We start from the raw sequence: 288,358 nt of genomic DNA on the forward strand, positions 1-288,358 counted from the left end.
TTAAAGATTGTGCTGAGAGCTTGCAGGAGGCCTATCAAAAGAGGCTGCTTCTTGTGGGTTCCAGTCTGCAGCACCAGGTCCCTGCCCCAGTGCTCCCAGACCTGTAGGATACTGGACTCTCTACACCCTAACCCTAATCTCAGCCTTCACCCTGAACCTAGCCCAATACCATGGCTGGTCCAGATCAGAAATCTGTAGGAGCAGCAGTGTTGATGCCCTGCTGGGATTGTTTTGGCATGCCTTTTCTAGCCCTAATGTTCTTGGAGGTCCATTATATTTGACTCTAACCCTCACCTTAAACCTAGTAAAGTGCAAAACCATTGTTTTCTCCCATTCAGTGTCTTGAGTTCTAATGTCCTTCTTCTAGTCATGAAAAAGAATTGCTTTTCATTAGTTTATTCTCTCTCTTCATTCTCATCCCAAAAGCTGCAGAGTGCTTTTTGGATACTATTATTAGATATCAGGGATTATAATTTCTGTTGCCAACTTGCTCTATCAGTATTTGTTCATTTGAACCTTCTTATCTTGGTATCAAGAGGCCTCATGGCAGTGAAGGAGTGGCAAGGTGATGGGTTTATTGCACCATACACTGTACTAACAGCCTCAAGTGAGGTGCCTGTGTCTTGAGACATGTGTTTAGGTAAGGGCAGTGCCCAGTGAAAGTTTTTAGTCCTCTTTAATCTGGTAGGGCAGAGGTTGCAGGACAGAAGGCTGGAGGGGTAATTTCAGGACACTGGCAACCTGTAGGTAAAACATTTGCCTCAGCCTTGAGACTCTCAGTTCACAGGGGAACTGTATAACCAACTTGTGACATTGCAGACACCACAAAATAAGCAGTCTGTTTAATATTGTTTAATGGGGGATTTTTATCTTTAAGGTCCCTGTACTGGTGAATTACTGATAAGGATAATGGGAGTTTTGATGACAAGCAGATCCCAAGGATTGGGCTTTTTTGTACCGTGGGCTGTTCAGATCTTTTTTGAGATTTGCAGCTGTTTTCCCCCGTCTTTAACACATGTTAGCAGACAGAGTATGTTATAACCCAGGTGCCCTCAAAATTATTCACACCAAAGTTTTCTTCTGACACTTGAAACAGTGTGCCTGCGACGTCTTGCATCCATTTGCATTTCTGCTTTTGGAGCAACAGCTTTGGGGAGCAACAAAAGAGGAGATTGAGGGTAGGAAAAAACACACTAAATATCTGAGCTATAAATGGGAACATAGTTCTTTAACAAACTGTACCTCATAGTTTAAGGGCAAATATTTTCAAGTTGCTGCTTTGCTAGAAATGTGTCAAAAGGCTGGTAACACAATCTTGGAAGCTATTTTTTTTTCCCACTTACTGTTTAAAATCATTATCCTTCTGACTTGCAGATCTGGCATCCTCAGTGTATTGATTTTCATATTTAAAAAAATAAATCGGGTGATCCTTACCCTGGTAAGTCTGGCATCCTGCATTTATTTAGGCATAAAAGACAAAATTTATAGGTTGAAATGATGTATTTTATTGGAACATCTGATCTAGCTGGAAGAAAGTTGGAAAGCATTTGGGCACAAGGTCTCCACATTAGGCTTCACAAAATTAGTGTAGACTTCAAGCTAAGGACATTAGCTGGAGAGCTGTTGTGCTTGCTGTAATCTCTGTGTATTATTCAGCTGAATAATTTCAAGGAAATGTACAGGCAATTGTAGATGTTTTCTGGAAGACAATTCATGTGACTGTTTTGAAGGGCTGAATGTATTTTAGAAGCAGGTATAATTGCTGCAAAAGCCCCTTCAGATAAAAGGATTTCCAACTTGTTTTTTTAGGGCCATAGGCTGCTTCTAGAATAAGACTTTTGGATAATTCAACAAAAATAATTTGTTAGCCAAAAGTAGGTTTGACTGAAATAGCCAGTGTTTCATTTGTCATGGCCCAAAGGACTCTTCAAGAGACCTCTTATGTTTGGACCTTTTGGGGAATTGCTTTTCAGCCAAATCTGAGCCTGTGAATAACAGCAGAATAAGCACTGCATGTAATCCCACATTAAATTGTCAGTCATAGTCAATGTTACTTTTTTCTTTTTTTTTTTCCCCACTTAACTACACTGTGGAGTTGTTGGAACATGAGGCTGATTCCAAAGGGGGAAGCATTTAGTTGTAAAATAGGATGTATGGTGCATATAAGTCTTAGGGTCTGAGCTGTTAATCCCACTCACAAGAGGAGAATTTGGAGATAGAAGTCGCTTGTTACAGCATGTGCTTGGAGGACCTTCTCATTACTGGGGGTTTTGGCTTTGTAGTTATTTCCCCACCACTGAAGGGAGAAATATTTAATGTAAGTAAATGCAGTCTAACATGGAGGCTGGTAGCACTAGAGCTAGGAGTAAATTTAAAAAAATCCCACTTTTGTGTGTGTATTTATGCAAGACTAATACTGAAGTCAGAACAGTACCTGGTTCTGTTTCCTTTGTCAGTACATGTAAAAGCATGAGAAGAAATCTCCAAGTATTTAAACAACGTCATCTGTACATTATTTTCAAACTTTGGAAAACTGTTCCTAGATTAAAAAATAAGATCAATAAGGCTCAGCAGCCTTATCTCACCAGTTAGAGTGATAATTATTAATGCAAACAAACTGATTCATGCTCGATGTGCTAGATAGGACACTTTTAGAAGAATACTCTTTGGTCCAAACCTAACCCTATGGGATGTTTCTGTGCATGGAACTGATTCTGTGTTTATGTGGTTTTCTACCCTGTTTTACATTGTGTAAATTGCTCAGCTGACTGAAGGCAGTTCTGTGCTCATCAGGAATCACAGCACAGAAACTTCAGGAGGCTGATGCAGCCCCTGTAGCAAGTGTGTGGGACAATTGGCTTTGGCAGCAGTGTCAGACATTGCAGATTATCCTGTGCAGGATTGCCTGTCCCAGCAGCCCTGTGACTGCAAACTCTTGGGAGCTTGAACCTGACAGGCAATACATCTGGTCTGGGATCTAGACTCAGTCACTCAAAACCATAAAATTATCAAGAAGTTACTCACCCAGTGTGAAGTGTCCTGAGGGAATCTCTGTATTTGAACTGTTGAGCATCTGTGTGTTTTACTTGGTGGAAATATATAAAAGAAGAGAGAGGCAGTCTGGAAGAACAGGTGGAGAAAAGATGAGTAAGAGAAATGAAACTGGAAGCAAAGAGAAGAAGCTGAGGGCTGCAGTATTGCTGGAAGGGAATTTGTTGATTGACCACAAAGCCTTGTGAACAAGTACATACTGCATGGACACTGATGTAGTTTGCAGTGCATCCCTGTCCCCTCTCTTCCTCCCTTCTCTCCAATGAGTGCTGCTCAAGGCCTTGCTGAGGTTTGATTGTTTGCTTTGTGGCTCATTCTGGATATCTTTAGGGTCCTGTATAAAAGTAGATATTGTGCTGCTGGGTTGAGCAGATGAGCTTGCATTATTCTGGAAGAATTTATATGTCTAACTTTACTATTTTTGAGACTGTAAATCTACAGTGATTCCCTTTCAGTAGACTAAAGATGTTCAGATAAGGATAGTGTGATTTACTATGCCAATAAATTATTGATGAGAGGCAGCTGAAGCAATAATGTGGGTTTTTCTCTGCCAGTTGGGGCCTGAAAGGCAAAGCTGCAAATACAGTTTCTGACACCAAAAGGCATAGTTATTCCAGGTTTGTTAGAACAAAGACTATGGATGTGAAATAATCCTGTCCTGGCTTGCTAACAGGCTCTTGGTGCTGCTCTCCAGTGTGGGACCTGTCTCAGTCCCCCCTGCCTCCCTGCAGTGCTGCAGAAACCCTTGTGTGCCTCAAACAGACCTGGCCTGGTGGTCTCTGCTGAAAGCCCTGGGATTAAGGCAGAAGGGGGGAGAGCTTTCCACAAGGCAGGTCTAAGCACTTAATACCATAACTCAGCATCATGTGTTTCTTACCTTCATTCTTCATTCAAGTCTTTTTGAACACGATCAAGGGCATGTTTCTTTGCTTTCTTTGCTTTCACTTGAATTAGGTCGTTAGATTGAAATTAGCATACAGTAAATTGGGAAAGCAGCAATTGCCTACAATAACAGAGCCTGGGCGCTAAGCACAGCTCAACATCTTTTCCTTAAAAGAAAAGCTACCCTTAAAGCAGAGAAAGTGAGCTGAATTTGCAAAAATGTTACCTTTTATTCCTTGTGGGATCCTCTGAGATTGCTCCCAAATCAACGCTGTGCAGAACAATGGAGCTATTGTCTGTGGGCTGGCAGCAGCATTTGCACAGCTTGCCTCAATGAATATTTTGTCAGAACGGTCTGTGCATTGCCAAACTATGCTAACCTCCACCCCCCAAGTTGGAGCTAATTAGTAATGCATAACAGAGGAAGTGCCTTTGTTTCTTGTCCTCTCCCTGAAAGAATAATTTGACCTGCTAGTGGATAACTTTTGGGACTATGGGAAGAACAGGCCACAGAAATGTGTTTCTTATAGTAAAGATGCAGCAGGAGGAATTCTGTGTTTTAGAGCCTTTCTTGGGATTGTTTGCTTGCCAAACATTAAATATACCATGGAAAAATGACTTTGTTTCTCAGAATTTGCCTTTTTGTCCCCTCTGTTTTTTTACGAAACTGGATTTACTTGTTATAGTTCTCCTGTTAAACAAATAGTTCACAAGCCCATGCTCTGTCATACCCACCATTTGTTAGTTTATAATCAAAAGTTCTTCTGATTTTTCTTCCTTTCTCCACCCACACCACAGCATCCCTGTGAATTCTTTTGAGGAGGCCGCAGCTCTCTGAGCCCTTTAGATGAGCTCTGAGAAAAGCATTATGAGCAGTGCAGTGGCCTCCTCCAGGCTGTGTCTCTTCTGAAGATGGCAAAATGTAAATTAGCTGTTGGTAAAATCCCAGATTCATTCCTGTTTTATAGCTAAGAATGGCTCAAGTAAAAATCTAATTTACAACACAGTCTGAGGGAAATGCTTAATTATGCACCAGGGAGGAGAAAATGGTTAAGGGGGAAATGACAACAAGCCCAAAAAACATCAAAACTAATGTATGCTCTGAGAATCCACAAGAACTGAAGCAGACAACATAATTCATGAAAAACTATATAGGTTTTCTCATTCCTTGAAGGAAGAGAGATGTTCTGCATTAATGTTGCCCTGAACAAAGCCATTTTATCTTCTAGGGCTGATTTTGTATTCAGTGATATTAAAAAAATTCAAATTCAAATTAAAATTACTTCTTGTCTTGAAATCACTTAAAGATAGGTTTGTCCCTAATTTCTGATAACTTATTCTTCACATACTGCTTTTCTTCACTGGGCATTGTGCTCTGCTGCATCCTTTTATTCATGGGAACTCTGACCACCATCTCAGGCCAGAATAATTTAGTAAGGTTGCTATTGGGTTTGCCAGCAAAAGTGAGAAGTCTCATTTTCTTCTTTTATTAAAAGTTCCAGCTTTTGGTATTGCTGAGGATAATGAAATAGTTTACAGCAGTAAACCTCAGGAGAAACTCCTGCAGTTGTTGTTGAACTTCTCATAGCTGGTCCTTGGCTGTGTCTGTGGATCTTTGGAATTTCATTACTTGTGAAATATTTCGTTTAAATAGAAAAATGAATTCTGAATCCCATAGAAGACATCATAAAATTGAGTGAAACTGAAGATGTTGAGTTATAAGTGTTTTTTTGGTAATTTTTAATTAGAGCATTGATGGACAAGACTTCTGTTGCTGTCCAGGTCTTTGCATAGTTAAAATTGTCAAATGCACAATTCTCATTTTCTCTTTCCATGAGTTCAAGGCTTCTATTGACTTAGCTATAATTTCAATTTAGCATGATTTACTGAGAGTTTAAGACACTTATGAAACAAAATTTTACTGAAATAGCTGTTTGAACACAACAAAAGATGATGATGAAGCTACTCTGTAAAATACTTCCCTGAAAGCAGTTTTGCATTTGCTTTTGCAAATAAATCTTTATTCAGCACAGCTCAAAGGTAGTGTCAAAAATGTGCTTGGCTGTCTCAAGTTTTTGATCTTGATAGGAGAATTATTGGAAACAGTTAGGAGGTCAAATAATCGTGGAATTAAGAGAAGGGGTGAACAGTGAGAGTGACTGAGAGCATGGCACTCCTATCACTGGTAGAAACTAATACTGAAATGAGAGGTTTGCTTCTAAAGAATAATATAAGGGGTATATTGCTTTGATGGCATTCCTTAAAATAATAACCTTTTCTATATGAAGCTTGCTGTATGGTGCCTGAGAAGGTTGAATGTAAATTGGTGCATCCTCTGAAAAGCTGGAACACTTCAGGGATCATGTTTAAACAATTAGAGTTGAAATCTTAGTCCTGGTGGCAGGACCTGGGAAGCAGGAGCAGTGTCACCTCTGGTCAGTAGATGTTGGCTGTGGTCTGTGCAGTGATGATGCTGGCTCAGACAGTAAGGCAGGGTGTAGGATCCTGGAATTATGATCTGATGAAAAGGCTGCTGACCATACACCAAATATCTGGTCCATCCTGCAGAAGGTCTCCCTCCTGTATAATATGGCATAGAAGTTATTTTCCATCTATTACACCGATTCCCTTGAGTAAAATGTATCTCACAATCATTCTGTATGTTAATTCTTCTGTCTGCTTGTAAATGTATTTTGTGATAAATTCACAGAGATGGAAATTGCTTAAGGTTGTCTCAGAAAAAATAGACACAAGTAAATTCTCCTGTTTTCTTTTCAATTGCAAACCTGGCTTTTAATTATAGATACTATCCAAGAATTTCTCTCCAGTGAGTAGCCAGTTGTATGAGGCAGTGTGCTTTCAGGGGAGGTTCTTCAGTAGCTTTATCCCCAATACCAGCACATATGGGAGCTTTTTGAGCAGTTCTGCAGGAATGTACATCATCTTGCTAGTCCATATGTTCATAAAGAACAGGAATGTAGAAGTCTTCCAGTATTTTTTGGGCACAATTATTAAAATGTTTCCTGTTTTTTCAGTCCAAGTGATCAACTGTGGCATTAACATCATGTTGGGATGTGATAGCGTGTGCAGTTTCTCTGAGGAAAAGCAAGATGCAGCTTTTAAGGGATTAGTAGGAGCATTTCTTTACTTCAGTCCAGGGTAGAACTGATCCTTGTGGAGACTCAAGGACTGCAGCTGTGGTAAAGCTCCCTTCTGAGAGCAGCCATGCTTTTGGATCGTGGTCTGAGCTATTGAGAGCAAACTTGGGATCCTGAATGGGCTTGTGCAGGCCCTGGTGGATCCCTGGGATCTGCAGTCTTCCTGATATGGATGAGAGCTGTCTAGCCAAAGCTGGTTTGAGTGTTTTCTTATGTACTGCAGATACAGTTCTTGACTGCATTGCAGATAACTGTATATATAACTTGATTTATGTATGTACATATTCACTCTGAAACAGAGAAATACAAAGACTGTGCGCAGCATTATCCTTGCTGTGCAGAGTTTTCCAATGGCAATAAGCTGATTTCCAGGGAAAAGCTGTGCCTTACTTGCCTTAAACCAATGTTTTCCAACTGTTTAGTAGAGTATCTTAAAGTTTTGACATGAGCTTGCATCATCCTAAAGATGGGTACACACTGATGCACAGCAAAAATAGTTGAGGAGGCTGTCTGTGAGTTGCCCCTCTGTGTGTCCTGTGATACCAGTGCAGGGGGTGTGATGCTCACAGGGGTGAACATTTGGTGAACTGCTGTCACCTCAGGTAACATGGGAGAATTGGAGAGCATGGTGTATCCCCAAACTGTCACTGAGGCTAAGACTTTTAAAGAAGGCCACAATAAAGGAATCCTTTTAACTCTTTGAGGGTATGACTGGAATTTCTATTTATTTTCAAAGAAGTGTTCAAGTATGTGAGAGTAGTGATATGTGAAGTGTCACAAAAACCATGGTAATCTGTAGCAAAAAGAGCTAAGTGCACTCCCAGCAATTGTGGGCTGGGGAGGGGGGAATAGCAATTTTGCCAAAGGTTCATAGAGAATAATTTTGTGCCTTTACCTGCCTTTTTGAATTTTCTGTGAACATGTGGCAGAGCCAGACTTCGAGTTCAACATGGCTCTAATTGGTGACCAAGGAAAGGAGGTGTATTTGTGTGTCAGCTGGAAAGATGTGCCTTCAAGGACTTGGCTTTGTTGATCTTGGATCTGATTTCAAACTGGCTGACTTGCAAAACAGCCCTTTAAACTTAGATAATACTTCAGAATGACTGTCAAAACAGTAGAAAAACCAAAAAAGTCCCATATATCTAACCCTGCAGTGTATGGGAAGAGCAGCATGGCTGGCTGTTGTGAGTGATGTGCCATAGGCATCCAGCTGTGGAGATGTAAGGCTTCTTCCTCTGGAAACATGTGTGCTTCCCTTTGTGTTTGCTGAGGCATTATCCAAACTCAAATATACAACATTTTCTTGGGAACGGAACTGCATTTTGAAATGCTCTAGTGGCCTCATCAAACAGTCTGGAAGAAAGACAGTTCACTGCTGTATACATTTGAAGACAGAGGAACAATCATCCCTTTCCAAACAGGGTTACGTGGAACAGAGATTGGAGAGGTAATGCTTGTCTACAGGAAGTGGTGAGATTTTATGCAGCCTCCCAAGCTGTCCTATACAACTCTGTCCCACTGGTCCAGCAGTGTATCCAGGTTTTTTCAGATGCATCTGTACATTTATGGGATGATCCAAGCATAAAGAGGTCTAATCTGCTGCTGCTTTGGACTCAGGTTTTGCAAAAATAGATTTGCCTGCCTAGGAGCTCTCTGGTTATTGAAGAGTTTGTAGGATTCAAAGAGAGCAGAGTAGCTTATGGACTGATGCTAGAAAGAGCTGATTGTAAGCTGGAGTTTGTTTAAATAGTTCTGGGTTTCCCTTTCAATTCAGTTTTCACACTCAAACTCTGTGTGTGTGCTTTTCAATAAAATGGGGGGAAAAGTAAGAAAGTAAGCACTTATTTTGGTGTCAATTGATTCTTCCCCCCCAGAAATAAAGTAGGGTTTTGGATTATTTCACTACCATAACCCCTGTTCTCTGAAAAAATCTTAGAAATATAATTTCAGTCTAGTTCAACACTCATTTTGAACATATCTTGGTATTTTTCAAGAGAACCTCATCTGAAAATGTAAAAACTTAGGTATTTGAACATCTTCAAGAATCCTCATCTACACCATTTTCTAAACATGTGTGTTGAGTTTGACATAGGGCTGTGAATGTTTTTGTTCCATTAGAACTGCATTTCTTTGAGTTTGGAAGTGGATGGAGAGAAAATATTCTGTTGTGGCTTGATGGGAGGCAAATGGTGCTCTCTGTGTGCCCAGTAAGGGGACATTGCATGCATTGTGTGCTCTGTCATTGCATGTTACAAGACAGGCTCAGGCCTTGGACACAACAGACCTTGTTGGTGAGTTCTGGGGGCTTCCTGGAACTGCACGTGGTGCTTGGAGGCACCAGAGCTGGAGAAGCAGCCTGGCTGAGGCTGTAAGCACAGCTGTTATTCAGAGCACCTCTGCATCTGCAGGTTATAAACTGCAAATTGCTATTGCCAAGCCTGGTCTTCTCCAAGGTCTACATGTGTGTCAACAAGTGGCCTGGCACTCCTCACTTGGCTTACTCCCAAAAAAGATCCACCTTCACAGTCTAAATTTCTCTTGACTGCAGGGAAGCAAGACATAAGTTTAATATTCAGGATAAAAAACAGGGTACTGGATTTGAAGCAAGGATAATGCACCAGACAGGGAATTGTTTGTGCTGCTCTGCTTCTCTCTTCAGGCTTTTTGCCTAGCTGCCAACACACACCCAGGGAGCACAACCTGCTGTGGTTTGCTCCAGGAGAGCAGCAACTGAGGGAATCTGGTAGGGAATTAAGTCCTGCTTCCCATTCCTGATGATGTGAGGCACTTAGTGAGTGCAGCAAGGGATTTGATGGTTTTTCTAAGGAAAGCAGCTTGCCAGGACTCCAGAGGGAATGGCAGCTGCTCAGGGAAAAGGAGCAAAGCATTGGGTGCAGTGGTGCATAAGGCCAAGCCTACAGCTGTAACAGAAAATGTTATTTTAGAAATTCTGAACTGATTCAAATAACAGTCTGGCTGAACAACTTCAGCATGTACCACTGCCACAGTGAAGGCACTGTGAGAGACCTGCCTGAAGCACTGGGGCAGCTGGAGGAGGCAGCTAAGGAAGGAAAATGGAGCAGCCTGAGGAGAGGTTTGAGGCTTGATCAGAGTCTCAGTGGGACTGTGGGTGCTCTGGGACCCACCTGGGTGCAGGGGGAAGCTGTGTGGGCAGCACAGGTCTTTGTCTCAGGTGCTCTGGATGTGCTGCATGGGAAAGTACCCACCAGCAAAAAAAAGGGAGAAAAGTCAGGAAGTCTGCTAATGTCCACTATGATTAAAATTGAAAGGGGAGGAATGGAGTGTGGAGTGGGGAATGGAATATTGAAATATAGTGGGCAAGAGGGATTTGGAGGCTGAAAATGGTCTTGGGACCAAAAAGTACACTTCTTGGAGCTGCTTCTGCTACAAATGCTCCTGTTCCTCTGTGCCATAAGTTTCTCCCTCTTGTAAAACAGGGACATTAACAATTGTCAATCTAATGTTGTGGGTATGTGCCCCTCATTTGTGTGTGGGAAGGCCCAGAGACCCCACCCAGGGGCTGAATCTTGTTATACCAAGTGTTGTAAACACCAGAAATGCCCAGACAGCTTTTAAAAGAATTCATATGCAATTCAAGTGTATTTATATACCACTGTAAGGAAGCTGTTAGGAGAGTCCCAGCAATATGCTACAGCTTAAAAAAAGAGGACATAGGTGGGAAGTGAAGAATAACTGTGAAATGGCAAAAATAAAACAAATGAAGCTCACAGAGTTTTAGTTCTTAGTTATAGACAGGACATAAAGGCACATAGGCAGAATTGAGAATGGTCTTTCCTGACCTTTCAGTGCAGATGAGGATTAAAACCAAATAAGACTTGGGATACTTAGGAGAAGGGGGCACAGAATTAGAATGGCTTATGCTGCTCCTGCGGTGAGAATAAAGGTGATCATAAATTCTTAGTCTGTAACTTCTGTGGCTTAATAAGGTGCATATTGTTAATTGTATGATTTGGAATCATAAAAGAATTATTTGGTGTTCTATATGCGTTATCAGCCCCAAATGTAGTGCCTGTTTTTGTGGTGTGGTTGTTTTGTTATTTTTGTTTTGTTTCTTTTTCCAGATGAATAGTGTAGGCAGAGTGCATTCAATCCCAATCTGGTTAGAGGGAGGGTTGTTAAATGGGAAGTGGTTTATTGATTACTACTTTTGCAAGCTGTGATAGCCTACCTTTATCATTTTAAGAAATTCTTGTTTTGCCCTTTCACTTAGTGCAAGGTCACAGAACAATTGATTTGGCATTTGGTACAATTTGCAGTTAAAGGGATGAAAGCCATGGGTGAGGAACTAAAATGGTTGCAGTGTTTGCTTTACTTCTTCCTCCTGCTCTTTTCCCCTTCCCAAAATGATTACTTGCTGTGTTCTCAAGAAAGATTAATAATCAGATTGTCAATCTGTCTACAGATTTCAGTTTGATCAAATGCCCAGCTGGGTCCAATAGTTTTCTCCAGCAGGTGTTGAAGACAGAACAGGATTCTTCTGCTCTTGTCCACACCCTCCCTCCCTTTCCCTTCACTAAGAGAGTAGCAAATCCCTATTACATGCTGTTATCAAAAAGTGTAATTCAACATTTGGGGTGTGAGTATGGTTATTATTTATTATTTTCTATTTTAAATCCTTTATAAGGCTCTTGTCTAACACTACAGCTTTTAAATGGTAAAAAAGTATGATTTGACTGTTGTCTGAAGATACAGTTTTGAATTTTTTTAAAAGAACTGGAGCACACCACAAACTAACACTCAAAAAACTATCCATGACAAAGATGCTCCATTGTGATGTTAGGTATTGATTTGACATAATCTCCCTTATAATGCAGCATCTCTTTCTCCATAGGGCATAGAGAGCTCCTGCTGTAGTTTGAGGGTTGTCAAAACTGGTGGGTATTTTTCTGCAGTGTGGATGGGCAGTGGTTTGGCTTTTGGGTTGGAACAAAAGCAACAGCAGCTGTGTTTGGCACTCCTGCCATGACAGAATTCCCCAGCAGCCCAGCTGGGGTGGGTGTGCTGCTGGGCTGGGCAGGAAGGGCCCCTCCAGCCTGCCCTGGGCACCTGGGCAATGCTTGGCCAGTGTCAGCACCCTGCACAGCTGCTGCTGTGAGCTGGGACTCACTGCAGCCCAGGAGGGAATTCACTGTGGCACGTGTTAGACAGAGTTTACATGGCTTATGTCCAGAATAGATTATATGGGCTGTAGGTTCCTATAGGAGACACTATTCTTGGTACTGGGGACAAAAATGAAATACAGACTGCAGAGATGTCTTTCCTTTTTCTTTGTGAAGAGGAGTTTGTGATTAGAATTATTTGTCAGAGAGCAGATGCAAAAAGACAAACCAACTTCTGTGGTCTGGTATCTAAGACCATTTTAACTTTAAAGAAAACTGTAAGGAGCAAATTGTCCTTAACCCTATTTTCACAATGAAAACAGATAAATCTAATTAAAACAGAGAAATATAATAAGCCTTTTGTCATTAGTGATGATCAGACACTTAAGGCTGTCAGTAGCCCAGTTCCTTCTGTGCAACCTCTCCTCTCTAGGTAATAATTGCTCCTTGTACTTTCTTAGGGAACATTCTCTGTTAACAACTCTATTTAGAATGTGCAAAGAGTTAATTATATCCAGTGCCTAATGAGTTCTTAGCTTCTGAGTATTTCTCTGGCTGAGGCTGAGAACTGTTGACATATTCTATAGGCAAACAGTTTGCTGTTATCTCTGCTGTGGTGAACGGCTGCAATTGCTTTACCTTTGTAGGTGCTGGTAGTAGAGCAGAGAGGTGGATAATCGGAGTGGGAATTCCCTGGGAAAACTGCTATTAAAAAAGTGCTGTGTAAATTCCATGAGAAGTTTCTTAATTTTTGTAGCTTTGCTCTTTCAAGCCACCCAGCTTCAGTAGAAGTAGTTGTGTATAATGAGCTACCTGTGCATGGAGCCATTTACAGAGGAAATGTGGGGATGAGGTGGCTATTCCCCTAGATCTGGAAATAACACGAAGATGCATGATTATTCCTTTACTTCATAATGGAACTGGGCTTTGTGTTTATAATATTAGATAAGCTTATTATTATTGCAGTTACTTCATCTTAGAAAATGCTCTTGAAGATGTGGGCAAGGCTTAAGCTGTCTGTCATGCCTACCTAATTTTATTTCTAACAAAAATCTGTGTTTGAGAGCTATTGACTTTCATGCCTTAGAGCTGGGAGTGCCCAGCACTGGACAGGAGGGAACCTTTTGGTTGTTTTTTTCTGACGTAAGTCAGGACTAAAAATCCACAGATGTGCTGACATGATTATGGTGAAAGAGAGAAGAATGGACCCCTAAGCTGTTGTGGGTTTTTTTAATTTTTTTTTTTTTAATTGGGATGCTGGCTACGGCAGTGGAAGTCTGCATGTGTGGATGATAATGACAAATGAATCAGGAAATGAATGGAGGAGAGCATGTCAGGAAATGGCAGTTAATATCAGCTGAAAACAAAATGAGCTGTGTACAGCACTTAACACAGCCAGGAATGAAAAGGACACAAGCAATATAGTTAATATGGCTTCATTCATCATATTTAATTTTTTTCATGGGCCTGAAAGCCTGAAAATAAGCTGGAGGCAGCAGACTTTGTCTAATCCCTAAGCACCTCCCCCTTTTCCAATGTAACTAGGGGAACCTGGCATTAGTCATCACTGCAGGTGATTGGGGAGCAGGAGGGATTTATGGCTGAGAAGTGAAGGGTTTAGAAGTCAGCCATAATTCTTCTAATCACAGCCACTGAACTGACTTTAATTAGAGAGCATTTGGTGTGTTGTTGGCAAGCTTTCCATTTATCATAAACAAAGACACCAAACTAACAGAAATACTTGCCAGCCCCTTACCTCCTACACGAAAACATTGAAAAGGCAAGTGGCAAAGACATATCTGATAAAGAATTATTACTGGCAGGGATAGGAGAGCACCTATTGATCTGCTTCTTGTAGGCATGTCTATAACTCAGATGGCTGTGTTAAGATGAAATAGCAGGTAGAGATATGAGGTTTAGTATCAGGAAAGAAGGAATCTGCCTGCAATAATTATATGCATGGGCAAAGAAGCTTTTAAAGCAAATCAAAGTGAAGCTTGGTCCAAATTCAACTCTACTATACTGAGGGCAGTAGTGTTAGACCAAGGATGGATTTGTCTTTTAGCCTTCACAAAGGGGAGGTTTTTGAGGCTGGTTAAAGAATTGCCAATACAGTGGGTCTCAAGAGCGGGCATTCGGAGCAATAAAAGCCCTGGCCTTTTTTTGCCAGGCAAGTACTGCAGCCAGTGCAAATAGCTCTGTGTTCCCCTCAGTGCCACAGGGAGGGATCTTTCTTTTTGTGAAAGGGAAAGGCAGTGATGAGAGAGAGAGATGGCAGCCTACCTGCCTATAGGAGTAGTCATTAACATGAGAGGAAATAATCAGCCCTTTGTCTGGAGAGGTGGAAACAGCCAGCAGCCTTGCTGAACAAATGAATATGTACAGTCAGGTTATGCACATTTCTGCTGGGGCAGGAAAAGGAAGCAGTTGCAAAGCAAGTGCAAAGCTCATGTGGTAGTGCTATTCTGTTTTATTTATGGTTCATAGTGCTTTCAACTCTGGCTTCTTTGTCCACAGCTAAAGAAAAGCAGTGCTGGACATACCCAGACAAACAGCCTTCCAAAAAATGACTGTAAAATGATTCTGTTGATTCAGTGAGTGGTAATGTTTTTTCCTGACTCGGTCCTGTAGCACTAGGAGGCCAGGGGATACTGGTATCTGTCATTTATCTCAAGACTTATAATGAGCTCTTGGTAACTTCTGACAGAGAAGGCACCTGCTCATCTGTCTGAGAAAATGTAAGGGATGTATTCATGTGGAGAGTCAGCTGCTTCAGAAAGAAAAATTAGGTTGTTCTAAATGAAATTTTTGTCCATTGCTTTACACATGCCTGTCAAGGTGTAAGGGCTGAAAGTACCACTTCTCTGCTTAAATTTTTCACTCTAAAAGGTGGAAGTGAAGAGAAAGGCTTTCCTTGGCTCATGCTCTAGTCTCTTTCCCAGCTGAGGTGAACTTGGCTTGGGCTGTTTAAAAAAGCAGAAAAAGTAAACTGATTTTCTGGGAGAGCATTAAAATCTTCAAGTTTCTGAAGGGTGCCAAGAAGGAGGCTTCATTTCCATAATGATGAGCAACACGCTGGGAGCAACAGATTGAAATTAAGGGAAGAAAAATTTAGGCTTTATATAATGAAATATTGTCTTTCAATGGAGCCTATGTGCCACTGGCACATTCTGAGGAAGAGGCAGACCATGCTAGCAACTGGCTCTTTTAAAAGTGGGAAAGCTGAAGCACTGATCCCCTGGTCCTGGCAGTAGCTGGTGCTGGTATGATGGTATGAGACCAGCATGTTCAGTGAGTCTGAGGTTATAATTTTGTTTGTGCCTCGTGCCTTGTGGTGGCAGGTGTGGCAGAGATTTGGGTCACTGCCATGCTCCCCAGCAGGAGGGATGCAGTGCTTTCCAAGCTTTGGGCATGTGTAGGCTCTATGGCTTCAGATCTAAGAAACAACCTGAAAAGCTAATTGTGAAGTAATTTATTTTCAATGTATTATACATTTAAGTATATATTTTATATATTTTATGTTCCCCTTTGGCACTGGAGAACTGGAGTACCTAGAGGAGATCAGGAGACTGGCACTGGTGACCCTGTGCACAGGCTTGTGGCAGAGACAAGGGGACAGATGAAGGAAAGAGTCAAAACCAGAGTTGTAATAGGAGACTTAAACTGTAACTCCCAACCTTTCCAAAGTTGAGGTAGAGATCCTTTAGGCTTTGGCTTCTGGCTAGGGTCTGTCCACTCCCAGAACTGGTAGCACAAAGCTTGTTCCTCTCAAAGTGTGACTGTTGTCTAGTGTGAACTGTTTTTGCAAGAGAAACAAGAAGCAGCCTCTGATGCAATCTGCTCCCACCAGATGGGTCAGTTTTTGTGTTCAGCCTCAGCTCTCTGCTGCTCTGAATGTAAACCCACCATAATTCTGTCCATCTGAACACACATTGCCCAGCCCATCTGCACTTGTCATACAGCAGGGGCAAAGCAACAGCATTTTGTTGGAGTAAGTGAGACCCCTCAGTTATCTTCTGGTTGCTGATTTGCACAGAATTGCTTCCAGCAAACACAATTTGTTGCTTTCTTGATTAAGGCTAGGTGAATTCAAGCTGTCAATATCCTTATTAATATTTTGAGTGGGATGGGGACAGGAGGGAATTCAAGCCCCACAAAACCACCACTCCCCTCTCTGAAGGCCAGGAAACAGAGCAGGAATGTACTATATGGCATGTCCTCTGTCATAATGGTTCAGCCAGCAAGAAAACATCAGTGGATAAACCCACTCTCAGAAATGTTCTCCTTTAACTGCTCTTACTGACATCCTAGCTGTGTAACAGCAGTGCCTAAGTCCCCTGTCCTACTCCTTGGAGCACTGACCTTGGGTTCATCTTCTGCTTCAGCAGAGAAGATGATTCCAAAGGCTCCCACAGCTCTGCCTTCCTGTGCTGCAGCATGCCTGAGTTCAGCTGAGGGCAGGCACTGCTTCCCCATAGCTGGGTTGCTTGGCAGCCCTGGCAAAGGAGGCCAGACACATGATATGTCACAGGCACAGTGACATGTGGCTGGCATGCCTGTCCTGGTAAACTTTCTAAGCTACAGTCTCCAAAATACGGTGAAGAGGAGGCTCTGTTTATGCATCTGATCCCCAGGTGCAAAGGCAGGTGGTGCTTTAGGGTGAAAGGCAGATGGGATATTTTTGGTGTTATCCCCTTTAAGTTCAAAGTTCAGTTCCAAGATCAGTGAAATTATTTTGATGTTTCCCTTCTGAGTTTTTAAATTTCTGAAGTCAAGCTGGTCCCCATCCATCGAAAAAACCCTGTAAAATATAAAAATGCAAACCAGGTTCCTAGTCAGAAGGATATATTCCCTCAGAAAAAACAATTGGCAGTGCATTAGAGAAATTGGCTGCACTGTTCAGATGTATGCACTGTTCCATTCTTCAGATTGCTGTAAAACCTACTTTAGGTATTTGAATTCAAGCCACTGATGCAAGACAGGAAAAAGCATCACAGAAAGGGAAATATTTACAGGGCAATGGCCACTGTGCATGGCAGGCCCCTTTCTTAACACAAGGATACTGCCTGCTGGAACTGAATCCTCAGGATGGAGTTTTTTACACATAATGGCAAACCTGAAGCTGGGCTAATGCACAGTTTAAGATTTCTGCAGGCAGATCTGAAGTTAAGATCACACTGGGTCCCCATAACCTTTTTTTAAGGTGACCCACACCTGTTTTTGCTTCTATCTGAGAATCAGGATGGTTGAAGTTGGGCGTTGCAGGGCTGTTGTGAGGGTTGCCAGCAGCATCTGTGTCATCAGCACTGCAAATAAAGGTTGGAGGCATGAGGGAGCTGCCTGGGGCTCCCAGCTCTGGGGCCTGGCAGTGCTGCTGCTCCTTGTCCAGCCCCAGCGCTGGTGGCAGCCCTGTGCCCGCTCTCCTCTGAGCGTTGGGATTGTCACTGGGACCTCCTCTGGCCTCCCTCCAACTGAGTAACACCTCAGCTTTTAAAGTGTCCTAATAGCACTGAATAATTTAAAAAGATGGGGTAAAAAAGGCAAGGCAAAAATAAGAAAAGGGAAAGTGATGCTTCTCAGTTACATTTGTGCACGCAGCTTTCTTTTGAGCAATAACAAATTAGATTTTGTGGAGAAAAAAAAGGTACTTGTCTGTTGTTTTGTTTGAAAAAGCTATTTTTAGTTTGTCCAAGAGAAACTTTGAAGAAAATAAAATGTTTTCTTCTAGAAGTCTTGATTTTTATACTCACAGAAGTGATTTTACTGGGGAAAGGATTCATATACTTTGTCTCTCTTTTTTTTGTAAGCTTTGTTCGATACATTCTTTTTTTTTCCCCCAGAACTTTTCTTAAAAAAATCCACCACACCAAAATAACTCTTAAACCCCACTTTGCAAACCCAGAGATCATGCTAAATTCTCTCAAGGATATGATTCCTACTGTATAGGTTTCTTTTTGACATAAAGATGTGTGACACTTGAAAATATCTTTTTTCCCTGTAAGAGGATAAAATGAATGTTTGCCAAATGGACAGCTTATATAAATGACTTATTTTATTTTTTAATAGAAATCTGTCAGCTATGTGCAGCTGGGTGTTTAATTCATAGTGAATAATTTATGCAAGAAATTTCTCTTTTATGTATTCATAAACTGGAGTTAAGCCTGAAATTAAGATTATGTTAAAAAAAGAATTTGACAGATGCTTTTGCTCGTGATCATATTAATAGGCAGTTGTCCTTCCTCTAACTAGTGTGAGTTTCCTGGCTTTGTCATCATGTTCCCATTTAAACCTCTGGGGGTTTTGAGGGCTTGTCATGGAAAAAGATGATTGCTGTGGGATGGAGCTTATTTGGGTGAAGCTGATGGGGAGCCAGGAAAGACAGGAAGTGAGCTGGTTTGAGAGGGCTGGAGTTCATGTGATAAATGACATTCTTTGCTACCCTGTCCCTGGCTGGAGCAGAGAGATACTTCTTCTTATCTTGGAGGCCCTGTGCATGTCCTGCATGCCCAGAGGGGCTGTGGGCTGTAGCACTTGGGCTGGAAGCAGCCTAAACCCACTGTTAGCTAAGGTTCAAAGAGACATGTCTGTGTTTTTACCATGGTTAATTCTAGGGGGGCAGAAATTTCTTCTATCAGAAATATTTCCTCCTCTTCTGTACTAGAATAAAAGCCTGAGATTTCTTATGAGGACATTAACCATTATTGTTAAAATATTTCATACTGAAGTATTTTAAGATTTGCTTGTGAATTTGGGTATAGTATATGGGCAAATAACATCACTCTATATTAATTTTTAATGCATAAAATTAATAATAAATGGGCAAGATTTTAACCCAAACAATCAAAATGATTAATGTTAGACTTATGTTCTATGGAACCTTTAATGAAATCAGCACACTACTGTACAGTCTTTGATTTTGAAGCAAAGGTGCTTTTTTGTTGCAAAACATCTGAGTGGTATTTTTGGCCAATTCTACAGTAAGTGCCCTGCAAAAACAAGAGATAATTTAACAATGCCTGGGTCACTCTGAATTCCGTAACCTATGGACAGCACTGCAGTAGAACAGCAAAGGTATGGCTGTCCAAGAAGAAATAAGTGTAGAAAATGAACCATCAGTGAATGCCAAGGGCTCTCTGACTTTGTCCTGTCAGCTCTTGCACTGACTTTGCCACTTTTCTGCACTGCTGAGACAAGAAAGAATATTCCATCTACAGAGGAGGACAAAAAAGGACATGGCTGATTCTGAGGGCAGGAGTGTTTATGGCTGCCTTCAAAGGGATGCTGCTTGCTGACCCTTCCCTTCCTGCACACACTGCACTTTTCGTGGCCCTTGGGGCAGAGCTGGCCCCTCTAAAGGTGACAGGCAGGAGAAGTAGGCCTGTGAAGGAGAACAGTTTGCCATCTTCAGGGAAGCATCAGCACAACACTGTAACAGCAGACACTGAGGAGAAGTGCTGGGAATGAGGGATTTGTTTCTCCAGCCTTCAGGGGTGGTGGCTTCTTGTCAAACCAGTTTACCTGGGAGTGAAGTGTGGGAATAAAGTCCTTGCAGGAGGAGAGTGGGAAGGGTGCATTTCTTGTCTGCCTGGAATGGCTGCTGTCCATGCAGATGAGGGCAGGCTCCTGCTTCCTTGGGAGCTTGTGGAGCATCCTTTGAGGGTCCTTCACAGAGGTCTGCTTAGGGAAGCTCCAATGCCTCATCCCCAGCAGTTAGGCAACTGATACTTATAAAGTCTGGAAAGTTGGGGTGGAGTTTGCTGAGGCATCATTTGTCAAGTAGGTGGAAATAGGTTGAAAAGTCAGGGATAAGGGCTGGAAGGTGTACTTTAAGGAAAGTAGAGATTCATGGATTGTCTTCATTGGACTGTGGTGTGAAGGCATTTAAAAAATATTGTAGCTGTAGCTTAGCTTGCTAATTATTCAGAGACCTTAATTTCTAGGTAATAAAAAATCTCGAAGAACTGTGTGATGACAGGTGATGTACTAGTGAAGTTGGCCAGTTTAATTCTACTTCATAGTATGAAGATGTATGATGGTGAATTCATATAAACCAGAGAATTCTTTCACTGTGGCAAAAAGTGAAAGCATTAGAGCTTCAATCCTCAATTTGTGCATGAAGGAAAAAGCTCAGAGATGTTATGAATTATTTTCCCTGTATGCAGTATATTCCAGTATAAACTGCCGAGCTCATCTGTGTTTGTAGCTGCTTGTGAAGTGTATTTTCTTCATGTTTTCAGGACTTGGAAGAACAGATGGTGAAAGCTCTTCTAAATAAACTGAGTCCCACCAAGGCTCTCTACATGCATAAATCTGGATGCTAAAACCACAAAGAATGCAGGAACTTCAGGCACTGGGTCATGCTAACAACCTCTTCTCTAGACTTGCACTATTGTGTCCTGAAGTTATACATTTTTGTATAGAAGTTTCAGAAAAAATCCCCATCAACTAAGGCTGTTCTGAGCACAAGGCCAAATCATACAGAAGGCATATGCTGGAGCAGCCAAGGGAAAATAAGCTGCAGCACACTGGGCTTTCATAGAAATTGTGGCTCTACTGAGAATTCATGCAGACTGTTCCACACCACCTTGGCTGGGAGGCTGAACAAAAAATGAGATCATCATTCCTCAGGCTTACCACCCCAGGTAGCCTTCAAAAAAGAAAAAGGAAATAAAAAAACCTCAAACCAAATCCAGCACCAATGGCCTGAAGGGGGTCAGTCCTGTTTCAGTTGCTAATTTATTCCTTACACAGAAGCTAAGTCACCCTGTGATAAAATCAGTTTCATTCCTGGAATAGGGAGTTTATTGTGCCAATCAAAATAAGGTGTGTTTTATGCTGTATTTTTGTCTTGGAGGCTCTGCTGGGAGCAGTGTGTGTTTTGGCACTTCTGTGGGCTAATTTCAGTGTGACTTTAGGGCTGTAATAGGTTTCAGTGTGCGTTCTTGAGTATTCATCACTTGCAAAATTTTATTAGTACACACTAAGTGTGTCACTGCTTGTTCATTGAGAGTATTACATGAACAGAAAGGAATATTACAAATTACCTTTATAGTTGTATGTACAGAAGGTGGAGATTTCTGTAAAATAGCCATAAGAATTCTATTCCTTGTGAAGTCCAGCTGGAACACCTGTCTTTGGTTACTAACATGTGCCAATTGTGCTCCTTGGGTGTATGTGGTTTTTTTAGGTGAAAGTTAATTTTTGGCAACTGTGGTCCACAGTTATCCTCCCAGAGCACCTGAACTACACTAACAATTGGAGAATCTGCATCCATGTACCTTTTTACTGAAATTCTCTTCCAGTGCTTGAAAATATCAGTTCAGGGATAGACCATTGCAGTTTTCCTGTGAACCAGGTCAGTGTGAAATTCTGTGATGATGGCATATAGGGGAGCTCATGCAGAGGGGGAGGATGCTTGTTCTGAGTCAAATATAGGGAGTTTGAGGGCTCCTAACAGATCTCCATTACTGGTGTTTAGGCCTTCAAATATCCTGGACTCGGTGGTTGTAGACAGATTTTTGCTGTAAACAAAGCAGTTAAGAAATCGATCAGTGTTTTCTTATTTTTTTCTGCATGGGCCTGATGGTTCATTCAGCAGAAACTGAAGTACTTGTCTCAAGTGTCCACTTCACATTAGCTTTCATCAGAAAAGGTGCTCCAGTCACTTCTCTAATCAGCAGTGGCAGCAGTACTCTCTGAGTACCAGCAGGAAAACGTGCCTGGACCATGAAAGAGCAGCAGAGCAGCACCACATTCCTGCTCTGCCCGCTGGAAATGTCTGCTTGGTTTGCTGCAGTTCAACGGGAGCTCTCCCATGGCTGAGGGATTGTCCCTCCTGGAGCTGCCCAGGCTGTGGCAATTTGTGCAAAGGGTAAAGAGAGGGTTTGGATTTAGGCTGTGTTGGTGCTCTTGCCTGCGTGCCAGCCCCTCCTGAAGCAGTGCAATCCTGTGTGCCCAAGCTTGGCAAGGCCCATCCTCCCTGTGAGACAGAACCGTGCAGGCAGAGTGCTCCTATGACGGTGCTGCCTGGCACTGGAAATCTCCTGTCAGCCTCACTGAGAATGGTTCTGCAGCTTTTCTTAAGGGTTTTTCCTCCTCTTGGTTCCTTTAGTTAAAAATACATGAGATGTTGCTCTCAGCATCTGCAGTGATAAGAGAGATGCCTAAAGGATATTGCAATGTGTTTGAGCCCCTGATTTTGAGCATGATCACAACTTGGGGTAGAAGTTATGTAGTTCATGCAACCTTGGATCATATTAGTTTCTTTTTGAAGGACTATTTAAAATGTGCTGGGTGTGGATATCATGCAGAGGGAGAATAGGACTTCATAATTTTGTTAGCACAAGGGACAGGAAAAGTCAAGTCTTCATGTTATGGATAAACTAGAGAAGGTGTAAGAGAACTGAGTGAAGAAAATGAATTGCTGGTGAAGGAGGGAGAGATGAAATAAGAGGGCTGAAGAACTTACATCTTCCATCATTTTTCCTTCTGCAAATATAAGGCTTGTGTTGTTTTTATTGCTTTCCAACAGTGCTGTTGGAGGATTGGCCTTTCAGCTTTGGTCCTTTTTCTTAATTTTCTTAAAGTTTGGTCAATTTTCAGCTGGTGGCTGTTCCTGCCTTTAAGTCTGTGGAATACCTAAGGTTTGCAATATAGTAGTGTCAGGGCTATCTATGGCTCAGTAAAGTTTTTAGGAGTGTTCTTTGAGATAATTCTTAGTTTCTTACACTGCTTAATTTGGATTTTAGCCTGCAGTTGCTATGAATATTTTTCTGATCTTTTTCAATTTGAATCTTCTTGGCACTAATTCTTTCCACCCTTGCTTCCCTTTTCCTTCCTTCATCATTCATTTTTTCATGTTGTTCTCTTTTATATTTTCATTTCCAGTCAGGCATGCATTCTAAAGTTACTTTACCTCTGGTATAAGAAATCTCATTATGCTTATGGGATATTATCCTATTTTAATTCACTTATATATTACTTGTCTTAGACTTACATGATATCTAATATCATGGCAGAAGATTATTTCTTTCAGTGTTTAGCTTGTTGGTGCAGACTCCATCTAGTCTCATTCAGTAAAGTACCCATACTTTTTTAATGTCCATCTGCTTTTGCTGTAGCACACCAGAAGCAGACAGCTTTGTGGTAAATAATGGTGCAGAACAGTAGCTGGAAAATGCTCCTGGATATTCTCTACTGCTTCCTGCACCAGAATTTCAAGCTCTGCTGGGTTCTCAGAAGGATGATGTTAATTTGATGTGCTCAGATTTGGGAGCCTCTGAGGCCTGAAACAATATTTGTTCTTCCATACCACAGATATGATTTTTGTAGGGTAATAATGTTGACCAGTAACACTGAATTAGTTGGGCAAAATGCAGCTTCTGCTCTGACACTGGTGGGGAAAAAGAGGTTTATTTGTAAGCAGAATCATTCCTGTTTCACGTTGTGCAGCCCTCGCTGCCTCCCCTGGTGCATGGAGGGAGCACTGCCTAGAGCCGGGGGGCTGCTGTGGGAGGAAGGCAGGGTGCTTGTGTACAGTGGGAAAGCTGGAAGGATTGGAATCCCAGTTTCCTAATTGGAAACATGAAGCCTGTGGGTTTTTCCTGTCGAATCCATGGAGGTATGAGGTGGTCTTGGCTGGTGGCTTTTCTAGCACTGGGCCAGACAAAGCTGGGCCCATGCAGAGCCAAAGCTGGAGATGGACACCCGGCACACCTTGGAGCAACTACAGGGAAGTCCCTTTTTCACAGAGGAAAGGTGAACCTGGGCCATAGATTAGCACCACGGGGCTGCCTGAAATAGTTTTGCATTTTTAAAGATGTGCCAGGTCGTTCAGTGGGCAGTTTTAAGACTGGAAGTGTGACTTGCACCACGAGGCTGTTGAAGGGGATATTCACCTGGCTGATGCCCATCACTGCACTAGGCTGTCTTACTCTTTTAATCACTTAAAAGGCATGACTAAAGGGAGAGATAATTACTATAGTGGCAAAGTTTTCTTTTGTATTGTTCAGAAACTTGCACTCTGCTATGTGATCATGATGTAAAAAATGTACAGGTTACCAAGAGCAAAAACCCCAAAACACCAATAAACCAGTATTCAAGGAAACATGTTTTGTCTAACTCTCCTGAACAGTAACATCTACCACAAAAACTAAGAGCTGAGCCCAAGGAAGGATGAGGTTTCATGATTGGAAAACTGATAGGTTAAGGGACCAGGGCTGTGGGATAAATTAATATTTGCTTAGAAAATTTGGGTCAACTGGAGAATTTTCAAGTTCTAAAATATTTTCTAAAATACAGTTTCTAAAATAAAATTTTTACAAGTTCTTTACAGTTCACTAAGCAGAACTCATGTCTGCTGGGATTATATTGCCAGAGATGAGCTTCCTTGTATTAAGTTATTTAAAATGCTCAGAACTGGTTTGCTTTAAGATGTCAATAAAGGCTATTTTCCACTTTGCTAGAAGGAAGTAGGGGAAAACCAATTTTGTCTTTAGAAGTATAGAATCACAACACATACTGAGTTGGAAGTAGTATTTTCCAATCCCTGCAGTGGCTTTCAGGATGTTGTCTTGGTTCTCTGAAGTTTATAGTTAATATTTGTATCCTAGGAATTCCCAATCTCTGTAAAAGCAAAGAATTTCAAAAGCACACGTGCAATGCTCACGTGCATCTAAAATACAGATCTGAATATTGCTGGATTTATGTTGTACCAAATGTACACAGCACTCAGGGTGTTACAGGACTCGCATTTCCTGATGGCTGATAGCAAAATAAGAGGAAGAAAGGAAAGAGACCAGCTCAGAAAAGCACTTGAATAAGTTGCCAGGTGAAAAAGGTGTGAGCTGCTCTCAGGGCTTCAAGGCAATTAGTTTCCTGGCTGAAGTTATACACAGGGTTCATCAGTTTGGAGATAGCCTTTATGTCCTTACTATTGAAAAGTTTAAGCTTTTAACATAGGAACATGAGTGTTCACTTCCAATGGCCCCTGTTTTCAGTGAGGTTACCAAATATTGCACTTCTCTGTGAAAGTTATCAGAATGATCTGATATTTTCAGTGGAGTGTCTTTTTGGACTGGCTCTGCTGTGTAGCTGGGATTTTTTCCACTGCTTTCAAACTTAGCAAAATGCTTTTGATAGTTCTGTATAAAATGCTAGTTATTACTTTTGAAACCTGAAAGGTTTAGCAGTATTCCAGATTTCCACCTTGCCTCACATTTTGGTCTTCATTCTGAATATGTAGTCACTACATTTTTGACAATATATATTACATTTTATTTTCCAAGCAGTGTTTTATTAGATTAAGTCAGATAGAAGGAATAGCTTCACATTTATAGTGAGTGACTTGCACATTCAGTCAAACACTGTGTGATATTGAGTAGTTTAAATCTCCAGTGTATAAACTGTAAATTACATTAAAGACCTCTCTTACCATTCATTACTTTGTTTAAACAGTCATGCAGAATTACTAGTTGTCAGTAATTTTTTTCTTGAATACAAATATGTCATTTATTCTAATGTAACTTTCTTGAGCTGTGTGTCATGAAAAGAGTATCTTAAAATGGAGAAATGATGAGTGTAATGGACAATTGAGATTCTTATTGCCATTCAGCAGAAGCTTCAGGCTTTCCTGCAGCTCATATTGCTAATTTTCCTAAAAGCCAATGATACTTTGGTTGCTGAGCATGATCCCAGATGATAAATGCCCTTCCTGCTGGGACCACTGATTCAGCCTCTTTGGTAGTCTTAGCATAAAAATCTGACCTGTGGAATGTGAAGTATGGCTTGTCTGTCATAAGGGATGACTTTCTCTACCAGGTAAAGTAGCCCTTGAAGGCATAGGGCTAGAACAGTGTGAAAAGTATTTGTTGCAGACTTTTTTTATAAACAGAGAATTTCAGACCCCAGAGCTCTCCATTTATCATTGCACAAATGTGGGAGACCTGGACATAGGCACAATGAATAAATCCATCAGTAAGCCCCTGTACAGTATGCTGCAGGATGCATTTCAGAGTAGAATCTAAGAGCAAAACTATTGAAGAACTTGTCATTTCCAGTTCATGTTGCAGTTGTGAAAAACAGCTTTGCATCTTTGTCGTGCTACAGCACTTTATTGATTTCCAGTGTAATCTAAGGACTGGAATCCAAGAAAGTTAGTTAGCCTGGTGACACGCCCTCAGGACTTCAGAGGCTGAAACCAGAAAATGGCTGCTGAAATCAGGCTCGTTTTAGCACCTACCCCAAGAGCTTCTTGCTGGGTTGTCACATTTTCACCTCACTCCAGTGTCTGCCTGCTTCTCCTTCCTCTGTTCTCTGCTGTCTCCCAGTACTTGGTGACAAAACCTTCCCTCCTTACCCATTCTCCATCCCTCCTTGCAAGCTGCTGCATGTCTTTTCCCAGCCCAGGCAGCTAAACAAAGCAAAGCATGGAGCTGGAAATTCAATAGTTCTTAGAAGAACGTATCATGCCTGAATATTATTTGTTTTAAACCATATGGGGATTAAGGTCCTTTGAAGATTCTTGATTAGAGTTTAGGAAAAAATGAAATGCCAGTTTAAGCTTCTGATTTTTTGTAACAGTATATCCAACTCCACTGTGTTCCAATTTATGCTTAAAATGGTTGTTCTAGAGTCACATATAGCCAGAAACTAATTACACTGGAAAAGAATGACTAAAACTTGATTATATTTATATTTTAGGTTTTATTTGTGGTGAAATTTAGACCTATTCATCTTTAGAACTATTAATAGAGACAGTTTGATTTTTATTCTTCTGGATAAATTTCTTCTTGCCTGGTATCTTTGTATACTAAGGATGATCTTCCTTAAAAACTCCTGATGTTTTGACTTTCTTAGTAGGAACATCATCACGCCTAGTTAGTTGAAGTTTGTGCTGTGCCAAAAGGCACATGCTCTAACAACAGAAGCCTGGCTGTGTCCCTGGTTTTGCACTGCTCAGCTCTGCTGTGTGCCAAAGCTATCTGTACTAATGCCTCATAGTACTTGACAGCCAGCTGTATCTATGGCTGAGCAGTTGGTTATCCATTTACTGTCTTTATGCAGAACAATGAACACTTTGATACCTCTCTCTTGTGTGGTGTGTGGTCCCCCCCCCCCCCTTTTTGTTTCTAACCACCACAGTCCTCATTTCTAGCACAACGCTCAGTGCCCAGTATAAGAAGAGAGACAGACAAATTAATCCTTGGAGCAGGCAGTCTGAAGATATAATTGTTTTGCAGAAATATTTGATTAGAAACAACTCTTCTTAAACAGTAAAAAAACCAAAAAACAAAAAAACATTTGAGTTCTTAAATCAAAGTATATTAAATCAAAGTTCAGAATTATCTTTCAAAACAAAAAACCCTTTCCCCCCATTTAAGCTCTGCATGTTGCCAAGCTGTAAGGACAAATGCCTTTTGGAATTATACTGGCTTTAAACAGTGGTTGTGCCCATTCAGTGCTGCCAGGAAGGACGTTTGTGGCTGATTTTGTACACCTCCATGTCTCCTACTATCAGGGTTCAGTTTGTGGAAGCCTAGAGAAGCCCTCTGTGGCTATAAGGTGCTTTTAGAAAGAGAATATTTGGCTGGATGTCAGGACGAATATATCTGTGGGCATGAGGCTTTATCTATGAAGACTGAGGTGCTGCAAAGCATGTTTTAAGCATTTTCACATCACAACTCCTCGGACAAGGAATCTTCTGCTTCTTCCTTATAAATATAATACCTACTGAGTAGTTATGTGTGGATCTTGTCAGAATCAGCTGTAGGAAAGAGCTGTCAACATATAAGCATGAATGTTAGGAAGTTATTTCTCTCCAATTCAACTTACTGAAGACTCTAAGCAATATTCCAAGGCCTGTGTACATGTGAGTGGCAGAGTACAGCCAAGTGCTGAGACAAAACATTACTGCAATGGATTTACAGTGGGCAGGTGCTGCCCTATGCTTTTATCCTAAAAACTGCTACAGTCCTAAAACTTGCATATGGTTGTAGTTATATGGATATGATAGGAAGCTCCTTTCCTGGGAGGAACAGGCAGTTACTTGCAGTTGCTAAATTTTCTTTGATTTTGGTGCTTAGTAAATTTTTTCTGACCTCTTGTTTACATAACAAGATCTTTTGTTTCATTGTTTTTTAATCTTCTTTCTTGTGATTAACATTACACTGCTCATGCCAATGAATTCTTCTGGGGTTGACCTGCAGTGGGTTGAAGCTGGAGTTTGTATCCTCCTAATCCTAGGTCTCCTTCCTGAATATCTTCCTTGCCTGTAGCCTGGGTGGAGGCTGTGCTGTCCTGTGCTGGCACTGCTATGTGAGCAGATGATTCATAGTTTTCAGTCAATTCATCATTATTGATGATATAAACTGTGTCTCCATCCTTCAGTTGGTCCTGTATTGAAACAAAGAAAAAGATCTGTGGAAGAGAGGCTCTTGAGGGAGATTTTTGTTAAAGCTTAAATGAACAAGAACTCTGATGCAATTTCACTTTCATTTTGTTTCATTACATGCTTATTTTTTCAGGTGTTCTTTTACCATCTTGTTGATTAAAGCCAATAGTTGCTCACCATGTTCTGTTTGCAGGCAGTGTTGAGAAACACAACCTACCCTTCAGATGTTTTAGATAATTTCAGTGCTTAAATATTGCTGATGGGTAGGCCAATACTTTCAGCATCTGGATGAATTATTTAGAATATATCACTCACATTTGAAGCTCACAGATTTAGTGGCCATTCATGAAAATGTACCTTGTTGTCTTCACAACTGAAGAAATTGTATAGTGCTTAGCATTAAAAGTAAAAAGTTTTAGAGAAGGGACTGTACTGAAGTGATCAATGCAAAGTGGCAGGTTTTGGCTAACACCTCGAAGACAATGAACCAAGCTGGGTACTTACCCCATATGCCCTGGGGCTGGTCAGAATCCTGGCAACAGGGTTGCACCATTCAGGCAATGTCGATGTGAGAGGTGGCCCAGCGTGGGTTAGGAGAGGCTTTAGATATCTGTGAGGTTTGTTAAAGGATATTTGCAATAGACACACTGGTGGCAACATGCTGTTCTATTGCACTAAGAAATTTAATTGTAAAGCACAAGAAAATCATCTAACTAAACAGAAGTATATAAAATACTATCTCTTTATACCCCCCACCTTCCCCATTACTGCATACATTCACCTGTCATCAGTATTGTCGAATGTTTTTCAGTAAAAGGAAAAAAACAACCTGAAAACTCCCCCAAAACTCAAACCATTTGATGCTCAAAAGCTGTCTTGAAAGGGTACCAGAATGGCTGAAGGGAATGTCATGGCATACATAATGCAGCAGGAGCTGAAACACAGGAAGTGTATACTAGATTGTCTCCTGATCAAATTGCATAAAAAAATCACACTTGGAGCAAGACACAGAAGAGTAAACAGGACAATTTAAGATGCCATTCTATCAGCTATTTTATATAAGAACAGTAGCAAATGTTTTCTTAAACACCTATGTTTAGCCTTTTGTAAAATCAATATATTTCTTCAACAGACAAAACATATTTCATCAAATACTAAATTCCTTTATCACTGGGAGTGTAAGTTGTTCTCTGTAATACCTAATCTTCAGCATTCAATGCATTTCTTTTCCACTTCATACATCAACTCTTCTCTACATAAAATTATGTAAGTTAGGAACAGGCTTTATGCTATTGTCTCATACCTGCCTTTCCAATCTTTTTCCAGAAGTGCTTTATTGAGATAAAAGAAAAACCTGCTCATCTTGAGCGATTACATCATCTGCATGTCTGTCAATAGCAGCTCTCCCATGAGTCCTTCAAGTTGCCTTATCTTCTCTGCCACTTTTACTCACAAAGTAATTTCCAGTGTTCTTTGGGAAGCAGATCTGTCAGCTATTTTTGCTGCTAGGGAAAATTTACTTTATTGATTTGTCATCCCACTTTCTCTCCCCTGCTCCTTCTCTTGCTTTCTTACTTGTGCCATCTTCCCCAGTCTTTCTCCCTGCCTCCTTAAACAGGAAAGGAACAAATATAATAATAGTGATTCAGGTTCTGCAGCAATATTGTAGAAATACTCAGGAAGGAACACTGAGTCTTGGGCCTATCCACACAAGTGCCTCCTTTTCTTTCACTGTTGGCTGTTTATGGTATCACTGCTTTACACACAAAGCACAAATTCTTTATCCTGAAGAGATGTAAAATATGCTTCTAACCTCAGTTAAAAATTGCAAGGCTAAATAATTTTATATGTCCTATATGCTGCAGACATGGAAATTGTTTTATAGTGGTGTTTTTATGTGCACATTTTGTATTTATTTTTAAAAGTTAAGTTGCTTTCTATTTATTTTTAAAAGTTAAGTCAGCAGATTGGGTGATTTTTTCACCCAAGGTCATATACTGAGTTTGTGTGAAAAATTAAGTCTACTTCAGAAAAGATGGTGAGATCTTAATATAAATTCTTATCAGAACCATGATCAAGGTGAGTATCTCATGAGATCTAATTGAGTAGGGAAAGTTTAGATTTGTCTCACTTCTGTTAGAGTAAAATCAAGCCAAACAATCTTTTCTGATCCATTCCCAATTTGATCTGAAACCTCCAAACTGCTAGGCTGTTAAGAGCTATTATTAAAAAGCAAAGTATGAAAGCCATTAATTAGACTTGCTTGGTTTTCAGCACTTCAGAAAAACCTAATTAAAAGGCCAAAAATGGAAATACAAGCCTCATTCTAGGTTTTTAATCTTTGGGAATATTTGCTTTGTTATTACAAACATCCTGAATTGTTTGAACTGAGTTGTCAGACTGAGTGTAAAAAGTACAGGCTTTTAGAGGAAGTTGCATTTGATTATAGTGCGTTCTGTCTGCTCTGTCCTTTCATTCTTTTCCAGAATAAGTAATTGAAGATGAGAATTACTCTACCTTTCTTAATCCAGTGATGTCTGAGCTAGGCCTTGTAAGCAGCCTTATAATTTCCTAATGAGCATTTATCCCACTCATTTTTAGAGTTCTGTTTTGCCCATGCTAGCACAGAGCCTTGACCACACAGAGCAGGAGGGGCTGTGTGCTGAAGCAGACAATCTGCCCAGCCACCACAGCAATCTTCAGTCCCTTGAGCCACTCCTGCTCTTAGCATAAACTTTTGTCTGGTGTGTTTGACTGGCTGGCGTTTATGTACGTGGATATTCTGAAGTTGTGATTATTCCATTTTGCAACAGGTTCTCTAAATCCCCTTCATTTTGCATTTGCTCTCACACATTCATTGTGTGCTGTCTGTGCTTCTGCTCTGAAGCCTCTTGAGATGCAGTTTAAAGTGAATGCAATTTTCTTGTGCTTGTTGTGTTGATTCTGTAATAAATTATTTATCTTTGTTCCTTATTTAACTAGTTATTATTCAGCCCACTCAAGGAACTTAAATTGCCCTGGCCTATTTTTCATTGTTTTAATAACCTCTGCCATAAATGTTTCCTCTTTATAGTTGACACAGTTGCTTTATAGTATTACAGACATAATCACATCATTTAGGGCAGCATAAAAGAGGAAGAAAAATCTGTGTGCAGTGCTGGCATTTCAAAAGCATGTCAGATGTGGGTCCTACAGCATTTTAAGGCTGGCAAGAAGCCTTATCACACTCCAGCTGCTCTGGTTGCATCTCCAGGGAGATGTAATTTAAATAATGTAATAGAAAAAGGTAGATGTTGCACCAAGGCTGCTTTAAAAATTTGGAAAAACGAAGTGCAAACCTCTTGGCATAACTGGGAAATTACAGTCAGACCAAATTTGTGCCTGCCCCATTCAGGGATGAGAGAAGAGAGCAGGGCAGAGCTGCTTTGCACTGCAGCCCTCCCTGGGCACACAGCCCACCCCACGGCTGTGCCACAGTGCTGCCTGAATTAAAGAATGACATTAATATTGGAAAGGTGGCGACTGCTGAGCTTTGAAACTGGATTAAGGGTGCCAGTGTAGGCACGTGCAGAGGATTTTAATCCATATGTAATGCAGGAATGTTACCATGCCCTGCTTTTATAATCAAATACCCATTTCCCATTGATCTCTGGCTTCCACTCTCAGTTCACATACCCAGAAATGTTTACTCTAGTTTGCCTCATTGCTGTTTGAAACTGCCCAGGCAGTTTCAGTCTTGTCAGACACAGTTCTCCCTTTCTGTCTCACTGAAACCAGGCTCAATATCTAAATCTGTTTCCTCAGTCCTGGTTCAGCTTCTGTCTATTCTGAGTTTGACTGATCTGATGTCCTCTTTGCTCTAAGTGCAATGTATTTAAAAATAATTTCATGAAGATTTATCAGGAATCAAACCATGGAATTGTGATTTTTTTTTTTAACATTGTCTGAAACAAATATCTATTATTGAAATCCTCCTCCTGTGTAGCTCCTGCTTCACAAAGATACAGGTAACCTGAAAGAACATTTTTAAGTGAGAAGTCCCAGGTAAATCTGATGAGAAATGCTACTGCCATCAGCCATATTGCAGAATGTTTAGCTTTTCTATCATACAGAAAAACTGAAGGTGTAAAGAAAAGTTGTGACTTAATATTAGGATGAACAATCAGAACTTAAAAACTTCTGTGACCACACTGTTTAATTGACATGTTCTGTCAGATTTTGAGGATATTGGTGGAAATCACTATTTTTTGGTAAAAAGGGATTAGCATGTTCAAATAGAGAAAGATATTCTGCCAGAAATGTTGTGGCTGTTTAGACTTGGACTTCAGAGTTCACTTTCCTTCTGTTGGAGGAGCAACAAAAGGAAGTCGTAGTCCAGTCCTAATCCTAGCTCTGCTATGAAAAATATCCTAGTAAGAGAGAAATAACTTGCTGGGGGGGACACCTGCCCCCCAGTAAACCCAACACAACAACACAGAATAGCAAACCCAAGCACCCCACCCACCCACCCCCTCAGCAAAGCAGCAGCTGTGGTCCCAGGTGAAATACACGTGGCAGCTCTGCAAAGGCCTGCATTTGGCCCCAAAGGTGGTTTGCCTTTTGCCTCATCACACAATGGGGGCTCTGTAACTGAAGACAGTCCCATCCTCCTCAAAGGAAAATATGCTCACACTTTATTTACTATTAAAAAGCACCCAAGTATAGGAATTCTTGTGCTACTAATCAAAATTACATAAAACAATTTTTCAGAGGATGTTTTCTTACATCAGACTGCTGTACGCGCACATTTGTTGCGTATGGTGTTTGGTGTTCTGCTGCTAGGTGCTATATTTCTGCTGCAGGCATGAATCTCTAGAATTAATGGCACCACTCCCCAAATTCATCCTTTGTGCGATGTTTTTAAGATTTCTTAAGCTTTGCAGCTTTTTGTTTTAGTGTCCTTTTGGTGAATATTTTGGAGTCTCAATTTGTAGATTACTTATGAGTTGTATTAATACTACTTTTGTTGTGTTTATGAAGAAATATAATGAAAAAAGGTATGAAAGTAAAGATGTCACTTCTATTTTTTCAATATTTCTGTAATAAAGAGAACTCGCATTTTGCTCTTTGTTAGAATTCAGTTTGTGTGGGGTTTTTTTAAAGGATGATTTGCTATAAATTACATGTTAGCCTAAAGAGCAAACATTTCCATTTTGGTAGTGTTTGACAGGGAGCAGGCAAACCATGAAACCTTTCTGTGGCTGAGCTGTGCACGTGGCTGGCTCCTGCCACCAGCTGACTGAGATTCTTGTGGTGCTGTAGAGCACGGCCTGTGTGCAGGACTGACTTGGGGAGGCACAGAGGCATGGCCAGATCTGCAGGGCATGTACAGCAGATTAACATGCCCCAGAGGAGGGGAGGGGTTTTAGGGGAGCTCTCCTCCTGGCTCTTGCAAGAGAGGATGCTCTACATGCTCTTGTACCATGGAGTTTGTAGAGGATGGGGAGTTATCACTATAGAGTAGTTGAACAATTGGGTAATGGTTATTTTGGATGTAATTGTTAGAATAACACATGTGTGTTTGAAAAACCTGTGAGATCTGTGGTGATTTAACATGTAAAGATAAGTTAATCTGCACTGTGGAGAAAGCTGAGGAGGAATCACTGAATCGGGTATAAATTATATTTTAATTTTAACTTAGAGCTGTTACTAGCAAATTCTGTTTTAGTTCTTTGTGACTTTTTAAAATCTTTTGAAGGAGTGGTTTAAAAAAATTTAAAAGTCTACTACTGTTGTAATTTAAAATGCTAAACAATTGAGGATAAAAGAATAATACTGTAGCTCTGCAAAGTCAAATCATCAGGTCTCTTTTTTAAAAAGATTCATTCTTTCTGTCTTTGTTTTTCTCATGTCTGAAAAAACAGAGAGTAATGAAAATCAGTATTAATAAAATCTGGTTCAATGTGTATTTATGGGAAAGTCTGTCTGACTTAAATTCCAGATCCAGATGTAATGTCAGACCCTAAGAATTAACTCTGGCCTTTTTGCAGAATAGGGCTAAAAATTTGCTGTTTTCAACTTTGAAACTGGAAGCATTGCAGAGATGTGGGCAAAATGGAGGAAGTTAGTGGAACTGATCTTAGTCACATCTTTTTATCTATAAGTAGCTGCAGACTGAGAAGTGGCTTGTTCTCTTATGTGTGCTGAGTAAAATGTCTGGGGTGTTTGCAGACCACAGTCTTAGTTGATAGCTCCCTGAGGCAGAGCAGAAAACTGAGACATCTTACTCAAGTTATTTGAAGTCTATTATATCCTGAATATAAACGCCTCCACGTAAGTAAAAATCAGAGACCTAAATGGAAACCTGCTTATGTAACTGATGAGTGGTAATGCAGCTACTCTTGAAAATGTAAGGATAGAACATGCAAAGGATGGAAAAATACTCATATAGGATTAAAAAAGCATATATGAAGAGACAAATTAACATTAGAAAAGTTTGGAAAATGCAGGCTGCATGAGGCAGATAAAGAATAGAAGAAAAACTTTCCCTGCCATCAGTTGTATAGTAACAAGAAAATATTACTTGTCTTTTTTTGTCTTCTTCTGACAAAAAACTAGCAACTGCCCCTCAAAATAGCCTCCCAACCCTCCCCAAACAAAACAAGCGCTACCACCCCCACCACCAAAATCAGAATGCCAAACAAATGAAAAATACCAAAAAACTTACAATCAACTAAACAGCACCACCAGAGATGCATAAGGGTCAGCTAGACACAGGGAATAGGTAAGGCTGCTGCACAAATCACATTGGTGTTCAGGACATTCTGAAAAATGTGTGTGATGTTAAGTTGGCATCATTGGTATCCCCTCTTTTCAGACACCTTTCAGCAGGATATCAGGCAGACATCTAACCTGCCAGTCTTACTTTTTCATCAGCAAAGAGAAATGGCCAAATCCAAGACTGTTAACTCCAGCACTGAAGGAGTCAGTCATAATTGGAATGAATTGAGATTAGGATGAGTTTCTTTCCCTTTCTTGACTGTAAAACAGTCTAAACAATTCATTTAGATGTAGATGCCTAATAATTAAGTATGTACAACTTGGTGAAATGAATCTCACACCAGAACAGGAGAATATAGAATTCCTAAGGCAAAATATAAGAAATCAAACACAATGTCCTCCATACCAAGGAAACTAGGAGTGTATAGAAGGCATCCATTTTCATAATTAGAAAGCACTACATTAAATACATCTAGAAGAAAAAGAAAGATAAAAAGCATATACATTTCTGTGTAGTAAGTATGGCACCAAACCCAGCAAAAACTTAAATGTTTAGCTAGTGAGAACCTGAGCAAACATGGGATTCATAAAAAGAAATTTGACCTTGGAAAATTTAAAAGGATTTCCTGGCATCTTTTAAGGCATAGAAATTTCTCAGGACATTCCAAAACTGCTCTGCCTGTAGCTTGGCAATAGGGTTTATTTTCCTGCAGAAGAGGAACTTCTGCATATGGTACATTTAACATATTACAGAACTGGAGATACCATTGGTATGAGTAAGATTAATTATTGCATTAGAAAGGATGAACTCTGTTGTGACCTGGCTGTGCACAGGCCCTTAAAGCCTTAGCAAGGCTCTGGTGCCAGCTGCCAGGTGAGATCACTTTGAAGCTCTTCACTTGAAGTGCAGCTTTTGTATAAAACACTTGAACCCTGGTGCTGGCAGAGGGAACTAATTTAGAAGCACAGGCAAGTTAGCAGGGCCTTCTGCACTCTGTGTGGAAGATTGTTTCGTGAGATTGTCCTTGGCATCACCATCTGGCAGAGCAGTATTCCAGAAAGCAGATGTGTGAAGAATGTGGACTGGCAGTGGTTACACCCTGTGCTGATGACAGTTTAATACCAGTGGCACCACAAATCTAATCATTTGCAGAGTGCAGGGAGAATAAACCTTAAAAATTAAATGCAGTGAAGTATAAGAACAAATTGGTTTTGATCAAGTAAATTACTTCAATATCACAGAGGAGAAGAGAGAAGGTCTGATTCAAATCAAGTGAAAGCTTTCAGAAACCTTTCATCAATAAATGATGTCAGGTAAAATGAATCTGCACCAAGACAGCTCCTGAGGATAGCAGTGGTTGTAGCGTCTCTACCCTGTAAAAGGAGAACCTTGGGAGCAGGAGGATGATGGAAGTAGAGGGTAACAAGAGAATAATGTGAGCAAGAGTTTCCAAACCAATGGGCAGCATTCTGCTCAAACTACAATACTGCAGTGAGAGCAAGGCAAGGAAATGGCTGCTAGAACTTTGCAACAGCTGGACTAATAGTCTTGCTACAGGCCTCTGGTGATGGAGAGCTAAAGCCAATGCACCAAAATTATGTTCAAATTAAAAAAAGAATTATTTGGCATTTTTCAGGAAGTCAGATGAGATATTTAATCAAATGCATGAGATATAGCAGCATTATAATAGTTAAAATAGTTCACAGATCTGTGGAGAGGGTTTTTGAGAAATCTCCAGCTTCTGCATTGCCATGAGTCAAAGAAAGCTCTCAGAGTTTTAAAGGTACAACTTGAAAGGGAAATACGACCCCTTATGAGAAAAATCCTGTAAAGAACTTCTTTTCTTGCAGAATTTAGTAGAAGGACAAGCAACAAATGTGGAAGAAGGCTTGGAGGAACAATATCTCTTTTATTCTGATGCTTGCTTGTTTTTGTAAAGATTCTAAAAAAATAGAAACAAAAGTGATCCTTCACTATATATTTTAGAAAAGAAAATCTGTATAAAGGTAACAGAATCTCTCTTTCTTTGTCAGAAGACAGGTATAAAGAATAAAACACGAGGTTGGTGTCATGTCTGAGGAGAACAGTAGATCCAAGGAAAATGAAAATTCTGAGAAAGCTTTTTGGAGACTGTTTGGTACAGTGGTGAGGATAGACTGGAGTGCTTCTCTCTTAGACCAGTTTGAGTGTACAAACAGAACTTGTACTCAGGGCTCTGTGTGTCCCTATGGAATGTAAAAGCAGGATCCCAACGTGAGCTGTGCTGGGTGAAGCCCTTGAGCCAGCTGACAGCACCTGCATAACTTACAGTGTACTCATGGAAATGTAGCATTGCTTGTTGTGTGATTGTGAGAAACCATGCTCATTCCGGATATGGAAGTAGATTCAAAAGCTGTGTGGCAAGATCAGGACATGGTTTAGCATTTTGCAGAAGGGTATTTTACTCAGTAGCATGCTGTACCTCTGGGAAGATGGGTAATGAGGAAGAAGTGCTGGGACTGGCTTAAAATAAATAGTCCTTACATCTCCTGTGCTGAGCTGAGAGCAGAACAACTTTTGTAGAGTCCTGCTAATACAAGACTTTATTTTAATACATCCTCTGAAAATCTCTACTCCTGTGAGCAGATTGGTCCAAGGACTGTGTTCAGATTCTCCAGCAGCTTTTTCCAATGTGTAACCCATGTTATAGGCACAAGTAGCTAGTTGGGTGAAGTTGGAGCTCTCTAATAGGTTTGTAAAGAAAGCACATTAAGAAGGGGAGGGCTCAGTGTTGAAGATGTGAAGACACATTGCCCAGGAATAGGTTTTGCTGTGATCCAAAGAAAGCAGCCTTCTGGCAAGCCAGATCTTTGCTGTTGTAAGGATATTTTAATACAGAGAAAGACCCGCTAGAAAGCCCTCACAAAATAATGTTCCCTAAGAGATATGGAAATTCTAGTGCAAAGAACAAATGAGGATAATTAATTATGGCTCATATCTAAGAATAAAATAGGTTAGTGATCATGGAAAGAAATATGAGGTATTTATTCTAATATTAGTTTAAAATTCTGAATACATAAACCAGAATACTTTATGAACAGTGCCAGATTAAAATAACAGAACAGAGGATACATATTAAGAGATCAAATTGCCTTTTGATTGGCAGTGATCAAATACAAATCAGAAATAGGAGAAGCAAATGCCAGATCTGCAGCCAGGATGGCTCATCTCCCTGCTCCTGTCCCTGCACTAGTCTGGAGCAGGACAGTTGTCTTGAGAGGGCCTGAGGCTTTCCTGTGAGCCTGTGAATGCTGGCACACTGTGAGTGGGGACAGTGAGATGTGATGGGCAAAGCTGGAGAAACGTGGGGCAGGACATAGGTGGGAACAAGACAGATTTCTGCAAGTGTGAAAAGTGACTTCTGTGGCTGGCATCAGTCCCTTGTGTTGATTGCCAGTGCACTGTGCACACACACACATATACTGGTGCTGCCCCTGACACAAACACAGACTGTGATAGGGGTGGGGAAAGTACAGTACAGCATGGATGAGCATGAAGTTTTCTCATTCTGTGTTTTATTTCAAAGGGAGAGGTCACTTGTCAGGGTTTTAGCCATGAGCTGTTCATAGTACAAAAGCCACCATTATTATGCATGAGCAGGTGTAGCTATTCTATGAACATGATTTGGTTAAGAAACACATTTATTGAGATCACTGTTTTTCTTTCCCATCTTTGACAAGTCCTGTGCTAACTCCTAATCCAGAGTGGATACCAAAAACTTTGAGTTTGCTGCTCAGATTTCACTCTAGTAACTTTTTTTGGTTCCAGATTCTTTCATAGTAGTTCTTGGCTCGCTCTCAGGTAAGCTGATTAGTGAAGGATTTGAACTAAATTTCTGCAAGACATTAAATTATAATTTATAATAGAAATATCTCTGATTTCTCAGTAGGAAATAATTCTGGGTTTAGATGTCAGACAATTCAATGAAAAGTCAAAGATTTTCCAAGGGCTTTTTCATTCAGTTGAAAGCTGATTTTTCAGTTGAAAAAAATTCGACCATCACATTTAATACAGCTTTGTCTGACTTATGGTAGTAGTCAAGGACAGAGATTTGTAAATATTTTGGATTGAGGATGGCTATGTATGTCTGACCTCAGTATCAAACAAAGTCTTTGAACCCCTCTTGAAGGAAAAGGGTAGTTCAAGGACATGGAGTTACATGGAAAATTGGATAAAATGCAATGTGTTTTTAACAAAAGCCAATTGTGTCAGATTAGACCAGTATCTGTCTTCGATAAGAACTGTTTGGCTGGACAAGGTTGAAGTAGCAAGTCAAATCTATACGTGTAGTTCTAAGTAAGGCACATAAGGTACCCTGCCTCACGGGATATCATTATTTGAGAGAGACAAAAGGGAATAGTATGCATTTGAAGACAGATAAGAAATTAATTTCCTGTTTAGCCAGCTTGGGTCATCTTAGAAAGGGCATTTAGAAAGAGAAGAGCAAATATAAGGTGTGTGCCTCAGGCCCCAGTCTTGGCAACAGAGGGCTTTGAATGTGTTTGTGAACATCAGTTACTATAAAATATTATGCCCTCTCTGTATCATTCCCTCTTTGATTTTCTTATTTCTAGTTGTTTTTCTCCTTATCATGCTGATTGTCACTTAGAGTAAAGCACTCTGACACATGAGAAGTGCCTGAGACGTGCAGGTTTCCTCTCCTGTCACTCTGGGGCACTGAGGCATTGTCCTGTGAACCTTCTCAGGTAAACAAACTGAAAGGAGCCTGTGACACATGAAGTGGAAGAAATTTAAGATGCAGAAACACTTAATAGTAGAGCACTCTTTTGACCTCACAGTTTTGACAAGGAAACTCTTAAAACATCATATTGAGAGGCAAGCAGAAGAATTTTTAACCTGTAAGAAAAGATGACGGCAGATTATCTTTTATGGCTGCAGCAACATTGTCTGAATGGTTAAATCAGCCTTCTGTGCTTGTGTAAAGATGAGATGGAACTCAGAACAGACCTATCATCATTTTGAGATTGTGTGTGTCAGGTTGTTTTATTGGCCTGCATCTCAGCTCTGTCACTGAGGAACTTGAGAGAACTCATTCAATCTTTGGCCATAACCTGCTGAGCTACATGCACTTCATGTTCTGTTCCTCACTTCAGCAGTGTATAGAAAATACTCTGCAGTTTCCTTCAGGAATTGAGACTGGCAGGTCCCAGCTCCCAGGTAGCATCTGTGCCTCTGCTGTATCAACTCATTCTGGTTTACTCAATATTGCATGGTTGGTACCTGCAGGGTTTGACTTTCAGTTAAGGCATAGTTGATCCCTCTGTGTGTGTGTGTGATAACATTACGGGGCAGCCTAGCAAAGGGCAGAAAATTCAAATACACAATACCAGTACTAATATTAGTTTGATTTTCTTATTGGCAGTGTAATGCTTTATATGAGTTCAAATAGCTTTTAGCTATTTGAACTCATATAAACATTTCCATTTTGAATGTTTTTTGGTAAGGTTTTTAAGTGATGATTGTTTTGGAATACACTTGTGATTCACTTTCCTCCCTCCTCCAGTTCTAAACCTGCCCTAATGATCCTTGTCTTTTAGATGCCAAGATAAACCATTGTACATGTGCATTTGTGCTTGTCCCTTGTTATCACCTCTCACTTTTCATGGTATAAGGAACAGCATAATTGGATGAGTTTTGCAACTGGAAGATTCTGACCCTCTGCTAAGCAAGCTAGATGAAGGGGTTAGGAGAGGAGGCTCATCAGCTTGTCATATTGTACTGACTCCTGATGTTTGGCTGGAGAGTTGGCAGCTGAGCAAAGCCCTCAGTGGGCAGGGGGATAGAAAAAGTAGCAGTATGTGCACTGATCACTCAAACCTGAGCAAAATAGTTTTAAAGGAAAAAATAGCCTTTGTGGATAAACATTGGTTTGTACCATTGTGTATATTGCATGCCAAATGAAAACAGTAGAGATATTTTCCATCTTTTGGAGTTGAAACCCTGCAGCTTTAGAAGAGTAAAGCCTTTAGGTGTGCTGCTGTTACTAAGAGTGAGTCCTGCTAAGGAGTTGTTGCCTTATGCCCTAGATTTGAGACTTGGTGATGATTTGTCATTCTTAATCCCAGGGGGTTCATGTACACAGTTTGTCCTCCCTTTTTGTTTCTTTTTCCTTTTCACTGTTTCTTATCTTTTTCCCTGGGTTTTTGCTTGGCATAATTTTCACAGATAACTCCCACCCCATTGTTCCTCTCTTACTCAGGATTAAGAATTGTCCTTCTACCTCTGTTTGTCATCATCTTAGCACATTACATTATCTGCATATTACATTTTCCAAACAGCACATTCTTTGTGTTGTCCCTCTCCACTGAGTTTTCTTAGACAAATACTTCAGAAAAGCTTTAACTAGTTTGAGTTTCTTAAAGTATTATAATATTATATTAAAAATATACTACATGATAGAGAGCGGTACAGAAAGAAATTACCTGTATCTCTGTATGGTGTTATGTCTTGCAGGTTGCTATCCTGTAGGGTATTTGTGCAGTGTTGAGCACAGCAGAGCCTATAGTTTGTTACTGATTGTTCTGAGAACAAAGAGTATAGAAGTAATAATAAAAAAGTAAGCTGATGATTTTTCATTAATATCATGCAGGAGTTTTCTATCATGTTTATACACACAATCACTGTCATACCTCACCCCAAATGTTAAGTATAAAAAGATATTTACAATTAAAATGGTGCCAATTCACCATTAAAGATCAAAATTAAAACTAGAAAAAGTAAAAACCCAAACCCTAAGAAATAACTAACATTTGGGGGTTTTTGTTTGTTTGTTTTCATTCTGTTTTCTTTCATTACCCTTTTACCCAGTGCAGGAGTGATTTCCTCAAAATGAGTTTCTCTTTGACTTTTGGGCATTAATGTGCCAATTTTCTTTCTGCTGCTGAATATTCTCTGATCCTGAAGCTGGCTACAGTTGAATTAATGTTGCTGTCAAACACAGCTGCTTATCTGAGTCTTCTTGGGGCTGAAATTGAAAATTCTTTAATAGTGTGGTGTCAGAGCTTAGGTGTTTTCTCACCATGGCCAAATGGTGTTGTTCCCTCCCTCCTTGCCCTCTGCATGTCCCATTGTGTGCCAGCTGCAGTGGGTGCAGCCTCTGCCAAGCCCTGGGTCAAACCTGTGCGTTTCAGCTGTGAGGAGTGAGGGGAGCAGTGGTGGGAAGGAGGTGTTGGCTGGGAGCAGGGGCCAGCCAAGCTCTTCGGCTCTCCTCTTGCGCTGCAGCAGCGCTGTTGGTGCCGCAGCTGCTGGGAGGTGAAGCTGCCCTATCACACACGAAGGAAGATCCTGACCCAGCCTCGTTCCCTGGGGTTTGCAGGATGCAGCTTCCTTCCCCTCTACTGCACAGCTCCCAGGAGGTGTTAGAATAACATAATGGCCAGGTATCTGTCCTCAAACTAACAACTCAATAATGAATAATTAATTTGCTAGCAAGGGTTGTGTTTACCAGGACACTATAACTTTACATTGTGAGCAATATTTGATAAAAAACATGCTGGGGAAAAAAAAACAAAGGAAAGCATTAAAGGGTGTTTATAAAGTTGTAGTGGGAAATAAAGAAAAGAAACTAAACCAACGTGCAATTTTGAAGTATTGAGGAAGAACTCAACACTCTAAAACCACCATTTTCCTTATCTTTATGATGGAGCTGTGTAAATGCATGATTAATTTTAACAGTTTTAAGATTTAAACAGTGTTTATGCATAGCATAATACTAAGTCTAATTTCTACCCAGGTAAAGCATTGATTTCTGCTCCTTCAGAGAACTCATAAAAGAAAGATAAAAGATCCATTTTGCAGCTTGTTTCATGCACCTTCTCTTTTTTATTTGATAGAACTAGGTTGTGTCACATACTCTATGGAAAATTTGGTTTAAATTGGTGAAGCATAGCATAAACCAAAGCAGACACATGACTTCTAACACAGCACAGTTTTGGTGTTTAGGAAGTCTTGGGAATCTATCAAATGCACAAGATTCAGAAATTGGAACTAGGGGGAAACAGTTTCTCTCAGACAGATTTTCAGACTCCTTTATCTGTTTACAGTTCTGAGTAAATATCCTCAGGTTTTGATTCAATGGGATTAATGTAATGATTCATATGAAACAGTTTGCACAGTAGGTATAAGTCGTTTGGCTTGTTTCAGAACAACTCTTGGAGTCCCATCCACATTAGAGTTTTTGATGAAGACAAAGCATGCTGATGGGTACTGGAGCACACTGAATCCCATTAGCCCACTTGTATGTGTGCACAGATGAATCTATTCACACCAGGAGCCAGTGCAGAACAGATGTTACCTTTGAAAAATTGATTTGTTCATAGAGTTTATTTATTCTGTTTGTGCTATTAAACTTTGGCATCTCTCCAAAGAACTGCTAGACTGCTCAGACTTTTTGCTGTGTTTTGCTATTTAATTTGTTAGCTTTGGGCACATTTATATTCAGGGCTGTACCTCTGAAACTTAAATCAGGTAATTCAATCATAAATTAGGTACACTGAGTGTCTAGTGCACTAAAGGTGTCCACTCAAGGTTTTGCCTGACTTCAAGTAATTTTTAAAATATCTCTATGGAGCCAGCGTGACTTTGAATAAAGATTGGGTGGAAGTTCTCCACCTGCTTGTGGGGTAATGCTGAGGACAGGGGAAGAGAGACATTTCACAAGAAACATTACAGAGGCAGCAGTCACATAAACCAAACTGCCAGATGAAAATAGCAAGCCCATGCAACACAGTCCTGCAAAGATGGATTGCTTCCCTTTCCCCTTATCCTGTCTAGCCAGTGTGACTGGGCAGGGCTTTGTTCTGAAACAGCAATGCCCTGTGCCACTGCCCAGGCTGCAGACGCCTCTTTTAAAAACAGAGAAGGAAGTAACTAATTTTTGCAATCAGGAGTGAACCAAGTGTGGCGGTAGTTACATAATAATGTAGAAAAGGTAATGAATACTCTCATGTAGTTATGATATTATTTTGTTATAATAGGTCAGGGGGTGCAGTTCTATGGTCCTTGTTGATAAACCATTTTCTCAGCAAGTCCCTGAGCTTCTCATTTGTGTAGGTGCTATGTAGTGTGCAGAGGAGTTACGGAGCTCCATCTGCTGAGGTTCTATAAAGTCCTTGGGAAATACATTTGTGAAACTGATTCTTTGGGATATTTGGGTGTTGTCACAGTCAGCACTGCATCACCTAACTGCCAGACCCCAAAGTGCCTGTGGGACAGCTTTGAGTTCTATAGTAACAAGGCTTAGTCATAAAGAGAGTTTAGAGTTCTGATGAGTGAAAATCCCCTGAAGCTACATCAAAAGAGGGGATGTACATGCTGAGAGAGGATGGGAAGCAATAGTTCCTCTCCCTGTTTAGCTCTCTGCTCTGGGGGGCACTCACAGCAGTGGATCTGCCTTGGGTTTTGAACTAGAGTCTGGTGTTAGATATTCTCTGTGGAAAGCACTGCTGCCTCCCAGAACTCCAGACACCTCATGGCCCAGGGGAACAGAGCACATTCCAAAGCCTTGTTTCACATTTCCTTTGCCTCATCCAGAGTTGCAAGGTGAACCACAGTGAAGGCTCCGTGGCATTCTGTGACAGCCTCTGAGGATCCCATCTGTGATAATAGTGATAGCACTATTTACCTGTTTAGATGTAAGCCTCAATTTTCCTCATATGAGGCAAAGAACAGGCTTCAGTGCATTCATCTCTCTGCCTCAGGGACTATTTAATCATTTAGACAGGGTAAAGTTGTTCTATTGTGAGAAACCAAGAGAACTCTGTACCTGAAGGGGTTTTCTAAAAATTGAGATTCATTCTCTGATGCAAATGTGTGGCTCTTTATGCCAAGTAGCCAGTGAGCTCTGCTGGGATGGGGAAAGCTACCCTCAAAGGGTCTTGTCCTCTTGTGAGCACACCTACAGAACAGCAGAGTGGCAGCTGGCAGGGGATGCCAGCCTTCAGGCATGCTCCAGGATGGCAGCTGGGTTAAAGGCTTTGCCTGCTGGTGGCAATACAGACATGTGGGCCAGGAATTTACCACCACACAACGTAGGAGCTTCTGGAAACAGTTCACAAATAAAGAGCATAGCGTGTCTGCCATTTAGATTGATAACCATTTGTAAAGGCTTGGAAGCTTCTATTATTTTATTATTCTATTATTCTTCTATTATTCACTTATTTCTGACACTTTTCCTGGAAATTATAGAACTCTGGTATACTGCTTTTCATGCCCTTGTATAATTTTACTTGGGTACACTGAAAGTGTGTTCTTGAATCCAAGTTTTGTTCCTTTGGGTTTATCCTATGAATCATGCTATAGCTCTATGAAACAAGCTTACAGCCCTAAATATATCAGGAGCATAATGTATATAAATATTATTTTAGCTCAGCACTGCAACCATTTTAGAGAATTATTTACACAGAGAAGCACAATAATATAAGAAATACGTCAAGCGAGATGTCTATGCAAATCAAGTCCGTATATACTTAAAAACAAGAAGTAATTGATGCCCTTGGGTGACAGACTAAAGAGGAAATAGAAAAGTGAGAAATAGCATAATAAATCTAAGTATTATTAGAATTAGGAAATCTGTTTAGGATATCTGCCTGCAAAATGGAAGATTATTTTGTCGAGTTTTATTTACATTAGTTAGCCAAGAAGACTATTTACTGTGCAAAAATGGCAGTTATTCTTTAACTTTGATTTGGTCTTCTCTGTTTTCAAATGTAGCATGGTCCAGTGCTGGGTGCACTGATTTCTGCAGGCTTAGATGCTTATCCAGAAGATTATTGTCAAGTCACGCTAAGGATTTCCTGTACTGAAAAAGCCAGGTGTGTGGGGCATGGTATTTTGTAATAAAGTGGGTCCTTTCCCAAGGTGTTATCTGCTTTTTTCTTTTTAGTATCCAGATACACCTATCCTTTGTGTGTTTGAAGCTGGATACTAAGAAAAGAAGCTGTTGGAGTCAGTAAGAAAGCAAATACGTACAGAAAAAAACCCTGTAGCTAAATGAGTATTTTGGGGGGGGGGGGAAAGTAGCCTAACAACTCAATTTTGCCCACATGAGGTAGTTCTGCCATAGGAATATTTTTTAGTCATCTTAGTATCGCTTTAAAACATTTGGCAAGAGGAGTAGTGCTCTGCTAATTAATCAGAAATAGATGGACCTGTCCTCTCAACACATTCTATCTTTAGAAGCCTTCTCAGAGCATTCCTTCACTGACCAAAGGTCTGCCTGCTTTGTTCAGAGCCTGCTCCCCAGCAGCCAGGACTGTGGAAAGGCAATATCCTACATGGATCAAGCACTGAGGAAAGCAGAGACAGCTGGTAGCACTGGAGACTTTCAGTGGGAGCACACAGAGAAGGGGAAGGACTAATTTCCTTCCCTGCTCCCTCTGGTCAAGTCAGCATATTGGTCAGTCACAGATAAAACAAACATCCTGTCTGTAGCTTTTCCCTGCTAGTTTTTTGCCTTTTTCTGGCTTCTGTTCCAGACACTTTTTCTCTTTCCCCATAACTCACTTTTTTAATACACAGGTAATACCCCCTTTTTTTTTTTTTTGATGTTCAGAATTACACGTGAAATTTCTGCATTTAATGTACTACATTGTAACTGAGGAGTAGTAATGTGTTTTACTGGGTTTTTTTTCCTTTGTATCTAAACGCACAAATACTTTAAAAATATGTTGACCTTTGTGATTACTAAACCTGAAATTTGTTTTGGATGTTTTTGCAGCTTGCTTTTCTCTGTCAACTGAACATTGTTATGATTGAATTAGGTTTGTGTGTTGCATTTCAAATGTCTTGTATTGTTTTGAAGACATGGCTTTGTGGAGTAGTTATAACTTACTCTTGCTTTTAGAAACACAAGAACTGATGCCCCTGCTTGATATCTGTCCAAGAAACACCAGGAAACATTCAAATTTCTACTCTTGAATCAAAACATTTTTTAGTTGTAACCTGAAATATGTTTACAAATATCCTTCTTTGCTGAAAGCATATTCTTCATTGAGAAAAAAATCCTTAGTGTTGTTTGACAGTTACTACAATATGAGTAAACACAAAGATCTTTTTTTATTTTTCATTCTAGCTTTGATTTACTATCAGGCATCAGATTTAATAGTAGGGACTTAACAGCTTGTGCATTAGGCAGCATAAAATTTTTATCTAGCATTGTGCATTTATCAAATAATTCAATGATATTTGAGAAGAATTCTGTCTCTGCTATGAGGAACCCTCAGATGCCTCTACTCAGGACAGAAATTAAATTAGTACAGTGGTTTTACATCTTAATTTAAAAAAAAGTGCTTAAAATTGAAATTAATTGCTTGATACCTCATATGTGAAGATACTACTTATCTGCCCTCTGTTCTGAAGGTCATGAGATGTCTTTCACACCTGTCAAAGCAACAGAACCTAATTCTTCATATGGCAGATATCACTGCAGGTACAGTCTTGCCATTGTGCTGTGGTGAGAGGGCACAGTATCCTTGAGAAACTTAAAAGAAAAGAAAGTCTGTCTTCAAGAAGGTCTTCTTGATCTGGAAGATAAATGTTACTAGATCAGCATTGATGATAGCAGCATAACAGAAATCACAGCATATTCTGTGTTGGAAGGGACCCATCGGGATCACTGACTGCAGTTCCTGGCCCTGTACAGGACAGCCCTGTGCCTGAGCACCTTGTCCAAAAATACTTCTGAGCTCTGCCAGGCTGATGCTGTGAGAGAGCATCATGGAGAGCCTGTTCCAGTGCCCACCCACCCTCTGGAGGAAGAAGCTTTTTTCTAATGCCCAGCCTGAAGCTCCCCTGACACAACTTGAGGCCATTCCCTCAATCCTGTCACTGGTCAGCACAGGGCAGAGATCAGAGCCTGCCCCTCCTCTTCCCCTCATGAGGAAGCTGTAGCTGCAGTGAGGTGTCCCCTCAATCTCCTCTTCTCCTGGCTGAACATAAAAAAGTGACCTCAGCTGCTCCTCACATGGCTACATATGGCTGGTTTGTTTTAGATTGGCAGACAGTACTGGCTTCTTCACAGAAATATGACAAATGAAAGGGCAGATGGGCAAGACATTGCTCTGGGATTCTCATCATGATATTAGATAAAATTCAGAGCTCCACCATGAAGTTGAAGATAAGGGGAATAAATCTAGAATACAGTAAAGATACCTTAAGGTCACATAAGTATGTCAGCCTACTGTAAACATAGAGCTTTTGAGATGAGATTCAAAGATAGCAAAACAGAGAAAATGTCATAAAATGCAGATTAATAGGAGCAGAATATAAGGCTGTGCCGAACTTCTCAATTTCTTTGAAATCTAGATATGCTAGTTAAGAACCAGGGCTTGGATCTCTTCAATTAATCTATGAACACTCTATGTGGTGAGATAAATCAGGTTCTCAACGACCAGCATTTCACATAAGCTTCACTTTGTTCAAAAAGTTGCCAGTTAATAGTTAATATTTTATTTATCTGAGTAGTGAGAGCAGGTGCATTTTACTCCCTTTCTTCCTACCTGTGGTACTTTAAAGGGTTTTCCCCAAATTAGATTGCTGCAAAGAAAATAAAAACCTGGTGAGAGCTGAAGTGAAAGAAATGCACAGCACCTCTCAAGTATCAACCAGTGCTCACCTGGCTTTTCCAGGACTGGCCACGCTGACATTCCAGCTGCAAAAACCAATGAATCATTCCCTTAGAAAACATATACATCATTTTTCCTCCCTTACTTGGAAAGAAGAGTGAGAAGAAAAATGTACAGTAATCCATAAAAAGGGGAAAAATCTAACATGAATTTTCAAATAGCTAATGAAATCATATTAACTTTTGGGAACTGATATATTTTTAGTTATTGTAAGGTGTTTGTAGAATATTAAAATGTACCTTGTGTTTGTCGTGAGCAGGAAAATAATTCACATCTTCTAATGCTGGCAAGTGTGTGCAGTTTGGAAAGGACAGCTGCTATTAAATTTTTTTTCCCAGTAGGAAGTACTCTGAAGTCATCAGGCTTCCACACATAAGTAGGTCAAGAAAGACTTCTTCCAAAATTTTTACTTTTTAGCTGCAAACAGGAAACTATTCCTCATTTTTATGTCCAAAAGGGCATACTAAACCTGACCTCGAGCTTATGTGCAGTTTTACTTGACCTTTATTTAGAATCCCTTCTGCTAGAAAATTGCCTTTTGTTGTCACTAAAAATACACTTCACTGTCACAATGAGTCAGTATTCAAAGAGAAAGGCTTTCAATCCAGTATAGAGGTGCAGTGGAATCCTGACTTCAGTGATGTCAGTGGAAACGTTTCCACCTATTCTGATACCACTAATATTTTCTTCCACCTACTTTATTATGTCAATTACTTTCCTTACATTTTTTTCCTTCTGTTTTTTTCCTCTGTATTACAAAAAAATCCCCTTTTTTTAATGGAGCAGCATATGTGTTTGTAGATATAGAAGCATTCAGTTCTGCATTTATGGAGTGGCAGATTGTGTAACTGGCATTCTTCATCACTCCCATCTTTCTGAAAGCAATGGTATTACTTTTGCCTCTCTTCAATTGTTTAATATGTGCATAAAAGCAGAATTCACAAACTTGCTTCCCATTCTGTTATTTATTCTAAATACCAACCTATTTATTTTTGCTGCCTGCAGGCAGCACACTTGATAGCATAAGAAATGCTCACTGGCCAGTTTTGTGTCTTGCTTCTCATGACAGCAAATCTGATGAGAAAGTTTTGATAAGAGCTGGAACAATAGCAAAATAGAGACCTATGAAGTTACTGTTTTCTTTCTTTCTAACAGTTTAAGAAAGTCGAGGTATTTTTTTTCTCTAGACTTTCTTCCATACCAGGAACACTTTTCCTTTCTATTGGCGAGTACTTTTATAACTACTACTTATGGAGAGAAAAATATCCTTATAAAAAGTGTGAATCACCTTTGAAAGCAAAGTTGCAGGTGCAATTTACTGTTACTGCAACTGTAGAAATGAATATCTGGTACTTAAAGGCTCTGTACTGTGGTCTATTCAGCTACAAAAAGGGAACAGGAATATTTATATCATACATGCTTTTGAAAGAATAAATATTGTAGGGTCACTTGAGACTTGTGCTGACAGACTTTTCTTACACATGCATTAAAGGCCTTTGGTTTGAAAATTTGGCCCAAATCTGTGTGTATTGAGAGATAAAAAGCTTCCCTTAACTTCACTAGTGCTGACCATGTCCCATGCATCTTTGGCGAGTTACACAGTGAAACTGCTGAGATTCTGGACACAGAAGTCCAAGGTCCTTTCCCTTGCAAATCTCTGTCATATGTTAAAATTTGTGCTAAGTAGAAATTTTCTTAAGATTCTTCTCAAAAGTTCAGGGTCTTTCTAAATTTAGCGGTTCTCAAATATTTAGTGTATTTTGTGAAATTTTACTCTTAAAATTAGAGCCATTTTTAAAGGGGAGAAAAAAAATCATACAAGTTGGGCAATATTCTTGCTTTTTATGTCCAAGCAGTATTAACAAATTAAGACATATAGCAGCAGCATGAAAACAAACTTGCATAGTGTTTTGACATGTGCATCTCATGGAAGGATTGCTAATTGGTGAAAATGCCAATCATTACAGAAAGTGATTCATGCTCAGGGGTGGATGATATCTACCGGTGCCACATGGCATAGCAATGCTGTGGGAACCAGTCATGACCAACATTTGAAGTATTTGGGAGAGATTTCAGCATTCAAAATAAGACTTCCATAGAAATAAAAAGAACAGAAAAGGGAGAGTTGGTTTTCAGGGGAACATTGGTGTAAAGAAGAACAAGAAATTGCTGAAAGGAAAAAAAAAAAGTCAATATATCCATATTTTAATTTTCTTAAAAAGGAGAAATGATGCCACTTGCCCACTCTAGGCCCACACAGTGGTGTTGAAGAATCACCACAGCCAGTCAGCATGGGAGTGGTGTGGTGTGAGTGCCCAGCTGTTTGACGGCAGCTGGAGTAGCTGGGGTTCCCTAAAGCCCTGCCTGGGGAGAGGGTGGTGCTGCCTCTGGGACACCCAGCCCTGGGCAAGGCTGCTGGGGGTCAGTGGCTGGCTCTGCTGTGCTGGGAGAGTATGGAAAAGGCACTGGGTGAGCCAGAGCTCTCCTCTTCCCCAGATGTTCCCCTGTGCCCTCAGCACTCAGAGATATTGCTGTGCATCTTATTAAAAAAAAATAAAAATCACCATCTTTTGCCCATCCTTGCCTCCCAAGTCTGGAGACAAAGCTTACCTCAGTGTCTGAGGAGCTGTCAGCTCCATGAGGCAGGACATGGTTTGGTTTGTTATGCCAAAGTTCATTCTGATTTGTCCCCTATCCTGTAGCTGCAGTGATGTCCTGGGTGCAGCTTCCCCAGGGCTCACAGGGATCATCCCTGGGAGCTGCCCCAGCTGTCAGGACAGCGCTGCACTGCTGGGAGCAGACAGGTCAGCCTTGTCATAGCCATTACATCCAGGAAAATACACGACTTGCTCTGCTCTGTCAGGAATAAAGAGCAACTGAAGTTTCATTAACGGGGCATTACCAAGTGCTTGTGAGCATCATAGAATAGGCTTCCATTCACACGAGGTTAACAATTTGCCTTCTCCACTGGCTCTTAGTCACAGCCTGTTGGTGTTAGAGCTTACAATTTGCTAAGCAGGGGCCATTCTGGGGTCTATTTAACTGAAGAATGAGAAACCGTGAGAGATGTGCACTTGAATTGTAAAGAACAACATTTTAAAAAGTCTCTAAATGAAATATAAGCTAAAATGTGTCACTGGAACCAAGTGCTGATTTTCAACTGGAGGGCAACTCAGTGCTCTTGGGGGTTGGGGTAGGAAAGAAATTCAGCTACTTCAGAGTTTCACAGATTACCAAGACACAGTTTTGTTAATGGTGTAGTGGGCAGAACCTTTTCTTCCTGCACCCTTTGCAGAGAATTCTTTGCCTTGGAGATTTCTTTAGGTACTAGAGAAAATACCTCTGTGAGCTTTTCTGAATTGCAAGTTTGCTGGCTTGTAATTTTCAGGCTGGAGGAGGAGAGCTGTGTTTAAATATGTCATCCTGTATTTCTCCCCTTATAGATCAGTTCAAAGTACTGTGATTTGTCCTAGTGAGGAAGAGTGGAGATAATTACACTGGTGGGAGGCTTTGTGTGTAATTATGGAAGTTGTCTTCCACAGTAAATACAGGGGTCTTGAATGCCTCATTTTGGAATTGTACTGTATTGTATGTGGCTTAACTAATATTTATGAAAAGGGTTGTTCTAAATTTTCACATATATCTAATTCATGCCATTTAACATCTATGAAACTTAAAAAAAAATGTACTGTGTGCATATGTATAATAAAATCTGCATGTAGTACTTCAAACCAGTCATGAGGCAACATGAAAATCTGAAAATGCTGTGATAATACTGACAATAATGATGATTCCAACAAAGGTAATGAATCTATGAAAAGAATACCTGTTGATTTGTGGAGATCTTTTAACTTACAGATTGGGGCTGATCAAAGTCTTGTTTCTTTTATGCAGATGGTGTTATTAAATAATGGATGACATGCCATAGTTTAGATCACTCCAGTAAAATCATGTTGGATGATCAAAAGGACAGGATATCACTGATTTTTTTTTTTTTGGTGAAGATTTTACATCACTCTTACCACCCCAATGAAACAACTGGAAGGAGTCACCAAGGAAAATTCTGCCCTCAGTTACAGCAATTCTAAGGCAGAGTAACAAACTCCCTCTGTGCTGGGTTCAGCACTTGGAGCAAGAGCTAAGTTATGTCAGGAGTCATATCAATTCCATTCATTCCAAAGGGCTTATTTTGGATTTACTTTTTTGTTGGGCCATTTGTTTTCTTATTGATGCTAATACAAGATGGCAGTGAATTGTGTGCTATTTTTGCATGAAATGAATCCATATACTTTTCCTGTATGCTGTTTTTGCAACAATTTGTGTGACTGTAGGGTTTTTTTTTTTAAACAGATCAGAAAAGTTTCCTGTTTGCTCTAATGCCATGCCTTTACAAGTGTGGTTGATGTACAGTCTGAAATTCTTTATGGGATCATTATACCTCTTGACCTTCCAAGCTCTTTATCATTTACTGTAATTTTTCCTTTTATTTTATTTTTCTTTTTCTGGAAGACTTTACTCACCTCTTTTGTTTACCCTTCCCTGAAATTTGTGCACTCTAGCAGCAGTCATCAAAACTGCAGGTATTAAGGCACAGGGTGCAGAATCACAGGAATCCAATAATCTCCTGACTGTGATAGATTGTAGCTCATGAGAATTAGTCTTGAGCATTGTTTGATAGTTACAGTTTTGCACACAGTAGCTCTCGAAAATGCTCATTGCTGAGGAATTTACACCCACCCCTGCAAGCAACAAGAATTCAAATGAATGGTAATGAGAATTATTCATGCATCAGAAGGGGGAAAGAATGCAAGAAGAGTCATTTCTCTCCTGGAGCAGCCTGTCTCCTTGACTGTCAGGAGAAGGAACGCATACCTTAGGAAATCAGTCTTCTCTTCTTAATTCCAGCTGAAATGGCTCAAAAAGGTTTCTTCCAAGTGTTTTGACAGAAAGTACAGAGAAGGATAAGAGATCTATTTCTCTGATACTTCAGCTGGAACTAACACAGGAAGGCTTTTAAAAAAGAATATAGTGAGGGGGCTCCATAGTGAAAATGGGAGCTTATGCATTATTATCCAAGTTAAAATAAAACTTCTACATCTGAAAAATTCAAAACAAAATAAAAAGAAGGAAAATCTTGCTGAAAAATAGAGGCCTCTTAACAAGTGGAAGTAAGGACTTTGTCCTCTTGTCCAGTACCTAGAAAAAACAGGGCTCACAAAGGTTGATGCTGACAGCCTGTCTTGCAAGAGGAAGTCAGGAAGATCCTCATGCATCAAATGCAAAGCAAATAAGCATTTTAATTCAATCTGTCAAAATTAATTAGAAACAAGATTTAAAAAGCTCCTCACAATCAGATGAAGCATTAGCTTGTTAACGTTAATTCCCATTCTGTTGTTGTGATAAACTGAGTCATAGCTATTTGCTTTGCAGCTGATCAGCTGCTCTGCAGAAATTTTGAGTAGAAAATATCTATCTGTAGTGGCAAGACATGGAGAGGGAGGCAAGGTCTTGCTGCAGCTTCTGCTGCAGGAACTCCCTCCCCACCCCAGAGAGCAGCACACCTTTCAGGGAAGGGGATGGGAGAGGGCCCCAGTGTATCTTCTGAGGACCTCCTGAGAAAGCCCTTGTGATGCATTTGCCTTGAGCTTCCAGGCTGATCAGATCCCCAGCTTTTTGCTGACAGCTGTTTCACAGCTGAACTCCCTGACCTGCTCCTGAGCGTGCATGCAGGAGGCAGCAGCTCCAGCCTGGCACAGCTCTCAGGGCAGTTCAGGTACCAATTCCCTGGCACAGGGAGGCAGAGCTGGCTTGGGCGTGTTTGGGCTCATTTGTGTGGAGTGGGCCTGCCCCTGTGTGCATGAAATCATAGCCCAAACTTACTTCAGGCCTTGTGTCAGCTTTATCTGAGCAGCTCTGCAGGGATGTCCCTGGACACGCACTGTGTGCACTCTCAGAACTGCTGCGTGCCCAGGCTCAGGGTGGTGAGCTTTGTTCCAGGAGGTGTCTATTGTGATCAGACCTGTCTAACATTAGGAAAATATTTTAAGTGTGTCATTACTGAAATAGGTAGCAGATTACAATTCTGTGCTGTACAGATGATAGATACGTTAATAGAGGAAGATTGAGAAAAAGCAATCTAAGGCATAATCTTCATTTTACTGTTGTACCATAATGGAAGCATCCATGTACTTATGCTTAAAAAATAGATCTAGCTTTTCTATGTGCAAAAGTAAAACTATCACCATAAATACATGGCCGTTTTGTTATATCTGTAGCAACAGAGCCTAAAGCAAAAACATAGAGAAGGAGGTGTATTTATTGCTATGTAATAGGTTAAAGTAGCAATGTAATTTTCAGCTGTATTTTGTGTGCTTGGAAAAATTGGCGAACGTTCATAAAAGGAGCACAGTTGGCATTTTACCCTGTTAAGAATAAACCACAAGTCACCTGCATTATTAGCCACTAATCTCCTTAGGCTCCTAATCATATCCCTGGGCTGGGAAGAGACGTATCAGAGTGGAGGATGCCTTAGTGTCCCTGTAACTTGGAAAGGATTCTGAAGATATTTCATTTCTGCCTTATTTCCTAAAGTGACATGCTAAGTTAGTTGTCCTTGTACCATCCCTAACTCATTGAGACAGCAGTGAGTTCAACCAAAAAACCCCTCATGCTGCCAGGTGAGTTACTGGCCATTTTTTTTACATAATAGCCTAGGTGTTAAAGCACTGATCTGTGAAGGGAAAGATCAGGATTTTGGCTTCCTCTTAGCCCAAGAGGGTTTGAAACCACTGTTTCTATTTCCTAAAAATATCCTAGCAGGCATGATGGAGATCAGCCTGTGTTGAGGCTCTGCTTTCTCTCTTCAGTCCTGCTGCTGAGGTTGTACTGTTGTGTGAGTGAGAATGAAAGTTGGGGAAATGACAATAGAAAAATATTACATTCAATGTAGACTGCATATGTGTTATATTTTAATACTATTCTTTCCTTATATTTTAAAATCTAAGATATTACTGAATTGACAATCGAAGATAACTAAATGTAATACTGTTTTTATATTGCCTCTTTAAATTTGTGTGGCAACTTATGGAACAATCTGGTGCAGAGCTGTTTTATCTGCATTTTCATGGATCATTAGCAAACAGAATTTTCTGCATCACACAAATTGTAAGTCTCCAGTTTAGCTGGGAGGACCAAGCCCTAGTGACCAATCACAGTCTTAATTCACTTCTGTTCCAGTTTATACTTGCCATGATACAAAATATCAATAGCAATTTAACTGTGTCATAGCAGCCTGTATGGATGTATTTTTTACTACTGAGTTTTAACTAAATGGGAATGAACCTCATATGCAATCATTTGTGCAGCAAGTGTAACTATCTTTTATGCATTTGAAACTTTTGGATGCCTGCAGTACATGAAAAGCACTCTATGGGTACTTGCATTATTGCATATTTCATTATAATGTAACTCTGTATTAGATATTCTATTTATGCAGAATCCAAAAATAGTTCATGCTGTGTAGCAATGCAAATTTTGGTGAATAATCCACAAAGAATTTCAAAGCCTTAACCATTTGTGACATGCACTGTTCTGTATCTTTAATGAGGACTTAACCTTTGAACAAATTATACTGGCCTTTTTATGAGTAAAAACCATTTCTGTGCTTCCCTGTTAAAGAACAGTCTATCACTTCTTATCTTAATGAAATCAGAAATATTAGGGTTATTGTTACTGCTCAAAATTCCTCAAACTGGCTTTAGATCAGTAATAGAAGTGTAAATCAGGTTTCTGCACCTGAGGGCTGTGCCCCCTTCCCATCTGAGAGCTGATCACCGGAGAAGGGAACAGCACCAGCATGGCCGAGGCTGGGCAGGACAGTGCAATAGCTGAGGAAAAATCCCCTTTCCTCACACTTCACCTCAAGGAACCCAACTTAAACCAAGGTAGAATGAAGGGAATTTCCCACAGTGTGGGGAAACAGCAGATGTGAGTAGGGATGTTGTTTTTCACCTGGAGTATCTAAGGCTGAGGACACTGAAGCCAAAGATGTGCAGTGAGGGCCTGCAGTGTGCACTGCCAGCTCCCCTGCACTGAGTGAGCCCAGGCTGCAGGGCTGTGCCACTGATGCTCTGGTGGTGCAGGAGCTGAGTTGACACCACAGTCCTTAGTGGAACAAACATCAAAATGAAACAAGAGGGGAACCTCCTCTTGAACTATTTAAGACATGCTGGAAAGCTGGGGCTTTCTACTGTTTAAAATAGATAGCACTGATCAGAAATTTTCCTACTGAGGGTATAATAAATAACAATTTACAGAATCAGTTCAGAAAAGCACCAGCTTGCTTTTAGCAAATTGAATAAAACATTTCTTATAAGCTCCTAATGAACAAATAGCAAAGCACTCCAAGTCCATCAGCGCTAGGATTTTTTTAAAATTTGAATGAGATTTTACTATTCAAAGCACAACTGTGTTCAGTACATAATTACATGGAAGAACAAAATAAAAAAATCTGTAGAACTGCTTGCCTAAATAAGACATCCTTTGCAATATTTTAAAATAAGTATTTAAGAGATTAAAACTTTTTCTTTGGGAATGCTAGCACAAATTAAAAATTTTGAAGAAAATAACCAGATCAAAATACTTATTCCATTCCTTCATGCATTTAAGCATGCATTTCAAGAAGCTTGTATTATAGTGTAAGATGTAAGACAGCCTTTGTCTTGGGACTTTTACCTCCTCTGAAAAAAGTTAAAGTGAGCTAGTCAGATGTGAAGGTCTGCTGCAATACCTCATGCAAACTCGTAGTCAGCCCTGTATCAGTGTATTCATTCCTCTGATCTGTCCTTTCCACCTTTCCTTGGCATCCCCTTGAGAAGAGCTGAATTAAGAACTGGTACTAAGATTGGTTGATTCACAGTCTGTCTGAATGCAGGATGATGTTCATGTTCCAGTGAATCATGTGCCTATTTCAATATCAGAAATAGAAAATGGCTCTTGAGGTTCTCTGCTGCCAGAAATTGCTTCATTTTGAATTGCTGATTGCCTGAGTGTTCTTAAAAATAGAGGCAAAAAAAGTTTTTTCCTCTCACATTTGCACATTTGCCTCAGCCTTATTGGTGCTGCTGTGTTAGGGTGCTAAAGTAGTTTAACTAAACTTGAAACTATCATAGCCAACACAAACTAAGGGGACCAGTGGTGCTTTTTCTAGAGCAACCACCTAAAATGGGGAGGATGCCAATAATACAGACCAATCTTCCAAATAAGACTTGTGTGGAAGGTCTTGTTCACACCTACTCAAAGGAACTGGAACGTATCATTGACTTTAGAAGGAATTTGCATCCAGATATTAACTTTCTGTGAAAGAGTTCAATTCAACACTATTTTCTGATGGAAGATCATTAATGTGCTCTTTGCCATTCCTGCTTGATAAAATTAATCATCCTGATTCCTTTAGTCTCCCAGCTTTTACCGGAATCCCACTGTAATTTAACATTAATAACAGCCCCTTACTAGGAAGTATTACCAATTTCTTGCCTAGGTGAGGTTATAATTAGCAGTATCTTGCTGTGACAATTGCTGCTGTGAGAGAAGTGCCATTTATAGATGATATTACAGATGCAGATGTGCTGTGTGCACGTCCAGGCATTCCAATACACATGAAATGTCTGGAAACACAACAGTGGAAGACACACATGTAGAAGAACACTTTAAAACACTTTAGATGTACTGCAAAGTAACTTTTTGCATATACAGAGGTGTAAATGAAATAATAAGAGACTTGAAAGAGAATTTTAAGTTATGCTTGATTAAATCTGTGCTATAAACTTCTGGTACTCTGATATCATACTTGGGTCTCTTGGGTGCTATTAAGCATTGTCAGTCAACAAACTATAATTTCATGCCTGAGTGGACTGATACAAGCCTAGGCTTCTGCTTCTTTGTACAGTCAGCCTTCAGTTTGCTGTAATAATAAAGTGAGAAGAGGAGGAAAAGAAAGAATTGTCACACAGAATGATAATACTTATCAGTAAAATCAGATACTATGATGGTTTAAGCTATAATTTGTTCAGGTCAGTAAACTGTGAGTCCATTTACTTCACTAAGCTTTAGATCCACTCCTTCAAGTTTTGTATTTTCATTTGACAGGTACTGTAACAGGCAGCTATGCAGGTGGGTGTTTTCTGCAGAACTGGAGGGTGTTTTCTGTTTGGTTTGGGGTTTTGGGTTTTTGTTTTTTTATTAGGGTTTTTTTTGGAGTGGTTTTGTACTGGAAAGACTAAAGTGTATTTCTCTACGAAAAATTTTATTCTCAAATTATAAAACTCCATGTGGGGTTGGTGTTTGTGATTTCTGTCTATTGCAGGTTAAGTTACATAGTTGCATAAAGAACCAAGTACTTCTATTGGGCCACCTAGAATCTGTGAGAAGTCTCTGTATTCAGCCTAGGTCCTTGTTCACCCAAATTCAGAGAAACAGCACACACAAAAGGTATTATATGTCACGTGAGCCAGGATGTTAAATAGAAAAGCTGGTAATTCTAAGCAACTGCCCGCAATAAGCTCTAGGTCAGGTTCTGCCTTTGATGCTGTGCAAAACTTTTATAAAAATCCATGAGCATTTGATGCAAAGAACAGAAAACCTGGTCCAGCATCGCTGAGAGATGAAAACAAAGATTTGGTAACAGTTCCAGGAAAGCATTCCCTGCTCCTCAGACTGCAACAATAATGACATATTCTCCTCCACTTGTCCCATTGCTTAACCATTACTTTGAACATTGATTTTTTTTTTTAATCCCATAAAGTTTCTCCCATGTGACTATTTCTTCCTTTAAAGGCAAAAGCAATGCATAGTTATTTGAAGGCTTTAAAGAAATCAAGAAGTTTGATATAATGGCTTTGTTACCAGTGAAGTAACACCTTTGGCAAGAAAAGTCCTATTCCAGAATGATTTAGTGTTTATATTATTTTATGTAACTTTAAGACTTAAGATTAGACTATGAGAAAGGATCTGATTTTTCTAGAGTTTCCCCTTGTCTGTTCCTTTTCTCCCTAATTTAATTTTTTGTTTTTGTTTTAAACATGTAAATAGGCCTTTCTGCAATGTACTGAATCTTAGTGTCAGGATGAAAGATATAAATAGTAAAAATTCAAGCTTTATTTCCTTTTGATTATATTTTGTGGAAACAAAATACCTGAAGCTCCCTTATTCCAGGATTGTGGTGAGGAAAGGGTGGGCTGAAAGATTTGCATTTTTTGATAAAAATCTCAAGAGATGATAATGAATAATTATGTATGTCTCCATGCAACGTAACTGTGAAAAGGATCATATGTCAAATATTGTAAAAAAACCCAAAGATTTTTCATTTAATACTTTGTATTTAATTTTGCATTCATACTTGTTATTTAAGTCATGCTTAGTAATTTTTCACTGTAAAAAATATCTGGACATGAATGAGACTTTCAAAGAATTGACATGAGTGAAACTTTACAAATGAAAAGGATTTTACTTGCCTATTCAGTGTGGAATTGTTTCAGAATTAGCTGTCTAGGTTTCTTTCTGTGAATGGAGGACGAACTGAGGTCACTTATTATTCTGGTTAATTATTAGCCATGTTTATTTATTAGGTTAATTTGCAGAGTTTCAACAATCCTGTGTCCTTGAAAGGGTCAGGAAATAGCACCAAATCAGCTATACTGATTATCTGTGCTGCAGAAAGAACAATGAGCTTCTCTAGATCATGTTCTTGAAAATATATTGTGGGAATGACCTTTGAAGCAAGTCCAGCCAATTGTTCCTAATGATAAAATCCCTTCTGGGGACCCTCCTAGTGCTGTTTAAGTTTGCACTGTTTGAGGAAACCTTATGATACAGTCAGCTGCTTTTGTTGAGCTCATGTTCTGAGATCCACTCTAACTCATTACTGTGGTTTATGCTTTCCTCTCAACTTTTAGGATCTGCTTTTAATGGCTGCAAATCTAATTCTTGGGCTCTCTTGGCATTTCTATGCTATGCTGGCCACCTTTCCTGCCAGCCCTTTCTGCAGCAGTGCTTCTGTGGTACCTGGCTTGGCTTGGGCTGTGTTATCTAATGCTGCTTTGGTTCATGATTGGACTGAATTGTCTCTCAGATAAGATTCTTTTCTGTTTGAAAACTGTGTAGCAGAATGAGTTTCTGGGCCAAAACTAGCGCCCTATGTGCAATTTTGTTGTTTTCACTGAAGCGCTAAAGGAAGAATAAATCAAAATATTGATTTATATTGATAAACTTTTAGTTCTCTAGCAGGTAAAAGAAAACAGCATGCATGTGCATGCTTTCAGGCTCTTCCTTGCTTTTTCCTTCCAAAGATGTCTGTCTCTGATATGAGAGTGACAAGCCAGCCCAGAAGGAAAATTCAGCTGAAAGGACCACAAAATGCTGAGTTTGTCTTTGATTGTCAGTTCACCCCAGAATGCACTTTTGCTTTTAATAGGTTTTCCATTTTCTCCCAGGCACAGAATAGTACTTATCTTGCTCAATAGTTGGCCATTATGTCTGTTTTATCCACGCACAAAGCACAGGAGAAATAAAATGATAGGTGCCCTGATAGGGAGGATAAACTTTTGAAGTCTATGAAGAATGCAATTCCTGTTGGCTGATGGATTTCAGGCAAGTGCAAAGGACATAAACAGCTTTTTTTTTTTTTTTTTTTTTTTTTTTTTAACCAAACTGAAAGGCATGAATTTCAATGGTGGACAACTGCAGCTTAAGCAGAAACATTTTAAGGAGTTACTTTATGGAGAATTGTCTCACTCTGTCCCAGACATCTGCTTCTATTCACTGTAACAGTGTTAGTTCCTCAGATTGCAAATAAATCTGTATAGAATGGGGAAAGCTCTCCTCCCTCTGCTTTTCCAGGTATCAGTGTGTGTGAACCACTCAAAAAGCAGAGTTTTGTGCAAAGTTAGAGAGCTGCATTGCTCTTGGGTAGCTTGGAGCAGCACCAGGGGTGCAGTAGGTCTGTCATGGCAGTGCTGCTGGAAACTGCCCCAGCCAGCTGACAGCAACCACAGTCCCTGTCCTGCCTCCCCTGGCCCCTCACCTGTGCCAAAGACAGGCAGCCTTGGTGCTCTGCTCGTGTTACTCTTGCAAGGCCACACCTTGTGCAGTGCCATCCTCATCCCTTTGCCACAAAAGCAGGATTACACTTTGCTGCCAGTGGGACCAAAACCAGTCTTGCAATTTAACACAAAGTATTTAAAGAAACTTACTGTGCATTTGATGTCCTTGTCCCTCTTCCTTCCCTTCTTGCTTTTTTCCGTTTCATCTTGCATAAGTTTTCCTGTTATGCTGTAACTATTTTGTTCTCAATGCAAGTTTCAGCAAGTATTCTCAAAGTACCTGTCCCACAACACAATGTGGGCTGCTTCTTATGAAGATGGTGAACATTTCTATCCAGAAATATCTTGGACCATGCATTGCACTCTCTTTTTCTCATCTTCAATATCCATTATTTTTGCATTATTTTTGTGGTTTTGTGTAGCAATCCCAAGTCCTTCCTTTTCACTATAGAGCATGAGAAGTTGGGTGAAAATTGTAGTTCTCTTCCTGATGGATGCCAGCAAGAGCAAGAATGCCCCCACAAAAGGAAGCAAGAATTAGATGGATTCTGGGAGAGAATGAATCCTTAGTGGATGAAGAGCCTTGTATAAAATTAAATGAAGCCAGAAATGATTGCAGAGTTTAGTCTAGAGCAGCTGGAAAACCAGATGAAGGTTGCTTGCAAGATGCTTTTACTGCACTAATTTCCCTTAATGTTTAGAATTGTAACTGGAATTCTAGGCCTATGTAAAGGAGGAATTCCAGCTCTAGTCAGGTACACAATGTCTTAGCACTTTGCAGGCAAAAGGAGGATATTGGCTTAGAGTAAGCAAGTAGAGAGGCTGAGACTGAGGAGAGTTAAAAGCAAATTTCTCTTAGCTGGGAGCAAAGTTTAACTATTTTGGAGATGCTGTGGAATGGGAAAATTTTGCCTGAGCTCTGCCCATATGCACACAGATTCTTGCCCTTGCAGGATGAAATTCCCACCTACTCATTCATTTGTTAGCTAAACTAGCCTACATCTGCTTTGGAAAAAACACAACATTTTAAAGATGTATATATAATGCTGGATTGTAAATCTGTGGTATCTCTTTCTCCTGATGAATTCTTGAAACCTGATTAATTCTTTGTTGATTCCCTTGCTTTCCCACTAGCCTTCAGTAGGATATTATGGCCTCAAATGGTGTAATGCACTGTAGGCTGTAAAAACAACACTTGACTCACTGGAAGTTGCCCCCTGTCAGATGCAACTATTTTATTTTGCATTTTTCTTGTTTAAATTATTGAGATGGAAATCCAAGAGGATAACTCTACCTACTAAAATGATCTATTCTTCATTTTTGTTATTTCAATGTTATAATTTCTTAACCTAGATTTTAGAGAACGATGTATTTTTCCTAGGTGTCAATACCTGATTCAAAGAAGCTTTTGCTGAAAGAATACAATCTTCATTGAACCCATCTGGCTCTTGATCAGGTTCCTGATGTTTCTTTCAGAATAAAAATAAAATGTGATTCTCAAACAGAATTGCAGGGATTTTTTGCATAGTTCTATCCCAGCATGGCATGTTGCCATTGCCTAAGATCACCTAACTAATTGGAAATCAGTCATAAAGACAGCAAAGAACAGCACAACTTTTTGATTTCCTTAGTGATATTTCCTCCCTCTTGCTTTCCTCCTGTGAAATAAATACGGGCATAAGAGATGTCATTGCCAGAAGAGTGGGTAGATTTGTGTTAATGCCTAAGAGCAAATGTCAAACTATAGAAATGTCACAGTCTTTTATGCTTTTGAAGTATATGAACAGATATTTAGGTGCACAGTTTGTGGTGATTGGGATGGGGCTGGGCTGAGCCCCATCCCCAGTTGGTTTCAGCTGTGAGCAGCACTGACAGCAATGAGCCATGGAGTGCCCAGGGGCACTGACCAACCACCAAAGGGAGCAGAGGGCACACAGGTGCAGGGCATCAACAGGAGGGGATAAAAGGCTGGGCTAAAGAACAAGAAGAGCAGTTGCTTGCAGCCTTCTGAAGTGCCCTGATGTTACTGTGTATGGGCAGACACCTGAAGCCTTCTGAAGAGGTAAGGTGTTACTGTGTATGGAGAATGCTTAAAGCCTTCTGGAATTGTATGATAATACCCTGTGTATTGTGGCTGTCTTAGCTGTGACACAGGTTATTAGTTTACTGTATCTTTTCTTTGAAAACTTTATCATAATCCTCTCTGCAATCTTGTACTGGGGACAAGTACTATGCTACGTGGCAATTTTTTCTAAATCTGGCAACATGGCTTTATAGTGTTAGGCAGGGAAAGGCAAAAGAAAGTTTGGGTGAATAATTTTTCTTTCCTTGAAAAGAATGTCTTTCAGAAGTAGTCTTACCAAAGAAAAGCTTAGAGCTGTGAGTCACAGCATTAGTGGGTTGAACTATGATTCCATGCAGGAATATGGGCACACACTTTCAGGATTAGTGAAATGTAGATGTATTATTTCTAATAAATATATATTTTAGGGTAATGGCACAGCTATAATCTCTGAACATCTGAATTCTAAAGAAACATTATGGCTTGACTGGTAGTGAGACTGACATGAATAAATGTGTTCTTTAAAAAATTCTATTTTTTAAAATCGCTTAAAATATTTTCTTGAAATGCAAAGGACATAGAAACCAGAATTTTTAGAATAAAGTATCAGGCACCCATATTCAGGATCTCTACCATACAGATGATCTCTGAGAAGTGGTGCTTCTGGTGCCTTCTACAGATTTTTCATTTTGCCTGGACTGCTGTCTGACTTTTTCCCATTGATTTCTCTTTCCCTCTTCTGCCTCTGTCCCTTGTTTTCTATCTTTGCCCTTGTTCTCTTTCATGTCTTTAATGCATGCTTCTGTCCTGCTCCTGCCTTCCACATTTTTTGCTTGCTCTTTTTTATTTTTTATCTTCAGAGGAAAGATCCCCCCTTCCCCTCACCCTGTTCATCTGTTCCTTCTGACTTAGTTTCTAGGATATACCACCACTACAGGCTATTTCTTCTGAAAAATGGGTGGTTAAAGCCAGTCATGCTGGCACTCAACATTAACATTTAAACATATTTTCCCACTTCATATAACATTTACCTACTATTTCTATGTATTCTTGAAGAATTATCCAAGGGAAAATTTTAATGCTAAGTGCTTTTTGGCCTTTAGAACTGCTTGAGTAGATGAATTAAGGAAAAAACATCCATTTCTAACCAAAAAGATGTTTTTCCATCACAAGTCTCTTTGAAGGATAACTTTGAGTGAACTCTCCAAGGAAGCTGTATTCCCAAAGAATTACATTTTATCAGCTGAAATGTTTCACTCTAGTTTGCTGCAGCTGGTATCAGGAAAAACACATATGCAGCCTGAGCATTAATTTCTGCTCAGTGGTGCAGGGTGACTGACAATAGATGTGCTGCTGGATAATGGGGGGACAGCATTGGCAGGGCTCTGCCTGCTCAGCTCCTGAGCCAGGATGCACAGAAATCAGCTGGTGGGCTTCTCTTAGATTGACTGGATATCTCTGCTAAAGGCTTGGGGGGATTGTTGCTCTGGGATCTCGCTGGCAGCTGTGCAAAGCCTGTGCAGAGTCAGTTTCAAATGACAATAAATCAGAATGGTTGTGTTTACAGTTTTTGCACAGGCATTAGTGTCAGACTGTATGTTCTGCCTTGGCTTAGGGAGGATGTTCTTTTATCACTTACTTAAACTATTTTCTTGAAATGCAAAAGACATGGAAACCAGACTTCCTGGAGTAAAGCGTCAGACACCCATACTCAGGGTCTGTACTGCACATGCCTCAGCAGGAATGTGAATAAAAGCACAAAGGCTCAGGAATCCAGGGATTAGGAAGCCTGAGCTTCAGAATGTCCTGGGAGCTTTTCATAGTGGATGCCTCTTTCTCTGTTTTATTAGAGGTGTGGGTAAATCGGTGTTGTCTTATTTTTTTCTTAGGTAGCTACTGCTTTCTGAGTTTATGGTCAGGCAACAGGCATTTGGCTGCTTCTGGCTCCAACCTCCTGGTTCCCCAAACACAGAATCTGCACCCTATCTAAATAATGATAGGATTAGTTTTATCCAGGAGTTAAAGAAGATTAATTAATTTAAATGTATTGTCTATATGCTACTGTAGCTCAGAGCCCCTTAACTTGTTCCCTGTCCCCATAGCCTCAGTCAAGGCTGGACCTTCTGCTGCCTTGGACTTGCAAAATTTCTCCTTAGTAACACATTAAAATAGATTACACTTTTGGTTTATAAAAGTATAATAATTTTTGTTCTTAAACATTTTGAAGGTGAATTGTAGTGCAGCTCTCATTCATGGTTTATAACAGAAAAGGATACTTGTGGTCAAAGCCATACCATATTCTGAACAGCCATGCACTCTCAGCTTTGGTTGTATTTTTATCCAAGTTAGGTGCACTCTGCAAAATAAAAAAATGAATAAAGTGAGAAGCATATTTATAAAATAAATAAAACATGGAGTTTGGATATTAAGAATACATGTCAGACCAAATTACAATTAGATGCACTTTTTTTTTTAATTTAAAAAGCTTTGTTGTCACACAAATGTCATCCTTGTGAATCAGTTCAGGAGAAAATTGGCTCATACAGCACATTTCTCATTGCAAGAATGTAGCATTTATTCTTATGAATGATTCCAATTTTTTAAGCAGTTGAGAAGTGCTATACTCTGAGATCAATAAAATGATATTTTGATTTAATTGCCATTGTGGGATTACTTCAGTTTACTCTGACAAGATCAGAGGCTGTTTGTGTATGTCTAACAAACTGTCTTTCCCAAAGGGATTGAGATGTTCTAATAATTAGGAAAGTCCTTTCCCTTGAGGGGAACATGAATTGAATTGAAAAGGCTCAAAAAACCCTTTCCATTCTGCAAGGGTATTAATTCTGTAACATGCTGCACAGGTAGAGAGGTGGATTATCCTTTTCCTCAGGGTCCTAATTTGGAATAATAAATTAGGAACAGTTTTCTGAACAAAGACAGGCAGTTTGGTCATACTCTAGGTGTCACATCAGTACTAGTGGAAGAATTAATCTCAGGATGAAATTAGGAATGGGGTGGCCAGTTCTCTAACAATACTAAACTGTTGTCTTGGTTTTTTTTTTTGTGGCAAGTTAGGTTAGTTTAAATGAGTATATTTTTCTTTATGCAGTTTTAAACCAACGAATCTGTTAATTTTCATGTTTTAATCTAATAATATATTAAAATAGAATACTTTATAATAGACTAATATACATGTAAATTGATGATGATAATGTCAAGGGTCTGACCCTCAAAAGTGTAAGGTCTAGTTCCCAGGCAACCTGTTCATGGGAACTTTGGAACAATGGGAGCATTGATGTCATTGAGTTTTGAATAAGGTTAGACAGAATCCATGCTGTGGCTGTTATGATTTTGGTAATGTGGTCATGCTGAACATGCAAATGCACCAAATAGAACAACTATTATTCTTGGGATCTGTTTCCTGGTTAACTGAATTGAGTATATTAGCAACCCCTCCCAGTAACTGGGGGAAGCTGTGGGGGGAGGAGGAGGAAGATGATATTAATCCCTAACCAAGCAGCAGAACACTCTTCCAAGCTCTAAACATCTAAAAGTGCATTTTGGCAAGATAAAGATTGGGAAAAGGGTTGAAATGTTTAAGCAGGAATTGATTGTAAGTGATTGTAAGCAAAATCTGTGTTAGGTCAGAGGAACAAGAACACTGAATAAAGGAGAGGGAAGGACTTGAGCTCACAGGGGTAGAGATGAGGAAGAGAAGGACAGACATGGAAATAAACATTGTGGAGTGGGCTACTCATGCAGCAGAGGTGCAGAGGACAGCTTGTTAAAAGCACAGTGAGCTCTGTAAATGACCTGTGTCCTTTGTTTGCATTTTCATGTTGTTGTTGGTTAATTCCTCTTTCCAAACTCATTGTACCTCTAGCTTCCTCTTAAGGAAGAAGGTTTCCTCATTCAGGAAAATGAATTGTTGAAAGCAGTGGACAAAGAGAGCTACACAAGAGTATGATCCCCCAGGGGCTTTCTGGTCCTGACCTGGGCCTTTTATTTCTACTTTGACATGTTGCACCTTCCTCCTTTTGTCTATGAAATCTGTGCTGTGTTATCAGCTTTTGCAGTAGTGGGGATCTGGAGGGCAGCTCCTGCAGAAACAGTGCAAGGGAGGACAGGAGATGTTGGTGTCAATGTTTCAGGGCTCTTGCAGATCCTTGGATCCTATTTTGGATCTTATGATTTTAAAGAGTAACTTTTCACTTTCCCTACAGTTCAGAGAGGTAAAAGTAGTTCCCTCTGGGAAGAGAAAATGCCAAAGTTTTTCACATCTCTTCTTCCATATGGGAATTGCCCATATGGAGATTACTCTCATTAGTCCTTGCAATAAATTCACCAACCAGCTGGCAGATGAAACTGATAACAGTGTAACTAAATTCCTTATTATACTTACAAAGATGTAGGGGCAGTTAAATAAACTATGCAGATTAGTTTGACAGAGATGATATTGATAAGCATTTTGCATGTTATTTAGTTTTTTCCTGAGATCAATAGCATATCTACAACATTTTTTCTGAAGTACTTGTAGAAATTATATTCTTACCCTCTCTCAACTGAAGTTAACATGGCAGAATTTGAGGTACAGAAGCCATGTGAATGAAATATCCTATTGACTGTCTTTTTAAATGAGAGTTTAGTTAAATATCTCACTTCCATAAAGCTTTTGCCTTTTTTAAATAGACTCACTTTGTAACTATGCTTAGTGATTATGTGTCCCTGCATTGTGCTTTTCAGAGTTAGCTTTTGGTATTTGTACACTGCATGTACATGATATGCAGCTAAGTGGTTTGTTTTACATACCATTTTCTATACAGTAATATATATTATTTTAGTATGTATTTTGTAATTTCTCTCAGAACTAAGTTATGACAGTCCATCAATAAGCAAATGGGTCTGAATATGAAGCTACTTCCTTTTGTTAATGCTCATGCTGTGATAAGGATTTAATGATAAATTTAAGGGTGGCAAGACAGAACTGAAACTGAGATATGCTTCTGATGGATCATGGTATGGTGCAGTGCAGATGTTAATTATACATGAAGAGGCTCTACACCTTTTCTAGGGAAGGAGCTCTGGGTTCCAGGTCTTACAGTTTGAACTGGAATTTGCTGCGAGCTGACTGCCAAAATTATTGGTTCAGGTAGCCCAAAATAGAACATAATCAAAAGTGTAGAAATAACTGTGTACATAGAATTATTGAAGAAATCAAATCTCTTCACAGAAAATTGAATTTTTGGGAGGCAAAGGAAGGAAAGAAGGGAGAAAAAGATGAGGAGGTAAGAAAGGAAAAGGGTTTTTCACTCATATAACTGGTATTGTATCTGACATAGTACCCATGAGATGGAAGGTCTTTAAGGCTTATTCTGCCCCTAAAAAAAATCAAGGTATGGTTACAGACAGGGATTGAGAGGCTCCTACAAGGTCCCCATGTCCCGGTAGTTAGAGTGGTCACAGAGGAGCTAAATTCAAATCTTGGTAGCAGACCTTGTAGCTTTCCCATTCTGGCTGAGTACTCTGACTGAGCAGGGAGAGGCCTGGAGGTTTCTGTTCCATTAATTTTTGCTCTCTTTTAAACATCTTGTTCTTCAAGATATTTTGTTCTTATTTCTGGTACAATCTCCCCTGAAGCTTCAATTAACAGCACTGAGAGTGGGCACATGGTTTAAAGTTCATCTGGGCAAGAGCTTTAAGTGGCAGTGGGAGGTACTGGCACCTGACCCAGTATTTGTGCAGGGATGGATGTGTAGGAAAATCAACTGCTTCCACTGTGAAAACTCAGTAACATAGGAAGAAAATAAGTTATGAAAGGTAAACTAAGTAAAAACATCATTTTGGAAGTAAAGGGAAAGAAAAGAGAAACACAGGGGAAGAAGAGAAAATTAGAAGAAACAACCTGACTTGAATAACTATGATAGGTACTGAGTTAAAACAGTAAGTGCTACAGAGAATGCAGCCAAGATCTGAAGTACTAAAACATTGAGATGTCAAATATAAAAAAAAAAAAAACAATGAAAATAAAATACCATGGGAGGAGGGAAGACTAATCAGAACAGCAAAACTATTTTCCAAGGTATAATATACTACTATAAGGAATGTTGAACTGGACATGATGGGGCATGAAAAGTGTTATATTTATTTTTACCTTCTGTGTTGTATTGCTCAGTTTTGTCAGAAGGGATAGATGTTAATTCACAGAGCACAGTTGGGACACTGGATGTGTTACTGTTGTAAATAAACATTATTATTTTCATTTTCAGTAAAAGAATGAGAAAATTAGATGCCTAGCAGCTTCTGAAGAAATCATGTTTTTGTAAAACATGCATTCAGTCAATTTTGAGCTGCATTCCCTGATCTTTGATAATTCATGAGTGCTGAAAAGCAGAAAAGTTCTGCAATTCTATATCTCTGTACTCCAGTCAAGAATAGACTGTGGTTCTGTGTCCTGCTCTCATTCAGGATTTGGGCAGAGGCATTGCAGGAATTCTTACCAAGATGCTTAGGCAAGTGAATTTCACAGGAGGCCCCTCACTCAGAATAAAACAGTGCCTTGCTATGGTGCAATGAAGGTTATGCTAAACCTTTATCAATAGTGACCAGGTTGTAAAATGAAAGATGTGGTCAGTGTAAGTAATATTGGTGTTTCTTCTTTTAAAAGAAACATTAGGATAATTAGGCACCTGAATTCTACTTGTTACAATGAAAATTGAGATTGACCTTATGTGCCTTCAGAAACGTGCAGATGTGTAAATGTTAAGAATACTCAGCACATAAGAGATATTCAAGTTTTGCCTAATGGTATCTCTAATGTATTTTGAAATGAATAAAGTATCTTATATCTTCCTCAGCTTATTTTCTACATTTTTGTTATTTTTGGATGATTTAAATTTCAGTTCCAGTTGCATTGTCTGAAAGGGTGCATGGGATGGTATCACCAGCATCAGGCACTTGTTGGTTTTTGCTTTGGCACCTTGCCAGCTTCTCCACAGTCCCCCTGCTGTTGCACCCACTGTGCTGAGCCACAGGTCATGTCTCTGTGCATTGACTCTACAAATTCCTCCTGCTGCTGCAGGCAGGGCTGCACTTGAAACTGCACCATATATATAATATTTATGTATATATATGACAAAAAATGGAAGGGCACCCATGAGCAGCTGCAGCTTGTTCAGGAGCCCCCTTCAGAGGTTTCAAGTTCACAGTGTATTCAGGCTTTCATGTGAAAAATAACTGAAAAATATTTTCATACACCAGACCTACTAGAGTTGAGCATTACACACTCTCCTTTTAAATTCTGAGGGATTAAAGGTTGTTCTGAGATGTCTCATTTCCACAGATGCAGCCATGATCTGCCAAACATTGAACACTTTTAAATTCAGCATGTATGTCCAAAAGCCTGACATACCTGGCTCACAGCTCTAGCTTTCAGATCTTCATCTGGATCGACGCCAACTCTGTAAAAAAAAACCCAAAAAACCAAACCTGAGGACATATGGTAATGATCTGGTGTATATTAGACAGCTTTGAGTGTAAAAATGCTTCTTGTGTCACTCATTTCCTACTAGGTGAGAAATGAGGAGAAGAGCTGGGAAAACATTAGGATCACTTTTTAAATTAAGGAAGTTCTGAAGTTTTTAGAAAACTTAAGTTTCCATGTAACTGCCACTCCTAACACCTGAGACTGGATCTTTATCCTGGCTCTGATCCATCTCTGGGGAGAGACAATCAAGCTGTTACCCTGTGCTAGGAAATGCTTAATTGCTGTCAGAAGAGCAGGGCTGAGGAACTGCAGTTGGAAGTGGAGGATGGGATTGCAGAACTCCAGTCTGCCTTGCCTGTGCTGCATTATGGATCTATTGAGGCACTTGGAGAAGGCTTTACTCGGCACACCAGGTACAGGGAAGCAACCCAGAAGGGAGAGGAGGCTGCAGTGAGTGATGTACGAGATGGTGATAACCTGGGTGGCCCTTTCCCATCCCATATGGATGGGGAAAAAATTTGCTATTTAAAAGGGTGTTGTTTAAAGGAAGAATTGCATATTTTGATTATGGCTGATACTCAGAGCTGAGGAGAAATGAAATTGAAAATGTTTTAAGTTGAACAACAGAGGCTTATGCTGATGAAAGACACAAGAAAGTATGGAAAGCAGTGAGGGATGATAAATACACCTTATTATCACCCAAATCTGAAGTCCACAGCTAAGGTGACCAACAACCCCCATACACCTTGCAAGCTCCCAGATAAGTAGCAAGTCCACCAAGATATAAACCAGAATTTACTGATGCAAAGAAAATCTAGTCTTTCACTGGATATTAATTTAAGGCCACTATACTGGTTTTCTGATAGTCTTCATTTTTGAGTATAGATTTGCTTTTGGTAATAACACATCACATTATATTTTAAAATAATATTAAATATTAACAATTGCACACCTCAACATTCTTTCCTGTGGAAGTTATGCATACACTCTTATTGGACTGGAGACAATGACAGGAACTATATGCAAAGTAGATGCTTTTTATATGTAAATACTGAATAGACCAAAAAAAAAAGACATTTCTTTCTATCATAGCTCTAGAGCTCCAACAAACCTGAGTCCTTCAGGCATAAATATTTCCATCTTTTTATTAAAAATAACCATCCTGGAGGTGGCTCAACAAAGAGACAGAATGAATAGCAGGTTCTCATTCTTTTATTTTCTTTTTTTTTTGTCCTCTTGGCCCTTAAATTGCAAGGAAAAGCTTCTGATGACACTAACCTTATTCATTAGTTTGGAATAAAGCAAGTAAGGTATTTCCATTTCATTAAAATGGAAAAATTTACATATGAAAAGGAAAAGAATCATTACCCAGAGGTTTAACCATCTATCTGGCAGTGGGTTTGTCATTGCCATGTGCAGAACAGAAGTGTCCAGGGCCTTATCTGTGCTTGGCCCTGTGAAACAGAGCAGTGTGAGGCAGCCCTGCCCTGCCCAGGCTGCAGGGTAAGGATGGTGCCTGCAGTGGAGGCTGCAGCAGTGGCACAAATGTGGGTGCTGTGGTCCCAAACTCATAACCCAGGTCAGAATCAGAAAGCCAGTCTGTTTCCTGAGCACAGGCACTGTTTATTAGACTGTGGTGATTCATTGGATGTGTGCACCAGCGCCAGGCCAAGATAAACCCACCAGCAGCACATCAGCTGGAGACTGCAGAGCTCTGGAAGTAAAAAAATCCAACATATTTATATGTGATTGTGCTGCAGCCCTGCCTTTCAGCTGCACCTGACTTCCCAACACTCTTTTTCATGAGCTTAACTTGATCTCAAAAAAGGTCACTTCTGGGACAGAAGTAATTTAGCCTTCCTGCAGTTCTCACCTCACTGGAGCTGAGAAACCTCCACTCCTGGCTGTGTGTGTTGGAGTTGTGATGTGTTATTAGAGACTGAGCTAAGACAACAGAATACATTTCACCCAGGACTCAAAGGACTGTAATAGCAAATGGGAAAAGGGAGAGGCCATGGGGATGGTAGGACCAGAGTTTCTGGCTGTGATATTGATTCAGTAGCAGGATATAACTAATAGCTAATTCCACTGACAGCAGGAATTAACTGGTATTGTAAATCCTAATTTTTCCCTGAGTTCTGCAGAATCTGTGGTGTGCTGTGCTGAAGCTTCTCTGCATCTATAATTTCTCATCCTTATAGCTACAGAGACAGCTAGACATTTTGCTTTGTTTATTTGGCAGACAACAGATTATTATAATACAGCACAAATGAAGATTCTCACATGACATCCTAACAGGAGTATTACATTTAAAGCTAGAAAAAAGCAACAATAAATAAGGAATTCAACCTTAGGTTGTTAATGTATGAAAATGAAAAGGAGGCTTCTATGCCACATGAATTCACAGAGCCTGAGCTGACACTTTATTTGGTCTGTTCTTTGCCCTCATTTAAAACACATGGTCAGATAGAATTGCTGTTTTTCTCATGGAATAGTATCTCACTACTGGGAGTTCGTCTGGACACCAGAATATTACCAGGTGATTTAAAGTCCTGTGGGAAAAGAACCAAATTATTCTTTGCATTATATGGGAGATTTCTTTAATGCATTGAAATAGCAATGTGTTTCTGTAATTTAATGAAGTATGAACTATGTAAACTCAGTCTAATCAGTTCTGAAATTGTGGCTAATTATTTCATATCCAACCATAGGCTTGGGAGCCTAATATCAGGCCCCTAGGATTGAAAGTCATGGTCTTCTAGAATTAGCTCTGCTACACTTGACATGAAGAAGAATTTACTATTTCTAAATATTAAATATTGAAAAAACAAACTATATCAAATTATATGAGACTCAAGGTGACTGAAATTAATCATAGATATGCACTTGGAGTTTACAACCTTGAATTCTTCAAAAGGCCTGCTAGATCTAATGCTATTGCCAGTAGAATTTGCAAGCTTAAAATATGTATGAATTACTGTAACTGTCTCTAAGAGATATCCTGATAATATTTGTACAAACATCTTTCCCCTTTTAACAGTCTCTGGTTTCCATTCCTGTGAGAAAATCTAATGCATGCTCAGAAAAAATATTTTCTTAGTATTTTTTCTCTTTTCTTGCTATCAACTTTTGTCTCTATTCTCCTGTTGTCTTTTACTTCCTGCAGCCTCTCTTCTGTCTTTCTGCCCCACTTTCCCTGGCTGCTCTCTGTTCCTTGTTTGTCTTCTAAATATTGTATGCTTTTATTTCTGCATCTTGTTCTATACATTAAACATTAGGATGATTTCTCTTCCATGAAGACGAATTCAAAGACTTAATCAGTTCTGCACTGCAGTGAAGTTTACTTTATGTATTTAGATAGGCTTTAGTAATACCTCAGGTCCAAATGCCCTAGAATAGGGAGGAAATCAAACCCCTGACAGCTTCTCTGTATTGCCCTTTTCAGGATTTTTGGGTGGGGGATTGGGATGTGGTAGGGCATATGCCATGGTTTTTTGTTTTTCAGTAAGGACTGGATCAAAACCTGGGTTCAGAGAATGCTTCCAGTTGCTCTGCTCAAAATGTGGAAAGGAAGCTTTTGACTTCAGGCAGCCTCTAGCAGTTAGGCCTAAGAATTGCTGGGAACTGCATTAATCTGCACAAGTACCCCTTGCAGTGGATGGGATTTAAATCCCTGTGTGCTATCAAGTGCATCATTTTTTTAGCAAAAGTCAGAATGTACTTGGTAATAAGAGAAGGAATTTGTCACTGAATACAAAGCAGTTAATAACATCTTTCCTTATGTGGTTTGAAAAGAAAATGGATCAAAAGATAAATCCCAAATTGCCAGGGGAATCAGTAGTAAAAAATACACACCCAATCCCTAGGAATACTGAGTAGTAAATCACTATTCAGGCATTGTAAACTTTTAATTCCCTCACATCACCACAAAAACAACAGTGTAGGATAAAATCTCTGCTTTCTCCAGTGGAGCCACATAAAACCCTATATAGACTGACATCCTCATGAGGATCTAGGCACACAGAGCAGAACTGTTGGTGTCTGTACTTACAAGTGTGATTCTCAGCCCTCCCTCACTTTAAGTGCTGGGAAACCTGCAAATAGAGACATTTCTCTGAAATTTGAAATCTAATTACTGAAATTGTCCTGGGCCTGCATGGGCTTTCTGTACTGGCACAGCAGGGCCTGGTTCATGCAAGTTAAGTCTTCTTGGAGTTCTGCCTAGCCTGGTTTGCAATTACCATGGACTCACACTGGTTAGGTGTGCCCCAGCTGAGGCAGCCAGGACTGCTTTTATTTGAAACCTTGTCCTGAGAGCATGTAATTAATGCTATCTAGTTGATGACCCTAGAAAAATTGTTTATATCTGTATTATTTAATGCAGCTAATGATTTAATGAACAAAGGATCAAGCCTGGGAAAGAGACATCTCTCCTAATGCAAGTAGCAATCTTCCCCTGCTCAAAGTGTATGATGGTAAATGTGTACCTGGTGGAACAGAACATCACTGAGCTGTCACATGAGGGTCAGGATCAGCCAAGTGTCCTCTGTATCCTTTTCCACAATAGTGGGGAAACAAAGGCACTGCAAGAGGTGGGAAAAGTCTGGCATCTCTATCCCCATTTCTATGAAATGGGGTTAACAACACTTCCTTCACCCTATGGCTCATCTGTTTTGTATATTTAGCTTGTAAGTACACATCCTTTATTATGTTTGTACAAAATCTAGCACAGCTGTGTTTTTGTTTAGAGCTCCAAGAGTGCTGCTGTAAGTTAATAACAATATTGGCTTCTTTGCTTGTCAAAGGTTTCACTGGAAGAACTCACTTTGTCAGTGCAATGGCCTCAGCCTTCCACTGGCTGTCTCACTGAAACTAAACCAGTCCTTAAGCCTCAGCTTACATCTCAAAAGCTACACATCCCAGGAAGGGTTTTTTGAGTAAGTGATTTAGAACCCAATTTTCCAAGATGGCCATTAAACAGCATTTGCAACAGGAGTCTTGAATATTTTTGCATGAATAAATCTCAAGCTTGTTGCTATCCATCATCAGCATATTGCATTCAGTACAGAATTATTAACTGTAAAGAATAGAAACACGAGTAAAATCCAAAAAAAGGTTGTTTCATGATTTCTAATAAATCACTGTAATTGAAATTAGAAAACCTTCAGGATAAATAATGATTTCTCAGGACATTATTCTTGTCCATGTGGCAGTAAGTGTGATGTGTATTCCTAACAAACTGATACTGGAAATCTGCTTTTGCTTCTAGATTGCTCTATTGCTGCTACATGCTGCTTTTTCTGTGGACTGATACTGTCAAAAACATCTGCTTTTTTTATAGCACAGTATTTCATTGACAAACCCATGAGGAATTATGGCATGAGTATAGATTTTCGAAGTTCAGCTGATTTTCTTAATAAATGAAAACACTTCAGTTGAAGTTTAAGGCAAGAGTAATCACTTGCACCTCACAGCAGAAAGAACAAATCAGTTTAATTTCATGCTGAGGAGGGCTTAAAGAAATTAGCAGGTAAATGATGCTTCCTAAATGGTTATGGCAGCTGTTTGTCATGCAGCTAATGCCTTCTATATGCAACATGTTGAAATGGAATGAAAAGTGTAATTTTCAGTTTGTTGAATCATGTAAGAGGTAAAAGTGATATAATTTGACTTTTGATCTTGGAATTTCCTAAAACTGGTAAGATAATTTTTTAAAAAATGCTAAACATTTGCTTTGTGGTTGAAGTCCATGCCCCATTTTTGGTGGACATATGGAGAACTACTTTGTTGCAGAATTGACAGTTAAATTAATACACTTGTATAAATGGTGTCCAAATAAAAGTGGAGTGAAATGCATGAAGATAATGGGTAAATGCTGATAGAAGATAAGGCTGAAGAAAGAACTGTAGTGCTCTATAAGAGATCCACAAGTTATAGTTTCTAGATGTGACCTTCATCAAAAAGATTGTGAAATTGAGAGTAATGTCACTGCATAAAATTTTACCACTTTCTTATAGCTGTGTGAAGAAAATGCTAAAGTTTAAAAACAGATGATGGCTTGCATTTACATGATGAACCTATTTTCAGAGCAGCCAGAATGATGAACTGGATCTGTAGATAGCTGGTATCTGATCCTCCCTTCTGATAATCCTATTTTATCCTAATACTGGGGCAGGGGCACTAAAATGGTATGGCCACTCTGGAGTCACAAGGTACATCTGCATGGCAGAATGCAAGGTCAGATGTTCTGCAGTTATGGGAGCAGGGCAGCATCCTGAACAGCAGGGATTTACATCCCTGCAGTGCTTCTGGCACACATGGTAGATTATCAATGTTATTGTGCTGTGTGAATATTCCTGTAGAGAATTCAGGCCTCTTGCTTAAAAATATGAACCTAAGTTGAGTCAAATTAACATAATCTAACTTCTGTAGAATTTTTAGAAATCATCATTTGTAGTAGTATCAATGCACGTGAATAGATTTGGAAAAGATCAGCATGAAAGTTGGCAGCAACCAAAATAATAAAAGCTTCTGGTGACAATGTCAGAACTGGGATGAGTTTTCAGGTTTAAGGAAAAATTATTGTAATAGATTCTATGATAGAATAAAAGGTGTTATTGTTTATTATGACACTCAGGCTTGTTACATCAAAGATCATCAAATCTAGGTGGATGGGAAGTGCAAGTTGTACATTTATGTCCTTAGACACAATAATTATACAGATTACACCAAATTCTATGTCAAATTGGAAAGATAGCAGCTACTGACTGTGCCAAACCCACTCTGCCCCAGCAGCATGCTACTCACAGTGAGCTGAGGAGGTTTAACTCCCAGCACAAGGCTGCAGGTCAGCTCAGCACTTCATCTTCAGGCAGTGGCTGCAGGGGGTTCTGTTTTCAAGTGTGATGCTGAAAAATGCAGGGCTTTGCAAGCTTTACATCCTTGTATCCATATGTACATGTGTCTTTAGGGACCCAAACTCACAGTTGTTTCCTGCCTCTGATACAGAGTGAATGTGTGGGAAATTTGATTTCTGTGCTTTCTCCTGAACTGTTGGATTTCACAAGAATTGTACAATTAAATATATTCAGTATGTGGTTCACAGACAACTGGAGAAACCCATAGACCCTTGGCAGCAATGTTAGATATCCTCTTGGGATATCAGCTGCTCAGCACTATTTTCCTGTTTTGCTTCCCTCTGCCTTCCTCCTGCCCCCCTTTTGATTTTGGTTTTCCTATTTATATATACTCATATCATATGTTGTTCCTGAACATTTCATTGCACTGTGGTAGGTGATCCAGCTTTCACCTTCTACTGTGGTGTGGATAGCTTGCTTTGCTGAGTGACAACTTGCATGTTTTATTTTTTTAATTCAACCTTAGGGAGAAGAAAAATCTGTCATAAAATGCTATTTTTAGTAATCCACATTAAGATTAATAAACTTTCTATACTAAAGTTTGTGGAAAACACCACCATTTCCCCTCTTTTTTATATTCTTATTTGGAAAATGTTTCTCAGATGCAATTGTTTTTCTGGGAACTTGGCAATGTTCAAATCCCTCTGACGGTTTGGCAAATCCTTGTTCTGTTTCCCCCTCCTCAGTAAGGACTGGCATGTGCTTGTATGTGAGCCATTCCACTCTCCCTGCACCAAAAGAGCAGGTTTTTTTAAAATCTGTTCTTATCCTAAAATGCTCCCACAGGTTTTTGAGCAGCTCTGGTTGCAGTGTGTGAGGAGAGGTTTCCCAGGGCTGGGCACAGCTCTCACAGCTCCCAGTCGAGCAATGTCAGCGGTGTCATTGGCATCCCAGGGACCACACTGACACCAGTGCTGTGTCTTTCACAAGAATGCTTCCCTGATACTTTTGCCAGCTTCTCAGCATTTCTGAATTATACTGGGGTGTGGTGGTCATTTTAACTTTCCACTTATGATTGTGCTGGCATCACTCATCAGCCTGGGTTTCGTTAACATCACTGCCATTGCTGTCATTTACTCACTGAAAGAAAGAGATTGTTTTATGCAGCTCATTTATGTAAAACCTGAGCTCTGTAGAACAAGGTAAGCACTTTGCTGCCTGCTTTGCAAGCATTTAGATTCTGTCTATAATCTCCCTCTTGAAGTGCAGGAAGGGCAGGAATTCCAGAGCAGGGTTATGAGGAGGCTCAGCCATAGTCAGCTAATGGGCACTGCCCCTCACAGCAACACTGCACTCACTGAGCAGGGAGGTGATTACTTGTAGGCAATCAGACATAGATTTATGGGCAAAGGATGGGAAAGCTTGAAAGGACTGTAATCCTCCTGAATTTTTATTTTTAATCATAGTTACAGAAAAAAGGCAAACCCCAAGCCCTCAGTAAATCTAAAATTCAGGATAACTGCTACCAGAAGTCTTCTAAAATGAAACTCTCATGATAACAGTAGATTATTTGATATTAAAATGTTATAAAATTATTAAAAATCTGCTTTGTTTAGATTGGAAAAAATCTGTTCAGACAGTTGAGACGGAGACACCTCTGGAGAAAAATGTGGCTACAAGGGTCACATCACTCAGGAATACTGTGCTCCAATCAAAGAAACTGAAAAATGATAACACATGAAAAATAATGTGACTTGAATAATTTTATAAAACTGCAGGAGAAGTTCAGATATGAGGAGTGTGCATAGTAGTAACTGAGATATACAGGGCAATTATCACTTTCTCAGCAAGGTTTCATTTTGCAATTCAGTTTTCACCTGAGTTTTATATCTCAGATGAGAACTGGGACTCGGAGAATAAGAGATTCCCTAGATATCATATTATAGTGTTGATGCAGTATTGACTTTGAAGGAAGGATGGAATTGGGTCCCTTTTTTGGCAGTAGTGGTGTTACTTCTTTTGAGTGCCAACCCAGTTAATCCTGACAAGGGTGAGCTTTTGAGCTGCTGAATCACAGCACAGTGTGGGAAGGTTGTCACGAGGTGACTGTGGATGCCTCCCATCCAAAATCTTTATTGTTTTGAGGGAATAAAAAAAGGGGGGCAGATACATTACATTTCCATTACTGTAAGTCAAAGATGTATTTTCAATAACACCAAGCTACATGTCTTAAGGAGCTACTGGTGATGGCAAATGTTTTTTTTGCTTTAATTTGAAATGTTGCAAATGGAGAGATTTAGACACACACATGCATCTGTGTATCATATTTTCAATAAGAGGCAGTAAATAGAACAGTATTGATCAGCCTCCATGTGCTTTAAGAATTTCATTATTATTACCATGCCTCTCCCCATGCTGCCAGGAAGTCTACAGATGAAATGCTCTGTACACAATATTGGAAATGTATTAATAAAAAATCCCTGGTATATTATTAAAAATAAATTTTCAGTTAATGCAGAAAGACAGAAACACCACTGCATTACAAAAAGTATCATTTTTGCACATAGTAAAGATCCTAACTGCTACTTTTATGAACTCCATGGAGATGATTACAACTTGCAAAAAAAAAATTAAGAAATTAGGCTGTTTTGTTGGTGTCTAACTCAGGTTACTAACAAACTTTGTCAGCTAGGAAAAATGGGAACTGGTTTTACAGAAGATCTGTATGAGGAAAAGAAACTGTGTGCAGATGTGTTTTGACAAAATCCTATAGATGAGATAAGTCAATTTCTGGCTCAGAAATAACAGTTTCCTCCAGTGAATTATGTCAATGATTTCTAGAGCAGTAAAATGTTTGTTCTCTGAATTACTTTAGGTGTCTGTTCCTTTATTTTCCTTGCACATAAACAGCACAGTGTTGGAAAGAAGCCCAGGCCATGGTAGATGCATTATATTATTGCTAATGTGATTAACCCAAAGTAAAACATTAAATCCTCCTGAGGCATTAGTCTAAATAATGAGATGACCAACTCTAAGTTCCCTGGGCTCATGGCATGGGGAAAAATATATCATGCACTTCATCTCTTGCATTGACATTTGAAATTTATCATATGAAGCTGGTGCTGGGAGCAACTGTGCACAGAGCCATTGGAAGGGCAGAGTAATGCTGGTCAAGCCTGATGCATGGTACAAGCAAAACATGCTGAGTAAATGCCTCTGCCTCTGCTGCTGGGATCTGCTGCCATGAAAGCCATCACCCCTCTGCCCATTCAGGCTACTCCTTTCACAGGAAGCTTGTAAATCAGCTGCATTGTTTAAGATCATATTTAATTCCTGCCTTGAAATATGTTCACCTAAGTTCTGTCTGAAGTGCTCAGAACAGCAGGGAATTATAGTAAGGACTTGTATGGATTTATTGACCCAAGGCTGTACAAAGCAGGTTGAAGGTGTATTCTCCCGTGTACCATATAAGATATGCTGTACTATTTTTTAAAATCAAAATGGCATTTCTGAAACCTCAACACTATGCAGCACAAGGGTGTGTAGAGCTGAGGTCACTGCTCATAAGCAGAGATGCTGCAGTGCATAATCTGAGTAAGCACTGATAGGATCTTTGCATGTTTCCTTATGTAGGAAAAAGGGCTCAGGAAAATGACTCAGGAAAATGTTAGGCACTTATACAGAAAAGTTTTGCCTAAATTTTCATTTTCTGATGTACACAGTGCCAATAATTATTACTCTTTTGTTTAAATGGCAGAATGACACCTGTGCACGTTTGTGTCAAAACACACTTTAAAGCCACTTTAAATACAGCAGGATGAAGAGCAGTGTCTTTTCTGAAGGCAATGTTCTAAGACACTGCTTAATGGAAAATTTAACTTTTCATTTCTTTTCCACCACTTTGCTTTTCAGCAACACAGAATAAAACAATGACTCAAAGACACCCATTTTATTTAATTTTTTTTTTAGTATACCATTTAAAACCTCAAACCTGGAGGTTTATTCAGGAGTATTATATCCTCCTGATATAACAAATATCAATTAATGCATAATGGTCTTTTTGACAGAGTGAATATAGAATTGCTGGAAAAGTGTGCTTCCCTTTATCTAGTGTTTATGCTGTTCAATGTTGTTTTCATTTCATGAGTTGTTTGATAATTGCACTCTTTAGTTTAAACAGTGCAGATTCTGTTGATTTTAAATTTGTTTTTGCAATATAATCCTTCCTTAAGAAACTTGGCCATCCTTACCAGTTTCAAGCAATACATTTAGATCTTCTGTGACTGTTTAAAACACTATTTAGGCCATTCATACAAAAACTTACTGTATCTAAAATAGATACAGATCTATTTATGATCTATGTATTTGCACTGTTTGTAATGTGAGGGAATGCAAAGCTGTTACTGACATAAATTTGTGTGTGCATGCTCACAGACACCCTCCAAGCCCTTGAGCTGCAGAGGTTTCAGTGAGGAAAAAATATTTTCTGGTGCAATTGGCAAATTTGGACCAGATGTCATCCAAAACTGAGACCTGCCAGTGGCACAGGGCTCATGGAGCAGCAGATCTGGCTTTGGGACAGAGCTGTTCCGGGGGTTTTGTTTCCTTTTCACTTTCCAGATGACTTTCACTTGTACAGCAACACCAATGAAGATAGACACTTGTTAGCTAGTTATTGTGGTTATCAAGAACTATAGGAAATGGCCTTATTTCACAGTGTGCAAAGGCCCTTTGTAGAGTTCAGAAAGTGCTAGGCTTGGGGTTGTTCTGAATTGTTTTTACTCACACTTTTCTTGAATTGTTTTTACTCACATTTCTAAATATGCATGACTTGGGAAAAATTTGTTTATTTGGAGAGAATAAGAGCTTAAATGGAATGTAAATGATCCAGAAGCTTGGGTCTGGTGCCCTAACAGATGAAATTAAACTTGTGTACGTGCATTTGTGTTGTGTTACATTGTACTCAGGAGAATGGAGGAACTATCAGGCATTTGTTCTGCATTTGAGCTTTCTTATTCTGGCAAAGCAAATGTCTCAGATGTCAATGTTAGCTTTTTCCTTTTGTGTCAGCAACTCAGCTGTGGCTGCAAACCTCTCGATTCTGCTCGTTCTGTTGATCTCAAGTCAAAAATTTCCTGATTTCCTTTTGGTAATGAAGAAAATTGGCATTTTTGCCATATTTTCAGGGGCCTAGCTTGTAAACATGTGTTTTGAGATTTTATTTATACTGCCTGCACCAATCCTTGCAAACTTTTCATGAGCAGCCAGGAGGAGGGTTAATCACTTTTGTTGAACAGTTCTTATTAATTGGGAAACACTGGTAAAACAATTTCATTTTAATTAAATCAAGTCTCTTTTCTCACAAGTGCATTTGAAGACACTCCTCAAAGTTTCTAGTGTTTGGGGTTTTAAATTTAAATTTTATTTTGTCTTCTCTCTGTAGCCATATACAGCTTGAGCAATAATCCTGAAGCACCCAGTTGAAGTTTAAAATGAGTTCAGGGGAAAAGGAGTTCTGGAAGGATGAGATAGGGAGTGTGCTATAAAGTTTCATAGTTTTATTTAAGCTTCTTTTGTTGCTCTGTAGTGTGTTTGGAGGTGTTTGCTGCATCATAGTTAAGAAAAGGACTCCATTCCCATTGCCTTCTTGTAAAAGTAAGAATAAACTGCTGTATGTAGCAGCTATGAGCTATCTGAATTCTAGCTGTGATGACAAGAAAAGCAATAGCTTGCATGAGATTAAGAAGAGACAAAGTGAGAAAGTGGAGTGAGAAATTGCCTTGATCAGGGATTCTGAAAGTACAGTCTACTTCTGCCTACAGGCCAAGAAAATAAATGAATGTCATTATGACATCCTGCACCAGCTAAGGATCTGTCCCCATTTCTCCACTGCCACTCAGCTTCCCTGGGGCTCTAAGTACCTCTCTGTGGCCAGTGACTTCAGGCAATGTGATATTTCTGTCAGCGTATTCATAAATATGTGATGGTATTGGCTTCAGGTTCCTGTCTTACTGAGCAGAGCAGTAAACTTCAGAGCTGAAGGGCAAGTCTAATGCCTAAAACAAGTCTAATGCCTAAAACTCCCCATAGATACACAGAATAATTTAGGCTGGAAAGGACCTTTAAGATTGTAGAGTTCAACCATTAGCCCAGTACTGCCAAATCCACAACTAAATCCTGGGCCACGTCTACATCTGGAAAGGCAAGAGCCTTCTTCCCTTCTTTTGTGAAACAAAGAAAAGATTAATTAATTTTACTTTTTAAAGTGCATCATTACTCCTTTCTGGGACGTGTAAGTTGAGATGTTTATAATAAATTGTATCAATATTTGCTTAATCTAACTTGGGGAGCTTGTCACTTATTTATAATTCTGCTTTTCAATGTAAGTGATAGGAAAGTGGCACACATCCACAATGACTTAGAATTCAAAGTCAAAGAAATGCTCTGATGGAGAATTCAATGTCTTTTTTCCCAGTATTGCATTGAGCATAAATAAGAAAATACATTGGCTGCAGACTGTGTTTTGGAATTAAGCTGAGAAAATAGAATTCAAATTCAAGTATATGTATATGTAAGGGTTACTAGATCAGAAAGCATGTGAGCAGTCATTTTTCTGTAGACTAATGAAATGGAAGACCTGGATTCTGAACTTTACTCTGAAAAGAGGAATATATTTTAGCTGATAACTCATTTAAAATGGAACAGAAATACTTGCTTGGACAGAAGCTGACACCTCCTTAGTGAACACATTAGCCACCAGTCTACACAATAATTTTATCTAATTTTCTGGTGAATTAAAATTATTTTCTAACTTCTCTATTTTCCTCACCTCATGATGCATATGCAGCCAGATGAAGAACTGATGAGGTCTGGGCTAGAATTCTTCCAGAAGCGTGGAAGAAATTGAAAGAGGCAGAGGAAGCAAACCATCAAACCCAGGGAGGGAGAGCAGGGCTGCGGCGGCTGTGTCCAGGTGGGAAACAGGCTGCCATGGCATTTGCAGGGATTCCTTGGGGTGGAGATTAGAAAAGCTCAGGGACTGATTAAGACTCAGATCAAGATGCAGGCAGACTCCCTGAACCCACTCTGTAATTCCTGACCAGGCTTAGTGCTCATGAATAAGTGAATAGCAAAGGCATCTGGGTAATTCCAAGGTCACCCTGTACAACCCTGTCTACTTGTACAATAAGAGAAGCAAAGAGTCTCTTTTTAGGATTCCTGCTTGGGTATTTTACATAAATAGCACTTAGACATCAACTTTTGAGCAAACATCTTTTCTGTATATTTATTTGCATAGAAAACATTTTGGATTTATAAAACCATAATTTTATGTATGTTTTCAATATCCCTTTATATATATTATTTGTCACTATAACAAAATGGTGTATCTATTTGAAGAAGTAAAAAAATGCAGAAGCAGAATATAATTTCAAGGGCATTGAAACCAAGTACTTCTTGCTGAGATAGGAGGAGATTTTCTCATTTAAAGCTCATCAATGTACTGACCAGCCAGTCACTGTTGGGCTGTTCCTGATAACTCACTATACAAAAGTCTCTATTACATTGTAATTATCTGTTTATTAAAAGCTAAAAGCCCAGACTGCCATACAGAGCCTCGATTACTTAATATCTGCTTTAATTAACTTTTCACAATCAACTAATTCTGGAACAATTTGATAGGCTTGTTATCAAGCATGCCAGACCTGTCCTTCCACTCTACATTGTAAAAAAGAACACCAAGTTCAGAATTTCCAGAGGAATGTTTCATGAAAGTTGAAGTCACAGTTCTCTCCTGCCACAAAGTTCCTCTGCAAACCCAGATGTACCCAGTAATGTTCTTATTTTTTAGGTTCACTATTGTTTTGTTAGAATATTTATGTCATAGTCCATACTTTGCATAAGACCCTTAGGGACTGTAAGACCACAAATCTTCCCAGTTATTCTATACCTTTATTCTTGTTGGAAGACACAAGGTCTGTTTTGGGTTTTTATTTTTTTGATGTAGAGTTTAAAATTGGAATGCAATGTTTTTGGCACTTTGTGGAATACTTGATAACAGAAGAGAAAACCACGGGAAAGCTTAAAAAAACTGAGAAAGTTTGAAAACTTTTGGGTTTTTTCTTATTGAAATGATATTTTAGGTCATGCTGAAAACTTTTATCCCTTCTAAATGAAGCATTCATTTAATATTTTCTTGCTGAAGTAATTCTAGTATTCTTAGTTGAACAAAATAGGAGAAGGATGAACATGCACACTTTGGAAATTATGCAAACTAACAAATATGAAAGCCATTAATTCCATGCTCTATTTTTTAGTCCAGCTGACAGCATCACACAGTTCTTAAAATATCAAAGTTCAGTGAGTTTTGAGACCAATTATTTTGCAGAAAGCATCAGTTTCTGACCAATAAAAGGAAGAATTAAGCAGTATCTTGTTCAATGCTTACTGACCAGGAATATAAGATTCATCTTAGTAAATATGATCCTTATTTTTTCTAGAGTCCATGTTGATACCACATATTTATCTCAAACTTTTAAAGGCTCAAACTATTTTTCTGTACCTTTTGCTCACCTTCAAATGATACAGTTTTGACATATGCATGAAATAAGCTGGGTTTATGCTTGCTCCAATTTAATTCTGACAGAGTAGTTAGAGCTCCAGATTAATTTGGGATATTTTGGTAGAAAGCAATAAATCATCAGTCTCATTCCAAAGATCCAAATAATTAAGTTGTTCCCTAGCACTATTTCCTGATAGGTTTATTTGGTTCTTTGTAACTTGAATAACTTCCTTATGTTGACTGCTGCATAGCAGTTATCTTTTGTATGACAAGGAGAAAAGTTTTAATAGGAGAATAAAGTTACTGCATTAGATGGAAGAAAACTTTTTTAGCATACTCAGACACATCAAAGCAGCAGTATTTTAAAATAGGATAAACTATATAGTTTAATTGACACAAATCTAGCTGGATGGTTTCTATTCCAAATTATAGATTTTTTTATAGTTTTCTGGAACTATTCAGAGGTTTTGGCCTGTGGAAAGTTAATCTTATCATTTGCTGCTAGTAAACTGAGGGCATGAATCTTTTATTGTTGTGTAATTTTCCTTCTCTCCTGTACCAAATAGTCTAGCAATAAAAGTGTATCTTTCATATCTTTCTTTTTCTGTTTTCAATAGCCATGTGTAGCTAGAAATACAAGCTGTGTGAGGTGGGATTTAACTGTCTGCCCTGTTAGGAGACTGTGCTCAAAATTAGACCCCTCTGGCCAATAAAGACCAACAGAGTTGATAGCTGGAGTCATGTACAAGTCATGCACCAGTCACAATTGCAATCCAACATCCCCTATTCAACATCTGCCCTGGACTGCCTTCACAGCTGCAGTCAGAAAGCCAAGACCTTTGTATTTTAGTCTTTTATTTTGTTTCAAGCACAAATGTTTATAAATCTTGTTTAGTGCCATTCAGGCAAAATGCTGTGGTGAATAACTGAGAGATCAAATGCACACCTTATCTTTGCAGAGAAGTACCTTGCAAATAAATGACAGGCATTTCAGGAGATCACTGAGATTCATTACCTGGATGATTTCTCATTTTCAGATAGAAATGAAAGGAAATTATCCAATTTCTTTTTCTTATAATAACAGCCAATACATTTATTGTCCAATTTTATAGTGCTTCTTGATTTATAGCATTTCCCAGGCTCATCATGCTCTAGCTACCACTGCAAAAGCAGTTCCCATCTTAACCCTTTCAGGGTGGCTGTCCCCCAAGAAATGCTCAAAGATGATTTCATGTGTGATGTTGAGCTCCTCTGAAGCAGAAGGCCTTTCTAATATGGCTTCAGGCAGGAACTCCAGACCATTTGCTATTTCTTGTAATTACTACATACACATGAAGTGCTTTCATACCCACAAATCCAGAACTGGTGGCAAAACCAAAGAAAAAGTAGCAAATCTAGCAATATTTTTGTATTAAAAAAAGATCCTTGACTCAGTTCTAACCCAGTATTTTAGCCTGTGCTACTACAGGGGATCAAGGGGAACAAAGTGATAAACCAGCATCTGATCTTCTGCTCTCTGTGACCCATGTGACATGTAATCAATACATTACCATGCAAATTAGTCAAATGCTGAATGACAACGATCTCTTGGCTAAACCTTTCTGCCTTTTCCACTGTGTACCTGGTCCAGTTGCCCCCCCCCTGCTGGGTAGGTGAGTTACTGGGTGCACAGAGAGGGACTGGCAGCCATGCAGTTTCCTAAGTGAATCACAAATTCCTATTTTTCTGTTGTACCCAGAATATTGTGCACCAACAATGATGGAGCTCATCAGCAAAACAGTGTGTCTTGAAGATAATGCTCCTGCAAAAACTCTGGGACAACATTTCCTCTGAGCCTTTATGGTGGGCTGTCCATGAACACATGAAAGATTCCTTGTTAGTTTAATTTTACTTGAATAATTTTCATGGTGTTCTTCACAATTGTGAAAATCCCTTTTTAAACAGCAATGTGGATCTTGTGACCTGAGAATCTGCACATTGATCAGTAACATCCTAAGGCTGAGGAGAGCCTGGCGTCAGCAATGTGTTTTCTCATGTATATGCCTTGAGTGATAATGCAGGAATATTCAAGCTATCCTCAGTATAAAAGGTGCCAGGCAAAGGCTGTCCTGTAGATGTTCACAGGAACAAATAGTTGGCAGCTAAAGACAGTATATTAAAAATAGTTGCAGCATTTATGATTAGACTTGTTAGATTAAATTACAGCTGTTTCTGGATTTCAGCGGGTTTTTTTAGGATTAAATGCTTTTCCAAGCAAAGACAGGGTGATCCCTTTTGAAGGTGTGTCTGGGTGAAAAAATTCTCAGTGGGCTGAAGAGACCTGGCTGAAATTGGCCTCTCAACAAGAGTGTTTATTGCAGTGTGATTTAAATACATACTGTACCATGGCTAAAGAGCAATATGACCCTGCAAACCAGATCAAACTTTGTTTATTGGAGCTATATTTGTTACTGAGAGGGAACAACAGTTAGGCTGATTATGACTGTTCTAAACACAAAACAAAATAATAACCAGTACAAAGTGCACAGAAATACAACCATGCTTGAAAATATCCTGCCTTTAATTGCACTGTTCATCTCTATGTTGTGGTCACTTAAAATTACAGTTGAAGATTCTGTTTCCAACAGCAAATAACAGCTTCACTTCAACTAAACTGTTTTCCAGGACTCTAGATGAAATATGACCCAAAGGAATATGGGTCAGAACCGGCTAAGGCCAGGAAACAACATTTAGCTAAACCTTCTCTAAACTGACTTTCCTTCTTATTGACAAACAAGGACAGGAAAATGTGTACCAAGGAATACAAGCAAAATAATTAACAAGGTCCTTAATAGTTTCTAAGTAATGAATTATGGATCATCTGAAGATACATACACACTCAGCTGGTACATTCAGAGTGTCTCACGGACTAGCCATGTTTCAGGAAGGATAATCCTTGTGTGCCCATGTGAGGGAGAAAGGAAAGCCAAGATGTGTCCTTAGTTTAGGAATAAATGAGAGGCACTAGAGATCAAACTCCAGTTTGGCTCTAGTTGATAAGGAATGGCTGTAAGGAGATGTACTGTCTCATGCTCTCCTCCATGAGCAGAGAAGCACTCTGTGATGCAGCACAATATTCTGATCAGGGTTCTCTTAACCAGGCTACGGGATCATTCCTCCTTGCCTCAGCTGAGTGCAGCCTAGATCACCTGTCAGGAGGCCATTCTGTCCAGTGCCTTTCTGCAGCACCCCCTTGAACACAGCTGGACACAGGGAATCCTGCTACAGAGTTTGGGAATAATGAAAAGAATATTTTTGTGACTGAAGCAGTAGTACTATAATCCTGGCCAAGATCATGTTCTTATTGTGGTTGCTCTGTCATAAAGTTCTGTCTTTCAGCAGTCTATAACTAGCTGCGAAAGGGCTGAGATAAATACAAAATCATGTTCAACTAACCAGGTTTTTAGGTTGTTTTGTGGTAGACAGCCACAGTCATACACAGTCATGGCACAGCATTTCACCCCACTGCCCAGCTACATCCCTAATGAGCCATCCTGCTAAACATATGCACTGCCTTAGACTTTGGTGTCAAAACAAACTATTGGATACTGAAGGATCCAAAATGTTGGCTCCTTCTGTTGAGTGAGATGCTTCTGCTGAGAATGTGAGTTTGGTCAGCCTTGGTCATGCCCCAAAAATGGGTAATACCAGGCCTCAGTACTTAGAGAAAGTTGGATGTTTGGAACTGAAGTTTTAGGTGAACTAGAAATGGTGTGATTTTAAGGGCAGCCAGGCACACAGACAGCTCTTTTCTAAAATACATTTATCAACAGCAATGGCCAGATAGGCACAGTAGTAAAAGCTACTATTCAAAGCTACTCAGTATTTGTTTAGATTATGGAATAGAATTCTTCCTATTAACTGAAGAACAGCTGCAAAGAGATGCACAAAGAGTCTGGAAATCTCTTGGCAAACATTTACACAGAAGGTGATGATAAACAAACAAGACCTAATACCTAGCACAATGCTTTTATAGGACATGTTTTATTAACAGCTTTGAATTTTTGCACTGCTTGTCAGGAGAATCCTTTATCCTCAAACCTCTCAGTGCAGATTTACTGTAAAATGTAGCTCTCTATTTTTAATCAGAGTATGGGGAATGAAGGGAATCATATATCCAAAAGCATTAGCAAGTAATGCTCAGCATCTCTGAAGGCACATTTATTGAATAGTTCAATTTGACTGGGAACTTAAATGGCTCTCTCTGTTTTGGTGTTGATGTATTATGGAATTATTCTCACATGCTGATCCAGGTTTATTCATTGTCTGCCAAGAACTGAATATTGTAGTCCTTTCACATGGGGAGTAAAAGCAATTCTTTTTCCTGTTACAACTTTAAGACATAGTCAAAGGACAGTGTATTACTTAGGGAGGTGGTGCAGCTGCTCCCAGTGTGGCAGCTGACAGTGCTGTAAACACCTGCACCACTTCTGTGCGGGGAGGTGCTGCTGCTGCACCAGACAATTGGGAACTCGTAAATACAACCTCATCTTCAGAAAGGGAACACCCAACTCTCCCTGAAACTCAGAGTTTCAGGTGTTTAGAAAGCAGACAGCTAAAATAAATAAGATATTTCCAAAAGTGTACGTTTCATTCTTTTAGAATAAAGTGAAGAAATATTCAGTCTTTGCCAAGAATTTTAAGACTCATTTTGAAGGGTGTTGTGTATGAGTAAATGCAGTAGTAAAATGAGAATTATTGGCATGGATTTCTGTTAAAACTGTGTTTTGACATGTAGACACATTGAGCCATAAATTCTGTTATTAGCAGGTCATATTTCCAAAGCTTTAAGAACTTTTCTTAGATTCAAGATATAGTTTAAGTAGGAATATATATTTAAATATAATTTATTTGTTAAAGAAAGGGAGGAAGAATTATTATTAATAAATTTAGTGGATTCCTGGGATACATTTCAGCTTTTTTTTTCCAAAAGCTCTTAGCTGGTTTCTCGTGACACAGCTGATTGATGCTGCTGCATTACATGGGAGATAGAAGTTGAGCCTTTTTAGGTAGCACATGGTTATTTTTGATAGTGTATCTTACTATATGTTTTAGCAACAATTTGCAAATATTGTATAAGCCATACATATTCCTGGAATAAATCTACTGGTAGTTATCTCTGAGGCCACATCTTTTCTCTAAAAATAGAGTGACAGATTATATTTACATTATGTTAAATTTCAACTGAAAAAGAAAACGCAGATCTGATGGTATTGCTGTGAGGAGAGGGGGAAAGTTATGGGAATCCAATTATTATGGAGACAAAGACTGATTTCTTTCAGAAGTTTCATTCGTACTCTTATTTATAGTTGTCATTGTAAGGGAATTGTCATTCCCTTCTACACCAAGTGTCCTGATCACTGTTAAGAGAAATGCTCAATGTAAATTATGGAGAAAGCAATAAATAATTGAAACATGGTATAATATGTGGCAATGATATACAGCAAGAAGGCTGTAGAGATCTGAGTACTGCCTTCTGCCCTAACACTGTAATGCATTATGCCAGAGTAAATGGTAAATATATGGGTGTGAGCTCTTTCTGATTTATGTTATTTTTACATATCTAGAACTGAATGGATGATAGATTTATTTATCTTTTAAATCCAAACTGTGGGTAAATTGGTCTGTACCATATAAACACAAGAATTTATCTCTAGGATAAGACTGAGCTGGTTGACCTTGAGGAGTTCAGAGTTGCATGTCCTGAACTAATGATAGGAACTGGACCCTATTTCACAGAGGGAGAGGGGACACAAAACAGTGCATGTGAATGAGAATCAATCTATCCAAATAGATTCAGAAATGACTTGCTCTTCTCTATTAGTCTCTGAATGCCTCCAGATGAATTTAATACATTATCTGCTGGATAATCATTTTATGATGAAAAATTGGCAAAAAAAAGCACACTCTGTTTGTGACTGTTACTTACTTGATTGTGCTGTTTTTGACATTCTCTCCTGAGAAGGTTTACCTATACAGCAACTTGTTTCTGTAGGGAAACCAGTGTAGTCACTGTGACCATTCCTATATTTTGATTTCCCATAAGCACTATTTTGAGAAGGTGAGTACCTTTAGTTGTTTGGAATAACTGAGCTGGCACTGTGCTTTGAGTAGGACTGACAGTGGTAGATGTGGTTCCCTGGAGCACTGGGAATCTCACAGAGGAATTTCAAGCTGCCCTGGGAAGGTGCCTGAGCAATGTTTGCATCAGCTGATCACAAAGGGCTGCTGTGAGACCAGACCCCCTCTTCTGTGCTCATAGCCATGCTTGCAGCATTTCTCTGGCTTCAGCCCTTTTTTCTGTAATTGATGGCACACAAACCCTTTCCAATAAATCTCTTCAGAGACAATCATATAATTTTTGTACTTGTAATGCAGTTTCTGTGGCTTTGTGAGTGGAACCCTCCAAGCTAGGTTGAAAAATACCATCTTTTTCTTCTAAAGAACCATGGGGATAGATGCAGCTCAGAGCTGCTGTTCAGGCACAGGTGCCAGCATGCTAAGCAAGCTGGGGTCATTTGCCACAGCTCCATAACTTTCCTTAGCAAACTCATCTGCCAGAATCCATACAAGTGTCAATTGTCATGAATTACCACCACCTTTGAATACAATTACTTAGCAAAATTCGTTAAGACTAAAAAGATAAATGCTGGTAGCTAAGGAAAAAAGTCCACACTGAGGTGTAATAAATTATAAATACAATTAAATATCTTCACTAGAAGGAGAAATCAGAGCCTCAAGATAAATTTGTAATTAAAGATGTCTATTTAAAATTTTATCTCTGACCTCCTCATAATTTATGAAGATATATGTTCCAGTGTCAAGAAAGTAAGTGTAAATTATGAACCTAATATCTTTATAGTAAGAAAATCGATATCCTGATTACAAACTCAATTTATTTTATTGATAAAAATGTCTGGCAGATCCAATGGGATTCAGAGGAAATCCTCAGAGATAAGCATTTCAAATCAGTAATGATTGTCTACTTTCAGTGTCTTGGGTGAAATCTATTGTACAAGAGTCTAGAGAAAGAAGCATGTGCACTGAACAGTATAAACAGTTAATATGAGAGTCAGCCCCTCACTTGTGCTCTTGGGGGGCTTTGCACTTCTGGGTAGCACTAAGGAGCAGAAGAAATGCCCTTGCATCCAATTAATTTCCTTGTTAGTGAAAGCACTTCACAATCTTAATTTAAAAATTCCCTTGAGAGCTAAACCACGAGGGGCATCTAGTGACCCAAGCTCTCAATCTGCACGTTGACTACTCAGACTGCACATTGCTGCCAGCCTTTTCTCCTTACTGTATTCTCAGCATTATTCCTTATCTCCTGTTATAGAAACCCAGACTGACTTGCTCCCCAAGATCTACTGAGAAAGCTCTTCCTCACCTGCCTTTCTGTTGCCACACAGAAAAACTCTTGCTGACTGACAGTGAAAAAGTGGCAAATCTCAGAAAGATGACTGATAGTGCCAGAGTGTATCCAAACTGTAATGGCCTTGATTGACATTATGGGACATGAGGCATGTCATGAAGAAGAATCAAACTGTCACAGAAATAGAAAACCTCCACACTGTACATGGATGCCTGTATCCGTGTTTCTCCAGTACACTTGTACACTAGTCCTTATTTTGTCTGCAATTTTATCTATGCTCTTTGTAAAAGCCCCAATTTGGTTATCTTCAGCTGCTATTTTATAGCAAGAGTCTGACATGAAGGCTTGTAATCAGACATCATTTTGTAAACAAGGAAAACATATGCTATATATAGAATAAATGATAAGGACTTGTGAATTGCAGGCCTATCTCGATACTGAGGATTTCTGTGGTGATCTTGCAAATCACAGCAGGGAGTTCTGAATGGATTGTGAAGTAACCAGAATCAATAACCAGCATGAGTACACTCATTATTAAAAGTTAGGTTTCAAAAAAGCACACTTGGAAGGACATTGCATTTAAATTAGATCCTTTTTACTCCAGTTTTCTATGTCCCTCTCACTTGTAATTTAACCTCCCTTGTCATTCATTGCTCTCTGTGAATACAAGTAACTATGAAGTAATTAAAAAAATAATATAGTGAAGAAAAATATATAAAACAATGCATAATAAATTAATGCCTGAATGAGGCAGCAGTGGAGGAAGATTTTTCCAGCATATTCTCATTATAATCAGAAATACACCATTTATTAGATGTTTGTGAAGTAACTACATATTTTAGGATGAGGGCAAAATCTGCCTGTATAACTCTTTCCTCAGCAGCAAGGAGGACACTATTAAGATGTATTCATGATGTTTAAAAAGAGCAGTAGTGAAACAAACTCTCAGGAAACAAGGATGTGTCTGACCTACATCTAAGCCCATAACAAACTTAGGAAGGACCTGTTCCTTGTGGTCTGGAGCCACTAACAGATGCATAAACCCTCCCTTTGTGTGTCCTAAAGCTCATACAAAGCACACCTAGAAGCATTAGGAAGTTGTAAGGATGTTGCCGTGGATCCATAGGGATCCCATTCTGTGCTGCTGGCCGGGGCTGCACAGACAGTACTGACCTGATCTGCAGCCAGGTGAGCATTGGTGTGGTGCCTCCCCCACACACCCAGACTGTGAAGAACACCACTAGCAGGGCTGTGCTGAACATCATCTGCTTGGGCTGCGAGTCCGTGTCCCGAATGGCCAACGCAAATGCAATGGCGCCTCGCAAACCTGGAACGAGTCAAGGGGGATGGACTTAATGAGAGAAACAGAGTTTTAATCTTTTAAGTCCAAAGCCAGTTCCAAGGACAGAGGAAATTTTCAGATCATAATCCTGTTTATAAAGTACTGAATCATGATAACTGAAAGAGTGGGATTTAATGCAGCAAATTTGCAAAAGTACTCTCATATTCACATAATAATCACACTTTTGCTTTAAGTCCACTGAATTCTTTGTCTAGAATAATTGCAAATTAAGTAGGGATCTGAACCTAATGCAGGTTGAAAAAGAAATTTATATTCTCTGTTAAGTGGGACTACTCATGAAGTCAGGAGCAAGTGAAAAAGAGGATTGGCATTAAAATCTGTACCTAAATATGCTACTCATTGCTTCCTTGAAAATAAAAAATATATTCCTTTAAAATCATTTAATGTTCTAAGACTAGTCAGAAAAACATGACTTAAAAACAATGAATATTTTTTCAAACTAAACATCCCCTAAAAGGGGATGCAGAATAAATTAATGTACTTGAAATGTTATAATAGTTGTAGAATTATACACCCACAGAGACTGAACAAACAAGAAATTACAAGGGTGGTGAAAACAGCTAAATGAGTTTAAAAAAAAAAAGCCCCATAGGTAGTAATAAAGGGACTAAATAGGTCTTGACAAAATGCCATGTTTAAAAATTGAGGGGGAAAAAACCTGCTGGTGCCTGCAGCCCTCAGGTTGCATAATACAAACAATACTCCATATTTTCCAATGCCTTTCATTTATCTATTTAAATGTGCTTTATCGTTTTCTAAAAAACTTTCACAAAATAATTCTAGAGAGCAAAGTCATTATGTGTATACAATACATGCTGAGTGCAAAAAGTACCTTGCAAAGTATTGAGAAATTAAATCTAGTAATCAAACCTCTTGTAAGGCACTGATGACATATGCAGAATCATTTAATTAACTGCTAAATGCAGCTATTTTTGGCCTAGAACTCAAAAGCTCTTTAAGATTACATAGCTAGAATGTGAATTATTTGGTATAGAAGCTGGGCTTCCAATTATTTGGTATAGAAGTTTATGCAGGGAACAGCACAAAGCCATTTCTGCAAGGAAGAAGCAGACTGGGGTTGCACTGTCTGAAAATACTCAGTGGAGCAGGTTCAAAACCCTGCAGGCAGACACTGGGCTTTCCTTGGCTTTGCTTTTGTGTAAAAGACATCTCTGAGGATGCAGTGCTTTACTATTTTCTAACAGGGAAAGAATATAATCTCATTTTAAACTAAGGAGGGAATGAACAACTGTTGAAATGGTCTTTATTTCAGTGGTTACAGTGGTAATCTGGATGATTGGAACAGCTACATTTCACTGGAAAACAATGTTTTTTCCCACAGTTACAGCACACCTTTAATTTTAAATCTAGAACACCTCTTTTTGTAAGAGGGGAGATATATATATATATATATATACACACACATATTTAGATATAAAAGTTAATTAGTATGTCTTCTTGAGCAGTGGACTGGCTGTTTCTTCAGTTCAGAAAAATAGTGAGTGACTTCTCTGCATTTTTCATTTATAAAAGGCTCAACATGGTCTATAAGAGATAATTCAGTTTCAACTAAAGACACGTCTTAAGTAAAATAAATAAACTAAACAACTAAAGCAGTGGGAAGCAGATGAATACACTTAAAATGTAAAGACTTAATGAGAAGCAAGGAGCACTGCTATATGCCTATATATACATGTATACATCTCTCAAAATACTTTTCAGGTAATAATACAAGTGAAGGAAGGGAATTTTAACAACCTCAGAACATGTTGAGCTATTGAAATGGTCTGAAGTTAAGGAAGATGAAATGTTCTGTAAAACTTCAGGGAAAACTGCCACCAAAGCCCAGTGGGATGACTGGATGCAGTGGATGTTGGTACCTCAGCTCCCCCTGGACAGAGTGGGGCAGCAGAAGGACCAGCTCTGATGAACCATTAGCAGAGATTCTCTCCCCTCATCTTTCAGAGGTGCACTGATGGCAGCTCCACATCTGTGTTAATCCATTCATCCTTGGGCTGAATCACAGATTTCCTAACAGATATTTTTTTGTGCCAGCCATTAGAGATTGATCTTTAAGCAATACCCTCTAATGGGTCAGAGCCTTCAAAGCAGACCAGCCCAGGGTTAAGCCCCAGAGTCCCCAGAACAGAACCTGTGTGCCCTGTAGGGCTGTTAGCCATCCTTTGCCCACACCCTACACAAACATCTCTCCAAACCCAGCTCTCTGAAGAGCCCATGAGGGCTGGAATGTTTGCTGCTGGTGGGAAAAGAATCTGCCAGGAAAGAAGACTTTCTGTGGATAGCCCTGATGTTTTGGTTTCAGCCATAGTTTTTTGCTCTTTTCTTCCTTGCTTTCTTTTCTATTTAGCTGATTTCTTCAATTGCCACTTCCCACCTCTGTGTCTGTATGAATGTGTAGATGTAAATGCCTGCACAATAGCTGTCTGTACATGGGCATCTTTTGGCTTAATGCTGCATTTGTGTTCATCCTTTCAGGCTCCACTGATGCTGTAATCTTATATTAACAGCAACCACCCCTGTAGCACTGTGTCCCACAAGCCTCTCTGTTGCCTATTTATGTGTTGTAGAGAAGAGGAAAGCAGAGTAAAAAGTAAATAAAGATGCTGGGAGAAGAGTGGAAGATGCTATAAAGTCTAAGACTTTAAAATGTTTCTTTTTCACATGAGCAGAGACTGCTGGACTGCTCACTTTAGCTGATGTTCAACTTAATTTGAGAAGCCTGGACTTCATTAGTCCTTGTATAAAGCACTAATCAAGTTTTCATTTCCAATGGAATGTTATCAGGAATCATGATTAAAAACAGTTGTAGACGTGAATCCACCCTCTGTAATGTATTTTTAGAGGAGTGGTAGAAGCAGATAAAGAATGTGATAAATCAAAATCCTTCATAATCCACCTCCAAGCCCAACTCTTCCACCTTTTCTCAACTGTATTGATATGCATCAAAAAGCAGAACTTAGTGACTTCAGGAGAGTTCTTTGCAGAGTAAGGTTTAATCAAAGGCTAATCAACAGTGTACTTGCCTGACCTTAATTGCTTTTCTCAGCAATTTTTCTCAGCAATCACTTTGGTGATTGTGGCAGTAAAACAAGCAGTAAATGTTTGGTGGATTTGGTAATAAGATAGAAAACAAAACTAACCCCAAATTCATTGTTTTCCACATCTGAATGTGTGATGCTGTAGTGAATGAAGGGCATTTTTCCCTGTGATCAACAAGAACCTGATGCTATGCCAGAACAATGAGGATGGTAAAACCCACACTGAAGTGGTGGATGCCCCATCCTTGGAAACACTTGAGGTCAGGCTGGATGGGGCTCTGGGTGACCTGATCTGGTTGAAGATAGCTCTGCTCATTGCAGGGGGCCAGATAACCTTTAAAGGTCCCCTCCAGCCCAAATTGTTCTATGACTGTTGCTACAGATCTTTGTAGATAATTTCCTTCAAACTCAAATTCAATGTCTTGTTTACTCATCAGAAATGTGTCTCTCTCCTGGCAGACACTGTCCTCCCTGTTTATCACTATATGCAGTTTTATCAGTTTATAGCACTATGGATGTTATTGGTAACTAAGCACAAATCTTGGTGCATCTTAAAAAATAGAATTACACAGAAAATCTGTGCATCCTGTGAAGTGTGCAGCTGCTGGCAGCATGAGAGACAGTCTTTATTATTATAGCTGCAGATTATGCCATTACTTTATTATAATGTAAACACATTTTTCTCTACAAAATAGAGGGGGTTTTATCTTTGGAAACAGATAAAAATTACTTTTCTGAGAACTTGAACATTTATATTTTAGAAGCCTGCAATACTGCTGTTTCAGTTCTCAGCTGCCAGATTGTCCTGGAAAGCTAAAGTGTGTGAGTTCTCACGTTCAGCTGGCTGCAGGCTGCTTTCTGCTTCTGTTCTGTGGAGAATGAAATTTGATTGCAGAAAACGAGGACAGAAAAGTTAAAGAATAAGAGAGATTTCAGAAGGTTTTCCATCCTATACTTTGGCTGATGCAAACCAAAAGCCAAAATGGAGCCCAGGAACTAGATACCAAATGATATGAAGCTATTTTTCATGCTGCTGTCTAGCTGGCCACCTGCTAGGCTTACCAGGGGGATCTCCAGCTCCAGGTTACCCATGGAACAATGGCAGGGGAGCAGTTGGGCTGAAAGGCAGCTCCTGCTGGATGTGTCATCATCCCTCACCCCGCTCTCGCCGGAATTAGTGACATTTTCAGTGGCAGCTTTTAGCAGAAGGATTGAATGGGTATAGAAATGAACTGCTGTGTTGCTCTCCAGAGAGTTGGAATTACATAGGCACAAATGAGGCCCCCTGATGTGGAGTACTCCTGATGAGGGAGCTTGAAATGCAGCACATTGTATTTCACTCGTTATCTGGCTAAATGGATCCCTCTACATCAAGGCTGTCAATCAAGAACTTTTATCCATACAAATGTGGAATACATTTTTGCATAAAAAGCAGGAAAATGAAGCAAAAAATGTGCTGAGTTTCTAATTTTAAAAAATTATATCATCAATAGCGTAGGGGTATCTGCATTTCTGTCTTTTACTGAACAGATATACTTGGCTTATAAGTGAGTTTTTCCTAACTAGCATTAGAAAGTCAAGTGGAATTATTTCTAGCTTGTACAAGTAAAAAAATAGGTAATCCAGATGAGCCTTAACAGTTCTGGGGATGATGTGCAAATCAGACTAGAACATGGCTCCCTCTTCTGGATTTTTTTTTTTTTTATTATTCTACAAGGTTAACAAAATGAACAAAATTTAATATCAAGCTGGAATACATATGAAGAGGTCTGTGGAATTGAAATGATCAGGTTTAAAAGTAAAACTGCTCCAGAAGTTTAAGGAATTGCCAAAGGCCATGTCTGATCTGAGTGTGAGCACTAACACTGTCCAAGTTGGGTATTTATTTGCTGCTGTGTAAAATACTCTCAAGTATACTACAGGTGCCTCTAAAACAGCACAGCTTAAAAACATGGTATTCCCAAATTGTCATGAAAGTGTAGACAGATGGGGGGACAATGGATTGAAAGACAATAGCTTCCTGGGCAGTGAATTTCCAAAATGTTAATTAAAATAGGGAAAGAGCACAGTGAGGTTGATCACAAGGCATCCATTTGCTTCAGCAGCTTTGGAGAGATGACCTTGAGTTTTAAGATAACAAATTATTTGTGATAAATGTGTTTTTTTGTAGTGATAGTTGACTATTTTTGTAATTCATTAAATGTGGACAGGAGAAATACCAAAAAAGCCAAAATAGCTCTTACCTGAAAACATCATCATGTGCTGAAAGGTCCTGGGAATCTTATGTTTTCGACCCAAATTCAAAAGGAAAGATAGTGGGTATATGTTGGAAGCTCTTGCTACAAAAACTGCCACCTAAAATGTAAGATGTTGAGGAAAATAGTGGACAAACTACCGACAAAACCAGAATTAACCCAAATATTTCTCTAAAATTATTTTTAAGGTGTAATTAAACAAATATGATGTTATCTTTTTAAGTTTTACATGCCATGTTCTAATGCTCCCTGTGCAGTGGCACAGATCTGCCTTTCCCAGACATCCTGGTTTTATATTCATCATTATATATCTCACTTCAATCACTCTACTTCTACTCATGACACTTGTGTCACATGTGACTTCATCTTCAGCTCTTCAGGAAAATGCCCATCATCAATTGCAGAGAGAGCATTATGTCCTTGAGCAGCAATTTTCAGAGACTAAATCTACTTTTGGACCTGATTATTACTTCCTTATTTCCTGGTGATTCATATTGTCTATATCAAGCACTTTTTGCTTTTTCTTCCCCTTCTCAGCTGAGATTCCTCTGATGAAGTTCTTTACTACTCCTCTGTGGAACTATACCAAGTTTCCTTAATTGGAGCCATGAGGGCATTATCAGGTTTAGAGAAAGGCAGTCTGAGCTCCCTGTATATGCTTTTTGCACATTTTGCACGTTTTTTGCCCTTCCCTTGTCTTGTGGCTCAATTATGGCACTCCCAGTCTGAGTGGTCTGGACTGGAGAGCAGTGAAGAGTTTGAGAGGCAATGTCTGAGACCCAGCAGCTGCCCCAGGAGCTGCCTGCAGCTCTGATGCCGTCCTGATTATTCATTTAGAAATTACATATAACAATTACTGCACATCAACAGTGTGCTCCCAACTTTCAAAGCTATTACAGTTCATTTAAAAGTGATAAGCAGAGTCCTGCTGCTCTGAGAAAAAAAAAAAATCATTGAATAAATTGTCACTGTGAAAAGAATCTATACTGCTCTAGGAGTAAGATTTATTGAGAAACCATGGCAGACACAGAGCTTTTCTTACCTCTTAGGCACATGATAGTGTAAATAATTCTATGTATGCTAGAGATACCAAGTATAAAGAAGGAAAGATCTGAGCAAAGCAGAACTGTGTGATTTTTAAGGACTTCATATCATTTAAGTTGTTTTGGGGAAGTCCTGCTTATGGCACACATCTGTCTGGAGGCAGCTCTCCAGTTTGGGGATCTGCACTGGCTCCAGACAGGAAAAAAGGTTTTGTGTTGCACCTGTACCCACAGATGTGTCCAAATACTTGTCCCAATTTCCCACCCCACTTGTAAACCACTGGCAAAAGTTCCCCAGCAGGTTTAAATCTATTTGCCTATAGCAGAGGAGGAAAACAGCAACTGTCCAAAGAACATGTGCTTACATGCATTGGGGCAGTTATTAGCATATAGGTAATAGATGATTGTGCTTGGAATTGACAATTTACTGATCTTTAGTATTTGAGGAACTGATTGGTTTGTTTGTTGACTTCTTTTTTCACATGGAACATGCATTATTTTTATATATATATACACACACACACACACACAGAGATATGTACTTCTTTAAAGCAAAGGATACAAGAGCACCAAATATGAAAAGAGGATTGAAGATGTGATTTTGAAATGTAAATAGTGCGAGTCCCATGTAACAGAAGATGACATTCTCAGCCAAAAAATTCATGAACTCGAACAACTTAAATGAGAGAGAAAGAACATAATTATGACTCATGTCTACAGCAAACTACTGATTATCCCAGGTTCCCTTGGAATACAGAACTGTTTAGATGAAAGGAACAGAAATTGCTGCTGTTTCAAGGGTGGATTTTAAACCCACCTAATTTGCTGACAAATTAGACACAAGGTGTCTTTTAGCTTTAAAAATCATAGTTGCTTGCAGGTTTTTCTCTGATTTGTATATGAAAGCTTGACATAGACAACTGGTAAAATACATAAACAGCAAGTAAGTTATATGAGCTTCAGTGCAAACTGCAGGGAAGCTGAGGGAAATTAGCTTCACTCATGTTTACAGGGGGAGCCTGGGAAATGGCTCGTGGTAACACAAGTGGCTGTGCATAATGCAGTCCTGGGTATGAGTACACTAAGGCCTAGAGAGAAAAAATAATCCTAAATGGACTTTTAAGAACTTGTCCCTTTAAAATATAGCACAATCTTTCTTATTACTATGAATATTGTCTTGCAGATGGAAATTCTTATTGCACTGTATGGACATCAATATCAATACTAATTTCAAACCAAACTATTTAAAATGTCATTTAAAGGTATTTTATAATAAGCTTAAAATGTATGAGTAGGGTAGAATTTCTTGTGGGAAAAATCAAGCAAAGCCAAAATATTCATTTGCCTTGAGGGGATGTTTTTGATTATATTTGCAACTGATTATATTAAAACTAATAAAATAAATTTTCCTATTTAACCACATCTGCAAAAAATCAATCATTGCTGCCAAATAACCACAGAGAGGAAAAAGGGGCATTTCATTTCTGCAGTCATTTTTGAGCTCAGGATTCTATGCTAACAGATCCTGATGCAGAGTTAGAACTGAAGTTTGTCAGTCTGTCTGCAACCAGCCATACATCACTATCCAGAATGTTACTATGGAGATGTTTTATTTGTCCTCAGTGGGCTTATGTATTTTTTGTTATTTGTTTGTGCTTCTAAAAAGAAATATCCAGTAACAATCACTAAGATTTAACAAAGGAAAAATGAGAGCTGTCAAAATCATTAAAACAAATTTCAGAGGCAAAATGGCATAAAACCCATTAGTATATGGGAGGATATTTTGGACTCCATGGTAGCACCATCAATTATCCCAAGCACACATTCCATAGCCCTCATTTTGTGCTGCAATAATGAATGACATTAAAACAAGCACAAAAAATATTTACAGGTTAGCAGTCTTAAATTATTTGAATTAAATTTAGATGAGAGGAACCAGTTGTCAAAAACTTCTAAGTCTGGGATCTTGTGACTCATAGAAATTATGATAGGTTCTTGCATTTCCACTTGGGAGCAAACATGATCCCACGTCTTTGTGGCAATATCATGCATTGTTTGAAACAATAGAAAAATGTATCAGGAGTGCCATGACAGGATCTACATCTCTATAAAATAGATATCTGTGTATATATGAAAATCTTCTGAGGGAAGGATACTGACTGCTATGAGGAGCCACAACTGCATACTTTAATTGTTGGGATGAGATAAAGTACTCCACAGGTTTTAAAGCTGAATGATATTTTGTTTTTCATTTAGAAAATCTCATTCAAGACTCAGAAAAAAATTAAAGTAGATGTACTATTGGCACATTTTAGAATCAGAAATTCTTAAACTAAATTTCCTTTCTTGTATTTTCAAAACTTCTGTTAATATACATTTTTTTTTGAGGAAAAGAGTTTTTTTTCTATATCTTTGCCTTTGCTCTATACTTTTTCTCAGCAATCCTACTAAATTCAAGCTTTTACTGTTGCCTGGAGTGCTTTCTTGGTATAGCTGATTTTAAACTTCTCACCCCTTGTCTGCCAGCAATCCCATCAAGATACAATCTTTATGGATTTCTTGCAAATCCAGTTTAGTGCATCTTTTTCATTTCCCCACAACTTTACCTACTTTTACTCACTACAAGCCTCCTGCTTCTTCCTACTTCAAAGTTCCACGCTGATTTCAGTAAATGATTGTTGAAGAGAAAAAAATCCCTCATCCTTGTCTGGGTGTTTGCACTCAACACGAACAGCACATTTTTCCTTTGCTCTCTGGGTGAATGTGTCGTGTCCCACAGCACAGCCCTGCTGATCTCCTTGGCCTCTGTTCACAGTGGGTGTAACATTTGCAGCCACAGCATCTGTGTCAGATACCTCCAATGTTGGAATTGAATTGCTGTACATCAATTTTTCTTTTCTACCCCCTGAGCAAATATAACCCAAATATTTTTTTTGTTTCTGTGAGGCTTTTTTTTTTTTAAATGTGTCTTTGCTGAACTGTGCTGGTCTTTCTCCTCTTATCTCTAGTTTCTCTGTATTTTGATCTTTCACTATCACTGCTTGCTTGCTAGAAGATTAAATCCAGACTCCTTTTCTTCTTTTGTGTTGCAAAAATCCAGGTGTTATTTCAATAGCTAAATTAGAGCAGACTCCACTCCTTCCTATTCCAGGCACAAGCATGATATGGTCTATTATCAAAGCTTCAGCTCCTTAAAATGGTAAAAGTAGCTTGTTAGCTTCATTCAGAATCTTCTGTGTTCCCCACATAGTTTGCTCTCTTTTTTAAAAGTCTATCACTCACACATATGACACATTTATTCACTGACTGCAACTTATTCAAATTTCTCACCATGAGTTAGAAAAAATTAAATAAAACAACTGCTTCAGAACTAGTTATTGTCATAAAAGGAGTGATATCTGAATGTTTTTTCTTGAAACATGACACTTGCTGATATAGCGTAAAAATGACCCACTGTTCTCTTGGCCTTACTTTTATTAGTGTATTTAAGTGCAGTGTTTTATTTAGTGCTCAGCTTCTGTGTTTTGTTCAACAGCAATACAGAGCCCATGGAGACATCCATTTAGCACTTAACTGTCAGTGCTGTGCAGCACAAATCCCTTCAGAGCAAAACAATTTGTTTTAAAGAGATCTTCTGAAAACCACGTTAAGAAACAGCTTCCATAGGAGCCTTTTCCCAAATTGTCATGCCTCTCAGTCAGATGTTTCTGGAGTTATTTTAAAGAGGAGATGTCAAGACCTTTTGATGAGAATTAGAAAAATAGGAGCAATAGGCTGGAATTTAAAAATCCCTGGGTTCCCCAAGGAGTTGCACCTTGCACAGCAGCCTGTGGGGTGACATCCTCTCCTGTCTGAGGGGCCATGAGCCAGGGCCATGCGGTGCTCCAGGGGCTGCTTAAATGCCACTCAAAAATTCTCAATATGTTGAATGCATGTACTTGCAAGTGGGATTGCTTTTGTGGGAAGAAAAAGTTAGGATTCAAGTCTTCTGGATTCCAAGTGTTTGGAAGTATTTTCTCTATAACCATAAATTCCCTTCCCTTGTCACCCACACAGACAGCCAACCTCTTTCTGCTCTAAATGAAATTGGCATAAAGTGCTTATACACCACTATTAGTTTTCCCAGGGCTACCAGAAAACCATTTTAATACGCAAGTAGCAATAAGACATTTTTTTGTTACAAAACCAAACCGCCTCATTTGTAATGCGGCATTTCTAACTCTCCACGGAGTCTACAAATCTGGTTATACTTTTAATGTAAGAGCTGTAATAAATCACCAATGACAGCACATTGCAGAGTAGAGCATTAATTACAAGAACACCAGTTTAGAACTAATCCAGGCACTTGGTTTAGGTGTTTAGCTGAGGGAATTACTGAGAATGGTATTTACTTTGCTTTGGTAATTTCCTCTGTAAGTAGTGGTTATTACTAAAGATTTATAGTAAAATTGACATAATATTTATGTATTTAAAAACACATAATTAATAAAATATGCTTCACTTTTCTATTACTCTCAGCTGTTGTATGAAAGTACTAAGTATGAAATTACTAAGAGAGATTAAAAATTAGAAAATCCTTTTTTAACCTGGGACATCATTCTGGAAAATGCCCCTTGCAGTTCAGTTCTCACTGACAGAGGAAGGAATCAACTTGTATGTTAAGCCTTGCTGTAACCACTGAGTTTACCTTAGACCAATATTTTATTTTAACTCAAGTGAAAAAATTTATATGATATAATAGCTGCATTAGTTTTATCTTTTCAGTGAGATAAGGAAAGCATGATCTTTTTTCCTCTCCATCCTTTCCTCCTCCCACACAGTTAAGTTCCAGCCAATTAGAGCAATAATCTATGCCAGAATGGCTTTTGGTACTCAATTTATTTTCTAGAACCACTTATATTTTCACTGAGTGTTAGAGAGATTTTCTAGGTAAGTAATTAATGCACCTGGAAGATGGAACACACTAAGTACCAATCTTACCTGCAGTGAAAATAGAATTCCTTAAAGGAGCATCAAAAGGAGAAAATGAACATAATCTATGCCACAGTCCCCTTGTGGCTGGGGAGATGGAAAATGTAAGATTTTTGAAATACTGATATTTTAAGGAACACTTCTCATCTCAAGGGAATAAAGTTAGTATGACAGGACTGGGTAAAAGCAGAATGGCAAACAGTATTCTTTCCTCTTGAGGGAATAACATTAGTACAGAGGTATTGGGTAGAGGCTGAATTATATCCTCAAATTCCTTCCAGCAAAATTGACTGAATTTTAATCATTGATGGCAATATTGCATTCGTTCACTTGATTTAATATCTGCTGAAGGAGTGTCATCCACCTCTTGCAGGTACCTGCAGGCCTTCTGTAGTTGCGCTGATTTAGCCAAAAACATGGGAAATGCCACCTCTCTTGGGAAGTGCACCCTACAGGGATATGTTCCTGCATCAAAACAGGGAGTTTCCATACTCCAACAGCAGCTAGGAAGCTAGGATGTAAAATTGATTATAGTTTTAAGAGAGATCTAAAGGTGGCAGAGCTACTAAATACCCAAGAATTCAGTGTTAAGTGATGGTTATACAATTTATTATCTTTGAATAATTTAAAATTTATTATCTATTTAAATAGATCACAGATTTCAAAATACTCCATGAAGTCAAGGATATTGATAAATTAAAAACTGATGAAAATTACTTTTCCTTAACTCTTTTGAATTAAAATGCAGTGAGAATTCAAGCTACTATAATTTTCCTGAAATCATAGAAACCTTTATTATAGCCTAATTGCTTTATTTTATTTCTCTTCTGATTAGAAGTTTCAAAATTAGGAAGAGATTTGGATTTGAACATTTTTCTTGAAAACTTATTCAGCTATAATGACTGTTCACAGCATAGTGATATAATGCTCATTTCTGAATATGTTGGATGAAAGAATCAGCAAAAGTAACTCAAATTCATATGTCTGTATCTGGGAATTTTGGGAATTCTTTTGTTCATTTCTACAGTCATCTTTAAACAGCTTTCCTGCCTCCTGATGTAGGCTGCTCTTCAGGAATTGAGATGCATTTGAACAAGAAGTCTGAGAAATGTGAATAGCAGCTATGCTCTGTGTGCCACACTTTTCCCTTAAGTATTAGAGTACGTGGCTTTTCTCATCTAACACTCCTTTACACTTAAAGCTGTAATCTAGAGTGCTCCATGGAGAAGTGATAAATGAGACATAATTTGACTTCAGCTGAAACAGAAGATGCTGAACTGTTGGAAAAAGTACTGCAAAGATTTCCAGTGTTTTCAGATCTACTAAATTACTTATGGTCTCATTGGTGATGTTTTACTGACATCAACAAAGGGGAAAAAAAGACAGTAAAACAAGCAGAAATTAAAATTGCTACACTAAGATACATCTTCAACTGTACTTAAATCTGAGAGCTCAGGTGACTGTTTTACATAAAATGAAGCATCTGTAGTGAAATGATTAAAATAGCTTCTGTAAGATTCCGTGGGAAAGCAGAAGGTGGGTGTACTAGGGACATATCATTGGGCACCTCAGAAAAATGCTTTTACAAGAAAAATAGTAATTACAACATGAGTGTGGGCTTCTGAAGGTACTGATTGTCTGTTTGGAATTTTCAAACACTCCTAACTCTTCTCAGGTTCTCTGGAGGCATAGTGTGGTCAATACCTCCTTTAATTTGTGTGACTGAAGCTGAATTAAAAGTCAAAAGCTTGAAAAAGATCCTCAAACTTGTACCCCAGTTCATTATTGTAGGTTAATGAAAGTATATAGGTACCAAAATACGTGCAAAGATAGGGCACTGATTTGAATCCTAGTCATGATTTAGACATTTAGTCTGAAAACTTTTGACAAAGGGCATTTTAGCCCTTAATTATGTGCACAGCCGGTGCCATGAGGAAGAGATGAGCTATTGGCAGCTGTTTGGTATGTCTTGCATTGTGCTACCATTTGGTACAAATGTCTCTTTGGAAGGTAGGAAAGCCATTAATTGTGTAATGGAAACACAGCTGTGCAGTCACTAAAAAGACAGGATGCTGGCAAGGGCTTTAGACTATTATAATGCCTTATTTACATGTATTTATTTTCTTCTTGCAGCTTATTGTGTGAGAATTCTATTGTTACCAACATACTTCTAAAAGTTTTGACCAAAGCCTTTGTGAAGTTCTTACAGCTGATAGGGAACTTTGCAGATAACAGCCCTTGAAAGAGAATTGTGAGGAATCAGCATTCATGTAAAAATCATGGAAGTTAAAAAGGAGAAACATCAGACTGCAAGAATGGATCTTTGCCAGCAGCAGTTTGGTGCTGTTAGGAATCACACAACAGCTCCGATTCCTTAAGGGCTCCCATTGCCCCAGGGCTTCTGGGCAGGCAAAAGCGTTGCTGTTTAAAAAAATATCAAGTAAAAAGTAGGAAAGCTCCCAAAGCCTGCAGACTGCTTTGGGTGAGGTCAGCTCCATCTGCAGCAGAAATCTGGATGCTCTGCAGAGATCCCAGTGCTGGATGCTCTGCAGAAATCCTAGTGTAGCCTCCCCAGCCAGGACAGAAATAGCAGCTTAATTGTGTTTCCAAACACAGGCCTCACAGGAGGAGCAATTATGAACCTGGTGACACATACTCATGCAAGTGTAAGGCAACACAGGGTTCTAATTAAGGTACCTATTATGAATACCCTCAACATTAAAACCTCTCTTTTGACCTATGTGCTGAGCAATTTTGCTGCATTCCAATTCAGCAGTATATTGTACTATGCACAGAAATACAAAACAGATAGGGTTTTTTTTCCCTAGAGATTTATTCCATAACTGAAGAATTTAGTGATAAATCTTGTATTAAAATCATCTAACACAATAACATGAAGTGTCAGTGTCCAAACTAGAGAAAATCAATCCCATTGGGACACAACTATATTTTAAGTAAGAGACTGAGTGTTTTTAACTCTGTTGTCATTAGATATATTTAGAACTTGCTCATTTATAGCATAAGCCAAATGTCATTGAAATCAAAGGACTTTGGTTCATTATATAAAATTCTACTAAATTAGTTTTCCTGTATGAAAAATTAAGGAAGACTTAAAATAAGAATCCTACCTTTGTTTTTTTATCCTTGTCACAAATTCTCAGATGAGGGAGTTCTGACTGATTATGTTTGTGGGAATTGTAATTGTCAACTTTTACAAAACATGAGATTGCATAAGTTACTCTTCAAACTAAAGTTAACCGTATTGGTTCTAAGTATGGGATGTTAAAGTGCATCCTGCTCTGTTTCAGCAGTGCATGTTGATGATGTGAGAATATGCTCCTAACCCAGAACTAGATTGATTCTGGTTTGCTTTTTCTCTTTATGCATTCCACAGTTGCTGTTATCAGTGGCAATAATTAGGATGGGCTTGATTTCACAGGTTACATACATAGAGAGAATAATCTTCACAAAACTAGATGTGCTTTACACAAGTGGGGCACAAGGCTGGATTTTTGCACAGCTGCAGACTTAAAAACAAAGGATAAGTGCTAACTACCCCAAGTAGGGAGAAGTTTCTCAGAAGTTGCTCTTCAAAGCTCTGGTGAGATTGATGGAGCACAGCAGCATCTGCAGAGTTCCATAAAGCTGGGTTTGATTCTGCAGCAGCTCTCACAGCCCCAAGCAGTCTGAGTCCACTGCACAGAGCAGCACACATGAGAGCCTCATTTGTGATTCAGGGCACTGCCAGAGCAGCTAGGCCACAGGTCTCACTTTGGAAGTTCCTTACACATTTCTCCACGTGCCAATGTGATTTTGGCCTATCTGTTATAATTCCATTTGGTATATGTTAGCTAACTGCTGGCATCTGATACTGTGCTGGAAGAGTAAACTACAACCTTAACAATCTAAGATCTTTATTAATATTTAAAGAAAATGTTTAATGTTTAAACAGATAGTAAAAACTTTAATGAAACCATTTGGAAACTAGTTTGTATATGGTATTATGTTCCTTAACCTACCAGCATCAAAAATGACATAATTTTTCAACAAGATGAGCTTTTCTGTAGAAATACTGCTTCATTACAGTTCTGGGTTACTTCAGGGTATGAATTACATTTCAGTGTATTATTTTCCAGTTTCTGTGCTTAAGCAAAATTAAGGAAAATATTTATTTCTTTATTTTCAAGAGAATTTCTCTTCCTCATAGGCTCAAAGTACTTTTCTTTATTCTCTGTGTGTATGTGTTTAAGACACTAGAATATGATATTCTTCATAAAATGCTGATGACAAAGGGGCACACGCCTTGTGGGAGCTAATGAGGCCAGAGCACATCTGCACATTCTCAGTTAAGGAATCTCTAATGCAGGTGTACAAAAAGAGGGAAAATAGAAACTACAGAATGAAGTATAGAACTGAATATTCTAACAAGATTTTGTATATGGACACCCAATATTTTCAGTATTGTGGGTAGGAAAGCAGCTAATTTATTATATAAACCATAAATGATGCAGGTAATTACTGATGCACCAGAGTTATGAAGTCTGCTGTTATTGGTTACTCATAGCAATGATTTCTAGCTGTTTACCATCCATCATGTAGCTCACAGCTGAAAGAGAGGAAACAATTACAGCATTTTCACATAAATTTAAGGGGAGTCACATGTAAAGAGACTGCAGATTAACATTCTTTTAGCATGGTGAAGTAATCAGGAACATCAGTCAGATAATGAGGGATTTTGTCAAGATATTCAGATTGAAAGACATGGTAGTATAATTTCTTCTGCAGAAATCAAGATTTTCTTGTGTTGTTATGATTCTTCTTGTTAAACCCATACAGTAAGCAGCTTTAGACTTCTTTATAGCATTACACTGTTCTACAGGGTTCCATAAGATTTTATGGTACATCTGGTCAAACAATGCACCTGGCATGTCTCCAACATTCATCTTTTTCTGCTAAACACAGAAAATAGCTGTGCAGAGGACTGGAATTCATTGTACACTTCCTGTCAATTGCAATCCATTTTAAAGGTAACAATTATTACAAGCACTCTGCATGTGATGCATATTCAATTAGAGAGAAGAAGGCAAGTGCTGAACGAGGGCAGGCGGTTTGTGACAGAGCCAGGGGCTCTGCAGAGATGCTCTGGCTCTGCCGTCAGGAGCACAGGGCTCAGCCAGCACATCTGACACTGCTGGAGCTCAGGAGGGAGGGAAAGCTGGAGCTTAGAAGGGAGAGCACAGGACAAGAATGAGGGGCTGCTGCTCCTCAGGGTATGTAGGCTGGAGCTGTAATGATAGCCAATGTCTAGAGACCTCAGCTTTGGACTTTTAGAAAGGTAGAAGACTCTGGCTTGTGTTGTTTCCAATATAGGTTAGCTACCTCAAAATTAGAAATAGTTTCTACCTACAGTTTCAGGTATCTGATCCTAATAGCCATAAGATAAATGCTGTATAAACCATTATTTTTTAAACCATGCTTACAACCCTTGTATGAATGTATCATTTCCTTCTCTCAAAAAGAAAAAAAACCCAAGGGCATTTCTATTTTCTCCCTGATTGTTTTCAACAGCTGTAAAATGAAGATTTTTGCTATAGGCCTTGTCTCAAAAAAAAAAAAAAAAAAAAAAAGAAAAAAAATCTGGGTGAAATACCAGAAGACAAGATCAAGGTTTTTCCTTAATATTACTAATTTCTGAAATATTTAAGCAAAACTGGCTAAAACATGGGCAAAACTATACTAATGTTATTCCAGTACAACAAAATCTTCCAAAACGCTATTTTTTTTTCAGACTCTTGTCATCAAAAGGAATATCTTCTCCAGACCTTTCTATTGAGCCCTATTAGTTGGTCACCTGTGCTGTTTCCTGGGCAGCACTGCCTGAAGCCTCAGTCTTTATCACTTTTGAGTCTGAACTTGCAGGAGTTCAAGGAGGTTGCAAATCAGAGAACTTTTTTTGTTCAGCTGCAGAAAGGTGAGAACCATGAGACAGTGCCCATCAGAGCTAACTTTTATGCTCAGTCTCCACTTAAATGGAAAAATGTGCTTCATGCATGTAACCTGTTTAATGCTCACCAAGAATTTGGACTTTACTGGATTCCTTAGGCAAAGACCTCTTCTGTATTATTGAAGAGTGCCAGACCTGAATGCCATGCATTAGCCAAAAAGAATTTCCAGTTTGCTCTCAGAGGACTGTCAGACAGCCAGCTCTATATCTGGGAAGATAATAAACCCCCATTCTGGTATGAAATTTTCCTGTAGGCACTGTGATTGAGGTGTGCTGGGAAAACAGATTCCTCCTGCACAGCACAGATGCAAAGGCAGATTAGAATCTGGTACTGGTGGTAACCTTTCTGAGAGATAACTTTTCTTTCAGTCTTTCTCTCTGCCAGTCATTTGTGTGGAAATACCTGACCTCTTGCAGTGCCTTAAAGGTCATTTGTCCCTAAGAAGAGGGAACAAATCAAAACAGCTGTCAATTAGGCTGCTCATTTCAGAAGGATGAGAATTATCCTTGTGTATCCTTATGTTTTGTGGTAGTTCTGCCTTGCTAATAATCTAGGGCATTTTACTGTAAGTAGGGTTTTCCTCTGCCTAGAAATATTCTCATTTTTTTATAAATTAAGAGTTTGAATTATAAGAGCCATTATAACCTGACATTTGTGCATGTACTTTTATTCCTAGAAGTATAAACTCATTATCTATAAACAGTTCAATGTTTGATAACAGAAAATAGTAGGCATTAACTAGAGATAAATTAATATAGGCTCTGCAATATAGAAGCAAGCCCAGCTCTCTTTGTTTGGTCTCTTAAACACTCACACAAATAGCAGAACCACAGCTCCAGGGCACACACATGTCCAGTGTGACTGTGGAGGGTTTAAGATAAAGGCACCAAACCATTTCATTTTGTGCTGCAGCTCCCTATGAAATTAGAGGGCTGCTTCTCCCAGGCATGGGTGCTAGATACCTGGAGTGGGACCCTCACAAAGCAGATGCAGTTTGGGTGTGGTAGTGCAGAGTCATCTCTCCCCAGCTGCTCTCCTCTCACAGAAAGGGAACAGTAGCTGCAGCTCCTGGCATGTGCTTTTAACAACAAACTCAGGAGAAATCATTCTGCTACTAAAGCAGAATTTGCAGTGCATTATTTTCTCCTCTAAAGACTGCTGATGGGAGAATCCTATAAAACAGAATTATGTATCTGGAGAAAGGTAATTTGTTGTTGCAGTGCCGGCTGTAGGTCTGCTTGTGACTGATTTACAAGATCCATAGGCCAAAAAGCAGTAGAATTTTGAGATCCCAGTGATGGTGCTTCATTTGGATACAGTGACTTTGCTCACCTCTCTGCCTTTAGTCCTGCAATGCTCTTTTTAGTAAACATTGTCTGTAGGCATTCAGGTAATGCTCCTTTGATTAATTGATTTTTTTTTCCCCTTTCAGTTGATTTGGATACCTCTGTTGCCATACTTTACTTTTGCTCTGCTGTTTTGCTTTGCTTCTGAAGTGAGTCCATAATCATGGATGGAACAGCTCCCCAGGGAAGTGGTGGAAACGCCATCCCTGGAAGTGTTCAAAAAAGGAGTAGATGTGGCATGGTGGTATTTGGTTGATGATTGGACTTGATGGTCTTGGGAGATCTTTTCCTACCTCAATGATTCTGTTATTCTAAGTCTAAAATCTATATTGAGACTATACTATAACATATTAGGGTCAAGAGACTATAAAGATTTGATTTGCAGTTTTTGAGAAACTACAAAAATTTTTATGACTTTTTTCTACATGTTTCGATTAATGTGATTAATTGGAATTAAATTATATGCTTAAAACCACAATCCTTTTACACCAACGTGTCTTGGGAATGCAGTTTAATTTCTGATCCAGAAATCAGCTGATTGATCCCTAGCCAGTGTCCCTGTTGGAAGGAGGCTGCATCATCAATGAGCTCTGAACCTTTTGAAAGCTTCATGTATTTTTTAGGGATTTCCAGGAAATACTAGCTGCTCCCCTGCAAACTGATGACTTTTATTAATCAGAGATAATATCTGCTTTATAGTGCAGAGATTAAAATTTGAAGCAATCAGTACTATGTCCATCAGTGAGCAGAGCCCAAGAGCAGTCTGAGCCCTGCAGTGCAAACTGATCTGCTCAAGCCTCTGAGTGAGACTGCATCTTGGTAAAGTTACTCCCAAGTTAAGCAGCAGTGATGTTTATCTCATCCTCCTGCCTGTGTTAAACCTTGGAGGTGAAGGGCCACTGAAATCTTAACTTGGAATCTTGTGCACACAGCACGCCCAGTGCAGCTGAACAATCAGGCCAGGAGCTCCTGTCTCTAAGGCACCTTGTTCCCCTAATGGGCTTGCTATCAGCAACAACAGCACAGGGGAGTAACTGTTTAACTCCTCATGTGATTAGAAAGGCTACTACACCTCATTTGAGAAAGCAACCTTCAGCAAAAGTTTGACACACCTGTTTCAGAGGTGACCATGAGAACAAGGCTTAGCTTGGGGAATGAATGGAGACAGGGCAGTGTGTGACATATTCCCTTGTTGGCTGGACATGTTTTCCTCTGTCTTCTTGTTATTCCCTGGCTCTTCTTCCATAGGTGATGCATTTCAGAGTGCCCTTTCCAGAATTTGTAACTTGCTGACACTATTTTGTCTGCAAAGAGAATTCTTCATACCCTTGCACATTTAACCAAAGAGAGGTATTGCCCTGCCCACTCTCCTTGTTGGAGTTGTTCCCCAGAGTTAAAGGAGCATAACCAGAAAAGGTACAACTCAGAAGTATATTTATGGCCATTAGTCAGTACTCCACCACTAGGAAAATGTGCTGGTCTTAGCTTGGCATTTGAGTGAAAGTGATAGAGGGCAGAGAGAAAAACAGAGCAAGGAACGTCTTATCTTCCTATAGAAAACACAATCTTATCCATGAATCCTTTTCTAGAGGTGACCTGTAGGGATTTACACTCTGCCCACTTTAAACAAACCAGGGATTTCTATTTATCTCACACCACCCTGCCCAGCCTCTGACTTACTTGTAGCAGAGCAAATCAGCCCAGCCCAGCTGTACATCTGAAGCCTACAGTAAAATTGGAGCTGTGATGTCCCAAGATTTAGAAGCAGCTGTCTGGCTGCAGCATAACGTGAGGGGAGATAGCAGCTGTAAATAATTCTGGAGAAAGCTGCTCAGAATCAAATAGCTTTCAATCAGATCCCAGCAGTTTCATCTTCTCCCTCACTAAAGATACATTGGATAAATTAAACTTTAAATGCCTGAAATTCAGGAGCGCTCGTGTTAGAGCTAACCTTGCTGCCATGGAGGGCAGGGTCAATCTCACTGTTAAGATCATGATGGCTGTTGTCAGGTCAATGATGATGACTTAAAATTACTTCCATAAACATCACCCATGTTAAAAAAATGACAGTAAAAACACACAGAATGTTTATAAATACCTAATGAAAATTGGGATAATTGAATTGAATGAAAACTATCAAAAGCCTCCATTTTGACTAATTTTTTTAAATCTACTTTTCCTATGAGAGTGTTAAAATAATACATTTATTTGTGAAAAGATTAGTGTTGCTTTATAGTTTCAGATTCTGTAAGTTTCAGATGCTTGAAATCTAATATTTCTCTTTCATGAAATCTTAAACAGTAATTGACAGAATAATAAAGGATATGTGGGGACTAATAATTACATGGCATCTTTTAACAGGCCTTTTTAATAGACATTCTTAAATTCTCATTTAAGAACTGTAGATAAGTTCTCATTTTACATCAGTGACTGAAGAGAAACTTTTTACTTTTTTTAGAGCAAAGGATGATGTATTATGGGAAATACAGAACTTGGCACCAGGGTCAGAAATACCCTTCTCTATCACTCTACCAGATTTTATCATCAAGCTATAAAATTTTAAAAGCAAGTAAAAAATGTAAAGAAAATTATGCAAAGCAGTAAAGAAAAAGTGTTTGTTTAAAAACAGCTAACACAATTTTGCAATCTGATTTACAGTTTTAAATCTAATTTCCATACTTTTTGTAAGCTTCAGCTTCAGCCTTAACTCACTGTTTTGTCAGTGTGTATTACAGTTCAGCACTCCTTTCTGAAAGATCTGTCAGATTGTAACAAAAGAGAGAGACTGCTTTGGAATAATTCTATAAAAGAACTGAAAAGCCCTTGATTTTGGCCAGTAATGAGTAATAAAAATGACTTAGAGTGGGAGCAAAGCCAGCTGTCTGAGCAACAATATTCATTGAAGATGCACTGAAGTTATAGATGATTATGAGAATGCCAAGTGTGTGGTTTATTAAATTTGCTTGAAGAGAATTCTTGGGAGGAGAGAAAGAGGCAGTGCAGGTCTCACTGAAACAGCTGCATATGAAAGGGTAATATTTGGATTAGAAAATAAATTAGAAGAATTCAAAGGAATTCAACAACAATGTTTGAACCATATCGTAAAGGAGGCTGAGGATTAAGGGCTTATGGGGAAGAGAAAAACAGAATAGGAAAGTGTGCATAAAACTCATAGCTCCATAGAGAAACACATAATCCCTTTTCTGTGTGTTCAAGGGTAAATTTGGTTTATTTTCACTATTTTGTTTTGCATTTGTTGAATAGGAGGGAATAACAGAGTAAACATGAACAATACTAGGATGCATTTAAACAAAATATTAGTTGATTCTGCTGCTGAAAAGCTTAATAGATAATTAAAAATACCACCAACCTTGGCTTTTTCTGTCTCTCTCTGAGGCTATGCATCATTAAAACATGCAGATGAATCCCTGAAAAAACTTCTATTCAAATTATAAGTTTTGTGCAAGGGCAGTAATGGCATATGTAATGCAGTCTTTCTGCAGAACAGAAACAATTCTATGGTAGATTTCAATGTCATTCCCTTTCAGTGCAGTTATCAGAGAAAGGTTAGTTCTCTGCTGGAATACTTTCTGAAAGCATCAGACTCCACTGCTATGAAGAAATACAATTGAAAAGACTTAGACTGTTCAATAGCTAACACTTTATTATGAGAGTAGTGACCAGAAACTTTTTGTGATCTAAAGTCAGTGGGACTCTAACAGCTGAACTGATACTGTGGCCAGTATTTTTTTCTATCAAGCTGTTTTTGATAGAAAATTGGATTTTTGATTGAATTGAGATGTGCAAGAAGCAATGAATTTTTCTATGTAAAATTTCAAATGCTTAAAAGAAAGGAATTGCTGAAAAAGGTATGAGATTGCATCATGAAAATTATAGTATTGGGCGATAAGTTTCCATTTTATTCTAGGAGATAGATTTCCTACAACCTGGGGGTTTTGGGACATATGAGTCAGTGTTAAAAGGGAAGAAAACTGCATTTAAATTACTTCTACCAGGCTCTAGGTAGTGGCAGGGTTGTCTAAAATTACTCATGCTGAAAAGTATTTTGAACACTGAAATGCCATAGATCTGAGAACAGCCTCATGTTTTAAAAATAATTACAATTGTACTAGTCACTTCTTCAAACAAAAACAGATAATCAAATTTCACATTTCTAGACTCTAAATAACACAATGGAAAGAAAAAAATCTCTATCTTTCTAATTATGGCAATTTTTAATGAAACAGAAATTAAACAATGTCATTGCTAAAATCTGTGGGCCAGACTGCAGTTTATACAATCCCTTTGCAAAAATCTACAGGGATCCAATCTTTCAGACCACTTCTGTTTTACTTACTGGAGCTCTTTGATTTCCTTAATTTTGAAGCATTTTTGTATGGAAGTTGGTGCAAGCTGTTATCTCCATACCTGTCTGGCATTTCAGGTCTCTTGGGAAGAACAGATTCTTATATTCTTATTTTTTTGCTTATCTTGATAATTGTTACTGTTTTCCTGGCAAAATCTCCAGTCTTTCCCCTGATGAAGACACAAGCCTCTTGCTGTGCATTGATGAAATCCCATCCAGCTGTAGTGCAGTGACTGTTACTCCTTACCACCAGTGTAAGGTCAGTTATTTCCATGTCCTACCTGTTTAGTTCTCATTTTGGAATCTGCTGACAGATTGTTGTAGGTGTAATGGGCCTGTGTGACTCCACAGAAAAGGACAGCAACAATACCTGGAATTAAAAAAAAAAAAAAAGAGTTAGCCGCTTCTGTTTTCTTACTTAAGCTTGCAAAAGGCTGCATAAAAAACCAAATTAAGTCTGTTAATAGCTTTTTATAACAAAAGAAATTTGAGATATATGTTCTAAGGCCAATCATGCTTCCATAGCATTTCCACTGTAGTGTATTTGGAAATTCAAAGGCTGTATAAAATTTTTTTTCAATTAACACATGGTATGATCCAACCACAATCTGACAGTAATTGTAAGTGTAAGACTAACATAATTGTAACATGTAGGAATTTGGACTATTTGAAAGAATTTGGCAGGGACTGAATAGGAAAGGAAAAGAAACCGCTACATTTAAATGGTTTGAGACTACTTGGTAGGAAATGACTGCAACAGGGTAAAACCATTCCAGTCTGTGCCTGATTGTATCTTATCACAAGCAGGGTGTAACAGTGTCAAGGTGAACAACAACACACTGCTTAAAAGGGATGCTCTGGCAGGTGCAAGCTGTGCTGCCCAGAACAGGCAGGTCAGTGACTGTGCACCAGTTGTAGTCCCAGCTTGTGGAAGGTCTGGAGGGGCAGGGAAGCAGGATTGTCAGGAATAATAGCAACAAATTTGTTTTATAGGGATATTTTTCAAGACTGCCTTGGCCCTGGTCGTAACTCACTAGAATCACAGAGTAACATCGCTGTGTGCAGTAGTGTAATTAAAGAAGCTGATAAGATTGTGAGGTCTGGACACAGATCATGCAGGAGGAACACACATAGGGAGAAAACAGAAATCCAAAGTGTCCACCAGTAGCCAAATGTAAATGGCCATGGAGGAAGAACACTCTTTTTCTTAAACTTGGGGCATGTCTACACAGATAATTATTTACACAACAGCTCAGGGCTTCCTTGTGTCCACTCTGATCATTGCTCCCTGCAGACATTTTGTTTGCTTCTGGGTTCTCTTTATATTTTAAATTTACCTGTACTGCTTCTACAGAACACTGACTCTTTAGCCAAGAGAAATTCCACTGAACCTTTAGTGTGTCTTTGTTTCTTATATTTATTTTAAGTCTGTTTTGATTTTTTTTTCCTAGCTACACTAAGACTTTTCTTCATGATAAATATTATGGGGTGTGGTGAGATTGTCACTGCTGAAATACATTCCAGGAAGTTTATATTTTTGTGAGGTCTAATTGCTCTCATGAATGTGTCTAATTCTTTTTACTCAGTAACTGTATTTGATTGTGCAGAACTGATCTGAGGAGTTTAAAAATTCTCAAGGCATTAATAATATTCACTGGGATGCTCAAACAATGACATTTCAGTTAAAAATACAGGCAAACAGTAATGTTGCTAAGTATCACTAGCTCCAGGCTCAGTAACTGAAATGGAGATAAGAGTTTCTGATGCAGTTTCTTCTCTATTAATCATCAGGATGTCAAGTCTTGCATTTTAAAAATTGGCTATTAAATTCAGCTGTGATTATAAACTGGTTTTGACTGCTAAGAAACTGTTAATTATGGGTAGTGAGAAAACCAAGAGTGTCATGAAGAATAAAATGGCTTAAATCTGATTTTGCAATAAGTATAAATGAACTGAACCATGCAATTATGCAAGTGTAGAAACCAGATATACTCTGTTTCCAGGGAAGACTGGGGGAATGCAGTGGAATATTCCAATTGCTACAATTGAAAGCTTAATATGTACCAGCCACGACTCTCACAATGAACAGTTCATTAAAAGGCTTGGAGAAAATGGTTTGTAATGAATATCCATAAAAATGATTACTTTAGAGTGATTATCAATTACATGTTAACTGAAAAGGAAAGAGAAATACCTGAAGAGGCAAACACAGAACTCTTTAGTTACAAGGAAAAGGCAATCTGGATTTCTTTGTAGCACTATAAAAGCTGGAATTGAAGTTAGCTGGGTAGAAAAATACTGTATGAGCAGAGTGTGGCACAGAATGAGGCTGCTTTTGTGGGCTTGCTTTCACAGAGAAGCAGGTAAGAGCAGATATGGCAATGCTGGAGTTGAAAACAGAAAATATCCATTAGATGCAGGAGGCAGATAAAGCAAGTGGACCCTTTACTTGTCCTCAGTTTCAGGCTGTTGGAGGCAGCTCAGTCACTCTTTACTTAAGTGGAGAAATCAGCAGTTACTGAGACAGTACTACAATTGCAGAACAAAATGCTAACTTAAAGCAAGCAGGGAATGTTTTCAGTTGAAACAGGTGGTAAGTTGTGAAGTGCAATACAGCTCATTGTGTTTATTAACAGATTACTGACATTTTTCTCTTAATATAAAAGATGAGACACTTCACAGAAAAAATGCTTTTATCACTAATAAACTTTCAGCTTCAGATCAACCTCTTTTTTTTTAGAAATAAAAGCCTTACCATTTTATTTGATTTTTTGTAACAGAGAAATTGAGGCAGCTTGTTAGCTGTTAATACAGCTAGAGAACTTATTCTTACATTAGGTTTTACAAATACATGTAGTTGAAATGCTTGTTGAGTCAAAAGCTAGTAATATAAAAAATATAGCAACTATATAGGAACTTGTACATTTAAAAGTATTTTCCTGATAGTGTGAACCTTAAAATTATAGTGTGGGAATTAATTTACAAGTGCTAATCTGAAAATAGCTCCCATATTAGCTCTCACTAATAGACAAAATCTTCTTTTACACCATTTCACAAACATGCAAAAAGGAATATCAGAGAAGAGCAGCATGTGCAATGTTCTTTAAATACAAACCTGGAAGTGAGTGGCCACAATCAAAACCTGAAAATTTGCTAATTTGAGAAATGAAACCAGAAATTTTTCTCCAGCTGTCAGGACTTTTGGTGGTAAAAAAGAGAATTTAGAAAAAGAAAACCCCCAAACCGCTACTTTCTGGGGGAGCAAAATAATAAAGGTGTAGCTTCATTTCAAAAGACCTGTAAGCAAACCAGTTTTCATCCCCATTTAAAAGCTTTCCAGAACTTCTGGGATGCCTCTCTAAAGATGCACAACATCCTGAAATCTCTCAGTAAAGCAGCAGGAACTGGTCTTTCATCAGAGCTGGGGAAATGCATGGAAAAAGGGACAATGAGGATTGGGTAAAAGAGAAATTATTTAAATCAGATAACATTTACTTTGGAGTCATATTTATGTGAGAATCTCCACAGCATCTCCTGGGATGCAGCTGAATGTGTGAGTGGCAGGAAATGAGACTCTGTGTGCCTCCAATTGCTGCAGTAATGGGGCTACACGCCCAGGGGCAACAATCTCCCTATCCAGGCTGTTTGAGGGTATCAAATGTGACTAATCATTTTCTTGGTACTAAAGAAAAGATTTAAGGTTTCTTACACCAGACCTGCACCAATGCAAAGCAAAGCTCGTGCTTTGCTCATGAGGCTTTTATCTCTGGAGTTATCTGAGGCTGATTTTATTTTGAAGTGACAGAAAACAACAAGAGATGGAGCTGAGGGGATTTTTTAGGCCCTTATCTTAGGATTGATCATTGGTGTTGTACCTGGCTGCTTCAAGTGAGACCTGGGCTTCAGTGTTGTACTTTTGTAACCCCAAATGAATTGCTGAATTCAATGTCCACTGGAACTCCTGTGGTGACATATAACAGCATTTATTCTGGCCATGCTAAGAGTGCTTACCCTGTTTATCCTGAACCTCTGCACTAGCAATAAGACTCCACTATCCACATTTTATGCAACTGATCTTTTGTCTCAGCTTAATGCTTTGCTAGAATATGTGATTTTCTCCAAAACATACACATTTCTCTTTTTTTCTTACTGCCTTAGAAGACTGTGCCTACAGCAGCCTCTAAATTAGCCAGGCCCAAGCTCTGACTCCAGTAAGGGATTGGCAGGAGACCAGCTCAGTTGTCATCTGTCTCTGCACAGCTGGGCAAATGCCATTTTCTTATCTCTTGTTTTCCTAATTAGGCTTAGATTTCATCCTGTGCTCCTAGGAGTGGCAGACCTTGAGCTTACAAGAGTTGTGGTCTCTTTGCTTTTGACCTGGATGCCAAGGTATCCCCTCTCCCTCCTCACTGGCAGGAGTCTGCCTACTCTGCATGTCACAGCATGGCACATTACTAATGAATAAAGAAAAGAAAGCCACACAGTTTAGAACTGAAAGCCCAGAATATCTTCCTTGTATAGAATAATGCCAGCTCAGTGAACTAAAGCCCAAACTGCCTTGGGCTCACAGTGCTCAGAACTGCAGACAGAAATATTTTGGTAGATCCCTTCTGAGAGCGTGCACTTAACCTGCTCAGAGCATTTTAAAAAAGCAATGAGGTAGATGACAGATTCTAGACAAATTACAGCAAACAGATAGGAGAAGTGAACAGCATGAGGATAAATGCACTTTGTCAGCAGTATTAAAGAAAATGAAGTTGGTGACATTCATGCTTGCTATGTCCTAAATAGAAAAGTAGCACAAAATTGCCCCAGTGAGAGACCAATCTCTGGACTCATCCTGAGTACCTCATTCATAATAGACTGCTTATTTATTTTTGGAGGAAAAGGAGGAGAAGCTTTCCTGATAGATAGACTCTGCTCTCCTGTGAGCCCCTGAATAGGAAGGCAGGTGTCACAAAGGCAGAAACATCACAAAATATCCAGACAAGAATTGCTGAAGGTGAGGAAGCAGCAGTAATTTATTATTACAAGCTTTTTTGCTTTAAAATGATCAGGGCTATGAAAACTAGTAAAGGAACAAAAATTACACTCTCCAACAATTTTTTCCTTCAAGGTCTATTGTCTTTTTTGCCTTCATAATGCAGGTCTTTACTGTGTAAAAATCAGAGAGCTTGGCTGCACTTTTGATGCCTTTACACTGAGTCACTGTGTGACTTTGAAGCATGCACCAAATGAACACATACATACAAGTCAATTCCCATACATATTCTTGAGTGTATTTCTGCAGGTAAATTAATCTCCTTTTATTTGAGTATCTGGTCACTTCAAACAGCTGTAGATAGAGAAGGTCCAAGTGAGATGACCATTAAATGCCCATGTACATCATGAAACCTTTCTCAGACTGAGTGATCATTCAAAATTTGGAAAATGTTTTTAATTATAAAACAAGATAACAAGCAATTAATAAATGCAAGATGTACTTTCTTAATTTATTTCAACAAGTGTTTAATTTAAATTATTAATGATTTTTTTTCATAGCCTACTAGTAAATACTATGTAATGAACTTTGCAAATGAAAACCTCTCTATTAACACTGGCCTTACTCAAGTATTCTGCTATTACAGCTTTGCTGAGCAGTCAGGAATGATATACTCCAGGGCAAATGAGAACATGCACAAATTAGATTCTACTGTATAAGAATCAATTTATCATGCATGTGTCACAGCTTGATGATATAGCTATAAGATTAATAACCATAACATTAATTTATAATTTCCAGTTCCCAGTATAACAATAATTGTGTAGTCATCCCAGATTTTTATTTTGATTTGCTGGTTCGATGACATCCATTTTTCAACCAGGGTCAGGCCCATATATTGTGTGTTCTATATCATGGGATATCTTGGGGCAGAGGAATGAAATATTTTCTAAAATATTGACCTGTAGTACTCTCCATTTAAGTTTTATTTTAGAAATCTGCAAGCTAAACAAGTGAGCCCTACCACCTACTTTACCCACTAAAAAGCCAGTATAGCCCATTATTTATAAATTATGAAATACTTCAATATGACACTTCAAAAAGCTCAGAATGATTGAAGGACTGCTGTGGAAAGCATAATAAGAATAAAATTATTTTGCAATTACATTACTTAATAGCTACAGGGAAGTACTAGTCTAGTGTTAATCCTTTGAAGTTCATTTAGAAGGAATGAACAGAGAAAACACAATGTCCAAGGAAAATGAAGATGAATAGAGGCATAAATGTCTAATGGAAGCAGTTGATTTTTGAAGTTTGTCAGTACTAGCAGTGTGGAGCATTGATTGCAGTGGTGCAGCTGTGCCATTGCTGGGCTGAGGCTCTCTGCATTCTCACAGCTGCTTGTAGGGACAGGCACAGGGCTGTAAACCAGAGCCTGCACACACTGAGACAAAGGGCAAAGCAAGAAAGCTGGCAAAGACTGGAAATTAGAGTGTGGATTAAGAGCTGAGTGTGTCCTGAAGCATGACTGCCCCTTTGCTGGGCTCCCCCTGCCCCCTGCAGCAGGTGCTTTGTGGGTACACATCTGCATTTTGCACTCATTTCCTTAGCATGGGCATGAGAAATCAGGGCTGAACCAAAGTCTGGTGAAAATTTCCTAACCAACAGAATATTTCTGCTGCTGAACTTGGGGTTTAAAATAGTATTTTGAAAGGAGGAGAGTTAGAACTATTTCAGAGGAAACCGAAAGACAAAAGCAACATCAAAACTGGTTAAGCCAGGCAACTAAAGGATAATGTCAGCAGAGTACTAATAAAGTAAATGCAGTTATAAAACACAGCTTTGAACTTCTGAAGCCACAAGAAAGGCTCCATGATTTTTTCCATAATAACAGCTTCTGACAAAAGCCTTTAACAGAAATTAAGTGACAAAGATTTAACTGATAAAAGTTTCAAGATTAAACTTTGCCTTCTCACAACAGTGTAATTAAACAATTTCCACATGAAACTCAGAAACCATGAAAAAATACCCATGAAAAAATGCTAGTGGCAGAACTAAAAACGCTTGATACTTTTTATTGGAATATATATGTTGGTGAATTAATTCTCTTTCCTCTACCAGTTCCTATTTTGTTAAGAATTAGTTAAATTTCCCAACAGTTTTCTATTTTCCCTTAAATTGAAACTTTACTTTGGTTCCACTCTCTTCCTCCTTCTCTGCCTCTGTCCATTTAAAATTCCATGCCATGGCTACCACCACCATCTGTGGTGTTCAATAATTAAGTCTTTTATTTCAGATATTTTATATATTACAGCAGAAAAGAGCAATGAAACACTCTTCAGGGTAATACCAGGAGAGACTCTGCTGTCCATCATCACATTTGCAGCATGCAAAAAAGACATATGCCAATTATTTTTGTCTGGACATACAGTCTGTTCCTATGCCTGAGAAGTGGAAATTACCTTTGGTGCAGCACCTGAGGCTCTGAAAGATATGAGTGTTTCCTTTACAAATCTACTTTTTGTGTGTAATGTATAATCAATTGTTCAGTTGCTGAAACACAGCATCCTTGTGCTCTGTGAGGAATGCATTTTAAACCAGTCTTTACTTGGAAGTGACTGGGTTAGGAAATCAGTACGTCCAGAAGCAGGAAAGTGATCAACAATGCTTTGCTTGCATTTTTCTGCAGTATTCATGCCACATTTCTAGAGCTTGTTGAGTCTAACCCCAGGCAGCAGCTCAGACTCTCAGAGCTGCTCACTCCCTCTCTCCCTCCTCCTTGGTGGGATGGGGAGAGAATGAGGCAAGGGCAAGAGTGAGAAACCTTCTTCCTGCAGCTTCTCTGCTGTGGGGTCAGCTGTCCTGGCACCCTCAGCCCCTTTGCTGCTGGGCTGAGGAGCAGAAAACTCCTTGGCTCTGTGTAAGAGCTTCTCAGGGACACCTGAAATATCCCTGATTACCAGGCCTGTTCCAGCACCACATTAGCCACTGTGAAGAAAATTAATGCTACCCTTGCCCAAACCAGTACAGAGCTGTTAAGAGACAAAATGGACTTTCATTCCACCTGGTATCTGATTTTCTTGATGAAATTAAATACCACCCTTTTGTTCAGTTCATGTACCACTGTTTTTATTCTTTGGCCTGAAGAATTTGGCAGTAAACAGGATGCAAAGTTGTATAATTAGTAAGACAAAAATGCAGATATTAATACCCATTCAGAAATGGTTTGATTGTGTGGCTGATATTAAAAAAGTAACATGCTGGCTCCAGAGAACTCAGTAAAAATATAACTGTTGCCTTCAAAAGGCTTTGAACAATTTTGCAAACAAACCAGCATGGGCTGCATTATACTCCATTAAGCATTTTTCTTCTCCTGATTTTCCCTGACATTAATTAGAGCACTGGATTTCAGAGGTGACAACTTCAAGAGCATTGAAACAATCAAGGTCATAGAAACTTTGTTCTTTTGAGTCACACTATACAATAGATTGCTGTGGAGGTAAATTATATCCATTTACAATTTTTGCCTCAACTTCTGTGTGGACTTTAATGGAGGCCCTGGGCACACAACTGACTGTGATTGTACAATTTCTTTCCTGGCATTAATGAAAAAACAATTGGATCACACATCTTCCTACCTGTCACTGGGACATGGCTGTGCCAAAATCTACATGTAGGTGTACTGAACAAGATGACTTTTTTTTTGTAAGTATAAAGATGGATGCAACCCACTGGCCCTGTTCTTGCTTTACTATTGATAATTGGTCTCAATTATTGATAATTGAGAATAACGAGAAGGGCCCGGGATATGGAGTGTGTGCAGAGGAGCACAGGCTGGTAATCACAAGACACTGCCTCCTTCCTTCCTTGCCTTACAGTTATCTTTGGTCCCATAGCTGGCCAGAAAAGAGGGGGATTAATAGAGAGACATTAATAGGGATGGCATAATGCAGGGAAGAGAGATAGAGGACTTGAGCCCGATCTGTTATGTCTTTGGAAGAATTATTCACTGTCACTACAGAATTGTTCTTAAAGATGAAACAATCTCCAATATAGCAACAGGCTTTTAGGAGCTTTATATATGACATCATACCTAAAATAAACCATGCATTTTACCCACACTAGAGGCATAATACAAAATTGCTTTTATTTCATTAAACACAATACTTACCTGTAAGCCCAGCAGCTTCTGCTGATAAGAAGGCACTCCAGGATAGGAGGAAAAACAGACCTGTCTCCAACATAGGAAACTCACACAGCTTTGTGAATTTTGTCAAGTGCTAAAAGATTACTAAGGAAAAATAAAAACCCAACTGTTTTGTAAGCTAAAATTACCCCCAGTCTGAGAAAGGATGAAAGAAACAAAGCAAGCTCCCCCACCATACTCATCTAAACATTGAATTTGGGAAGAACTGCACAGCTTCTGACTTATCTCAAGGAGCAAAATCCAGAACAGATTTTAAAGTTAGCTGTTTTAAGTACTTTTGTGGAGTTTGAATTAATACCTAGTTGGTTGCATTTGATATTCTTTTTCCTAGAAAAAAGGAAAAGGAAGTAATTTTGTCCAGTTTTAAAAACAAACTGGCATTTGTTTACATTTGTGTGAATGCAAGAAATATCAAAATCGCTGATCTTTCTACAGTAGCATTTTATATGAAGTGCAAAACACTAGAAAAAAATGCAGGGCAACAGAAAGACCTTTAATTTCCAGCTTAGTTAAACTGATGGGCTTGTCACTACACTGACACAGTGTAGTGTTTTCCTTGTAGTTTTGTATAATTGCTGCTAGCCTAGAGTTCATAAATAAGCTGTTGTTCTTAATAGATTAATGTTTGAGCCTCAATATCCTTCAAAACACTTTCATTAAAATACAAATATTTGCAAATAGGGTGATAAAGGCCAGAGTCCTGCCTAATGATAAATGTAAAAAAAGAAATTTGTAGATTCTGACAAATGACATTTCCTGTCAATTTATGATTTATCTGTTTGTTTACAAACACTTGAGCCCAGAGTGAAAAGCTTCAGGCTCAGACTAAAGATGGTCACTCTCAGATATTGCATATTTTTTCCAACATATATAGATTTGCTCCCTGAAAACAAACCATAAAGGATATTAAAGCTGTGACAACAGCATAAGAGGATCCCATGGCAAATGATCCAGCAAAGATCCCCAGAAAATTTCCCACTGACTGGAAGAAAGCTGCAGCATCAAAAGCATTAGGATTCTCCTTAGGACTGTAAATGGAAATAGAGCTGAAAAGAAAACAAAGGGGTGGGGGAGAGGGAGAGAAAAAGGAACAACAAATTCAATCACATTGTAACAATTTTGGAATCAATAATTGCAAATGAACAGTTTTAGGCACTCAAAATGCAAACCAAGACTTCCCTGGGCTAACAGCAGATGAGAGCAAAGCAGATGGAGACTGGGGAGAACCAATTTGTTTTCAAGGTATCACACTGGAAATAGTCTACTGCCAGTCAGCAACACTTTTATACTAGAAGTGCCATAAACAATATTGTTTCCAGGCCAACAAAACATTAAAAGGTGGTAGGTGGATAAGAAAACTGCAGGGAAGATAGATAACTCTGAATTATTTATTGGCCATATGTCCTTAGAGCAGTTACATATTCGCAAATATCCTTGATAAAAAGTGCAGCTTTGTGGCTGAGGTTCAAATGGGTGACACAAATCACAGCAGGTACCACACATGCAGCAGCAATTTTGTCTCAAACCACTGAGCATTTTCCTTCCTGGTGTAACCCTTCATAACCAGGGCTGGAGCTGTGGCAAGGGCTCAGCAGTAGGAAACTTGTGGACAGAATGGAAGTTGTCCCACAGAATGAAACTGCTGCAATTGTCTGAGGTCATCTCCTGTTTCCCACCCCTGAGTGCAGCCACCACAAGTGTTTTGGGATGAGGAAGGGGGCCACCAAAGCAAAGGGGCTGTGCACTAAATAATTGGAGTGTCTCAGAGTTATTTGCCAGCAGTCAGTTATTACCCAGAACACCAGTAACTCCATGAATGTACGTTCTTTTTCTTGTTGAAATGTTATATTGAACAGATACAAAATTGTTCTAAGCCTCACAAACTAAGAAGCATTTTCCATCTTTGTGTTCTGTTGCTTTGAGTACTGTTTTGAGTACTTTTATGATCCTTGTCAAAGAAAATGTGCTGAGCTTGGCTTTGGATTCCAGAATGTCCCTTGGATAGATGGAAAATGATTGGTATTTTAAGAATTGGAATTTTAGAATTTTTAAAAAGTTGTGAATATTTTAAGTTTTTTGATAGTAAGAATGCAATCCTTGCAGTCTGATGATTTTCATTTGGAAATAAGGCTTAGGGTTGAAGTTCTGTACAAAGGATTTTCTAAACAGATGCATTAAAATAACATGAAGATGTGAAAAGAGTTCTCGTGCTTTCAGTCTGCAGAAATGGCACAAGGTTCTCAAGGCTTACGGTGGAGCACCACAAAAATGAGGGGGAATGCTCATGTACTACAACAGAAGTAACTAAGCACTAAAATCTGTGATCTCCAGTTATGCTGATTAGCACCACCACCAAATCAGGGAGATGATTTCTGGTGGAAGGTGCTGCTGATACAAGGACACAGAACCCTGGCAGCAGAGGAACTGGTGCTCAGTAGCATGTTGCTATCTAAATTTTCTGTCCTTTTTCAACTGTGGCTTTCTTAAACCAGGGGATCCATTATAATTCTTTGTTTCTCTTGCCTAGAAACTTGTAGGTGTGTCTTGACAGCAAAGCAGCCACTTGGTTCTTTGATGTTTGTCCCAGCCAAGTACAAAGACTGCAGCTGCTGCTCTGTTTTGCTTAGTGAATTATAAATCAGGAAATGATCTTTTGTGCCACTGGTGCTCTGGTCTGCATTGAGTGGTGAATTCAGAGAGGTCCTAAAATCAAGGAAAATGGTTCTGTTAGAATGATGGGCTCTGACCATGATAGGGATGCTCAGTAACAAAACAGGTCATGGCATGGAGTGAGAATTTATTAGTCAAATGTGAGCCATAGTCAGTAAATGTTTTTTTTTTTTTTAACTATGTTAATCTTAGGGCAAGAAAAGTTGGCTTTATTAAGACTGGTTAGGGTTACGGTTTGCCCTCCAATCTACCAACAGAGTTCAGGGATGAAGAAAACTAGAAGAAAGCATTCTATTCTTAATGTAGTTATTTCAGGAACAAGTATGAAGTGACTCATTCTCACTGAAAAGTTTTTTTACTCAGTGTGCCCCCCATGATTTTTTAGAAGCACCACAACATGACATGTGCTCATTATACTACTGTGGTTTCTGGTCTAAATCTTTCCAGAACTCCTGTTTCCCTGCAGCTCAAAGAATATCTACTTCTAGTCTTCATTTCACATTATTCTCTACTAGAGCTATTTATTTTTCTGGATATGTTTCTTTTTAGCACTAACTTTTAATCCTTTCAAGCATCCAAAATACACGGTAATTTACCTGAGGTTTTCTATATAAGATGCAACTTAACAGAACAGGATTTTATTCTGTTTATTCCACTACTTGCTGCCAAACCAATTATTTAACCTAAACACAAAACTGGAAAGTTTAACCCTGGAGAGAACCATAATTAAAATTATAGTGCCTCTGCTCTTCTTCCTTTTCCTTGGAGAGCAATTCAAAAGGCCTGCTGGCATGACTTGCCCTCTCTGCTATCTGCTCTCTGTACAAAGGGGATGATTGCAGTTCATTAATAAGCAGTGTGGGTTTGATACTAAATTTCAAAGTGTTTTTAGGTTTTAGAGGCTTTCTAAACGCTGAAGAGTTTATTTCTGTAAATTTGTATCAGAAGTGGATTAAGGGAGTCCTCAAAGTAAATGCAGCAGAAAACTGTTTTCAGAGACTGATAAATGAACAGACTTAATGGCAAAGGCCTGCTTTATCTGCCAGCCAGAATGAGAAAGAGTGCAGGGATTGGAGTGAGAGATTTTTGTTCACTCCCCACTGAATACTCAATATGTTTATCTCACAGACACCTGTCCCAGTCCCTACTGTCTGTCTGAGTGTGAGCTTGGTAACCTCTGCCTCTCCTTCTGGTTGGAATAATACTTCACCTCCTGGCTGGGTTCATTAGGATTAGCCAGCACTTTCTATATTAGACAGCTATTTAACAGATCTCTTTTTATTTCCAGTTTTTCTGTGTTTCCTTGAGCCAACAACATTGGACAGACTCAAGTGCTTTCACAGCTTTCAAAAAAGGAAATACAGGCAATATTTATTTATGCAATGTATTGCAAGTTGGGGTGGTAGTTTTTCTTGTAGCAGATAGAAAGATCAACAGTTTGTGTTAGTTGTACCACGCTAAGCTTTCCACTTCCCTCCCCTCATCTGCTGAGATCACTTCAGGATGAAAGCTCAGCATGACAAACACTTTAATTCTACACACTTTATAGAGATCTAATACTAAAGGTCTGCATGACAGAAGGGCTTTTGCAATAGAAAGCATCCAGTCACATTCCCTGTTACATCTTAATTGATTACTTTTTACATCTTCAGTTATTCTTAAGCAAAATCTCATTTATTCACAAGATCTTTTTCTTCCTGTTAGTTTTCCCAGCCTGTGAGTACAGCACAATGTATTTTCCTTGGAAAAAGGAAATAAAATAGAAAGCACTTAGCATTGCAGCAGAGATTTTACAGTAATTCATGCAAGTTTTTTGAGGAAAAATCTGTTGTTGAGGTTAAATCTTGTATCCTACTTTTGTTCCTGTCCAAACCTGATGGGGCAGCATCAAATAAAGAAATGCTAATCAGTCTTAACTAGCAGAACAGCATGAAGATTCTTTGTTTTGATATCAACCAAAGTGAAGCAACACCTGTATCAGATGCGTTTTAGAAAAATGCATTATGCTAGAGAAATACACTCAAGCATCAGAAGGAAAGTGTGTGTGAACAGCAGAAAATTTCTAATAGAATTATGTAGAGTCAGTTATTAGAAATAACCAGTAAACAGACTGGTTTATTCCTGTCTTTTTGACCAACAGGAAAATAATAATTGGAGAGGAACATTTCTTTGCACTTGCTAAGCCACAGGGCTTCCTTTAGCCAAGTGCTCTTCTTCCTTCTTGCCCTTCATCACATGCCATGTAACACTGCACAATGTGAGAAAAGAAAAAAAATACCTGAAAATACAGGAAGGTCAGGTGTTCCCTAAAATACCTTTATTGAATACAGCGGGATCTCCCTCAGGTGAAAATTATTATAGAACTACATGGTGATTTCATCAGCTGCTAATTAAGAAAAATAAAGCAGGCCAGAAAAAAAGTATTCTAGAGTTCAAGGTTGTTTTTAAGAGGGAAAGAAGGTTATTTTTCCTGAAATTATAATTATGCAGAAAAAGGTAGGTCACTACAGTATGTTGGAAAACTTGAATCTTTCAGAGAAGTGGATGGAATCAAACAGTTTCTGTTCCCACACAACTTTTTGGCTATATATTTTTCCTAAAAGTGTTGGAAGGAAGCCAAAACATCAGAGCTATAATTTACCCCCAATATGTGTTTGAACTAGAAGTGAAAGTCCATTCATGGCACCAGACACCCACACCTTCCCTTGGCAAATTGGTAGAGCCTGCTCAGGCTTCCTCACAAAAGATCTCCTCCCACAGGAGGGACAATCAGATGAACTATAAAGGTAAAAACAACTGGGGGAGTTTGGGATGTGGCCGTGCCAAGCCAATAAATCACGTAGCAAGCAGAGGTTTGCAGGAAAAGCAAAGACACACCAGAGCAGGAAGGCTTTAGGACTAGCAGAGGCAGCCAATTTTAACAGTTTTGAAACAAATATGCAGACATCTTCTAGATAAAAATTTCAAACAACAAACAAATGCATTTTTCAGATGTGTTAAAACAGTGATCAGTACATTGAAAGAACACATTGAGGAGTCTTGTACATCTCTCTGTATATATACCCTGTGTATACTCTGTATATATAATGGATCTGTCTCCATGGAATTTATTCCTGACAATATTTGCAAATTTTTAGACATTTAAGATTCCTGAAGCAGAGACTTTGCAGAAACATAGATACTAAGCTTTCTATTTATATAGAGCTTTATATAACAGATAAAAAAATAAAAGGAATGAAAAAAGAAAGGTGCTGGTAGTTGAATTACTGCCCAAGTGGCCAGTGTTTGAACCTTCATTATGGATACCCAAAATTTTATTCTTCTTGGCAATACAGCAGGTCATGGTTTTTATTCCACTTATAGCCTGGTTTTATCACTGCTAGTATTAGTACTACTATTATTGGTTTTAATTCTAGAAGAAGGTCTGGCAGTTGTTTATAGAAACTATTTTCACTCTGTTTCTTTTTCTCTGTGCTATGGCTCATTTTCTTCCTCTGTTTTCTGATCTTACTTTGCTCCTTTGTAGGCTTTTCCAGAATTTCTAAAATACTAGAGGACATTTTATCTTGATTACTTTAAACCAAGCTAACATTTACTGTTGTTGTATATGAGCTTTTATTGCTTTTACACTGGTAACTATTTTCCATTTTCTTCTGTGTCCAAGCCTGAGCTGACACACAGCAGCAGCAACTTAGAGAAAACAACAAATAGTTTGTGTTGTTCCAGGTAGACTTTCCCCTAATGCAGATCTTAGTTGTCATCTACCCCCAAACATCAGGGGCTGCAGAAAATCCGTCATCCTCCCTCCTTCTTCTCTGTCTCCCAGCCCATCATCCTTAGGAGGTCTGCTCTACCTCCCATGGGAGCCTTGGAAGCCATTTATCCTGGTGATCACATTCTTGCCCTCAAATCCCACACCTGGGCCGTACAAGGTCCTGGTATCTCACCCACCTGGATGGGGCTGAGCTCAGCTTTCCTGGTGCCCAGGGACACTCTGCCAGTGCCTGCTGCCAGAGGGGCTGGACACTGCAACCTTCTGAGCCCGCTCAGAGCTTGCTCACTACAGGGCTGCAGTCACTTTGACTCACAGAAAGGAGATGTGAGGGGAGAGTTTTGACAATGATTAAGGACCTAATGGGCCTGCAGGCAGAGCAATTTCAAGTCTAACATCATCTCTGATCTGGTGTGGAGCTTCTCTGCCCCAGTGCACCTAGCAGTGGTGTGCCCTGTCATCTGTACAAGTATCTTAGCTTCTCATTACCTTGTTCTAACCTGGTTTTATCTTTGACAGAAAGAAATCCTGATGAACAGCAGCATGGGCTTAAAATCTATGCAAAAGAAAATTAAGGCTTTAACAGTAAAATTTGTTCACATATCTCTGAGGCTTGGCATAGGAATATTTCATTCTCAAATGACTGCTATTGCTTCTAAATGCCTAATTTTCATAAATCTATTTGGAAATATCACAGTCACAGTGACAACTCTTTCCTGTCCCATATCTTTGAGAGGAATGAAGCACATCAGCAGCAAACAGATGGCTGATAGTGGGCTGTCTGTGACAGCATGTGCTGCATTCTGTGTTATCCCTCTGACTGTCCTTATTTATGAGCTGATCATATCCAAAGGCACATAATTTACACATTTCTGTGCCTGAAAATATGATCCCTTCTCATTTGGATATCAGAACTGTAATCCAACTCACTGTTTAATTTCCATTCTTTTTAAACCTTGCATGAAGAGGAAATGCCCGTGTCTGTCTAGAGCAGCTTGAAGTCTATGCCCTCAGTTAGGGAGATTTCAGTGGCTTCAGCAACTGGGAAGATGCACATAGTGCTGAGAAAGTAGAAACAAAGAATCAACACCAAGGAAGCGATAAATGTATTTATTGTACTAATACAAAGAGCTGGACTTCTCCCCTGCCTGGCACCTCTCTGTAATCACTTATGCAAAATAGAACAAGGTAGAACAGAGCTGTAAAAAATATGCATTTTTTCTGCAAAGAAAACATGGCTGTAAAAGTTGCAACCCATCAACCCTCTGAGTTAACAAGAAATAATGAACAAGTTAAAAATTCTTCAGTCAATATCTAGAAGGAAAAATGAAATAGTTTTCTATGTTATTTGAACCAAACCTGCTGCATGATGCTAATTGTGCCATAAGGGGAGTTAGATGTGCTTTGTGTGTTCAGACTCTTGCTAATGTTGGTTCATGAGCCTGAGCAAGCTTTTTGCCTCCCTACCTCTGAGACATGAGTTGGGAGCTATTGTCCACTCCCAGCTTTTGCACTATTAAATTTACATTCTTCTTCATTATTCACCTTTGTGTTATCTTAAATTTTTTACTTGAGTCACTCATCTCCAAAGTTACTTAAAGAGCTGAAAAATATTTATCTGAAACATTTACACAACCTTCCCTTTATGTGACAGTCTTTCCCATTAGTGCAGGGTGATGAGACTCTGGAATAAGGATTTTCTGTGAAAATTACACACCTCTCTTGAAATCCAAAAAATTAAATTAATGAACAATTGCAAGTGTTCTGTGTGCATAAGCAAGAGTTTAATGTGCTCCTGGAGGCCTAATTCGATCCACACCTCAGGTTTACTTGTACAAAAGTGGCAGAATGTGATACTAGGGACTAGGGAAGGTGATTACTGGAAGAATGGGTAATCTTAGTTAACCCCCCCTTTTTCTACTAAAATTTTTGGGATGACTCAAGGATGAGGTAAGAAAGCCTTCCAACTACACTAGTCTTTCACAGTGCCTTTGTTCCTGCAAACAAATGTTATATTTATCTATGTCAATTGAACTCCACCTGCCTGTTGACAAAATGCTGTGGGCTGCTGGCTGCCTGCACGGGGCAGAGTGTTGGAATGCTGCAGTAGATTGCCAGAAATCACTGTGATTTACTGTCATCCTGCTCTAGAGGAGAAACTGCCTCAAATTACCCTTACAGTGATGAGTGTCTGAAGCAACTCCACTGATTCAGTGCAGTTGGTATAAATGTGCATTGACCTTACAAAAAAAGCAGGATATGACCCAAACACTTAAAGGAAGGTTTTAAGCAGCTTGGTTAGTCATGAAAAATCCTTTCTCTTATGGGCAACTAGCAGAGATTGAATGGAAAGAGTTTCCACTAAATCTTTATTAAATAGTAATTTTCTTATAATCAAACAGTCCATGATTTTGTTCAGAAGCAATTTAAGACTGAAACAACAGAAAATGATGTATAGTTTATGCCAGACAGTATTCCCTTCATTTAGGCTTTGCCTCATCCTCATAACACTGCAGGAGAACCCACTAGACCTGTGAGCACTGTGAGATACCAGCAGCATTTCCTTTATAGTAACAGCTGCTTCTTATCCTCAAAAATGCATAGTCCTACTCACCTCACCCTCCTCCAGGCTTTAAACCAACTTGTCCCTGAGATTGAGCTGGTTAAACAGTTCTACAATACACTGTAATTTCTGAAATCCCCTTGAATGAATGTGGACAAAGGAGTGAGGGGCAGTAGCACATTGCTTAGCTTGATCAGTGGAAGAACATACACAGCATGTTCTTGTTTAATACTCAAAGGACTTTTTTCTTCTGTGACCTCTGCTTATGAAAATCTGATGTGCTCAAGGGTGGTGCACCCCGTTGTCTTTTCACAGAGAACATTCCAGATCCCTGCCTGTGCTCAGCCCAATACTCCCAGAGACAGGGAGAGGAGGCTCTAAGTGCCCAGTCCTGCTCACCTCGAGGAAAGCAGGCTGTCCTCTCACTGCTTCTCCTCTTGTCAGTGGGACAGCAAAGGACCCCACTGTCACCACTGCTCTGCCAAGCCTCAGCTGCCCCACGTCGCTGCCTGAAGTGTAACAGGGGTGTAAAGCTTACCTAGGAATGTTAAAGAGGAGGGACAGAATTGGGAGCATGCTGCTGGGAATATGCTATAAAGAATTGAAAGGTTAAGTGAGAGAGCAGGAGAAAGAAAACTATCTTTGTGATTTCTACCAGATGTCAGTTTTATATTCTACCAGTCATATATTCTACCAGATCTCATTATAAAAATGTAATGTACTAATTATATGCTTTCATAGATTTTTCTCAGGCATGAGGTTTAATTTTGTTTTTTCTTCTGTTTTTCTTGTTATCTCCCTGAAATTGTCTGTGACCCAAAAGTAATCTAATGAAGTCAGACCATATAATAATCTATGTTTGCAACAATCCTTAGTAAGCATGGGTACTCTTTGTCTTTTAAGAGATTTTTATGCTACTGTTTGTGTTTAAATCATCACATCCTAGACACAGCTAAGTGTGCTGCTAGAGGATGCAGGTAGTCCCTGGAGCAGCTGGATAATCCACTGCCAGTACTATGGCTGTGCCAAATTTCTGGCCTGTCAACAGCCTTGGGCTTTTTCACTTGCAGAATGTTTTCTGTCAGATTTAGAAAGAAGCCCCCTGCCTTCACTGAACTTCAGCATCTTTAGGAACTTCTGAAGAGAGCAGGACACTGGGCAGCCTGGTGCTGAATGTAATTGATAAAGATAAGGTACACAGAATCCCACAAAAATTGGGGTGGAAGGAGAAGGAAAGTATGCCTAAAGTTTTTTCTATTTCAGTGTTCTCCCTCACTCTGCCTAAGACTCTCTAATGTGTAATAAATAGGAAGAAATGTAGTCTTTGCTATGTGGTATATCATCCTTGTATAGCCAGTGCATGCAAAACAGATTCTTTCATAGTCAGAAGAGGGTGAAATGAGAAAAATCTGCAGTTCATGTAGCTTTTTAATATCTGGAGTACAATTTGTCTGTCTCCTACCCAGATTCTTAGAGAGATAAAAAAATCAAATTAATGCTCCAAGAAATATTGTCAATAGATGCAAACAAACTGGCCCACATGATTTCTAATTGCCCAGACCATGCATCAGATGACCCCACCCCAGTCCTGACTTGGAACAGGCTAACCTTGAGGTTGTGCCAAACATCCCTGTGTAGCCCCATTTCACTCAGGAAAGCAGTTCCCTTCTCTCAGGTGTCACAGTGCAGGGCTGTGAAGGGCAGCACAGCTCACCTGGAGCTGTTCTCTCTTAGCACTGCAAGCTGCCTGTGCAGTTTTCCTGTGCATTCATCATTAGCACTCCTCAAGGATGGCTCTCACCATTTTTTCCCCCAGTGAAGACACACCCTGTGCTCTCAGCTGTCAGTTTCTGTGCTGCAGTTGAGAGCATAGCTGCTGTGGCAATGGGATTTCCAGAGCTCCATAGCCCTATCGATTTTTCCATGCACCCACCAAACAGCTGATAATTTTTGCCTCTTGCTAATCTGGATTTGAGATGAGCCAGTAATCTAAAGAAGAAAATCTTTTTAATCTCCTGAGCTGTTCAATCCCACCTACATTTCATTATTGAAAATATTTTCTATATTTTTCTTTTAAAAAATGGAATAGCTAGGGAAAAATGACTCAGGCATTGTCTGAATGAAATGCTATCCTGCATGATAACACAGCTTCTCTCACAAATATTAGTTCTACTTCTATTGCTTTATAATAAATGGTTGCAGCTGTTGCCATGGCAATTTTAATTTTTAAAAATGTATCCAACTGAAGACAAGAAATGCAGCTGTTGTTATGAGAAAGTCTAAAATAAATCCAGATGTGAATTGTATGATCTAGTGTTGGCAGTAATAACGTCAGAAACAAAACATGTTACATGTTTTGTTTTCTTGATATACTGGAGCTGAGGATGGGGATTTAGGGACATTCTGAATTGTAAGTCTCTGTTTCTGATCCAAATATAGCAAATAAACAGAATGAAATTTCACCTTAGGGAAAGGCACTTGCTAGAAAAGCTGGTCAGCCTTGCATAGAGAATGGCAGTAATATTCCTGTAGGAGAAAGGTGGGCCTCAAGCTCTCCTCTACTTTTCTGCTAATATGCTAGCATTTTATTTTTTACAGCTTATAAAAAGAAAAAATCCCAGTCATGGTAGAAATCTTAGAATTGCAATATTACCTATTGTTTACTTCCTTATCACTCTATAGCCTGAAGTTCTTTAACCTGTTATACCTTTAATGTGAGAACATTAAAACAAAATTACTGGACAGTGCTCTACAAAACAAGCACAATCCAACAAGTCCCAGTACATGCACTAATAGTCATCCACTGGAAAAAACCCACTGGGCTGGGCAGGTAAATAATCCATGTAAGTCTCTTTTGGGAAAAAAATACTTAAGGATAGAATTTCTGAGGAGGTGATAGAAGAATAGGTCCAGACTTATTTGAAAGTGAAGTTTACCTCTGGTGAGTGCTGGCTGAAGAGCAGTAGCTCCCAGCAGGAGCAGAGAGGTGTTGAGGGCAGCCTGTGAGTGTGACAGGACCCGGGCAGGGCGGCACATGGGCTGAGAGCTGGCTTTGCATCCATCTTGGACCTTTTCTGCTTGCCTTGGAACGGCAGAGGCTGCTCTGCCTGGAGCCCTTTGAAACTCTGGCTGGCTCTCCACAGCCTGGAGGGTTCATTTCAGCAGCTTGGGGCTGCTGAACCTTGTGGAAATTGGTTCGCTCAAGCGTGAGTCAGTGCTGATTATGGCGCCTGCCAATAGCTCTTGGCAATCTGGAGGATTGCTGAACTTCACTCATGGTAAAATTAAACAAAGAGAGGGAATCACCACTTAGGCAGGGAAGTTGATGTGGATAGAATTTCAGTCCCAAATTCTAAGGCAATCAAAACAGCAAAACCTTCTTTTTATCCTTAAGGATTACAGCAAGAAGAGAAAACAAGAAAACACACACAAAATACACTCAGACACTCATTCTGTTTCTCTGACTTCCATCCTTGGGGATCTTTTACTCAAAATAACTGGAATCTGTATTTCTTTATCCTTTGTACAGGAACTTTGAATGATAAGTCACCTTTAAGCCTTGCTACTTAAACATATGCTACTTGAAGGAAATCTAAAAGTTAATGGGAATCTTGAAAATAATCTGGAAAATAAAATCCTACCCATCCCAATTTCCTCAATATAAATCACTTGATCAAAGTGACCTAATGCCAAACATACTGGATGAGAGGTTTTGCTTTGATAAGAATGAATTATTTGTAAGTACCCATGCTAAGGCTTTTGGGCACACAGCTGCCAGCTGATTGTGAATTATTCCTCAGTGCTAAGACTGAAAGAGTTAAGGAACATCTTCTTTTGTTAAAATGAAGGTATATGCTATTTGCCTATCCAATGCACTGTGAAAAACCTCACAGAAATGACAGGCAGCCAAACAGATAATTTTTCTTTCTGGCTTTGTAAAGACTCTATTGATTTACAGATAAACATGCAGTATAACACATTAATTTCCACCACTTAGTTTAAAAATAAATTCTTTCCCTAGACAGGAAGTTCTATGAGGCTTAAACACAGCTATTAATAAGAGGAAAATTATTCTGCCTAGCTTCATTACCCTCATAATTACTAGAATGTAGGAGTCTTGCCTCAGAAACTTTTGCATTCACTTCACTCTAACAATGCTCAATGAAAACACTCTCAAAGCTATGTACTATGTCCTGCTAATGCTAGAAATAAAATGCAAAACTGTGAACGTCCTATAATGAGAGTTTAGAAATACCTTTCACCTTACTCTCTAGGAATAAAAACACTGTAATAAAGAAGATGTACACTGTTAAATGGTTCAGGAGGCTGATATATTTCTTCAGGAATATTTTCATCTAGCTGTAACCTTTTCCCAGTGTGTCTAAGGCAGGAACAGCAGCCTGCTAGGCACTCCATTATTCTCATTTCTCTCACTACTGCTTCTGGCTGTGCTTGCTACAGATCAGTAGAATAGTGTGGAAAGAAAAACAGGTTGATTTCTTTTAAGTGAAAATAAAGTAAATTTTCAGTGAATGGGGATAAAAAATTAAAATGCTTTAAAGTCTAAAACCTATATTACTTTTGTGAGATTTTGCAATGGAGAAATTACTGAGGGCAAAATGTGAATGTCAGTTTATTCAGTGTATTGTTGGGATACTACTTTGTTCAAAGTTTTAATCATATTTAAACCTTCCTTTTCAAAATCCAAATTCTAGCATGACTATGTCTCCCCAGAAATGTGCTGAAACTTCATTAGAAATCCAAATAACATACACATATGCACATTACATTCAGAATATGTGGATCATTATAATTAGCAATTAGTTAGGGAACATCAACGTTCCAAATGCATCAAGAGCAAACTGATAAAAAGAGTGGGTGTCTTTCCTTGGTACCATGGTCTTCACAGGGAATGTTCCTAAGTCCCATTGCCCTGAACACGGCAGAAATGCGCCGTGCTCTGTCACACGGAGCTCTCTCAGGGCCACTCGCACAACTGCTGCCCTGAGTGTTTTCTGTCTCTGTCACAGCTTGTGACTTTGCCAAAATGTCACCATTGAGACTATGTTGCCATGTTGTATTTGCAATTTCCATGAAGATTTTTTTCTCTCTCTCTCTTTTCTTTTTTTTTTCCCTCTTTAAATTGGCATTCTGCAGAGCCGTTATAGAGGGACTACCTCTGTGCTTATCTTGGACAGAAACCTTACAACCACATAATTACAAAGCTTTATCACTGAACCACTTTGAAATTCAGACTTGTCATTTCCAAGGGGAGGAAAGAGGAAATTATCCATCTGTTTCCTACATATCTTTCACCCTTGTGAAAATGTGACAAAATTATGCAAATTTTTAAAGGTTTCCAAAATGTTTAGTTGACAAATCTCAGTGGAGTTCTGATAAACTTCATCAACTAAAAATCTTACAAGATCTCATTTTTTAGGCACGTACCATCTAAAACTTAAATATGTGGCTTTTTCCCCTGCAGCTGCTGGTCCCCAGACTCAGCCAGCTGCTGTCCCCAGTGCCGTGACTGTCACATCACCCCTCTTGTCCTCTTTTGCTCTGCTCTTTGTCACAACATAATAAGAAGGATAGTGAAGAGGTGCTGGCACCAGGAAGGAAGTCAGGGTCTCTCTCAACTTTAGGGTATGAAGGGAGGTTGGGGTTTACAGTCTTAGATTATCTCTAGAAATAATTTCTTTTTATCTCAGGTGGGTGACCTAGGGCCTGGAGAGTGCCACAGAAGTGGTGGAGCTGGTCATGCAGCTCAGGGCAAAGGGTAGAGTGAGATGGAGATGGTGACCATTGTCTTCTGGAAAGACAAGGGAGAGAAAGACTGAGACCAATACAAAAACAAGTGGAAACAAGGAGAGAGTGGAGTTTTGTTACCATTGGAATCAATCCCAAGGATAGAAATTTGCTGAGTCTCATCATTGAAGCAGATGTGAAGTGCAGTAACTGGAGGTTTGCAGTCACTCCTGCTGTGCCTGGCACTGAAGGAAGGCAGCTGATGCTACTGTTATCAATTATTCTCTTTGCTCAAGTGACAGAAGTATATCCTGAAACCATTAAAGTTCCTACTCCAAAAGGTGAAACATGCACACTGAAATGATGTCTTGGGTATGGAGAGAGGGAGGTTTCTGTGTATGAAAAAATGAACTTAAAAATAACATTTAATTAAAATGTTTACAAAGGGTACCTCTCCTTTGTAAGATATGAAAAATTTTGGGCATTATGTAACTAGTAAGTATTTGATAATATTTGCATTATTTTTATGTGCTTTATGGACTGTTCCTCATGCACATATATATATACACACACACACACATATGCACTGCAAAAGAATTTAATGAAGAATTGTGTCAGTTCTAACAGCCTCAGTAGTTCAAGGATTTGAGCCTTAAAAGATCAAGGCTTGCAGGAGGAAGCAATTTACCTGATATTGTTGGTAGAAAAAAAATATGCTTAGAGCAGGTCAGAATGATGAAATTCAAATTGAACTGTAGCACAGAGGTTCTGGAGTGGTTCACAGAGGGATCACAAGAGACATCAGTCTTTCCTAGTGTTCCTGGGCAGCCACTGGAAAATAGTCCATTCTCCCACAATAGGAATGGGTTCTTTGTTCATGTAATCATAACCTGATCTCCAAGGAATAACAGCATTTTTATGGAGTATCCTGTTGTGACAAACTCTCTGTCTCTGAGATAGCTGTGCTTCCAGTACTGTATTTCTGGGAAGGATGTGGGCAGTGAACAGGAATTGGTGGCTACCTTGCAAATGAAATGACAGAAAGGACTCCCAGACCTTTCTGACACATACTCCTCCTCTATCTTCTCTGCCAGGAGACATGGTATGTTAATTTATTGCAAGAGCCAGAGAGACTCTTACATACAGTATTTCATCCAGAGAGGATGAAATCAGCTTTCTTTTGGAACACTTCAAGGGAAATAATATCAATACTATAATTTTAAAATAAAAGGGGTTGTCTCTGTAAGTAGAATGAGACTCTGTATGTAATTATCTTGCTCTCAGGAAAAATCTGTCTCATTCACTAGAAAATGGTTATTTGGACAAGAAAAACCATCTGAAGAGCTCAAAACCCAGGCTGTAACCTGTACAGGCTGTTACCTGTAAAAACCATGATGTACTTCAGTTCTGAAGAGTTCCCAACAGAAATCTTTGAAATGAAGAAGCTTTGATGCCAGTTTGGTCATTTGCAGGGAAAGTGTAGCTAAATAAGTGCCACTTAGGTGTGATTTGCAAGGACTGCAAGCAGCGCTCTTAATTCTGAACTTAAAACTTATCTGTTTGTGTATCAGTGGATGGAGATACCTGCAGCTCCTCTGGTTTGATTGGGTCTGACAAGTACAGACATTCCCAGCTGATTTGAGCTAAGCTCTATCTTCATACATCCCTCAGGGCAATCTCCATAAGGTTGCTCACTGAAATCTACTCTAGCTTAGCAGTCTGCAGCTGAGGGCTGCCTGTTCAAATAAACTGCACAGACAAAGCAGTGCCAATTACAGAATTGAGGTGGGCTGCCCCTGGCTGGGTGACAGGTGCCCACCCAGCCACTCCATTGCCCCCTCCTCTGTAGGATGGGGTGGGGGAAAGAAAATAAGATAGAAAAAAGACCAGGAGGAAGATAAAGGCACATTAACAAAGCAAAAGCTGTGTGTGAAAGCAAAGAAAGCAAAAATTTTATTCTCTGCTTCCCATTGGTGGGTGATGCTCAGCCAAGTACCTGGAGCAGTTGCTGTGGAATATAAATGCAGTAACATTTATCTGCCCCCTCCTCCTTTCTCTTAGCTTTTATTGCTGAGCACATCATATGGTATAGAATATCCCTTTGTGGCCTCCCTGTGTCCTCTCCCAAGTCTCTGTCCACCTCCTGCCACTGGGAAGCTGGAGAGACAGAGCTGCTGCTGGGCCAGCACTGCTCAGCGGCACCAAAACACTGCTGGGCTCTCAGCAGGGCAAAGCACAGCTCTGTGAGGGCTGCTGGGGAAATAAACTCCAGCTCACACACACCCAGCAGCACAGAGAGCATGACCTTTAGCATATATTAAATAGATCCCAAGTAAAATTTTAGTATGGCACTAATATTGGAAAAAGGGATACGAAATACTGAAACGTGAAAAAAATTGAGGAGTGAGAACTACTTCCTGAAAATATTCTCTTCTGAGTGCCCATTTTCATACTACAATTTTGTCTTTAAGAAGCATTACAGAAATTCAACAGCATTTTTTCCTCTGATTTAAGTATAACACTGGTCTGTACAGTAAAGCTCATGGAGGCAAAAAGAAAGGAAGTTTTGTTAAGCAGAGATACAAACATTTTATGTGGGATTTCCTCTATTCTGGGAGAGAAGCTCTTTTAAAGTTCCTGCTAATAGCAAGTTTGGTTAGCTTCCCAGTGCTCACATCTCCTGTTCCAGATGGTCAGTGACGTGAAACTCTAATTATCATCAACAAAATAAGCTGGGACTAAACCCTTCCTCAAAGGTAAAAAGAGCAGATGGACAACCAAAATTTCATTATTAGAGAAATAATAGAGAAAAGGACTCCTCATCTACCTTTCAAAATCACTCACTAACGTGATGCATAATTAACTCCTTGCTCTATTAATATATAAATTACTCTGTTATTTGACTGTTTGAATGGATGCTTGTTATATAAACCTTTCCAACAATATTTGGAATAGCAGCCAAATCCATCTAGTCTAAGGGGAACCAGTAAGTGAAATGATTGGGCTGAGCTTCCATCCAGCATTTTGTTTGCTTTCAGGTTTTCAGGGGATTCTATTTTATTCTCCTCCACAATGTTACAGACATCTCTCCTCAGGAATATTGGTGGGAATAAAATCACAAATAGCATTTGTCTGGAATGAGGCAAGGCCTGTATCCAGAGATCCAGCTAGTCATTCGTCCAGAGCTGTGGCTCACAGACATTGAAATCCCTAAATGTTTGTCAAGGATTCCAAGCCATGCAGGTCAGTACATGGAGCACTCTCCCTGTCTGTTGGGTTCCAGTGCTGGTCTCACTTTGAGCTGGGATTTCTGGGTCAGGCTTTGCAAAGGCAGCCCCTCATCTAAACCTGCCCCTGCTCAAACTGAGCTCACACAAGCCTCAGTCCCCCCAGGGCTGCCCAACCAGTCCATGTAAAGACAGCTACAAAGAAAGGGTCTGGGAGCAACCCCCTGTATTTCTGGCAGAATCTCATTCCTTTTCTGAATTCACATTCACTGCCTGATTGCAGCATATCACTCTTTGAACTGGCTGTCCTAATTCCTAATCTGTTGCCAGTTTTCTGCAGTTCAGGAGTAGATTTTGATGTACTAAGGATTTCAACATAGATATTCATAACAAAACAATATAAAACTGCAAAATTGCATCAGAGAAAGATAATCAGGTTTTCCTCTCTATCCTTATGAATAAACAAGCTTTTCTTCCCTCCAAAGAGTTCTAGCTACAGGTTTATGTATCACTGTCATGATCTGTAGTTACACAATGAGCCTTATCTTTGTTTCTTGCTTCTTTTTCCTAGCCATGCCTTCACAATGTCCATTTGTTGCTTTCACCAGCTTATTTTCTTACATCTTCATTTCACCTTAGAAATCTCTTTTTTTTAAACAGGAAAATGTTGCATGTGTTGATACTTTTTACCTGCCACCTGTCTGATGGCACAGGTGCTTTTATTTCCCTCTTTCCTTCCTGGAAAGACACTTTGTACATTAGTTGGCAAGGAGTGAGGCTTTTATCCTTTTGAAAAAGAATTCCTAGGCTGAAGAGTTCTATGTGTAGGTACACTAAAGCTATTAGCTGTGGGTACATAAGGGCCCACTTGTGGATAGAAGTGTTTTTTTACACTGTTTCTCTGTACTGATATGTCTAGGATGTGTGAATAACATCTTAGCACTCAGACACATGTTGAGAATAAATAGAACTTAAATTAGTTTCATTTTCACTCCAGTGGCTGAGATAGTATTGTAAAAGACACTAAGGAACTGCATGAATACATACAGGGTTTAAAAAGTGGCTAAAAATATAAGGGCAATAGAGAAACCAGCATCCTTTTTCTTTTCTTATGTGAGGACTCAATACTATTTGTCATTTGCTAATAGTGCCTAACAAATCTCAGCATGAGGAAGAGATTCAGGCTGACAGAATTCCCTGTGTTCTTACACTGAACAAACTTACCTACAGGTGGGGAGGAAGCTGAAACAAAGGATTAGCTAAGAGAAAAGTCATTGTTTCTTAATTGAAACACATGAAACAAAAGATTTTGACCCAGTACATATGGAAACCCACAACGTCGCGTTCAAAGGACACTTTCTGAATATAACTGCAGGTTGTGGGAAAAATACGACGTGAGAACATTCAGATGTCTTTCCTCTGTAAAATTTGTTATTCAATGTGCTCAGGGATCAAAGTGTGGCAAAAACTACACAGAATAATGCTTCAAAAATGGAAGGTCAAAGGATCTAAATTAGAGACAGTCCACGACAAAAGAAAAAAAGAAAAATATAATCATAAAGGGAGCTTCACATCTACTGAGATATGCATCAAGCAGACACCCATCATAACTTTCAAAGCCAATATTATTCCTGCAACTTCCAGCTCCCTATCTAATTATTCAGCAGCATGGTTACAATATCTGTTCTTGTCCTTTCAGAAAAACTGATTTTAATATAAAATACTCAAGGAACAACAATTAGTAATTGTGAAAAGTAGGGTGGTAACACTTGCAGATAATGGACAGTTACATCAGTGGGCCAATGACCACATGAAAAACAGACTGAATTCTTGTAACTGCATTTGATGTTTGTCCAATGTCTGTTTCTCAGTCTCGGATTACATTTCTCTCCTGTCTATGCTACGTTCAAGTTCAGTGACATAATAACAGAAATAACCCACTGAAATAATACCAATAATAAACAAGTAAACAAGTACCTAGAACCAGAAAGGTTTAAGGATTCTTATTAATTTTCTATTTGAGGTCCATTATATCACAAGAGTTTCCTATATTTTGAAAATATCTAAACTCTACTGAAAGTAGTAATACAATGGCTGTGCCTACCCTTAAGAATCCCCAGCGTGTCAGAAGGAATTCTCTTGTCTGCCTAAGAAAATTATAGGAATCACTGTCTGAGAAAAGACAGCCTTAGAGGGTGCTCAGCCCAAACTGAGCTGAACTCCAGCATCTCAGTTATTTCCCCTGGAAATTGATACTGTTTTTCAATCAACTTTCAATAAATCAGTTACCTTTGCCATGTTATTTCAGGAAGCCTTATACAAGCTTCTGCCAAGAAAGCAGGGTTTGAGCATGACATTAACTTGTATAAGGTATGTCTAGACTAGAATGAAAGTACTTTTTGAGTGAAGATGTACGATGACCTGAGTTGGTATATGTTTATCCTGGAAATATTTAAGAGGAATCACGAAACTACTTTTATCAGGATTTTCCTCAGTCAGTATTCTTAAAAACAAAGTATGTAGGAAGTATTTGTGGCATAATTAGTCATATGGGTTTTTCTGGGTAAAAGCAGACATATTTAATAATCTAATAAATACTCTCTTTTAAGGGTCTGCTATCAGTTTTCTTAAACACTTGGAATTCTTGATGTTTGTTTTCTGTGAGAATTCTCACAAGTTTTTATTAAAAGCAGAATTTTATCCCAATAACAAAAAGTTGTTAGAAACTCTGGAAGTGATTTTGATATGAGGAAATCCTCATTGCATCTCCCATGCCCTTGTTTAGAGGCCCTTGTGTGTGTGAGCTCTCCCAGATGCAGAACAGCTTGTCAGCCTCCCTGCAGCCACTGCTGTCAATTTGAGTCACAGTGATCCCTCCTGCACGGATTATCTTAAAATAGCACACTAGAAATGAAACCTTGCAGTTAGCACAAACACCCAGGTGTTTGCTGGGGCAGGATGGCCACAGGAGAGCTGTTAAACTGCCCCAGAGAACTGGTGTCCCTGGCTGGGATTTTCACTGTGTGCACACACTTGCAGCCACACAGCTCTTGTGACTTGCTAAATCCCTAGAAAAATGCAGGGGTGGCTGCTCCTGCTGCTGTCCTTCTTAAACTAAATGATAAACAGGACAGGAAAAATAGAAACTGGAGGGAGAAGCTGAAAGAAAGGAGAGAGATCAATCTAAGCCCTTGTTGGCAGACAGCCATGCTGCCTTCACCTTGCCAAATTGTCACCTCCTGCCATAAGGGCCTCCTCTCTCTTCTCTTCCTGCCTCTCCTGCAGTGAGTCACTCCTGCAGACATTATCTTACTTATTCTTTTAGATAATGAAAGGCAATGTGTATTTTCATATTCTATTTTCCTGGTTATCATTATGTAGTGTACTAAATTACTTACTCTTGCTTTTCCAGATTTGTAAACATTATTCTCACACCTTTTTAAATAGACATCTATTGCTGTAATTATGAACATGTTGTGTTTGCACACAAGAATGGTATGGGTTACAGGAGAAAAAAATAGCTGTTCTTTTGCAGTGGCAGAAAAACAATTTTCTTAATTTAAACTCTGGTTGGTTTAATAGGGTTTTAATGACCTGAAGCTGGCAATATTAACAGTATATCTTTACTTAAAATGCTACAGGAAGATTATATTGGGTTGCATAAGTATTGTATTTGTGCAGAATCTGATTATTTAAGCCAGAGAGTAATGAAATGTGAAACTGATGATGCCATGTATTCTCTTCAGTCTCTGCAAATGACTTTAGAAATCAAAGAATTGGTCACAGTGAATATATATAAAAAAATCAGAACAATTTTCCAGTGTCAAGAGATTCTATACTAAGGATTTGTAACCTCTCATGTAACAGCAAAGAAAACATTAGAGGTAGATAGGCTGAGGTGCATAACCTAGACTTGAGTACTGGGAAGAGCAGAGCTTAGAAACTCATGAATCATGTACTGGAATACTGATGGAACTGGAATCTGATGGGTCTTTCCCTTTTAGATTTGTTCTGCAGTTGAGTTGCTCCTTTGGGAGATCTGTGTGCTGTGGCATTAGGGTGACTGAAAACAGAGAGATTTCAAACAGTATGGGCTCCCTTGAGCTGCTTGGAGCCCCACTGTTCCTCTGTGGGAACCTTGCACTAACAGCAGAGGAGTCTCAATGAGCTGAAAATGTCTCGGCTGTTATTAAACCATGCCAAGGGAGGGAGATAAAAATCTCAGACATTGCCACCTACACACTTCTTCCCAATTCTAATAGCTGCTTCAATGCCATACTGTGGCTCTCTCACCGAGTTGTTTGGTCTTTGCTTACTTTTCTTTTTGTGCATTTTATTATCTGGTGTACCAGAGCTCTCCCAGGTGACAAATTCCAGCCCCAGTCCCGGGTTGTGACAGCCATGCTCTATCTAACCCTGAGCTGCTGTGCTCAGACACTCAACAGTGTTTGAAAACATTGCTCTTGCTCTGGAAACTCTGGGAGGAGTTCAGTGTAGGTGAAGGTTACTAGATTGATAATTGGAGAGTGGTAAATTAAATAGGAATACTATTTCTTTTTCTACTGTGAAACAAGTTTGGGTCTTTTTGCAGCAATTATTATAAGTTGAAACTTCATGGGGTTTCAGACAAAATATTAAGCTCATCTTTTAACTACTGTAAAGTCTTTAATTCTGAGAGATAGGATAAATCCTTGTTCAAGGAACCATGTTTTAAGGAGAAAGTTGGCACTGAATTGAGGCTTACTGTGAAGCACCTTCAAACATCGTGGAGAAGTGAATTTGACTTTGCAGTTCTGTTACTTTTAAGATTATCTGAGAGGATTATTTGTATTTCTGGCAAAGCTCTGGGAAGCATATAATACATGTAGAGTGGAGTAAACTTGAGATCCCATTAATCATGTACTTAGCATCTATGTTTTTAGGACAGCACATACTTGTGTGATTTTGGCCCATCATTTGTGATCTGTTTGAGGATTCCTGAGAATAAAAAAGCTATATATAAATTTAGGATAATATTATCAGTTGAAGCTCTGCCAGCTTCCATAGACAGAAATAGATAAACAGATATTGTGTACCACTTTGTGGTTTTAATATTGGAAAATAGTAAGTGCAAAAAATAAAAAGAACCTGTCTTGAATGTTATAGTTGCTCTATGTCCTAGATGTTCATTTAGCATTTTTTTTCCAAGATACCTTGTTTAGATGAGGAAAGAAATGGTAATAAATTAAGTTCACCATTTTACAGAATGTACTGCTTTCTGGGTTAAAGAACATGAACTAAAGTTGCATTCTGGATATAGAGTTACTATGAACAATATTGGAATTCTAGTGTTAACAAACCAAGAAAAATTCTAAAACTACATCTTTGTAACAAAACCTTCAAATAGTATAGCTGTACTTGAACAAAGCATATCAGTGAGAGTGGCACCAGTGAGAAAAGCTTTAATGATGTCCCCAAGTAAAGCATGGAGGTGGGTGTAACTTACTGTGTCAGCACGATAGCCACAGCATCATTTAGGACACTCTCTCCAAACAGGAGTGTGTACAAATCTGTATCCACATTCAGCTCATGGAAAATAGCAAGGACTGTCACTGTATGGAAAGAAAGAAAAGTGAGTTGGTATTTTCATGTTCCTCTGGCAGTTCAAGAAATAAAGCAATGTTAGAATACAGGTTTGAGAAGCCCAGTCCTATATATGGCCTAAGTGGATAACAATGGGTTAAGAAGGATCAACTATTAAGTCTATGAATTTTGCTGCTGCAGCTGAGTTAGGAAGAAGCTTTCCCTCTCAGACAGAGAATCCTACAGAAATGAAAATGTCACAGCATGTTTCACTGTGCATGAAGCACTGCAGTCTTGTGACCACAGAGGAGTAAGGGTGCTGAAAAGAGTTGGGTTTGCTGTGCATTTTGTGTGTGATGAGTAGGGGTCTACCTGTTTTAAGAAGGACATAATAACACTTATCCATCTGTTACACATGCTCACTAAGGGATGTGCAGCATGCCCACCCTGTCCTGCCCCACACTCAGCAAGGATGTGGCTCATGGTACCCAGGAAGCCTCTGACCCAGACCAGGATATTTTACACCTACAACCCATTCTAAGGCTCCTTCAGCATACCAGTGACTTCAGTTCCTTCCTTCTGCCTGAGTTATACCCTATATTTGATTTTCAGTTCGCCAGTGCAATATAAAAAATAGAGTGTGGTGAATTTAAATTGAAGGTGAGCAAATGATTTAGACACATATCATCAGGAGTATTTAGACATTTGGTTCCTATTCAGGTAGTTAAATCCTGTAGATAATAACTTAGGCCATCTCTGTTTTTCCCTCTTCCCTGCAGACAGAGGATCACAGTCCTTCCTATGGTCTATTTTGCACTTCATAATCTCCAGCTGAAGAAGGCTGTGTTCTGTGTATGTCTTATTTGAATTCTTATAATTCTTACTATTTTCTCTTTGCATGGACAAAGCAGAACTTTCTCATTTCAAACAGAATTTAATGTAAAGACTCCCAATTACTTGTCTGGTTAAAAATTGGATGGTAACTCAGTGCTTCACTGCTGCTCATTCTAGTACATAATTGTGCACTTGACTCATCCTTATAGCCCAGGAATCCTAAGGATTTGGAGTGCCTCTGGGATGCCATGTTCACATCTGACATTTTAGAAATAAAAATAATATACTTTTACATTCACATGACTGCTGATAATTCATACAAAAGTATGACCAGCTGATTATGCTTTGTCTTAATGACATTTCTTGGAACTTTCAAAGCATTGCTGCTAAGGTTTTCTAAATGGCACTTAAATATCTATGTAATCTCAAAATCAGTTTATAAAACCAAAATAGATTCTCAGTTCTCCTGTGAGATTTTATGTTAAAGTGATCTCTGTTGATGTTATCTCTGATGTTATCTCTAAAGTTATCTCTGAAGAATTTTGGAAGTGTTATTCTACAGAAGACAATTTAGGAGATGTGTGTAGCAGAACATTTGCTGATATAGCTATATTTAAATTAGCTAGTTATATTTAACCATCCTGGTAACCTCACCCATCTACTCCCACTGCAGTTATAATTTAAACTACGAAAAGAGTTCTTTCCCCAGAATAGCTCAAAGGTGTAGGCAGAAGCTTATTGACAAAAGATATTTTCTTGGTTCACCAACGTCTATATTCAGGTTTTTGCCTGAGTAGCAATGCTGACTTAATGTGCTAAATATGGACTCAGTTTAGTCTCCTGCTCTCTAATGTCATTGGCATAAAAACAGACTTGTTTTCTAAAACTATTTGCCACTTTCAGCTTTTGCTTATTAGCTAATTAGTTTGGGCTCTCGTTAATAGTCCCTGTGATAATGATAGAAGGAAAAGAAAACAGTAATCAAAGTCACTGTACTGCTGCAGTGTGTGTGGAGCAGGCCAAGGCAATTAGACAGATGCCTGCACATTCCTCTCCTTCCTCCTGCCTCCTAAATAAACAACTTTCTCTTCTTGTTTCTCTTCCAACTCTACCCCAAAAATGTTACTTTAATCTTTTCAAATGAAAGCAAAATAATAAATCAAGCAACACAGTAATGCATCAATTGCCTCTTCTGGGAGAAACCCCCAGTTCACCCAGTTCCCAGAAAATATCTTCCATTTCAAATGTTTTCCCATTTCCAGGGGAGGTTATTGGATCTTCTTTACCTGTCCCTGACTGAAGGGTCCTGGTCTCTGCTCTGTCCCTCTCTTGTCTGGCCCAAGGCAGAGCAAACTTCAGCCCTACCTCTGCTGACAGATATTTATCTGATTTGTTTCCAAGAACTGAAATGATGCTGGTTGCAAGAAACTCAAGGGAGTCTGACTTGCTCTTCAGTATTCATATCATTTATAAATGCAATTATTCCTGAATCATGTCTAACCCAAATCTCCCCTCCTGCTTTTCAAGTCTGCAATTTCCATTCCTAGCCTAATGAGAGACAAAAATTTGTCATATTTATTCTGATTTTCTTTCAGCAGAATTTGTCTATTCAAAGACTCATTTCAGACATCTCCTCCCTAAAATGACTCACTTCATTCAATCTCCTCCTTTAGTAATGTTTTCTTGCCCTCTAATCAGCTCATATCTTTCCTGAAATACAGTGCCTAAAACCACATACCAGTAATGTAGTTGACACTCGCTGTCAAGAAATAGAATGAAAAAATGCTGTAGAACACGTTAATAAATCCTGTTTTCCTTTTTTTTTTCTGCTATGTATTGGTTCTCATGACTCATTTTCATAGGTTGTAAACTTGAAATCGTTTTCAGAAGTGAATGCTCACTTCTTATCTGCTATGAAGATACTTTCATTTCAAGTGTAGCATTTATCCTTGTCTATTTTAAATCATTACAGCAATCATACTGAATTCTAACCATGCCTTTCAAAGTGTTTGCAATCTCCTTTCAGCAGAATATTGTACCATAAAGAAACACCCTCCATTGCATTAGCCAACTCATTAATGAAAATTATAAATAGTGTCTGCACAAGAACAGAGATCTGCAGGATCTTTAGCACATCCACCCTTTTAAGAGCTCCAGGAAACATTTTCACCTTGTTTTGACCACCACTGTCTGGGCACTTCCCCATGACCACGTTTGCCTTCATTAATTATGAGAATCTCTGGGCATAGGTCAGAATGGCCACATCAAAGGGGATGTGCTGCTCTGCTATGGAAGAAAGTTAATTTAAGTTACCTCTGGACATAATAACGCTCTAGGAATAGTCATCATGTCCAAGGAAGTCACATCATGTTTTGTCAAATAGATGACTTTAAAACTCAAGGGAAATAATTTAAAAATAATCCTATACCACAGTAACATGCCCAGTCTGTGAGAACTTTGACATCTAAGTCAAGTTTGTAGATGCTGCACTGCAGTCAGCTTGGCCCCTGGCTTTCTGAAGGCACTGCTGAGCAACAGTGAGAAGGGCTTGGTTTTTGTGTGGTAACTACTTAAAGACTCCCATAACAACTTGTATTACAAAGATACCAAACTATTTTTCTTTAAGGTACTTGGCCTCTCTTGTTTCAGTGTAAGCAAATGAGGACAGAAAAAGAGGTGGGTAAAGAAGTGGCTGGAAGGTCAGGTCATTGGGGGAGCACCAACACCTTTTGTGGCAGTAGAAAACCCACACCAACAGAAATAACGTGTGCCAGAGCTGCTGACTCAGAAAGGGTTGTGAACTTCAGTTAAAATTCAGGGATGGGAAGCAGGAAATAGTGAGGCATCTAAGATTTTCACAGATTTTATTTATGCCAACAAAAGTCTGATTCACTTCTTCCCTGACTTCATGGGCTGAGGTAACATCTATCACATGCTGAACCCAACATGATTTCAGTTGTACCCAAGTCATAAGAAGTGTCTGTGGAGCTGCTTTGTGAAAGGTATCTTTGGACAAATGTAGAAACAAATTGGCTTGTTATAGATGCCTGTAAAAAGTATCTATAACTGAGATATCACCAAACTACAACAATCTCTGTGCTAACTGGATTCAGTGCTACTTTGCTGTTACTTTTAAAAGAATAAGGAAACAAAAAATAAATTACACCATTATATAAAGTATTGGTATTATTGTACCTCAGTCTTCTGACTAGAGCTATTAATATCTTTCATAGCTCATGGGACTGAATTCTTTTAGGAGTGCAGTATCAAATGAGAAGAAAATAAGATTAGAGAAATCTAACTTTTATTTCCTATTGACTTTGTCTAAAAATAAAGATTCAAATTTGAATTATAGACTCCTTTCCCTATTAATAAGTCACAGCACTCACAGATTAGTTCAGTGGTGAATAAGATGAAAGAGGACATATATTTTAATTTAAAACACATTTATAAACTGTCTTACATAGTGTTTGAAATGCATTACCTTGTTGTATTTATACATTATGCTTCTTAATGCAAAATCCTTCAATTTTATGGGAAACAGAAACTGCTCTTTCTGATAAATATCCAATTTTATCAATAACAAGAGCAGTGCAACTCACAGCTCCAGTTCAGCTGTAACCATAGTAACTTCAAAAAGGGAAGAGCCTTGTGATTGTCAATGTGACCAAAGGTAAGGGAGTTCATATAGCTCAGAAATAGCTGTGCTTCAGCAAACCCTCTGAGGGTAAATCAGTTTTCTATATTTGAAACATCAAAAATTGGAAAAGAAAACAAAAGGAAGGGCTAAAGGTATGTGGAATGTCTTTGGATGGGAAGGTGATTGCCCAGAAGGTGTTACTAGCACAGCCCTGGAGGCTGCCACAGTTGTGCTGTGTGTGTATTTTTGGTGGCTGGGGCAGAGGTCCCATCTGTACCCCCCTGTGCCAGGTCTGTGCTGTTCATTGCTCCATTAGAGCCACAGGGACAGCTGGGCCACCAAGCCCTGTGGGCAGTGTCACTGTGCAGCTGGGCCACCAAGCCCCATGGGCAGAGTCACTGTGAGGTGTCTGAGGGGCAGGCAGTGTCACTGTGGGGTCTCTGAAGGGCAGGCAGTGTCACTGTGGGGTCTCTGAGGGGCAGGCAGTGTCACTGTGAGGTCTCTGAGAGGCAGGCAGTGTCACTGTGGGGTCTCTGAGGGGCAGTGTCACTGTGAGGTCTCTGAGGGGCAGGCAGTGTCACTGTGGGGTCTCTGAGGGGCAGGCAGTGTCACTGTGGGGCAGTCAGTGTCACTGTGAGGTCTCTGAGGGGCAGTCAGTGTCATTGTGAGGTCTCTGATGGGCAGGCAGTGTCACTGTGAGGTCTCTGAGGGGCAGTCAGTGTCATTGTGAGGTCTCTGATGGGCAGGCACCCAGGGCTCCCCAGCACCTTCCCTGCTCCCCCTGCTGCTCCTGAGCAGGGGCACCTGTGTGAGCACAGAGCACAGCCAGGAACTGCCCTGCTACCTCTGAAGGGAGCCCAAAACACTCCCAGAGTCAGGGCACACCAGAAATCAAATGCCAGTGCTAACACAAGGCAACCCTTTCAACAGTGAAACAGGGAAATCTGTGCTGGTTTATGCAGATGAAACAATAAGACATGATTTCCTTGACAATGTGATGAATTATGCCTATTGATCAGAATAAACAAAAATGTAAATACTGGTGTCATGTTTTAAATCAAGAATAATGAAGAGATAATTTGGGAATTTAGAAATTTTATTTCTTAAAATTTCACCTCTCACCTGAAGTCTTAAAATGAGAAACTTTCTCTACTGAAAATGATAAATGATTGGAAGGAGATGTTCTCTGTAAGATGAATTATTTGGTCAAGAGTGACCTTGTTTTGTCCCTGAAGTTTCTAACTGTCCTTTCTAGAGACATGAAAGTCTTTTGAGGCATCACAAAGTATTGTTGATATTTAAGGATCACAGAAACACTCCCAGAGTCAGGGCACACCAGAAATCAAATGCCAGTGCTAACACAAGGCAACCCTTTCAACAGTGAAACAGGGAAATCTGTGCTGGTTTATGCAGATGAAACAATAAGACATGATTTCCTTGACAATGTGATGAATTATGCCTATTGATCAGAATAAACAAAAATGTAAATACTGGTGTCATGTTTTAAATCAAGAATAATGAAGAGATAATTTGGGAATTTAGAAATTTTATTTCTTAAAATTTCACCTCTCACCTGAAGTCTTAAAATGAGAAACTTTCTCTACTGAAAATGATAAATGATTGGAAGGAGATGTTCTCTGTAAGATGAATTATTTGGTCAAGAGTGACCTTGTTTTGTCCCTGAAGTTTCTAACTGTCCTTTCTAGAGACATGAAAGTCTTTTGAGGCATCACAAAGTATTGTTGATATTTAAGGATCACAGTTTATAATGGAAAACACAGTCCCAAGTATATCCAGTCCTAAATTCATTTCTTAATCTTAGTTCCAGTGCTAGTTTTCTATGTAAGAGAACACACAGCAAATAAGAGCAATTCTCCTGAATTATTTTTATGCCAAAATATCTAGATTAAAAATCTTCAGATAAACTTCAGAACTAAAACTGCAGAGTGCTGTGACATTATTTCCTTCTTCTTTGCAATACTAGAAAATTTTACCTGGCATATGTTTGTTTGCTACCTTGAGATTAAAAAGCTTTGTTTAACATGTAAACACCTACCAGTCATCTTTACTATCACAAATAAGGAGCTCAATCAAACCAACTTCTGTCAAGTCAACAAATCAGTTTTTGGCATCTTTTGAGACTTAATTGCTTTCCATAGCCATGGGAAATTAAATCTCTTTTTGAAATGAGTTCATAGTCCTACACAGTGAAGAATTAAATGAAAAATCATGTAGCAAATCTGTCAGGAATTTATTATTTCATCTTAAGACCAATTTATTGTTGATAACACTCACAACATTTTACTAAAGTTTTCTTTAAAAAACCCAAAATGAACCCTAGTTATCACAGATAGAATCTTTATACTGATTATTTTACGCCCTAATATGTATCAGTTCTCTAGGGAGCCATATTTGAACTGATTTTGGAATGCCAGTGAGCTCTTTACACACTTGAGATTATAATTCACTGGCAAATCCTAAAACACAATGAAATATTTTCAGCAGTGTCAACCATTTAATTAATGAAAACCTTAATTCAAAATTCTCTTAAGTCTTTGAGGGGGTGAAATTTATGGATAAGATTAGTGAACACATGAAACAACTTAGAATATTGTGAATTGATAGCAGAGGGAGCAAGGCTGAACATTAAAAAACTCTTGGATGTGCACAGACTATATAAGCAGAGAAGTAATTAGAAACAATATTAATCAATGCAGTTTGTCACACTAAAAATAGTTTTCTCAACTGCAACTTTAGCTTTTTAAGCCTGTTTAAAACTCTGGGAAAAGTAATCCTTGTAACTTATTCCTTACAGTGCAAGAGGAGCTTCTGTTTTGTTGATTTTTTTTCTCTCTTGATTGTTCTAGATTAATCAGTGGTGATTTAATACTCTTATAATCAAAATCAGTGCCTTTGTCTTATACATTACTCATCATAAGTCAATATTTGTGAAACTAAATAGTCTTGGACTGGGAAATGGGAAAAGAAACTGAGCCAGCTGCAAAACCCTATTCATAGCACTATCACGAAATAGACTTGGAAATTGTAAGGATGCTTTTATTCCATAAGCAGTTGATTTTCCTAGGTTTTCCTTGTGCTTCCAACTTCTGTGTTTTTCTCTTGCTCTGAAGATTGGCTTCAATCATGTGCTGAGTCTTATTAATATGGCTGGGTGATTGAAGAAGTGGCAGCATATTGGATGTGTGGATTAATTTGAGAACAACAATTTCATGCAGCTTTTACAGTAACCTTGCAACAACTGGTTTTGTGGAAACAAATTGTTTTATACCGTACTTTTAAGCTGTCAGAATGATAAATCACAAGCCCAAATATTTTGTTAAATATTGAGACTTCATTTAAAGACTGGAAAAAATATGTAGAACAATATTGCTTTTTCTCATTTCTTTTAAAAGCCAGGAATTTGAAAGCTTTATTCCTAAGTCTCTTAGAGAAGCTTCTCAAGTGCAGTTTTTTAACACTAATGCAGAATTTCACATGCATGACAAAATGTTTTCTCTTCCGTCTCCTTTAATTGCTCAGCTGAAAATTTTGCAAAAATCCATTGCACCCTTGCAGATTTTGTATTTTGTCTTAGCAGATAACCTCTATAAATATCTGTTCACCTTCTCCTTTACTGTGTTCCCACAGCTGCAAATAGCAATACTTTTAACACCTGAGTATTCTTATTGACAGTTTCAACATAACAAATCCTGGACAAATCTATGAAAGCTAGGCTAGCTTTGAGATTAGACTGCTCTAATTAGAAGGTAGGACTAGAACACCTCCAGACATCCCTCCAAATCTAAATGATTCTGTAATTCTTTGATTCCAAAATTGACTGATTCTGCTTCCCAGACTTTGCCATTTACTGTAACATTGGGCTTTAAATCTTGTATCTGCAAATTCAAGTCAATTTCTTGGTATCTGAGTTGTATTTATCCTGAACATTGATATCACATAAACAGTATTTATATGGCCAAATTTGAACACTCCATTCCCCATATCTTAAAGGGGGTTATGTCACACATGGATGTGAGGTTGTGATTATTATCTGTGAGGCTCCAGCAGTTCTCATATCAGCAAGCAACAGGTGGTGTCCTGAAGATCAGAGCATTTTCCCAATCTTTTCAGTAACCTTAATTATAAAGTTTGTGACCTCAGCCTAGGAAAACCAGCTGCTAAAAAGCCACAAGGTATCTCAGGAGCTGACTTGGACTTTGATTTGCTTATGATTATCAGAATATCAGGTATTTAACAGCTAAGAGAAGAAAAAAAACCCCAAGAACAGAGACTTAGAACATTTCTACGGCATATACAGTTCTTATTTACTCTTCTGACTTTTGAAAAAGTAATTTATTTGAAATGGTTACCTGGATCTGTGGCAGACATCAGCGATCCAAAAAATAAACAGTCAGTGAAGTGGAATTCCCATTGCTTTAACTGGCCAATGTGTACCATGGCCTTCACAAAGCCATACATTATCAACCTGTCAAGGCAAGGATAAGACTGGTATTCAGACAGAGTATGTAATATTTATGTTTAATTTACATTATTAAAGAGGTTCGTATTCTCTTCAGCTTCTTTTCAATGAATGTATCACATGAATACTGAACATAAACTGGTATCATATAAAAATTCTATTTCCTGTTCAACTGTCAAATACTGTATTGAAATGTCAGAGACAATTCCAAATCAAAGGTTTTCTGGGTAATTTTCATCTCCTGTTAGCAGAGAACAATGGTTTGGGCTGTTTATTTTTCAAAAGGAAAGATAAGGTAAGCTTAAGAAGACATAATTAAGACAAATTTGTCTAATGTAGAACTTTTAAACAAAGGCAGTTCTCCTATCAGCTCTGTGGCTTGCTCTGTATTTCTAAATGAATTGTGTTATTCTATCAGCTTTTAAATGTTAGCAGCACTCAAAGTTCCACATAAGGTCTCTAAGTGGGCATATTTAACAATTCGCAGTGACAGTGAGCCAGCAAAGTCATATTTCAAAATGCACTGCTACAGCCTCACTAGTTTCACAGGAAATGTTATCTCTGGTTTATGTAACTAGACAGTGCTCTCTGAGATGTGCATTCCAATTAGAATCTTGAGATAATGTGGAAAAAAGAGATTCACTTGTTGTTAGAACCTGTTGCAGATTTTTACAATATTATTCATGTTCAGTCTAGTTAATAATAAACCCCATTGCATTCAATGCCTGTTCCATAAACACACAGATTGACAAGTGTGCTCTTCTAACTTCAGGCTCTAAACCAATCATTTTAACAAGTTCCATGCATGCTCATCCTGAGCTCGGTTTTGCCCTCAGCTTTCCTCCTAAGGAGCTCCTGAATTCCCATGAACACTGACCTGAGGGACAGATAAAATGCAATTAACAAACAGCCTGAGAGTTAATTACAAATGGCTTTCAGATACTGCACCAAGCTCTCTGTGTTGCACAAGGAGAGAAGCAGAGAGGTCACCACAGCCTTCCCCAGTGGCTCTGAGTATTTGTGTAGATATTTACAGAAGTTCTCCAGCAAACAGCTCAGCAGCAATCACCCTACACCGCTGTATGCAGCTCTGGCTCTCCTTGATTGATGAGCTCACTTTCTTTCCCTTCCCAAAGAATAATGACTCAAGACCTTGCAGTGAACTTAGTCTTCTTATCCCCAGAAAATTTTGTCAGCTCCAAGGAATGAGTCCTTCAAAACCTGACTGTGGTGCTGCTCTCCCAATTTTCAATTGTATCCAGAGCCACAGTAATAGAAGTGAGCACAGCCAGGTCTTTTAGAAATAATTGCCTAAACCTACTTGCAGGTTTGACCAGAGATACTCTTCTCCCTCATTCAAAAACATTTTAAAATATTAAATAAAAATAAGTTGTAACTATTTGGCAAATTTAGTACTGATAATTCTGCATATTGAAAAGATGGATCCCAGTGGATACCTGAGCTCCCAATGGTAGTGATATTACACATCATCCAGTAGTACCCAACACAGCTGTTCTTGCTGGAAACCCAAGAAGGAAAGCACACCCTAAAGACAGCAGGACATTATTCCCAAGGAAATGTTCTGCACTGATGGTACTACTGCTATTATAAAGTAGAATTGGAAAAAGATAGTCTTATTGATTTTTAGAGCTACTGTCACTTAATTTGATTAATTTAGTATATTTTTAGCAAGTTTATACCAAATTTCAGTAAATCAGCTTGCTTTATAAATCAAAAATCCATTTAATATATGTTGAAAAAGTATGGAATGTCTTTTAGTAAGTTGTAAATAAATCAAAGCATCAGTGACTCTGAATTTCGTGTGGAATGTTCCTGTCCCATGGGAACATGTTCCCACCCAGTGCTCACTGCTGACACAGAACAGGCAATTGACACCAATGGAGTCAACATAAAAAGCTCTGAATCTGTTGAGTAGGATAGCACTTCTATTTCCAATTCCTGTCTGTGAAATCATCTTTTTTACTAATAAAGAATGCTAAATTTTATTTTTCATTGTTTTAGAATTTCAGAACTGAGATCTTCAGGGCAGTGTAAAGGAAACAGAACTTCAGTGGCAAATCAGTGTAACTCTGATTTTCAATATGGCTTTGAAAATCTTAATTTTAAAATAATACTGCAAAAGAATTTTATTTTATACACTTTTTGAAAACATTTTTTTAAAATCTGTATTGCAAATACCTTGGTAAAATTCTTGCCTCTTAAAATGTGAGATCTTTATATCTGTGTTCTAAATGATCCTTATCTGATAACTTTATAGAGTAAGAGCTACTTTCTCTATAAGCCTGGATTTTGCATTTATACTGTGAACTGTGCATCATTTAGAGCACTGTGTTTACCCCAGGAGATAGTGTCCCTTCATTCTCCCCAAATGAACCAGTGAGGAGGATTCTGTGGAACAGAAATAATGAGGCACAGAGCTGGGCAAGGACTTAGGAGAGGAGACTTCTGTTGAAAATCTGAGTCCTCAGAGCTGCTGCCTCAGGTCCCTGCTGCACTTTGATCCACAAAGCCTCTCAACTCCCAGGAGGTTTCTGGGGGGTTTGTCCAGCACTGTGTGTGTCCAGCACGTCCTGCTTGTCCAGGGATCCTCTGGGATTCACAAACTGATGAATGGCCTGGCTGCCAGTGAGAACTGCAGGGACATCCTGACTCTCACAAAGCCCAGAGCTGCAGGAAAAAGAGGTGGCTCCACTTTGCAGTGCCTTTCATTCTACTCTGACTGAGCAGGACATGTGAGCCTCAGAGCCAAACCTTGTTTCACCCCACTGTCCTTTATTTTTCCTACACTCAGCTGCCAAACAGGTCCCAGCTCCTACAAGCTGCTCCACCTTGCTCATAATGAGGCATTATTCATTAAATTAGGCAGCTGGAATGTGCATGGATGTGACAGTGGGATGTGGTACCAGGCACCATGGGTCCTATCCTGGGTGATGGAATTCTGACCTTAAGCCTACGCTTTGAAGTCAGATTCTTTTCCCTCTGTCCCTCTAGCTTTGCATGTCTCAAATTCTGCTAGGTGACAAAGCCAAACAATGCAATTTTTTTTTTGCATCTAGGTATATATGTCTGTTCTAGAAGCTACATAGACTCAGTGCAGAATAGGGAGTTGATTTGGAATTGTCCTACCTCCTTATAACTTCTTTTTCTCATGAATAAATCTTCAAATTCAGCAATGTATTTTTGTGATCAGAAAGTAGATGATCAGAAACATTATACTTAGAAACAAACTGCAGCTAAATTGATCAATAATTAAAAGTTGCTGAAAACTTCTCAGTTGGACTTAGTGATGGTTTGGTTCTTCAGAAAATGTTTGTGAATAACTGATTTGTCAAAGACTTGGAACTGTCATAAAGTAAGAAAACAGAAGAATAAAATGCAGATTAGCTTTGCTGCAGGGGCTCTGACATTTTCTACACCCAAACATATTTTTAAAGTCTGGGGAGGAGCCCATCAAGTTAGAGCAAGTATTTTACCACTTCAGCAGGAAAAGAGAAAAACAGTAATGTAATGTAATGAAACACATGAGAATTCAGAATTTTCCAGATTACACAAGTCTGGCACTCACAAAGTGCCTCATCACTAAAAAATGCTGCATAGAATGCTGTCATTACACAGTAGAGGAGACACCATATAAATATTTGACTTGCTGAAGTAAGAATCTTCTGGGAAACTGAACTTTAACCACCACAATTTCCAGTATGAACCAGCAAGTAAACCACACAAACGACACAAAATCTCAGCCCAACAACACAAACCCCCCCCTTTAAACTGACAAAACTAACAAAAATAGAAGTAAATAACAGACACTGAAGAACCAGAACAAAAACTCTTCAAGGCTTTAATTATTCTGAGCATTGGGCTGTCCTTAGATTTTTGAAGCCAGACTGAATTTTGAAGCTTGTTGGTGTAAAGAAGTGGGAGTGAAGAGTCTCCATTTGTGCAGGGTCCATTTTTTTACTAGCACAGTTCTGCTATGCTGAGGAAAGAGTTTGGAAAGCACACTGGCTGTCTGTGTACTGCTGGAAGGTTCCAGTGAGTTTATTTATAAAACTGCTCTCCAGCAAAGGATAGAAGCATTGCAAGCAGTCACAAACAGGATCAGAGCACACTGGGAAGGGAAAAGATACCAGAGTCTTCAAGACAGGGAGGCTGAAAGCCTGGCAAGAGTTTTGGTCCTCTGGGTGTGAGTAAGGCAGTGAGCACAGCACACCCAACAGGCAGGCAGACAGCAGGGGCTGTGCTGTTCCCAAGGCAGCTGGGGAAACCAGCCTGGGAGCAGCACCCCTGGCATGTGAGACTGCAGGGGTGTCCAAAAGAACTGCTGAGAGCAGCTATGAACAGTGCACAAGGGGGACAGGATGACAATGCATAAGGTACCTTAGGTACATGTGAGATGAGACAGATGCAAATTGAAAAAAATCCTTTAAATCCCTTGTGTTAAAAATATGCCTCACTGGTGTAGTCAGGCAAGAAATCTGTGCTGAGCTTTGCCTCCTAAAAATCCCAGCCACACCTTCAGCTTGCAGGACCTGGCATCACAGCACCTATCCCTCTGCAATAGAGCAAACTGAAAAAATAATGGCAATAAATACATATGGGCAGGTTAGTTTATAGGCCGCTGCTTCTTTGAAAACTAACTGCATCCTCTCATGCAAACTAAAATGGGGAAACCTACCAGTTCTAAAAGAATCTACTCCTAAGTTAAAGCTCTAGGGGACATAAATAGAATGTAACAGAACCTGCTAAGTGAAGATATACAGCACACATACATGCCCTGTATCCTCAATACTGATAGCCCCATCTGCCTGATGATTTTATCAGCAGTTGTATTTTCTTCAGCTTTGTTATTCATTGCATTATCACTGCTGAATCTCACTGTGGGTCTTTATTGTGTTAAATGTTTTAAAAACATAACTCCAGATTTAAAATGTTTGTGCAGTTATGCTGTGTAGCATGGAAGAGACTTGTAATTTACATGTTTCTTGCCAAATATGTTTTCTAGCCTGCAGAGAATTTTTTATGTCATAGTCTAACTCCCTAAAGAATCTTGCCTTATCTAGACATGATTATCTTGTAGCTTGAAGCCAGTTGAACATAGCTACAGATTGTAATCATGCAAGTAAAAGATGAAAAAATATTTCTTCCTTTACATTTCTTCTTTTTCACAAGGAGTGGTGATATCAATAAACCAACAATAGGAAAAGGGGATGATTTTATTTTCCTTTGTATCTGAAGTAACATAGTGATTGACTGAAACCATAGTAGAAATAAAAAGTAATTTTTCAGAATTTAAAATATATGCTGAAAAACAGAAATAATAGAGATGAAAATTAAAAACCTGTTTTTTTATTTTGCTCTTTCTGTTTCTAACATACCAATATATTTCTATGACTTTTTCCACGCAACAGAATTCTTCACATCAAATGCTCTGGCTGCAGTGATCTGTTATTTTGAATTGCTCTATGTGCTACTACTTCCTTCTTTTAGTTCTCTTTTAAATCAGATTTGTCACTAGAAAGGGTAGTATCATGGGCATTTCTCCAAAAAAATCATTTTCTCACTAATCAAAGCAGGAGAAAACCTCACTGAAGTGTGTCAGGTAACAATAAAGCAATAGTAACATTACCTAAAGTTATTCCGTATAAATCACACAAGAAGAAAACCCCTCTGGCTATAGAAATAACAGAGATCAGAAAAGAGCCTGACTTTGCAAATCACTGCATCCCAGTTACCTGGGGCACAGTACTGTCCAACAGCTGAGCATTAGAACTGCAGAGCTGCAGCTCTCACAGAGCTTCAGCACCAGCAGGTCTGACACAGCTCCAGGGAGCCCTGCTGTGCTCGGGGAGCCTTGGCTTGGCTTTTCCCAATGGGCACTGCCAAAGATCTATCACAGAGACTCTGGAAGCAGTCACAGATCATCTTCTGTGTGCTTCTTACCTCAGAAGTTGGGATGGGAAGGCTAAATGGAGAGAAACACACTTTACACCTCAGAGATAGGGAAAGAAAGGCTTTGTTCCAGCAACCTTGGGTCCACAGGGAGCTCCTCAGACAGTCCTGTGCTACCAGAGCTTTGGGAAAGTGAGGCTGTTCAGAGTTACTCAACCAAGTGAGCCGGTATTGAATATAAATAAAAAAATCCAGCCCAGGTTTCTATATCAGTCAATTTGGGGGCCAGTGGTAATAGAAAAAGTGAAGAGATCTGAAAGAGGCTTCAAAGTGGCGGGGCTGTCATGCCCTGTTGTTTCACTTAAGGGACGACCAACCATATTTGTGTTCAAGGCTTTAGGACTGGCTTGAACAAGATTATGCAGAAGGCCTGAGTGCTCAGAATGTCTCAGCGTCTGAGCCTTTGCTTAACTAAAAATATCTTCCTATGGATTTGTCCTCATGAAAGTAAAGAATAGCTACATGTCAGTATGAATTTTATTTTGGTTAACCTTCTGTAGTACATTCAACCAGGGGTTGAATTATTGAAATATAGAGATGCTTTCCTTTAAAATAGAAAAAACCATTTTGCCCAGGTTCAAAGTTTCAACATATAATTGTAGATTTTGCTCATAAATGCTAACAGTGTAGCAAAAGTAAGGAGTGAAAAAAAGGGGATAAGGCAGGTAGGGGGATAGAATATAAGAAAATAAAGATAGTGTAGAGAGTAATCTTACCCCTAAGGAGTTGCAGCTGGGTCAATTATCAAAGATTAGGAACAGGCCTGGCTTTAACAGGCTGCAGCTGTAACCAATGAGAAGAAGATGCCATAACAGAGTGGGGTGGCTGGGTGAGAAGGGAACTGGAGTCAGTTGGCTGCTTTGTGAAGAAGAAAGAGTCAGTGTTCTGAGGAGCTGCCCACAATATGAAACCTTTGTCATAGGGAGACAGCAGTATGGAACCCCTGCAATAAGATGACAATAAGGCATGAACACACATGAGATGAAAGTTAGTTGAGGTCCTCAGTCTTCACTGGAAACTGTCAGTAAGTGGTATTTCATGGTTTGTTTTTTTGTTAAAATTTCTTATCTCTTTTTTCAGCTGACTTTCAAATAGCCCTTACTGTATTAGAGGTTTACAACAGTGTGCACCACAGACATACAAACCAATTCACCACCACTCACAACTGCGCGCTATAATTTAATGTATTTTTAGTACTTCCCTAATGAATGTAACACAGCTTCAGGATCCTGTGTTCCTGAGCTCCACTTAAATTAGAGCCATCATGCATTATATGCATAACAACCTGAACCTCTGCAATGAAAAACCTGCACTTGATCTCAGAGTGCTGAGTAAAATGTAATAATTACTTGGGTAAATGAGCCATGAAACACTGTCAACTGTACTGTGTCCCAATCATAGTGCCACTTAATATTTTATTGCACTACACAAATTTAAACATTACCTGAAGATTTACTTTACTCAGTGTTATAAATTGAGAGAACCTTTGAAAAGGGGATGAATTACTGACAGTCTTACATACATACTTTGAGACAGATATCCTCATGACAGTAAAAATTAAATCTATAAAAAGAAGACATAAGATCATCCAGATACAATTAATGTAAATTATTTAAAAAATTCCTAATTCACTGTTTTACATAAGGTGGTGGCATTCTAAATATTAGTCACACGAAGAAACTTTCATTAGGAAAAAAGAAGGACTGAAAATGCCCAGTTTACAGAGAGAAAAAAAGGCACTTTTAGATTGTATTATCTACAGGAGTTAAATATAATTAAATGTCTAACCCGGAGTTCTCAGATCACACAACTGTTGTCACATCCTGAGCTACCACACAGAGTCACTCAGGGCAGGGTAAATTGGGTTCACTGGTTAATTGGCTCATTCAGTCAGCCAGCAATAAATTCACTTCACCAATCACATACTCCAATGATTACCATCATTCTAGCAATCAGAACATGCAAGGTTTTTCTTTGCCTACAAGAAGTCAACCTTCTGAAGAATTTTGTCTGGTCTAAATATTTAGGGGCTTTGTAAGTTCAATAAAACCTGCTGCAGCTCATAAAATTGCCTCCAATATGAGAAGTTTCTCTCTAGTTCTCAGCTGAGTGGGTGCTTTGTATGCTGAAATGTTAAGACCCCTAATCCCATCCCATTATCAATATAAATGTCTGACTTTAATATTAAAGAATCTGCTAAATCCATGGCTTTAACCACATCTGATAGCACTAAGTGTCTCAGAGTAGCTGTGGACCCAGAACAAAACTTTGTATCTGTTTTCTTCACCTTTGAAGCTTCAAATGTGCCAACATTTAATATCACCGTGTATCACCTTATTATTGTACAGACAGAGGGATACATAAGGGTAATTTTGTCTTTTCAACCTCAGGAATATTGCATGTGTGAAGAAAACTCTATGAGCTTTCTTCAGAACATCACATGACAGAAAAATCCTACTTTCAGAAATAGTTTTCAGGACAGTCAAGAATGATAATATGAAGACCTGTCTATGGAAAGTCCTCAAACCTTTCAGATCTGAGTGATTAAAGGAAAAAAAACAAGTCTGATCCAGCAGAAATTCATAAGAAAACTATTTTGAATCAAGAAAGTGAGAGCCAATAATGTTTTGAACTTCCTCTCCAAGTACATAAACATTGCTGCATCCTAACCTGCTATCAATCTATGTTAAAGGCAGAGTCATGCTTCTGGTTATTATTCATGCTGAACTAATTAATGAGTAATTCAGCTATTCTCTAAATTTCAGAATGAACTCCTCCAAAGATTCTGGAACAGCAACACTTTTGCCCCACATTTGAAACTACAGTATTTGAATTTTACACATAAAACAAGAAAATATTTTCATTTAATATTTCATATCAAAATACATAAACCCCATGATCTCATTTGCAAGGAACTTCTACAATAGGTTTTCACTGCAGCACCTGATGTTTCCTTTAAATTAGCTTGTATTATCATTAAAAGGTAATTAGGATCAGTTTGTGATTTCAGAATAATGTAAATTGGATTAGAGAACAGCCTGCTGTAAAATAGGGCATGAAATGAACTATAAAGAAAAATGTTTGAAACAGTTTTAGCATTTTTATTGGATTAGCTCAGTCAAATAGTAGTATAAATAGCTCAAGAACAAAGAAAAGAAGAATTCATACCTGCATTATAAATGAAGATTGCCAGGTACCCTTGACAGGCATTTAAGTTAGTGCAGTTTTCAAATGTAAAATTTATTGTTTGATTAAAAAGTTAAATGTATTTAGGACAGAAAGGGATATTGCCAAGGCTTGAGAGTTTCCAGGTGCCTACCTGGGCTTGGTTCTGTCTCTCTTAGAAATAGGGGACACTGTGGAATATCAACCAACTTTAAAACACTGAAGTTCTACATTTCTAAATTAGGGTGTGGTTACATCTTGGGATTTGGATCTTGTGCCTTAGTAATTGAAATCTAAAATTGAGACCTCTGAAAGTGTGAGAATTTCTGTAACTGTATAGACAGGAAAAGAAACACATCCAACTTTTAACACATCCAACTTGAGGCTGGTTACTTCAGCCTCAAGAGGTGCAGTGGATTCATGGTAAATCCCTTGGGGCAAAGACTCATCATAATGAAACACATGGAATGTCAGGCATTGCTGTTTGTGGAGAGTGTGAGGGGTGGGATGAGAGAAGTCATTCCCTAATCCTCTGCTTTTAGGTGTGTTGTGAGCAACTTGACAAGCTCAAGGTAGTGAATGAAAATGCCAATGAAAACATCCTGTCCCCACTACCAAGAAGGTTCTAGATATTCAGAGTGCAAGGTGCTTTCTGTCAGACCTGGACATACCGGGGGATCCTCACAGGCTTTAAGCACATAAAAAGCCCTTTGTAGAATTCTTTTTTCTCTTCTTTTACTATAGCTGACACTGCACAAAGCCCACCCACACAGCAGTAAGTGTATGCTCTGTGGCTCTATCCTGTATCCATGTTCCTCACTGACAGTAGCCAAGGACAGACCCCATTTAAGCTTAGGAATTGCCAAAACATTTGGTTAGTTATTGCTAGCAGAAGGCAGTAGGTGGAAGTTATTTCTTATTGCTTCTGAGATTTAGGATATAACCTATAGGATTCTGTAGGATATATGATTGAACCTCTAGCATAAATCTACAGATGTGTCAAGATCTACTTCACTCCCTGTCCAGGTTTTCATTTCCTTTCCCCTGAAGGCAGAAAAACCTTCTAAATAAATATATTTTAGTTTTCTAGCACTGGAATATGACAAGGAGACGTACAGAGGCACAAGCTGGATGTACAAAAGAAAGTTTTTACCACAGCATTCCTGACCAGTTTGTGGCAGTAACATTGTAGGACAGATTGATTTGGTGCATCTCATGGAGGTCACTTCTCTAACTAAGGAATGCCCATGCCCAGTTACAGGACACCTGTTCCCATTACAGGATCTGTCATGATTGTTGTGTCTCATTTAACAACCAAAGTTTCCCATTCTACAGGATGAGGTTTGATAATCCTTAAAATCCCAAGCTACTGCTGTAGCTTTTAGTGGAAATGATTAAATGGAAAATTGCCTTAAATGCTTCCTGGGTGAGGCGAAAGAATGATAATTAAATTCATTAAATGGAAATGCAGTTGTGATGCACTGGCTGCTTTCTCATGGAAAAATTTACTTTGTAAATACATGTAAAATGGATTGTTTTGATGAGAAAAGGTAGAGATATTTGTTTAAATGATTTCGACTTCGGAACAGGGCTAAGAGTGACAGTGGATTACAGGAGATAAAATTCTTAAATATGCATGTAAAACCATCATGGGACAAATAATTTTTGTCTGAGTGATGTACATTACATATCAAATTAAATAGAAGTGTAAATAAGACAAATATATGGGATTTGGCCAGATTACAACACTTCTGTGCTGGGTGATTGAAACCAAGCAGCTATATCTGTCCTGAGAACTGCATACTAAGCTTAAACTGTCCTTAAATTTCCAGGGTCTGTGAAGGCAGAACAAAACTACTGATTAGTAAAAAAGCAGGTGCAACTCATTGGGATTCAGGGTAAATCTACAAGTATGTGTCACACTGTGCAGCATCAGGATGTAGCAGTTGCTTGATAGTGCTTATCACTCTGATAAAGCATGCAGAACAGGGAATGAGAAACAGCCTACAGTCAAAAACTGCTGGGCAAGTCTGGGGGAGGAAAATGCAACGTGATTATTAAGGCTAAGGCTAGCATGGATGCTGGGGTAAATATTACTATTCCTGCAAAGGTGTGTAAGGGGATCTTTCCACACCCATTATTTAGGGTTTTGTACTTCTAGAAATACAAACACCTTTGCATGTTACACTGGGCAGGATTCTGTTAGAGGTCCAGTTGCTGAAGCACTGACAGACACTGCTGTATTGTGTCCTACCCACCAGCACTGCCTTCAAACATTCTCCCCCAGCCCTCTGGTGATGTGGGCCAGGGCATGGGTGAAGTGGCTTTGCAGTAATGCACTGCAATCAGACATAGATTGGACAAGAGGCTGGAAAATATTTTTCCAGCAATAGGACTGATTAGGCATTCACAGCTAGAGCTGAAGCACTGTAGAAATGCAAATAGATTTGTTCTCTATAATGGCAGCAATTACTGCTTTGCTTCATCCTATAGCTGGATCAAAGCAGAGAGAAAAGGACTGACATTTTTGCACCCTAGAATTGCTCCTTCATTCTTCCCATGCTCCCAGGGCTTTAGGTATGCTGGACAAAGCAGCCAAGAATGAACTGCAAAGTAGCCTTTTAGAGGTGGAATAATGAGCTCTACAGTCTAATAGCTCTTTTACTGCTCTAATTTCTATGCCTCCATGATCTACTCCTTCATTTCATCACTTCAGAGATCAGAGAAAGATTATATTCTCAAATGAGCAAGACTGAAGTACATTCCCTCATTGGGAGGACACTGAGACAAATTACCTGATACTACATCACTGAGCATGGCTTACCATGAACTACAGTAACTTCTGGGACTGATTTGATACAGCAGCTGCAGCCAAATTTGTTTAACACTGTACTGGCTTTGTGTGCTGGGATTTTGGTGGTGAGGGGGACTAAAGGGGTGGCCTAAAGGGGTGGTTGCTTTGAGAAGCTGCTGGAAGATTCTCCTGAGTCTGATGGAGCCAATGGCTGTAGGCTCCAGGACTGACCTGCCCCAGGCAGAGCCCATTGGCACTGGGGGCAGCACCTCTGTGATGAGGTGTTTCAGAAGGGGCACAAAAACCTGCAGAGATGGAGACAGGAGTGAGGGTATGGAGAGAACAGCCCTGCAGACACCAGGGTCAAGGAAAGAGGGGCAGGAGGTGCTTCAGGCACTGGAGCTGAGATTCCTCCTGAATCTCATGGAGAGGCAGCTGTGCCCCTGCAGCCCCTGGAGGTCCATGGAGGAGCAGAGATCCACCTGCAGCCCCTGCAGGACCCCAGGCAGAGCAGGTAGATGTGCCTGAGGGAGGCTGTGAGCCCATGGGAAGCTGGAGCAGGGGAAGAATGTGAGGAATCCTCCCCCTGAGGGGGAAGGAGCAGCAGAGACAAGGTGGAACAGTGTGATGAAGTGACCACTACCCCCATTCCCTGTCCCCCTGTGCAGCCATGGGGAGAAGGGAGTGAACGTGGGACTCATTAAGGTGGGGAAAAAGAGAAGGGTTTTTTTAAGATTTGTATTTATTTCTCATTAACATACTCTGATTTGATTGGCAATAAGTTAAACTAATTTCCTCAAGTTGTGTCTCTTTTGCTGTGACAGTAACTGGTGAGTGCTCTCTCCCTGCCCTTATCTTCACCCAAGAGCTTTTCATTGCATTTTCTCTGCCCTGTCCAGCTGAGGAGGGCAGGGACAGAGCAGCTTTGCTGGGTCAGCAGGGTCAGCCCAGCACAAGAACAGTTTAACAGAGGGTCTATTTAGACCTCACTGTAAGCTGTAAGTTGCAGAAATATTTTTTCCCCTTTAATCTCATATGGACAACTGATTACTCAAAAAATCTTGCCAATAGCAGCTTTTATATAGGTTGAACCTCAGTTCATCAGATACTGCTCATGTCACATTAGAGAAGTCCTTAAATCAGGCCAGGCCTTCACACATGGAAAAGAATTTGGGACTACCCACAAAACTTAAGAGTGCTTCAGAAATCAGTAGGCATTGTTTTATGTTGGCTATAGCTCCAGGTAATTAAGTTAGTAATTATTTCTGGATTTTCTTGACAAAACTTTGAAAACTGGTCTTAAGATCTCCACTTCCTTCAGTTTGGAGTTCTTGCTTTCTTAACTTTATATGATATGTTTCATATTAGGTTCCAGGTGTTTTTTATACATGCAGCATTTTTTTTCACGGCAGTCTCTCATGTACAAGATCACTGGTCTGTGGGAGCTGACAGAGATGTTACAGATTTACTCACGCCCCCAAACTGGGAGCACCACTCCCTTGGGCAGAGCAAGGGGACAAGGATGGCAATGTTTGCTCTGTAACTGAGTGAGCACAGCAGAGCTGGCTGCAGGCAGGCAGTAACACCAGCAGCCAGAGGTCAGGGGGCACATCTGGATCCCACTTGCAGGCTGAGGAGCCCCAGGGTGGGCAGTGCCAGTGTGGGATCCTGGCCTGGCCATGGAACCCAGGCTGGGGAGCCCTGGGGTGGGCAGTGCCAGTGTGGGATCCTGGCCTGGCCATGGAACCCAGGCTGAGGAGCCCCAGGACACCAAGCCTGGATTTGCCCGGGGTGAGACACAGTGTCCATGGGAAGGCAGGATCCTGCACCAGAGCTGGTCCCAGATGCCAATCTGGCACCACCCTGCAGTGTATGGTTTGAACTGGCCTAAGGCATCCCCTACGACAGATTATTCCCAATTTTCCTGCTCTTCTCCATCTTGTTGCAACTTGAGTCTGAAAAACACCGGTGCCTTGTTTGTCCTAGAAAGACTGTGCCTGCTTTTGCTGATTGAAAATATCCAATCTAAAATTAATTTCAGAGAGTGTTAGAACTTCTGAAGGATAAAAAAACTGGTCCAGGGGCTCCATTTACATTCACTGAAGCTTGAGTCTGTTCGGTGGCACAGAAAGCAGAACTGCCTGCAACACCTTGCCAGGAGAAAAAGCGCAGATGAAAGGAGGAATCACAAAACTAAGGATTTTACATTTCCATTGCACTTTGATGTTCAGCTCTTGCTGCCCTCCCTCCCTGAAGCAAGCTAACACCGCTGTGTGTGACTACACCCCTCTAAGTGCTTGAATCTGCCTCCAGGCGTTCTCCTCCCAGTCTTCCTCCATACATTTGAAAGATCCTCTGCCTCCCCAGCATCTGTTCCTGAGTGATGACGGTCAGCGCTAAAGGGAGAGCAAGGGCATCCCAATGGCAATTTTATCAACTGGAAATCGTACGTGAGGCTTTCAAAACGGGCCAGCAAGAGGAAATTAATAATGGGGTAGCATGTAATGATCAAACAGATCAAAGAAGTGTGAGAAAGCACCTCAGAGATCTTTTTAGAGGCAGAAAACCCTGCAGGAAAGGAAGTATGAAGGCACAGATACCTCAGCACATCCTCTTGGCACTGCACTGTTACATATTCCCTTGAGATAGCACAGCTTACAGAGTATCACTATGGCAAGAAAAAAGTATTCCAGCAGGGATATTCGCTGAATAATACTGCAGTGTTTCCATCCCCAACATGTTAAAAACCCAACAAAAGATAAATATTAAGTCTTAAAACAAGATTTTTATTAAACTACATAGCTTTTATTCTTTGGATTGTTCAGCTTCTAGTTTGCATCTGGATCATGTTTCCCAGTTTTTTGTCTTAATGAGGCACTAAAAAATAATTCAATATGATGCTTTTGTGCACCAAGAATATTCTCAAGAGCAGCACTATAATTAAAATATCAGAGATAAGGGGGTTTGCAAATAAAGCCAGGTTTGATAACACAGACGTGTGGCACTCCTCTGAAATGTGCTGCCGGGCTTCAGCCATCTGTCCTGGCTGTTACCAAAGGTTTTTGTCCTTGTAACACAATGGGGCTAGTTGTTGTTGAAAAAAGACATGTAGGCAGCTTGAATAATTCATTTTTTCAAAACAGAAGCCACACAAGGGCCAGTAATGAAAGGAGGAAGAACACAGAGGAGAAAAAGTTTTGAACAGTATGGCTATGTGGGCCCACCAGGAACTAACCTCAAGGTGTGGCATTTTCTTCTCCTTGGCACAGAAGCCCTCCTGAGACTCTGTAATCAGGAAGAACATTATCTGAGAAGCTTTGTGGAACTGTTTGTCCTTCATGGAGCAATTTGTGGGCAATTTTTGGGAAATGTGTTAAACTGCTACCAGTGCTCTACTGACGTGGAAGGAGTCTGCTCGAATGCTCTGCAGCTCCCAGGTCAGTTTATTGGAAGAACAGCCAGGTTTAAAGAATCTACAAGAAAAATTCAGGCACAGTGGAGAGATAATGATGTTCCTTGACTACATGCATCACCACATGCTGTCAGCCAGACTGTGCTGTGAGGGACACCAAGGGAGTGCTTGGGGACAGTAGTGACAGACAGATTCCTAATTATATAAATTTCTGTCTTAGTGGAGTACCTGAACAGGACCCCCTAGTGCCTGCCTGAGAACAACTGCTATTGCCCTACAGTAATGTTAGTCACTGTGTTGTTGATAGATAATTCTGGTTTTCAATTTAAAAAAATATACATATATATGTGTATATATATATATATATACACACACATATATATATGTATGTCATCCTTGCATTTAGAGGAGTTCTACGTTAACTAGAACATCCACAACACTAATGAGAGAGTTTTGTGGGAAAGGAAGCTACTTTATGTTACTGCATGTGTCTTGGCTCACTGGGAAAATACTACAGAATTTATGTGCTTACAATTATCATTAGATCCTAATTTTTGGCAGGTTTTACTACTACCTTCTCTTCCCATTTATTTTTAAGTGAGTTGTGAGTTTGTGAACGAGCCAGTTTGATGGCCCCAAAGACAGAGAATGTCTGTTTGCCTATAAAGGCAATATATTTCCAACATTCCCTTCCACAAACTGCTCCCGAAAGAGCGCTTCAGTGGCACACTTGAGGGGCTAACAAGAGGATCAGTAATGTAAAACCCCCGTCATCTTGCCAAGATTACTAATGAGGCTGCAATTTGCCAGTGAGATGTTGCAACTGTAATGGCTTTTGCAGTCTATTCCTTTTGCTCGGAGGGCATTGTAACAACTCCTGCAGGCTTCTGAGCCACTTCCAGTCTTCCAAGTGTTCCCACTAACTTTGTTAGTGATGTCCTTAAATCGTTGTGCCACAACTCCAGAACTAAATCCCTACTTAGAAAACTATATGAAAAGTTTTGAAAATCAGACTGATTATTAACATTCTGCTAATTTTGCAGACTGGACACCAATTTTAGCTAAGAAACCATTGTATCCCCAAGACATCCCTAGTTTTCTAATAATTGTTCATCAGAATAGTTTCATTTATTGAATTATTCAGAACCCCAGGTAGATTAGTGTCAGAAAACTGACAAGTAAAGGATGACGCTTGTTTAGTAGCTTGTAGTACACCCAGTAAAAGCCGTGCTCAAAGTCCGAGAAAAGAGAAGTGGGAGCTGCAAGTGATGCTGCTGCAGACTTTTGGAAGCTGCTCTGTCACAAGATAAACGAGAGCTGATCTGGAACAGAGCACAGCTGGATCGGGATGTCCCAGACCAGGCCCCCGTGTGGCCTGGTGTCCCCAGGACCAGCCTAGAGAAGCTGTGAAGAGGAGCCCCGGGCAGTTTTGAACTGCATTCAAAACAAATGAATGCAATTTTGCTGGCAATGAGCTCGGTGTGCTCCCCCGGCCCGGCCCGGCCCGGCCCGGCCCGGCCCGGCCTGGCCCAGCCCAGCCGAGCCCAGCCCGGCCCGGCTGCTGCCCCGCCTGCGGGCCCGGCCGCACGAGGCGGAGCGCGGGCGCCGCCCGGTGGCGGCTGCGGGCACTGCGGGCCCCGGCCGCGCTGCTCAGCTGCGGGCGCTGCGGCGCCGGGCTCGGCCGGGCTCGGCCTGCTCCTGCTCTCGCCGCTCGTTTGCGTTTTAGAAGTAGTCGCGATGAGTTTTTTCTCCCCTCTCTGGCGCGTGGGAAGCAAAGCCGACGGCTCGGCTCTGACGGCGGAAGGAGTTAAAGCTGTGCAGCCTCAGCCACGCGTTAAACTGCGATCGGCAGCGGAACGGGAGCACTGAGCGACAGCAGAAGTGAGGCTCCCGCACCGGTCTGGTGGGGGATCAGACACAATCGAGCCTTTGGCCGCAACTGCGGGTGTTCTGGAAAGGTGCCGAAATGGGATTAGGACAGGACCGCGGATCCCGCGTATCGCAGCTACAGCGATAAGGCTTTTCTGGCTCCGGTGCTGCCGGCCCGTGCCAGCCCCTCTGAGGCTGCTCTCCCTTCGTGATACGGAGTTTTTGAGCCATCTGAGTGGGACGGCAAAAGGCGCCTTTCAGATAGCCGTGGTTTTCAGATGGCCGTGGTTTTCAGATAGTCGTGGTGTTCAGATGGCCGCGGTTGTGCTGCAAACGCTGCAGCACAGCCCGGGCAGGGCAAGGGGCTGAGCTGTTCCCCCCTGAACAATTCAGCTGTTCCCCGCTGAACAATCACACCCTGTAACCTGTCAGCCAGTGCGCTGTTCCACATCTACAGTGAGATCAATATTCTGCTTCCTAGAAATCAAGCCCAGTATTTTACCATCTTTGAATGAGTAGCAGGCAGGTTAGACAGCTACTGTGCTATGCTTTAGCACAAACCATGGATTTCTGTATGGGCCAGACAACTTTCATAGGAAGATTACTAAAAGCTGATGAAGTCACCCATCTCGGAAGGACTTGGAGGGCGGCACAGCCTCCCTCCTGCTGGGCTCAGAAGGTAATGAGCACGCACTGGTTGGAAAGCAGCTGCACCTGGATATTAATGCTGCTCCTCAGAGATGGACACCGAGGTGCATTCAGAATGTGACCAGCACGCTCTACATAACCTGCTCCAGCTTTTGCAGTAAGCCTTGTTTTTGTCAGCAGGGGATTGGACCTAAGGTAAATGCCATCCCAAATTATTTGTTGAGTGTGACAAAAGAGTGTTGAAGAGCAATCTCACAGTGCAAGAAACTGAAACCAGCTGGATTCACAGCCTGATGAACAACAGGGCAACTGCACAAACCACATGACATGATTTGCTAGAGAGAACAACTTCAGATACGTTCCCCTCTTTCTTACTTTCCTTTTAGGATACTCATTTTTCATAGAGGTTGCATAAACCCTCCAAAAATCAAATAAAAGGAGATCATTCACAGGAAACACACCTAATGTTTTCATGTGCAGTCCCACTTGGGTTAAATAAAATAGGCAAACAGAACTCCGAAAATTATTCTGATTCACTGGAAAATCAGCTCTTTCCTTGTTTTTGTCCATGAGTGTGTAGTAAGGATGGAAGAAAGGAACATGGGAAATTAAAAAAAAAATTGTTTTTTTCATTTGAAGTCTGAAGAATGACAACCCTTTCATATATCAACAAGGCAATGAAAAGGCATTGCTGGTGCAGTCTCTGTGCCTGTATGTGACCTTAAATTCTTGTTGCAGAGGTTTTGCTGTTACTCATTGTCTTTTTGCAGATCAAGTGTTTTTTATTTTTATTTTTTTGGGTTTTTTACCAGTGACATCATCCTGCTCAAAGCTTTCAGCGTGCACATATAAGAGGTAAAAGCACCCATGCTCTCAATAATGGAGAGGTCAAAAAGGAGTGGCAATTGTGGTCCTTTCACATTTCAGTTTTGGTTGCTGCTAAGCTTCAGCTGGAGAGTGGTTAGCTGGGGAGAGGCGGTGTTGCAGAGAGCAAGGAAGTGCCCAATCAGTGTATTACAGAAAGGAAAGTGATTTTTTTGCTTTTTAAACTATGGAGCTGACTAAGAATTGAGATTAATTAGCATTTTAAGAGCCATCTTCATGCATAAAGTACTTGCTTCAGAAGGAAGTGAAATAATCCTAACTTTTCTTCAGAAAGACCTTTTTATTGCAGATTCCATATTTTAACAGAAGTTGAGGAGAAAGAAAAATATCCCAGAAGCTAAGTGTTGAGTATGGCAGGATGGAGACCAAGATAATTGAATCAGAAAAATTGGCAGAAAAATTAAAAGTAGAAAAGGGCTGAAAGAGATGGACTAGGGGTAGCATATTTTCTGCTGTAAGGTTTGTTATTTACAGCAACATAGAATTTAGAGTAACTTATGTTAGAAGGGACCAGAGGATGTCTCTAGTCAAAATTCCTACTCAAAGCAAGGTTCAGCTATGAGCTCAAACCAGAGTAGTTAGGGCCTTAGCTACTTTGGTTGTGAAAACCTCCAAGGATGGAGATTACACATCCAGCATCTCTGGACAACCTGTTCTGATGCTTGAGTGTCCTCATGAAGAAAAAGCTTTTGCTTATATCAAGTTAAACCTTTTTAAAATACAGTTTATGCCTGTCAATTGTCCTCTCACCATGTACTACTGTGAAGAGCATGGCTTTCCTTTCTTGGTAATCTCTCCTCAAAGCCCCTCTTACTTAGGCTCAATGAGCTCAGTTTCTTCAGTTTCTTCTTTTTGGGGCAAATGTCCTAGCCCCTGTCCATATTGGTGGCCATCCACTGAACTTGCTGTAAGTTATCATCATTGTCAAATGTATGGAATATGGAGTCAAATGTAATGGAGTTCTGAGACAAGCAGTATTCTAAGGAGAGCCAAGGCTAGGGACTCACCTTGTATGATTTATTGTCACCTTAGTAATCAGGAGAAAAGCTCTGTGCACTATTTAAATGTCATCTGCCTCTCACTGTGTAGGATCTGGTTTACCTGATCAGACCAGCTTTTGTAGGTTTTGTCTCCAATAAATGCAGCATCTGTCCCAGGGCTATCATGAAAACGGCTGTGTTTACAGAACATTTCAGGCCAGAACCAGTTGTGTTCAGTAAAAGACTTGTCAGATACAAAAGCACCATTTGATCAGCTGGCTCAGAAGCAGGGTATGTAAAATGATGGTGGGTGGGAGAACAAAGCTTCCTTTGAGCTGGTGTATTATGAATTTTTCAAGGTAACAGGCAGGAGATCTCAGTCACCTCCCTCTCTGCCTGCTCCAATGAGCTACTTGCTGCCTGTACACTTCCCAGTGTTGCTCAGCATTTGATCTGAGAGCAAACCTGTCAGTTTGAGGAGACTGCAGGTTGCAGGTAGCTCCATGCTACTGTAGTGGAATAGGTTTTTCCTCTTGTGTTTTAAATTTCTGTTGCATCTTTCACGACGAGGCAGCTCAAAGCACTTTGCAACCACCTCACAAGCCCAAGTGCTCCTGACAGAGGGCACACAGTTGCCTGTTTTGACTCAGAAGGAAACATGGCCTGGCTCACTACCTAGCAAAGCCATACAGGTGTTTATGGCCTGGAGCAGTGTCAGCCTGGGCTGGAGATGCCTTCCTCAGTTATAGGCTTGGTGTGCAGGTTTCTCATGCAGTATGGAAAAATATCTGTAAGAGGTGGAAAATGAACTAACACATCAGAGTCAATGCACCCTCTGCTTTCATCTCCTCTGTAGCCTGGAATTGTTCTGGAAAGAAAGGATGTACTGAGAAAGGCAGTGGATTTCAGGATAAAGGGCCATAAGGGATGCATATTTTCCATTTCACCAGCTCTGTAAAGATGTTTTCCCTGAAAGTCATTGTGGAGACTGCAAGAGCAGATTTGCAAACTTGAGACTGCAAATGATGCTTCAGCCAAGGAAGCTTTTTTTGCACAGGTGTATGGATGATCTATTGCCAGAGAAAGAGGAGACTGGGAATCTTTGTAAGCCACTCTGCATGTTAAATCTTAAAGGATGCATGAACATCAGGGAAGAAGACATGAAGAGCTGTATTCAAGAATATTCCTTCCTGCAGTCAAAGCTTTGACATTCAAGACAATTGGGAAGACACTTTGTAAAAAAAGAAATCCAAAAAACCAAACAAAAACCACACAAACAAACTCTTCCTTCCAGGATAGGGTTTCTTATTGGGAAATATCTGGACTTGGGTGTTTAGCCTGTTTTGCAACAAATGGCATTTGCATGTTTTTCAGAAGAGCACATGATTTAAATTCTTTGATGGATTCCTGGAGAACCTGCTGGCTATCAAATACCAAATTAAACATACTTTTAATTTTAGACTAATCTTCTGCTATTCCAGGTTCTGTTTGTCTCTGCAGTCCTACACCTTTGGTGTTCCCTATCATACATTTATTTCCTTTGTATGCTGAGGGGTTCTTCTGGATGATACAAATAATTACTTCCTGCTGCTTGGCACATCTGTTTATGAGAAGAAAAACTGGTTTTTGCATGATCAGCTCTGCTGCAGTAAACAATGTCGGATGCTTATTGCGAAATAGCGACAAATTCTGGCTGAACTTGCAGCAACACATGCTTGAAGGCATCAGACTACTCTTGGAAGAACTTTCCACTCTGTGTGGGTGTCAGTGGTTTGGGAAATACTATTTTATATTAGTGCCTTGATTTAATCCAGTTTCTTATCCATAATTTCACATGTCATACAAATAGGAGGTGCTTTGTAAAATATTTTATAACTTTTAGACCTGCCAGAACTCTCTTGAGTTACGGCTATGAGGAAGCCTCTTCCCTCTCTACCACCTGTGCAGAATTCCCCAACACAAGTATCACAGTGGGTGTATATTTTCAAGCTTCTCTAAATTTACACTTTACAAACCATTTTGGATTTACCACACACCTTTGAACACAAGTGAGAAGCAGCAACTACCCCTTGCAACTGCAGCTCTGAGCTGCAGATGGCAACTCCCCAGACTGCAATGGAATTACCTCAGATTTGGACTGATCAGAGAGCCAAAGCTACTGCTTTGGGCAACTGAGCTGCACATTAACATGTGCAGCACGCATGCAACATGTTCATCTGCCTTTGGAGAAATCTGGAGAGCTTGATTTTTCAGCTGAATAATCTTTGTTGAGTTTCCTCAAGTCAATGCAAAACTGAGGCAATACTGTCTGGTGAGTGAAAGAAAAAGCCTTTATTCACTCCAAGATGGGACATGGAAGGAGCCATAACCTCCAAAAGGGGCACCAGCACAGGCACTGCACTCTTACAACAGTTACGCTTCATTCAATTAATGTTTTCTTACTAGTTTTGTCTTTATTTCCACTCATAGGCTGAATATCTGGCCTCAAAATATTGTTAGACATTTTTGAAGTCAGACATCTGATGTTCAGGGGCTTTTAGCACTGAGGAGGGTAAGTGGTCTAAATATAAGTTTTCCCTCTTTCTCCTTCAATTAATTTCTACAGCACTAAGATACTGTAACACTTCCACTCAGCAGTTTCTGTTTGTACCAAAAAGAAAGCTTTTATTCTTGCTTGTGGGGAGGTTAAGCATTTGCTATATGCAAGTGGAGTGTGGAGGGAAGATGGACCTGGGGGTTTTTTATGTGTCATTTGATGACATGCAGTACAAAAGAGTATTTTAATTAGGGAAAAAAAAACAAACTTGTACATGAATTAAGCCTAAATTAATACAAAAGTTATCATCTGGAAGGCAAGAGCTTAGCTGGTGCAGCAGCAGATAATCCTTGTAAAGGTATTTGCTTAGTTTATGTAGAGCTCTGTAACAGAGATTTTGTTTTTTGTTACCCTTAAACAGGCCCCATTTTCCCTTGCAGAAACAGTTCCAAAATCCAGAAGAATCCCACAGCACCACACAGTAAGTTCAAGCCAAACAACATTTGGCTTTGCTCTGCTGGAGCACATAGGTACAAGTGTTTCATTTCCAAGCTGTAAAGTCTGTCCATAGCCCTCCAGTGAGAAAGAACAGCAGATTATAGGGCCAGTACTGCTCCCTATCAGCAGACCCCATTTGTATATTCCTTTAAGCTTCCAGCAGAAAGTAATAAACACACCCATAACCTCACTAAACTCCCCTCTAGCCCAAAGTACTTATGGAAATAAAAAAATATCCCCAGTCCTGCAGAGCTCAGTAACCACAACTACTGCCTGCTGAGGCTTTTGGGTATGTGTCTCCTCACCTTTAGAATAATGTTTGGGCAGGTGTAACAGTGACAGAAGCAAATCTCTGACTGGAAAGTTATGTCAGGATGCATCTCACCCAGGTAAACTGTGGAAAGGAAAGTTCAACCTTTTGTTTTTAGAGCTGCATTTGAGCAACAGTGTTATTAATTCAGCCCAACCCATCCTTCTTTAGAAGGCACAGAGATTCTGCTGTAACAGTACAGTTAAGAGTGAAGAAAAACAATTCCATGTGATGGTGGAATATTTATATCACAGACATTTGAATGAAAAATGTCTACTTTCATAGAAAGTTATGATGGAAATTCTAATCATGATCAACAAAAATATCTGTATTGGTATTTGATATTCTTGATACTCCTTTCTTTCTCTCTTAAAAATTTTTACTTATATATGTATATGTCTATGTACAGAGACAAAAAAATTGCTCTGGTTTTCAAGTAAAAACCATCTAAGATTCAGATTTTAAAAGGGAGAATTTAGAAAATATATGTTAATTATATTGTATTATATTTATTATATTAATCATATTTATGATGTTGTATTATTATAGTCTCAGCATTTAGTAGCCATATGTGGACAGCATTTGAATGTTCATTTGTAGAATGGTGAGGAATGGCAAAGGAAAGGATTCTTGATTGCCCGTGAGAATCAATTACGATGACTTATGCCTCACGTTTGAATCTAAATGTCAGAAGAGACTTTGTCCAAACTGTTAGCCATGGCAATTAAACACAGATATACAAAAGAAATACTTTGATTCTATGAGGGTTTTTAAATGAGAACTTGAATTTTGAGCACTGATTGCCATGAAGTCTGACACGGTTACTGTAAATCCAGCATCCATGTGCTCACAGACATATTGGAATTAATCAAGCCAAACTAACCCCCTGTGGCTCCAGCTGAACTAAGAAGTCCTGTCTCCTCAGCCAGAGAAGGTTGTGCAAACTGAGCAGCTAATAAAAACACCAGCATCCTTCCTCCTAAAACAGGGATCATCCTGGCATGATTTTTCCTAACACCACTATTATCTGTTATTTGCATTTCGTAGCTTCCCTCAAAACAACAATTACTCTACTTTTTCTGATCCAAACCCCAATTTTATCTCAGCTCTCTTTGCTTTATTCAAGCAAAATTCTCACTGCAGCCACAAAGATAGATCAAACTTGGCCTACGCTTTCTGTAAATACATTTGTTATTTGAGTTGCACACTCAGAGAACTTTAAATTCCAGAAAAATCAGGCCTTGCCAAACGTAGTAGACAGGCTGGAAAAATATGAGTGAGTGACTGCAAACATGCTGCATTCTGAATATTGAAAATGTGGCTTTGGCATTGCAATTCGAGAGAACCCAAGTGAAACCAAATAAAAAATCACAGATAAGACCAACTTAATGATCTCAGTGCTCACATGCATAGGCATCTTGGCCCTGGCTGCCACTGAGAATACTGAGCAAAGAAGTCAAAAGGATTTCAAGAGGGGGAAAAATGCAAATGGTTCTACACCCTCTGCCACTCAATATGTTGCTCTGATAGGTTGTTATCACAGTGTAAAGATTTTTCCAAATACTTAAGCACTCTTCCATTATCAAAAGAGAAAATTTCTATTACAGACATCAATTCTGGAAGATGCACCCCAGCACAGTTTATTAAAAATAGAATCTAAGGGAAGAGAACACTATTCCTTGCAGAAGTTAGCATTAGGTCCTTTTCCCCGCTTCTTCCTAAGATGTAAAAAGTAAAAAAAGGCAAGAGGGGGCAGATGTTCATTTAATACTTCAGCAGCCCAGTTTTCATGCACTCACTGGGTAGCATCAGCTCAGTGGTGCTTCAGCTTGCCATGGTCATAATACACAGCTCATAGTGAGGTACCTATGGAAAACTACAGCAACCCTATGCAGCAGTCCCACAGAAGCAGGGCTGGCTACACAAGTACCTGCAGAAAACCCCTGGAGTCCTGGGGGATACCAAATGGAGCACAAATCACAATGGGACTTCACAAGAGCAGCTATGACTGCAAACCACATTGTGTTCATGGAAGCAAGGGAGCAAACCAAGAGAAGCCATTAAATCTTTTGTTGGCACCTGGAGGTGACATGTGGAATAGTGTGTGTCACTTTGGACTGCAGGACAGGGAAGACAGAGATGGGACAGAACCACCAAGATAATTTGAGGGCTGTGGCATATGAGAAATGACAGAAGCTGAGCTCCCTCATGTAGGTGGGAGTGGAGCTCAGTGCTGTCCTCAGGTGGGTACAGAGAACATGAAGGCTGCATAGGGAAGGGATGGGAGGCAAAAGTTGCAAGGTGAAGCAAGGGAAATTGCAACTGGATAAACACTTTGAAAGACACTTTGTAGTGAGGGTGGTTAAGACTGGAACAGATATCTCAGAGTTCTGGATGACTGCAGAAATCCAGACATTGCTTCCAACCAAAGTTATTCTCTGAGTCCATGAAACTCAAGGAGTCTCCTGCAGCAAAAGACTGCCTGCCCTGTGTCAGGCTGAGCGTCACAGAGACTTGCCCTGGATGGTTTTTCTCAGGAAGAAAGAGATGTCTCAGTTCTACACTACTCTTCAGAAGATGGGAAGCTGGAACCACTGACAGAGAAAAGATCTATTGAAAGACTGGATCTTCTACAATCTTATGTCATGCAGACCCAGAGACAGCCGACTCTGTTCACCAAGAAAGGGACCACTTCAGCTATTCTGCAGTTAAAATAGAGCTTGGAGAGGGCGAAATTCCCCTCTCCCTCATGGGATCTCTCTGCATGGATCCTTGCTAGTCAGATTTGGTGTGAAGGGCATAATTTGTGCACTTTGCTGGGAAAGCTTTATATCTTTCCTGTGTTTTAAGTGGCTGAGGACAGTCTTACAGCAAATATGGGCAGGCATATAGCAGTACTTAGCTGAAAGCAAGTAGGTTTTGGCACAATCTTCACTAAAAAAAAATCAATCTCTCTTACTCCTCCTTCCCCCACCCTCAGTGGGAATATCTGATTATAGCCTTTTCACTCAAATTCCACACAGCTCCTCTTTCTTGAGGCCTTTCACACAAATGCAAAGACTCACAAAGAGCAGACAGGCACCATTGTATCCCTGTGTTCCATGGCAACGTTTTAGCACTCCAAGAGTTTGCAGCAAATCCAAATGATGTTTCTGTTCTTTATTAATGATATTTCCCAGCTGTTTCTGGTTGACAAAGAGCGGTCTGGTCCTTCTTTGTTACAGGCTGTGCCCTGCCACTTCAGGGAGCCCCAGAGGGGTGCACACAGAGCTCTGTAATTCAGGCAGCGGGAGCACAGCCCCAGTGAGAGGCTGCAGACAACAGAGCTTGAGCCTGGGGATCTTGAGGTACTGCCTGTGCTTGTGCTGTGCTCATATAATGAGAAGAAAGCACAAGTTTAATCATACCTGTGCACACAATATTTGTCTACAGCAATGATACCTAGAAGTACCTCAGAGTGTTTTTTTTTTGTTTTTTTGTTTTTTGGTTTTTTTTTTTTTTTGTAACAGAACTAGTTCTTCACCCTTTCTCTCTTAGGACATAGTTTTCTTTTAGGGCTTACTTTTCATTCCCTTCAGTAAAGTTTTCATATCATCTTTCTTCTTCATGCAGTCATTATCTCCTCCTTATCCTGACATGCACATTATGCAAACATGCTTCACATTCACACAAGCCCTGCTCTGAATGTATCACTGCCTTCTCTGCAGTGGATCCAGTGGGGGCTCTGGGTTTGTACTAGAACAAGGCCCAGTGCTTACCACTCTCTACCCTAAGGTTTCCTTTGGATCTTTATCCCTGACTTTGGGCTTGAACTTTGAACTGCTAGTAGGAATTGTTTCTAGTAGAACTTTTTCTAGTAGATTCTATCTGCATTTATTCTGTTTTAGATAACATGGCATGGATCTAGGAATGAAAGTATTGGGAATAAAGGCTAAATTCAATATATTATGTTTATTTTAACAAACTTATCAAAGCTGATCTGGCATTTTTCATTTACAAGGGGCAATGTCAGTCATAAACTAAATGCATATTTAAAGGCATTACTGGCTGGACCACCCTAATGCTTTCCTGCAGTCTCACAGATCCCCTGGCTTTGGTTTATGTTCAATAGCTCAGACAAGAGAGTGGAAGCACAGGAAGAGTCCTACTGAGATCCAGAACCATTGTTACCTCAGAAATGTGCTACCATTTGGCTCAAAGTGTTGTTTGGATGTAGATTTTCTTACTGAATTTATAATTTCAATCTTAGGGGTGCTCTCTGCCATAGAGGGCATGAAAAGAAAAAAGAGCAAGGGTCATAGGTATAATGCAAATAAAGACAGGGGGAAAATATGAGTGATGTAGCTGTCCAAGCTGTGAACTTCAAGAAGTGATGAGGTGCCATTTCTTGAGGAAAGCAAAATTTCAGAAAAAAAAAGTGAGATTAAGCTTTTCCTCCCCAATAAATGGGACACATGGCACAATGCCTCTGGGTCTGAAACTGAAGGCATCCTTTTTCCTGAGCCCAAAGATGTTCAGTGTTTTTTTTACATGAAGGGGAGACAGCCACATTGAGAGTTTACACTCCTCTGTATTGCAGCACAGATGATGATCATACTTTGATTGCAGAGTCTAAATTTTCCTGGCACTTGGAGCAACCAGAGCTTACAGGACATTTAATACCACAATGCCTCTGGTGCATTATGCTTACTAAGCTTGATGATCAGAAATCTAAGATATCAAGATAGATCTGATGACATACCCATAAAAGAATGGGTTTAAAATCATTGAACTCAAAGTTATAGGTCATTCATGTATTTTACTATTATTAAAATGACATTAAAGGAGAAACTTCCATCACATATTAATGCCAGTAAGAGCTTTATACCTTTTCCATCTCAGCACTTCTTGAGAAGGAATTACTTTATCTGCTACACCAGTTTCTAAGTATATGGATCATGCAGGCTCTGCAATTCTTTTTACAGTTTAGTTTTTAATTGCAAGAAATACCAAGCATGTGATAATAGCAGAAGGCACTCACTTACCCTATGACAATGCAGGAGATGGCAGTTCCCAAAAAGGCGTAGGTTAAAATTGATCCTAAGTTACGGAAAAAATGTCTCTGGGGAGGAAAGTTTGAAAGGAACTTTGTTATATAGAAAATAAAAAAGCATTCTGACCAAGTGGAAACACATCTAGAAGTGTTTCCATTTCCATCTAGAAGTGAAGCCTTTTTTTAGAATACATTTCTCATATGAAAGATGGAGGAATATTGGCTACCTCAGTTATTTTGGAAATTACAACTTAAAGATGTTCAATTTTTTCCCCTGGCGGAATGCCATCAAAATTCCCTCTTTTTTATGTATCTGGCCAAATTTTTCAGGATCATGGCAGATTGGTGGTACCTGATGCAAATGGTATCATGACCCCATCCCTAGAACAAAGTCCTGATCAGGCAGGATATGAGACACAGGCTGTTCCTGCCTGCAGGTCACAGCACTCAAAGTGGTCTCTTCTGAAAACAGGGAGGCCTGAGTGCTGTGAACTGCACAATCAGATCTTTGCACAGGGACAGAAAGAGAGCAGAATGAGGGCCATGAATCATTCATTTTAATCCATTCCTGCCAGGCAATGGATTAAATTGGCAATGAAATTGTTAGCTGACTGTCCTCTGTCACTGGCCTGTTGGGTCTAGAGAGCAGCAGCCACACTCAGACCCTTCTGTCACAAAAGGAAAGACACATACCTTCTTCAAACTATATCCAGCATGAAATATAATGGGTGGCAGCAGAATGTTGAAGAAGATGGAAGGATCAAAGGTCATCTGCTAGGAAGGACAAAAGAGAGGGTAAGGACAACTAAAGTAGCATTTAATTTGATATGATAGTTTTTTAATTGTATCTTCTTATCAAGACTGATCTCAGGCTCACCTCCACTGTTTGTGAGATTATTCTGAGTTGGTTTTTTGCAAGTATAAATGTGTAGTTCCTTACAGCTTGTAGATGCAGACTACTACTTGAAAAGTATTCCTTCAAGAAGGAAATCAGTCGTGCTGCATTACAGGGAACACATAAAAGCAGCTTTACCTGTGACAGCAGCTGCCCTACCAGACATGCAACTTGACAGTCCCATGACATAACTCCTGGTTCAGACATGATCTCTTGGTCACTTTCAGGAAAGACACATCAGCAGTGTTGTGCCTCAGTTCCCCATGTACAGAAGGGTGATAAAAGGCCTAGATCACCAAAAGCAATTTAACATTTCCTTTGAAGGAAATGATTTATAAAACAGCCATTAAAAGTTTTAAAGCAATGCTAGAATAAGGAAGTGCACTGATCATACTGGCCTTCAACTTCTGGCACAGAGAAAGACCAAGGACATTGCTCAGCCATTGCAATTCAATAGAATAGAACAGAATTCTCTTTAAAATTACAGCATTGCTGGAGAAAAAAAACCAAAAAAGCCAACTTTAATAAGCCTGTGTACTGCTCAGTGTTCTGTCAGTGGGCTGTATTATACCAATACTTTTAAGAGACAGGAGGTAATTAGTGCCAAGGCTTGCAGCTCCTTTGTTCAGATGAAGTGATATTTTAAGGCTATGGTATTATATATTATTTTCCTTCAAAAGAGTAAGACCTGCCTACAAAATTACTTCTGCCTTCTTACTAACAGACAGCTTGATTCAATAAACAGGAAGTGAGAGCTGAGACTTTTTTCCATCCTGCTCACTTTGAATTATAAAGCTAAAAATTCTAGCTAAATAACCTGCCAGCAACATTAGCTGTGCTGACACCATCATTGAAAACCTAATGAAAAAAGGATTTTCTTCATTTATGAACTAACGTTCTCAAATGTTAATTTTGGAATTAATTCAGCAGATATGTTAAAATATCTTTTCTGTGGGCATCAGAAATCCTGACTACATGTTTTATTATTCAAAACATGTTCTGAAGAATACATGTTTGTAAGTCATGGCACAATCTATTCTCTCTGATAAAAGGCACTAAGTAAACACTTTTAGTGCAGTCAAAAGGGAATTACAGTTGTACAAACCCCAGAGCATGGTGTGATCATGCTTTCTGTTTTTTACATTAGTGCTTTTGCCAGTCAGGAAGGCTGCCAGGCATTGTTATTGTCTCCTAAATACAGCTGAACTCATCCCCCTTTCCTTTTTTATTTATTTTCTTTTCAAGAGGGCATCTGCCAGGTAATTTTAAAGGAAAACAAGTGAAAATCCAGGCAGACTGAGGTCTCTGCAATAATTTAGAAGAACTACAATTCACAGTTGAGACCTTCAAGAGCCTTCCAGCAAAATGAGACTATAGAAACAAGATTGGGCAGTTCTCTGTAGGGGCAAGAGAAATTTCTGTGCAAGTCATTGCTCCTCCTCTCTCCTAAGTCAGCTCCAGAGCCAGGTCTGATGAAGAGGATCAAATGTAATGGATTAGTACACGTGCCCTGGAAATGAAACACACGCTTTGGCTAAGACAAAGCTGCAACTGCAACCAGCTAGCAGGAAAAAGAATGGAGATTCAGCAAAACCTGATTAGTCTGACTGCCACAGTATTTTCCTGTCTCCACCCACCACAACTCTAATGGTCCTTGACAGTCTGGTTCTTTCTGAGAAGGGCAAGTCTGGCAGTAACAGCAGACAGGCACACAATGCTGCTGCATCAGCAAGAAATTTGAGCAGATGGTTAAATGCAAATTCTGCTGAGCTCCACAGTTTACATTCTAAGCATAACTTATAAGTTTTCCCAATGATAACTGTATAATACACAGGATCATGCATTACTGTGCTAGACAAACAACAATACTTGGAAAAAAGCTAAATAATACATTGCACTATTGTAAAAAGCCATTGGTAGGGGCTTTGGAGCTTCATGTGAATATACAATGTTTTTGAGCACAAAATCCAGGTTTTAAAAAGTGCTTCCGCACTCCAGTGTTCTTCAAATGGCTGCCATTTTAAAAAAATGAACATTATAAGAAGCAAATATTATGTGACCAGGGAAAGATATACTAAAAAAGTGAAAAATTTTTTTTATATACTGGAAAAAAGAAAAGTCTATGGCATTGTGAAAGACTGCAAATTTTCTCCTACACTTCCCTTTTTGCATCCAGCCTGAATTGCCCCAGTGCTGTCTCCCTACTGAGGACCACGGCAGGAGTAGAAGAATGTATGAGAATGCTGTGATGAGTTTAAGTGTACATTAATACATATTTACAAGTTTGTGTTTTGAAAAATATTTAGAGTTTGCAGTTTCCTGTGCTATCCACAGGAGGTAACCTCCCCTTGCATTATCCTGCCAGAGCAAGTCACTTTGAAGACAGAGGAAAAGTAAAGATATCATTGGGTTTGTAAAGGTTTAGTGGCAATGAATCCAAGTTAACAGCTGTGTCTGCAGGAGCTGGGACTGTCATTTGAAACAGCTCAGGCAACCATTCTGTGAGTGCACAGTCAGCTTGGAGCTAAATGATGGTCAGAGTTCTACCACACTTCCTTTCCTTTACTCTTCTTCTTCCCCGCCCTAAATTCAGAACAGACTCTCTGTCTCTCTCATTTTAACTTGAAGCTTGTTTTCCTCTCTCAAGCATGAAAATAAAATAAATATCTTCCAGAGTTTAGAGCAAAAATAAAATAAAATAAGATAGCTTTTACCTTTTGAAGCATTGAATTGCCCTGGTGACCATTGACATTGTGGTGGCTGATCTCTCTTTTGTATTGATATTCGTAGACCTGATTAGTTATATTAATAAGCAGAGTGGATGGCCCAGATTTCAGTTTTTCACATTCATAAACAGTACCACTTTCAACATCTGGTGATTTTGTCACATATCGTATAATTAATCCCATTACAAGGCCTGGAGAGTAAAGAAAAAAAGAAAAATGAAAGATATTCAAGTACTTCAAAGTATTTGATGCCACACATTTAGAGAAAAAATTAGCTCTGCAAAACTAGGATACCTTTTCAGTGTTTCTACATTTATAGAACCTTTCTCAACACTTCATGGATGACCACCAAATATTCTTCCAAAATGGTCATTTCACAGGAATGCAGATGTTGGTTTGACATATGCACAGTCATACTCCTATTTGTGTGATCCAGTTGCTGGCATAATAATTAACTGAGTTTCTCATCCACTGCATTTCCAATAGTTATTTAGAGCAGGGAGATGTCTGCACAACTCATGTGCTGAACTGAGCATATAAACATCAGCTGTGCTGTTGGGTATTTTACACACTTCATTTGTGGGGACAAAACTCCGACACATCCTCAGGCAAATTCTGCTTTCTGTAGAAGATTGCATTTTTGAGACTGCATAAACATAGAAAAATAAAGTCAGGAAGAAAGGAAGGAATAATAAGACTATCTACAATTTAGGGCTCTTACAGATGTTTTGTTTCCCTTTACATTTAACAGAAAGGAAAATGCATTTCTGCCGTCATCCTCTGGACAGTATGGCTCTTTCTGTTGGCTCTACTGGGAGGCTGCATGTTTACTTTAGGAGAGGGAATATTTAGCTAGATAATATTACTGAGATTATTTCCACCCTCAGAGACTTTGATTTGGTTTCAAATTTAATTTCCATATTTCTTTTATGTCATGTATGCTTTCAGTCCCATATATAGACTGAATAGCTTTACAGCTACTAATTATTAGCATAATCATAAAATGCTAAGAATGCTCAGATGAAATATTGATGGAAGACACCTAAACATCTAGAAAGATATACTTGCTATTAAATGAAAAGAAAGAAATTAAATTACATTAGATATTAGAGAAGCATCTGCAAAATATGATATTACAGTTTCAGTTTGATCCCATCATCAGAAGGGGACACAAGTGATCACAAGGATCTCGAGAATCCTTCTTATTGTCACATCTTCTCCTAACAGAGACTCTGGGAACTGCAGATTCCTGGCATAGCAGTAAGTCAGGTCTGTAGCTTCTTGGAGGGATGCTGAGTAACAGCTGTAGTGTCTGTTTTAGTGTGTGCAGGCATTTGTGCTTGTTTAGAATCTATTGTTTAGTGTGGTTGCTTTCTGTAAATGATGGAGGATTTCAATAAGCTGTAGAAAATCCCAAGACCTCTCTCTTAAGTTACATAGCATTCATGCAATAAATCAGATCATAAATCTAGCTGTAGTAAAGGACAGAACTCCTCAAAATGTTAGGGGAAGATATGTGTATGTAAAGGGAAGTAAGCACTGCATGTGCCACCATGAAATATGACTTCCACAGTGCTCAGCCCAGATGTCCGAAATCATGAGTCAGAAACCAGGAAACCATTCATTATTTAAAACTGTCAGGGTTTTCAGCTTATTTTTATTAGATTTCCTCCAGAAGAATCACATAATTAATTTTTAAATTCAATTTCAAATATGTTAAAAATTCAACTTATTTGATAGACGTGACATTTTTCATTCTCTGGAGCAGAAAACATACAGGTTTTCCTTTACCATTTTTGTCCTTATGACTCAATGTTTTAAACTACTACTTCTATTACCAGGTATTACTTAACCTGCTCAGGTAACAGAAATATTTTGTAGACATTCACCAAGGCCTGTGTGAGGACACTGGCAGAAAACGACTATTAAAAAAGTGTTTTAAGCACATTTATTTAAATGCAGCATTGAAACAGAAAAGGCTGTCAGTAATGTCACAGATTTCTTTAAAAAAGTCTCAACTGGCCTTTGAAGTGGGATCTTGCAGCAAAACTCTAACTACAGCTCAGTCATGTTTCAACTGAAGGCAATGCAGGTTCTCCAGGGTCTTCAGAGGAAGCAGGAAAAAATGGTTAATTACAGATGTGGCCATTGGTGGGATTTTTTAAGTCATTGTGTCAAACTCCTGAGCTAAACAGGACTGTTCTTTCCCCAGGATTTCATCTAGTCAACTGTTAAATGCTTTCTGTAGTAATAACACTCAGGGAGGCAGTTTTAGTCATTACTTGATTTTTCCAAATATTTAAGATTTTCTTTCAAATTTCTTTGTCTCAAGAATGATGTTCCTCTCTTCACCTTACCACTACAAAATTTCTGCCTTAATTGTGATTTTCCTATGTCTCTTCTGAGTTCCAGTGAATGTTGTAATCAGGAAGACAATGAAATACTCTGTTTTAGGGAGGTTTAGAGATTTCTCTTTCTGGCACCTGTTCCATCCATTTCTGCCTGTGAGGCATAGGGATACTCAGAACACACCATCAGAAGGCAAATAGAATTATTTCACACAAGAGGCTTATTGGATTAGGAAGGTATAAGAACGAGAGTGTTCATCATTAGACACCTCCAGCTGAATCCAGAACTGATTGTGCCTCACTCCCCAACTGAATTGGAGCTCAGAAGGGGCTGCAGAGGGTGTCTGTGAGTCAGCTTTCCCTCTGCACACCTGTCAAAACCTGTCCCCTCCAAACCTGGTGAAACACCTCTAACCACTGCAACCCAAAGCCATTTCATGTGAGACCACAATGGCTCTTCTGTCATTCAGCCTTTTTGTTTCCTTCCAGTCTCATCAACTAATGCCATGGAGCACAGCATTGAGGGCTGGTACACCTGCAACCAGCCCCACCTTCACCTGGGGGTACCACCCACTCCCTAGGGGTGACAGTTACTCAAGCTGAGAACAATTTCCATTTAAATTTGCTAATGAACCTCCCATACAAAAGGCACAGCTTCATTTGCTGCTGGTTTGGGGTTTTTTGTCGTTGAGTTCAATTCTGGCTGCCTCCTTGCTGGAGTATTTTAGCCTCTTTCTCAGAGCTGTGATGGTGCCTCTACGTGAGCCTGACACCTGAGTTCTGGGGAGGATGAACAGTTTGGATCCTTGCACTCAGTTTGTCACTGCATAGCTCTGGGTTATTGCTGCACTGATGTGAAGGGCCCTGACTCGCATCTTACATGGGGGATTTGGTGCCTATTGGTTTATGGCTGAGGCATTTAAAGCTATCTGGCCTGGCAGGAGGTGGCTGCAGGCACTTTGGTGTTCTGTTGGCTCCTTGTGTCTTCTCCAGCACCAAGAGGCCACATCCTGGGGCTGGTCTGAGAGGGCTCACCTGCTCTGACCCCAGGCAAGTGGCTTTGTTTTCATCGGTGTAGATCATCTCCCACACTATTCCTGAGTGTGCTCTTGGATAGGAAACTCTCTCACATCCATCTGTCTCCCTGGTATACAGAATCAGGAATTAAGTTGCGTTTACTATTAGTGGTCTGTTTATCAAACCCAACTACAGTGTGAAGAGAAACTTGCTCTCTGAGACTCAGGAAAACCAAGGAATGAATGAATGAAGGTAAGTCTGTATTCTTCCTTGTTTTTTGTGAGTGATTTTTCAGTCTGGTCTCAAAACAAACAAGGTAATTTGAGTCTTTAAATATTTTCAAACTAAATGCCTTGCTATATATATAGATACACACACACACATACATATTCACACACTTGAATGTGAAATAATGTTGAGTTAATTCTGCATTATTCAAAATGCTTTTTGTTTTTTTTTTTAATTTGTAGAAAGATTTTAAAATTAAATATAGCTATAGTTATTGTTGATCCATTGCTTTGGTAAAAAAAAAAATTAATACACCTCAGTTATTTAAGTTTCTAAATAGATAGTATGGTTGGGGTTTTTTTCTTGCTGGAACTATTCAGCCTAAAACTGAATTCTGCTACCAAGCCTATAAAAAAAAAGCCAACCCCCCCTCTCATTTGTTCTCTACTTTAAATAGCACTTTCTATCAGGCTGTGTTCCGTTTGTGGCTGTTCAGCATTTTGCAGTAACTGTAAAACTTCCTGGGTTTGTCTTTCTATGTTTGTTTTTTCCCCCTGGTGTTCCTCACACTTTGCCTTCCCTGTCCTCTCCCCTGCTACTCCCCTGAGGGCACAGTCGAGGAATGTGGGCCCACCTGTCATCCCGTGGGACAGCTCTGCAGTAAGTGCCCATGTCCTATCACTTGAAGGCAGTTTATCAGTTCATTGTATTGCTATTCACATATCTAATAAATAGCTCAATGGGATGGAGCAAAGCAAACTGCAGGACTGGAACCTATTTTTGTGCAGAAAAGGTAGAAGTTAGAATTGCTTGGAAAGGGAAGGTGAAATTAAGTGAGGGCAGGACTTGTCCCACTGTCAGTCTTGGTGTCATGAAGATTTTCTCCCAAAGTTGCTGCCTGCTGATCTGACAACCTCTCCTATAAGCTCTGAAATTTCACATTTCAATATTGCCATTCCATGGTGTAAAGAGAACTACACCCATATCCAAAATTTTGAAGGATAAGAAGGGCATCGTTAGCTTTTTAGATCTTACAGATAAGCTTTTCTTTTCCTGTTTGAAGACTGCCATAAATAATGCAAGACTAAAGAGATAGTTTCTTTACAATAATGAGGAATGTTTTAATAATTCAAAAGCTGTGTCCTGCTAGAGCACTCATCTCTTAACCAATCCAAAGAATATGAGCAGGTTATCCTCATGATGTGCAGAGTATGTTCTGGGCAGGCAGCAAAACAGAAGCAAATGATGAATAAAACTCTAATTCCATACTTATTTATTTTTGTTTTGTTGTATTCTCCTATATTTCGTTTCTGTTTTGGCTTTTGTCTAAATCTTGAGAAAATGCCATCAGCTGCACATGGCAAACAGCCCAACAGTGAGAAGGGAGCTCCTGCAGTAGAGGCACCCATCTTTACAAAAGCAGTTTCGGGTATTGCAGGAGGATGTGGTGTGCACAGAATGTGTCAGAACAGGCTGGAACTCAGGTAATGACTGAGCTGTTGATTTCTATCTTCCATTTTGACAGTTTGCTTTCCTGTATGTATCTTATGACAGCAGAGTGTCTCAGTGAAACAGCACTAAGAGAGTGCCAAGAGAAGTCATTACACATATAAGTGTGAGCCATTAAAGCAGAGAGTACTTGGGGGACAATGCAAAAAGTTCTGTGTGAGAGTGAAATGCAACACGGCAAAACTTCATCAAAGATTAGAACTAGGCAGGCAAGCTAGAGTTACCCTACAATGACAGCATTGACAGCAAACTTGAGACACATTCTTCAGTGTGCTTTTCAAAGGCACAGAGCAAAGCCAAAAGAAAGCTTTCAAGATTATTTAATCTTTATTAGACAACGTGTCTGTATCCACAAGGCTCCTTAGACTAACAGCTTTGAATGTTGGACAAACCCAAGCCGGCTGCTTTTGTAAACAGTGAAGTCCCCAGCTCTCTGCTGCCTGAGCACAGGGAGCAGAATGCACATGCTGGGGGTAACCAGCTCATCACAGCTGCTGCCCTACCCAGGCAGCCTCTGGCTACTTCAGAGATGCTGTCACATCATTATTGTACCCCACACTTATGGAGCTGATGACATTTAATTCAGCACATTTCTGAGCTTTGTCAGCACTTGAGATCAAGTACCTCATCATAAATATGCAACTAGTCCAGTGTTATGCTGGCACTTGAATTTATACTCACCATAAAGCATAGCTCCTCCAGTTTCATGCAGAAAGCGGAATCGATGGTTTTTAAACAACCAAATAGTTAATATTGTAAGAATGAGTAGAAAGTTAAAGATTAGCAGCTCCACAGCTCCCTGATGATAAAAGTGATCTTCATCTTTCACTGATACATATTCCTTCAACTTCTCCATTTCATTCCCTTTTTAGAAAGTTTGTGAAAAATAAAAGAAGAAAAAAAAATCCCAGGAAGGAAAGTGTTGTCACCTTAAGTACAAAAACTCCAGACACTACAGAAATTCACAGCAAGCACATCTGTTTCATTTGCAGCCTCATGGTGAAGTGCCCCAGCTCAGAATTCAGCTGGATTCTAGTTACAGCTTCCTGTTCCTCTCTTAAAGCTGCCCTGTCTCATTTTTAATGGTGCGATTGTGTCGCTGGACTGCGCTTGCTCCGGCTGTGGATGCACAAATTGCTTCCAAGGCTCAGACTCTCCACTTCTAAAATTCTGTTGCAAAACTCAGCGTGTGTTCATCATGTTTTCTTCCTGTAGTTTACAGTCCAATCTCAATCCTAGGAGTCCTATTTTGTCTTCACAGTTTAAGATGGAAAACATTATGCTAAAAAAATAGCATAACAACCTTTACTAAACTTTGGAAGTTTAAGCACCTTTCCTCTTTCCCACTTCCCCACGTTTAGATGTAAATGACATAGAATAAAGGTGGCACTTCTATGGTGCAAAGACAGAAGAAGAAAACAAATCAATGGATAAGGATTTCAAGATTTAGGCATTTGTATTGATCCTGTCAGATGACAGATCTCTCTAAAAGCAAGGGTCTAATCACCTGGAATTAGGAGTACTTAAACCCCCCCATTGAACGAAATAAAATGCAGCAGAATATACTTTTCATCATTTCTGCTGTTTGTATGTTTTGATTTATTAAATTCATTATTCCGTTATGCCAGAAAAACAGTAAAAAAACTCTATGTATAGCAAATACTCCTGGACTTCTGTCTATGGTCAAGGCTGCAATGCATTTGCATACAGAGAATTTCAAACCAGCTCTAATCTTCATCAGAAAAACCAGCAATTCTACTGCTCATTATAAAAGATAATTTTCTCATCATTTGATGTTAAATTCTCATAACTTTTTTTTTAAAACACACTTTGGAGCTCACTAATCTGTACAAAATCCATTCCAAGTCAGGTAGGTGTCAAAGGGGAATAACCCAGCTGTCCATACTCTCAGTAGTTTTGGGGCTGTAGATCATAATAGTGTTCCCAGGGAGGTGCTGTTTCTTCAGTCAATCTAAATATTTTGTTCTTGATAATCAATCAGTTCTGTCCTCTGCATAAGCAAATTTCACCCCCTCTACAGGTTTCCCCTTTTTTCTTTCACTTTGTAATTAAATTATTTTCCTCCTAATTTTTTTAATCAATGCTTTTTCTTTGCTTACCAGATACTTTTTCAATCTCTGTCTGTGGTTTCTCTTTGTTCTCTACACGTTTCACTATTTTCTCTCCTTTGTGTTTCCCTCATTTTCTCTTTCTGTAGATTTACCTTATAATTTGCAAACATGATCAGGGTTCTTGAAGTTAAAACTGTATTTCTCAAGTAATTTTCGAGGGATCCTCTGTGAGATGCAAAGCTGGCAGAAACCAGAGGACACCTCCCAAACTAATGAACTGCAACTCAATTTTAAGCAAGGGTAACAATGCTAACTGGTATTTTTTGAGAATTATTCAATACTGTATTTTGAATTAAAAAATAAAGTAAGGGAATTGGGTGTAGCAATTTCATATACAACTAATGCAATGGTTTAAGAAATGTTAGTTGCATAGCCAAGGCTTATAGCTTTCATAGAGGAGAAAAAAAAAATAAAGGCTTGATATGGTTTTCATAGTCACAATTTGGAAATGACAGTGACCTCAATTTTGTGGGTCTGATCATTCATTTCAAAGGTGGAAGTATCAAAAACAAGCAAAAAAAAATCAATTTAAAAGAATCACATTCAGTTTCTTTTGCAATAAACCCCAAAGATTTGTTTATTATGAAAGCCACTTCTTTTCCACCCTGTGAAATAAGTAATTTGCAGGCTCTTATAATAAAATCAATGGAGAAGCAGCCCAAAACAGTGAAAGAAGGTAATTTTATTCTGAAAATCTCAGTGATTGGCCTATTTACTTCAGATTTGGGAGACCAGGCTCAGGTTTTTATTTTAATTTACCCAAACTCATATTTTTCACTAAGTAACAAGGAGTTCCTTAGTCTTACTGCTGGAGCAGGTGTGGTATGAAATATTTGAAACACATAAGTGTCAATTTCCAAAGCTGCCTTTTCTCTTTTGCAAAATAGGGCAGGTTTATAATCCTATCTCACAAGATAATGTGGTACATGTTTGTGAAGCAATCACATGTTACAGTAATTTGAACCAGATCAGAGCTTAAATGAGAACAGAATTTCAGGTTTTGCATCAGGCTTGCAGGTGTTGGACTTGGGGCTTAAACTCTGCCAAAGCTCCTTCTATAATTTTGGGAAGGTCTGGTTCTAAACAGCACTCACCATGTTACAGGACTGGGGTTTCAGGTGTTGCTTTCCTCTCAGAGGTGCGAGACAGTTGCAAATCAGCTTTCCAGACCCAGCCACTCATCATAGTTGCAGCTTCTGAGGAATCCAGAATTGACATCTAAAAACTGTTGTTTTTCTTTGCATTCTCAACCATTGTATTCATCATTACTATACAGTATCTGAAATATGCCAAAGATGGGATGATTAAGGCAGAATAACGGTTGCAAGATGTTTGTAAGTGATAATTTTATACATGCATTGTTAGGGGAAATGTATTGGCATGAAGTAGTGCAGGATCTTAGGAATGCTTTTTGCTTTTAATAATCTGGTGTCATTTGGTACCCATAGGCTACTTAGAGGGATGCCTCAAATGTTCAATGGAGAAGAGCTAATGTGAAAGCTGTGGGTCACAGAAGAGCCTGTATGAAATGTTTCAATCCTGTTAGTTTTGCTACCCCCTGTCCTGACTGGTATGGCTGTATTGTCCTCTGTATGCCATGTGATTTTATTAGAGGTACACAGAGCCAGAAAGCTCTTGAGCTAAATTAAGCCATATCACCTCTCCAATGTTTCTTAGGCAAATTTTTGTGATGTACAGATGTTAGTCTTGTAAAGTCTTCTTTTTTATGTACAAACTTTAGTTTTGTAAAGAATTATGAGTCTGAGTAGATTAGGAGCAGCTCTATTGAGAAAAGAGAGCTACCCATGGGAAATACACAGAAAACCAGTATGGACTCAGAAAACCTTATCTGGGTTTCCAATAAGGTCTCACTTGAAAAACTGTTGGCAATGTGACCAGTTAGTTTTTTCTTTTTGTGCTCAGGTCTTTCCATGTTATTTCAGATAAACCTACTTTTAGGGATTTTGAGGCCCTGCAGCAATTTCCCTTCCTAAAAATGGAATAACTTCTCTCCAAGTTCTGGTTGGTTTGCAGGTTAACTAGGAAAACAGTCTGTTGCAACAGCTGCATCATATTTCCAATATTGATAACAGACGATAAATTAAGAAGGAAGGGAAATTCATAAAATAGAATGGTACACTTTGGCTTTAAAACAGGCTACCAGGTGAATAAAGAAAGTTTTCATGGTGAAGATATTTTCAATATTACTTAACAGGTGAAAGAGACAAACAAGATTTTGTGGAAGGCAGTATGTCAAGTAATTATCATAGTACTGTGTTCTTACTACAAATAGTATTTGATTCATCTCCTCTGGCATGTAATTTTAATGAACAAGAGGTAGTAGTCTAATTTTCTGTGTCCACCTTATCAACTCTATGGATTTCACAGACTAATAATCCTTAGCTTGGCAGATATAGAAATCTGCTGTGATACAAACTATCAAGATGGAATAGAAAGCAAGAGGAGTCTTGTAAATCAGTGGAAGGATTCTCAGCCTGGAGGATATAAATTTAGAAAAGGAGTATAATGTAAAAATGGTAATAAATTATAGTTATTGGGGAATTCCAAGCAAAGATACTGTGCTTTAGTACCACTGGCAATCCTGCCAGCATAGGAAAAATACAGACAAGAGTAAAAGCAAACATTGAAAACAAGTGCACCTGTATATATAATTAAAAAACCAAGCCAAACCAACTCTGAAACTGAGAAATCAATCACTTTGTGAGTACACAGATAAAAAGTGTTCTGTCACAGCTTGCTTGCCTGAAATCCCCAGACAGAATGGAACAGGATTAGTGGGATCACAAGTGGTTATCCTTCTCTAATCCATTCCAGCCAAGAAGATCTGCCTTGCTGGCTCCTGCTCTGATACACAACTGCCCGGGAAACACTGTGGGCTAAGGCCACTTAAGGCCACTAAGCCCACAGTGGTGGGCTAAGCATCATTTATAACTGCCAGGCCTCTGTGCATTTTAAAATCTCTTCTTCTACTGCTTAGAATAGTCCTCCTATGAAACCAGTTGATTTGCTGGTTGCTTGTTCTCTCTTTTTTTCTGAGGTCAGACTCTGGTTTTTCATATCTGATATTGCTGGTATTCAATCTACACGGGTCATAGAGCCTCTAGAGTCAGAAATAAATCCACATAATCTATGTATCTTTATGTTACAGCTAGTACACTTAGATGAAAAATAGCTTTAAGAATAATTTCTGCTCACTGGAATGCAGCTTTCTATCCAGAAGGTAAAATCTGGTTTGGTTTTTTTTTTCCCTCTTTGGTTCAGAGACTGTTTTACTGATTTATTAAAATACTGTACTAATTATGATGAATATATATTGAGTTGAGTGGAACTGGACTTTTAATCTCCCAAGACTTGTGATCCTTCTGCTCATTTGTCACTGTCCAGAGGCATTGTATCAACACAGGAAAATCTTTTCTCCCCTTAGAGCATGAGTAAATTTGATGCACCCTGTGATGTAACAACCAGCTCATCATGCTGGAATCTGCCTTCAGAGACCAAAGTCAGGTTAGACAGACCTGAAATGCTCATGTGTGCTTTTCTCACTGATAAGACAGAAATGCCAGAAAAAATAAAAGCTTCAAAAGACAGGAAGCACTTTGGTTCTATGAGTAGTTACAGGAGAATTAATCTGTTCCAGTTTAGACAGTTTCAGCCAACAGGTTCAGAACTAAATTACTTCTTACAAAATTGAGGAAAACTGATATTACCTGTTTATGCAGTTAAAATTAATCCACCCAATTGAATGTCAGGATTATGAAGGAAGTAATTCCAAGTTTACTTCTGTGGGTTTGATGCTCATTTTCAGCTTGAACTTCTGCCCTGTGGTATTATTTTAAATTTTTAATAAATTTAAAAAAAATCTAGATAATTTTTATCATTTTATCAATTTTGTAAATTAGTTTCCTGGTGGTTAAACTACTTTGGGGAGCTGACTCATGTTCAACTCTTAGAACTGTGGACCTGTGCATATATGCTGGTTTAAGTTTAGTTTCCTATAAAAGCAGGCAATGCATCAGTCACAGATTATGCTACAATGCTGGAATGTGTGTGCTAAAAACTGGGGCAAAAAGGTCATTGAATTCCTTTGTCTTTTCCGTGTCCTTTGTCGGTAGTTTCTCTGCCCCACTGAGCCTGGGTGTGCACTTGCAGGAGCCACTTTTGCTGCCCTTTTCCTTCCATCCCTGCTGCTTTACAGCTCTGGGTCAGCATTTCTCTGTGTGCTCAGGCAGGGTCTGTGTATTCCTCCTGGGTTACCTGGTTCTGCTTCCATTTCTCTACTTCCTTTTCCTGTTTGAGCTCAGCCAGGTGTTCCTTCATCCACACGCGCCTTCTGCCAGGCTTGCTTGACCTTCTGCATGTTGGGAGGTCCTTGTGGTTTGAAGCAGCTGTCATGGAGATCAGACTTTCCTGGGCTGATGATACTAATACCCCATGCTTCTATATGGATGTTGATGCCACATCACTGATTCAATTCCGTTGAGTAAACAGCAACTACAGAAAAACTGCAGCATTCAGGATAGCCACAACACAGCAGCAAACATCCTGACTGTCATTGCCATTTAAGGCTTTAAAAACTCCCCAACAAAACCACAAAACCCCACCAAATTCAACCCCCCAAACCCTCAAATGCTGCCAGAAAAAGTATTTTGGTATAGGGCTTTTTATTTTATTCAGGTTCATTGTCCATCAGTGTCCTTTGGTCACTTCTGTTTCAGATACAAATTATATTACATTATTGCATTGTGTTGTAACAAAATGCTAGCAAGGCATGCAGGAACACACACCTGATTTTACTGCCTTGCATGACAAGGGCTGCTCTTTTGCATCAGTCGAATCTGAAAGCACATCCCACTAGAGGGCTCTCGTTACACGTGAAATGGAAATCTGACTCGAGCACTGCTCGGTCTTTTATCAGTTTTCCAGGTTAAAGATAGGTTTTGGTTTATTTAAACAAAGCATTGCAGTGCATCAGTGTACTGGAGTGGATCCCATTTGGAATTCGTAATTACTTTTTGGACTTTATTTTCAGAGGAAGCGTGCTGATCCCAATGATGTACTTTTAGTTTATGAACATGAACATTTTGAATTGTTCCTAATTAAACTAAACATCAGGTCCCAGTTCTTATTTCCATTAGAGTAGTAGGAATCAGATTATTATAAATTTATTATTTTATAGGTTCTGCCAATATCACTAAACTATTTTTGTGGGGACTTAGGCCAGCATATGTAAACCTTTCTTACGTGCAGATAACCCTGCTGCGTACCTCAGAGCCTAAAAGTGTATTTTACAGAAACAGACCTGTAATTAACACTGCTGTTTTCATCTATATCAGTATCCAAACAGCAGCTGTTCCTTTTTTCATTTCAACACTGTTTAAAAGCTTGTAAATAAGTAAGATTAAGAGCAGTTATCATCATTTCTATATAATTGTGCTGTGCTATCTGCAGCCACGTTTCAAGAGAACAGATTGTGTTCTTCCATTCTGAAGACAAACAGGGCTATGTTTGTAAAGGAATGTGGGCACAAATAATGCAGGCAGGTGCTTTTGAAAATCCTGGTGGACTGTAACTCCTATTGCAGACCCTGGACTCTTATGTAGTAACCAGTTTTGCTTTAAAAGAACTATGTCTGAAACATAACTAATTTAGATCTGGCAATATCTCTTTGGAGTGCCACATTGCATTCCTCACCCAAGGGAAGGCCTCATCTCCAGCTGAGCCCCTGGCCTGTGCTCTCTCTTCCTTTGCCATTCCCTGTGGATGTTTGGGACAATCATTTCTCTTTACTCCCAGCCATGTTTTACCCTAATGTTGCTCTTGCTTCCAATCTCCTAATTCACAAACCTCTTTTCTTCCAACTGACAGTTTTCAAATATTTTTCTCTTGTTCTCTAGAAACTCTAGTTGCTATAGAGACACCTGATGATTACAGAGACAGTGACTACCTTTGTTAGAACCTCAGTTGCTATAGCAATGACTGTTGGCTGTGGGTTCAATGAAATCTGCTACATGGTTCATGCCCTTTTACACAGCAATACAGCTTGTAAAAGCTTCTTTTAATTGTTATGCTCAGTAATGAGACTGTGAGCCAAATTCTGTTCTAATTGAAGTCAGTGGGAGTTTTGCCATTAACTTCAACCACAGTTTGATCCTAAACTCCTCTGTCCATAAATAACAAAAGGAATCCACTTTCAGCACTGTGGCCAACAGGGCATGGCTTCATTCAGTCAGTAACAGCTGAACCTGGGAACAAAGCTTTAATGTCTGTCACTGATTTCAGTAAAGTCTGACTTAAATGATATTCTTTTTCTTTTGAATATTATAGAAATTCTGTGACTAAATAGTCAATTCTCAGATCAAACATATCATAGTCCTTGCAAGGACCTATGTGTATTCTTTTAAACAAAAGAATTGTGAAACAAAAATGTAACCTTTAAAGTACTTAGACTATTTCTTTTTCTTCTAGGAGAAATGTTTCCCTTTTGTTGCTTTGTGGGAATAGTGACAAGAAAGTAAACATTTTCAAGGAGATATCATCACTTCACAGAAGAGATATCCCTACTGAAATTGTAGATATAATGCTGTTCTTCCAAAGGATGTTATTTCTTGGCAGTATCCCTGAATTTTTTTTGACACTATGGGAATGACCTCTGAAGAATGTCTTAAAGTCAACTTTGTCCTTGAGCTATTTCTGTTCTACTTAAGGTATCCTGGAGATACTTTCAAAGTCACAGGAATCCCATTCAAGTAGAAGCTGAGGTTGGAAAGCACTGTATTTGCTGTGTCCATCCACAAATGTTTGTTTCATTTGGGTATGCCCGAATTATCACATACTATGACTGTTGTAGTCATTTGTGCTTTTATCTGGCAGCCTCTGCAGGAACTCATTATTTTTCTCTTCTTTCTCTCCTTCACTGTTTCTGTGAAATTATGGGGAAATTTGCTGTGAGTTTGTGTCAGAACAGTTCTTACCCTTGATCCCATCTGTAAGGGTTAAGTTACAGGCAAGATTACAAAATGTCTCATATTCAGCATGCCCAGAATAACAAATCTGACATGCCCACTTCAACAGCTGCTGCAAAATTAAAAACCTAAGAAGTCCTCTTACAGACTTGTACCATGCATATTTTGTGTGACAATCTGCTCATTTAAAGCAGTCATGACTAGATGAAAGAAAAGTACCTGAAATAAGTGCCATTGATCTCTTTAGGAACAGCTAGGCCAGAATGAAGAGAGAAGAGATTTTCATTTGCTAAGGGAAAAGCAAGAAATGGAGAAACATTGCCATAACAGCTGAAAAACTGAAGTGACACCTTGTATCAGCACATGTTGTGTGTACATCTCTACAAGAGCCACTCCCCAGGTACTGTCAGATGCCTGCAGAACATCAGGACTCTCTGGTACTCCCATGCTTTTGGTGTGCTCACTGCTCTGTAGCATTTTTTTGTACCCAGACCAAGATACAGAAGGAATCCAGACTCACCTATCTCTCCTTTCCCTTCATATAATTCCCTCAAAACCTGGCATTTTTTTTCTTGCTGCAGCAGCCATTTTTATTTCTATTTCTTCTGTGCTCTAAAGATAAGCTGTGCAAGACTACTACAAGAAATAATGAAAAAAAAAAAAAATCCTTTCTTATGAATTCTGCTCTCCTCTGGTGATCAGTTTCGTGTGCTGGTCAAAGAGCATTTAGGCACTCCTTTGTTTGTACACAAGCCTGTTGGTCAAAGTGCTCGTTCTCACTGTTCATGAATGCCAGGCTTTCTGTGAGTAGAGGCTCATGAATTGTAAACAATGACCTATTGTGAATCCTGTGCAATTATCTTATTGAATTTCTGATTAATTTAGCACCAAAAAATCAGAATGAAAGAATAATTTAGATTTGAAAGGACTTCAAGGGTCATCTCATCCAAAGTCTGAGCTAGCTAATATTGGGCTTGAAGATGCTCAGTGTCTCACTGTGTTGTTTTATTTTTCTGGGCATTTAATTTGCAGGTATAAGAGAGAGAAAGCAAAAAAGTACTGCATTCAGTGGTGTTAGAATTTTGAGTTTTGTACACAAAAAAATTATAATGTAGAGATGAAATTCAAAAGTCATACATAAACTCCATTGTACTCAAAGCATCCTCTGCTGACTCCAGCATTTTCATTCCTCTGTCAGTTTGGACATGGAATAACATTAGAACTGCTGCTTTTCTTGTTTAAGTTTCACTTTCTTAGGCTTTACATGAACATCTTCCACCAGTCTGTTATGGAAGACACAGGAGAAATGCTAAAAATTCTTGGGGATCATTAATTTTTGTGAGATTTTCTGCTTTGCTAGAAAAAGCTTGATGAATTGTGTTCTGTGTAATCTGTTCTATTTCTGAGCCATATGAGGAATTTTGTCCTGTCTTCTAACATGCATACACAATGAATTTTAGATTATTCACACAGTCTGCTTGGATATCTAGTGAATTCTGGTATTTGGAGGAAAGATATTATTTTCTACGCCCTTCTAGTAAAAGTACATTATCTGACATGAGCAACAAACCAACCCAAGGCTGTGTTTGTTGCTGTCAGAGGGCAAAGAGATACTTATTCTCTGTTTGAGGCTGTTCTTTCCATCCATGCCCCACATTAAAGCTTGAAGCAGTTCTCTGGCCCTGGGAAGGAGAGGAACTGATGGGGCTCACCATCCCAAGGTACTAAAGGCTTGGAACAAGCCAGATTTGTGGGTCTTCAAATCACACCTGTTTTCTGACAAGTGCTCCCTAATAAATGCTCATCTGGTTAAACACTGCACTGCCAGGACACTCAGACTGCTGTGGATGTTCTTGTCTCCCACAGGTTAGACACTGTTTAGGAGGAAGCAGCATATCTGCTCAGCATCCTTGGGAGTACAAGAAAACAATTTTAGGATAAATCAGCTAAGTATCCCAGACAGAAAGGGGCAGGAAGTTATTTAAGCTGAGCCAGCACTTGTGGCTTTCCTGCTTTGTTCTCAGATTTGCTGTTAACAGAGTTCTTTATCCACCTTGTCCTTTCCCTTGCCAGTCTCCTGCCTCCATTGCAGGTCAGGAGAAACAGTTGTTCCTTACAGAGCAGCTCTAGCAAGAAAAAAGGGAAAAAGGGTGTTGGACTTAGATTTACATCTGTTGGTGCTTGACACGGCTTCTCTGGAGCACAGCTTCAAGTCTTGCACTAATGTTCTCTCCACCATGGCCAAACCTGGCAACACCCTGCCTGCTGAGCACAGCCCTGCAGGGGTGCAGAGGCTGCAGGGGAGGGCCTCACCCACCAGGAACAAGAGTCTCTGAAATGGAAAGAGCCATCAGTAAGGGATTATTAGATCAGTGTCTCACAGCAATCCTTTTGAAATTTGCTTTGGAGCAGCAAAGCCCAGATCTTTGTGCATCCACGTATTCTGGCACTTCAAAGAGGAATCAACTGAACTGGTCTTGGAAAAGAGGAGAAATTGAGAGGAGAAATTGGAACTTACTGAGCAGTTACCTTTTACTGGATGTGAAGGCAGAACACTCATAAAGACTGAGCATTCCTCTTGTTGCTTGGAGCTTCTTCCCACCTTCCAAATGTATAGAGAAATAGCCTTTAAATGTAGTTCTTCCTATATTTCACAATATTCCCCAAGGGAAAAAAAAAAACCCAAAAAACACCAGGGTACTTCTGGGGACTTAAATGGGATATATTCCATCATAAAACAAGCTTGCCACATTCCTGTGCAAGCTTAAAGGTTCTCTTTGTCATTCTGGAAGACTCTGCCAGCAAAACACAGGCTATTATGCTTATCTGTTCTCTGGTTTTGAATATGGCCTTTTGTTGAAAGATCCATTTCAACATGGGTGAGCAAATGGTCACTTATTCCCTTTGAAAGAAAGCAATTCCTTAAGTTCAATTTACATGTTGCACATTGATTTAATTTTAGGGGTTTTAAAAGAAGTAAAATTTAAAATACCATTATCTGGCTATGGGAGTTGTTCTTCTATCTAGGAATTATGAATTTAAAAATATAATATTATTGTTAACAACATTTGAAATGTGGCTATAAAAATGTTTTATAACAACAAAACATTATTTTTCATGTGTTACAATAGTAGGAAAAAGCCGGTATGTTGGTATCCTGATAATACAATGGGTTGCATTTTCCCAATGAAAGTTCAGATTTCAAAATCTCCTTCTGAATTCTCCATAGAAAACAATTCCATTGAATTTAATAATTACCCTCTCACATAAGAACTAGACTTCTCAGGAAAAAAAGTTGGTAAAAGTATTTTAATATATTATTTAAAGTTACTATAACATCATTCAGCATATCCTCAAAATGAAATATTATATGCTGAGACAAATGTCTTACTAAATTGCTTTTTTAAAAGAAAGTGTATCATGTAAGTTTTCATGTGATATTTCAACAGATATACAGCATTTTAAAAGGTAGGTTAAGATATAATTTTTAAATTGAATTGCAGTCATGGTAGACAAATAGAGGAATATTTGGATACCAAATGGGAATTGGCAAATTTTTATGTCCTTCCTTAACAATTTTAGAATTCATATTAAAATTATAATTTTGTAAAAGAAAATAGGACAATTTTTGATATTGCAAGAACTTCCTGAGACAATACTCAAATTTATCACTCATTTGCAGTGGATGGGAAGGAGCCATAAGAACAGCTAGCCAGGTAAACAATGTATTTTAAACAGAACTTTGGCTCAGGAACTATTTCTAGAGTTTGCTTGATTTGCCATCTGCTCAGCCATAAATTATTGTTGTTTTCAGCTTGGCTTTTTCTTTCTGTGCAATCTAAATCTAAACCAGACACATTTTTTTTGCAGTTCACAGAGGTGATATTGCCATGAAAACAAACAATCACTACTTGTTACTTGTGTTCTGTCATTCTGTCTGAATTCATTATAAAAATAAATCCCATTTGGTATTTTTACATCTGAATTTAGACACTTGAGGCCACCTTTTTTTTTAATAACACATACTATTGTTATATAGAATATGTTCTTTGTCCTAAGGAAGCAGTAAAATTACTTTAAATAGTCCAAACATCTTCCTGTAAGTGAGGTAATATTTTCAAAAGTACTGTAAATAATGGATTTTGTTTCCAGCATTCATATCTGTAAGCAAAAGTTGCTTTTTGAATAGAAGTCAATACAGTGTGAGTTAGTGGGGGAAAAAGATATTTATTTCTTAAATAACAGTAAAAACTTGGGGCTTTATAAATAGGATCTTTTCCTCCTATTCCTTTTCACATGATGGATTTTCTTACAAAACCCCAACCAAACAACAAAAACCAGACAGTGATTACAAAATCTTGAAGGAAAACGTAAAAGGGCTTTTGGAATTAAACTACCCTTCACAAGAAATCACCACATATTTTTCCACTTTGCTTTTCTTGAAACATTGGATAAATGTTACAGCTCATGGAAGGACATCTACAAAGAAAGTGGGAATTGGTGCCATTTCTCTTTCATGAAGAGGCAGAAATCATTTCCTAGGGGACAGTCACATCATCTTGTAAGAAAACTCATACAGCAAGGCCAGGCAAATTCAGCTAATATGTGGAGTCAAGGAAAAACTCTGAGCCCTCAATACTGAGACTAGTGTTGAGATGGGACTGGAAGCAGGCAGCATCACTCAAAATATGGATCCTGTAAAGCAGGAGAAAAACTGCCTCAAAAGCACAGAGGTGTTAGGAAGCCACTTCCCAATAACTGAATGGTTTCATTTTTTCTTTGAACCCAGCATGACTATTTGGGAGCTATGGCACTTCTTTTTCAGAAATTGATGCTTTTGGTAAGACAAACTCTGAGTGAAAATTGCTAATAATAAATGTAGAACTAATGAAGTCAACTTCTTCCAAAGTCCAGATATGAGACAGCAGAGGCATCTGAATTCCTTTCCTGACTTTGCCACATATTTTAATGGTAGTTATCATTTATGACTTGTAGGATATGATTTATTTCTGTTTGCAAATGATTTTGGGATTCCTGAGTAGTTACAGGCCAAGTGTTCAGAAGTGTACTGAATTGCCAAGCAATTCAACATTTTTCTAAAGTAACATATCCAGCTATAGAGGGGCTTCATATTTCATGTCACCATGCTCAATCCTTTATTTGGAAGAAATGCTGCCAGTAGCTGTACAGAGGACTTTCCCTCCCACTGCCCTCTGCTTCAGTCCCATTTGCAGTAATCTAAGATGTCTTTGTTCTCTAAGCACTTAACTATGGAGTGTAATTCAGAAACCACCATTTTAAAGTTACTTCCACAATGTACAAAGGTTTGCATGGGAGAATGACATTTCTAAAACTGCAGAATCACTGAAAGCTGGAACCTTGCCTGCAGGAGTACAAAATTATGGTTGTCAAATGTGAGCACACCCAATTTCTTTGTGTACCTGTAAGTGTGAGATGTATATTAACTCCACTAAACAATATTGTATCATAAATAGGTTGAAGGAGCACCTTCTGTTCACTTGAATACTAAATAATATACTGAGGAAGATGAAATCAACACCAGTCATGTATGCCATACATAAATAAGTGTGGGGGAAAACTAGCATGGAATCTATGTATTAAAAGGTATTTTTTAGAACAGCAGACCTCAATGCTTAGCATGTCTTCATACATGATGTTTTTACTATAAACTCTGCAATGTTTTTTTCCTTGTACCATTAATGTCTAGGAAGCAAGATTTTCATCTTCAACAGCAGCATTTGGACAGATATTTAAAAAATTTATTTGAAAAAGCTGTTGCAGTGAGTTGGTTTTCTGTCCTGTCCCTGCTGGAGACACAAGGTTGGACTCTGAGTTGAGTCACAAATGAAAGAGTAATTTTCTGCCAGTCACCATCTGTGCAGTATCCCAGCACTGCCACACATCCAAGCCTCATTCTGCATGCTCTGGAACCCAAGTCACAAGGACACACATCCTTGCCTCAGTAGTGAGAGGCAGTGACAGTGCTTGGGAGCACTTAGGCAGTGACTGCATGATGGCTCATTGTGTTACTGCTTCACTTATTAAAAGCAGATCCACATCTCTCTCGTGTCAGAGGAGAACAAGATCACAATTTGGCACCATAGCAGTGAAATAACTCATCTGCTGCCTAATGCATTATTCTGTTAAGCACCAATACACCAACCAGTCCCAGATATAATCCCCTACGTTTTGTTTTAATCCTTCTGCACTTTCAAATGTACTTCCAATGTTGGAGATTTTTTTTCTGCATGGAAATAGAATTACATCTTTAAGTTTGGGCAATGAAACATTTGCATCTGGCATGAGTGACTTTGATACCTACAGCTAGATTGCATTAAGCTGAGTTTGCTGCTGAAAACTGACAGGGCTTACAATTATGCCGTCACAGGATCGGCAGAAGCAGAGCAGGGAAGCAGCATTTGTGAGGCTGCCCTGTGCCAGATGGCACACCGTGGCAGAAAAATCTATTTGAGCCCTTGTGTTCTTGCATTATAACCAGCAGATTGTCAGCTGGAGTAAAGTACAGAAAGTATGTAATTTAGCTGACCTTGTCTCTGTAGGAATTTTCAGATCAGAGGATGAAACTCTTGATGTTTTTCCTTGGTGAGGCAGTTTCATTTTTTCTTCTTTCCCTTGTACGAGATGTATCAGTAGTAGATAAGGACTGCTGCAAAACTTGCTCTGAAATGTGAGTTTTTGAACTTGAAAGACATGCCATTTTAATAAAATGGCACTCTTTAATACTGCTGCTCAATCCTGTGAACTCAGATCACTAAAAGTAAGTTTCTTTGGACTGCAAATTACAAAGTACAGCTCTATTAGTTTTCATGAGTGCATGCTAGAAATTGTGTAATTTCATGTTGTGATCTTTGAGTCAAACTTCAGACACAAAATCAGGCTGCTTTGTAATTCATCTGCAACTTCCCTGGACAAACCACTTCAGTGTGAAGACACCTTGTGATGTAACACAGAGTGGCCAGCAGGTACCAACCTTTGAGCTGAATTTGCTGTGGTTGTGATGTACCTAAACCCACTTGTGTGGATGTAACCCCCTTTCAGGAAAGCCTGAGGCACGAGTAACCAGGATCTCCTTGTTCCAGTCATCCTTGTCACAAGGTCTGCAAACATGTAGGCCTTGTTACCATGTCCATCTGCAAAACTGGGTAAGCACTATATGTTTTTCCATATGTGAAACTGTTGGCTGAAGCCAAAACTAGCTAGAACTGGCTTGCAAGTTACACAACTTGACAGCAATTTGTTATTTATTTCTCAGCAAAGCCTCAGCAGAGTGTTAAGCAGATGACTACATATATCAGATTAATTTTTCTCCTTCCAGTATATCAACTATTGTTGGGTTTTCATGAGCTTCATATTTCCTAGACCTGAAAGGACACAGACACTATGCCTTACATACTGCATACAATTAAATTTAAGAAAGCTACCTCTTGATTAAGCTAAATTCATTGCTGTACTGACCAACAGTTTATTCTGCAAGTGTGAAAAATCACAGACTCACAGATTAATTTAGAATGCAAAGGCAGTCAGAAGATCATGTAATCCATCTCCCTGATGAATGTGTGCCCAATGTGGGTTGATTTCACCTGATTCCATGAGACCCCAACCTTTCTAGGCTTGTTATCAACTTGTTATGAGCCTGTGGAATGGCTCTGTGGGACTTTGCAGGTAGAAGGAAGTGAACTGTGCCTCCATGGAGAAGCTGGTGTCAGCTCTGACCCAACAGGCACTGGCTGCAGTAGGTGCTAACTGACACAGTGGATTCCACCTCTCAGCAAAAATTTATTTTCCAAACTTGTAAACCAGCCTGCAACATTGAAAGAAAATTCTGCCTCCAATACACCTTGGTTGTTTTATTGAATTTTTAAGAATCCTCAGTGGTTGCTTGACTAAGAAGAAGGATAATTCTGCCTGCATAAGTCAAGGTAAAATTGTTCTAGATAATTATTTCCTTGCTGCAGATAAATTTCTCTTTTATTAGACAAACACTTTGGAAAAATTTTTTTCCTAGACTAAACGAATTCATTTCCTGAGACAATGTGGAACTTTTCATAGCTCCTATATAGTAATAGTGCCAATTCCACACTAAATAACGGTTTTAACAGTTAAGAAAAAAAATTAAATTCTTTTTGAATTGTATTTTTGGAGAAGAGGTGTGCTAATTTCTTATGTGGTCAGACTTTTCTTTGAAAGCATAGCCCTTACAATTTTTTAAAATCTGTCTGTCCTGGTGTGGTTTATTATTCTCCAGGTTGCTTCTCTATGTGTTCTGCATCATACAAGAGTAACAAAACTAGTTTGGTTTTATCCACTACTGTAAGATGTAAAAGCCTCATTTCACTTTTTGTGGATTTTCTCCATTCCACAGAAATTAGAGCTTTATCCAACACTTAGCATTAAAGCAGAAATACCTTAATTCCCTTTAGCAGTGCTGTTTTCAGTGACTCAGTCTTCCTTGCCTTTTCTAAACCCCTCTGCTGTTTGTTGCTTTGACACATACTTCCTTGGTGCTCTCACTTATCAGATGTAATTGCGTTTCAAATGAGTGGTTCATTTATCAGTGACACTTGAACCTGTAAGGAATTGGCACTGGTACACTGCAGCAGTGCTGACAGCTGAGATGTCTGTGACTGCAGTTATGGCCTACACAGGAGAAAACACCTTGGGAAGAATCCTCACAGGTGGAGAGGCCTTAGTTAAGGAGGGACACGTAGGCCATTAGTGGATCTTGGTAACACTTTCACAGTTTAAACCTTTACTTTGGAAATTTGATCTTGACTGCAACATTTTCCAATTGGAAGCTAATTTCAGATCTTCCTTTCCTAAGCAAATATTCTTAAAATGGTGCAGTCCCTTGACTATTATTATTATCAGCAGTTTGCAGTGTTTTCAGAAGCTCTTCTTAAAGACACAGTTATATTGGTAGCCCTATTCTAAAACTTGAATTTATCTACCAACTCCTACCTGTGTTCTATCTTTTCTACATCAAATCTTAATTTTTAAACATGCTTTATCACCATGTAGTGGGTTCTGTTTTCATTCTTTGCATTTAACCCTCCTTACAAGAACTTCTATGATCGTAGTTTAAAATTTAGCTTTATATTTCTCATTATTGTTATTCTCATTATCTGTCATAACTTGTTCTAGCACATACTTCGTACCACAGTAAAATTGATTTAATTTCACTTTAGGTAATTTTTTATCTTCTAGGCGAAGTTTTAAGATTGTTTGGCAAGTATAGCATATTTCAAATACTTAATTTTCTCAATGATTTCTGTATGGGGTTTATGTGGCAAGATTTTGCTCGCAGGGGCGTGGTGTGTGTGTGTGCTGCAGGGGTGGTATGAATGTACCTTCAAGTGATTGTGATAAAGGAATAGAAAAAACCTCAGCTATTAAAAAAGTAGCATCCTTTGTGGCAGCTATTTCTTAGTCGAGTTCTGCATTTCATGACTGTAGTAAGTACTTTCAGAGTCACCAACTGTTTCTTTGTTTCTTCCAGTATGACTTAATTTTAATGAGCTCCATGATTTCACATTATGTTCCCTACTCCTGGAAGTTATCAAAATGCAGTTAAGAGAACTTCTACATCCTTTAGAAGATTCATCCCCATGGCAGCAAACTTTCAATTAGGTTTTAAAAAATGTATCAATAAATGGACATGAAAGCAAGTGTTTTAGGGCTTCAGTTTACACTGAAGTCGAAGCGTTTGAAGATGCAATGTTTTATAAACAGAATAATAATGGACCTAACTGTCAAACAGTTGATCTGCCAACAATGTTCAAATATTTGCATTTGTTTCATGTGTGAAAACCAAATACAGTAAAACTAAATATCTTATGGTTGTTTTATACTTTGAAAGGTGATACTGTTTGCAGGGTATGGACCCTTAGGGACAAGCTACTGGGCCAAAGCAGATGTCCCTGTCGACCAGCAGCCTGTCATGAAGCATATCCAGGGAATGGATGTCTAGGAAGCAGCAGGAATAGGATGTACATACTGCTGCCCAATCCTTCTGCAGACTTTTTGCACCTGAGCAATCCTTTTCAGCCCAGGGACTTCCAAAGTCAGTTTCCATGTACTTGGTTAGCACCAATGTGCTTCTCTTTTGTGAACTCTCCATTCTTCCTTGGAACCAACAGAAACTCCGGCCATCTGCAATGCCTGGAGTTCCACAGCTCTGTCACCCAGTGCAGCACTTGCTACTCTGAAACAGGATCCTACAGGCTTAATCTGGGGGGGTAGGGTTAATTGGTTCTTGTAGTTCTGGTGGTAGAAAAGCTGAAGAATTTCTGAGAGATACCCAGCCTTTCCATCACACTCACCACCTTGTGCTTTATCATACCCTTCCCTGATATCTTTTTCTCAAACCCAATAGTTCTAGTTTACTTCATGGCTTCTAGGAAGGAAGTTGTATTTTTGGTCAACCTTTAGCTCTTCTCTGAATCTTTTCCAGTCCTAGTTTATGGTTTGGTTTTTTAACAGGACCAGCACAACAAACAGTGAGTTCAGATTTTAATTCTTTCAACCCTTTTCTATGCCACATAATACTCTACTTCTACAAGTAATACTAGAGATTTCAATCTGACTTGTAATCTCTCTGTGTTATATTTTCCTCATCTTTAAGGAAGGGATAACATAAAATACTTCTCTGACAAGATTTTTAAGAAGATGGATGTGATTATTTTACTCTTACTGACATGAGGAACACATTTCATATTTCCTCTGCCCTCTGGACCAAAAGACACTCTGTTTAGGAGGTGTCTCAATGGCACAGCACAATGGCATAGCTTAGATCTAAAGACATCTCTGAAATGTAAAACCAAACAGAGCACAGAGCTGGAGGCCATCTGACTGGATTTTAGTTCTTAGAGTATGGAACATTAAAATATGGAACAGAAGTCCCAGTTATACATTCCTCCCAGAAAGGCTGGCAAGGGACAAAAACTTCATCATAACTATTGACTATAATTGCTATAACAATCAATAAATATGGATAGCAAAGGCATTTTCTGAAACTGAATTGCTGGAAAATCTTCTAATGTTTTGAATTTGACAAAATAGTATGGAAGAGTAACTTCTCATGGCACAAAATCATGTTAAAGCTAAGGTTCTATCTATTTTTCAACAACTCTAAGACTGAAACCAAAAAACTAAATAAACCTAACTCACAGATTGGCTGCATTTGACATCAGATGTGTAGCTTTTGAAATGCTGATGTCTTTTTTCAGGCTACACATGTTAAAATTGAATGAAGAGGCATTGTCAGCTTTAATGTATATATGCAACAGCAATGAAGAGCAAGCAGCTGCTGTTGTGGATCCCAGTTACCATAGCAATGCATTCCCATAGACATTTACAATCTCATTTATAATAACAGTGCCTTTAGTAAACAAGAATGCAAAGTTGCTGATAGCATTCATGTGGTTTCCTGCATTATGGATTTTAGATGTTTACAATAAAACAACTTCATTATCGATGGACGATCCCACTGAAGGAACTTGATGAAGTAAATTATTAATTGAATCAGTTACTTCAGACACAGGACCACTCCATAGAAGTCCAAGCCAGTACCCAAAAAAATGATATATTGCATATGTTGCAGTTTTACCAGGTTCATACTTATACAAAAAAATACAAAAAGAAGAAAGTTCACATGCCCACTATTTCCATGCCATGAAAATTCTGATTAGTACAATATAAAACAGTCTGATTGTAGAGTGGTATACAGGAAGAAAGAAATAATCCAACCTAAACCCTCCCAGCAGACAAACCTGAAAATCCATGTTAAGCAATGCTACTTCTAAATGAACAGATGTCAGATGCTATATAATACACATAGAGCTAATTGAACAAAAAAAGTTGCGCATAAAAGCAGCAAAATTCTCTACTGAAAGTAAAGATGCTATGGTTTTTATGGTGTTTATGGTAAAATTATTGTGTAAAGTTCGAAAATGAAAACAAATTATTTTACTGAGAATCTCAAAATTTCCATCAGAAACAAAACAATTAGACTTCACCCAAGGACAAGCACTGTCACTCCGTTCTTACACCAATATTAAGAACATACTGCACGAAATCAGGATAAAAATAGATGTTGACTTTAAAGGACAAAGACCATCCTTAATCTGTACTTGAAGATGAGAGGAATGAGAAAGGAGAACTTGAAAATACTTTTGCAGCTTTTGATATTCAATTTCAGTGCAGTAACCAGGCACTGTCCGATTCATGATGATAAAGCATATTTGCTAGGATGTTTATTCAGCTAAATAATCTGTAATGTTGTTCAGCAGCTCAAAGGCTGTAAGAGGCAGCAATTAAAGGAAGTAGAAATTGAGGAAAAATGGCAGATTACTAAAAGCAAAAATTCTACAGAACCACTATTTCTGTTACACTGCACCAAATACATTATGTGCATAAAATTCAACACAATTAAAAAATCTATGATTATTTATAAAATTGTCGTCTTGTTGCCTTTTTCCCCTCATTTTTGCTTTCATTCTAAGCAAGAATAAGTATTGTACACAGCCAATTAAAACCCCAATTTACTGCAATTTTTTATTGGTTAAAGAAAGACACTCCCACTAGTAAGATTAACAGACTTTTAGGTGTTACTTTTCCAGAAGCACAATACAAATTTCATTTTGCCATCAGTAAGTGGCACAGCATAACAAATGAGATTTTCAATTTGCAGAAGGTAGAGAGCAGAACAGAAGTTGTGCTACACATCCTCGGAGAAGTGCTAAGTGTCCCTCTGAGTGTGATGGATGGTTGGTTGGACAGATCCTTTACACAGCCCAGCCATAGATCCAGATTCCTTCAGATATGTTCTACTTTCTTCTCAAGGATCAAATCTGGAAGATGTCTGAGGATATTGAGTGTTTGTCCCAACCTCTGGCTGTCCCCTAAACATAAAAAGGGAAAATATTCAGAAATCTTAGGCATGCCCACTGCAGCCCTTGCTGGGACACAGGCTTCTGAATTATGTGTATGCAGTCAGTCTGATGTGTGTGAACATAAATATGTAAAGTCTGGGTTATAAAGGTGCAGAACTTGGAACTGTTCTTCCAGCACATCTTTCTGACCTGCCTGGCTAAAGGGACAAAGATCCCTATTTTGAAAGTGGCAAGGTGGATTTGGTGATTGAGTGTGGGAATGAGTGTCTAGACAATTAAGAAAAACAGATACTCCAAACGCTTTTGCAGTATCTGCAAGGATTTTGAGATAGCTGCCATTTCAAACAGCTGCTTATTCCATAGTTTGAAACAAGAGCTCAGAGTGAAGTGCCCTAGTAAGGGAGAGTCTGTTATCAGACCTTTCAATAGAGCTGCTGGATTATCTTTTCTTTCTAAACTGTTTAAATTCTGAGTGGTTGTTTGCTTTCTCATTATGGAGGCCTGGAGCTATTCAAGTCTTCTTTCAAATCAATATACTGGATAATTTAATGTTGTGTAGGAGGTCTCTGCAGCTGTGGAGTCTGTGATCACCATGAGGCCTCTCCATGTCTCTGAAAACACTGGGAATATATTTTGTCCACTTGTATAAAAGGTCTGCATAACTCCAACCCACCACTGTTATGGGAGATGTAAAAAATCCCCAGGTGGAGGCAGCAATATGAGGTAATTGTTGGAACAGCCCTTCCTAGCATACAGCCAACTGAGACCCTGTTGCTGTGCTGTGAGGCAGCCCTTGGTGAGAACCTGCTGCACCCCAGAGAACGTCTGCACTGGCACTCCACTGCTGGCCTGTGTTTGCATCCCAGTCACTGCAAGCTTTCATGATTTACACTGTCAGATATAATGAAGTCTTCACAGGAAAACTACTGTGGTTGATTTTGAAGGCTAGGCAGAAGGTGGCAACTCTAGAAAGACAGGAAATGCATGCATTATAATGCATTATCTAGTTTATTTTGCATTCCCCCGCTCTTTGAAATGGATCATTCACAAATCAGGCATTTTAACACTACAAGATATACCTGTCATTCTTTCAGAATTAACCATTTTTTACTCAGTTGGTCCCCCTCCTTTGCTTTTTCTTTCCAACTCTGCCTCAACATTTTCCTTCCACACATTTTAGTCTTCCAAATGGTTTCATTTTCCCTTCATTCTCCTTTCTTTCGTTACCCAAAATTTGTAAATCTGTGAAACCAAGTTAAAGAGACATTGAAAGGCAGCCTCCACCTTTTCCCTTATCCCTCACAAACAATCTTCACAGTCTCCAGTGAATGCCAGGGAAATCAGAAATAACTACAGAACAAGTTTTCTGATCTGTTTAGAAACAACTTTAGAAACAGATTTATTTGTTTATGAATTTGCAATGTCAAATGCTTTAAGAACACTACATTGTTGTTGAAAGAACGTATTAAACTATTTAAATGATTCTTTGTACTTTAAAATGTTTTCTCTTGTAAAGATTAAAATATTCTGTTTGCATTCAGGAGGATCAAGCTGTTTCCCTATAAATGAGGAAATGAGAAAGCTTGAGAAATAAGCAATGCAGAAAATAAACATTAATTCAGTACATTTGTTTATATTTGGATTTGTTAGTGATTTAATAACATACAGACTAGATATTGTTAGATGAAAAAACCCACTATCAGCATGTAAAGACCAAACACGTTTAGCTAGTGAGTTTGGAGTTTCCATGCAAGAAAAAAATCAGTTCATCTTTCAGGATCAATTATGATTATTTGAAATATGGCATCAAGCACTGCATCCCCTAATGAAGACTTGAATTAAGGGAAATTGTATATATTTATGTATATACTTAATTTGTCAGAAACCCACTGGTTTGTAGACTGTTTGCAGAATTTGGTGATGGAATGTTTTGACCCTAGGAGCAGCATTTAACAAGGCATATTGAAACAGATACAGTCATTGACAAAATCTCAGTAAGAGAAATACTTTAGACTAGACGTAGAAGTGTCAAAACACAGGACATAGAGATATTAGTACATGCCAGTAAGAAAAGACAAATAATGTCCAATATTCTAGCTACTGAGCACCCAAAGTTTTGTAAAGTGCATATAAAATAACTGGAAATTATGCAGTCTGCTACACTTCTTTTGCAACGACCATATCCCTATGCACTTTTGGGACTGGACAGGTAATAAAGTGAGTTACTTCTCACAATATGAAGGTTGTCTTTAACTTGTGAGGGCATAGTGTCAGACGAGGTTAAGATTTGTCACCCTCTTTGTTACTCTGTTGTGGTTAGTTTTACAGAACGGCTCTTAGCCTGCGGCAGTGCCGGTGGTGCCAGCACTCCCAGGGACGCTGTGGGGGCAGCCTCACAGCACGGAACGTTCCTCACACGGGGACTGCACCTCAGCACCGGTTCTTCCCCCGGCGTGGGGACAGGCTGGACACATTTCACAGGATCAGGTGTAGCGTTCCAGCGCTACACGAGACGCACGAACGGCCCCTTGCCAGCCCTGGGGAAGAGAGACCCTGTCTCGCGGTACCGCCAAGCCAGGCGGGGACGCGCCGGGACCCGTGAGGGCGGGCGAGGGGCGGGCAGGGACACAGCGGGTGGCGGACACTGCTGGGGCAGCGCGGCCGTCCCGGGCCAGCCTCGGGCAGGGCGCTTTCCGCGGACACCGGGAAAGCGCTGCTGCCCCGGACGGAGGGCTAACACGGCGGACAGACACGGACACAGACAGGCACACGCAACATGGCGGCAGCCAACGCCAGCCCCGCGCCCCCTCCCCGGACGCTCGAGAGTCCGGCGGGGCCGGGGGCTGAGGGGCGGGAAGGGCGCCGCGCCCCGCCCCCCGCGCGCGTGGCGGCCCCGCCCCCGAGATGGGGCAGGGCCGCACGCGACCGCGCCGCGTCACGCGCAGCCAACCGCTGGCGGCCGGCGGCGCTCGCGCTAGGCCCAGCCCTCGGGGGCGTGTCCAGCGGCGGGCGGGGGAGGAGCCCCCCGGGGCGGCGGGGGCTCGGCGGCGGCGGGAGCGGCGGCGGCGGAGCCCGAGCCCCTCCCCGGGGGCGGGTCCGCCCGGGCCCGCGCGCTGCAGGCGCCGCCCCCCCCTCCCCTGCCCTCCCCCTCCCCGCCGGCCCCTCAGTAACTTGGCCGCCTTTTATCGGGCGGGCGGCGAGGCGGGGAGTTTATTGGAGCCGGAGCCGCGGCGCGGCCGGGGCGGGCAGCGAGCTCGGCGGAGGGCGGGGGGCCCGGCGCGGCCCGGGACGATGCTGCGGCTGGTGTCGCTGAAGTTGGGGCGGCTGTACCGCTACGTGAAGCTGGCGGTCCTGGGCAGCCTGGCGGCGGCGCTGGTGCTGAACACGCACTCGCTGCTGGCCTCGCTGCAGCGCAACGAGCTGTCGGAGCGGCGCTTCCTGCAGCTCAATAAGTGCCCGGCCTGCTGGGGCACCAGCTGGTGCCGCAAGTTCCTCAACGGGCAGCTGCGGCTGGAGAGCTGGGGCCGCCTGCGCCTGCTGGACTTCTTCAACGTGAAGAACGTGTACTTCGCGCGGTACGGGGAGCCCCGCGAGGGCTCCCGCCGCGTCGTGCTGAAGCGCCTGGGCTCGGCGCAGGAGCTCGCCGACATCGACACCAAGATCTGCCGCCGCGCCACCGGCAGGGGCCGCTGCGACCTGCTGCAGGCGCTGCCCGCCACCGAGTTCGCCAGCCTGAACGGCGACGTGCGGCTGCTCACCCCCGGCGCCGTGGAGGGCTGGTCCGACCTGGTGCACTGCCCCTCGCAGCGCCTGCTCGACCGCCTGGTGCGCCGCTACGCCGAGACCAAGGACTCGGGCAGCTTCCTGCTGCGCAACCTGAAGGACTCGGAGCGCATGCAGCTGCTCATCACCCTCGCCTTCAACCCCGAGCCGCTGGTGCTGCAGGTAAGCGCGGCCGGCAGTGCCCGTCCCGGCGGGACCCTCGCTGGAATAGCCTTTCCTGCCCTGGCCGTGTCTGCGAGCGGGGCCGAGGGCTCCCGGGCAGCTGGCCCCGAACCCCGGCGGATCGCGGGGGCCGCCTCCGGCTCTGTGCCGTGACTGATTCTCCTGCGGAGGTGCCGGCCGGGCGGGCTGAGCAGAGGGTCCCCGGTCCCTGCCTCCGGGCAGGAGGAGTTTCTTTAGCTCGCTCAGTCTGATCAGTTCTTCTCCTTCCTTTCTCCTTCAAACCTGCGTGTTTTCCCGATTTGCTGTCCTCCTCAGGGTTTTAACTCCATCCCCATCCCGCTGTGCCGCCGGGTACCGAGCGGCAGGCGCGGTCCCCAGGAGCGAGCGGTCAGTGCCGGAGGCTGATGCTCTCTGCTGCCATGTGCCTTTGGCACAGTCCGGTGTCAGCGTGTTCCGCAATTCACACATTCCCGGGCAGCAGTGCGTGCCCGTGATTCATTTCTTAGGCTCGAGTTCGGGAGGGAGTGCGTAGAGACTGTGCTGCGATGCTGTTGTGCTTTCCTTGTCAGAAACTGACTCATGTGCTATGTCATGTTCTTAGTGTGAACTAAATATAGTTAGTGCTGGTAGAAATTAGAGATAGGTATTTGTAGCCTGGAAATAGACCGACAGATAAATGGACAGTGTTCTCCTTTCAGCGATTACATGTTCTGTAGTCTTTAATTAGGGGGACAGGTTATGTGCACACACCTGAAATTTGTGCTTTACTATGTTATAGAAATTTTTAGGTGCAAAATGCTTAGGAAACTTCTATTCTGTGGCACCGCTCTGTTGTTTCTGTTCTATATCTGTTTAGATGAGGGGCTTTGCATTTTGGTTTTTAACATTATCAAGGGAACTTCCAAGCGTGCCTTTAGCATGTAGGTTTGGAATCAGAACTGTTTTGTCTAACTACTGAACTGTCCTTGCCTTTATCCAATGTATGATTAAAATAATATTTGCAAATATGTTTTGAAAACATTACCTCATGGTTACTATTAACATCTGCTGTTTCTCTAGTGAGAGGCCAAGAAATGCTCAAAAAGCCGTGCTGCAGGCTTTACCCTCCAGAAAGTTTGCCTACTGACTAATTTCTAGAAAATCAATTTATGAACTTAATTACAAACATGTTTTTCAGTAGTATGCCTTCTGCCCTTCAGTCTCTCCATGTACAGCTCTTTAGTTTTGTTTTCAGAGTGTGTTTCCAGTTTGCTTCTCAGCAGACTTGAGGGTACAGTAAGTTTCCCATTTTGCTGTGAAGTTCCTCCTGAGCACAGTAAGGAAACTCCACTTAAGTAAGAAAATCAAAACTGCTTTGCTCTGCTGAGTGTATTTGGAAATTCTTTGAGAAGTGATTTGTTTTGGCTGTGTTTCATACAACTTACTTTTTTGGTTTTGAACAGTGGTTCCAACATGCTGAGTGTAGAGAGAACAGCTGTGTTTCTTCTTAATTCTTTACAGGCAAAGGGTATGGCACACTTGTGGCATTGACTGTAATGGGCTGGATCATGGATGGAGGGCTGTGGGTTGATTAGGAGCCTTGATTCCTCTTGGCTTCTTGATGAACTGTAGATGAATCCTGGGACTGTCAAGCAAATCTGTTGAAGAGAAAAAATCTTGGGTGGACTTGAGCACTCTGCTCAACGTTTATTTTAACAAGGATGCAGCTGAGAGCAGAGCAGGTCAAATTTGTGGGAAGTGAGGCAGCCTTTAGCAGTTCAGAGAGAAGTAAAGCAAGTCTGTTGCCTTTTAACAGATCAAAAGTGTTTCATAGAGTCTTGTGAATTTTGATGGTTTGGTTTATCTTGGACAATATTTCTGGGGAGGTTCAGGCCAGCTTTGTTTGCCTAAACACTCCTAATGGTTTCTCCAGAAGAGTGTTAATTAACTTTGGTATTAACTGGGTATTCAAGGTTTGAAGACCTTCCCTCAATTAGGAATGAAATATGTGAAGTACATGAATCTGTATGATCTCTTCCCATTCCATAGTACTCCAGGTTTAGTCTCCATCTGAGAAACATTTAAGGAATGGCTAATTCTGTGTTCTGCAGCTCTTGCAACAGCAACATGCCAGACACTCTGAGAGGTAGTTACTTTCTAGAATTGATAATTGACTACTGAGCAGGTTTGTGTTTGTACATAACATTTGTAAGACATTTTATGGTGTAGTTTCTGCAGTATTGATGAGGGCAAGTAGTGCTGTTGGAATGAAACTTGTAGGCTTGTTTTAAAAATCAGCTGCTTCCAAGAAAAGAAACCTTCATGATGTTGTATGAAGAATCAGATTTTAATTTAAAGTAAAGCAATCGATAAATTGATGCATTTAACTCATGCTGCCTGTAACCAAGAGGGCCCAAGGGAAAATATTGCTTGTTTTTGCCTCGAGCCTTTCATGGAACACTACAGTGACTGAGCACTGTCATTCATAACAGTGCAGATGATGTCCAAACTCTTGGTGTACACTCCGTGCAAGTTCTGTTTTGCTTAATTGTGTAACAGACAAATATAAATAGGCAATTTAGTAGGAATTTAAAGCTTGGTCTTTCATTTATAGTAGAAAATTCTCAGTAGTTGTCCACAAGAGCCAACAGTTTGTGGATTGTGAGGTTTTTCATCAGACGCTGGGATTTTAGCTTGAAGCCTGTGAGGAGTATGGATTATTCCTGAAGTGCTGTTCTCGTGAACGGCATCATCACAAGTGATTTACAGCTTCTGCTCTGGGAATTTTTCAGGTGGGGCTTTAACCCATAGCATGATATTACTGTTCAGGGATTTGTATCAAAAGTATAACACTGCACAGTTTAATACAGATTACATGTTGTAATCCTAACTCATTATTTGTATTTTTTCATAACTTTCTTGTTAACCTTCTTTGTTTGCACTAATTTATTGTGTAGGTGTAATCAGGGAAGAACTCAGCCCCCTTTGCCATTTGACTTTGTTAAGCAAATGGAATGACATCTGCAGTATTGTTCAAGTACACTTAAGATATTTTTTTGGATATTAAAATACTAATTTTTCTTCTGTAGAATCTTGCTAGACTGCTCACTAATTAAATCTTTTCACAATTTTCATCTGAATTCACATTTGAACCAAAGAACTTCTATCCTAAAGGTTTAAGTTCTGATAGGTTTGGGGTTTTTTCATCTCCCCTCCTAATTGTTGTTTTCTGCAATAAACATGAATACTTTTTAGTTAAATAAGGTCAGATTTGTAATCAAAATGCTACATCTAAACCAGTATTTCATATAGGCATGAACAGTTTATTTGGACAAAAGCAACAACAAAACCTGCTGCTGTTTCAACTCATTCAATGATAAACAGAGTGTTTTAAATGGGAATCACCTGGAGGATAGGATCTATGCATGGCATCCAATTTCTAACTGAATATGATGATGGTGTTCATCAAACACTTGCAAAGATAGGTCAGCTGGAGTTGCCTTAGAAGAAATAGAAAAATTGAAAAAATAACTTGGATTAGAGACTGAGTGCAGTGTGACTGTTCAGAGAACCATTCTGGATGTAAGCAGATTTATCCTTGTCCTGTGACTTTCTATAAACCACCAGCTTCTAGTTTGTCTTGTAAAATAGATGTAATGGAGAAAGGTTTTGAAATATTTTCAACATTTTAAATAGTGGATGTTATTCAACTTTCTCAAGTAACTTGGTTAATTTTTATCTTCAGTCGCAAGTTGGAACATAAACTTACTGTTAATAGACCTGAAAGGTGTGATAGCTCTTTTTTCATAGAGCTTTTGCAGTGATGCCTGTCAGCCTCCAGATTTCCCCTTTGGAGGTGCTGTGGCAGTGTCCTGGCAGTTTGGATGGCAGTTCCTGAGCTGCTGCTGTGGTGCCACAGTGGCTGTGCCGTGAGCCCTGGTGTGCAGCCACGCTGTGTCTGACACCTTCTGCAGTGGCCAAGTGTTGTGTTCTCTGCTTAAACATGAAAAAACAACAGTGCCCCAAATCCTTGTTCTTGGAGGTGGGGGAAATGCAGTGGGACTTGACTGCTGAAAGAAGAAGTTGTTTCTTGATAAGAAAGTTGTTTTTCAGTAAGGTGGTTGTATTTTCCTAATGCTTATCTGAAAAGACAGTTTACATCTGTACTGGCAAAACTGAAATACAGGATTTATAAGTTGTTTTGGCAAAAGTGCATCTAGAGCTGGTCTTGCAACCCTCAGTCTTGTCTTTGTGTTGGCTTTGCTGTTGGTTTACATTATTGCCAGGTGCCATATGGAAATGTCAGTTGCCTTTACTTTGTTTTCAGTGCTGTGGTTTAACCCCAGCTGGGAACTCAGCCCCACGCAGCTCCCTCCCCTCACACTGGGACGGGGGAGAGTAGAAATGAGAACCTGTGGGGTGAGACCAGGAGAGGAAAGCCAAACAAGGGATTCATTCAGCAATCATGGGCAGGCAGGTGCTCAGCCATTGCAGGGCTCATCACATAGGATGGTGACTTGGGAAGACAGTGCTGTCACCATGGATGTGTGTCCCCCTCCTTCCTCCTCCTTCCCGCAGCCTCACGTGCTGGTCACGATGCCCTGTGGAGTGGAATGTCCATTGGGTCAGCTGTCCTGGCTGTGTCCCCTCCCAGGTTTTTGTGCTCTCCCATTCCCCTGGCTGCTGGGGTGTGGAGCAGGAAAGGCCTTGGCTCTGCTTAATCACTGCTCAGCAATAACTGAAACATCCCTGAGTTACCAATGCATTTCCAGCACAAATCCAAAACACAGACCCACACCAGCTACTGTGGAAAAAATGAGATAGGCACACAAAGTAAACTTGGAATTTGCACATATATTGTGCAATTAAAATAAAATGCTTGCACATAATGAAGCTTTTTTCAAACTGTAGAAGTTATCTATCAGTTAAATCCAGAGTGCATTAATGCGACTTTGTCTTGAGCTTCAGCTTTTAACAACCTCTTTAAATGAACATTCTTCAAAGAATGATGGTGAACATTTGTGTCTTGTATGTAAATTACAAGTCTCAAGGACTTTTATTTCTCTAAGAGAAATGCCAATCTCTCTGTGCCAAATAGTGGTATTTCTGCATTTTTAATAGACTGTGTAAATCATTGCCCCTCCCTCAGATATGGTTTTAGCTTTCTAAATGCTTAAGCTTAATGACTTTATTTTTCTCACAACTTGTGATCATTCTTAATCCTTGTGGGGAAAAAGCAAAACAAAACAAACCCAACAGCTGTATCTCTATTCCTGGTATAATTACTCTGCATGAACAGTCTGTTGCCACATAGCCTAAAATTCTTCTGGTTTCTCTACATGTCATTGTTGGGCTGTTTGGTTTTGTTATGGGAAGAGCAATAGTTGACATCTGGTAAACATATATTACAACTTTATCTGATCAGTTTTAGTGAATTCTATGCAAGAAATTGTTTCAAACTAGCAATTTGGCCAAATGTTCCAGAGAACCATTTTGCTGATCCATACATAAGTAAAAGGGCAAATTCCTCTTTTCTATTTTTTTCCATACACACTCTTCTAATCGTAGGTTATTTTCTGGAGTTCTATTCTAAATATATTGGTAGAATGTAGAATGGCAAGTCAATTTTAATACTTGGTACCCTTTAAAATGTCTTCATTACTGAATTTGGTGTTTCTGTTCCATAATTCTGATGCCATAAACCAAGCAGTGGATATAAGGCGGTATCTGCAATACCTGACATGTCCTTGGCTGGACTTGTGTTATTGGAGTCCTGGCTCATACAGATACTGGGATTTTAATAGACTGAATTTCCATTGTGAACCTTTCTAAAAGGAACGAAAAATTGGTTCTTTGTTGAATTGAGTGGCCTCATGTTACAAGAATATTCCTCTAATGTGGTTCTATTGAAAACTGAAGAATCATTTTTTTTGCAGTGACATATGACTGTACATATTAGACCAGAACTGGCTTGTACTTGTCATGTTAACTGTCATATTTAATTATGTTCCCTAAGTTATCAAAACTATTTTCATCCTCCTTTCATAGTGAAAGTTCCCTATAGTAGAAAACATGTAGGTGAATTATAAGGGATATTTTAAAATAGTCTAGAAATTCTTGAAGTTAAATAGAAATTCTCTTGAGAAATTCTCATTCTTGCAGTTTTCAATAGCAGGAAAAAGTTTGTTACCCCACATTAGAAACCTTGCAATACCAGTGTTGTTCTGGTTTGTCAGATGTATAGGGGGAGTTGTGTTTTACTTCTCTGAATTAAATAATTGAAGTTTTGTTTTAGACTCCAGTTTTGCAAAGTAACTTTAAAAATAAGGCCATCTCTGCTAGGACTGCTTTATAGTAACATATTCCAGGCTCATTACTGATGAGAAGTAAATACACAGTGATCATTTGCATGTGTTGCAAATTTAATCTGAAAAAAACTTCTATGAACTACAAACCAATTTGAACAGGTGACAACCAATAACGATATTAAATTTGCTTTATTGTGGCTCTTGAGTTTAATCATTGTTCATTAATTTATTTGGAAAAGAGGCATGTCTCTGCTGATGCTGTGAAATACAACTTTTACAGCTGAAGTGTTCATCTTAACAACTGAGTATTTGGAATTTTGTGTGTCAAGCCTGGTGTGAACCTCTTGTTGGCATGAGTTGTATGTAGTAACGGGTTGAAATGGAGTCAAATAAATTAAAAAACCATGGTTTCAGTGGGAACACCAGTATCTGGAGCACTCAATGAAATCCACTGTTCACGCTGTGTGTAGGCTATGTGTGTATAACTCCTGTGGAAGTTCTAGGGAAATATCCAATGCTGTGGCATGTAGCTGGAATTACATAAACCACTGTACTCACTAGCATTCAAAAAAACATTTGAATACATATCTTCCAGAGTGCAGATCAGTTCCTGACAAAAGGAGGCATCTGTGCTTTGTAACTCCTTTGATCCAAAAAACATCATGGTAAATCTGCTCTCCAGCTCTTCATGGTTCCAGAGCTTTGCTCATTTGCCTTGGTGATTAATGCAAGAGCTACTTCTGTTTACACTGTGGAATCAGCAGTACTCTGAGACAGAGCTCATTTTCCTTTTGAGGAAGAGCATGTTATGTGAATTCTGCTTGCCCTGCCTGCTGGTGCCTGCAGTTCAGCAGGATGATGCAGTGAAGGTATCAGGGTGGGGTCATTTTGCCATGAAGCTCCTCAGGGTCCCTTAGAGACGAGTCCCCACTCTGTCTGTGTGTGTTTTTTAAAATTTCTTCACTTAAAAGATGCAGCTCTTTGTTTGGGCAGATTTTTTGTCCGAGGTGTTTTTTCTGAGCTGGAACTCACTTTATGCAAACACTGGAGGTGACAAATAGAGCATCTTCTGGAATAGTTTTGAAAATGAAAAGCATGTTTTTTAACAACAGAAATGCCAGTTGTTACTTAAACTGGTTTGGCTTTTTGGTCTTGATTATGAGGATGAATTATATGCTTCATTATGATAAACTAATACTCTTTTAAGTGTTTAATTCAAGGGGGATTTGTGTTACTGCAGAATACAATAGGCTTTATCAGCTGCAAGCTGGTGAGTCTTCACTGCCTGATCTAATTCACAGCTCTGAACAAAAAGCACTGGCACATTTGTGTATAATCTCAGGTTTAGACAGATGGAAGTGAGGAAGACAAATGCACTGATGGTGTGTTTTTTGCTTCAGTGAAGTGATAAATTCGCTCTGTTAATTCTTAATATTTATTCTGAGACTACAGTGTATTTTTTAAAGGTATAAATGCAGAATTATTCTTTCAGGACCAGCATGTCCATTATCCCTTTGACAGGATTTGTTTAGATTTCTGAGCCTTGCTTAGAGAGATATCTTGGAGCTACGCTAATTAGAGCAAGCAAAATATGTTTTGGGGCTGTGTCACTGGGAATGGAGGTAGCAGAAGTTTTTGGCATCTTTACTGTTTTCCATCTTTCTGTTAGAAGATATACATAGATAACAATGTTAATGAGAGGAATCTTTCTAAGCTGCCTGTTTTTAGATTTTCATTACCTTATTTTAAAACAGATGAAGTTTAATTGTCTATGGTTTCTCTGGCTTTTGTGTGTATGTTCTCAGATAAAATGTGAGGGGGTGCATCAGAATCAGATTCTTTTGTCAAACAGCTGTTTCTGGTTTTGAACAAGAGCTTAGTTTTTAATTTGATTGTCAAATGCAGGTTTTAAAGTCTGAAAATAGCATATTCAAGTACAAAATGATCTAATTAAATATGCGGACTACTAAAATAAAGCATAAAGTTATGTATTATTCCCCAGAAATCAGATTTTTGACTGTGATGTAAGAAGCTTTTTGTTTCTAAATGCAACTTGTTAATGGAATACATGTTCATTAATCATATAAATTTGTTTTCAAAATTTTAATGCATGAACCAAAAAATCCTTTCAAGTTAGCTGCACTTTCCTCTTAGAAAACAACTTTCAAAATAGAATAGTACAAAAAGTTACAAACTGCTGCTTGCAAAGACAAGAAATCTGCACTTCAATTAATATTCTTGTCAAATTCACCAAGTGAATATAAAAACTACTGAATGAGGCACTTGTACATATTTTTATCCCCTTCTTCCGCTACTGACTTGGGTAATGAAGTGTAGATGTGGCTGTTACATGCCAGTTGGAAGGGAGCCAAAGCAGAGATGTTGTTTGTACATGTGCAGACCTTGGCAGGATTCCCCGCACTCCTGTTGTCAAAAGATGTTTTTATTGCCACAGCGTTAAAATATATCTGCTACAGCATGGCATGCAGATATTCTGCTGGTAACATGAAGGTGAGCACTTCTGAGTAAACCAGAGTGCCCCTCGAATTTCTTGTCTGCAATGAAATTCAGTGTACACAGTGCAGGAAGCATAGTGGATGTGTTTGGAAGATCAGTGACTAACGCTGCACTTTGAAAATCAGTTTAATCCATTACATAAATCCCTGCTGCTGCTGCTGCTGGAAAGGAAACGTCCTCTTAGCTCCTTCCCTCTTCTGCACCCAGCTGGGGAGGCCTTCTCTTCCCCTCCCAGCAGTGCATGCTGGCACGAGGTGGGGATGTGGTATGGATCAGGCTCTGATCCAGGGGAGCACCAGCCCAGCAATACGAGCCTTGCTTTGCTAATGGTGTGCAGGGGATGGAAATGAGCGTGCTTGGTGGGCTGGGAGGGAAGGACACCTGTGCTTCCAGTGGTAGCACCTTCCCTGCCAGGTTCTACTGCTTGTGGTTGCATTTGTTTTTGCAAAGGGAGGCAAAGTCATAAGCAGGGCAAGATTGGAACATGGTAAAGGACAACTGTGGAAAAGAGAAGGAGTGGGGTGGTCCAAAGTAATATTTAAATAAAAATATTTAAGCGTCATTGAACCAAGTGCTGATAAAATACAGCAATATGAAAGTGTCATACACAGTTGTTGAAATTAGTTAAGCTTGTGTTTATGAGGAAATGTAATCAGGTAACTTTTCCCCAATTTAAAGAGAAGTTTGTATGATGTAGGTTAAACAAATAATTTCATTTGATGGACAATAGCTGTTAGCTTCTTGTTTTGTTTTGGTCCAGGACTGAATACAGTCATGATAACTGCACATGAAACCCCTCTTTGGTGACATTTACTGATGCCACAGCCATGTTTCTGTTAGTCTGTTCAGAATAGGTAAGGAACACTGAATTAACACACACTTCAGTTGTTGGAAGGTTATTTTGTTAACCACAAAACAAGTGAAAAAACAATCCTAAAATTCTCTTAACTGTGGAATGTGACACTTGACTGAGCTGAACTGGTGGCTATTTGGCTGTATTTCTACCTTCATTAATTGCCCTGAATCCTGCAGGCAAATAAGCCTGGAGGCTGGATAATGTCCTCCCTATTGCATGGTAGATTTAGTTACTGAGAGAGATTTAGTTCTGCTGAGTTACGTGGTTTCACAGCTTGAAAATACCATACTGCTCTCAAACCTGTCAAATTAGTTCCTATTATCCTCAGGATTTATCACAACCTGTTTTGCTTATGTGAGTAGAACGTGTGATAAAAATAGAGTTGAAGTTCAGACATGCAGACATGTCAAAAACTTCGAACCTCTTCTGTTATCCATATGGTTCTGGATGTCCTTTTACCCATCCAGGAAAGGTGGTTCTCTGTAGTGGTAAACATGGTTACTTACCCAGAAATTGTCTTCTAAGGTTTGCCACCTTAGAGAGCAACTTGATGGCTTTTGCCATAGAAATAGCAAACATTGTCAATTATGTATATTAGTTAAAATTTTAGTTTCTTCAGGTGTACTACATAGACAAAGTTGGTTATGTTAGGCACCTCTTCTCTGCGTGGTCTTGTAGTTCAGACCTGTTCTACAGAGTGTGTTTCCTTCCAGTCTCTTTCCCCAGGTGATAGTAAATGTTTCTGCCATTGTAGATTCCAGAAGGTCCCAAGGCTTTCATTTCATCCATACTGGTGGTAAAAACCCCCAGCTGTGGTAAAACCTTTGCTACATCATTACTGCAGGATGGATCCTGGGTGGTGTCTGGTGACACCATAGAAGGGCAGAACATGAGAAAGGAGCATGGGCACCTTGTGGTATCTCCTAACAGTTAGAAGCAGTGTACATCATATTCTTACAGTGCTAACTTCTCAAATTTGGTGTTTCTTAAATCAGTGCTTTTGTGGTTTCTTCCTATCCAGCATTCCTCTGGAGTTTGGAGGGTACCTTTTAAGTGCCTGTCTGTTAACATTGAAGTCCTAGAGCACATTCAGCACAGCTGAATTAGGAAAACCGTGCTGGTGTGTTGTGGCTTTTTTTGTAATTTCTTGTAGGGTGTCGTTTCTATTCAGTCTCTTATGTTAACTTCCAAGAAAGGTACTGTTGGAGACAGATTTTACTGTTGATAAAAATGTTATGTGACTGTGTGTAATAAACGCACAGTATATATGTAGCAATTAATCAAGAGATAGACTTAAGAATTAAATTAAGAAACCTCAAAGGAATCCCATCAACTGGCAAAATGGAAGGGGTGGTGGTAGAGAGAAGGAGGTGCCACTTTGTAGAGTTTTTTTTCTTTAGGTTGTTAAAAGAACTGGTTTTAATTAAAAGATCAAATGCAAAAATGTTGTGGTGGGAAATATACTTGCATTATTACAACAAATGTGTAATAAAACACCAAGAGAAAAAGATGGTTGGTGAAAATGTGTGTGTGTATAGGTGGAAAGCTAGGTATGGGCTATGTATTGTTTCAGGCCATCCAACCTTTTCCCTGCATTGGTCCAGCAAGGCCTCTTGGTCACAGAAACACATTTTGTATTGTTTTTCCTTTCCCTTCAAAACTTAGAAACATATGGATTATTGTGTTATGGTTATTTACAGCTTTCTCTTCTAGGTTTTATTGAAAAGCCTCTTAAAACCTTAGCTGTTTTGTATTAACTGAAAATTTAAATTTTTTTTGTATATACAGAGCTTTCCATCTGATGAGGGTTGGCCATTTGCAAAATACTTGGGAGCATGTGGAAGGATGGTGGCTGTCAACTACGTGGGAGAGGAGCTGTGGAGTTACTTCAATGCACCGTGGGAGAAACGAGTGGATCTGGCCTGGCAATTAATGGAAATAGCTGAGCAGCTGACAAATAATGACTTTGAATTTGCACTCTACCTCCTTGATGTCAGCTTTGACAACTTTGCAGTGGGACCAAGAGATGGGAAGGTTATCATTGTAGATGCAGAAAACGTTCTGGTGGCAGACAAAAGGTTGATCAGACAGAGTAAGTGTCTTCTTTCACTCCCCTCACCCCATGTGTCTCACTTCTTTCTCTGCAATATTTAAAGTATGAGTGGTTGCTAAATACATATTTTGTTTGCTTTACAACTAGACTGCTAATTAAAAATGAATTCACTTTCTTCTGCAATTAGACTAATTAGCTTGACCAATTTCATGAGCTGTTGGGCATACCTGGATGCTTTTAACTACTGTAAATGTGCATAAAGGAAGAGGTGGGGGTGGGAAAAGAGGGTGTTGGTGCAGAGTGTGTTTGGACAGGTGGATAGACAGATAAGCAGCCTGGCTGTCTTATCCACCTTAGCTAAGAGAGAGGGGTTTTTTGTCTTTTCCAAGCACCTATGTCACAGTGGAAGTCTTGGAACTCTACTTTCTGTGAATGACAAACAGCCTTAGTGCCTGCTTTGCCTCAGTCCCATAGCCTGACTTTGCTTCCTGTTGGTTTTCTGTAATAAGGGAACTGAAGGAATGGGTAATTCAAGTGCTGTTTCCAAATTAATTTTCTTTCTGTCACCTGTAAAAGCTCAAAGCAGTGGCAGCAGGAGAGGTGTTTGACAAAGTGGCATCACGTAGGTTTATATTCTTTTTGAGCTTATAAGGAAAACTTACAGACCTAAGGGCTGGAGACATTGAACATGGAACTCTGGATTCTGCAGAAATTCATGGCAACAGGCCGAGTGATTCCAGTTTGCTTTGGGTGAATGGATTATTTTGAGCTTTGCAAATAGGCTTCATATGTTTTGCAGTGGAATTAAATTTTAGACTGGGTTTTTCTATCCACACACTTTTCTGCAAGGAAGTGTGTTTTGGGGTTGTTTGGTTGGGTTTTTTTATTAGATTTATTATATATTCTCAAGCAGCTTAGATTAAAACTGTATGAACCTACCAAGGAAATCTTTTAATATATTGAATATCCAGTACATTAACTGTAGAACCCTTTCCTTCTATTCCTTTTTCTTCCATTAATTTCCTTCCCTCTTAAAATAATATTACTGAAGGCTTTCATTTTTGGAGCCTGTCTGAATTGCTCAGGCAGAAGGATGTCCAGATGAGCTCTGAAAAGGTTGTTATGTATGTGAAATAGGAGCAAGTAGCTCCTTGCAGAACCTGAATGCTGCAAGTGTCACATCTGTTGTCCCAACCAGGCTTTTGGTGTGATTTATGATCTAACAATCAAGAACACAGACAACAAAAGAGGACATGAGAAAAGTCTTAGTCTTTATATAAACTTGTTGTGGTTGACATTTACTACTGTTTTCATGCATCTTTGGGAAGGTTCCATGAGCCAGTCTCTGTCCAGAGTGATCACTGTGCCTGTTGAGGTATTTCAGTGTGTACCTTCTGTCCAGTTGCACTGTACAGTAACACCTGTTTGTACTCTCTTTGGGATGTCAGATTTGAGTTTGCTGAAGGAAGCTCTTTTTTACTGGCTTTTTTTCCACATTGACTTTGCTGTTAATTCTGCAGATCTTACATCATGTTTTTATAGTTTTAGCTGTCATCCTTCAGTACTCTTTCTTTTCCTAAACTGTCTTCTCAGTGTGCTGTGAATGAGAAGACCAATAGTCAGCTCATAGACTGCCAGGCACAGATGAGTTTTTCTTTGTACCTCACACTGCTAAGAGACATCTGCAAAACTCTGGGACTCCATGCTAAGGACCTCTTCTCACAGCTGGCAGTAGTCTGGAAACTTAAGATGAAAGTTTTCTCTCAAAAAATAATAAGAACTCAGGAGAGCTCACACTTAGTAACCTTTTCAGTATTATTACTGCATGAGGTATTTTACGCAAATCAGGATTTAAGTTAAAGCTGTGAGAAGGAGAAGGGTTTGTGCATAAATGCCATTTGCCTTGTTGAATTTTACTTTTTTCAAAGATTCTAAGTAATCTATCTGCTTTTTTTATATTCTTTCTGGTTACTGCTGTGTCGAAAGTAAGATGGAAGATAAAGTTTCAAAAGTTTATAGCAATTACTTTGCAATGTTTTTTTAGTCTTTGGTAGACCACTTGCTAGCAGTAGTTTCCAGGGCAACTGGAGAACCCAAATCTATGTTGCTAAAATAAATCATGCTGCTTGTTTGTTTTTCTCTGAGCTTTGGCTCTGGATTGTTCTCTTGTACTTGCTCATGCTACATTTTTTCCTCTGGGTATGTGTGAATGTAGATTTCATGTGTTTACTGTGCTACTTTTTTTCCTGCCTTCTCTTTGCTATCTATTTTTCCCTCTTTCTTTCTTTCTTTCCCTTTCTTTTTTGTTTTGTTGGGACCATTTCAGCAGAAGGATGTATCAAACTGTCAGATGCAGTCTTAGGCTCCAGCATTTCTGAGTTTATCTAAACAAAACTGGTTTTAGTTTAAATATTACCAGTTTGCTGTGCATTGAGCCTTCTGATTGTATTCAGACACACACACATGCTCTTTGCTCCCCTCCCTCACTTGTTTCACTGTCTCCTTGCATTCCACAGATAAACCTGAGAACTGGGACGTGTGGTACGAGAGCAAGTTTGACGACTGTGATAAAGAAGCCTGTCTGTCCTTCTCTAAGGAGATCCTTTGTGCTCGAGTCACCGTGGACCACAACTATTACGCCGTTTGTCAGAACCTTTTGTCCAGACACGCCACGTGGCGGGGCACCTCGGGGGGGCTGCTGCACCACCCCCCGGCTGAGATTGCCAAAGAGGGGCGCCTGGAGGCCCTGCTGGATGAGTGTGCCAACCCAAAGAAGAGATACGGCCGATTCCAGGCCGCCAAGGAGCTGCGGGAGTACCTGGCACAGCTCAGTAACAACGTCAGGTAGTCCTCAGTGAAGGCCTTTGGCAATGCTGGCTAAAACACTATTGCAAAGAGACGGAGAAAACAGAAGTTTTGGACTCCTCTGTTAAAAAGAGAGAATAAAAAAAACCCCTAGTTTATCAGTTTTCTAAATACTGTAAAAATAGAATTTTATGGTGTTATAATGTTCCTTTGCAAACAGACAAGGTACTTACTGAATTAAAACTTGAGCTACTATTGACTGTCCTCCCTAACTGTTAAAAAGGGAGTAGGTCACAAAAGACTGTGATAGCTTCATTGACAGCTTGTGTGTCAAAGGGTACTTTACCTAAAACTGCATTAGTGTCACAGTTTTGTGAAACTGATGTTCTTACTTGGAAAGTCAAGTTAGACTGGTGGCCTGTTTTAAAGGCCTTTTTCCTGACATCATTGTCTCATTTTTGTGTTTATTTAAACACCTTGAAGTGGCATTTACATCCAGGTAAACCTAGCTGTCTGCATTGTTTCAAACTGAACAGGCTTTCATGTTAATGCTGTGCAGAACATTCCTACTGTGAGTGCAGAATTCCTGAGTTTACTGTCTGATTTTAGGGGGTTTTTACACTGTATTTTACTATGCTTAGACATTGTGGTTTGTTTTTTTAAGATCATCCTGAGCTCAAATCTCACTTGAACTAACATTCATTTAATGTCTTCTGTGGTTCTACCATTGGAAATATCACTTAATGTAACTATTGTACAAAACTTACCCTTCGTGCCAGTATGTACACATGGCTGTTTAACAGGAAATCATGGTATGAGCAAACTCTTATTTTTAAGAGAGATAATTTGAAAATTGAAAAGACACTACAATAAAAAGATCTGTGTTAATTTAAATTTGGGATAGAAGATTGACTAAAAATAAAAAATTGCTAATCTGGTGTAGTTTAAGTATAAGCCAAAGAAAATGGTTTTGTTTACTAGTTTTTTAACATACAGTAAACAAAGAATGCTACACTGTAGTGAAACTAATAATTTTCAAAATTGAGATTTTGATGGTCCTTGGGTACTTTCTGAAGAACTTCTGAAACTGTGTACTTATGCTAGAGAAAACCCTAATTTGAATAATGTCAAGCAAGTTAGCAGTTTGTTTTACATCCTTCCTAAGTGTATTGAATGGAATTTTCTGAATATTCATCTTTTGGTTTACCAGTAAGCTGTACTCACTCTAGGTACCTTTTCTTGAACTAAGTTTCACTATTCCCAGTACAGTTGAAATTGACTTGTTGAGGTTTGTGTAAATATGGAGTTGTTCTCATAAATCACAGTTTTTATAAAAGCCTCAGTTACTGCTACAAAAACTCACTTGAAAGCTTGCTCCTCAGGTTTTGGTTTTCCCCTTTTTTTGTTTTTACAACTACTAAGGAAATGTGTGCATATTACTTCTGGTAACAGTAATGAAGGAGACTAATATTTCTTAAATGCCTGTATAAAACACTATTTTGTACAAGCTAAACTTAATTCTGAGCAAGGTAACGTGTGCTACTTCCAAGAGCAGAGCTGCTCTGCCTCCTGTACTGCATGGAGCCTGATGGAAATTGTTCTGCAGGTGAGGAAAATGGCAAACTCACTGACTTGCCCTCCTTTCTCAAAGCTCAGAGTGGAGCCACACAGAGATGCAGAGTGCTCTTGGATTTCTTAGGTCACTGTATTTTGAGGACATTTTTAATGGTGAACATGGTGGTGGTGCTGGGTTGCTGGTTGGACTTGATGATCTTAAAGGTCTTTTCCAACTTTAAAGATTCTATGATTAAGGATATTTTGGAATTGGAAATTCTCACTCTTATGTCATTGTTGCCTCTGTAGTCTTAATTTGTTCCCAGTCCCTTGTCTTGTTTTTTGAAGTTAGAATGCCCAGTGCAGCTTTTAATTTCTCCCCTCATTTGAACAGTTTTATGTGCTTCTTCTGGCACAAGCTGTTGGAGAACAGTCATGTTACTTCTCTTCATAAAATCCACTTATTTGAAGAAAATGGACAAACCCTCAGACTAGGTACTACTGATGCCTTAAGTTTTAGCTTTCATATTTTCCAGATTCTGTACTCCATTAGTATGTAACTCTGAACTTCATATAAAAAGTTAGCAAGTTCTCTTCACAGTTTATTTAGACAAAACAATCATTTTCCAGCCTGAGAACCAAGGACACCTTTGCAGCTTCAGGCCCAAAAAGTGTAAACAACAGGGAGTTGAGGAGAGCAGTCTGGGAGGATGGGACTGCATAACCTGAAGCTGTAATTGGACAAATAACCCCAATATGGAAATGGACCAAAATTTACAAAAGTGTGAAAACTCTTGGCCTGCTCTCCATGTTGGGTGGAGCCACTTGTACTGCCCAGGGTGTATCCTTTGAAGGCCTTTGAATAAATCCCTGCTTTATTCCTTTAACACTGTCTAGCCTCTGTTCTAGGTAGCCTCGAAGGCATCACTACCACCCTACCTTAAAGCCTTGACTTACCACTACATTTGATTTTTAAACATTACCACATTTTCCAAAGAGAGAGTGGACTGTGATTGTTAAAGTTGTGAAAGAAACAAACACTGCCAGTTTTGGGTACTACTTGAGTCAGTTCTGTGACTGTCAGAATGTCCTCTTAGATTTTGTTTGGGGTTTAGTCCCTCCAGAAACAAGTTACTAAAGCCACTTGTAAAAGGAACTTGGAAGTGAAAGGAAAATAAACCCCAAAACCCCCCACTAGAGCAAAAACACTACAGGGAAAACCTTGTGGAGAGCAATAAATCTTGTTCCATTTGCACCTGTCAGATATTTATTGTACAATAACAATTTATATTTTTAGTCATTGCCCATTATTATTGATGAACATGGTGAAATATTTTTGAATGAGATGTTTGGGGTTTGTATGTGCATTAAAATTGTCCTTTTTGTACTGTAAGTTACTGTTTGTTTGGAATACTTTATCAAAACTGTCTCCCTGTGCCTTTATATTACAAGAAAGTTGTTTCTGCAACTTCTAATGATATTAATAAAGAATACTTTAAGAACCTCATCTCAGCTATTCATTTTCACTGTTCAAAAGGTGAAAACACTGCAGAAGTGTTACACACATACTGGCACATACTTGCTATGATGTGTGCCTGCCCCAGGGCCACATGTGTTATCAGAAATGGTTCTTTTCAGAATTTCATCGGAATTCTTTGCTTGTGGACACAGCTGTGTGAGTTTATGAAGGCTTGTGATGTTATGACTGCATTCCCCAGGTGCTTGACCAGCAAGTGCAGTAGGAAGGAGCCAGAAGCTGGGGCGGTCTGTGTGCCTCTGTCCCCTGGCAGTGCCCTCTGCTCCTTTGGGTTGTGGGTGCCCCATGGATCCCATCAGTGCAGGGCTCAGCAGACTGCAGCAAGAGCCTCTGCATCCTCAGGGTGTGCCTGCCTGAGATCTGCCTCCCCCTCAGATGGGACTTGTCTCCTTCACTCAACATCTTCAGTGTGCTTATGCTCAATTAGCAGCTCCAATTTGTATTTCTTAGGGCTTGGAAGACACTGGGTGTGCATGTGGGCAAGAGCTGGTGGCAAGGAACCTGCTTCATGTACATCAACACTCTGCAACCAAACCAGCACTGGGGAGCAGGAGTGGGATTGAGACATTGGATTTCAAATTTGCTTTATTCCTCCTGGACAGGGTCAGTGTAAACCCAGACGCTGAGAGCTCAATGTTTTCTTCACTAGGCAGAAGGAGGACCCTGCATTTTGACTGAGCTTCCTTACAGTTAAGTTTGTGTGTTATTTATCTATTAGTTTTTGCTAATGCCATATTCAAATTTTATGTGTCCATATAAATGTACTCATATGGGTGTATTTAGCATAAGCTGCTATTGCAGAATTCAGATTGGACTGCAGGCTCACAACTAATGATGATTTAATCAATTGCTTTACTTGTGGAAAGTCTGATAACCTAATTTCCCTCCCTTCTTGTCTTCATCTATGTGACTTTGTTCATCAGATCTGGTGTCTTAAGGACCTAAAAACTGATCTGTAACCAGCTATTTGGAACAAACTACTAAGGATCTTCCTGTTATTTTATTTTCAAGTTTAAATTTTTGATTTGCAATGTGATAACTGAGTTTACATGGCACTGTTGTATTTACCTTTTGGTGCTTTACAGAAAAGGAACTGTGGTTTCTGATTGTTTTGGTAGTTACAAAGGTATTTTGATTTGGAATACTACTCTTTCAGACTTGCAGATGTTTTGTTAGTACTGTAAGAGAAAGATTGCAGCTCTGGCTTTTACATGTCCAGAATTCCTCAGCTGGGTCCATCGTAGGAATTGTGAAATGCTCCCACAAGGACCACATCTCTTGTAATTCCCTAGATGTAGAATTGAGGCAGAGCGTTTCCTTTGATGCCTGGATTTTTGAGACATGAGAAATGATAACCCATCTCCCTTGAGGCAAAAGTATTTTGAAAAGGAGAAGATATGATGTAGGTGATTTTTGGTTTGTTGGTTTGCTTGTTTTTTCACTATTTGATACTTCTCTGGAGTTCAACTGATTGCATTTTGTGAGATGAATATAATTATGCTGCCTTTATAATGTTAAAATCTTGCAAAAGTCACTTTTTAGCAACTTTGATTGGTGCCTTTTAAATAGAACTTTTAAATTTTACTGTGATGTATTTCAGTAAATAAGCAGTAATTACAAACATTTTTGTGAAGTGTAACCAAAGTTTTTTATATTGTGATTTCTGTGTGCTCTTTTCTGTATGTGGGCTAGCAGTTTATTCTGTACACTGAATGTTGCCTGCCCACATCACTGAAATTGATGTGTAGTAAGGACACAATTGCAGTTACAGATGGAGTAGTGTGTGTTTCTGGCCTGTAGCACAGCTCTTCAGTGGTAGATTACCAGAACTTCTCTATTCTCCAAACAAATAAGCAATGTGCTGCATTTGTATATTATTTATAGGTGTTTGGGTTCCCATACACGAGCCACAGTCTGAGGTGTGTTGGTGTGAACTGAAAGGAGCTGCTGAAATTAGAGAAAGTGGATTAATGCCCAGTATACAAAAGCAATGGGTTTGAAGTTAAGCTCTCCCTTCACATGCATTGCAGACAGAGTGAACCATGTTTAAATAACCCACACATTGGAAAGTCATCCAGGGAGAAGAGCTTTTGTTCCTACAAGGATCACATGTTAATTTACATGTGGGATACAATGGTATCAGCATATGAATTGCAGGAAAAGCAGATATTGGGGGGTCAGGGTCTGTTTTTAAGATATTTTTTTTGTGTTTAATATTTAGCAAAAAGAAAAGAAAATTAGAAGACCATGAACCAGGATAAGAGTTTTTTCTTCCAAAGCAGAAACAATAAAGGGAGGATGTTTGCTGAAATAGTACCTCAGTCCAGGCAGAAGGAAATCTGTTCAGCAGCACATGATCATCCTGTGTTCCATGTAGATGTTGATTTTTTGTTCTATTGATTTCATTTTAGTAGTTGTTTTCTGCTTTGTGTTCAAGAGCCAGAATAAATTTGACTTCTGCTTTTCCTTACCTAGTGATAAAGGAGCCTCAGGCCAAGCGTTGGTGGGTGCTGGTGGTGGCTCTGGGAGCAGCATCCTGCAGGAAGGGCCAGGGGCTTCACCTCCACAGCCCTCCAGACTGCAAAGGCCTCGGGGAAATGATTTCCTAGTTCAGGCTGGTGAGAAGTGGAGCTTGCCAAAGGAAGCTTTGGGGCAGCTTATCAGTGCACCTTGTCAGGTACCAGTTGAAAAGAAAATGGTGTTTAACTGTGGGATAGCCACGTGTCTTGAAAATTCTTTTGCAATTCCTGTAGCTGGACAGAGCCCAATTTCCAGAGAATTTTTTCTCCACCAATATCTGTTGGGGATGTAATTCACAGTGGCTGAAAGGTATGGTCAGATTCCCCTAAAAGCAAACCACTTAAGAGTATGCAGACCATGTGTTTGTAATTCAAATATCTGTGTTATTTAATGTTATATTTATTGAAGCCTATTCTTCTCTGCACTTTTTCAAGGCCTCTAGATTCTTGCTAGTTGTCCTACTTACAGACAGCGAAGCAGCCCTTGATGTCTGTAGCAAGCCACAGGGCAAAACAAGAACAGCTCACCAATGTCTTTTGTAATTTGGATAGATGTCCAAGGTGTCAGAAGTGCTTTGAAGTAATTTAGTCTCTTAAGAAAAGTATTTAATGCATTCGAGGGCTTCAAAGCCAAGCTGTGTTTCTAAAATTTATTTATTTTATATGTTGAGTAGAATTTTGGGGTCAAAATGTTCACAGATCCCCTTTATATTCATCCTGGTTGTACATCTGCAGGTATTTTTCCCAGTGTGTTTGGGAATGTTTTAATACTTACAGATGACATTTCAAAGCTGAATGAAATCTGGTAGCATTTACCCTACTTGCTGAATATGCTAAAATCCAGTAATATTTAACTGCTTTCATAGTGTAAATTCTAGACTATAGCATCTTAACTGCCAGCTTGTTTTCCTGGTGAAAGCAGATAGAATAAAAGAACATATGCATTAGCTGCTTGTTAAATGGTACACAAGGCTGTGGGAAGCCTCTCACTTCTGTTTGCTGTGCCTTATATCTCTATGCTGCTCTGTACAATACTGTGTGATAGAGAATCTTATCATTGCAGTTAACCCATGCACAGCAGTAAGATGTCTGTAAAAAAAAAAAGACTTTGATACCACCTTGGTTTTCAGTGGAACAAAACAGTGCCTGGAGAAATTAAAAAGGAAATATGATAAAGGAATCTGCTCAAGTTAAGTATGGATGCGGCCATGGATGGATCAGCAAATGGTGTGGGAGGAGGTGACAGCAACCAAACCTGGTGAGCTCTGGAAGCTGCTGCTGTGGGTCCCTGGCTGAACTCCCACCATGCTGTCCTGGCCACAAGAACAAGAGAATCTCACCACAACTCAGCAAGGAAAGGGTGAGCTCCCAGCAGAGAAGGACACAAAAGAAACCACTGCAGTTGTTGTACAAGGTGGAGATTTTAAACAGACTGTTCTAGGCCAAGTCTTTCCCCAAGGGAACTCTTGGGAGTTGCTGAAGCTGTGGAAGGGTGCTAAGCAATCCTTTTGGGTGAGTAAAGTGCCACATTCAAGGCTTTAAAGTGTGGCTCAGCTGTGAAAATCTCTCACAGAGGACTGAATGTTCAAGGTTTGTGCTACAACATCTATATACTTCTTTATTTTCGAAGAATGAAGCAGGAAGTGTTTTCAAGCCCAGTAGGATAGGGATAATAATCTCCCATCTGGTTTCCTTTGCGCATTCCAAGTTTCACAGAAAGAAAATACAGGTGTGTGGGCTCAGAGCAGTCCAGGAGTCTTCTGAGAACAGGGCTTGAAAATAGCTTGTGGTTTATTGCAGCAAGTTAGTCGAAGTGCAGGAGAGAGGCTGGGGAGTGGCAAAGAATTGGTTAATCCTGAAATGTAAAGCACATGAAAAATCCAGACTATGATTCTGATTTTCAGAAAATGTTTTGCTTCTTCCCCACCTTTCTCCCTGGTTATGTGTACACAGTTTTCTTTATAGTTTTCCTTCAGCTTTTAAATCCAGATGTACAATGCTGTGAAGTGAATGCATTTTTGTGCTGTGCCATAATAAGTTAATATTTTCCTGTACAGAGTTTCACAATGCAAACTTCTGTGGAAAAAGGTAACTCAAGAATTCCAGCAGGAACTTTTCCTTGTTCTGTGTTGGGAAAAAGATAAACATTTGTGCTCCCAATTCCATTTGCTCCAGTGCTTTCCTGTCAGCTTGAGAGGAGTTCTCTCCTATTAGAACTGGTTTAGAAAGATTAAGATTTGAACACTGAGATCTTCCCTGTACCATAGGGTTGAATGGATTCAGCAAAGCACTTAAACAGACACTTTAAATTGAGGTTTAAATCAAGTTGCACAGAATGCAGTTTACATTTGTGTTTGTTTAAAATGTATTTGAGGACCATTAGCATATTCATCCTTTCTGTAAACCTATATTACATCTAGTTTTTATGTAACCTTAACGTGCACTGCGATTGCTGTCCATTAGGTTTTGGATTTAATGATCAGAATAGAAAATGAAAAAGAAGCAAAATATTTAGGAAAGTATTACTATGACTACATCAAGCTAATCATGCAGATACAAGGCTTTAATAATAGTGAGATTATCCTCTGTAAATAGTAGAGTCTGTATGTAACATTTCCAGTTGTTGAATATCCAGAAGCTGGTAGTACCATTTGGTTTTGCTTCTCTGCTAACTTAAGTCTATAATCAAACAACCATTTAAAGTGAGATTGATCTCCAACTTCCTGTTACAGTTGGAGTAATATTTGAAAGGGGCCAGCAAATTGAGTAGACTGATTTAAAAAAAATCATCCTTTTTATATTTGTAGCACCTTCTCAGCAAAGAGCTCCTGTATCTATGAAATAAACTTGCAGAGGGGAAGGAGGCCTCCCTAGTAGGTGATATAGCACAGTTCTTCCTTGGTTTACAAAGGAGATATAATTTTATTGATTCAATTTTTTGAAACTGTCTTTTGAGTAGTTATTGTAAAACTTTAACCTTAGTGAAAATAAAACTTGTCTTAGCTTGGCACGACAACATTCATTTTTTAAAATATTGGCTTCATTGAGGGTGCGCCTCAATACCACCCCTTAACTAAGTTCTTAAACTCTGGTCCTTCCATACATAGTGGAGAGGCTCTTTCAGACAGTAATTTAAAACCTACTTCTAGAAGTATGAATTGTTTAATATTAACGAAAAAAAGAAATAAATTAAAAAATGAAACAATAATATTCAGGAAATTCTGCTAAAGGAATAGACAAAGCAAAAATGCTGCTGTATGGATATCAAATTTAATGCCATGGATTCTCTTACATAAGAAATACACATGAATGTGGGACGTGAATGTCATTTAATAGTTCCCAAATGCAATTGAAAAGGTAAAAGTTAAAAGTGATTGTTCTGGTAGTGTGTGCATAGGAGAGCTGGCTAAAATTGAAAAAGGTTCTTCGGTATTTTGAACTTGGAAGATGAATATTTCCTGAAATGTCACAGTTCCATTACATATGGCTCATAACCTTTAAGTGTGGTTACAGTAAACCAAAATGTATTTCAGATTCAACACAGTAATCCTTGATGAGAGATGTGCAGAGCTGTCATTTTCTCCAAGCATTCATAGATGGTCACTGGGGTTTCCACAGGCCTGTTCCACAGAGACACTCTGCCTTTTAGCAGGTAAACACAGATTTATTTTTTTTTCCCTGCAAGGAAACTGAGAAAAATCTGTCCTCAAAAAAAAGTAGCTCCATACAATCTCCCCTTGTTCCTGTTAAATTTTCAAGAGCTAAGAAACCATTTCTTACAATGCTGCTGTAAAACTTTGTCTTTATTTGTTTGTGGTTTTCTTAAATATTTTTGGCAAACATTGTCAGTGAAGCTGCATGTTTTCACCCAAGTGCCATCTGGAACTGTCCATTTTTCAACCTGACTGCTTAAAAAAGAGGAGACTTGGTGAGGAAATCTATTTTCTCTGTTGGTTTGAAAATGCCTGCATAAAATGTGCTAGCCTGCACATCCCCAGCCTTTTTCAGTGTTTTGGAAGAGTGGCTTTTCTGTTGAGTTTATTATTTGCCAAGCGTCCTCTGTGCATATGTAGGTCATTGCATGACATGGCACTGAAGCTGTATTGCTTTGGGGGCATAGAAGCATTTCCAGAAATATTTTTTAAAAGAACAAAGACAAATTGTTCTGAGGCGGAAATTTAACAGTTTGATCCCTCTGCTCCTATGACTCTTATTCTATAAATTGTGATAATCATTTCTGAGGGAGGAAGGAAGCTGAATGCAGAAACATCTGTGCTAAATGTCCAGTGGCCTTGGCACCTGAGCAGTGAAATCTCATCATAGGAGTAGGCTCTGGCTGGTGGAGACAACAGGGAGAGCAAAGGCAAGAAAGCTCCTGGGCTGACATAAAGACATTTTAATAGGTGGAGGAAAAACCTCAGTGGCACAACAGGAGTCACCCACCACGTCCCCCAGGCAGTCCTGGAGCAGCAGCTGCCTTGGCAAGGCAGCCCCAGCTCCTTGCTGTGCCACAGTGGCGCGGGGGCTCCGGGCTGTCCCTGATTGTCCCCCCCCTGCTCCTGCCCTCCCCTGCTCCTGGGGCACCGTGGGGACTGCAGAAGGCCTTGCCAGGATGCCAGCAGTGCTCAGCTGGAACACTGGTGCTTTATCCAGCCTGCTTTAGTCACAGTCCCAAACCTCACCATGCTATGGGCTGCTGTAAAACCTTAACCCCGGCCTGGCCTAAGGCAATGCTAAATTAATCCAGCTGGAACCGTGGAGGGGAGACTCACAAAGGTGGCTGTTACAAGGGAAAATGTGTTTATTCAAACAATTTATGCTTAGTTTAAGTCTCTTGGATTTTGGAGGGGATATTGCCCTGTTAGGAGGGCTGATGAACGAGCTCAGATGATGAGTGATTTATTGAACATGACCTAATTATACTGAGGGAAATGGGAAATATTTTCTGACGGGTTCAGAAAAGCTCTGTGGGAAAGAGATACCCAGGGTTGTCTTGGTGTGGCAAGAGGGGATGAATGGAAATTAACTCCTGAGAGACTGGTTCAGGCATTTGGATGATGGGCGCTACATGGGAACCCAGACAGAACAGTTCAGCTGTTTTTGAACTCACTGAAGGATTAAATCCCCTTCAGAGCAGCAGTATGATTTTGAGTTTCTTTGGAGTTCCCTGCAGTGAGTGAGTTTATATCTCTCAAAAACAGACAGATAAATTAGTGCTTGCAGTATTTTTCTCAACTGGATTTGAATTTGTAGCAGTTGAAATTCCCTCCACAGAAATGAACAATTCCCCATTACCTCAGCAACCCCAAAGGACTGTGCTCTGTTTTCCAACACGAGGTCCCAGGGGCTGCAGAGTTCAGCACTGATTTCAAATACCCTGAAATATGGCAGTAATCAGTGGTGGAGGATGTGATCTTCCACTGAGTCCCACACATGATTCACATTTCCTGCTGGCTGCATGATGGTAAAAATGGTGGCAAATGGCCCCAAAGCTGGAAGCTGGACCAAGGGAGGAGTGAAAGGCAGTGGCTGCTCTGGGGTTCCTTTGCTGCCAGGTCTGAGGGTGTAACATGGCTGAGGAGCTGCAGAAATGGAGCATGAGGGACCCTCAGTAAAAGTGTGCCTTGGTTTTTCTGGCCTCTGTTGTTTATCAGCTAAAGCTGAAAAACCTATAATTGCCCAAAGGAATTACAGTCTTAGTCTTAAGCTCTCAGGATCTCTCGCTTTAGAAGCTTTTCAACTGATTTCAAGAGTGTGACTGTGAGAAATAATATAATACACACAAGACTGTAATTCTGGAGACATTTGAAGGTGAGAATACAGTGAAATTGGTTGCAAATGTCTCCCTCATTTATTTTTTAGGAATACAGTGTTCATAATAGCTTGACTTTTAACCTGTAGAATTGCTATTACTGCAAGCATCACCATCATGGCAAACAAATACATTTTTTCTTTTTGTTCTGATTTTATAATAATGATAGAGCTATAACAAAACCAATTGCACAGAATAACTGCAGATTCTGAAAAGAATTTTGATCACTGTTAATATTTTGAAAAATAAAAGCTGGAATTTCTGGATAACTGCACTGTAAATTCTCACAAAAGTGTGTTTAATTTATCAATTATGGACATTTTAAGGCTCCTGTAGACCTGTGTTTGAATGCAATTGTAGAAACTTCTGTTCTTTGATTATGATTACTATAATATTATTGTGATGGCTTGATTTCTGTGTCGCAAAACTTTGGTTTCAGTTGTTGCCCATGTAAGATCATATTAAATTAAATGGCAATTTAAAATTTATTCTGATAATTTAAAATATGGATTCAGGAAAAGTAAGGCTGGAAGAAGTGCTAAATACAGAATTTCAAAAGTATTCCTATTGTGGATCACAACATTTTATCTTAGATGAGTGAATAGGTGAGTCTCATGAATGCACTGACATTTGGCCAGTGGTCAACCTGCCACATTACTTTTCCTTTTCCTTTTCCTTTTATTTTTTTTTCTTTTTTTAATATTAATGAGCTGGAAAATATATTTTTTTAGCTAAGAGCAAGACGTTGTTTCTTTAGGTCTTAAGTGAATTAAATGTGTTTGCTGTGGACTGTGTTGTACCCTAAAGTTGGTTTCCCCCATTTTCCATCTCACCACAGGACAAGAACAGCAATGCTGGGGTTTGGAGGGAAGGCTGCAGGCTCTCAAATAGTGCTGATGGGCAAATATCTTTAATTTTTGATTCTGCTAATCTTCCCTCTTAGGATTTACTAATTTGGCTCTCTCTTCTCTACAAACCCAACTTGACCAGAAGAGGTACAGTTGTACAACTGTCCCTTGAGAGGTAGAGTTAAGTTTGAAGCTGCAGCTCCATTACAAAATAGAAATCACTGTTCTCCCACCATGTGTGGATAGGATGGCTCAGTACTGTATTTGCTGACAGTTTGCATTTTGCCTGAGCTTTAGGGATCTCATGACATCTTGGGAACCCAATGTTATCCTCTGTTATTTTAGTGAACTGACTTAAAATATATAATTTTAGCCTCATGCAGAGATTAACCCTCATTGTGTTTTATAAGCTGGACATTATTTCTATTCAAACAGTAGGGAAGCTCAGATATTTTAGTTAGCATTCAAAACAATATTTTTGGCTTTTCTTGTGGTACTTTAATTTCCCTCTTCATAGATCTGTAAATATTTTCTTTCTCTGAACAGGTAAGTAGTTTTTGGTAGTACGATAGAATAGATTTGCCTCCCCTAGTGTCTAAAATGAGTCCTTCATGATCCTGTATTAGAAGTGTTACAGTCTCTGTGCAAAAAGCACATTCAGTAAGAAGTTAATAACAGTAGGAAATTAGGCTAAGAGGCAGGTGCCAAATAACCCAACTGTACTTTTCACAGTAATGAGTAATCTGTGCTTCTTTTCCTAATGCCTTGACTAAAAAGGCTTGTTTAGTGTGTGTGCTTCACACTGTAATATAGTGCTTCATTTCCCCCATAATTTCTGGAGCTAGGAGCTAAAGTAATGGTTTTCTGGGCCTTAGCACACTGCTTGATCTTGCAAAGTCTATTTCATGGTCTGCTAGATCCTAATGGAGATTGTTGGTAATGAGATAACATTTATTTATATAAAACGAAATTTACTGCCAACTGCCTAAAACTTGCAAGCAATTGAAGTAATGAGTTGTTTTAAGTTTTTAGTTTATTTTATCAGTATGTAAGAGAATATGCAGAGGTCACAATTTCAACTCCCTAAAGTGCCCAAAATATTATATAGGTCAGGGTACCAAGATACAGTGTCTGAGCAAACTTTTAAATGAGGCTGTATATTAATGGTTCTGCTGGAGATACATTTATGTCTGGAGCTTCTGCTTCCCAAGCAATTAAATAATTTGGCACCAAATGTTACACCTCATTCGGTAAAATCAGATATTATGTGCATCTGTTAATGGAATCAATCTTAGAGCTGAAGCATGAGCAAAAAGGTGGGAGGGAGCCTGTGCAGCTGCTCTTGAGAGGCTTTGAGGGTGACCTTGGTATCAGCTGTGCTGATGGCATTTCCAGCAGAGCCTCTGCAGTAGGCTTTTGCCTACAGCCACGCTGTGAGCTATCCCTGCAGTGGAGATTACATAATTGTTAAGAGAAATGAGGAAAAAGTGCCCTTCTTAATTCCCAAGTGAGATCTCCAGCACAGCAGCGAAGGCCAGGCTGGTGAATCCAGACTGGCAATCTCAATGCTGTGCAAACCAAAGAGAACCAGAAGCTCATTCCCCCCCAAGAGCTCGTGTGCAGTGCTCACCATCTCAGCTTTAACTGGGGCAGTGTGTCTTCCTAGGGTGCACACAGAGCTTTATTTTCCAATGGTGGTGCTGTGGATGCCACATTTCAGATTTTTGAGGAGGTTTTGTTTAGATGTTGCTCATTTTTGGTTGGTGAATGTTTTCTAATCAGAGAGATTTCTGGTTTGAGAACCATCAAAATTGCATTCCTTTTGCAATCATGAAAGTAGTTAAAAACAATGAAACATTAAAAAGTCTGTTGACCCATATATGCATTTACAGTAGGAGGAAAGAATATTGAGAAAAATCTCTCTGTTGCTCACAAGGTTAGCAACTGGATTATATATTGGTTTGAAGTTCAATTCTGTATCTGTAGAACAGAGTAATAATGTAATGAATGCAGAGGTTTCATGAGTTCAAGTCTGAAGTAGTGAAGCCATGGCTTAATTTTGTCGGTCATATAAAATCTGTGCCAATAATTCTTCAAGGGATAGCACATTATGTGTGCACCTACCACTTTTAAAGGCTAGAGACTCTTAAAAATATCTATTAGCTCTCTTTTAATAAAGCCTTCATATCCAAAGTGTTGGAGACACTGATGATTAAGATTTCAAGTGGAGTGGCCTCGGGCACTGTATCTAGCTTTCAGAAACCTTTCCAAGTTATCTAAAATAATAACAACTTCTTCACTTTTTACTTTCTTGTTAAAAAATTCAGGATCTCAGGGCTTTGTAAGGCTATGAAGTTGGCAGACTTTACTGCACGGGAAAGTTTATTGAGCAACTTAAGTTTTACAATCAAAGCTTATTAGATGGCTTAAGATATGTGTGTTACTTTTTCATTTGAATTTATACAATGCACAATCAATGTGGAAAATATTTTTAAGAGGTTGCAAGAGAAAGTTGATAGCAGTAAGAGGGTGGGGCAAAACCTGGCAACCTTTGCCAATGTTATGGGCGGTGAGATTTTAGGTTTTGCAGTTTTCAGGTTTTGCTTTGTCTTGTTCTTTGTAAATGGCATTAGGTTGGAGCTATGGAGTTTTGTTTTATTTTGCTTTTCCTGGAGAGAGCTTTTGTTTGGGTTGGGTTTTTTTGTCTCTGCTTGACACAAAGGTTTAGGTTCGTTTTTTTTGTCTCTGCTTGTCTCTGGTTAGTTAAGAGAGAGAAAAGCTGTGCTGTCAATTATACTGATATGAATCTAGAATAACTAAATATTCATGTGCTGTTAGCCTAGACTAGATGGGACAGAAAAACAAAACCTAGCTACAGTATTTGTTGATGAGACTGTAGAGAAGATCTTAATTCCTGTCTAAATACTTCTGATACTACTGATATTAAATTCAGGTTTATGTTGTAGAAAAGGTTTAAAATACTGATTCAAGAAATAAGTGTAAGGAAAAGAATCCTCTTTGATCTGCACATATGCTACTGGGAGAAGAACCTTTTGCTCCTTCCCTGCCTTTGTAGCTGTGAAAGGCCAACCAAGCACAGAAGAAAGTTTCCAGAAGGCAGCTGAGCCTGCAGATTCAACTCTCCCCGTGGCACCCTCAGCTCTGCAGTCCTGCCATCGCCCTCACTCAGGCACTGGCAAACCTGCGGTTGTTTGGGCAGCCACACCATGCAGCTGAGCTGAAAGCTCGTGAGGAAAACCAAGCTTTCCAGCTCCATGATTTCTGAACCAGCTCCATGAGCCAGTTCACTCGGCAGTTACATCCTAGTTTTTTTGCCATTGCTGGGAAAAACACTGGGAGGGTTTGGGTGGGGCTGGGGTAGGACACAGGACACTCCTGGGCTGAGCATGGATGGTCAGCTGGGAGCTTGATGTTATCTCTGCTGGAGAATATATTAGTGATTCCTAAACCCAGCAGTGTGTGCTCTGTGCCCAGAGTGGCTGCTGAACTGGTGTGGCAGGGGGGCTCTGAAACGTGTGGCTGGTCCTTGTCCCTGTCCCCAGAATGGCTTCTTCCACTGAGGGTTGGATTTTACACTGAGAATAAGATTTTACCCTGCATCAGGAAAAGTACAACTAAAACTGCACATCAGCTGAGTAGTTCACTTTTTTTGAATGTAGGATAATACCAGAGCAACTTTATTTTGTGTTAGTTTTTCTTCTGAATTTATAAAAGGACTAGAACTCAGTTCTCTGGTCATGTCAATCAACCAAATTAAAGCACAGAAAACTGATGAATAAACACTGCAACCAGTGTAGAAAGAAAACAAGTAGAGCAGCAATCACCCAATATTTCTCCGAGTAACTGTGCAGAGCCAATAATTAACACTAATAACCTCTGGCACAGCTGTCCTTCAGCACTTTTAAAACACAATACCCAAATCCCTCACAGCACATCCTTTGCTAAGACAATGGGCCATTCCAAATCAGGAAGGCAGAGGCAAAGTAGGGATGCTGAAGTAGCTTCTTATTTTTACGGAGGAGGGCTGGCCTTGGGGATTGGCTGCTTTCAGCTGCCTCAGTGCTTTTGGGGACCAGAGGGAGCCTCTCAGCAAGGCAGGTGGCAGATCTGACAGGGCTTAGGTCAGAAACTGCACCTTGGAAAAGTGCAGGTCCCTCCTGCTTGCTATGAAACCCCCACTGGATGTGTTCATGTCACTCGCTCGCTTGCACGCTACAGAAATTCCCTCTGAGTTGCTGTCTTGTCCTATTTCAATCTGAAGATGGATATGTGCCCTGTCTTGAGGCTTGTAGAAGCTGACCAGACACTGTAGAAGGTAATGTCAATAGAAGTTAATCACTCATATGGGGAAAGGTGTCATTTTGTGCACCAAAAACATGCATTCTAAGCATATGGGGGACCCAACAGAGGAAATGCCTCTGTCCTGCCTTAAATGTACAGTGGTGCCACTGGCATCACTAAATCATTTAGGCTGCAGCTGAAACCCATTCTAGCAGTGCAACAGCCAAGGCTCTCATCCATGCTTGTGGCTTTTGGAACAAAAATGACATTTGAGATTCTGAGTTTGTTTTTCAGCATCACCGTGGCAGAGCCATCATCCCCATGACAGCCAGCCCCAAAGAGCAGCACAGACCTGTCACAGAGCAGAGACTGCACAGGCTCCATTCTGGATGCCTGAAGGGGAGAGCTTCCCAGGGGTTATGTGCAGGATAGTCTCCACTCCAGTATCAGCCAGTGCCCCAGTGTGCATTCAGGGTACTACCCTGACATTAAATTATTGAATTTCCAGCTTCAGCTGGATAAATAACTATTTATTTTCTGTCAGAGGTTGCTATCATTAAATGGTCGCTGTATTCAACATTACTGTGCAGGTAACTAACTCATCCATAAAACTATTCTTAATTTTTATTCATGAAAGGTATTATAAACCATAAATAATGAATTATTTCTCCTATATCTGGATTTTTAAAAAACTTTAAGAAAGTGCCTTAAGTACTTAGAGTGTAAAATCAGTTGGGCAGATCATACTGAAATGCTAGACTAACAGGTCTAGCAGCTAAGAAGGTGTTGCATTAAAATGTTAAATATAGTTTTTGTATCAGAAATGGGGGCTTTTCAAAGTAACAAAAGTTCCTATTTTAGTTGAAATAGGAAAAAAAGAGCTTTATGTGAGAAGAGCATACTCTAGGAATTACAGTACTTTGATCATTACATCGTTTACTAGAATGCTGCATAATAGAAATTTCTATAATAAAAATTACATAATTTAAAAAATGATCATTTTAGGTTGATTTTGAACTCAGAAAAACACACCGGTGCTGAGAAACAGATGAAATGAAAAAGCTTTACCGGAAAAGAACCAGTATGGTAAAATATTAATAACAATTATTTTAATCTACCATACATTGCCAAGAACTGAGATCTTGAGAGAAGGTTGTCACTAAGAAGTGATGTAGCACAAGTGGTAGCTGAAACTGAGACTGTTAAACAAAAATCTATGCAAACCAGAACTAAAATGACAATTCTACAACGGTAACTGTGTGTGTGAAGCCCAAATTGAAGGTTATGGATGAGCTTCAAACCAACAGATCTGGGACTGGTGTAATTATTGTACTGAGCTGTTATTGCAAACTCTTCATTCAGCTGAGCCTTCCAGGGTACCACATATAATGAAGTTTAGAGGCTCTTACTTAATTTAAAGCTGCTCCTAGAGGTCGATGGATCTTGGCAATGCTGCCAAGTCTTGTTGAATCTTAAAAGGGCTTTAGGCTGGAGGTGTTAAATGTGGGTAACTTCAATGGATTCCCATGGATTCAGAGGTGGTTTTGACATGTAGAAGGAATGTAGAGTGTGCTGGTGTCTGCCTGGGGATGTGAGCCTGGGGATGTGAGCAGGTGAGGTACACAGCCTCCAGCTGTGCAGGGAAACGTGGATGTTTGTGCCTCTGAGGGCAGTGCCTGACCAAGGTGCAGCTGTGAATGTCCCTCTGTTTTTACTTGGATTCAGTGCCTGCTGCAATTCCCTGCAGTGCCTAGCATGGAACTTGGAGCACTTGATACATTGGAGATTTTGGGCCTTTTATAATTCTTGTCATATTAAACCTTCACAGATACAGTGTTAAACTTCAATCTGTTCCATTCCAGTGTCTCCGTTATCACCTTATCCATTCCCTTTATGATAATTCCTAAATTTGTCAATGGATTTTAAGGCTTTCCCACTCAGGAGACTGTACTTCTGCCCAGATACTCAGCTTGCAGAGTTAGGCTGTGTTTTAATGATATAATAAATCCCAATTTAGCACTCCCTCTTAGTACTGAAAAATTTGCCATGGGCACATGGCAAAAATGCTGACTCTGTGTAAAATCTGGGCATGTTCTGAAAAGTTTTAAAATTATTGACAAGTTAACATTGTACCAGTTCATTTATGCTGAACAGGTATTATTTGTCTTTTGCAGCCAGAGTAATGTTCCATAATACTGTAAAGCAGCCTGAATTTCTGAATTGCTGCTTTGGCTAACTTGGAAGAGGCATGTGGATGGATCCAGGTTCAGGTCCAAAGGCTTTGGCACGATGACAGAGACTGTGAGAGAGCCTTCCAGCACCATGTATGACAAGGACTGTAAACAATGCTGTGAGCAGTGGATACACTGGAAGCTGAAATGACAATAATTACTGACATATTTTTATGTAAAAATCATTGCAATGAAATTTTGACATCATTTTAGAAGCCCCTGTTGTTTTCCGCTCAAGTAATATCAGAAATTACAGAATTAAGTTTAAAGTGTTTTTAAACAGAAACACAAAAATAGTTTCTATTGAAAGGGGAAAAAAAAAGCCACTTAGGAATAGCTGGGAAAGCAAAGATCACCAGTGCACTTTGGTTTAAAAGTTGCTCTTTCTGAGCACAAGAAGTGGAGTTGGGAGCAGTGTTTCCATAAGGTCATGGTTTATCTCTGAAAATTCTACTGCTGCATCTGGCTGGAAGTTGGCTTGCTTTGTGTGTCCATGTGTTTTTAAATGATAGATACCAACACAAATCTTTAGACCACTGTGAAATGCTGATGCTTATGGCAGACAGTAATTTCTAGAGGTGTATTTTCCTCCTACTAATGGACTTGTATAAACCTTACACTTTGCAGAACTGGTCCTGCTCTAGTTGCTGTAGTCGCATTTGCTTCCCTGGTATAATTTAGCTGTGTAGCCTAGCTGCAGTACTGGGGATTCTGTTTTTTTTTTTTCCTATTTAATGTAAAAGTGTGAATGTGCTCCAAAAATGTGACTGTAGTGACTCCCTTGCAGAAAAGAGGAGCGGCCAGGTTACATCCTTTTGGAGGAAGAAGTAGTCTGGGCAAACAAAGTAAGCCTTTCTAAAGTAAGATCTTGGAAAACAAGACACAGCAAGTTGTTAGACTTCATGTTTGGCTACAGTGATTGTGAGAGGCCTCTGCAGGGCAGGGGAAGTTCAGCTCTTCCTGCCTTCAGCTCCTCCTAATTGCTGAACTCGTTATGTTCATCAGAATTGGCTGGTGGTGAGAGGCTGCCAGATTTGATAGAAATAACCAGAAACCTGAAGTGAAGGGTGAGAAGTCTGTAACATGGACTTGCTGTAATGACTAATGTAATCAGAATGAAGGCTGAATGACACTGACTCCTGCATGATAAACACTGATAAACACTATGATGTGGATCAAAATCTAAACACTACTGTACCCTAGGAAAATGCAGCTATATTTAGGAGAAAGGAGAAAAAAAAGCCTGAAATATTCCTGTCAAGTCACATTTCTCTTACTTATGTTTACTCTTTCACTGTTGTCTCTTCAGCTTTTCCTTTTTTGTGTCTTTCCTTGTAAGCCTTGACAAGATCGGCAATATTGTTACATTGACACATTGGGATAGAATAAGAAATGCAGGAAAGCATTGTGTGAAAAGGTTGTCAGCACAACTTTTCTGGTGTTTTTCTAGCCTTTTAGTTAAAATATTATGTACTTGAAACTTTTTTCTATCTCTTACCTAATAATTTAATCTAACCCTCTGGGTCACTGCACCAGTTTTCTGTAGCTGTTCCTTTTCTCATTTCCTGACTTCTCTTTCACACTTGGACACTTCCATGAAAGAAAAATCAGCAGTGCTGCCTGTAAGGGTTGTCCTGAAGTGTCCTGCACTTGTCTGCCTCTGATGGCATGTGCTGATGGAACAGGGGGCACACAGGGGATGCAGAGGGGTCACACTGTGGGGCTGCTGAATGGATGAGTGCATTTCATGCAAGTTATTTCTTCATGCCACTGCCTGCTCAAGTGCTCAGCTCAGTTTTAGGAAAAGCCAACTATTCATAGTGGCATTCAAGCACATATTCAGTACTTTACTGGGTCAGAGTTTCAGTGATCTGTTTTTTTCCCTAAATTATACCAAATTATGTAAATTACTTACGCATGGCTTTGGAACATAAGTCACCTTTTTGAGATGTAAGCCTTGTAAAATAAACAAAACAAAATCCCAGAGGGAAGAAAACCCACAATCCTTTTCTACATTTTAAGCACAGGATTCTATTGCAGCCAAACCATCTTCTTCCAATAAAAAGCTCTGTGGTGGGTTCAAATATGTATATTTATATATTTCATTTTTCCCTAACTTCATCATGGTCATTTGAAGGACTTTGAATTAATGCTCCTCATTGGAAAACTTCTAAACCTTGTAGTGGAATGGCACAGGGCTGCAGGCCAGGAGACCTCAACACAGCTCTTTCACCTCCTGTAGGCCCAGGAAATGTACTTTCAGTTCAGGCTTTTTATCCAGGATGGAAGTGGAGCTGAAGCCAAAATGACATTCTTGGGAGTTTGTGTCCTTGCAGCAGGAGGCTCTGTGCTCTCTGGGTGATGAGCTGTGAGTTGTGGTGCACTTGTGAGCACAGCTCCCGTGTTTCACTGAGGGTTTGGGGTTGAGCACACACCTACATTGAACAGTGTTTGCTCCCTTGGCAGTGTTGCCAGTCAAAGATCATCCCATAACAATACTTTCCTCTTATGCTAAAAAATTATTATTAAACAATTCTGCTTCTGACTTCTACCCAGTAACCAAAATGAGTACTTTAAAATCCTTATCAATATCATGAATCTCATTCTCATATAAAGCAGGCTTTTATTAGAAAATTGTAGTCATATGTATTTTCTTATTTAAGGCTGATGGTTCTGCAAGTACAGACAAGATGAATGTGCTTCATTCTCCCTGGGATTCTGTGTGCTCCTTTTTTCTCACAGCTCCTTCACTTTTAGAATGGACATTGGTTTAATCAGAGCAGTCCTGCCAGTCATACTTAGTTATTTTTGGAGACATAACCTTGGCTAGTAATTAATTGTGCTCTGAATTTGTTACTGAATTCAAGTTCAGAACATGGTAATATATATTCTTATATTATATCACACACTGTTCCTATACCCTAATCAAACAGACCTGATTGTCTCCAGTGTTCTGATATTCAAGGCAGAATTCTTTGAAGATTTAAGGTTAGGATTCTTGGCAGCTCCTGGCCTAATGGCATATTATCTGAGAGAACTGCTCAGCAGCTTATGATATCAATGCTTTTTGTGCTTTTATCCTCACATATTGCATAAGGTAAATATTCTTCTCCTCATCTTTTGGGAGAACAAACAGAAGAACAGCAGCAGTGCCATTTGAAAAAAAGCAGGACCTTTCTGGCTGTCTCAAGCCAGGAGGTCACACTTAGTCCTTGTTTCCCCCTTTACTTGGTGGAGGAATTCCCTGTGCTGATTGGGCAGTGCTGCAAAAGAAGCAGCACTAACACTGTCCTTGCTTTCTGCTTTCCATTCAGTCAGGGATTTACCAGTCTGGCAGGAACCGCTTTCCTTCTAACTGTGCAGCCTTCACAGGAGAGTAAATGCCTTTTTATTCTTCTGTGGGAGTTTATCTCAGTTTCCAACCCATGAATAAAAACATTAGTTGGGAAAATGAAAGATTTTCTTATTGATAAGCCATGAAAATAAGCTCTTCTTTGATCTTTGCTGGAAACCACCATATACACAGGTTTCTCTGTTCAAGAAATAGAAGAATTAAGCATTAAACATCTAGAAAATAAAACAAAAGCCATGACCATTTTTTCTGGGAAACAATGGTGTCACGGTATGCTTTATCAGTATAATTTAGCTATGCATTATATAGAACATAAAACCTTTTAAGGGATTTTGTGAAGAATAATTAAATAGATGAAAAGTGGCATTGTTGAAAATAATCAAAAGAGATTTTTGTCAGTTGTGGGCAGATGCAAAACCTGTTGAAGCCAATGAAAGTCCTTACAGAGATTTAAGCTGTGTCTCCTGTCCCCCACAGAACCATGAGTGTGCAGCATGGAGGCTGCTGGATTGCTTCTCTCTCCCATGTCAAAGAGGAGGTGAATATTTGTGAGTCAGAGCAAGAACCAAAGAAGTTTATAAACCAAGTGTCACTGCCAGTTATGACTTAATGCCAGATTTTGGGTATATTTAGCTGCCTAAAGACCAGCTGAAGAACACACTGGGCTTTCCAAATCACGCAAATGCTTCCCTGTGTGATCCAGTGGGCAGCAGGTCTGTGCATTGAATGCTGGGGGTACATTCTTAACTGGGCTCCTACATAAAAGCCAATTTAATTATAAAAGGGTTATTTAGGCCTTAAAATCACTGAGGTGCCATTGCAGATGCTACCAAGGAAAGCAACTTCTCATACTAGAATATTTTTAGATTATCAGTAACTGCAATATGCAAATTTCAGTCAGACCAGGACCCTGTCTCAGTTATGAGTGGTCAGCAATCATTCTGGAATAAATGAATGTAAAGTAATATGACTTATAAATCATGCCAAGCAGAAATTGTTTCTTCTATTTTGTTAAATATAATTATTATCCCAAATTAATTATGCTTTAAGAAGAAGAAAAAATATTTTAAATGATCTTGGAAAAAGACTGCAGAAAATATTAACAATATGCAAGTGCCATGAGAAAATAGAAAACTTGCTACTTGAAGCAGGATAAATTGTTTTTCCTTACAATAGTTTTGACTCATGATGCTGATGTAATGGAAATACATCTAAAAAGTGAAACTTAGAAGTTATGTAAATTCAAATTTTAACTTGTCTTGGAAAATGTCCTGGGAAAAGTCTAAATAATGAAATTCTAAATTAAGAAGCAAGCAAAAATGATAATATTTCTGGGGTGGTATTTGAAGGTTTTCAGAAATGCTTTGTTAGCCAAGAGCTGAAAATTTGGAATCTGTGAAGTCAGAGGGTGTAATACAATGCAACCATTTGTGGGAACTGTGTGTGTTATCAGATATTCCCAAAAGGCTCCTGGCTATAAAATTTAAAGTTAAATAGAGAGTCAACGTAAAAGCAATTTTATGTTTAAAACTGTGGAATAAGGAAGAAAAGCTGTCAAATACCCAAGAAAAATGCAGGTCCCTTTTCATAGGCCTTTTTTGGCATATTCTAAGGCTTTTGGATGCTGTCTTAAACCTATAATTTGAGATGCAGTCTAATTGTCTATTGTCTTTATCTTTCATTGTGGACTTATGCAAGAAGAAGATCTTTGCTTCCAGGCAGTGTGTGGAATTTGCTAGTCAAATTAACGGCTCAGGCAACATGAAAGACTGTGGAATTAAAATATTCTGTATATCAAGAACACTATTATTAGTAAGCAAAGGTATGTGTTTAAACTTTGTGAAATGACTTTATTCTCAAGAGAAACTGCTTAACAGCAGAAGCCTCATTTTCCAGTATTTGGATTTAGCTGTGTCTATTTAGTAACTTAGCATAATTAATGCAATGTAGCTCACAAAGTTGATGCGCTAATAAAATGTCAGGCTTATGGTGTAGGTGTGAAGTTATACACTCAATAAATTATTCTCAGATGTCACTGGAAGTACAGCAGTTCACTGAAAAAGCTGATCAATAAAGCAGAGGCCCTCTTGCTGTTATCCCAAATATATAGTCTGAAAAGGAGCCAGGACTAGGGAAGCCCTGCAACCCCCAGCTGCCCATAAAGTGGCAGCTTGTCTGCTTGAAAGGCCAGTTAAAAGGTCAAGTTCTGTACTGAGTCCTGATGTTACCTGGTAGCATTCCTCTGCAAAAACTGTGTCCAAGCACAGCAGAGTGACAGAGAAAGGGAGGACAAATCACCCCTGCCAGAGAAAACCTGTCCTTGGAGCTCGGAGGTAAGGAATGGAACTAATTTATGCTCATTTCTCTTTTATCTTTTTTCTTTCCTTTGGGGAAAGGAAAATGAAAGAAGACCACATTCAGTAGATGTGGAACTAAATAAGCAGTGACTGTTTGGCTGTAAAACTCAATCAATTCTGGTTTTACACTGACTGTGTGTACAAGATATTTTATTGTCGACAGTAGAAAAACTATCTGGTCAAGTTCATTAAAACCAGGTTTAAAGCCTCACATAAACCTTCTGTTTCTCCCCTGCAGAATCTTAAATTAATCTTGAAGGATCCTGCTGAAAATTTGATCATTTATTTCTTAGCAGCCAAATAGCCATTGACTAGTGGCTGGAAGCTCTGTGATGAACAGAAAAATGGCTTGGGTTAAGAACTGGCTAAAAAATTACAGGGTGTGGGGAAACACAAACTTCCAAGTCTTTATTAACATCAAAGGAAGCAGTTCAGATTGCCCACAGATAGCTGTCGAGGTTGTCAGAGCCTTGTGAAGGTACCAGTAACCTCTGTGGGATTTTCTGCTTGAGGAATGGCAAAGTGGTGCAAAGTTACCCATTGTTTGAAAGCATTTGGCTTGTGAAAATGGAAAGGTTTTTTCTCACACAGAATCTAAACACCAAATCTGTAATTTAATCTGGCATGTATCTGATTTTCATCCATAATCAAACAGTAGAAATACATGGGTCTTTTGCCTTTCTGTATCCATTATCCATGAGGAAACTGAGGAGGGCCAATCTGACTATGGAGATGGACTTGTAATTAAAGCATGGTGATCTCCACTGTCACTTATTCAACGCAGGCTGGAGGATACAGCTTCTCTAATGCACCATTTTCTTATCTAGGACATAAGAACAAACACAATATTTGTCTTTAGCAGTGGCTGGCAGCAGTGCAGTTTGTGCCTGCACTGCAGTTATCTCTAGTCTTTGTCACAGGAATGACCTACCTAATATCCCAGACATCCTTTCCTTAGGGGTAGGGTAGAACTGGATGTCTCTGAAATAAAATAATCATTCCTATTATCTAATTCTGTAGGCAGCTGGAGGGAGTAAATTTGTACCTTCCAAAATGTTCTTCTCTATGTAAATTGAACAATGTTGACTAAACCACTAAAAGCTAAAATGTGAAGCGGTTATTGCTTAGCTGTGTGAAGTAACATCACAAAAATGCTTCAGAACAGCAAGTGAAACACTTAGCTAAGATTTTAGAAGAAATGCTTACTTCAAACATAATGTACTTAGAGATTCAGCTAAACTTTGCTTTTTCATTGCAAAAAATGTTCTAAAATCTTTAATAACTTCAAAGGTTGAGGGCTTCAGTTTTACAGTAGCAAAGTGCTGACTGAGCCTTTCCTCAGAATGAGTTCAAAAGCAAGAGCACAACTTTCTTTGATCAGAGACATCTCCTTAATTTTATTATGGTTCTAGTGAAGTCTGCATTACCTTGATAGCTGCAACTGGTAAGTTTTGCCCTTCTGTTCCTCCATCATCCTATACAAAATAATCACTCCACATAAAACTCATGAGCTAATAAATTATCTCCTTCATTGCATGCCTCTGCTTTCTGATTAGAAGATCAAGGTTTTCAGAATACTGTTGGAGAGCCTTCAGTCCTACACATTCTAGCAGAAAATAGGAGAGGAAAACAGCCCTTCCTAGGCAGTGTATGCCTGGGTCAACCACTTCCAATTTCTGAAACCTGCAAACTAGAGAATGAATTGTTGTTTCATTTAATAACTAACAGCTGTGCTCAAGTCTAGCAGGTCATGGCCATATTCCCCAACAAAGGGTTACATTGGCACCAGAAGGGAGAAACTGTACCCTGCTGAGAAAAAGAGAACAGAAGAGTGCTATTATGTAATTTAATGCCCTTACTGGGACTAAATGCCTGCCAAGGGGTTGCTTGCTTTTATAATCCTTAAAACCCCACAAAATACTCCACCTTTTATGACTGTGAGTTGGGTAAAAGGAGATGCTGATGAGCTATTGATCTCTTTCTTTCAGCAGATCACTTCCTTTCAGGTGAGACTGAGCACAGTGAACAACTTCAGACAAACCAGACTGGACCCAAATCCTGCCAGCTGGAGAAAGGATGTGAAGCCTCACAGATGCTCACATAAGTAACAGAAGTCCAAAAATATGCACGTGTTAACATCTGTCTGGGATGTCACCTGTTCTGAGACAACTGCCTGGGGTGTCCACAGGGACCTTGGTAACACCTTCCCTGCCCTGTCCTGGTTCTGTGTTTGTTCCTATCCTGTCTCCACACCATTCCCCACTTGTTTTCATGCCTTCCATTCTAAATAGTATTCTTTTTATTTTCTTCAGTCATTCTTACTAAACTTTTTTTTTTTCCATCCCTGTCACTGTTACATCTTTCTAACTTGTCTTTCCAAATTGTCCCAGCTTTTTTCTGCTGAATTACATAGCTCACTCTTGTCTTCAGAGCCAAAACTACAAAAACATAGGAGGAGTTTCTCTTTCCTTGCTTTTCAAGTGTGGTGTTAAATTAACTGTGGCAATTGTGCAATTGCAGAAAAAAACCTTTCTTTAATTCAGGCCAGAAATTGCATATTCAAAGCATTTTACTGTCAGGCTGTACCAAAAGTCTCAACTGTTCATGTGGGAACTAGAATTTTGGAAGCTTATATTTTAAACAAATTTGGGAGGATTTTCACACCATGGTACTGCAGTGATATTTTCCTTCTGCCACATTTCAATTTCTTACTCTCTAGCTTGAAGGTATCAAAAAATGAATTTTTTTTTTGAATTGTAAATCATTATTCACTTGCATCTTTCTTGAAATTGGCTCATTTGTTTAAGCTGACGCTTTCCAAAATCTTTCAGCTTGCGGCAAGCACCCAGCAGCGCAGGAAATTCCTCAGAATGGTCAACACTGGCAAAGTTCTAAACAACTAAAAATAGGTCTTATCATGGAAAGCTTTGAATGTGCTGACTGTAAGAGGTACTGTCAGCTCTGCATGTAAGAGACAGAACAGAGATCCTGGCTTTCTTTAGAGGTACTTTGGCAAAGACCTGCACATCTCCTGAGGCAGTTCACATACACCATTTCTGGGCATGTTTCCAAATAGAAAGTGGAGTAAATGCTGCTCCACAAGCCAGGACAGGATTGAAAAACTGGCTCTGTAGCCCCTTTCTCTCAGAGCAATAAGCAAAAATGTTAGGGTGAGACTGTGGTGTGTATCCTTACAGATCCCAGAGATTACTGTCTCCAGCTGGTCATCACCACCTCCTTTGGCATTCACAGTCTTTGTTGATATGCCAGTTGCAGGAAAAGTGCTTGGTTAGATGAGAGGTCTCACTCTTAGATCAAATATGAAGGCAAAAAAAAAACCCCACCAAAAAGCTGTAGAAAGTTTGTTCTTTTTTCTGGAAGGACAATGGCATAGATACTATACTGCAGTGCAGAGGCCAGCTTACTACTGGTGTGCTTTAAAGAATTTATTCTTATGGAAATGTTAATGTTACTCAGTTCATCTTCAAGTGCCAATAGATCAAGCACTGGGGTGTTCTTAACCTCAGCTCTGCTGCATGAGATCAATAGGAGCCAATGGTTTTCTGATTAGCTCTATATTGATTGACCTTAATCTAAGAGTCATGTTCCTCCCTAGTAACAGTAATCCCCCAGGAATGCCATGGCTTACTTGATGGTAGATGGCATAATAATCTTCATTACATTCTTTTCATTGTTCATTTTGAGCTGTTTCTCCATGCAAGTCATGTCTTATCCTTATTGCTTTACTTTGGATTTGGTAGCATCATTATTAAGGTTAGTTAATTAATTTGTAAAACTTTTTATGATACCTGTAGTTATTACTTCTGCGGAATGAAAAATTGCCAGTTTTTTAATATTCATTATCTCAGTAAATGTAGTTTCTAGAAAGAGAGTGTGCTGTGCCATTGTGGACAGGGGATTATAGGATAAGAATATACTTTTGCCTTCTAGAGATAGGTCTCTTGAGAAAAAGATCTCTCAAGCCAAAATCAAACCTGGTTATTCTAGGTCTGTAAAGGTGTCAATGACTCAAGGAGACTTTTCTTTTGTCATGAAATTTTATCAGCTGTCCTCTCCTTATGCATAAAAGATTTTCTACCATCCCTGTTAGCTCTGTAATCCTCACCTCAATCTGAAAGCCAGGGTGGATACTTTCCAACTCCTCTGCTGTCTACAGGAGCACCGCAGGCTAAATGAGGCCATCACTAAAAGTTTTTTTGCCCCCATTTATTTCCCTCTTAAGAGACAACATTGAATAAACTTGTCCAAACCTATTAGCTTTCAGCAGGATTTGCAGAGGTGTAAGTGAGGACAGCCTGGCCTGCAGCAGTTTGTGCTCTGCAGGTGACAGCACATGACAACACACATAACCAACACATGACCTGAACACCTCTGTCTTTTACCGTGCCTTTTGAGTCTTGCAAAATGGAACACTTGTTACTGCTTCAGTACAATTGCATTGTTTTAACAAAAGTGGAATAAATATCAATTCACTGTAACCAAAGAGATTCTCTTCCTTTTCTAGATCAATTTCCTGCCTGAAGAAAATTGCTATGTACCAGCTTTGGTGTTTTGGTCAGTGCAGTTTTAAATTCTCCAAGCAACAGGAGACCCACTGATGCTTTTTAAAGACTATTTCATTTTATTAGATTCTATTAGGGGAAATTTGCAGCTTCCCTATTTTTTAACTTCACATTAGCAAAACCTGTTCTTGTCACAGGGAGTAATGAACTAAAGAAAGTTCATTCTCTGTTCTTATCTCCAATTACTGTTAAAGCACAGCAGTTCCTGGGTGTGGAATTCACAGGAATCAAATGTCTTTAAGAGGTGTGGAACACCTACAAAATGTGTTTGTGTTTAATTTGCAATAACCCCATTTAGCTTATTCACTTATAGCACATCTGTCTAGAAACTGGCTTTTGATCCAAGAGTGGCTTTTGGGACTGCCTAATCAGACATCTTGGGGCATTTCAGAGTTACCCCAAGTGATGCAATTATGCTGTAAGAAACTGAAATCATACCTGGGAAATAAAAACTGTTTCAAATACAGTAACTATTTGAAGGCTGCAGGTTTTGATGGGAGAGGAAGATGGTGGTCATTTGTGCTTGCAGAATCAGCTGTGCTGGAGGAGGGGTTAACACCTTTGTGACTGTGGCAGCTGTGTAGCTGATTCCTGTTAGTTGGGTTTTTTTTGTTGTCATCAAGAAGGTTTAAGTTGTGCCTGCTCAGCTGAGGAGGTCTTCTAGGTGGCTGCCTGGAAGGAGTCAATTTAGGCATGTCCTAGCTCTACTTCTTGTTTGTTGTTTAAGAACAATACATCAGATAAATCAGAACGTGGAGCTGCAGGTAAGACCAAGAATAGTTTTTGTCTTTTGCTATTGTGGGAGATGATTCATATGTGTGCACATTTAACATTTTGGGGTGGAATCGCTGGAGCTGCGACCAACTGGCAGAAAGCAGTGGAAGCATGTTGGTCTTGGCCTCCCCAGCTCCCAGCTGGTGTCTGCCTGGGCCCCACTCCCACTCATTTGAGGTTAAGCCCAAGGGTAGGAAAGAGTGTTGGACACTGCTTCCTTCTGGGTTTTACCTGGCTGAACAGTTGTGATAGGAACTCAGAGATATTGCCTAAACCCTGGCACAGACAGCTACTGGGGTGACCCAAGGGACTGACTGGTTTTGTTGGGGCTGTGTGTGGCTTTTGGCATTTGCTGGCCTCGGTGTGGGGAAGTGCTGTGGGTGAGTTCTGCTGCTGTGGCTTTCTTGGTCTGTCTGCAGGCAGGCTGAGATGGAGCTTAACCCTAGAGCTGAGGTGAATCTTATTACTGAGGTCTACATTAATCTCTCTGACAAGTGTGCTGTACACCTCAGTGCGTTTCTACTGGATCCAAATGAATTATTTTTCCTATGGACAGTAATCTGCTTTAAATATAGCAAGTACCCACACAACACATGAAAACACAAGCAGGAACTTATGCCAGCATGCTTCAGCTATATATTAGTGGGATAGTTTGAACAAAAAAGCTAGCTCAGCAAATAGGAGAGAAATGATCTTTTGTCAATCCTATACTGGATCTGTCTACCATTATTCTATGTGTAAGGTTGTGTGAATAATAAATCAGGAGCAAGTAAATTGTATGAAGGCAGAAAGCAAGTCAATAATTTCTGATCATCTCATTATGCTTGACAATATCTTTAGAAACTGCTTCTATTATGATGGGGATGAAGGGAAACTTACTAGCACAGTTACCAGCTTCTGTGCTTTTAGAGGTCTAATAAGATGATACTAGATCTGAAAGATAAATAGCTAACTAAAAAAAAAAAAATGGAAGTTTTTTTTTTTTTTTAAGGGAATGAGTAAATCTGATAAACATGGTAGTTGGTTTGAGAGTGATTTGAGAACAAAGCATCTGGTAGCATTTGTTAGGCTTCACAGAAGCAGAAAATCAATTTGCCTCCTGCAAGGGTGGTTGTTATCTCTGGTGTGCATACTTACTGCCCACATCAGCCCATCATTTCTGGGGTCTCTTGGTTAAAGATACTATCATCTTTAATGAAATTTAGTTCATTTTTTCAAATGCTCTCAAAGTCAATTACTATTTAAAATACATGATAGATGCAGTCCTGTTTTACATTAAAGAAGATTGATCTCATTCCACCAGTTTAAAAGGTCTACCAGCGAGCATATTTTATGGGCTGTGTAGAAGAACATGGATCAGTAACTCCAAAAGGCAATGTTCCTTTTTGCTTTTCCTGTCTAATTCTCCTTCCCAAGATCTGATCTTGGCTGGTTACTGTGCTGCCTGTATGTTGATTGTTCAACTGGATGGACACATCAAGTGTGGAACTACTTATAAGTTAAATTATGAAATGTAAAGAAAAATTGGTTTGTGTAAAGATATTTTCTTCCTTGTTATTGCTGAGATTGTGTACTATTGTATGAGACTAGGTCAAGCCATAGTGCCATATGAGTATAAAAATTTTAAAAGAAAAATAAAATTCAGAATGACAATTTAACTGAAATATTTTTTATTATTAACATGAAAAAAGAGATAACTGTTTTGCCTTGCCTGTTGATCTTACAGAATATTTCACAATTTCCTATTAATCCATCTTCTCTTCAAAACTATGCCTAATAAAGCTTACAGGAATCCCATGATATATGTTATTGGAGAACACAATACTCCATTTTTTTTTGGACTTCAGTTTGTTTTGTATCACGTACCAAGTTTCTGGTTTATTTCAGGTAACGCAGAAATGAAGGAAGGAATAAGGAAATGGCCCTCCTGCATATCAAACTAAAAGTATGACAGAGTAAATCTGTATTTAAATACTTTGATGATTGACCCTCTTTATGACCTGTGATAGCTTAATCTCACAAGCTATTTGTGCAATGACTTCACTAGTTTCTAGTTTGGCAAAATACCCCGAAGACACATCACTTAAAATTTGCAGTAAGAGTTGAGTCAGCAGCTGTCTTGCTTGAAAAGAAGAGTCAACAGTTCAGCATATTTTCATCAGCATAAACAAACTTTGAAGAAACATTACTTTCTCAGAATTATTTATTTTTCCAAATCAATTAGCCCCTTTTGCCTTGCTCTTTCCTCTGTTACACCTCTTAGCATAGATGAGTTGTGGAGCCAGGCTATGTGTGCCAGCTGCATGTCTGTGTTGCCCTGGTATAGCTCTGTACCAGCAAGTGATGCTCTTTGACATCATTTTAATTAAAAAAAAAAGTGCTGGCAGTGAGATTCTGGAGATAGCTGATGAGTTTTCCAGCACTAATTTTGACTTCTCAGAATTTGATAACTCACTGGCTGAGTGGGAGAAATGAATATCGCAGTAAATTCTTGGTTAAGCATATGTTTGTGTAAAAGCTTTTGGTTTTTGCATCCATTTGATAGTCAGTCCCCCTAGGAACAGTTATTTTTAAAGCAAGGTGGCTGTTTATTGGGCTTGGCCTGTCCCTAAAGGGAACTGCTGGTTTTCTCTATACCATCACTTGCACTGTGCTGGGATGGTCAGCACTTACTGACCATTCTGGCAGTTAAAGCCTTGCTTTTCCCACCTTCCCTTCTCCTCTTCTTATTTGTGTTTCTGGGTTTGTTTTGTTTTTATTGTTGTGTGTTCCTCCTGGGAATCCTGCTGTGCCACCTCACGTGCTGGGCCAGGCCTGGGCCGTGGTGGTGCCGTGTTTCCCTTGCCCAGGAGGCCCACACAGGGACATTGTGGTGACAGCATCACAGGAGAGCACAGGGACCCAAACGCAGCAGTCCAAGGGGTGGCATGGCTGGGAGAAGGTAGGAAGGGAGAGGAGAAGGAACATGAGAGTCCTGCTGGCGCTTGGCAGCCCTTTGACACTTGTCTCATCTGGAGTGCCTGTGCCCCAGGGAGGGGCCATGCCCTGCCCTCCCTGTGGGGCTGTGTGAGGTGCTGTTGCTGTGGAAACTGTCTGTGTATTCCATGGTGACATTCGTGAAGGTGAGCAGAGCCCGATCTGGCAGCACAGCTCCAGGGGAACAGTGCTGGCAGCTTTGATGGAGGCCATGTCTCTTGCTCCAGGGCCTCCTTGTCACTCTGTGACAGCCAGGGCTGAGGAGGGCGACATGCTGCCTCCTCTGGGAGCGCTGCTGGTGTGGCTTTATCCTGCTCTCCTCTGGAGCTGTCTTTGCTTGAGCTTTGGGCTTGTTTCTAAGTGTGCACACAGACACTGTAGGTGACAGCAGCGCTGACATCCAAACCCCTCTGCGCTGGCCTGAGGCCCAGCCATGGGCGTCCTGGGGAGAGGCACAAACCACCCAACTACCTCACCTCACTCTTTTCAACTAAAAACCTTCCAGTTTTTAAATTTTTTGTCTAAAAACTTTCTAAAAAAAAAAATCATCCCAAAAGCACTCACTGAAAGTGATCCACAAGTATATGGTGAAGTGGTGCTTCAGTTTAAGCTCATAAATGCTTCATCATCAGTGTATTCAGTGCACAGCTCGGCTGCCTAAGCAGCTGTCAGAAAACAACAGTACTCTGGAGAGTAATACACTCTTCAGGCATCATTTCAGATTATGTAGATAATTTAAGATTAACCCTTCAATGCTTTAATTTAAGATGAACCCTTCACTGCTTTAGTAAGGTTCAGTTTTCTACATACTATCACAACATGAATGAACCTTTTGGAGTGATGCCAAAGGCAAGATGACTTTTGTTATTAGTTTCAAGTGACAGCAGTAGTTTGTTCTGTCAATATATCAGTATATCTAGCTGTTTTATTCCCTATAATATATCTAGTGTGAGTTTTATTTGCTACCTTGTCTGTCTGGGTTTTTTTAAATATCAGAACATATAATATGTTGAATAAGGTTATATGAAATTACTATTTGTACCAGGTAAATCTTTAAGACATTTTATTTGGATGTTACTGCATAACTTAAAATGTTAGGACTACTATCAAGTATAACTAGGTAAAATAAGAGATAATTATTTTGTACCTGAATGATGCTGCTGGGATCACTAAAGAGACAACAAATTTTATTGTTTTGTATTAAGTCTATCTGCCTTATTGTCCTTCTATTCTGATTGTGGTTGCTGGTTTGCAAACAAGATGCCTTTCATACTTCATATCCTGTGAGTGTCTTGTTAGTAATTTATCTCAACTCTAGTCTTAGATTTTTGTTGCTTTTTCCTAAAGCAGTTGTGGACAGAATTTGTCCAAAGAATATCGATGAAGCAACAAAACTCTGTTCTTTATTGAAAATGGTCATGGATGTCTGAGCAGCCAAAACACACATGGTAGTCTTCTCTTGTGGAAATCTATAATGCCATGGTGCCATAATGAAAGCTTTCTTTGTTATTACAGGCTGATATTCTTGTCTGTATGTTTAAGAGGAATCCTACTGCCTGACCTTATATAATATGTGTGAATATTTCACAGATAGCTCCAGTATCATGCCCGCTAGCCAAAATGATTGCTGATCTTTAATCTTCAATTTTTGATTTGTGACATGGTGAGTGTTGGAAGCCTGCCACATAACTTGATAAGCTGTTATAAAGGTTAATTACACATTATTTTACTTTCTTGAAAATCTGTTTCATTTTCTGGTCTGAAATTTCCAGCTGCTGTCACAATGGAGCATATTCTTGTACAAAATGTGTTCCAGTGGGAACATTTATGGGGCCAGAGTTCAATTTATTAATGCCTTTCCTCTAAGGTGAAGTCAGGCAAGAAATATGTGAAAGACTTGCAATAGGTAATATGTATCTGATATGGAAGGCCACAAGAAGCTGAGAGATCCAGATTGGAGGTAAGGAGGGAGAGTAAGATGCTAAATTTATGATGAGCCCTTTATAGGATATATCTCCATTTTAATTTGATTTGGATTTCTACTGTGCATACCTGCAGATACCTCACTGGGTGGCTACTGAGGTTCGTGGTGTTTTGAACTTTGAGCTAAGTACAAGGCTAATACAACTGCAAGGTGCCCTGGCAATGCAAATGTGTTGCTTGTGCAAATGTGTCACTTTTGATGTGGAAGTTTTCTGAATCTTAAGGCGGTGTATTAAAATTTTCCCATGTTCCTGCATATCATAATACAATTTGAGTAGGAAGGGAACTCAAAGGTGATCTAGTTCAACCCCTGTGTGTTATTGTGAAAGCTATCATGGAGGTGGGTGCAATTCACCTACAAGGTTAAACAGAGTGCATGTCACTTTTGAAACTTCTGTTAAGGAGCCAGTGCTGGTTTCCTTCATTGCAAAGATTAACAGAGGGTAATTGTTGTAAAGAGCACAATAGTGCAGTGTGCTTCAACCTGTGATCTCTAATCTGACTGGACTGCAAGTGAGCACAGAGGCGTCAAAACATTATCTGTGAAATGTTTGCCAAAAACCAAGTGCTGACAGGGTTAGCTGGAATTTGGCTCCTGGTGATTGTTAGCACTTGCTGGCAACAACAGCTACAAATTGCTAGAAATTGCCAGCAAGCAACTTTAATGCTGAAGTTACAACGCTGTGAACCGAACGTTTTCTGTTTAGCCCAGTGATAAGTACTGTAGGGTTCATGTTTCCAGCAAAGAATGAGGACAACAACTACTCTTAAAGCAAGTCAAAGCAATGAGACTTGACTCTGCCTCCTTCCTCCCTTTCTCCTGTCCTATTTTGAGGTTTCAGCATAAGGGTCCAGAATAGAAACTTATTTACTTACTGATGTTAATTATGAATGCCTTTAGTTTCCTGTTTAATTTGGAGTTGTGGTGATACAGGAATGGGCAGTGGCAATTTTAAATATTCTCAGTTTTTTTAAATGAGAGTTCATGCTGTAACTCTACCACCTTTTCAAACTAATAGAAAACTAGCAACGAGTGAGGGAGTGCAAGAAAAGGAATATGTATCGTAAAAATTGCTTTGGACACTTGTATAGAACTTCAGACATTACATTTCATCTTGAGAAATAAATACAGTGTCTCTCTGGTCAAAATCTGTTTTACAGACAGTTCTACCTCCAGTAATTTCTAGTTGCTGTAAGGAAAAAGTAAATTCATTATTTATTCAGCACAACTGTAACACACAGGACACATTTTTATCTGTGCACAGCTCCTTGGTACCTTAGCAGCATCATCCCTGACATTCAAGAATGTTGTGAAAATACAGAACAGGTTGCTATTTTTATGAAGTAGATTTATACACAAATCACACAGTTTTTTCTCTTTGGACTGCTGGTTACTCATCCCTGGTCATGATCCTTATTCCAAACAACTTCTGTTTCTTTCATTTCCCCCTTCTCACCAATTCTTATTGTAGCAGCAGTGCCTCTGGCAATATTTCTCCTGTTGTCTTGCTTTGATAACGTCACAGCTTCCCTGGAGCGTGGGGTTGTGATGCTGCCTGTGACCTGCTCGGGTACCAAGGTCACTCAGCTGCCCTGCCCACGCTCTGTCCTCCTTGGGAGAGGCAGCACTGCCAGGGACTGGAAATCTGCCACTCTCTCTGGTGGTGCTTCCTGACCCAAACAGATGTGATATCAGATCAGTGTGTTCTCTGTCTCCCACACAGATACATCTTGCAGACATGGTTTAAGGCTGACTCCCAAAATCCTATAATACTCTAAGGAGGAAAGCAGATCCTATTAGAGTGCTGAATGGTTTAGTAATTGGAATTGTCCTTGTCTCCAGAAGTTCTTCACAGGTCACGAGAACCATCAATAATATAAATTTCCTTTGTTTAAGCACTGTTTAACAGTGATTTTAAGCCCACATGAATGGCTTTTGTACAGGATTAAGAGTTCTAATTTTTTTAGGAAGGAATGTGATTTCTGGAAGGGAGATGGTCTATTTAAAACCAGTTCAAAAACTAAAAAGAGTTGTCATAAGGTAAAAGAATTTCCAAGATGTATAATGTTGAGTTATAAGTGCATTTACATGTGTAAAAGATTTCTGTACTGTGCTTTTACATTTTCATCCAGGAACTAGTGCTGTAGCTTGATCCAAGCATTGAAACAACGCCTAATGTTAAAAATGCACATGGCCAATTGTGATCAGCAAGGACTATCTCCAGCTGAAATGGTTTCCTGGATTTGGTCCAGGGGGCCATACAGGGGTGGGTGTTTAATTCCTAAGAAATAAAAATGCCTTGGTTGCCCTGATGTAATTCCATCCCCTCCCACCTTTGTCAAGCCTTGCCATCCACAAGGGTGGGACGTGGCATTGGAATGATGGCAGTGTGCTCCTTGCAGTCCTTAGCTCTCGTGGACAGAAGGAGATTTTATAAATTGCTAAGAGGTTTTCATTGCAGATCTTCCCCTGGAAGCCAGTTATTCAGAACTGCAGATACTGTTAGGAGGTTGACAAAATCATTTGGCCGCGCTGATGATTAATTTATAAAGGGCTTAAAGGCATTAAACCAGTGACCTGGTAAAAATCATTGGTGTCAGATAAAGGGATGCCTGCATTAACAGAGCTGAGGCCTTTTAACAGCTTTAAGAGGAAAAGTATGTGTTAAAAGCATGCTAAAAATGACACTGTTCAGAGAACAAGGCAGCCAAAGTAATTTGCAAAGAGAAATAGTGTGATATTTTTCGTACAGATTTTGATTGTTGTAAATACTAATCTAGGCCTACAGCAGCAATGAGAGATGAAAGCTAGAGAAAAATAAATTCCCAACCCCAAACATTCAGGCTTTGCAGAGCTGAATGTTTTTATAGAAAGACTGTTCATTTTTCTTTATTATTAAATGCTTGGAAATAGGAAACTCATCTCTTCTTGCAGTTTTGGATCCTTGCATCCACCTGGAGTCTCACTTAAGCTACTCCCAGCAAAAGTGATCTGTCTGAGAATCATGCCTTTCAGTAAAAGGGCCTTATTCTGCAATTTATGCATATTCCCTCAAACTATTTCTGATGTATTCTGATGTTGGTGGTTGTCTTATGTCTCACATCTGCTAAAGACATTTATGTAAAGAATTTATATAAACTCTTCACCACTCTAGTCAGTAATGTAAAAACTTAAATACTTTTAATATTCAAATAGACTTTTTATGTTAAATTCTGCAATTCCAAAGACATGGGTTTCTTTGGAAAGTGTAGCGCAATTTCTTTTGTTAAACAGTTGAAAAAACTCATATTTTTTGAAACATCTCCCTCAATACATCAGCATGACTTCTCAAATACTTTGGCAAGCAGTATTCCAAACTGGCTTGCTTGGGAAGGAAGGTAGGCAGCTTGCATTTATTTACAGATTGACTGTGTCATGGATGGTGTTGGATAGAGTCTCTCAGGGGTATTTGCTTACAGGAGCACTATATTGTTGTTACATGACTGCCTCACATACTGAGGTTAATATTCTCAAGCCTTGCAGACCTGTGCATTGCAGAAAGAATCTCCAATGCCTCAGCACTGCCTATTGAGTATGTATTTCAGGGCAATTCTGCTCCTCTCCAATGGTCATATTTTGTAACTTTCTGTCTTTTAAGATTGTGACTGTCATAACAGTACTCCTTCCTTTGCATTAAAAAAAATAGCCTGGGATAATGTAAGTTTTAAGCAGTAATTACTACTACATTAGATACCTTGTCTGCTCTAAGGAACGATCACACCAATTAGATTTTAATGATTATGTGTAAAATTAAAGCCACTAGTCTCCATATAGAAAATGCCTACTGAGATAATCTGTTATTGGAAGCAGGGAAGAAACAGCAATGCATATTTGTGGTGTATAAATGACCACATTGTTTGCCTGAACCTGTGTTCAGTTTCTACTATTCAACAATGCTGTAACAGAATATCAAGTCTTGGGCAACCCCTGCAATAAAGAGAGGCAATTATCACAGTGCTGCAGTTAATGAATGACCTTGCTGACAGAAACAATCATTACTATTAAACATAGCAAGGTTGTTCTTCTGTTTGTTTTTTTAAACCCTTCCTTCTTCAAAGAAAAGTGCCTTTGGTTTTAGGAAGGAAATACTAATCAGACTGTAACTGAATTGTAAGTGAAATAGTGCATCTCCTTTACTTTCAAACATCACTGCTGGTTTGTGTTTATTAGCAGACCATATGCATTTGCTGCTGTTCTGAAAAGGATTTTTAGCCAGTACTTAGCCAGCAAATCTAGAGTCCATTTTCTAACACAGTCTGTCCTGGGGACACTGACACTGAAGATACATATCCAGGAGTTATTTTGCAGTTGTGGTAAAAGGCTTAGTCAGTTCTATTCTCTGCCCTGCCTTCTCAGGTCCCATTTTTTGAGCAGTCAGCTTGGTCACAAGGGTGAAGAACTTGTTTGAGCTAAGAACAGCCACTTCCTTGCTAGGAGAAAGGTTGTGTTAGTCCAAAGGTTCTACAATGAAAGGATACTTTTGCTTAAATATGCACGTATTGCAGTAGATAATTTTGCATTATCTTCCTACAGATGGGAAATGGAGTCATTATGTCCAGTGACATTGCCTAGATTGCAACACAAGATAGATTTAATTCCTTTTTTATTTGTTCTTCTAATTGAACCATCCAATTCCCCAAAAACAGTGGAAGTGAGAAACAGTACCAAGAAGTATTAATAGTGTGGATTATAGAAAAATATTTATAGAATTATTTCAAATGTCAGTATTGCAGTGTTTTGTTTAGTTCATGGGATCCAAGTTAAATAGAAGAGTGGGAGTATTAGAAGTTTTTGAGGAAACATCTGTTTTTCATTGTGCTTGAATGAAACTGCCTTTTCTAAACTTTTCATTATGTACTCTGTGCATAATGTGAAGGGTTTTTTTAAAATGTAAATGTTTATATTGAATGGGGATACTGTAGTCAGTATTGATAAGAGGGTTTCAGAGACTGTTTTTCCCATTAAACATTGAAACTGATTTTCTCAGCTCATTCAAAATTATTTTTTTGAGGGTGAGCAAAGTAAAAGTGTAACCAGATGCATTAATTTATGAAAAGGGGAATATATTTTACAATTTTTCTTTTATTATGAACGTAAAAGGTGGTGGCTTTTAAATACATGAGTCCATAAAATCCCCACTGGATAAGTTGTCTCCTATACTATCCCAGTAAAAAATTGTCCAGCTTATGTGTATCAGGCACCCTTATGAGACAATAAAATGACCTCTGTGTCTTGTCTCTATATGAGATTTTATATGTGTTCTTTCAGGGAACATTGCAATTGGGGTTTGGGTTACAGTTCACTACAGTAAACCTTCAAAGGAACACACTATCATGCGGATATGTTGTTTAAGGTTTTTTAAACAAACTGAGTATTTTGAAATATTTGTTTTTGCTGAGCAAGCCCTATTCTAGGCTAAGTTTTAGAGGGGAAAAATTGCCACACTATGTTCACTATGCACCATTGTCTAAACTTAGCAATTACTGAAACAGCACTTGGTTGCAATCTCTTCCTCTTTTTCTTTCTCTTTTTTAAAAAGCATATTCAGCCTTTGCAGAGCTGAATGATTTTTGAAAAATTCTTGCAATTTCTGACAGCCACCTGCTCTCTTGGTCATAGATTAATAACACCTGACCAAGCATGAAAACATGCTGAGTCCATCTGCCTCTCCCCATGCAGGGGGCATTGTAGTGTTGTCTTATTAACTCCCCAGCACAGCATCCCGTTCAGAGCTGTGTTATCAGTCCTGTGCAAGCAGCTCATTTGACAGAATGTGGGATCTGTTCACAGCACCTTGGAAACAACCTTTTTGTCTGGACTTCTTTTGCCATAGTGCTGCCAAGTCCTCGGTGTGGCCATTATTTGAGAAGAGCTTTATTGTTAGAGATTCCCTAGAGATTCTTATTGAGCCTCTTTCAATGAACTGCAGGGATGCTGCCTGCGTCTGTGGGACCCTGTCTCACAGGACTGCCTATGGATTAGATGTTCTTGCTTAGTTCTGAAAAGTGCTAAAATATGTTTTCAATTCCAAGCACAAAAAGTGTTGCTAGTGAAATAAGTACTAGGATGTGAAATAAGTACTAGGATGGAACAAAAATGATCACTAAATTAAACTTTTATTGTTATTTCAAAATGAATTAAAAAAAAAAAGAAAAAAAATCCCCTGAGATACCTGTAACTGGCAAAATGCATGAACAAGTGATGGCTTACATCTGCATAGAAGATATTTCTTGAAATAGTAATGATAATTAGTACCTTCAGGTGCCATCAGCCTGTACTGTACTTATATAATACCCAGCTGTATAATTAAGTGATCTTATTTTCAGCTTGATCCTTTATTTTTCCATAATTGTCTGTTAAAATGCTACACTTGTGAAGCCTGACACTTTTATGTTTGCAGTGCAGTTAACCCTGGCTCAAGCTGTGCAGAACAGCTTTTAGTGTTAGTTCAAAAGTCTGAGCTCCTTGGGCAAAGGCCCCTTCCAAAGTGCCTTGTTGCTCTAGAGCAGACCTTGGCTGGGCTCTTATGGGCTCTGGCAGTGCTAATGACTGACTGGAGCTCTGTGTTCCAAAACTTTTACAAATCTGGGTAGAAAACAAGGAAGCTGTTGAATTTTTTTGTAGGAGCTGTTATAAATAACAAAAGATAGAAGTCAAAGTCAGATTCTAAGGCTTTTAAAGCTGAACCATAATGTTGAAAGAAGCTATCAATTTGAAATGAAGTAAATACCTGCTCGTTTTTGGAAGATTGTAACCACTGTCCTACCCCTTTTTTAACTTAGCTCTGTACTGAAATTCCTTTTTGATAAAGAGAAATATGTAACTTCTTTTAAATGAAACCAGAAATTGCAGTAATTTTGGAGGAATTAGGAGGACATATAGTGATATTTCCTTATCTATCCAATGTAGTTTGTAGGTACTAGATGGGCTCTGAAAGGATTTGTCTTTCTCACTGTGTACTTCTGCTTTTCACATTGCTGCTCTTTGGAACTTTTAATGCTCAAGCTTGTGAACAAATGAAACATCTGGACACAAGCACTGTATGTGGTTGTATCTCATGCTGACTACTTATGTCCAATTATTTTGCTACTGTTCTTTAAATCCTAGGAAAGGAGACAGAAAATTACATTTTGGGAGAAAAGAAAATATTTTTCTTGACTGAAAACAATCACTTGGTTTTTTAAAAGAATGAATTCATTTCTGGAAGCAAAATTTGAAAGCACACTTGTTCTTCTGTGATGAAACTTCTGTCACCTCTGATCAGAAAACTTATTGTACTGGGGATTTTTTGGGATAGGCTTCAAATGACTAATACTATGATAGTAGCCTAGCTGAAGTGCCTGTAGAACAGGAGAAGTTAGTAAAGAATGTTGCTGGTATATTCCTGTGTCTACCCTTATTTAGATTTGCTGCACAGCTGCTTTTATAGACAGTGGAGAAAAGAGACCATTCACTTAGAGGGAACTTCACTGGGGAAAAGAAGGTGATTGAAAGGAAAATGCAATTACAAGTAATATGAGTCTAAGCCCATTTTTAGACAAGTGCTATTGTTCAATATAGAATGGAATATAAAAAAATAATTTTCTCCTCACTTTCACCACATCTTAAGCAAGCCTTTAGTACTGAGAATTGGCAAAATTAAATTCTTTTGACAATGGATTTCATTTAACTATAAAAAAATTAAACCAGTTTCATGTAAGGTTTGTATTATGCAGTGTCACCTCTGCTAGACACAACTGTTTCTTTTCTCTCCCGACTCTCAAATCTCCTCCTCCCTTTTTCCTTCCACTTTATGGATGACTCCTTCATCTTACACAGGTGACAGCTGTATCTGACAGCAAAACCCCTTCTTAGGAGTCCTTGAGGTCACACAGATTTCAGGCTTGCTTTCAAACTCCTAATGTTCGAATCCCTGTGTTTAGTGAAACTGTAGGTGGAAATTAGATATAGTTTTGAGTAACCTTTAGCTGCCTTGCCATGCTTAAAAATTATTTTATCCCCCTCACAAGCTAAAATCTCACTTGAAATAATTGTCACTATTTGGCAGATCACAATGAAAGCTGCTTGTTCAGTTTTGAGCTGCTCTCATTCTCTGGCTGTGAGGAGATGCTTGCCACACCTTTTCCAAGGTGGAATGAGTTTTACAGTCTCCATCTTCCTTGTTATCTCTACAAACATGCACTCAATGGTCAGCTTTTGTTGTCATGATCAAACACCACAATTTTTTCTTTTTATATGCTGGTAGGATGCAGATACTCTTATAATTCAGTTCAGAGGGCCTTTGGATTTGGCTTTGATCTGGTGTATATTCTGTACATTTGGTTTGCTAGCCATATAAATCAACTTTTATGCACATTTAAAATTGCTGTTTACTAAAATCAAAGCATTTAAATTAGAAAGCTATACTTGAGAAAGTGGGGATGCCAAGGAACCTATGAAAATGTCAAGTCCTCTCTTCTCGGGGGCTTGTATTTCATAAATGGGCTCTAGTGTGTTGACATTTCAGTCCAGGATCTCACTGGCTGCCCTTGGGTGCGGCTGCAGGCTCTTGGCACATCCCAAATCCATGATCTGTCAGATCCATCAGACTTCTGCTGCTGGTCAGTCTTCTTGGCCTGTGTTTGCATCACTGCAAACTCACTACAGATCTTTAGCCTTTGGTTTATTTGCTGCTCTGCAGTCTTTTCTCTATGTATGGGAGCCTGTTTTACAACTGGTTGAAGAGCTTGTATTGTTTCACTTTAAATGGATGTTTTTCCAGTTTCATTCCCTATGCTCTCTTGTTGCTGACCTGCAGACAGTGGTGGTTGGAGTACAGTTCCCTGTAGTTTCCAACAGCAAGGTTCTTCTACACAGAAAGAAGCTCTCTGTTTTGCAGCCATCTGTGGAAAAAGACCTCACTGTTATGATACATGTATCTGGGATTTGTTTTCCTCTCACTACCTGTGGCCTTTTCAAGAACATTCCTGTTTGTGTAAGCAGAATTTAACTATCAATGTGGCACTATTTACCTCTTGTACTCCTACGTGCAATGTGTTAAGTGACACAAACCCAGATGTGCATAATAATAAGGGGATTTATCACCTCAAGTCTGATGTAAAGAATGCTTTAATTATTCTAGTTGGTGTAGAATTACTGTAAAAATTAAATGTCTTAAAGAATGGAAGGAAAATGCTTCATTTAGAAAGTGTATGGTAGTGAATTAATACTTGAATCCAGTGTTATTTAATCTCTGCCTCAGGGTCAGAATTTGGTATTCCTAATAACACTGGTTATGAGCTGCCTTTGGGGAAGCTGTAGAATGAAGTACTATTCACTGTAAGGAAGACTTGTAAAACATTTCCCCAAAACAGTAAACGTAAGCAAGAATTGCACAGGTATTAATCTGACATGCAGTTACATTGTTTCAGGGAAATCTGTCTATCTTGCAATTTCTAGATGGAGGAAAAGTCCAGCAAAGCACTCAGACTGTCTGCCATTTTCTGAATGATTGCCAATAATTATGTCCCTCTTTTGAAATGATCTACAAGTAATTCAAACTGATGAGAATGTGAGATGTGCCAAATGATTTGGCAAAATATCAGATACCTCTGAACATGGTGGCTCCTGCTGACCTGCCATATAAAATGACACAATGTGGTGTGACTGACACTGCATACATTAAGCAGCATGTAGGAAATTGGAAAATGAAGTGTTTTCAAGGCCAAGGTACTGAGGAAAAATGCATTTTTGATGGATGCCTACTTAAAAAAAAGTTGCTGTTTGTGAAATGTCATTTTGGCCTTTTGCTGTATTGGAGAATGGATTGTATGTCTGGATATTAGCCTTGGCTCTGATCAGCTAAAAGATACTGTTGAAGATATTGGGAAAGGTGGTAAATTATTGGGTAAACAGTTGGATCTATGTAAACTCAGTTTTCTTAATAGGAAGGGAGAAGGAAATGAAATTTCTCTTATGAAGCAAAAAGCTTAAACAAAAATATCTTAATATTAGCTATTATGCAAGACTGGGATTCTCTCTTGGATTCAGAGTGTTGAGCTGAAATTTAAAGAATAATCTTGAAGCAGTGAGATTTAACTGTCCTCTATTATTTATTAGGATTTTCCCCATGCACTGACCTCCCTGTCATGAACCCAGCTGTTCTCAGAGCAAGGGGACACCGGGTGTCAGTCTGGATGTGCTGGCTCAGAAGTGAAGAGCATTTGCCAGCTACTCAGAGGCAACCTCACCTGTAAATAGAGGCTGATGGAGATGATTTGCCAGCTTGCCAAAATGTCCTAAGAAATGCTTAAGTGCCTCTGTAAAAGGTCTCTGAATTTTCTTCATAGTTTCATTCTTCTTGTGGTTAGAATGAAGAAAAGGGACAAGTAGAAGCTACATAGCTAATAGGATCTTACAGACTTGGGTTCAGATCAAGAACCTTTGGAGGTGGATGGAAATTTTGGACCTAAAAGTTATGAAGGCCGCCTTAAATGTTAAGAATAACAGCCTTGTCATACAAGGAACTATAATGATTGTCTGTATACTACAGCTAACTTAATTTGTGTTTCTAATAACTTTGATTTCACAGTAGTGCAAAGAATTATACTTTTTGCTGGAGATTTTTCATAATTTTTGGTTTTGTTGGAGCAAAATACTGAGCAAGTTTCAAGTACTTCAGGAAAAAATCAGGAAGCACTAGTTCAGAAACAGTCCTGAGTGTCTTTTTTACACTTGCTTAAGGCTATAGTGATTTACATGCCAGTGATATTTAACTTCTGTGCTGTTTCAGCTGCTCTTCTTGAGAAGCAAGACTGGAGCCAAACCTCTCTCCAGCTCACCTGGCTCTTTCAGTACTTTCATAGGTATCCTGCTGAATTTTGTGTGTTACAACTTGAGGTCTGAGTACAGCACCAAATGAAAGGGAAATTGTACTTTGCTCTTATTCCCTAGGAAGGGAGGATAGTCTACATATCAGTTTAGCTCAGTGAGATTAGACTATTGCACAAGAGATTCCTGAGGGGAATGGGAGCAGTAGAAAGAGTATAAATGAGATGGGAAGGGACACTGTCACCTACATCAAAAAAGATGCCCTACATTGGCAGTGAGAACAGAAGTGAGCTATGTGATAGCAGTTCACTGGCATTATCCACTTCTGATTTCCCTGATTGGATACCTGAGCTAGAAGCTCTACAATGACTGTAGAGCTGTCTGAACTGTGTCATACACATGAGAACACTCCAGGGGTTGGATAAAGGCAGTTCATTAGGTAAAGCAAAAGCTGAATGCACAAGCCAAGTAAAATAAGGAATTCATTCTCTGCTTCCTGTGGAAAGGCAGATATTTAGCCATTTTCAGTGAAGCTGAGCTTCACCACAGGTAATGGTTGTTTGGGAATCCTAGGACTGTACTGCCAAATTTCACCCTCTTCTTCCAGCACCTCCATATGCTGAGCATGATGCAGAATGGTATGGAACATCCCTGTGGTCAGCTGTCCTGGCTGTGCCCCCTCCCAGCTTTTCCTGTCCCCCCAGGCTCCTGGCTTGCAGGGAGTATGACAAATGGAAGAGGCCTTGATGCTGTGCAAGCATGGACCAGCAACAGCTGAAACATTCCTGTACTCTTGAACACTCTTCTGATCACCTCTCTGAGCCATGGCCACGCAGGGTACTGTGACATCATCATGGTTTGCTGTACTTTTATATAACAGCAAGCATTGCCAGTGGCCTTGCCATGATTGCCATGACCTCATAGGACAGCAGCTCTGGGAGTAACACTTCTGTCTCTATAAACCTAAAACTTTTAAACAGCTTTAGAAAAACCTGGTGCTGTCAAAGATGGTAAGATCAAAGTGGTACTGAACCTTCTTTTTGAATGTTTTGTGAGTTGTTTTGATGCACAGCAGCATATGTATAGTGGAGAATATGAAGCCAAACAAACAAGGAAAAGAAGTCATATATCTTATGAGTAGTCTTCAGAAAAAGAATGCTAATATTTGATGAAAGCTAATCAGTATGACTGTCAGGTTTTATATGTTTGCTCTCCACCATGATTTCCTTGTTATTCAACCCTGTTTTTATCTGCAATTTGGTTTTAAACTGGCAGGTTACCTCAACCTTTCCCATTTTTCATCACTGGCCCAAATGTAATCAAGAACTTGCTTATAATTCTGCAGTTTTACTAGCAGGTCATTTTCAATGAATTATGATTCCCCATTTTCTAACCATGATTTCCTTGTACTGGTTCCAGGACTATGGTTCTGTGTAGATATTATAAATTTTAAAACTGCAAATTTAGATAATATCTTTTCCTTTGTCTGTTTTTTGTGCAGTTCATATCCCTCTAAACCAATGTTTGTTACTCAGTGTTTGTTGAATCTCCTCAGATGTATGGAACTTACAGATAGGTGGAATTTTATGTAAAGGCTAACTGTGCATAGATTGAAGTCAATGGGGATAACCTTGGATGCAGAATTATTCATGCACTTAATTTTTTGCAAGATTGAAACCTTGAGATAAGATAGCAGCAATTATTTTAAGCTTTTGGTTTTGTGTCAGTTAATGTTGAGTGGGCTGAAGTTATTTTTAAGGTGAATAAGTAACTCACTTATATTGGCTAGGATAGGGGTGGCAAGGGATAATTTTGTAAGCCAAATGATATAAATGGACACAGATTTTTAGAGTTTTTTTAAGAGAAATTGAGAACTTCATTCATAATTTTTTATTTTTCTTCCTGCTTGTTTTTTTTTCAGTGTGGCTGCAGTGCAGTTTTCTGTTTGATTGTAAAAAAGAGATAAGTAAAGAGATAAGAGATGTTTGGAAGCTGCTTGCCAGACTCTGCCATGGAACTTGCTCATCAGGTTTTTTTGTCCAGTCAGCATGGTTTCAAGTGTCATGAGTGCCGGTAAGCCTGTCAGCTCAGTCTCATTTCTAAAAAGTAGTAGTACAGAGCCTTTATTTCCTGACATGAGCAAATGGAAAAGTTCAGTTCAGTCTGTAACCCATAGCTATATGAAGTCATTCAGTGTGAAGGCAACAGCTCTGACCTGCACAGCTTTAGATGGGACGTGCAAGGGGTGCTCAGTCAGCTCTGCCACCCTGCTCTGAGTGCTTGCTGCAGGGGCTGTGGGTGGGAGCTGCCAGTGCTGCCATGGGGACTCTGGTGATGCTGGCCTTCACTGTCCTGCAGGTAGAGCTCAATAATAATTGCCTCACACCAATATTGCTGTGGGGCAGTGTCATTAAGAGGGAAACTTGGTTTAGCTTTGCCATGGACCCTTCCTGCTGATTGATTCAGCAGCCCAGTGAAGATTTGTGGTCTCTGTGCACCCCAGCAGGGCACTTGTAAGAGCTGGAAGTACAAGTGCAGACGAAGTAGGAAATGCCCAAAATGTGATCGTGTTAGCTTACAAAAATTAAGCCATAATCTATGGCAATCATAGGTGTAAACAAAATTAACTTATTTTTCAATTTGGGCAAAAAAGAATTTACTACTTGTTATTGTCCAGGTTGGAACAACACTCAGGTTAATTTTCTTTCTTTTCAGTTCTCATTAGTCCATAGTAATGATGGATTCCTGCCAAGCAATAAACAGTGCCATTCCCAGTTGCTTTTGGGCTTTTTTTTTTTGCATACACTGATACAAACAGTGAAGGTAATTTTAGATTTAATTTTTGTCCATGCTTAGTAATTTTGGACAGCCAAAGCCTTATGTCCCATTTAATTCTGAGTCAAGACTGGGCTCAGTCATGCCTGTGAAAACTTGTCAGTTTTCCAGCCATTCATGTTCACAGCCAAGGAGTAGGAAAAATGTCTGCAGCTAAATGCTGCTCCTCCCCCAGATTGCTTTTGTCTCTTGTTTTGAGAGCTCTCCTTATGCAACGTGCTTTGGCTGTGCTGTAGTGCTGACTCCAGAGAGGCTCTCTCCCTCCAAAGTCATTACTGCCTATTATATTCTTCCTGCCTCAAGAGCTGTTCTAATTATGTAAAGAGAACTTGCTTTTCATATAAATAGACATACAAATCACAGCCTGCATAAACTTCCAAAACAAAAAACTAAGTTTCTGTCACTTGGTGTTAATTTCCACTGTATGCTTGCTGTATAAAAGGGATTTGTGGTTTTGGTTTTACACAGTGAGATTCTTTTAGCAGTTTTAGTTCTGTTTTTCCCAGTCATAGGAATGGATATGATATAGTCAAGCTGAAATGCCAAAATAGTCGTTGTTGGTTTACAGTTGCTTCAGGATTTGTTCTTTGAATGATATATTTTACCTTCCTTAAGAATACAAGGAATACCTTATGTAATGAAATACTACTACGTAAAAGGAATAAATAGAAAATTGAAGTTGCCATTGAATGTCTGTGGAAGAACAGGCATCTCTGAACAACATATTATTTTAGCTGCAATGTAGAAGGGCATTCCTTCCAGCTGGGAAGAATGTTAATGATGCCAATTACCCATTTATGACAATGAATGAGGAAGGCTGGAATGCAGGGCTCTTTTTCTGAGGATGATGTGACTGCATGAATGATGTTCCAATAACTTTCAGTAAGATCCACATTATAGGGCTGATTTTTAAACAATGCCTCTCAATCCCCTTTATTGTATCCTTGAAATGAAAGCATGAGAAGGTCAGATAGCGTATCTATTGTGGGGAGAGGGAATCCATCAATCATGGGTATTCACTTCAGTGCTGTGACAAGTGGCATGAGACAGTACTGGCAGTTAGGATGTTCCCAGGAGTAAGCATTGGTCTGTGATGTTGGCACTGCTGAGACTTTGCAGCAGGACAGTGGCTGGGAGTTCCCAGCAGTGGGGAGGTGCTTGTTCTCCCCCAGGTGACCAAGAGGGTCTAGACTGGAGGAATTGTTTTGGCATGAGCTCCTCAAAGGCTGCAGTGTTTGTATTGCTGGTAAAGCCTCTAAAGTGAGTAACTTCTTACCTTCCTGCAACTGTCCTTCGGTAGAGCAGATAAATAAAAACACTGAATAGGAGACTGCAATGTCTTTCCAAGAATAAATTAACTTAATTATCCTAATAATTATTATTAAATAATTAGCAGATCTTGTGTAGTACAGAGGTTGTGGTGATTGGGATGGGGCTGGGCTGAGTCTCATCCCCAGATGGTTTCAGCTGTGAGCAGCAGGTGAGCAGCACTGACAGCAATGAGCCATGGAGTGCCCAGGGGCACTGCCCAACCACCAAAGGGAGCAGAGGGCACACAGGTGCAGGGCATCAACAGGAGGGGATAAAAGGCTGGGCTAAAGAACAAGAAGGGCAGTTGCTTGCAGCCTTTGATGTTACTCTGTATGGGTGGACACCTGAGGCCTTCTGAAGGGGTAAGGTGTTGTTCTGTATGGGCTGATGATTTCTGATATTGTATGGTAACACTCTGTGTGTCTCAACTGTGACATGTGCTGTGACAATCTTGAGACTTCTTATGTGTAGAAAAGCTCTGCTAAATGGTACCAAAGTTTTGAATGTGGAAACTAGTGAAGCTCCATTGCATTAAAATAGTGACTTTAAACTAAAAACATAACCTGTGTTCCACATG

The 288,358-nt window shown here is 39.5% G+C and overlaps 2 protein-coding genes across 3 annotated transcripts; one reads left to right on the forward strand and one right to left on the reverse strand.

The window, feature by feature from the left end:
- Positions 1-27,431: 27,431 nt before the first annotated feature.
- On the reverse strand, positions 27,432-198,415 carry SLC9A9 (solute carrier family 9 member A9). 2 transcript variants are annotated; one of them, XM_066556466.1, is made up of 16 exons: positions 198,130-198,415; positions 192,335-192,537; positions 189,419-189,496; positions 188,718-188,794; positions 160,517-160,632; positions 151,596-151,701; positions 129,038-129,176; positions 128,095-128,200; positions 119,224-119,312; positions 102,817-102,930; positions 101,200-101,311; positions 95,708-95,861; positions 71,632-71,680; positions 66,500-66,579; positions 29,127-29,232; positions 27,432-28,624 (listed from the first exon to the last, which is right to left on the reverse strand). In XM_066556466.1, the coding sequence occupies exons 1-16, from the start codon at positions 198,302-198,304 to the stop codon at positions 28,403-28,405; spliced, it is 1,926 nt and encodes a 641-aa protein (XP_066412563.1). In that variant the 5' UTR covers positions 198,305-198,415; the 3' UTR covers positions 27,432-28,402. The 2 variants fall into 2 exon arrangements, with proteins under 2 accessions (XP_066412563.1, XP_066412562.1); XM_066556465.1 differs by having other exon boundaries at positions 189,419-189,499.
- A 24,356-nt stretch (positions 198,416-222,771) lies between these two features.
- On the forward strand, positions 222,772-241,019 carry DIPK2A (divergent protein kinase domain 2A). Its single transcript, XM_066556928.1, has 3 exons — positions 222,772-223,440; positions 234,889-235,192; positions 237,670-241,019. Exons 1-3 carry the CDS (start codon positions 222,787-222,789, stop codon positions 237,999-238,001), a joined length of 1,290 nt encoding a protein of 429 aa, XP_066413025.1. The 5' UTR covers positions 222,772-222,786; the 3' UTR covers positions 238,002-241,019.
- The last annotated feature ends 47,339 nt before the right edge of the window (positions 241,020-288,358 follow it).

Source organism: Molothrus aeneus, chromosome 10 (assembly GCF_037042795.1).
Source record: "Molothrus aeneus isolate 106 chromosome 10, BPBGC_Maene_1.0, whole genome shotgun sequence".
Classification (NCBI taxonomy): Eukaryota; Metazoa; Chordata; class Aves; order Passeriformes; family Icteridae; genus Molothrus; species Molothrus aeneus.

Coding starts and splice junctions, on each gene's coding strand:
- SLC9A9 (XM_066556465.1), bottom strand. CDS start 198,304: ATGGAGAAGTTGAAGGAATATGTATCAGTGAAAGATGAAGATCACTTT. Junction 119,313..128,094: donor AGAAGCTGCTGGGCTTACAG/GTAAGTATTGTG, acceptor TTTTAATTCCAG/GTATTGTTGCTGTCCTTTTC. Junction 28,625..29,126: donor CCAGCCCCAGGGCATATGGG/GTAAGTACCCAG, acceptor GTTTCAATACAG/GACCAACTGAAGGATGGAGA.
- DIPK2A (XM_066556928.1), top strand. CDS start 222,787: ATGCTGCGGCTGGTGTCGCTGAAGTTGGGGCGGCTGTACCGCTACGTG. Junction 223,441..234,888: donor CCGAGCCGCTGGTGCTGCAG/GTAAGCGCGGCC, acceptor TTGTATATACAG/AGCTTTCCATCTGATGAGGG. Junction 235,193..237,669: donor CAAAAGGTTGATCAGACAGA/GTAAGTGTCTTC, acceptor TGCATTCCACAG/ATAAACCTGAGAACTGGGAC.